This window comes from Aphidius gifuensis, linkage group LG2, assembly GCF_014905175.1.
Source record: "Aphidius gifuensis isolate YNYX2018 linkage group LG2, ASM1490517v1, whole genome shotgun sequence".
Lineage (NCBI taxonomy): Eukaryota > Metazoa > Arthropoda > Insecta > Hymenoptera > Braconidae > Aphidius > Aphidius gifuensis.
Genome location: NC_057789.1, coordinates 4,416,429 through 4,697,379, shown reverse-complemented (window position 1 = coordinate 4,697,379; position 280,951 = coordinate 4,416,429). Strand labels below are relative to the sequence as shown.

General features: G+C 24.3%; 37 protein-coding genes, 1 long non-coding RNA gene and 1 other non-coding gene across 72 annotated transcripts; 17 read left to right on the top strand and 22 right to left on the bottom strand.

Moving 5' to 3' along the window:
* Positions 1-11,302: 11,302 nt before the first annotated feature.
* LOC122849404 lies at positions 11,303-13,604 on the top strand. The gene is made up of 4 exons (XM_044148100.1): positions 11,303-11,332; positions 11,673-11,883; positions 12,150-12,430; positions 12,490-13,604. The coding sequence occupies exons 1-4, from the start codon at positions 11,303-11,305 to the stop codon at positions 13,174-13,176; spliced, it is 1,209 nt and encodes a 402-aa protein (XP_044004035.1). The 3' UTR covers positions 13,177-13,604.
* A 53-nt stretch (positions 13,605-13,657) lies between these two features.
* LOC122848534 (phospholipase B1, membrane-associated-like) lies at positions 13,658-19,560 on the bottom strand. 2 transcript variants are annotated; one of them, XM_044146660.1, is made up of 9 exons: positions 19,537-19,560; positions 17,897-18,268; positions 17,005-17,114; positions 16,691-16,895; positions 16,426-16,602; positions 16,199-16,358; positions 15,930-16,089; positions 15,717-15,868; positions 13,658-14,414 (listed from the first exon to the last, which is right to left on the bottom strand). In XM_044146660.1, the coding sequence occupies exons 2-9, from the start codon at positions 17,993-17,995 to the stop codon at positions 14,236-14,238; spliced, it is 1,242 nt and encodes a 413-aa protein (XP_044002595.1). In that variant the 5' UTR covers positions 17,996-18,268; positions 19,537-19,560; the 3' UTR covers positions 13,658-14,235. The 2 variants fall into 2 exon arrangements, with proteins under 2 accessions (XP_044002595.1, XP_044002597.1); XM_044146662.1 differs by lacking the exon at positions 19,537-19,560 and adding an exon at positions 19,473-19,522.
* Positions 19,561-20,647: 1,087 nt separating this feature from the next.
* Positions 20,648-23,410, bottom strand: LOC122848533 (phospholipase B1, membrane-associated-like). Its single transcript, XM_044146659.1, has 7 exons — positions 23,184-23,410; positions 22,627-22,731; positions 22,290-22,501; positions 22,037-22,213; positions 21,657-21,949; positions 21,368-21,546; positions 20,648-20,856 (listed from the first exon to the last, which is right to left on the bottom strand). The coding sequence occupies exons 1-7, from the start codon at positions 23,392-23,394 to the stop codon at positions 20,717-20,719; spliced, it is 1,317 nt and encodes a 438-aa protein (XP_044002594.1). The 5' UTR covers positions 23,395-23,410; the 3' UTR covers positions 20,648-20,716.
* A 4,501-nt stretch (positions 23,411-27,911) lies between these two features.
* On the top strand, positions 27,912-32,809 carry LOC122848531 (S-adenosylmethionine synthase). Of its 2 annotated transcripts, none has more exons than XM_044146658.1 (7): positions 27,912-28,205; positions 29,064-29,141; positions 29,238-29,360; positions 29,733-29,845; positions 30,931-31,074; positions 31,349-31,884; positions 31,980-32,809. In XM_044146658.1, the coding sequence occupies exons 1-7, from the start codon at positions 28,085-28,087 to the stop codon at positions 32,083-32,085; spliced, it is 1,221 nt and encodes a 406-aa protein (XP_044002593.1). In that variant the 5' UTR covers positions 27,912-28,084; the 3' UTR covers positions 32,086-32,809. The 2 variants fall into 2 exon arrangements, with proteins under 2 accessions (XP_044002593.1, XP_044002592.1); XM_044146657.1 differs by lacking the exon at positions 29,733-29,845 and adding an exon at positions 30,272-30,384 and having other exon boundaries at positions 27,917-28,205.
* A 2,008-nt stretch (positions 32,810-34,817) lies between these two features.
* LOC122848530 (zinc finger protein 358-like) lies at positions 34,818-37,315 on the bottom strand. Its single transcript, XM_044146656.1, has 3 exons — positions 36,949-37,315; positions 35,864-36,203; positions 34,818-35,769 (listed from the first exon to the last, which is right to left on the bottom strand). The coding sequence occupies exons 1-3, from the start codon at positions 37,111-37,113 to the stop codon at positions 34,949-34,951; spliced, it is 1,326 nt and encodes a 441-aa protein (XP_044002591.1). The 5' UTR covers positions 37,114-37,315; the 3' UTR covers positions 34,818-34,948.
* Positions 37,316-38,341: 1,026 nt separating this feature from the next.
* Positions 38,342-44,505, top strand: LOC122848529 (pollen-specific leucine-rich repeat extensin-like protein 2). Of its 3 annotated transcripts, none has more exons than XM_044146653.1 (8): positions 38,342-38,464; positions 39,373-39,538; positions 40,187-40,287; positions 42,406-42,482; positions 42,780-43,049; positions 43,234-43,341; positions 43,649-43,899; positions 44,384-44,505. In XM_044146653.1, exons 2-8 carry the CDS (start codon positions 39,411-39,413, stop codon positions 44,439-44,441), a joined length of 993 nt encoding a protein of 330 aa, XP_044002588.1. In that variant the 5' UTR covers positions 38,342-38,464; positions 39,373-39,410; the 3' UTR covers positions 44,442-44,505. The 3 variants fall into 3 exon arrangements, with proteins under 3 accessions (XP_044002588.1, XP_044002589.1, XP_044002590.1); XM_044146654.1 differs by lacking the exon at positions 38,342-38,464 and adding an exon at positions 38,646-38,736; XM_044146655.1 differs by lacking the exon at positions 38,342-38,464 and adding an exon at positions 38,829-38,852.
* A 1,009-nt stretch (positions 44,506-45,514) lies between these two features.
* Positions 45,515-50,901, bottom strand: LOC122848528 (probable E3 ubiquitin-protein ligase HERC4). 4 transcript variants are annotated; one of them, XM_044146651.1, is made up of 7 exons: positions 50,705-50,729; positions 50,038-50,168; positions 48,619-49,860; positions 48,400-48,527; positions 48,165-48,333; positions 46,532-48,094; positions 46,041-46,455 (listed from the first exon to the last, which is right to left on the bottom strand). In XM_044146651.1, the coding sequence occupies exons 2-7, from the start codon at positions 50,038-50,040 to the stop codon at positions 46,303-46,305; spliced, it is 3,258 nt and encodes a 1,085-aa protein (XP_044002586.1). In that variant the 5' UTR covers positions 50,041-50,168; positions 50,705-50,729; the 3' UTR covers positions 46,041-46,302. The 4 variants fall into 4 exon arrangements, with proteins under 4 accessions (XP_044002584.1, XP_044002586.1, XP_044002585.1 ...); XM_044146650.1 differs by lacking the exon at positions 50,705-50,729 and adding an exon at positions 50,413-50,611; XM_044146649.1 differs by lacking the exon at positions 50,038-50,168 and having other exon boundaries at positions 45,515-46,455; positions 50,705-50,901.
* Positions 50,902-50,915: 14 nt separating this feature from the next.
* Positions 50,916-54,351, top strand: LOC122848526 (phosphatidylinositol 4-kinase type 2-alpha). Its single transcript, XM_044146646.1, has 5 exons — positions 50,916-52,304; positions 52,384-52,502; positions 52,585-53,343; positions 53,427-53,566; positions 53,644-54,351. The coding sequence occupies exons 1-5, from the start codon at positions 51,932-51,934 to the stop codon at positions 53,738-53,740; spliced, it is 1,488 nt and encodes a 495-aa protein (XP_044002581.1). The 5' UTR covers positions 50,916-51,931; the 3' UTR covers positions 53,741-54,351.
* LOC122848527 (stabilizer of axonemal microtubules 2-like) lies at positions 54,314-56,369 on the top strand. The gene is made up of 6 exons (XM_044146647.1): positions 54,314-54,622; positions 54,682-54,959; positions 55,037-55,360; positions 55,430-55,679; positions 55,751-56,022; positions 56,090-56,369. The coding sequence occupies exons 1-6, from the start codon at positions 54,539-54,541 to the stop codon at positions 56,301-56,303; spliced, it is 1,422 nt and encodes a 473-aa protein (XP_044002582.1). The 5' UTR covers positions 54,314-54,538; the 3' UTR covers positions 56,304-56,369.
* Positions 56,370-56,884: 515 nt separating this feature from the next.
* Positions 56,885-64,794, bottom strand: LOC122848525 (signal transducer and activator of transcription 5B). Of its 2 annotated transcripts, XM_044146644.1 has the most exons (6): positions 64,484-64,794; positions 64,125-64,247; positions 62,477-62,660; positions 60,578-62,382; positions 60,099-60,489; positions 56,885-58,410 (listed from the first exon to the last, which is right to left on the bottom strand). In XM_044146644.1, the coding sequence occupies exons 3-6, from the start codon at positions 62,602-62,604 to the stop codon at positions 58,260-58,262; spliced, it is 2,475 nt and encodes an 824-aa protein (XP_044002579.1). In that variant the 5' UTR covers positions 62,605-62,660; positions 64,125-64,247; positions 64,484-64,794; the 3' UTR covers positions 56,885-58,259. The 2 variants fall into 2 exon arrangements, with proteins under 2 accessions (XP_044002579.1, XP_044002580.1); XM_044146645.1 differs by lacking the exons at positions 64,125-64,247; positions 64,484-64,794 and adding an exon at positions 63,138-63,359.
* Positions 64,795-65,663: 869 nt separating this feature from the next.
* On the bottom strand, positions 65,664-70,152 carry LOC122848524 (major facilitator superfamily domain-containing protein 10). Its single transcript, XM_044146643.1, has 8 exons — positions 69,608-70,152; positions 69,060-69,511; positions 68,726-68,988; positions 68,174-68,465; positions 67,876-68,096; positions 67,647-67,737; positions 67,407-67,544; positions 65,664-66,045 (listed from the first exon to the last, which is right to left on the bottom strand). Exons 2-8 carry the CDS (start codon positions 69,349-69,351, stop codon positions 65,942-65,944), a joined length of 1,401 nt encoding a protein of 466 aa, XP_044002578.1. The 5' UTR covers positions 69,352-69,511; positions 69,608-70,152; the 3' UTR covers positions 65,664-65,941.
* Positions 70,153-80,580: 10,428 nt separating this feature from the next.
* On the top strand, positions 80,581-81,764 carry LOC122848518 (LDLR chaperone boca). 2 transcript variants are annotated; one of them, XM_044146630.1, is made up of 4 exons: positions 80,581-81,026; positions 81,100-81,183; positions 81,251-81,556; positions 81,631-81,764. In XM_044146630.1, exons 1-4 carry the CDS (start codon positions 80,880-80,882, stop codon positions 81,661-81,663), a joined length of 570 nt encoding a protein of 189 aa, XP_044002565.1. In that variant the 5' UTR covers positions 80,581-80,879; the 3' UTR covers positions 81,664-81,764. The 2 variants fall into 2 exon arrangements, with proteins under 2 accessions (XP_044002565.1, XP_044002564.1); XM_044146629.1 differs by having other exon boundaries at positions 81,628-81,763.
* Positions 81,765-81,837: 73 nt separating this feature from the next.
* LOC122848523 (mitotic-spindle organizing protein 1-like) lies at positions 81,838-82,978 on the bottom strand. Its single transcript, XM_044146642.1, has 2 exons — positions 82,865-82,978; positions 81,838-82,147 (listed from the first exon to the last, which is right to left on the bottom strand). Exon 2 carries the CDS (start codon positions 82,123-82,125, stop codon positions 81,889-81,891), a length of 237 nt encoding a protein of 78 aa, XP_044002577.1. The 5' UTR covers positions 82,126-82,147; positions 82,865-82,978; the 3' UTR covers positions 81,838-81,888.
* On the top strand, positions 82,307-85,092 carry LOC122848519 (V-type proton ATPase subunit F). Of its 4 annotated transcripts, none has more exons than XM_044146631.1 (7): positions 82,307-82,696; positions 83,020-83,090; positions 83,457-83,491; positions 83,570-83,651; positions 83,719-83,801; positions 83,871-83,993; positions 84,055-84,703. In XM_044146631.1, exons 2-7 carry the CDS (start codon positions 83,021-83,023, stop codon positions 84,082-84,084), a joined length of 423 nt encoding a protein of 140 aa, XP_044002566.1. In that variant the 5' UTR covers positions 82,307-82,696; position 83,020; the 3' UTR covers positions 84,085-84,703. The 4 variants fall into 4 exon arrangements, with proteins under 4 accessions (XP_044002566.1, XP_044002567.1, XP_044002568.1 ...); XM_044146632.1 differs by having other exon boundaries at positions 82,308-82,482; positions 84,055-85,092; XM_044146633.1 differs by lacking the exon at positions 82,307-82,696 and adding an exon at positions 82,833-82,905.
* LOC122848515 (large neutral amino acids transporter small subunit 1) lies at positions 84,700-88,980 on the bottom strand. 3 transcript variants are annotated; one of them, XM_044146623.1, is made up of 11 exons: positions 88,827-88,980; positions 88,361-88,755; positions 87,171-87,371; positions 86,616-86,785; positions 86,309-86,531; positions 86,112-86,227; positions 85,922-86,047; positions 85,361-85,830; positions 85,139-85,288; positions 84,886-85,063; positions 84,700-84,814 (listed from the first exon to the last, which is right to left on the bottom strand). In XM_044146623.1, exons 4-11 carry the CDS (start codon positions 86,761-86,763, stop codon positions 84,750-84,752), a joined length of 1,476 nt encoding a protein of 491 aa, XP_044002558.1. In that variant the 5' UTR covers positions 86,764-86,785; positions 87,171-87,371; positions 88,361-88,755; positions 88,827-88,980; the 3' UTR covers positions 84,700-84,749. The 3 variants fall into 3 exon arrangements, with proteins under 3 accessions (XP_044002558.1, XP_044002559.1, XP_044002560.1); XM_044146624.1 differs by lacking the exons at positions 88,361-88,755; positions 88,827-88,980 and adding an exon at positions 87,707-87,998; XM_044146625.1 differs by lacking the exons at positions 87,171-87,371; positions 88,361-88,755; positions 88,827-88,980 and adding an exon at positions 87,707-87,999.
* Positions 88,981-106,344: 17,364 nt separating this feature from the next.
* On the bottom strand, positions 106,345-112,699 carry LOC122848517 (cyclin-dependent kinase inhibitor 1). Its single transcript, XM_044146628.1, has 2 exons — positions 110,456-112,699; positions 106,345-107,136 (listed from the first exon to the last, which is right to left on the bottom strand). The coding sequence occupies exons 1-2, from the start codon at positions 111,060-111,062 to the stop codon at positions 107,033-107,035; spliced, it is 711 nt and encodes a 236-aa protein (XP_044002563.1). The 5' UTR covers positions 111,063-112,699; the 3' UTR covers positions 106,345-107,032.
* A 4,239-nt stretch (positions 112,700-116,938) lies between these two features.
* Positions 116,939-124,737, bottom strand: LOC122848522 (cyclin-dependent kinase inhibitor 1-like). Of its 5 annotated transcripts, none has more exons than XM_044146636.1 (4): positions 124,450-124,540; positions 123,249-123,374; positions 117,621-117,795; positions 116,939-117,283 (listed from the first exon to the last, which is right to left on the bottom strand). In XM_044146636.1, the coding sequence occupies exons 2-4, from the start codon at positions 123,278-123,280 to the stop codon at positions 117,125-117,127; spliced, it is 366 nt and encodes a 121-aa protein (XP_044002571.1). In that variant the 5' UTR covers positions 123,281-123,374; positions 124,450-124,540; the 3' UTR covers positions 116,939-117,124. The 5 variants fall into 5 exon arrangements, with proteins under 5 accessions (XP_044002571.1, XP_044002573.1, XP_044002572.1 ...); XM_044146638.1 differs by lacking the exons at positions 123,249-123,374; positions 124,450-124,540 and adding exons at positions 118,676-118,711; positions 118,982-119,290; XM_044146637.1 differs by lacking the exon at positions 123,249-123,374 and having other exon boundaries at positions 116,940-117,283; positions 124,450-124,737.
* A 6,342-nt stretch (positions 124,738-131,079) lies between these two features.
* LOC122848520 lies at positions 131,080-137,351 on the bottom strand. Its single transcript, XM_044146635.1, has 2 exons — positions 136,607-137,351; positions 131,080-132,046 (listed from the first exon to the last, which is right to left on the bottom strand). The coding sequence occupies exons 1-2, from the start codon at positions 136,890-136,892 to the stop codon at positions 131,949-131,951; spliced, it is 384 nt and encodes a 127-aa protein (XP_044002570.1). The 5' UTR covers positions 136,893-137,351; the 3' UTR covers positions 131,080-131,948.
* An 11,106-nt stretch (positions 137,352-148,457) lies between these two features.
* LOC122848513 (putative GPI-anchored protein pfl2) lies at positions 148,458-151,791 on the bottom strand. Its single transcript, XM_044146612.1, has 5 exons — positions 151,232-151,791; positions 149,440-150,839; positions 149,040-149,295; positions 148,773-148,949; positions 148,458-148,688 (listed from the first exon to the last, which is right to left on the bottom strand). Exons 1-5 carry the CDS (start codon positions 151,287-151,289, stop codon positions 148,525-148,527), a joined length of 2,055 nt encoding a protein of 684 aa, XP_044002547.1. The 5' UTR covers positions 151,290-151,791; the 3' UTR covers positions 148,458-148,524.
* Positions 151,792-159,129: 7,338 nt separating this feature from the next.
* LOC122848514 (solute carrier family 2, facilitated glucose transporter member 1-like) lies at positions 159,130-175,978 on the bottom strand. Of its 9 annotated transcripts, none has more exons than XM_044146613.1 (7): positions 175,933-175,978; positions 175,092-175,793; positions 174,384-174,440; positions 173,721-173,926; positions 162,227-162,325; positions 161,162-162,151; positions 159,130-161,072 (listed from the first exon to the last, which is right to left on the bottom strand). In XM_044146613.1, exons 3-7 carry the CDS (start codon positions 174,409-174,411, stop codon positions 160,725-160,727), a joined length of 1,671 nt encoding a protein of 556 aa, XP_044002548.1. In that variant the 5' UTR covers positions 174,412-174,440; positions 175,092-175,793; positions 175,933-175,978; the 3' UTR covers positions 159,130-160,724. The 9 variants fall into 9 exon arrangements, with proteins under 9 accessions (XP_044002548.1, XP_044002549.1, XP_044002550.1 ...); XM_044146614.1 differs by having other exon boundaries at positions 175,388-175,793; XM_044146615.1 differs by having other exon boundaries at positions 175,662-175,793.
* Positions 175,979-176,599: 621 nt separating this feature from the next.
* On the top strand, positions 176,600-178,200 carry LOC122848516 (GTP-binding protein 10 homolog). The gene is made up of 4 exons (XM_044146627.1): positions 176,600-176,817; positions 176,902-177,205; positions 177,273-177,491; positions 177,554-178,200. The coding sequence occupies exons 1-4, from the start codon at positions 176,767-176,769 to the stop codon at positions 178,168-178,170; spliced, it is 1,191 nt and encodes a 396-aa protein (XP_044002562.1). The 5' UTR covers positions 176,600-176,766; the 3' UTR covers positions 178,171-178,200.
* Positions 178,201-178,234: 34 nt separating this feature from the next.
* Positions 178,235-179,875, bottom strand: LOC122849403 (probable tRNA N6-adenosine threonylcarbamoyltransferase, mitochondrial). Its single transcript, XM_044148099.1, has 5 exons — positions 179,868-179,875; positions 179,510-179,638; positions 179,182-179,440; positions 178,623-179,108; positions 178,235-178,540 (listed from the first exon to the last, which is right to left on the bottom strand). The coding sequence occupies exons 1-5, from the start codon at positions 179,873-179,875 to the stop codon at positions 178,235-178,237; spliced, it is 1,188 nt and encodes a 395-aa protein (XP_044004034.1).
* Positions 179,876-179,926: 51 nt separating this feature from the next.
* Positions 179,927-187,102, top strand: LOC122848511 (putative uncharacterized protein DDB_G0282133). 2 transcript variants are annotated; one of them, XM_044146611.1, is made up of 10 exons: positions 179,927-180,042; positions 180,408-180,507; positions 182,477-183,078; positions 183,162-184,060; positions 184,135-184,325; positions 184,410-184,583; positions 184,663-184,941; positions 185,030-185,183; positions 185,265-185,368; positions 186,026-187,102. In XM_044146611.1, the coding sequence occupies exons 1-10, from the start codon at positions 180,032-180,034 to the stop codon at positions 186,695-186,697; spliced, it is 3,186 nt and encodes a 1,061-aa protein (XP_044002546.1). In that variant the 5' UTR covers positions 179,927-180,031; the 3' UTR covers positions 186,698-187,102. The 2 variants fall into 2 exon arrangements, with proteins under 2 accessions (XP_044002546.1, XP_044002545.1); XM_044146610.1 differs by lacking the exon at positions 179,927-180,042 and adding an exon at positions 180,130-180,257.
* A 6-nt stretch (positions 187,103-187,108) lies between these two features.
* On the bottom strand, positions 187,109-190,873 carry LOC122849401 (zinc metalloproteinase-disintegrin-like crotastatin). The gene is made up of 12 exons (XM_044148098.1): positions 190,867-190,873; positions 190,142-190,236; positions 189,912-190,067; positions 189,662-189,851; positions 189,533-189,582; positions 189,292-189,459; positions 189,049-189,218; positions 188,790-188,981; positions 187,730-188,730; positions 187,615-187,668; positions 187,490-187,552; positions 187,109-187,427 (listed from the first exon to the last, which is right to left on the bottom strand). The coding sequence occupies exons 1-12, from the start codon at positions 190,871-190,873 to the stop codon at positions 187,195-187,197; spliced, it is 2,379 nt and encodes a 792-aa protein (XP_044004033.1). The 3' UTR covers positions 187,109-187,194.
* A 639-nt stretch (positions 190,874-191,512) lies between these two features.
* LOC122848507 (NAD-dependent protein deacylase Sirt4-like) lies at positions 191,513-193,394 on the top strand. The gene is made up of 3 exons (XM_044146601.1): positions 191,513-191,800; positions 191,898-192,177; positions 192,238-193,394. The coding sequence occupies exons 1-3, from the start codon at positions 191,731-191,733 to the stop codon at positions 192,869-192,871; spliced, it is 984 nt and encodes a 327-aa protein (XP_044002536.1). The 5' UTR covers positions 191,513-191,730; the 3' UTR covers positions 192,872-193,394.
* LOC122848509 (acidic phospholipase A2 PA4) lies at positions 192,872-205,848 on the bottom strand. 4 transcript variants are annotated; one of them, XM_044146607.1, is made up of 6 exons: positions 205,738-205,848; positions 204,147-204,219; positions 194,564-194,818; positions 194,140-194,480; positions 193,842-194,008; positions 193,514-193,628 (listed from the first exon to the last, which is right to left on the bottom strand). In XM_044146607.1, coding segments are annotated over exons 3-6 (765 nt in total). In that variant the 5' UTR covers positions 204,147-204,219; positions 205,738-205,848; the 3' UTR covers positions 193,514-193,626. The 4 variants fall into 4 exon arrangements, with proteins under 4 accessions (XP_044002543.1, XP_044002542.1, XP_044002540.1 ...); XM_044146605.1 differs by lacking the exons at positions 204,147-204,219; positions 205,738-205,848 and adding an exon at positions 196,582-196,838; XM_044146606.1 differs by lacking the exons at positions 204,147-204,219; positions 205,738-205,848 and adding an exon at positions 195,054-195,167.
* LOC122848508 lies at positions 197,410-198,777 on the top strand. Of its 2 annotated transcripts, none has more exons than XM_044146602.1 (5): positions 197,410-197,727; positions 197,803-197,970; positions 198,037-198,185; positions 198,264-198,421; positions 198,483-198,777. In XM_044146602.1, the coding sequence occupies exons 1-5, from the start codon at positions 197,499-197,501 to the stop codon at positions 198,619-198,621; spliced, it is 843 nt and encodes a 280-aa protein (XP_044002537.1). In that variant the 5' UTR covers positions 197,410-197,498; the 3' UTR covers positions 198,622-198,777. The 2 variants fall into 2 exon arrangements, with proteins under 2 accessions (XP_044002537.1, XP_044002539.1); XM_044146604.1 differs by having other exon boundaries at positions 197,436-197,727; positions 198,264-198,381; positions 198,483-198,633.
* LOC122848510 lies at positions 198,945-207,192 on the top strand. Its single transcript, XM_044146609.1, has 7 exons — positions 198,945-198,993; positions 199,232-199,307; positions 202,577-203,169; positions 203,412-203,705; positions 205,750-205,938; positions 206,012-206,147; positions 206,557-207,192. The coding sequence occupies exons 4-7, from the start codon at positions 203,483-203,485 to the stop codon at positions 206,693-206,695; spliced, it is 687 nt and encodes a 228-aa protein (XP_044002544.1). The 5' UTR covers positions 198,945-198,993; positions 199,232-199,307; positions 202,577-203,169; positions 203,412-203,482; the 3' UTR covers positions 206,696-207,192.
* Positions 207,193-207,705: 513 nt separating this feature from the next.
* On the bottom strand, positions 207,706-211,125 carry LOC122849400 (eukaryotic translation initiation factor 3 subunit A-like). Its single transcript, XM_044148097.1, has 2 exons — positions 207,992-211,125; positions 207,706-207,880 (listed from the first exon to the last, which is right to left on the bottom strand). Exons 1-2 carry the CDS (start codon positions 211,123-211,125, stop codon positions 207,793-207,795), a joined length of 3,222 nt encoding a protein of 1,073 aa, XP_044004032.1. The 3' UTR covers positions 207,706-207,792.
* An 835-nt stretch (positions 211,126-211,960) lies between these two features.
* On the top strand, positions 211,961-213,920 carry LOC122848506 (DENN domain-containing protein 10-like). Its single transcript, XM_044146600.1, has 4 exons — positions 211,961-212,258; positions 212,325-212,521; positions 212,590-213,021; positions 213,087-213,920. Exons 1-4 carry the CDS (start codon positions 212,219-212,221, stop codon positions 213,474-213,476), a joined length of 1,059 nt encoding a protein of 352 aa, XP_044002535.1. The 5' UTR covers positions 211,961-212,218; the 3' UTR covers positions 213,477-213,920.
* Positions 213,921-214,277: 357 nt separating this feature from the next.
* On the bottom strand, positions 214,278-236,246 carry LOC122848504 (growth hormone secretagogue receptor type 1). Its single transcript, XM_044146599.1, has 7 exons — positions 235,822-236,246; positions 235,151-235,272; positions 234,846-235,008; positions 224,170-224,278; positions 224,010-224,081; positions 216,213-216,819; positions 214,278-215,498 (listed from the first exon to the last, which is right to left on the bottom strand). The coding sequence occupies exons 1-7, from the start codon at positions 235,910-235,912 to the stop codon at positions 215,445-215,447; spliced, it is 1,218 nt and encodes a 405-aa protein (XP_044002534.1). The 5' UTR covers positions 235,913-236,246; the 3' UTR covers positions 214,278-215,444.
* Positions 236,247-240,796: 4,550 nt separating this feature from the next.
* On the bottom strand, positions 240,797-272,289 carry LOC122848503. Its single transcript, XR_006373462.1, has 3 exons — positions 272,184-272,289; positions 271,881-272,101; positions 240,797-240,916 (listed from the first exon to the last, which is right to left on the bottom strand). It is a non-coding gene; the product is annotated as an uncharacterized LOC122848503 (long non-coding RNA).
* LOC122848500 lies at positions 243,549-246,976 on the top strand. The gene is made up of 6 exons (XM_044146595.1): positions 243,549-244,371; positions 244,444-244,854; positions 244,942-245,095; positions 245,353-245,505; positions 245,599-246,082; positions 246,179-246,976. Exons 1-6 carry the CDS (start codon positions 244,155-244,157, stop codon positions 246,434-246,436), a joined length of 1,677 nt encoding a protein of 558 aa, XP_044002530.1. The 5' UTR covers positions 243,549-244,154; the 3' UTR covers positions 246,437-246,976.
* Positions 245,171-245,242, bottom strand: Trnad-guc. Its single transcript has one exon. It is a non-coding gene; the product is annotated as a tRNA-Asp (tRNA).
* On the top strand, positions 249,024-255,893 carry LOC122848499 (linear gramicidin synthase subunit C). The gene is made up of 11 exons (XM_044146594.1): positions 249,024-249,458; positions 250,838-250,970; positions 251,048-251,320; positions 251,718-252,100; positions 252,173-252,235; positions 252,304-252,514; positions 252,597-252,764; positions 253,671-253,867; positions 253,952-254,511; positions 254,583-255,036; positions 255,128-255,893. Exons 2-11 carry the CDS (start codon positions 250,838-250,840, stop codon positions 255,266-255,268), a joined length of 2,583 nt encoding a protein of 860 aa, XP_044002529.1. The 5' UTR covers positions 249,024-249,458; the 3' UTR covers positions 255,269-255,893.
* Positions 255,466-257,702, bottom strand: LOC122848501. The gene is made up of 6 exons (XM_044146596.1): positions 257,041-257,702; positions 256,778-256,961; positions 256,476-256,693; positions 256,194-256,388; positions 255,882-256,118; positions 255,466-255,809 (listed from the first exon to the last, which is right to left on the bottom strand). The coding sequence occupies exons 1-6, from the start codon at positions 257,047-257,049 to the stop codon at positions 255,669-255,671; spliced, it is 984 nt and encodes a 327-aa protein (XP_044002531.1). The 5' UTR covers positions 257,050-257,702; the 3' UTR covers positions 255,466-255,668.
* LOC122848502 (rhythmically expressed gene 5 protein) lies at positions 268,582-271,291 on the top strand. Its single transcript, XM_044146597.1, has 4 exons — positions 268,582-268,973; positions 270,154-270,325; positions 270,399-270,488; positions 270,750-271,291. Exons 1-4 carry the CDS (start codon positions 268,857-268,859, stop codon positions 271,160-271,162), a joined length of 792 nt encoding a protein of 263 aa, XP_044002532.1. The 5' UTR covers positions 268,582-268,856; the 3' UTR covers positions 271,163-271,291.
* A 935-nt stretch (positions 272,290-273,224) lies between the features above and the next one.
* On the top strand, positions 273,225-276,823 carry LOC122848497. Its single transcript, XM_044146589.1, has 4 exons — positions 273,225-273,459; positions 273,661-273,808; positions 275,506-275,756; positions 275,836-276,823. The coding sequence occupies exons 3-4, from the start codon at positions 275,512-275,514 to the stop codon at positions 276,587-276,589; spliced, it is 999 nt and encodes a 332-aa protein (XP_044002524.1). The 5' UTR covers positions 273,225-273,459; positions 273,661-273,808; positions 275,506-275,511; the 3' UTR covers positions 276,590-276,823.
* LOC122848498 (vascular endothelial growth factor A) lies at positions 274,109-280,440 on the bottom strand. 3 transcript variants are annotated; one of them, XM_044146590.1, is made up of 6 exons: positions 279,949-280,440; positions 277,072-277,177; positions 275,241-275,449; positions 275,053-275,163; positions 274,773-274,957; positions 274,109-274,451 (listed from the first exon to the last, which is right to left on the bottom strand). In XM_044146590.1, exons 1-6 carry the CDS (start codon positions 280,111-280,113, stop codon positions 274,301-274,303), a joined length of 927 nt encoding a protein of 308 aa, XP_044002525.1. In that variant the 5' UTR covers positions 280,114-280,440; the 3' UTR covers positions 274,109-274,300. The 3 variants fall into 3 exon arrangements, with proteins under 3 accessions (XP_044002525.1, XP_044002528.1, XP_044002527.1); XM_044146593.1 differs by lacking the exon at positions 279,949-280,440 and adding an exon at positions 277,554-277,694; XM_044146592.1 differs by having other exon boundaries at positions 274,345-274,451; positions 274,708-274,957; positions 279,949-280,424.
* Positions 280,441-280,951: the final 511 nt, after the last annotated feature.

Below are 280,951 nucleotides of genomic sequence, written 5' to 3'. Positions count from 1 at the left end.
CGATTTTTTTTTCTATATACAAAAAAAAAAAAAAAAAAGGTTTTTATCTTCTATGTTTGAATACATTAGAAAAGCCAGACGTGAGAATAAGTGACAAAAAAAAAAAAGGATTGGTTTTATGCGTATATATATTGTGCAATGATTACTGCAACGAAAATGAATAATTCATAAATAAAATAAATAAAAAAATATAAGAAGAGACTTTGTGAGAATCATCGTTGACGTATATTCTAACCGGTTTTTTGACAAACTTTAATATTATCAATGAAGTAATGAGTAATTATTCAATTCAAATTAACACGTACTGTTTTAAAATTAATTTTTTTTTTACATTCTTCAATCGAAAATTGAATAGTCATTGATCGAAGTCTCTTGAAAATAAATCAAGCGCATTAAATAATTTCAAATAAAAAAAAAAAAAAATTATTATAAATTATTTAAAAATAAACATTGTATTGAATATGAATTAATCTTAATTTAAATTGTAAAGCAAATTAAAAAAAAAAAGAATCTGCAATAATATTGATATCATAATGACAATAATGTGTAATTTGTTGGATTATTATTTGAAAAATTCATGCTATCATCAAGTGCAATAACACTTTAACAATAAATCAAATGAATTTATAAAATTAAAAATGCTATTAATATTAATTGCTAAAATATTATTTTATTTAACAAGTCTGTTGAAATATGTATTGTGGATTACGTGAAGAAGATATAAATTCATTCAAACAATTAATTGATATTAACAAGGGTCAATGAGATACACAATAGACTGATTTATATTGTCGCGCCATCAAATTGATAAATAATTATATGTATTTCTTTTAATAATTTCACTGAAACATTTTTTTAAATAATCCATTATTAAGATTTAAATAAATTATTTTTTATTATGCGTAGATTGACCCTTCCTTTTTCTTCCCTCGTCTAAGTATTTATTAATTTTTTTTTTTTAATGTTTGTTTGGGCATGGTCAATGTTAAGGCCAAGGTTATACAATGTCATATCTTTTCACAAAGACAAGAGGTCAATAATCTTTGAATTTGAATTAAACAATGAAAACATATTTTTTCAAGTTGACTTGAAAATTATTTACGTTTTTAAATTTTAAAATTAATAGACACTGTGATTTATCAACATGTCCAATTGATGGAATTTAAAAAAGAAAAATAACTACTTTCTTTTATATATGTATATTTTTTTTTTAAAATTTTTTATATGCATATTTGCTTTCTCTATTTTGCGAATTAAATTAAGAACATTTTTTTTTTTTCTATATGTAAATAAAATATTGGCAATTTAAAAATAATATATTTACTCAATTTTTAGGTACTAATAAACATTATAAAATTTGATTAGTTTAAAGATTTATTTATGAATAATTTTTAACGGTATTTTTTTTTTTACTACACAAAAAGCACGTGTATTTATTTTTTTTGCATATTTAAATTTTATTTTTATATTTAGAATATTATTTTGATATCAAAAGTAGCAACTGTATTTTTCCATGCAGAATTAATTTTCTTGAAAATAACAAAAATAGCATTTTTTTTTTGAATTTTTGTACATCAGTTCATTGTCATGCTGATTGTACATGATTTATTTATTTTTATTTTATATAAATAAAAGAAATTCACTTGTAAAAAAATTTTTTTCATCGAGTCAAAGATTTATTGTTACCTGATTTTTTTTTTAAAAAAAAGGTTGTAGGTCAAGTTCAGATTTTAAAAAAATCAGATAATATTATAAAAATTTATTTAAACATATTTTTTTTTCGGTAACCTTTCAAGATAATATCATTAATTGATCCCAATATTTATTATTATTTATTAATTAATTTTTTCACTAAGTTGTTCAGTGTGTCAAGTGCTAAACAAGTTCCATTTTAACCGATAAATTTTTTTTTTTTTAAGCTTTATATTTACATTTCAATTTTGAAGATTTATATATTAAAATAATTTTTAAATCATCTTAAATAAATACGATAAACGAAAACAACGATCGACACTCGAATGATTCATTGAAAAATTTTCGAAAAAATATTTTTAAATGTCTAGTATTATTTCACAGGATACATCACAACAATAATCTTCAGTTTGACTTTGATCATCTTAGCTTATTTTTTTATTTTCAAAATTGACTTGTCATTCTGATATTATTTACCTCATCAAAATATATAAGTCAATCAATTATTTACAATTCACTCAGTAATACGTCAATAGAGTCTTTAATTTTTTATTAAAATTTCCTTCAATCTTCATTAAATTTTTTTTACATTCAGGTAATAATCATAATGCCCTTTACACTCGACAAACATCACTGTAATTATTACTTTTTTTTTCATTATATTTTTACAATTAATAATTTATTGTACCATGTACCTGAAAACACCTCAATACATTGACGTCAATAACACATGTTGAATAACAATTTTACTCACAAAACAAACAACTATTTAAATAAAAAAAAAAACTATTTTCCCAGAACAATTAATATAAATATTTGTTTACTATAAAACCACAAAAATTTATCATAATGTCGGTCTTTAAAAAAATTCTCATGCTTGTGGTTTTTGACTTACTAGAAGTTTCAATTCAAAGTAATAATAAAATATGTAAAAAAAATATTTTTTTATATATTCAAAGCCATGTAATTATTTATCTTATTTATTAAAATGACATTAAACAATCTGCACTTAAACTTGCTTATTTAATTTTTTTAAATTATTAAATTTTCATCGCAATTAAATTTTTTAATTATTGACACCGGTAAATATGGAATTTAAAATAATGGTCCATGTGGCAATAACCTTTTGTTGCTCACTATAATCGTGAATCATTTTTGAATAAATTAAAAATTTAAATAAAGCTATATATGACGTTATTGTTGAGTAAATAAATTTTTAATTTTGGAATATCCCAGTCAACAATATCAAGAAAAAAATAAGTAAAAAAAAAAATCCGTTGAACTTGAACAGGACAAGATATATCCACTTTGCTATTTTGCAGCATCATCATGAATATAATGTAATCGAGGGAATTCCCCATAGAAACAAACAAACAAATAAACAAATTAATATGACCTTAACGCTTCTGTCTCATGAGTGATTTATTTATTTATTTTTTTTTAATTTTAATTTATCCAAGTGCACCTTACACACATGTATTATCAAGGACAAAAATCAGATTGATATCACGCGACATTAAAAAATTAAAAATGCAATAATTTATTTACATTTATTTTCTGCTCAATTTTATTATTATTATTTTTTTTATCTGTTTTATATTAATTGTGAAGAATTTTGTTGATATAAAAAAAAAAATAAAATATCGAAAAATAAAAAATTAGATAATTTAGATAAAATAAAAATTTTCCAGTTTACTTTGATTTTTAAATTAGTACTTATTTAAAGGTCGAAAAACAAGGTATTAATTAAATTTATTGAGTATGATAAATAAAATATATTCAAGAAAAAAACAATAACAATAAAATAGTAAATATTTTTTTGAATAATAGAATAGTATTTTTGTTTTTAAATTTTTTTTTTATCGGAAATGATGAGTCTGTTTAATGTTGAGGCAGTTGTAAGGAACATTGACAATGAATTCAACAATTTTGATTGTTTTTTGCGGTTAATTGTGATTATTTAACAATTTAATAATACAGCTATGATAAATTCTATATATGTAATAATTGACAGATTTCATAAGTCATTGTCCTTATAAATTTTATACAATTAATGTACGGAAAAATACTATCAATAATTTAGCAATGTCATTGTGACTCTTGGTAAATATAAATTATTAAAAAAAGTATTTAGTCCATATAATATTAATTATATTCAAGGCCCAAATACATCATGGAAATTTTTATCAGTATTATCATTTTTCATGATTATATTATCAATGTAAATATTATCATTTAAAAATAAATATAAACAATCCATTTTTAGATTTAACCAAAAAAATTTAATAATTTTTTTTTAAATATGATTCTTGCGTTTTAATTTAATTTTTTTTTTTCTCTCTCTCAAAGTATATAAAAATTATTCCAGAATTTTTTTTTGGGGTATGCAAAAAAAAAAGTATTATAGTGGTAAATATATTAAAACTCGTTTTGGACCAAGAAGAGTCTGGAAATGAAAAAAAAAAAAAAAAATTTAAATAAATTTTTTTTTTCTCTACGTCAGTTGCTACGTCAGAATTTTTTTAATATGATTTTTTATTTTTTTAATTTTCTCAATCAACGTTGGTAGTAAAAATAATACTGAATAAAAAATTTAACAAAGATAAATAAATTATTTCAAAAGCAATAATACAAATTTGTACTTATAGAAAAAAAAATTAATAATTATTTAGTGTAGTAATATATTTATAGAATAATATCAAGATAATAATTTATTATTATTTCATGGTATAATGCGGTATAATCTTGATATTATCAGGTGAATTCGCGTTTAGTGTCACTCCCCCGAATGAAATACTTCACCACGATGATGTTGTCGTTGTCCGAAGGTCGTCAAGCCGGTTGGCTTTATAAACCGTCGACAATCAACGATGAGCGTCATTCGATACTGTAAACCAACAGTGCTCACATCTACTGATATTAAAAAAAATATAAAATTTAAAAGTTTTAAAAATTAACTAAACAATATTTTTCATTAAAATATTCAGCTATTATTTCAAGTGAAAAGTGCGAAGAAATCATTATTTTTTTTCAAATAAAAAAAAAGAATTTTGTGTTTTTATTTTGTGAAAAACATTTATCTATTTGTTTATTAACAATATAATAATAATTATCAACATGTATACAAATCCTTTCAATCGTAAACACAGTACAATTCGTCAAGTATTGGATCGTATCTTGGATCCAACAAGAAAACCCATTAGAAGATCACCAAGTGTATCAAGCTCTGGAAGTAATAGTTCAAAAAGCAGTAATAATTCATTTGGTACATCAACATCAACATCATCATCATCATCTTCCTCATCATCTCGTAGTAATCATCGTGGTATTTTACAATGGGGAAGAAAATGAAATTGACATGATTAAATGATAATATGGAGCAGTCTATTATTATCTTTGAAAAAAGTAATGTAATCATAAATTTATGATTATTCAAATATTCCATGGCTGATAATATTTTTTATGGTATCAAAAATAATTATAAAAAAATAATGTTTAATAACAGAGTCATTAATTTTGATGATAATGTAACCATGAAAATGTTGATTTATTGGAAAATATTTGTCAATTAATCCTGCGGAATTTCATCATAAATATGATGGGTGGTCTCTCCTTCAATGAGGTGAAATTGAGATGAATATTCACAAGATATTTTTGGTGTCATCTAGGCTCCATGTGAAGAAATAAAAATTATCATATATTAAATATATATTGTGCAAATAAATACTGTGACTTTAGATCAATTAATTATTTATTTTAAAATTGCTAGTCAATATAGTGACAGTATTAGATTTTTAAAAAATCATAACATTTAATAATCATTTTATTTAATCATTATTGTCGAAAAATAAATTATTATTTATTATTAAAAGTATGAAATAAATGAATATTTCAAATGATAAATTTGTTTTTAATAATTTTGTTAACCTATTATCCTTTTTTTCCATAAAAGAAATTATTTTTATTTCAGCTGAAGGAACTTTGATGACATTTTGTCTGGTTTTTTTTTTTGTTTTACATTCATATTTAAATTATGGGAATCATCATGAAATTCATGTTCAACATGTGGTACTCGATGGAGATAATTTCAACAGCTGCTTATATCACCAGAATTAATTTATGATTAAATTTAAAAAATTAATAAATTAATATAAACAACTGAGTGCGATGTCCCAGAGTTAAATAATCATTTGTCATTTCAACAAATTATTTTTTCTACAGGAAAAAAAAATACCAGTCATGATCTTTGAATAGAATTCATATGATTTTCTACTACTAATTCAGTAGTCATTATAAATTATATTGCATAAATAAAATAAATAAGCAAGACTATTTTTAGAATTCTCATGGTTTAAAAATAAACTTGGCATAATTTAATATCCATTGTTCAATTGTTTATTAATTTTTATACTATTAATTGTTGCTAATTTTGTTGTCAACAAGATTATCATCATTTTCTCATCATAAAAAATACGAATAATAATTTTTTTATCTTTAATCAAATATTTAATTAATTATAAACGTAATAACATACTATTTTTAATTTTCATGTTTGTTTTTAATTTCAATCACCTGTGTTTAATAATATATTTTTTTTCTTTTTCTTTATACAAAGCAATAAAAATATTATTTATCAACGTCATTGTTGATACAATTTTTTTAATGAATTAATTGATGTAAATCTTGCAGATTTTATATCTAAAAATAATCAAAATAAAAACACATTTTTTTAAATCTTCAATAATGCTAATTAAAATGTTCTAAAAATATAATTTAATCATGGTTTTATTTTAAATTCTTTAAATTCTAATCTTGGTATTCAATTGGATTTACTATTTTTATCATTATCTTATTATTTTTATTATTTTTTAAATTTTTTACTTTTAATTATTTTACAACAAAAATACATTTTTAAATGATGACCACGACATTTCAAGGTAAGCATGTTTAAAAGCCCTTCAAATTATTAAATTATATCAGTTTCAATAATCAACTTGCCTTGAATTTCATATTGATAAACAAAGTATGATCTTGACCCTTTATAATACAAATATCAAGAAAATTAATTTTCTATCTACGACGTTTTTGTGTTATTTAATTCAACCAATGACACATAATTGCTGATCTACTATTATTTTTTTATGACACTCGACTGTTTTGCTATTATTAATTGTTTTTTTTCGATATAAAAATCAGAAATAATAATTTAATCTCTGATGTTTGACGCATCATCTAACAGCATCATTGTTGATCAAATATAATTCGCAGACGTCAACATATTGTCTTCATTTTATTTATGAATTTTTTTTCAAAGACAGGTGTTGACAATCATTCAATGCATCTCTCCATTTTTGCATTGATAAACAAAAAAATTTTTGTTGATTTTATTTATGTTTTTTTTTCATTTTTCATTAGCGCCAATAAAAAAATTTTTATTAAAAATAATAACAGTAGGAAATGAACGATAAAATGATGACTTGAGTGGGAATAACAAGTGTTAATTTATATTCTTGAAGAGACATTCGTGCGTGTGCTACTTTTGATTACATTGACTTTAAGTTTAAATATATTGTTATCATTTAATTGTGTTTTTGCTGTTATAAAATTGACCGGATGTGGCTAAGTTACCTCTTATATTTTCTATTTTTAAACAACCTAATAATTCATGTCAATAAAGTATTTTATTTTTTATCATCAAGAATTATTTATTTATTTTTGCATATTACTAAATTCTTACATCGTTATTATGACAAATGTAAATTTATTTTTAGGTCATATTTTAAATTTTTAAATTAATCACAAGTATGACCTAATTATAATACACAAGTAGGTTGATAGTAAAATTATTAAAAGGATTTCATTGGCATTTAAAAATGATTAATTATCATTTCAACTAGTTCAGTATATCATCCGTTTAAATGTAGCAAATTTTTTTCCTTATTTAAAAATCATCTTGATGTAGTTAATTTTTTCCTTATTTTATAATTATTATTTATTCAAATTATTGGCAAAAAAAAAAAAATTATATCTATAGATATATTACATTCATAAATTTCGAAAAAACAACTTGAATTAACTTTTTCTCTTCTTCTCGATTAAAAATTAATATTAAAATATGAAAAAAAGGAAAAAAAATCATAAATAGAAATGATCAACAGTACTAAGAAGTTTGGTTTTTCCACATTCCTTATTAATTATAGACAATTAAACAATAAATCATCATAAAAATGTCGGAAATGATGAAAAAAAAAACGAGAATATTATTTTTTTTTTATTTTCCTTTTTACAATTGACGTATTTAATAAATTAATAATTGAACTTTAGAATCTTTATTTTTTAAATCTTGATTCTCATCTCACAATTATTTGAGCATTATATTGAATAGCATGTCGAAATATTAAGTCATTTAAATATTCTTTGTACCAGTAATTTCATTAATTTCATTATGCAAATAAAATTCAATTGTTAGTACAATTAATTGTTTTTTTTTTTCATTATTCATTTAGAATCATTTGTATCTAAATATTTATTAATTTTTTTAATTATCAATTTGTTTTCATAAATTTAAATTATAATATTATTATATAATGAAATTGCAAATGTGTTATAATATGTAGTTTTTTTCTGCAAATATAATATTGATTTTAATATTTAATTAGTCACGTGGAATCACTTTAATTATTATATCAAATCAGGCGTTGATAAACGTGACATGAGGCTACTATTTTTCATACATAATATAATCTAAATTTAACTTGAAAAAAAAAAAAAGTTTATAATAATATTCTAGCTTGGATTTTATTTTAATTTTTATAATTTTTCCTTGAATATGATAACCCAAGATATTAAATATTATTATTGATAAAAAAAAATAAATTATTATTCAATATTATGTATCATACGATTTTTAATTTTTCGTAAATTTCTAGAGATAAAAAAATATAAAATGCATATTAGTTTTAACTTACATCTGATAATTAAATAATTAAAGAATAAGTTTATCTGAAATGGGTTTTATTTTAAAAAATTAATATCACAACAAGGAATACGTTTTAAAAGTATGAAAAAAATTTTAAATTATTATTTTTTTAATGTAAAATTAAATTTTAGTAATTAAAATTTCAAAAGGAATTTAAATTAATAGAAAATTTAAATTCATAATAATTAGTAAACATGATATGATAAACTTGAGAACCTTGTGTTGTCTTTGGTAAATTAGTTCAAATGATAATTATAAATATTTATTATTTTTATTTCCATTGAAATTGGAATGATTAATTAAACTAATTGTTAGTAATATTTATTGTGAAATAAAAAGTCCGATAAATAATTGACACAGTAAAATGTAACACACAAAGTATATACTTATTTTTTAGGTCGATTAAGTCATGATGTCTTCTAGTGACCGAGAAATCCGGCTATTTATCATTTATAAATTTTTTTTTTTTCATTATTTATTTGTCCATTATTTTAATGAAAACATGGCATAAAATAATAAGTTGTTTGTTTGATTATATATTTACATTGAACATGATACCTTGATCTTTGACATTTCGAATGCATAAGCCATTTTTTTTTATTCTTCAAATATTCTCTTCCTCTTTGAAAAATAATTGAAGATTTTTTATGATTATTTTTCTGAATTATTTAAAAACAATTATTCTATCATTATTTGCTCTTCTTCATTTTTAAATTTCTTCTTTTGACCTTTTTTTTTATTTTCGTAAAAGTGGACCAGCAACATTCGAATTCACCCCAAGCATAGTTTGACGTCAATCGTTTCTTTTTTTTTATTCGCAGAAACACTTCTCTTGAATTCAAGTTCATTGAACCATTGTGAGAAGAAAGAAAAAAATTCCTTAAATATATTCTACTGGCTGAAATTTTTTTTTTAATTTTATTTATTTAAATAAGTAATACTTTTACTTGTTTAAATATTTAGAAAAAATTAAATCTTAAAAGCTAGATAATCAATAGTCAATGATACATCATAAAAAATCAATACATGCTATTTTTTTTCCAATGAATAATTTAAAAAGTAATTAAATTTATTTATGATATATAAAATTAATTAATGATCATTTAATGGTGATATTAAATTGATAACATTTAAGCCTTGTCACACGTGTAAAATTGACCATGTGAATTTATAACGATGCTCAATGTAAAATAGATCAATGTAATTATCGAAGGATTTAAAATAAATTAAAGGAAATATATTTGTTATTGTGTAATGACAAGGTGACTTGTGTTACTTGATAAATTGACACGTGAGTAATTGTCATTTTGTAAATTAAAGCTAATCAAAAACTACAAACTTCTTCAAGTTCAAAGCAATTTATAGTTCAATTTGTAGTTCATTTTATATTACAATTAATATATTATTTTAATTTTTTAATTAGATAAAAGCCAATCAAAAATATTTTCTTAATTAATCAATTAATTTTCTTTTTTTTTTTATTATGAAAATAATACTTGGGTGATTGAACAGTGAATAATGCAATGTTATCCTTGATAAAATAATGCAAAAAAATATAATAATAATTATTTATTGATCATTGGAAATTTACAGGTATATATGGTTAATTCAAGGTCAAGTTCATTAGACACTTGATACCCTTGACATGTTACTCCAATACTTTCTCTCGAATATTCTAGAAGAATTAAATTTTTTTTTTTTAGTGCTCCGTAAGACACTTATGTTTTCGCTTTTATGTGACTTTTTGTTATTTCGAGATAAAATGTGAAGTTCTTATTTTCAATTTTGGGGCTTTATTAGATTGAATATTCCCATTTTTTAGGAGGGCCCAATTTTAAATATTGACCGATCAATTCCGGCAATGTTTTAATCGACGACGCTTCATCTGTAGAATCTACGATATTTTTTTCAAATTTTTTGGTCGTTTATTTTTTTTTTTTATTCAACGATATGTAGTGTCACAAATTGTTTTTTTTGCGAAATTTTTTGAACCGCTGAACCGAATTAGTCGATGTTAAAACAAATTTCGGTTTTCTTTTTTTCCCAGAAACAGACATGATATTTTTTTTTAATTTTTGGGCCTCATTAGATTTAATATTCTTATTTTCCGACAGGGCCCAATTCCCTTTAGGGCGCTCTCGGGTCTTTATGTTCATTGCTGCAGGATATAAGGCCCTGCCCAAATATTTGCAAGTATTTGGATTGGTATATCCTGCTGAGCTATTATGAGGCCCAGAATTCTGCAAGGGGAATTCTGGGCCCATATACGTATTGCATGCGGTTTATTTCTTTCGGGTCTTTTATGTTCTGGGCCCTATATTGGCAAAAAATTTAAACTGCTTATTTTTTGGAAGATGAAGCGAACTCGGCAATTGCTAATGGAAATATCCGACATCAAAGACCTGAAAGAAATAAAAACCGCACGACCAGAATGGGTCGCCTGGTGGACCCAAAAATTTTTACAGTCATTTAAACTATCATAGCTTATATATCTGGCTATCGGGATTCTGGGCTCATATACGTACTGCACGTGGTCCTAAAAGGTTGTGACGGGTCACAACTTAACTTTACAAGATTTTATTTATTTCTGTTGAACAGATTGGTGCAAAGATTAACCATCCAAGAGATACAATGAATATTGACCAAATCCTGGAAAAAATAGTAAGTTTTAATTTATCTATATTGTATCAAGATCAAGTGAATATTCGCAAATTAATTAAGTTTTTAGCTAATGTAATTATTTATTGTTTATTATAATTTATAATCAATAATAAAAAGCCAAATTAAAAATTCAATTCATCAGTACATCAGTATTAAATATTAATAAATTAAAAGTTTTCAAAGTAATATATTAATAAATTTATTCCAGCTAATTAATATTTAAATTGAAATAAAGAATAACGTCATTAATGTAGTCAAACTTGTAAATTCTAGCTATAAAAATTACGAAAAAAATAAGACAAATTTATAAAATAAATAATATATTTTTTTTATCTTATAGCCTCTTGCAGATGACTATGAAGATGAACGCAATCTTATAAATATTGGTACTGATCGATTTTCTGTTTTTAGTAGTACTAATGAACATAAAGATGTAGTAAATAATAATTTCGATAAATGCAAAATGAATCGTTTACATAGAGCAATGGAAGTATATTGTTGGTTGGTGCTTGAAAAGGATGGAATATTTGTTAGTGAACGACTCAAAGAAAGTAAGAATATAACGACACTTTAATTTTTTATGATAAAATAAAATAAACTTTATAATATTATATATTTTAAATATACTAATGATGATATTTAATTAATTTTTCAGTATGCACAGATGACCAGAATCATTTCTTTTACTCCTGCTGTAGATCATATAGATTTAAAAAGGATAAAGCTCATTCTGATAATAAATTACATGAAAAAGTAAATGATTTTAAATACCTAATTAATATTTGTGGATCTCGCCTTGAATTTCTGAATGTAAAAGAATATCCTTTTTCGCAAATAATGCCATTTATTACTACTAATTGTCATAATCTCAAAGAACTTTTATTACAATTTAAAGAATTCGAAAATCAAGATTTTGAAAATGTTTTTTATAACATGTGTCATCTTGAAATACTGAGGATTCATTGGCAATGTAAAAATTCAACTCTACCATTGACTTTAGTCAAGTCATTAGAAGAAGTTCGTAGAACCTTGAAAGAGTTATGTCTTTCACGTAATCAAAATGAAAAATATCTCGGCCTACCAGATTCATTGGCTTTGGTAAGTTTAAATTTTTTAAATATTATTATATGACGATAAAAAATTTCATTTATTTTCAGGTATTTCCTCAATTAATCACTTTGAATAAATTAAAATTAATTAATTTTGAACCAAGCCAATCATTAGTCGAGTCAATAGGTGAAATAAAAAATTTGGTACATTTAAGATTCATGTGTTCCTGGCTGAACAATCATTCAGTGTTTGATAAAACAATCAACATGTATCCAATTGGGAATTTGCAACATCTTGAGACCTTGTATATTGATTATGATTGTGGCGTTACAGATGAATTTTTCATTAATCTTTGTAATAATGCTAAAAAATTGAAGCATTTAGATGTAATTGGTAAAAATATAACAGATAATGGTATGATTGCACTTAATAATTTAAAACAATTAGAATCACTGAAATTTAATTTAAATGGATTAGAAAAAAATGACTTTATCACTGATCAATCAGTTCAATGTTTAGCTTATGAAAAATGTGAATACTTGCATTTATCTAATTGCACTTGTATCACCAATAGATCAGTAGTTAAACTATTTGAAAATTTGCCAAATTTAAAAATTTTATATGTTAGAAATACAAAAGTAACTTTTAAAATTGTCACAGAAATTTTAGAATTAACAAAATATCATAAAAAACCAATATTTATTTATGTATCTTTTGAAGATCGTGATGATATTTTCAAATCATTAGCGCTATCAGATGTTTTTTTTAAGTCTAATTTTAATAATGAAAAATAAATCGACATACTGATCTAGATATACTCTGGTAGAATTTTGTGCAGTTTCGTGAGATTGAATCTCGTGACTAGCTATTTGTATATTAGCTAAAAAATGTATACAGTTTCGATAGATAATAACTGGCCAGTGAATATCTATTTTACCTTATAATATATAGTTTTTATAAAAACAAAATCAGATTAATCATAATTTTTTTATACAAATTTTATAATAAAATATAATATGAACAGAAGCAAAAATACTTTGCGTATTGAACAGCATCGAACGTTAAAAGAAATCCGAGATTGGTAGAGTTCCGTCTATAGTTCGGTTAGATTGAATCTTGTAACTAGCTATTAATAAGCTATAAAATGTATACACATATATATAATGCTGATTCGAATCATACAGTTAAAATTTTAACCATAAATTTTCATATCTGAATTCAAAGCCCAAAGATTTAAAATTACTGAAATTTAATAATGATAGATGAAATATAAAAAAAAAATTAATCGAACGGCAAGAAAAAAAAATAAAAAAAAATCCTACGGGACACTTAGGGTGCAACTTGGAGCACTTGACTATATTTTTTTTTCTTTAAATAAAGGTACAATTTCATATTTATTTATTTATTTTTTATAATATATTATAATAGGTCATAAACCTGAGCAAGATCATTATATATATTTCGATAAAAATTAGTCAGTTAATTTGAACTATCTATCTAAATAAATCTTAAGTATCTTAAAAAATATCTAAATAAATTATTTTTTATATTGCTTAATTAGGATTGAGCATTAGAGGTACACGGGCTCTGATTAATTTAATATTTTATTATTAATCATAAAATTTTAATTTAACTATTTTTCAAAAAAAAAAACTCATTTATCTTGTGAGTTGGCAAATTTACTTTTTTTCACGCATATTTCGCAATGGCAGTTCAGCAATTTTAATGCTCTTTTTTTTCCATCTATCTTGATGAATTTTTTATGATTTTTTTTGTTGAAAAAAAATCATATATCCATCAAGGTTATTATCAGAAACACCATTCTCAAATTCCATGTAATTTTTTTTTTTTTTTCATCGAGGAATAATTCCATCTTGATGTCCATAATCACGATATCTTTTTGAATTTTTATTTGTAAATATATAAGGTGCATTTTCAGTTGGACAATGGACTTTTTCCATCAGCTTTGGAAGATGATTTTGGCTTTTATTTCCAACTGGTTCGAGCATATTGTTCCACAATAAATTTGCCACTGTAAAATGAAAAATAAAAATTAATGTTTTGTTGCTTTTGAAAATAAAGAGGTCACTGATGCAATAGCATTCAATATTTTTATTGAAAAAAATAAATATATAATACATAACGCGTGTGTATAAATGTCACGCGACTATGTAATGTTATTTAAAAAAAAAAAAATAATACATACACGTGTTTCGACAGTTTCATGACTATTTTCCTCATTTAAAAAAATTTATTTTCTCAAATGATTTTAAGTACATGACACTTTATTATTTAAACAAACTTTAAATATTATAAATATATTATTTTTATATTTAAATATCAAGTGAATTTATTTTTTTGAATATTATAATTTTCCTGTCATTTAAAATTACTTTTCAAATATGATTTATAAATATTTCATTGAGTGTGAGAAAAAGCAATAAATAGTGTCATTAATTGACGATAAAAAAAGCAAAATTTTAAATTATTTTTAAATTGTTTCAATACCTTGTCAATCAAACGAGACAAATGTAATTATAAAAAATATATTTTCCATTATCTTTTCGATTTATAAATAACTCAAATAATGTAGATAAATTTTAACACTGGAAAAATTTATTAAAACGCAAATCATCATGTAAAATAATTTTCAAAAAAATATTCAGTCTTGTTTCTCTTTAATAAACTCATTGACAATATTTTTCTAATCAAACAAATATTTATTGTCTTCTTTGAGCTTATAAAATATCAATTACAAGCCAATTATTATTTGAACTTTTAATTGAAAAATAAAAAAATTATATAATATCGATTTATACCCTGAATAAATTGAACGATAAAAAAACAAAAAAACTAATATTCAATAGTACATAACTGTCTGCTTGAAGAGTAATAAATTTTTTTTTTTTTTTCTCTATCTGTCTGGCTTTTTTTTAATAGTAATAAATAAATAAAAAAAAACAAGAATAGAAATTATAAAAATTAAATATCAATTGATGATACAGCCAGACAACAATAACTATAAATCTTTTTTTTTTCATTTTTAATTTGCATTATGTTTTCCAGGTGCTTCAAATGGAATTTTAAAAATTTATATTTTTTTTTTTAATCTATCATCTTATTTAGAATATCTTATGATAATTGCAAATAATATTTTACTATAAAAAACAATATGAATAATTTTTAAATTATCTTTTTTTATAAATAAAATTTGTATTTAAAAAAAATATAGAAAAAATATCTAAACTATCGAGCGTTGAAAATAAGGAAAAAATAAAAAAATTATTTAACTACGTTATCGACAATTGAAATAATAGATGTTAATAATAATTACCAAGTGCATGTCCTTTTTGACTAAAATGAAAACAATCATAAGTGACCATATTTGAATCAAACGGTGGTGCTTTACTTGGATCAGAATTTGGAGCATTAAACATTTTAGTAAATGGTTGAACAACCACTGTAAAATCCTCGGTGGTATCATACCTTTGAATAAAATAAAAATAATTATTTAATAATAAATTAAATTATATTTATAATTATATACCTTCCAGAAGAGACTAGAGAATCAACAGCTTGCTGATAAAGTCTGACCATTTTTGAAGCAGCAATATCTGGTCTTTTGCCTTGATGAAGACAAGCACAGTAAAGTGGATGTATCAAATTACACATTACACTACGAGTCACTCTAACTGATACAGTTACATCTAAAATACAAAAAATATTATTATTAAAAAATTAAAATTAATATCGTATTTATAAAAATCAAAAAAAATCTAATTGTAAAAAATAAAATATAAGTTAATATAAATCAACCTATGGCAGGAACTAAATTCACAAATGTTCTTGGTAACATAAGCCTTAAATAATCCAATGCTTTTCTAAGATTTAGCGCATATTTTGCTGGTGAAAATGCCACTGGACTGTAACACTGAGCTGAACAAATGTCATTTGCACCAAATAAAATAGTAATCATCTGAAAAATAAATTAAATTAAATGTAATTTAATATTTGAAAATATATTTAATTCAAATAAATATTACCTTCCAGTGTTTTTTAAAATCTATCTTTGGATTATTTTTAATTCTTTTTACAAGAATTTTTGCTTGATGTAGGGCATCTTCGGTTGCAGCAACTGGAAATGCGATATTAAGTCCAGCCTTTGAAGAAATAAATTCTCCAGTACCCGTAGCATAACCGGTTAAATTTCCATTAAATTCCTTGTTTTTTTTTTTGAATAATAATTATTATTACAACTAATAAATATATTATATATATGTTATAAATAAAAAAAGACAAATATTATACTTTTATTAAATTTGGAACAGTAAAATATGTTCGCCAATTTCCTTGTCCACCTGCACACCAACTAACACCACGTGCTTCAATGAATGTACCAATTGCAAATTCTTCAAGTGCACCACTTGCTGCAACAAGTGAATCACCAAGACCAGCAATAACATCAATATCACCGATTTTTAAACGATTTACATCAGACGGTATTTTTAATGATCTAAAAAATAATTAAATATAAACATTGTGAACATTAAATAAATATTTAATTTATATTTTCATATATTAGCATAAATAAATTATAATTTAAAAATTATTTTCACTCTCACCTTCCATTTTTAGTGTCACATGGAAATGGTACCTGTTGAGATATACTACGTTGTCTTCTAACACCATCAACAATCGTTGGATAAGATACACCATTCTCATTGATTTCATACTTGAACAAAAAAATATATTTTATTTAATTTTAAAAAATTTTTTGTATGAATTTTTAATTATTAAAATTGACACTTGATTTTTTTGTTGTTATTTTAATTTTTTTAATATTAAGGCCAACAAGTTTTTCATATTTATATTTACAGTTAGTTTAGTGTGCACAAAATTGTCAAGAGACCATCAATATATTTTTACAATTCTTGTCACGTTTGTACTTTTCCTTTTCTTTAATTTGCATTTATACATAATAAATTTATTTAAATAATTCAAAAACTTTTTGCATTTTATTCAATGTAAATTGTAACTAAACAAGTTGATATTATTATGTGCTAAAATTTTATAAAAAGAAATTTATTATTTAATTTTTTATCTGTAAATTGTAATTATTGTGATTATATTTTTTTTTTATAATGAATTTTAAACATTTATATTGGTGGGGAAAAAAAAATAAAAATAACATGTCAATGTTTGATATGGTTTGTATATTAAAAATAAAATTAATTAAATAGATAATATTTATCATAGATTTCTAATGAAAAAAAAATAATATTGATAAAAAAAAAAACAGGTAGAAAATTTTCAACTTCATGACTTTTAAATTTATGACAAAATATAAAAAATAAAATATTTTTAAAGAAAGTTTATGAAGTGGATTACGTCAATTGACATGATTAAATGTAGTTTATTTAATTGATATTATTTTTATCAATAACCAATCGTAATATGTTACGACTGTTATAAGTTTAAAAAATTTTTCAAAATTTAAAAAAAATTAAAACTCACTCGACCTGTATTGAGTAAATATCTGAGCGAGTCTGCAATGAATTGCGTGTGCACATTTGGTAAAATAACAATTACAAAAATAAAAATTTCCTTCCTCATCCTAGATGTAGCTTTCTTTGCAGTTTTTTGAATTTTTTTTTCCAAGGGAAAGGTTAGTAGAAGGGTAGTTAAATAATCTAGAAATAAAATTGTCTAAAAAAAAGGGAAAGAAGGAAATCATCAAGTGATGAAAATCAAAGGCTCCTCCATCCTCTTCTGCCGCCAAAATTTTTCACAGATATTTTCAATGTCATCGTCTGGCAACGATAAACCAACAACTCTTCATTATCTATTAGATAACTTTTACTTTTTATTTTTTACTACTGCTAAAACCTGTAAAAAAAAAAAAAAAAGTTTATTTTAAAAAAAATCTTAAAAGTATTTATTTAATAGAGAGTGTCAAAGTTCTCATGATTATCATAAATTTTGCATCATTTTCGAAAGTTTCCCCAATTTTTTTTGAATATTTTTTAAATAAAATTTTTTTTTATCTACATATTTATAAATTTTGCAAAATCAAAAGTGATGAAAAAATCATTTCTATTTATCTCATTAAATGGATTTTATATTTTTTATCATAAATTTAGTTTTACTAATAAAATTTTGTAATTTTTACTTATGATATTTAATTTATAAATTAATTTTTTTTTGTGTTTTAAATTTCTGTCTTACTGGTCGATTGTTTTTTATATCTTCGTACAGCTTTCTAAATAGTAATTTGGCCCAATCACAAGTACGTTAGTGTTTGATCATATATATATTTTTTTTTATTCACATGTGAATAAATAAGGGTTACATGTATTTAAACCGAGACTACTCTCTTTTAACCCGGGGGCTATGGGGACGTTCAACTGGCGGTCTCACCGCGGTACACGAAATTATTATCGAAATCGAAGATCGAGGTCATTCAATGACATTACAGCGGCTCGATTATAAATTGCACATTAAAAAGTAATATAATAATTTTCGATGATGAAAAGAGGATCGAGACGAAAATAATTACCCTTTATCATAACTGAAATGAAAGTGATCTATATATATTCATATTTATTATCAATTTTAAACACTGCATACATTTTTAAATAATTATCAAATTAAAAAAATGGGAATTTTATATTTTTTATATTTTATTTTGATGATAAAATGTAATTGTATAAATTATAAATTATTAAAGAACATATTTATTTATTTAAATTATTTTTAATCGTATTATTATTCAAGTGACAAATTCACCTTTGGTTAAATACTTGGCAAATACTTTTAATTCTTCGATGAGTTTTATTTGCTAGGTACTTTCCCCGCTAGGTCGAAGTTTCATCGTGAAAATATACAAGACAAATATCATGAGACAAAAATAAAAAAAATATATATACACGTTTTGTATCTTCTCAAATGATTATACGTAAATTTATTTGTTATTTATTACTCTATAGTTTTATCTGATTATTATTTACTTCACATAATACTTTCAACTTTATCTTATTTATTATATAAAAATTTTTCCCTTTAAAAATTTTATTCTAATTTATCATCTTACCTTTTATTATTTGATCAAAAATAAAAATATAATTTTATTTTGTTATAAACACATAAACACTTACACAAAATAATTTTCACTTTATTAAATTTTTAATGATTTAACTTTGTTTTTAATTTTTAAATTTATTTTTAATTTTTTTTTTTTGATATTAAATAATCAACATAACTCGGTAATAAAAGGTTAAATTATTTAATATAAAATATAATATATGAACTTGAATATTAGTCCAGGTAAGCCGGGGAGAGACACGGAGACCTGAGTCCAGGTGATTTGCCGGAGTATGAATGAAGTAGTGAACCAGAGAACTGGTAGGTGATGTCCACGCGCATCAACAGGTGCTGGGGACCCCCCTCTACTTTTCATATATATATTTTATATTTTTTATAAATAAAAAAAATATATATATTCGTTTTTCTCTCATCAGAAACGCATTGGCATCCACATAAGCACTCTCGACTATTTTTTTTTTTTTGTATGCTTGCAGTGCAATAACTTGCCTTTGCACTTTTCCAATACGTGAGTAAGAGTATACATGTTTTTCAATTGCGGATATATATTTATAATATAAAATATTTTTTGTTTAACGTTTTTTTTATTTTTCTTTAATTATATACTTCTTTTTTTTCTCTCATCATCATTTATGAATATTATTTAGGCAATAGAAATTGAGAAGTTAATCATTGGATATATTAATATTTATATTGTTATGATAAATTTAAAAAAAAAAAGAGAAATTCATGACGAGGTGGTGGCGTGTGGGCCATACGATGACACAACGATACAAAAGTCTTAAACTAATCTCGCATTTTTATGAGCCAAAAATTCCTGTGGTTAATGTTTTTTTTTTTTATTTTTAATATCTCATTGTCTTTCAAAAAATATTGCATAAATTTATGCAATTTTTTTTCAAGTACTATTATTGTTAACTAGACAAGTTTGATGTGGTTAAAAAAAAAAAAAAAATTGCCATAATAAAAAACTAGCTATAACTATTTGTTTTATATTTCAAATAATTTTTTTTTTATTATAAATTGTGATTTTTATATGGAGAAAAAAAAATATGATTTTCATGATGACAGGAAAAAATAAATTGTCATTTTTTTTATTTATCTAAAATCAGTCATTTAATATCACATAATAATTTTGAAAAAAAAAAAAAATATATACAGCTTTATCTTGGTAATTAAAATTTAAGTATAAATTTATGAACTTTTAATTGAAACAAAAGAAATAAAAATAGGTCATTGAAATTTGATTGAATTTTGAGGTGTTGCAATATAAGGTCGTTTTTCAGTTGGACAGGGAAATGGTCCTTCATCTGTCCATAATCGTGATTTATTATTTGTTGGTTCTAGCATATTTCTCCACAATGATATTGCAGCTGTAACATAATTTATTAACAAGATAACATCTCATTTATAAAAAACCAAATATTCAATCATCAAAAAATAACAGACAGTGTAATGATGTGAGAAATATATGTATATTTATTTATAAAAATATGTTTGGCATGTATGATCAGTGAAAGAGAAAGGCCAGACATTTCGTAATGTCATTGACATCATCTTCATTCTTGAATTAAATTTCTTCATATTATATATTTAAAAAAAAAGCTCCTCTTTTTGTTGTTCAGTATTTTTATGTTGCAGGAAATCTATTTCCTGCTTTTTTTTTTTCCTCTTTACATATAGATATATCAATATAATTTATGACTATGTAATTTAAAGGTAAGTATATTAAAAGAAGAAAAAAATTAATAATGAACAGATAGACAAGTAAATAATAATAAATATCAAGAAGATAAGCCCTTGAAGATTAATGTGTTTTGAGTTTAAAATTAATACATAATCTTAATGATGTTGTAAATAATTTAAAAATAATAATAAACTTACTTCTTGCATTAGCAATTTGACTGAAATGAAAACAATCACTTGATAAATATCTAAAATCAGTCATTCCATTTGATAATGTTGGATATTTAACATTTGTTGATAATGGCTGTGCAATAACAGCAAAATCATCACGATGAAATTCATCGAAATTTGCAACTTGTTCATCAAACTCCTGCCATCTATTGAAGTAAAAAAATATTAAATAAATATATTGCAAATATTTTTCAAGATAATAAAAAGATGCAAATAAAAAAAAAAAAAAAATTATTCATTTAATAAAATGTGTAACCTTGTCATAAGATTGTAAAATTCATTTCGTTGCTTTCTCCATGTGAGTCCAATGAGACATGAACATTCCATGCTAACAGTCATTTCGCAAATTTTTGATCTGCCCTTCATTTCTACCAAGACTTTTAGATTTGGTGATGGTATTATTGAAACAATTGTCCTTGGTAAATTATCTCTCAATATTCTTAATGTTTCAATCATTTCGATTTTATGATTTTTTAACACTTGCCATGGATTTTTTACCCAACATATTTCAGAGCAAAAATCATTACTACCTATGAATATATTAATATGCTATAATAAAAAATTTAATTATATTTTTAATTATTAATTAATAAATTAATATTATTGTATATATTTTTAATATAATTTATAATTTACTTTCCAGTGTTGTTTAATATTAACTTTTGGATCATTTTTCATTTTTCTAACAATAAGTTTTGCCATAAATGGTAAATCCCTGGACATTGCTCCAACTTCGGCAATATTAAATTTTGTTTTTTCATGATGAGAGTATGAATCACCAAGTGAAAAGCCATAAAGATTTGGATTAAATTCCTATTGATTATAAATTATTGGAATTTTAATATTTATTTATTTATTTTTGTTAATTATTCTTGGATGATTATTGAACCTTGAGAATATTTGGAAGAGTCAAAACATTTCTCCATGTATCTTGTCCGCCAATGGGAAATGATACACCACGATTTTCAATAAATATATTAAAAATTGATGTTGAAAATACACCAAATCCAGCTGTTAGTGAATCACCAAGTGCTCCAACGATGTCAATGTCACCCGGTCTAAGACGGTTTACTGATGTTGGTACAATCTTTGATCTACCATCTGCAAAAAAAAAAAAAAACATAATAATGGGAAAACTATTAAACTTGGGTAATGTTTAAATAATTATTATCGTAATGATGATGATGATTTTTTATTTCTATATTGATTGTGTTTAATGATTATACCAGTTACGTTGCAAGGAAAATTAATATTTTCTGGAATTTGTTCTTGAACTCGTGATTTGTCAACACCATCTTTGTATTCTCTACTCTCTTTTTTTCCAGTAGATCCTGTTAAAAATATACATGTATAATAAAAATTTGAACTTGTAATTATTATTATTGAAGATAAAAAAAATAACACAGTCAATTAATTTTTTTATGTAATGAAACGTTTAAAATGATTGACATCAATGATACCTCGTGATAAATAAACTAGTGTATATGTAAAATTCTTAATTATATGTTTAATTTAATTAAAAAATTCAATATTATTATACAATAAAAATTGCTATATCATTTATCAATTACATTCACGTAAAATAAATTGAAATATAATTTTTTTTTTTTTTTTTTTAAATTCACCAAGGTTTAATCTAATTTTTTAAACAAATTTTTTATTTATCTATGAACTATTTATAAATTTATTTGTATAAATTTAAAAACACAAATGATCTTATCTTTTAAAATACCACTAGAAATTAAATTGATAAAAAAAACACCATACAAATTTAAAAACTTACCTAAAAAGCTCAAAGTAAAATCTTTAACTGCTCTTAAAATTTTTATATTTTCAATTGAATCTAAACTAGTACGTTGTCCAAAAATGATATTTGGAAATGAATAAATGACAAAATAAACATAAAAATTTATAATATTCATACTGGATTGCAATATATTTTGCAGAACAACTGTGTAGTTTGAATGAAAATATCTTTCTGAACAGAGAATCATTGTGGAAGATGTTAAATAGGGGATAACAAGTCGAGAAATAATATAACGAATAAACAAGTCAGAGAGAATCAGCAAAGTTTTAACAAAAAAAAATAAGTTAAGTTTGAAAAAAAAAAAAAAAGAAAAACCATTTACCTTAGAGTCCTCACGTATCCAAGGCCAACAAGTGCATTGCCACGTCCAGATATCACACACATTATATCATGGTAATTAATTTGAAAACCAGAATAATATTTTTAAATTTGATAAACCAAAAAAAAATATATTTAGGAACATCAAAATATAAAAATAAAAATATCTATATATTTATTATTCTTTATTTTAACATTGAAAATTAATGTAAATAAATTTCGATAAAAATTCATCTCGTCAACAAGGTCTGTTTCAAATTATAATCTAGGAAGTATTTTATTAAAAATTAATTTTAAAATTCACTCTTTGTGTATCAATTATTTATCTACAAATTTAATAATATTTTTCTTTTTTTTTAATAAATAAATATGCCGAGAAATTACTTAGTTTTATTAGCTGAAACTATTTTTTTTTTAACTCCAAAAATTTAGAAGAATTTGTATTCAAAACAAAGAGTCATTATTGAATGTTAACAATAAAAATAAATGTCATTTATGATCAATTAACTGGTATCTATTATCAAAAAAAAAAACGTGTGTAAAACACAAATGTATTGTTAAATTAAAAAATAAGAACACGTGTAGTATGACGTCACAGAAAAAAAACACCGCGACAAAGAGAAATTTAAAATAATTCTTTTGTTTAAAAATATATAAACGGTTATTTGATATTTGTATTCATATCAGCACATTTGATGCATATATTTATCCGTGAATCTGAAATTTTAGTATTCAAAAGTCTTCATGACATTATCATCTATTTTTACAAATTTATTTTTTTATTTTTTATTCACGTGGATAGAATCAAACAATCAAAATTACAATTTTTTTACTTGGCGCCAATTTTTTTCATCGACAAGAAAGATTTTCAATTTATCATAACACTGAATTTTCTTGGGTTCTGTATCATCATCACTAGATGACTCTTGATTCATTTTAAATTATCAAAAAATTTTTTTTTTGTATATTCAAAAAATGATACAATTAATAAATAAATTATATTATTTTAAAACGCAATTAATTTGTATAAAAATTTGTCTAAAAAATATTTAACAATTTTTTTTTTTTACTAAAAATATTAGCGATTTTTTGAGCTATATTTTTTTTGATGATTAAATTCAATTAAATTATTTCAAATAGGAAAAAAAAACAATAAATTAGTAAAATATATAATTAATTTTTAGGATAGAAAAAAAAAAAAAGAAATAAACTTGAAAAAATAAAATACAGTGGTTTACTTTAAAACGACTTGAATATTTTAAGAGTGTCATCTATTTTCAGCTTTTTGTGTGTAAATATCGATCGTCATCCGAGTATCTTGTACAATCTTCTAGCAAAAAAATATAAAAAAAATTGAGCATGTCGATGAGGCCGTGATGAGGATCAAATAAATTTGTCAAAAAACAAAAATAATTTATTAAATTCACCAATTATGTATACATGAAAAATATCAACACGAAAAAATTTGATTTAAAAAATAAAATAAGAATAATTATTAAGAAGCTGGATGTTGATTGTTGGGAGGTCAAGGTTGACGATTATATATCCACACAGATTCAAAAATTATTGGTAATCAGAAAATACATAGCTCTTAATTTATATAAATGCATAAAGGTCATCAAAGTTCACTAAACTTTCAACGATTAATAATCCTTTTATTATATTATTATTAATTTTTTCATTAATTATAGTTAAACAAAGTAAATAAATTTTAATAAATTATTATTAAAGCATATATAAAATCATTTTACATTCACAAGATCATAAAATGTTTTTTAATATTCTTGAACTTTTAATTTTCATAACAATTGGGTATTTATAAATATATAAATATATTTTTTTATCAGTATATTATTTGATAAAAATAGCTTTTATTTTTATCATTTTTTAGAATATAATTTATATATTTTTAAAAATTATATAACTATAGTTATTTAAAATTTTTTTTGTAAAATTATTTTAAAATTTAATTTTGATATTTTAATTATTTTATTATGACATATTTAATCTTGTAGGGAGGTGGGGTATTTTTGATTAGATAAGATCTGATTAGTTAAATAAATAATATTATTAATGAATCAAATTTTTTTCTTATTAATAATTTCATTGATTGATATTTTAGTTTGAAATATATAAATTATACATTTGTGCTATTACTTTATCAAATCAATGTCAAAATAATCAACCAATCAATTAATCATTCAACGAACCTACCACATATTAATCGTATATTATTTTTTTAAAGAACTTTATTTTTTTTAATATTTATTTTATATCTATTATTAAATTCATATTTTCTTATCATTTTTATTAATTTTAATTAAACTAATTATATTCTAAAAAGCCATCATAACACCATAGTTTAAATTTTCAATTTATTTATTTATGTATTTATTTTTCTATTTTATAATTATTTTTTCTTTTGCATTGTGAAAATAGGTCTCGACATTTTATTGTTTATTATAATTATTTATCAAGAACATGAACTCATTTTTCAATAAATAATAATTATAATGAAGCTGTAAAATTAATTGCATCTTGATAAGTAATTCAGCTTTTAAACACGGATTTAAATTTTTTTTTATATATTCCAGAAAGTTTAGAAAAAATTGCTTTTTTTTTTATGGCCCAGTAGCAACTGGTTGTTAAATTTTTTTTATTATTTTTATTTATTTATAAAACTATTAAAAATATAGTTTTAAAAAATCACATTACTTATATCTCTAAATATATCATGTTTTTATTTATATTTTATAATTTTTATTCAAAGTCAATTAATTAATTATATTATTTCTTTTTCCTTATGATTTGTTTATTCATCAAAATGTTTGATTAAATACAATTTATCTTAATTATAAATACTCATCATGAATATGCATAAATGATTTTTTTTTTTATTTAAAACATTTCACAAAATGTTGATAATAATATTATAAATTTCATCAGATTTTGTTATTAAAATTACCAGTGAATTGATCATTAGAAAAACAAAAAAAAATAAAATTATAATAATTTTCTTTCAATGATTCACTATTATATTATTATATTTATTTCATTGTATTTAATATTTTTTTATTAATTAATAAATCGACAGTGTCATTTTCAATAAAATCAATAATATAAATAAATGTCATATATAAATTTAAAATAAAGAAAAAGTAATTATGAAATATAAAAAATGAGGCCACCCGGTCGGTCATATGATTTAAATTTGTTATTAAATCACAATTATTATTATTATTATAATTATTATCAGCGATAATAATTTTAGAACACATAAAATGATAATATTGTAATATGAGACTAAAAATTAGTAGCTAAAATAGTGCCGACACTTTTTATTTTTTTTTTATTAAATAATATTTCAAATGAGTTGCACAAATTATTTTTTATTTTATTTTTGTCATGTGATATGGTAACATCATCATGCTAGATGTGCTATGATAACACATAATCAAATGTCATACATTTTTTTTTTTTTTTTTTTAAATATTTCTTTAAACTTTTTTTGTACATCAAGTATTGCATTAATTATTCGCAGAATATTGTCTCTCAAATCAAAGCTGTGACGTTAATATTTTCTCAAGTGATATAATAAAAATAAAAATTAAAAGTTTTATCCTCGTGGTGGTTTCTTTGAATTATTACATTTTAATTTTATTTATTAATCAAAATTAACATACATATTTAAGTCGTGTAAAAAATTATCAAATCAATTATGAAATTATGTAAAAAATACTTATTATGTTGACCTAATTAAAAATTTTTAAAAATTAAACAAACCATTAATTGCGATATAAATGATGATAATTATTTGATTAATTTTGTAATTTTATATTAAATTTAAACTCCAAAAATACTTTAATCAGAGAAAAAACAAAATTTAAATGAATAAAATTTAAATGTTTATTTACCACATTGATAATTATTTAATTTTGTTCTTATAATTTTTTAAATTATAATAAACAATCATTAATTATCATAATTATTGCAAAATAAATTACACATTTCTATATTTATACATAAAAAATTTTAAAATCATTAAAAATTATATAATACGTCATTAATTAGTTGAAATTATTTTTTTTTTATTAAATTAAATATTATATACAACGATATCTGATAAAAAATTTAAATAAAAATAATTATGCAATAAAATTGATATTCTAAATGTTTAACCTGATATTTTAAATTATTAATTAATTAAATATTAAAAATCATATTTTAAATAAATTTTCAATGAAATATAAATTTATAAATTCAAAAAAAACCGCCAATTTTTAATGGCGGAATGCTAGATGTCACTGCTGAAGGTAAAAAAAAAAAAGTAAAAAATCACGTGATTACGAATATAACCGAGTAAAGATGATCGTAAGTAGCCGAGGTTATAAATACGAGACAATTATATGAGGGGAGCTCTTTTACATCTGTAACCGTTCTTATCCGTTGTTCAACAGTCAACACAGTTCAACAAAAGCAAGAACAACACAATATTAATCCACACTGTGCTGCATTAACTTGCATTGTTTAAATAAATAATATTAAATTAATTAATTAAAATGCCGGAAACAACACCAGCACATCACATGAATGGTCATGCAAATGGACATACACCACCAGAATTACCACAAGGAACGTCATTTTTGTTTACCTCTGAATCTGTTGGCGAGGGACATCCAGGTATTTATTTTTTTTAACCCTTAATTTTAATTTGATTTTTATTAATATTATCATCCTCTTATAAAGTCATTTATTTATAATTTATATTTTACAATGAGCGTCATCTGACTCATGGGCAAAAATTTTTTTTCTCATCTTTTTTTTTTTTTTGTCTTTCTTTTTGGGCCATTTGGAGGCTTTTATGTTCGCCGCGTGCGCACGCTTCATTTTTTTTTTTTTTTCTTTTTATCTAGTTTTACTCTTAGATAAAGAATTTCCCAATTTTTTTTTTTTTTTTTTTTTTTACTCAATTATTTAAAGTTTTTTTTTTTTTTTCTATAGAAATTTTTAGAATTTTTTTTTGATTTATTTGATTTACTCCAAAAAATGATGATGAAATATAATTTTTTTATTGCAATTATTATTTAATTATTAATTTTATTTTAATCTAATTTTTGGAATATTTAATTTGCAAGTGTTTTAACTTTTATTTTTTATTAAATTTTTAAATGTGAGATTAGGTTACATTTGGAGCATTTCCGGTTGAGTCGCCATGTGCTCGACTTTTCCGGTGGAGTCACGTTTTTTTTTTTTTTTTTTATTATATATTTTACCATGCTTTTACATTGATAATTTTCTTAAAATTTTTAATCATCTAATTTGGGATAAAATGACTTGGGTAATTTTTTTTAATTGTATGATTTATTAAATAATAATGCAAAACGTTTTTCAATGATGTCATATTTTTGTATTTGCTACTCTTGATAGCCATGATGTTAAAAACCATTCTGAGAAAAACGTTATTAAATATATGTAAATTTGATGCTTATCCACAAGATAAAAATAATTAATAAAAAATTATTTATTTAAATTTTACAGATAAAATGTGTGATCAGATTAGTGATGCCATTTTGGACGCACATTTGGAACAAGATCCCGATGCCAAAGTTGCCTGTGGTAAGTTGAAATAAATTTTTAAAAAAATAAAAATAATAATCTATCTATTTATTTACAATAATATTTATTTATAAAATTGTTTGTTTGATTTATTAGAAACTGTTACTAAGACTGGTATGATTCTTTTGTGTGGAGAAATCACATCAAAAGCTGTTGTTGATTATCAAAAAATTGTCAGGGACACAGTCAATCATATTGGCTACGATGACTCATCAAAAGGTAATATATAAATAAAATAAAAAAGACTATTTTAATATTTCTTATCGTTTAAATTATATATTTGTTGATTTTGTTTTATTATTTTAAATATATAAATAAAACTAATAGTGTCACCCAATGATGCTTGTTTAGTATTTGCTACTCTTGATTGCCATGATGTTAATAAACACTCTGAGGGTGACAAATTAATTATTAAATATATATGATATTTTATTTTCAATATAAATTATTACAATTAAAAATACGTAAATAATAAAAACGGTTATTAATTTTTAAATAAACAACAAAAAATAAAAACAAACAAACGTGATGAAAATTAAAAAAATAAAAAAAAAAATATCTTCGTGAATATATTTATAATGGTGGTGGCAGGATTTGATTGGCGTACATTGAACCTTTTGGTGGCGATCGAACAACAATCACCAAATATCGCTGATGGGGTACATGTGGACAGGGAAGAGAAGGACTTGGGTGCCGGTGATCAGGTACAATAAATCCATTCTCAGCCCGTGCCACAGAGCAGCAACAAACATAAATAAAAAATTATCATGATTAATCAATTGTCATGTTCATAATTTAAAAAAGAATCTTTTTTTTTTTTTTTATCGATCACTTCCATAAGTATATCAGTGTGCGTGTGTCAATGGAATAATTACTAAAATTCATTTAATAATAATTGGGATTTTTTTAAATCATTTATTTTGGTTATATATTAAAATTCATTAATCATCAATTTAACCACCACCAAAACATATATTACGCTTTATTTATTATCAATCAATATGACAGGAATAATTAAATATTTTTTAATCAACAATTCAACGAAAATAATTATTTAAAAATACTAAAACTAAAGTGATGAGTTAAATATTTCATTTTTAAATTTTATATTTTATCAATAAATTCAACAGGTTTTGACTACAAATTATGCAGTGTTCTTTTGGCAATTGATGCACAATCGCCAAATATTGCTGCAGGTGTACATGAAAATCGTAAAGATGAAGAAGTCGGTGCAGGAGATCAGGTTAATTTTTTTTAAAAAAAAAAACAACAAGTAGTTTTTTCTCTTCGTAGTTTCTGTTACTATTTTTCGTTTGTCTATTTTATTCTTATTTTACCATCACTTTATTTTTTTCTTTTGACTGCACAAAATATATGCAATGTTTATTTTTTTAAACAGCTTTATTTGTTTTATTTGTAGGTCTTTTTTTTTGAATACTAATTTCAATCTGTTACTAATAATTTTATTATCATACTAACAATATTTTCAACAACTTTAATCTATCATTTTAAATGTTCATTATAATAAACTACGTCATTGATGACGTGTGTTGAATTTATAACTTATTTTCATTATATAAATAACATTATTTTAATTTCTGCTCTGTGTGACTTTTTATAAGATAAAATGAAAAAAAAAAAAAAAAAAAAAAATGCTTTTTATTATTCTGTTTCTAACTATATATTTATTTTTCTAGAACTTTTAAATTCAATAAAGTTTGTGTTGATAATAATTTAAGAATAAAACAATTTTATATTTATTTTAATTTATTTTTTTTGATGAACACAGGGGTTAATGTTCGGTTACGCAACTGATGAAACAGAAGAGTGCATGCCATTGACTGTTGTATTGGCACACAGACTCAATCAAAAAATTGCTGAACTCAGACGAAGTGGTGAACTTTGGTGGGCACGTCCTGATTCCAAAACACAGGTAAATTAAAATTCAATAAAATATCCAACAACTTGACCTTTTAAAAAAACTAATTAACTTTAAATGAAAACACCCAGTTTTGTTTTTCCAAACTACTTTGTTTACTTAAAATATAAATTATTATTATTATGATGTTTAATGTTTATTTGCTACTGCTGATAGCCATGATTATACAAAAAATTCTGAATGATAAATAATTTTAAATATATCCCCAACTTAAATATAGAGAATAATTTTAAATAACAAATTATAAAATGATGATTTCATTGTTTAGGTTACTTGTGAGTACATAATGGACCAAGGTGCATGTGTTCCAGTTCGTGTTCACACAGTTGTTGTATCAGTTCAACACAGTGAAAAAGTAACACTTGATGAATTACGTCGGGTTGTTATGGAAAAAGTAATTAGAGATGTTATTCCATCAAAATATCTTGATGATAAAACAATATTCCATGTAAATCCATGTGGTCTTTTCATCATTGGTGGACCACAAAGTGATGCTGGTTTAACTGGACGTAAAATAATTGTTGATACATATGGTGGTTGGGGTGCTCATGGTGGTGGTGCATTTTCTGGTAAAGATTTTACTAAAGTTGATAGATCAGCAGCTTATGCAGCAAGATGGGTTGCTAAATCATTGGTTAAAGCTAGTTTATGTAGACGTTGTCTTGTTCAAGTATCATATGCAATTGGTGTTGCTGAACCATTATCAATTACTGTATTTGATTTTGGAACATCAAAGGTACCACAAAAAAATCTTCTTGATATTGTCAAGAAAAACTTTGATCTTCGTCCAGGAAAAATTGTCAAGTACGTATTTTTTTTAAATATATTTTTCTCTTCAATTATTCAATGTACATGTTGATTATTTTTATAACACAACAATTATTTTTTTTTTATTACAGAGAATTAAATCTTCGTCGACCAATTTACCAACAAACCAGTACATATGGACACTTTGGTCGTGAAGGTTTCACCTGGGAACAACCAAAACAACTCAATTTGGATTGATGAGGATAATTTATTCAAAATTCCAATAAAATTAAAAAATTATAACATCGTAAAATAATCGATTCATCACCTTGAACCTCGCATCATCAAAACAAAGAAAAAAAACACACACAGACATACAGACCTCTACTTGCTCTCCGTATTCATTAAAAAAGAAAAAAAGGAAAAAAAAACAAAAAACAAATAATGACACGAATACACACAACACGACAGAATAATCGTAAATGAAATTTAAAAAATATTTTTAGTTTTACACTGTGATTGAAATGGGAATGAAACAAATCAACTTATTAAAATCTACAAATCGGAAGTAGAAAATCATTTTTTTTAATTTTATTTTATTCGGTGCTTGATTGAGAATTTTAAAGCAACAAATAATAATAATAGTACTATAATTAATCGAATATAATCATTTTATTGACACAAAATTAATCAATTTGTAGGTGTTTTTTTTTTTTATATTTATTTTGTTTTTTTAGCAGTAATGAAATTTTAATAAAACGTACAGTTTCTTCCCAATCTTAATGAAGAACGAGAAGTAAAAAAAAAAAAACAGACATGTTCAATTTTATGTAAATGTAAATAAATGACAGTGAAATGTCTTGTTACAGTAGAATTAACGGGTATTAACGAAGAAAAAAAAAAAAAAAAATTAATTCACATAGCGTGATATTGTGATCTTTTAATTTTTTAAACAGAAAAAGAAAAAAAAAAAATTAACAAACAAACACAAGACCAACAGATCTGATGATTCCTCCTTCAATAAATTTTTTTTTCTTTTTTTTTTTTTTTTCTTTGCGAATCACGACGAGTGCTTTTAAATAATAATAAAATCAAATCAATATTTCTTTTTATTTTATACATAATATATAGATATATATATAGAACGAATTTTATTTGTTGAAATGAAAAAATAAAAAAATGTTAGTAATAATTTCGACGTACATAGTAACATAATTAAATTCATTTTTCGTTATGATTGTAATAGCTAAATGAATTTTGATTATTTTTTAGAAATTTATAAATTAATTATTAGGTTTTATTATTATTTTTTAAATATGAAAAAAAATTGAAAAAATAAAAAAAAATAAATAAACAATCAATTTCATGGAGTTAAAATAAAATTAACAAAAATAAACAAAAACTCTTACATTTATTTTAGTATTTTAAACAAAAAAATTGTCCTTTGGCAAATATTGTATTTAATAAAATAAACGAAAATTTTAAACCTGTATTTGCATGCATGTGAATAACACGGTTCAATAATTCTCGAATTTTTATCATTAAAATCGTGATATGAATATAATAAAAAAAAAACAATTAAATCATGAATATTTCTGCAGAGTACTTTTATTTAAAATTATTTTTTTCCTTAAACAATATATAAATACATATATGTTTTAACATCGTTTTATTTAATGATGTTAATTATATTGTTTATAAAAAAAAAAAATACATAAAGCGTATTTTTAATAGTAAAAAGGTGTTTCATTATCATTTTTTTTTTTTCAACTGTTGTAGAAAAATGACACACAGTTTTAGAAATCTTTAGCTTTAATAATCGTTTATTTAAAAAAAAAATAAAACAATCTATTAATTTTTATTCTACAATTTTTGAATATATATTTGTTTTGTTTGTTTTTTTTTTTTAAAAAAAAAGAAAATGTGTGTATTTCTGAGTTGATTAAAAAATATAAAAAAAAACTAAATAATAAATTATTATTTTGAAAATAAAATTATACATTGATAAATTTATATCAAACAATACATTTTATTAACAAAAAAAAAAGTGAATTTTTGAATATCCAATGGGATTAAGAAAATAAAATGTTAAATAAAATTTGTATATTTTAATTAAAAATATTTAAAGATATATAAAAAAAACATCAACAAATGAAATCATTTGTAAATAGAAAAAATGACAATTAAATGTCTATTGAATATAGTAATTTGTCGTAATTTATAATTTAATTATGACTGTAAAAAATGAAATTAAAATAAATCATTAAAACTACATTAAAGAAAATGATTATTATTTTATTTTTGGATAAATTAACATGATTCATGACACATAAATAATTGTCAATAAAAAAATACACATTATTTATTATTATTTGTTTATTTGTATTTTTAAAAATAACACATACAGCATTGTGACAATGACTTATTAAATAATCATTAGTATGATTTTTTTTTTTTCAATGAAAATTACATCGTTATTATTCCTCGTGATTGCTAAGAAAAAAAAAACTAAATAATATGTTAATTATTAATGTAGAACTTTGCTCGTAAATTTCCACTGGATTAGCAGATTACAAATGATGCATGTATTTATTATTTAAAATCATTATATACAATTTCATTAATTTTGTAATTTATCAATAGCTGTCCAGACAATTCAATATTTCAATTGATAATTTGATTCGAAAAAAAAAATCAAATGTATTTAGTTCATACAACTCAATTTATCATCATCATTAAAGATGATTATTTAATTTTTTCATAGTCAAGCTTAAAATAAAATTGCATAATTAAAAAAAATCATTTATTATTTAATTAGTTATTTTTATTAATAATTTTTTTTTTCCATCAAATTAATTTTACTCATGATATTAAATTGTTATTATTAATATAATTTATTCGTTTTAAAATTTATGTATTCATAATTTGTAAATAATGTATTGTTTATTTCAAAGAAAAGAAAATATAAAAAAAAAAGGAAAAAAATTATACAAATTATCCAGAGAATTAGTTACAAATCAAAATAATAATAATAATAATATTGTGTTAGTAACAAATAAACTATTTGTCGAGAAGAAAAAAAAAAAAAAAAAGAGAAAAATAATGTTTTGATATAATATTTTTACAATGTCTTTTTAGGTGCATGAATTCGGCTGTGTCGAAGTAATGAGCTCTTGTCAGTAAATGTTTTTTCGCATTCAACACATTTATATGTTCTTCCAGTATGAGTTACCAAATGTCTGCTGAGACCAGATGCATGACAAAATGCTTTTGGACAAAGTTGACAATGATGTAATTGTATATCATTTGGATCAAGTTTTTGATGACGTCTCATATGTACACGTAATGCTTCACGTTGTGTAAAACTTTTATCACAATCTTGACATCTAAATGGTTTATCACCAGAATGTGTCATTAAATGACGTAATAAAATTTCTTTTTGTGCAAATGCACGACGACATATATTACAAGCAAATGGTTTTTCACCAGTATGTGTACGTTCATGACGTATAAGTGCTGATTTTGTTGGAAACCATTTTTCACATGCTGGACATGTAAAACCACGTTGTGTTGAATGTACAGATTCATGACTTTTAAGCATTATTCTACGTGTAAATGCTTTTGGACACTTGTCACATTTAAATACTTTAATTTCTTCATTTGCTTCAGCCATTGATTCATCAATTGGTTGTAATTTCATTTCACTACGTGATGATGATTGTTCAGATGCTTCCATAATAAATACTTTTGTTCTATTATCTGGCATCATACCTTGTATATCTTCACCTTCATCATCAGATTCTTGTTCTCGTACTTCTTCTTTAATACGAGTTCCACGTATTGTACAACGTGCTTTAGCTTGTGTTTCTTCTGATATATTTAATGTTATATTTGATGGATCCTCTGGTGCATTATCATCATTTTCCATTTCAGCACCCATACCTTTAAATTAAAATTCAATAAATATACAATTAGAATATGATTACAATAAAAAATCCTATAAAATAAATTTTTCATTGATTTCATTGATCATTACCTAAAATATATCCTCCAACCAATTCTTCTTCTGTGACATTGATTGGATCACCATCATCTTGATTATCATCAGGTTTTGGTGATGCTAAATCAGTCAATAATTGTTTAATTTTTCTTGATTTTCCACTTCTCAATGAAGATTCTTTTATGTCTTCTTCATTGATGTTTTCTTGATTATCATCAGTACCATCAGTTTGACCACTCAAACGATGAATTTCCTTCATATGTCTACGCAATTTTGTATCAGATGCTTCACATTTTTTTCTAAATTGATATGATTTTTCCAACTGATATTTGCAAGCTTGACAAATCATATTAGGCAAACCATCCTCTTCAAAAACCTATAAATAAAAGCATCAAACAATATTATAAAAATTTTTCAATTAAATACCAATTATAAAATAATTAATTGAAAAAAGAAAAACAAGAAAATTGTGTGAAGAAGGTAAAAACAGAAAGCCTTAGATTCCTGCAAAATATATTTTCATATAATCAAATAAATTGTTTCATCATTGATTATGATGCATATGACTATGGCCAACTCATGGAGCAATTGCTCCAGGATACCCAACTAGTCGATAACTCGGTAAAGACGATTGTTGTTATCTGCAATTAATTTTCTCTAATATAACAAAAAAAAGCAAAAAAAAAAAAAGCAACAAATCATCAGCACAACATAACATGTTCAATATCGAAACAGGATGATGATAAAAAAAAAAAATCATCATTGTGATTGTTGGTTACATTTTGGAGCATGTTGAAGATGTAGAACAGATTACCCACGAAAAAATAATTGTTGTATATTGGAGCTGGATGAAGGCCAGGTGAGGGTAAATGTGAACACGTCGATATTAAAATAGCCATAATGTTAAAGTTAAATAAAGTAAGATACATAGAGCATCATTGTGTTGGATAGAGAAAAAGTATTGAAGAAGGAAACATCATCGTCGGGTTAATACCACTAAAATCACATTGAGATAAACTAGATTTCTCCTACGATTTTTTATAACAATAAAACCGCCAAAATAAATAACATAACAACAATGTTATATGATTAATAAATTAATAATTTATAATAATAAATACCTCAAGATTAACACAGGCCATAATACGTAGTGGTAAAGGCACCGCGTCGTCATCGTAAATCGGCACCATTTCATCCTCTTTGGTTAAACATAGTCGGCACAATTCATTGACGTGTATAATTACGTTACTTGGGCTATCACCCTTTCTTCTACTGTAAGTTTTCATATTTTATTTTAAATAAATATGAAACAATAGGTATTTTAGTTGTTGATAGCACTTATTTGTTTGTTTTTATATTGTTTATTTGTTTATTGGTCGATTATTGAATGTTGCTTTTGATAATATGCAAGGGAATATAATATCCACACACAGAGAGAGAGGCAGAGACAGACTCGGTCCTCGGTCACGAACAGCGGAATCTGTAATGGCGGCCGTGAACGGAGGGACGCGATTTCTGAACAACAAAATGGCCGTTAGAAATTTTTTTTTCATGCGAGAAAGAGAGAGATAATTATAATATTAAAAAAAGATACGACATTTTTGAGGGTGTGTGTGTGAACGAAAGGGACGCCGACAACAGCGCCATGACGCGTTGTCGGTAAAAACGGATATTACGTATTGATTTTACACTCTGGCGGGAATAATTTTATTAAAATTCAATTATTATTATTATTTTTTTAATAATTATAATTATTATATTTTAATTATTTTTTTTTTTTAAACAAGAAATTTGAGTCAAGTTGTAGTTTATTTTGAAATATTAAAAAAAAAAGGCTCATAGTTTGATGATTTTGATTTTTTAAATATTAAAAATAATTAAACATTATTAATAATAATTAAATATAGTTTAAATAATTTTTAATATCTTAATTTTCAAATTAATATTTAATTTGTTTTGATAGTTTTTTGATATTAATAAGAGAAGGAAAATTATTTGAATTTTAAATTTATTTTTCAATTTAAAAGTCGGATAATTTTTGTCTATTTTAAGGAGGTGATAAGGAAGTGTTGTTATCTATGATAAAAAATTATTATCAATATTATATACCGGTGTCTTTTTGATAATGAATTTTCACCGTTTTTAATTTTTTTTTTACTTTGATTGACAGCCACTTTTCCAAAATGAAAATATACTATTAAAAATTCTTTTTCTTTTTAACTTTTTAGTTTCAAGCTATTAATAAATTTTCATTTAACCGGTTAATTACTGAACTAGTTATTAACCTCAGTCATGTTTTGAATTGCTATTTATTTTTGCCATCTAAATTTACAACAACAAGTACATAAACATTTGTGATGATTTTTTTTCAATAATCCAATAAAATAATACAAAAAAATTTAAAAATAAATATGTTATAATTATAATAAATAAAATAAATTGTTGAGAAATGACGTAAAGAAAAAATTTTGTAAAAAAAAAAATTAAAAGAGGTGGTAAAAAAAATGTTAAAAAAAAATATAAGCGGAGGCGTTAAGAAGACGTTACGTCTTAGCAAGTATTTTCATATAATTTTAGTTTCTTTCTCATCTCTTCCGGAGAACGTGAATTCCACTAGAGCCACGAATAAACCAAGAGGTAATAATAATAATAATAGTAATAATAAATAAATAATTAAAAAAAAAAATTAATAAATAATTGATTTTGCAAAAATAAATAACATCTATATTATGTTTTTAAATTAATATGAATTTAACATATCCTGATGAAAAATTAGTTTAAAAAAATTGTATTAATTTGATAGATAAATGTAAAAAAAAGTGAATATTTTGCGCGATATTTGAGACAGATATATATAAGCAAAACCATAAATATATTCGGTGGAATTTCGAGTATCAAAAATAACCGAGGTATAGTAGGCCACGTACTTTTCGTCATTTGTGTTAACGTTCTTGTGATGATTTTTTTTTCAAGTTATAATATTGTTCTAAATAATTTTTAAAATTTTAAATTTCAACAATCAAAAGTATACCAATCAAAATTCAAAATTATTTATACACTCAATATTTGTGCCAAAATTAAAAAAATTAAAATTTGCAAATTTAAAATTGATATTCAAAGTGTGGTTTTAAGTTAATAATATTAATTCATATCTAAAAATAATTTTACTAGTAATATCAAAAATATTTTATCTATCAAAATATCATCATCATCATCATTGAAATATTTATATTCATTTTATAAATGTCTTAAAATATTTAAAAAATATTTTTTAAATTATATTTTCTTATAAAAAATATCAATTCAATGTCAATGAACTAAAGTAATTTTTTTTGGCACAATTATCAAACCTATCTTAAAAACAATAATACATGTATTTTATTTTTTTTTTTTTTCATACGGAAAATAATTAAAAAGAGTATGAAAAAAAAAGAGAAAAAATTTCTACACAGATAATACTTATTTTTGGAAGTATATTAATAGAATAGAATTTTTTAATATTTGTTACAGCCACTGACTGCTTAACTTTCTTGTATTATTTGTAGTTTCAGATTGCTGAAGCTGGAAAAAATATTATATTAAAATGATTGCGGGCCAAGTGCCGAAGCTTGTTAACAAGCAATTTAATTCACCAATTAATTTATATTCACCTCAAAATGTACAAGAGACATTGGACAAACAAACTAAATTATTAGCTAATGGTGCAGTTGGGTAAGTTAATTCCAAAAAATCAAAAAACAATTAAACAACTTTGTTTTTAGCTATAAAAAATTACATGTAGCCATTTCTAATTGAGAAAAATAGAAAGCTGTAAATAAAATATCAAAAAATTGATACAAAAAATGAGAAATAAAAAAGTAAATAAATTCACAGCTGTTGGCAAGTAATTGAGGAAACCACCTTGTGCAAATTGATCTTGCATCTGTTTTTTGTTTGTCATAGAATTATTTTGATAGTCAAATTTTTTTTTTATATTTTCAATTGATAAACAAGTCATACACCGGATGAATCAGACTACTTATTTTGAGTTTGACAAATCATACAATCTATATACGTATACTTGATGATGCAGAAATAAATTTCGAGGCTCTTTTTTTGTATGCGGTAGTTGTTAACATTGCGCAAAAGTCATCGTGTACTTGACTCTCTTATTATTTATTTTATATTTTTTTTTTTTTCAAATACACTCGAGCATTGTTCATTGATTAATTTGATAGCTCACGCGTTAATGAGCTTACCAGCTTGTATTTTTATTTAAAATAAAAAGGTAAAATTCTAGATAGAAAATAGTAATCAAATTTTTTATTAAATTATTAATACTGTAATTATTTATTTTTTTTTGTTTGTTTGTAAATTAAGTATCGACTTTAATCAGTTGTCGAAACCTAGTAATCTGCAAAATAGTGCTGTATTGAAGATGCTTGAGGAAGAGGAAACTCGAAAACGAAATGGAAAAGCTGGTAAGTTTTAATAGTTAAAGAAAAATAATATAAATAAATAAATAGACATGTGATTTACAATTTTATCAATCAAATTATCATTTAACAAAAAGTGTCAATTTTATAAATAATATTGTTAATGTTTGCTTGCTTGTATTTTTTTAAAATTACAATAAAAATAAAATACACTTTACTTGTCTCATAAAAATATATACAAATTGTCTGGCAAGTAAAGTCAATGACTAGAGAAATATTGAAACATAAAGAACATAAAAATGTGCGACTTTGACACTTGTAAATATTTCTTCATTCATTCATTGATTTTCATTCACTCATTTAACTATTTTACAAAATACAAATGCTTTATATAAATTTATCTTTTATTGTCATTTAATTTTTAAATACTTTGGCTTGTGCTTTTATATATTAAATTTTTTTTTATTATGCTTTTACTTATGCTTAATTAATTGAAGAAAAAAGTCGGACTTCTATTCTCACGAGAGACGAAGTACGAGATATAATTCGACCAAAAAATCGAATTCGTGAATATTGGTCACCCCTTTGTCCTTCTGATGGTAGAAATTGTCGTCCACAAATTTTAATACCACAAAAAGGTAATTTAAATGAATATTATTTAAATCATCATATTGCAATCATCAGGTTAATTAATATTATCAAAAAAAAAATTCATTTTGTTTTGAATTTAACATAATTTATGAATAATAAATTAATTAGAATAATTATTTGAATCGTTACCAATTTGTTAAATTTATAATCCACAAATCATCAATTAAAAATGTTTAATTTTAGTAATGATTTCATGGCCAAATAATTATTTGTAATTGTGCAGAAAAAAAAAAACTACTTAGCAAAAGAAAAAAAAATACAAAGAAAAAAACATTTTTTATAATATATTTGGAAGGTTGTATATATCAGTGTCTCTTTTTTCAAGTTAATATAAATTAGATGTGGTTTAAATAAATCCCCACTTTTCTGGCATAGACATAAACCTTGGGGTGTAAGTAAATATATATTTTCAAATTGTTAGCTGGGTCGTTAACGCAATTATATATTTGCTTAGTTAAATTTTATGAAAATCATTTCAGTTGTTTGCCAGATCTCGTTTTGGTTGTGTCTATTAATTTTTTTATTCTTTATGTGCTGTTTATCGAGATTTAGATAAAATCACAAAGACAAATTTACTATCAACTTAAAAGTAAAGTATGCAAGCAACTTGATGCTTATTTAATTTATTTAAAATTTATTTTTGCTGTAGAAATTAAAATAATGCTTGAAACTTTAGGCTTTTATTATTAATTTTATTTATTTAAATTAATATTTTATAAATTAATTCATTTTATTTAAAAAAAACAACAAATAAAACTGTATATTTTTTATTTTTGAATAATTTATTTGATATTTTTTTTTTATTTTTCAAATTGAATCATTTCTTTTATTGAATAAAAAAAAATATATTTGTTTTATTTTTTCTTTTACAAAAAAATATATTTATTTTGTGGTTTTCATATTTTTTTTTATATTTTTTCACTGCGATTCCAAAAATACATGACCTATAGATATTGACTATTATTAAATCTGAATAAAACGTGAAGATCATGCAAATAAATTATCGAAAAAAAAAAAAAAAAAAAAAAATTTATATATAATTTTTTAATAACTAAAAATTCTAGAAAGAATTTATTTTTTATTTTTCTTTTATATATACACACAAAAATCACGAGATTTTATGATGGTTTATAAATTTTAAATATAAACTTGGCTCAGTAACACTAGTTGCTTTCATTTAAAAAATAAAAAAAGCTCTCTCTTCTATATTTCATTTAAATTTATTTACTAAAATTTTGCAATAATTAAAAAATATATTAAAATAATTTTTTAAATATGTAAAATATATTTTCCTTGTTCCATCATTTCTGTATATTTTTTTTTTCCTCACTTTCGTCTTATACTTAACGTTATTACGAAATAAATTTTTAAAACAGTGCCAACTGAAATTCTTCCAGTTGAAATAATTCCCACTTTACCAAAACAAATATATTTATCATAACTAAAAATGCGCATTAATATTGTTTTAATATAAATTCATAAAATTAATAATATAGCTTGTTTGTTAACCAGGTTTAAAAAGAATCGCTTGGCCACCACCCCCAGAGGATAACGAAGATTATATTGAATCAAGTCCAGTACAATCAAAGGTAAAAAAATATAAAATTAATATATAAAATTTTCAAATAATATCAGTAACTAAAATAATATATCAAATAAAAAATTAATTTAATAATTTTATCAAGATCCTTGAGCATAATTCATCAGCAATATTAATGCGGTTTCACCACTTGTCGATCAAATTATAATAAATTAATAATAAAAAATTTCAAGCTTTGTAATTTTTTAAATATCAAATATCAGGATATATCAATTTCAATAAACCACAATTGTATTTATAAATAATTAATTAATCAATGATATTTTGTAATAATTTAATCGAACAGACACGTGGTGTCGGTGAGTATGCATCTTATCAGAGCAGTTGTCCCTCATCAGTTGCATCACCACAACCTCCTCCATTATTATCATCAAACAATTTGATTAATGCATCACCCTTGTCACCATCATTATCCACAACAAGTCCTTGTGGAACCTTGCGACAGCCCTCGTCATTTCAACAACAAACAACACCAAAAACTTGGGCACCAGTAACACCACCAGCAACATCCCCATTGCCACCACTTAATTGGGGACATCATCAGCCTTCCCATCAGGTAATCAATTTAAAAAAAAAACGATACATACACATATTAATCACCTCAATATTCATTTAATAAAAAATAATAATAATTTTTGAAAATTTAAATAATTGAAAATACTAACTGCTATTTTAATAATATCACTTTTTTTTTATTGTAATATATATTTATACTTAAATGTTTTTTTTTTTTTTTACAGAAATTGGAAAATAATCAAATTCCTAATCCAAATTATCAACCACCTCGAGTAGTATTTGAGCCACCACCATCATACATTACCCTGAGAAGTGAAGCACCAATTTCTCAGGTAAATTATATTATTTATATGAAAAAAAAAATATAAAAATATCATTTTGACGTCAATAAAAGTGTACTTGAGATGAATTATTTGACACTGATGATAATTATTAGTGTTGAAAAGTCGTAGGCGATATAAACAAATAGTTTATTTTTTATTTTTTATTATTATTTTGTTACATGTAATGATTATTGGCAAATTGTCAAATAAATTTTGGTTGGCTATATAACTTGTTGTTGGCTATTTGTCTGGATAGTTTTTGTTTCATTTAAAATGATAATTTATATATTTTTTATTTTCTATATGTCATATGCAGTCACCACCACCAATTTATCAAGCTCAACCAGCAGCTACATTGGCTCCAACAAGTGGCAACATGAGAGGTGATACAAAGTGGCCTCCAGAGTCTGTTAAGCAACAAACTGAAGCTGAAAATCGTGCAAGAGTTGATTTGGCAAAAGGTCCAGCTTTTCGACCTCGTCGTGTTGCCAAGGATTACACCAGTTTTTTTGCTCAACATGCACTCAACAGCAATTATCCTGGATACAGAGCACCACCTGGAACTCAGTACTTTACACCTGCTTATCAACAATAATATTCCAAGCTTTAAAAAATTTATTTAAAAAACAAAAAAATGCCTTCGAGATAAATTTAAATTCTTTTTTATAAAAAACGATTTATTTGGAAATGAAAAAATTTTTTTTTCTTTCTTTTTCAAGACTCGATGATTAACAACTAAAATTGTAATATATCCTCGTTGATTTTTTTTTATTTTTTTTTTTTTTCTTATTTTATTTATATCTAATCATCGAGTCTTAAAAAAAAAATTTTTTTTTCTCTTTTTCTCTCCTTTACGAACGAATTTAATTGATGAAAATTATATTTTTTTTTCTTTTTTTTTTGTTAATTTATTATTATATCTAATTCTATATCAAGTTGCTGTGACTAATGCTTATATATATTTTGAAAAATATTATTTATCAAAAAACAAAAAAAAAAAATCTAGTTGAATTTATTTTATTTTTTTTTTCTCTCTATTTGAAAAAATTAGAAGCGGCGATCATATCGAGTGGGGAAATAATCAACAGGATAATTATGGAAATAATTAAATATTATTTTAAAAAACAAACAACTTGGAAATCAACGAACGATGAGAAGCAATATCAATACGACTGTTTTTATTTTCCACATAAAAAAAGTGAATAATATTGTGTACAAAAATATTTAAATCAAGAAGAGAAAACAAAAAAATATTAAAAGTATTTTTTTATCATTTTATCAATGTATTTTTCAACGAAAAAAAAATTGTCAATTGTAAATTATTATTAATAATTTCGTTATTTTTAATTATGTATTTATCGATTTTATTTCAATAAATTATATCATAATCGTTGAATCAATGAATTATCAATTTTATCATTTAAAAATCCAAAGAAACTTCCACCGAGAAAAAGAAAAAAATCATAAATATATTAGACGCGAATATCTCGGAAAATACTAAATTTAAAAATAAGACCTATTTTACCTAAATTATTCTATATTTTTTTCTCTATAAATTTTACTTTAACTATTTTTTTCTATCCCCCTCCGTTTCTATGATATCTACAAAATAAACCCTTTTTATTTTTTTTCAACCCTTTCCCTTATTCCTATCAAATTTTAAACCCCACCCGAAGTTGAAAAGATTTTGAGCAGACTATAAATTCTGTAACAAAAACCACTAAATTGTATTAGGAATGTAAAATATTCAAAGAGGTATATGGATTCCTGGTAGATTCTTCATATTATTTTTTTTTTTCTGTTTTTTTCCGAGTTCCATAGTAATTAAAAAAGCTACTTGCATTATCCGTAAGATGGCACGAGTGACGGTGGTGATGCGCGAGCTTAAAAATATCAAAAAATATAGAGGATTTTATCAGGATTACAGAATGAACAAGTAGGTATTCGTGCAAAAGGCCATGAAAACTCTTGGCACATTCTGTGATCCTAATACAAACCCGTGAATTTTTGAAATTTTACCTTGCTTTCTCCCAGCGATAATCATCATAATTCAGATTGAAAAAATATTATTTTTATATTTAAAAAAATATTTATTCAATCTGTTGATAAATACAAGCATTTTTTTTATGAATAAAAAATTAAATAGCCATTAATTAATAAGAAAAATAAATAAATAAATAGATTATTTTTGAATTAAAATTTTTTTATTGATAAATAAAACATAAATAATTAAAAAGTAAAATAGAAAAACAAAATTTTCTCTAAGATTTGTTCTATTGTTGCTAATTTTATTTCTAACGAAAAATAAAAACCTTTCAGTGTAGAATTAGCAACATTCAAGTAATCTTTTTATATAAGGAGGATCTGCAACGAATTTTATTAACTTTATTGTGTTTTACATAAACTAGACAAATATTTTTCATGACATTATCAAGTTTTTTTCACAGAAATTTAAATACATAAATATAGGAAAAATGTAATTTATAAATATTTGTTGTATTTGATGGTAAAATAATTTCTATTACTCATTTTATATCTCTGAATTATAACTTGACTGTCAAAGCACAATAGCACAACAATGATAGAGTATGTAAATAGAGACTTCGTTGTCTTTTTAATTTTTATAATATTGTCGTTTCTATTTTATTTATCGTCATGTAAATTGATTTAGAAAAATATTAAATAGATAAATTTTTTCTTTTCTAATTAATCAAAAAAATATATTTTTAATTTGTTGCAAGCTTTTTAATTATCTATCAACATAATTTATTTATGCATTATTTAAAAAAATATATAATAATATTCAGACAATGGACCATGGACCAGCCAATTTTAATCGGCACAAATTAATTTTTACGACAGGCAAAAATAAACATGAATAAATATTAATCACATTTCTTTGTTCTGGCTAAATTATACATCAGTTGAATGATTGAGTTTAACATGTATTTTTTAAAATAAATAAATATATTATACTAATGAAAATCCCTGAGTTTGTTGGATAGCTTGAAGCAGCTTGTAACGCAGTCTTTCACGAGTTTGGTATCTTGGCAAGTCCAAAAGATTGAAGCAAGTATGAGCAACTGGTAGAAATTTATCATCAAACAAAGGTTGTATGATAATCTAAAATAAAAAAACAATTAGTTAAACGTAACAAAGAAGATAATGAAATTTAAAATTTAAAAAAAAAATTACTCACTTTAATTGCCTTCATTCCCTGGATGGGTATTCTATCACTTCCAGTTAAAAATAAAAGAAATTTCTTTTTCTCTTCAAGTGGAAGTTCATGAAATACTTGCCAAAAAATTTTAATTGTTGGATCATTTTCAGTATAGCCTTCTTTGTATGTTGCATTAGCTTCAAGTTCTTTCCAATCATAATTTTCATTACCAACAATAACAGCCATCAGTTCATGGCTACGAAATAATTTGAGTACAGTACTACCACAAACTTTATGAAAACCATTATAAAAAGCAGAAAAATGTTTTTCAACTGATTTATTAAATATATAATCAACATAAAGATCAACAAATTCTTTTTTATTTTCATTAGTTACTGGCACATTACTGCCATTTTTAATTAATTCATAAACACGTTGTTCACCAAATGCCTCACGTGATACTTGAAAATTTAAACAAAATACTTCCTCAAAATCATCATCATTATAATCCAATAAATTTTGTAAACTTTTACCAAGTACTGGTGATAAATCATCAACATCACTTAAACATATTTTTTCACCCAATAATTTTTTATACAATGCAAGTGGAAATGGTAAATCAATAATTGTAAAATTATAAATAGCAAGACCACAAATAATACCAATTAAAAAATACATACTTTCATCTTCTAATGTATCTTCACTAAACCATATTGTATTTGTTTCATCATACTGTTTAAACATACCATATTTTGGATCTAATATTTCTCTTAATAATAATAAAAAAAATTCTTTTTTAACACCACCAGCATCTTCAGCTTCTTCATTATGAAATTTAACTTTTAATGGTTTTTTTAAATCATTTGGTGATTTTTCAGTTAATTCTTTAAGTGTATCAGCAACAATATTATCTCTTGATACATTTAATGTTAAAAGATGTAATTGAAATGGATTATGTAGCAATGAACTTAAAATTCTAATTGGTAATCCACGTGTAACTCCTTCATGCATTGCTGAATTCATTTGTAATGATTGATCAGTTTCAAGTAATAATGTCTTTGCTTGAGCATCAAATAAAAATGGATAATTACAAAATGTATATTTTGATGTTGAATCATTACTACGTAACCATCTTAAATAATCAGCTCTAATATTTATTATTTCAATTAATTCATGTATATGAAATAATTCATAAGGCACATGTAAACCTTGATTATCATTTGTATTCAATTCATTTATAAATTGTAACATATCAAGAATAAATACTAATGATGAACCATCAAGTTTAAATACTTGACTTTTATTATTTTGTGATTCTGCTTGACCTTTTTTAAGAATATCTATGACAATATTTTTGTATGATCTAATAAGACGATGAAATAATTGTACTGGTGCTTTTGTCCACCAAAGACCAACTATTTTTTTAGCTTCAGGTTTTAAACTAAGTACAGCACGAGCAAATGGTTTTTGTAAATTTTCAACTTTTGTTGGTTCACTAAAGCCATGATAAAATGGAAGAGTTGCATAAACACGAAGTGACTCAACATCTGGAGGTGAAACTGCCAAGGAAGGTATTAAACTTTCAACAATTGATGTAAATATCTAAAGATTAAATTAAATTAATTATTATAAATTAAAGCAAACACATTATGAGTATTTATTTTTAACATACCAATTCACGTATTGTATTATTTTGTATGTCTGATATTAGTCCAAAGTATCTTGAAGCTTGTTCAAAATCAACACCAGAATGTTTACTAGAACATCCATAATGTTCATCATTTGGCAAAAGAAATGATGCATTTATACATGCTTGACTTTGAAATATTGTTTCAAGATATCTGTTAATATAAAAAAATAATAAATAAATTGTTAAAAAATAATTTACAATAATTTTATTTACTCACGTTAAAAGTTCATGATCAAGTGGTGCACCCATTGGAATTTTTTGACAAGTATTAATATGTTTTTCTGTAATTGTCAAAATTTGTGTAGAAGCATCTAATATTCTACAATCATCTGGCTCTATATTTTCCTTTTTTTTTAAAAAAAACAAATATAATTTTAATGACAATGATAAATAGCTTAATGTTTTAAAATAAATAATATATTATTTGATTTTTTACCTCACGTTTAGTTACAGTTACAAAACAATGATTACCACCAGAAAATATATGTCTAACAACACAATTAGCACTGTAATCACTAATTGGTGTATCAACTTTATATATTGCTGATCCATTTGGTGATACCCATGGACCAAGTACAACTTGTGGTGTTGTAACACTTATTGTTGCACGTATACCAAGTTGTCCAGCACCACCAAGACCCCATGCATAAACACGTCCACGTGATGGTACAAATGCTAACATATGACGTTTACCACATGATATTTGTGTAACAATACTACCCATTAATTCCATAACTTTACGTGGTAATATTTCATTATTTTTATTACCATGTCCTAATTGTCCATACATACCAGCACCACAAGTAAATACACCACCATCAATTGTTAAAAATGCTGTAAAATTTTCACCACATGATACATAACGTACACGTGTATTTCTCAATGTTCTCAATTGACATGGTAATAATACATTTGTTGTATTATTAACACCAATTTGACCAAATGTATTTCTACCCCATCCATAAATACCACCAGATTTTGTAACGACAATTGTATGATAACCACCACATGTTATAAATGATATTGGTACTGATGATAATGTTGATATTAATATTGGCTTTGATGTACTACTAATATTACTACCAAGTCCTAGTTGTCCATCACTATTTGATCCCCATGCATATAATTCACTATTATTTGTTAATGCAATAACATGTTTTAAACCACATGATATTTGTATTATAACACTTGTACCAAGTGTTTTAACCATTGATGGTGTTGATTCAATAATATTAGTTGTATTTAAACCAAGTTGTCCATCTGAATTTGAGCCCCAGCTAAATAATTGTCCCCATTCATTTACAGCAAGTGTATGACTTGCTCCACATGCTGCTTTTTTAAATGTAAATGCATCAAGACCAGGTATTAGCTGTAATCTTTTTTTTGGTTTATCATGACCAAGTTGACCGTAATCATTATTACCACATGAATATACTTGTCCATTATTTGTTATTACAACTGTATAATTTTCACCACATGCTATTTCTTGTATTTGAGTGGCTTTTTCAAAATTTAATTCACGTGGTACTGGTATATTTTCATCTTCAATACCACCAAGACCAAGTTCACCGTGTACTGTACTTCCCCAACAAAACATATCAATTTGATTGGGATTTGATTTTAATTTTTTAGATTCTCTATTATCAGCTTCAATGCTTTTTCTCTTTGAGAGATTTGACTGAAAATAAAACAAATTTTTTTTCTAAATTAATACAGGCTTTTTAAATGTCACATGGAATATTTTCTTTTTCTTTTTCATTTTATTTTAATGATGGAAAATGTTTTCCATGAGATTAGAAATATGACACAAACAAAAACATTAAGTATTTAATTTTTATGTGCAAACAAGACTAACCATTTTTAATGGGTCTTCTAAATTTTATGATTTTTTATTTTCTTTTTCATGGAATTTTTAAATCCTCTACTTGTGATTATGACAATTTATTTTTTTTTCACCCATTCACCAAAAAGCCCACATGAAAAACGCTATAAAAAAAGGGTTCAAAATATTTTTATGAGTTTTTATTTATTTATAATGAAATGTCAATAAACAAATTAAACAATAAAAGCATGCAAATAATTTTTTTTTTAATTTACATAGAGCCTAGATGACATTGACTTTTATAAAATAATAGCAATAAATATTTTCTTTACTCAATAATAACAATAATAATAATACAATAATAATAAATAAAAATATTAAATGAGTAATTTAAAAATATTGACAAACCCAAGTATTATGATCCAATTTATTTTATTTTAATCTTGAATTGAAGAATTGGAAAAACGTCAAAAATTAAGGCGAAGAAAAAAACAACAGTAAATTTACAGATATTAAGTGCATGACGAAGCGATGAAGGTTAGATTATTTCTTTATTTTTTTTTTTTTTAATGTTAAAATATGTCATTCTAGCACATTCTGTATGTTAATTTCATGCATGCTTACAAAAGCCTGTTAAATAATTTCATTGTATACAAACATACAAAATTAAATACACAAAAAAAAAAATAGATTTAATTACCGCTTGACAAGCCGCCATCAATTTTTTCTTATAAATTTAATAATTAAATACACAAAACAAAATAAACAATAACTAAACTATTTTTTTAAACATGTTTTTTAATAGTTTTTCTTCTAAACCAAGCAAGTATTATATGTATTTTCCTTTGTAAAAAGTTTTCCAAGAAAAAAATGATGTTATTTTTACAACAACGATAATGTCGGTATCTGAATTATCGATTTTAATAAATATTAAAAATTCATTTCATGTTTTGCGCAGAATTAATTATAAATTTATCTAGTATGATTAATCAGTTTATTTTTAATACACGTGGGATATTGATCCTATTATTTTAATTTAGATTCTAAATATTTAAAAGGAACGTGTATTTTTATTTTGTGATTTTTATTTATTTTTTCATCATTGTCATTGTTTGCAAAATGGCGACAAACGAATCGAATCAGCTGTACAAAAAACCAATAATAATAAAATTAATAAAATAAAAAAAAAATAGACATCTTACACGAAGTCAAAATTCACGTCAACACAATGACAAGTTGACAACTATAGATTAATAATATACCGTTGTTGCAACAGTGATTGAAAAATTGATAAATTAATAAATCGTGTAACAACAGTTGGATTAAATATTTTTTTTTGTTTATAATAATTAAATACCTGTGTTGACTATTTTTTAAAATACTCATAATTTTTTTTTTTTTTTTGATAACAATTATCAATTATTATTTAAATAAACAATCAAAACATTTAAAAAATAAAAAATAGAACGAGTTTTTTTACATGACATTTTTTTTTTTTTTAAGATAAGTTCTTTCTGATTATTAAATTGAGTAAAAAAAAATTTTAAAAGTGTGTAACCTCATGAAAACAACGAGATAAATATTAATAAAAAAAAAAATTTACGATAAATAAATATATATATATAATAACGATAATATTAAATTGGACTTTGCGTCAAACTGACAGGTGGTGTAGTGCTGAAAACATCTGTAAATACAGACTTAAAAAAAAGAATAAAAATGATTTCTTAATAATAAATTTAGCTAAATAAATTTTCTTTAATTTAATTGTAAAATAAGTTTTTAATTTTTTAAATTTTAATTGTATAATTTTATATTGGAGTTATTGATGGTTAAGGCGTGTGTTCAAGGACACTTTTAAATAAATATAAATAATAATAATAAAGCCGGTTTAAAACAAGGCTTTATTATAATATAAATAATTGTAATGAGTGACTCAGAACGTGATCAGTTACACGTGCCTTATCGTGAATATCATAGTCAAAATAATACCAGAAATCAAGCAGCACTGGTTGAGACTGATGCACTTGTAGATTTATCAACAACACCACCACCTCAATCATCATCATCATCTTCTTTAATAGCAACAACAACACCACAAATAAATCATCAATTTTTAGGAAATAAAATAATACCACCATCTCTACTTTGTGATACAAGTGATTCATTACCTGAAGTTGAATTTGCACCAAATACAATTAACGATACAAACGTAATCATTGATTCAACTGGTATTGAAAGAGAGAGTCAGCCACTTCTTGGTAGGCTTGAACTCGATGTTACATTCAATAGGTTTTCAGGTTAATATAATATTTTATATATTGGTTATTTATTATTTAAATTATATTCAATTGTTTTTTTGTTTATATTTTTTTCTAGATGATCCACAATTTTCTGAACTTGTTTGGCAAGCTGAGACTGCAATTGATAATGGAATATTTCCAGAAAGAATTTATCAAGGATCAAGTGGAAGTTATTTTGTTAAAAATCAAGCTGGTGTAAGATTTAATTTATTGATTTATATTATTAATGTAATTGTATTGATGATGATTAATAGATCATTTTTTAATTATAAAATAGAAAATAATTGGTGTATTTAAACCAAAAGATGAAGAGCCATATGGAAGATTAAATCCAAAATGGACAAAATGGATGCATAAATTATGTTGTCCATGTTGTTTTGGACGTAGTTGTTTAATTCCAAATCAAGGATATTTAAGTGAAGCTGGAGCAAGTTTAGTTGATCGTAAACTTGGTCTTGGTGTTGTTCCAAATACACGTGTTATTAAACTTGTTAGTAAAACATTTAATTATCCAAGAATTGATATACAAAAAGCAAGAATGAAACAAGTTATTATGGATCAATTTCCAGCAGTTGGATCACAATTTAAGCGACTTGGTTTACCACCAAAAATTGGATCATTTCAATTATTTATGGATGGATATAAAGATGCTGATTATTGGCTTAGAAGATGGGAAAATGATCCATTACCAACTCGACTTGCACATGAATTTCAATTATTTTTTGAAAGACTTGTTATACTTGATTATATTATACGTAATACTGATCGTGGTAATGACAATTGGCTTATTAAATATGATCCAATAGTTGCTAAAAATTCACCAGAAACATGTACTGTTAAAATTGCTGCAATTGATAATGGTTTAGCATTTCCATTTAAACATCCTGATTCATGGAGAGCATATCCATATCATTGGGCATGGTTGAGTCAAGCTAAATTGCCATTTAGTGAAGCAACACGTGAACTTGTTCTACCACAATTATCTGATCAAAATTTTGTACAAGATCTTTGTGATGATTTATATCAATTATTCAAAGTAATATATTAATATTTTTATTTATATTTATTCTCATGATAATTGCAGTCAATATTAATCATTTTTGTTTTTATTTATTGCAGCAAGACAAAGGTTTTGATAGACATCATTTTGAAAAACAAATGGGTGTTATGAGAGGACAAATTTTAAATCTTCAACAGGCACTTAAAGACTCAAAAAGTCCTGTTCAATTGGTACAAATGCCTGCAGTTATTGTTGAAAAGTAAGCCATTAAAATGCCATTCAATAATAATGCGTTGCGTTTTATATTTATTTATTTATTTTTACTTTTTGTTTCAGAGCCAAAAGAGACAGTGATACACCAAAATTGTTTTCATTTTCTGATACATTTACACAGCGCTTCCAAAATAAAAGTCCTTTTTTCTCTTGGTGTTGATGACTTGTTGATGATAATAATAATAATTAAATAATTAACATGAATATAGTGAGAAGAATACAAGAGATGAGAGAGACAGTCATTTTAATGAAGAGAACATTTTTAATAATAGAATAATAATATGTATTTGTAAAATATTATATTAAGACAATATTATTTTCTCGTCAAAGTCATCTTGCTGTCTTTTATGTTTAATCAATTATCTTGAAACATATTTTAATTATGAACAAGAAAAAAAAATTATCTTATTGTTTATAAATATATTGTATACAGTTAATTAATTTAATTAATTAAGTAAAAACGAAAAAATATTATTTATACAAATATCGTATATCAAAAACACGAATAAAAAAAAAAACAGAACAATTATTGTTGTAAAAAAAAAATTATTGTGCCAGTCTTACTTTAGTTTAGTCAAAAAAAAAAAAAATATTAATAATGCCTACAATATAGTTGTATAATAATTATTTAATTAAATTTTTTTTAAATACACAATTCAAAAAAGAATAATGTACAATAAACATGCAATGGAAAAAACAAAAAAAAAAAAACAATTGTACTGCGATAAATGTCATTAAAAATATTTTTTTAATATAAACATTATCACATAGCTAGTTCAAATGAATTTACATAATTTTATTATATTTTTTTTTATAAAAAACCTTTTATTTTTAGCTAAAAAAAATTGATAAATCAATTAATTTTTTTGGAGTAATTTATTTGATATTAATTGTATGTTGTATAGATAATTTTTTAAAATAATATTTTATTTTGAAAGAAAATTTGTTCATAAAAATAATGGAAGTCATACAATCATTACCAAAAACAAATCAACTTGGTACTTCTAGATATCGTCCAACACCAAGACCCGGTACAGGAAGAGTAAGTTTCATTCAAGTAAATAAATAAGTTATAATATAAATTAATTTCAAATGAAATAGAAATGTGTCCAAGGAAGATACGTACAACCTCCACGAGTTGCTTCATTTGCGCCTCAAAAAACTTACTGTCCTCCAACAAAACCCCTAGAAGGTCAATCAACATATCACGAGTCATATTTAAATAATGATAAATCATCTTACACAAGAGCACAATCATTCAAGCCAACATATACTTTAAAAACAATTAAAGATAAATTTGAAGATGGAACAACTAACAAGATATCATACAAACCAGTATGGAATGTTGTCAAGGCTCATCCAATTGTTCCTCGCCAAAAGTATATAAATATTATTTTTTTTTAAAAAAGCAGCAATTAATTACGAGTAATTACTATGGAAATTAATATTTTTAAAGGAACTTGTTTGCCTTCAAAGGACCCATGGAAACATCAACAACAGTACGTCATGATTTTGGTCCAAAAAATGTTGATAAACCAGCATTGGTTATTCCATGTGGAAATATTAAAAGTTTTAGTGGAACACTTGATGATAGAACAACTTCTGGTACATCTTATATTAATCCTGGAAAAATAATACCAACAGAAAGTTTTAAACCATCAATAAAATATTGTCCACCACAAGAAGCAATATTAAATGAAACAACTCAAAAATTAAGCTATCAACCATATCGTGTTGAACAAAGAGAAAAATATCCATGGACAGAAAAACCATCATACGTGTATGAATAAATATAATTTTTAAAATAAATAATATATAATACTAAAAATTAATATTTAATATATTACAGACCACCAAATGAAGCAATGGTATCATCAACAACTTACTCAAATAGTTTTTTTCTTAATCAACATCCACAAAAAGAAAAACCATTTATTCCAAATGCAAGTAATGATTTATTTCCAACGGGTCAAATGATGAAAACAAGTCTTTATCATGATTGTTTTGTTCCAAGAGAAATAACACCAGTTGTTCCAGTTGTACCATGTGGAAATATTTTAATATCAAATCAAAAAATGACTTGTGATACGACAAATAAAGTAAATTTAAATTAAAAAATATATAAACAATAGTAATAACAAAATTTTTATATTCAAATTGATTTTTTTAGCTTAGTTTTTTGGGTGTTAAAGCTGAAGTAAGACAACCATTTCGTCCAAAACAAAGAAAACATGGTAATCAAGGCCCAATACAATCAGCAACAACAAATCGTTGTGATTATATTCCAAAAATGGTACCAAGACCAGAAGTTGTTATTCCATGTGATAATATTAAAAATTCATCAGATCCATTGAATGACACAACGACATCAGGTTCATCGTATAAATATTCAGGTCCTCAACCACCACCACAAAGCTACAAACCACAAAATCAATATCAAAAGTAAATATATTGCTTAATAATAATTATTATAATAATTATTTAATTGTTTATTTGTTTTTTATTTAAGACCAACTGTTAATATTGACGGAGAGACTATTAATAAATCATCTTATTTACCATGGGCAACGCTGCCAAAAGAAGATTATCCATGGGCTAAAAAAGCACAGTATAAAGCACCAAAAGAAAAAATGACTGGTGATTCAAGTTATAATGCTAGTTATGCTGCACCAGGTTATTTCATTGAAGAATGTGGTGATGATGTACAAAATCTTGATACTTAAAAACCTGTCTTAATAAATTCAATAAATAAAAAATATTAAATTTAAAAAAAAAAAAATAATAAAACATTTATGGAGCTACTGGTAATAAATTTCTCGTTTTTTTTTTAGAATTATTATTTATTTTTTTCTTTTATTCAATTGCACGTACAAGTATGTTTTATTTATTTATGTTGAATTCAATAAATGTCAGTTGTATTTTTATTTTTTGTTTTTTTTTTGAAGTGCAAGAAGAAAATACTATTAACATATTGTCTAACAAATATTTTATGCTGTAAGAACAAAGAGTATCATCATTTAAATATTTTTCATACAAAAAAACATCAGTAATTATTCATTTTTTATATTTTTCGTTGTTTATTTTTTAATAATAAAAACAATCATTTATTTATCTTTGCTTGGTAAAAACAAAATTATTAGAGCCATCTCAATATAAATTTCAAAACAATTACTAATTAGTAATAACATTTAAAGACTAAAATAGTAAACATTTAGTTGCTTTTTAATATTGACTTTTTATTATTACTTTACCATGACTCTGTTATTTTTTATTTTTATCAATTTGAGAGTTAGAATTTATCTGAAATTTATATCTACAAGTGATGGCTAGTTCACAACATTGTTTTAAATAATTGTTTTTTTTTTTTAAATTTCTTTATACTTTTATTTAAAAGCTTTTTTCCGTATTATTATCACAAAATGATGTTTTATTTATTTTTTTTTTTTTCTTATTTTAACATCGTTTTTAGCTTAAGGCACATGGTTTTACATCGAATAAAAAATTTTGCCTTTTTTTAAAATTATTAACTTTGTGTGTTTATTTTTTAATATTATTATTACCCTTAGTAAATATTACTATCAAATTTACTAAGAATATATTATAATAATATTCAACTGATACAAAAAAAAAAACATACTTAAAATGCATAAAAAACTTTTTTTTTTTTTTCATTTTTCATAAAGATTTTTCTTCTTCTTAACTTTAGAAAATAAAAACTATAATAATATTTTATTTAAGTAATGATTTACGTACTAAAAAATGGCTCGTTTTGGTGAATAAAAAGAGGATTTAAACATTGGTGAAGAAACAATAACGAAAAATATAAAAAAAAAAAATAATAATAAAACAAAACAAACAAACGCATCATATTTAAACACACAATTAATACAATAATTATTATTATTACATTATAGGCTGTATCTACACTTTGGAAACAACAGTTAACGTATTGTTACGTTAACAAAACATTATTATTCTTATTATTTATAATATTATTATTATTAAGAAATATATTTTTCATGACAAAATATTACATAATTGTTTAACCATTCATTCACCAGCCGAATAATAATATTTATTTTAAAATGAAATAAGAAAAAAGTTTAAGACAATTACTGTCGATCACAAAGTAAATTTAAAATAGTAAAAAAAGAAAAAAAATGGCTTATTAAACAGTAATCAATACCATAAATTGAATAAAAAAATTAAAAATAAAAAAATAAATGCTTTTTAAGATAGTTTTTATCAATAAAAACTATTTAAAAAAAAAAAATAAAAAAGCACCAAATTTTACAATTGTTTTAAGAGTTAATAAAAAATTTAATCTTTGTGATCGTGTTATTACAATATTATTGATATTATTGACAATTATAGTATACATCAATTAACATTTTAAAATTCGTTTTTTTTTTTTTTTTATTATTCTTAAATTTCTAACATTGACGTAAACTCCAGCCGTATACAATAATCAATGTATTGATTTTAATTATTTTAAATTCAACAATTTATATCATGATTCATGATAACATTATTTTAAAAAAATAAAAATAGAAAATGAAAAAAAAATGCCAAAAAAAAAGGATAATATCAATAACGAAAATTTTTTTAAAAAAAAGAGAAAAAAAAATAAAAATAAATGACAACTGAACTATTGAGAGTTATCATGTGTGACATACCTATTATTGAGTTTTAGGATAACCAGCCATCATGTCAGGAAATCCAAAATTACTGAGTGGATCAAAGTTGAGGTTGTTGTCAATTGGCATGTCAGGATAGTAGTCCATTTCACTTTGTTGACTGACATTTGAGTGACCAAGACCCGGTGCATAGCTAACACAACAAAACACAACTCCAATGACTGGCAATTCTCAATAATAATTATTATTTTAATTTTAAAAATTAATTTAAATATTACACTTAATTATACTCTGTATAATTTTAATTTTATAGAAAAAAAAAAATTAGCCAGAAAAGCCGATACAACAACACTGTAAAAAAAACAATTAGATGAATGATATGAAATAAGTTTAAAAAAATATTTTATAACAAGGGTAATTATATTTATTTTAATTTTTAAAAAATTATTTTAATATTAGTAATGAATTGATAATTTTTAAATACTTTTTAATGAATAATTTTATGAAATTTTAATTGCCAGTTAATAAGCGATGAAGATTATCGATTGGAGTTGCGTTTTGTTAAAGCAAATTCAACAGATCCGAAATATTTTTTAAATATTTATTTTTTTTATCGACATATACGAAATGTAGTTAAAATTAATTGGAATGAATATGAATAAATAAAAAAATTTTAAATAATTAATTATGTTGTACCAGCTTGCTTCAGGCCTTTACGTTTGCTTTTTTTTGTTTTTTTTTCTTTGTTAAATTTATATTTGTTCGTTTTTTTTTTTGTTATATTAACGTAGAAAAATATCCTCTTTGTACTAACGAATAATAAGCTTTGTAATTTTATTTTCCGACATTAATTAAAATGTATTTATTATTTAAATTAAAAAAATAATTATTTAAAAAAATATCGATGGAATTTATTACGTATTGCAGTTCAACATTGATATCAATTTTCATTAATGTAAATTTAATTATCCTGTTATTGAAAGCTTGCTATCATATCACTGTCAATTTATTATTATGATTTCGAATATTAAATTTTTTATAAATAGAAAATCAAGTCTGTATTCTATTTTCAATCGGTTGAATATTATATTCGAAAATGTATTAATTACATTTCCATGGAAAAAATTTATTCAGTAAAAAAAGTTACATTTATATTCGTTTGAGTGACAGAATAAATCTAATTATTATTTGAAAATATTTTTCATCTGGTTCATGGAAATGTATAGAGTAAAATTAATAACTTTTTTATAATACTTTTTTTTTTTTTTTTTAATACAAACCCTAAATAGATATTTGATACTGATGTAAATGATACCTGATGAATTTTCCAGGAAAATATAAAATAAATGAAATTCTTAAAATACTTCAAATACAAAAGCTCAAACTGATATTAAATTCTATGAAAGTCATAGTCTCTTTTTATTCATCAAAAAAATATTCTATCGAGTAAACCGACATTTTATCTCAATATATTATTAATACCTTGATTATTACTAAAACTATTTTTCATCGTATTATATTGCTCGAGTTATTATAAGAAAAAAAAAAATCTATGATTCAATTAATTTTTTTTTAAAATAGATATATAAAAAAATATTATCGTAAAAAAATATAAAACTAAGCTAATTATTTATTGCAACAAAATAGTACGATTGTGATCAATTCCTTGGTAATTTAAGTTGAAGAAAAAAATAATTAATAATTCATCTAGAGAAGAAAGAAAAAAAAGCTCGATTGATTGAGTATTTTGTAAAATTGTTGGTAATTTCTCTAGCGAAATTATTAATTATTTTTTAAATTCTCTCTTAATTGCATGACATTGTGTTTGAATTGTTTTTTTTTTTGTTTTTTGTTTAAAGATGATTTATCCATGATACTGACCTTGATGCAACTGATGGTGTATCACGTGTTACTGATGGATCTGGACTATTTGCTTGATACATTGCTGCAGGTGTAGTTGGATAACTGCTACCTGGTCCACCTTGTCCACCACCACAACTAACAATTGATGAATGTGAAGGTGTTTGTCCACCACTACTACCAGGTCCACCCCAACCAGGTACATGTGTTACAAGTAATGGTTTAACATATCCATTATTTGATGTTGGTTGACTTTCATTGAATGGTGTATAATATTTTCCAAATGCTATACTTTTTGATATTTCTGGATATAAAAATGTTAAATGTGGAAGATCAGAAATACGATCAGCAAGACTACGTATTGCAAAATCTTTACTTGTAAATGGTTGAAGCATAAATACTTCATTTTGTTCTGTAAAAAAAAAAACAATTTTATGATAATTTTATGTTATGATATGTTAATATTATAAAAATAAATTTATAGTATTATTATTATTTACCTCCAACCCATGCAATTGTAACTCCACCAAGTTCTGAATCAGAAAATCTCATGAGAAATGTACCAGGTGTACAATTTGTAAGCATTTCTTCAGCTTGTTTTTTTCTAACAAAACCAAGTATATAACCATCCATCCATGGACCACGTAAATGTTCTCTAGTTAATTTCATAACAGCATAAAACCATTCCCAAAATGTAAAATTTCTTTCTGGTAATGGTTCTTTACAAAATTGTGCCCAACTAAGCATACCATTTGTATAATCTTGTTGTTCATTTTGTGTATTATTACAACCACCTCTAAATGCTTTTTCAGCTAAAAAGTTAATATTATCATCTAATAATAAACGTCCAGTTGCTGAACGAAATTTAACATTAAGTGCCTCAGCAACATTTTGCCATGATACTTTATCTGGTACAACAAATGGTACTCTACCAGGTTCAGCAAATGCATTATCCCATGTTACAGTTGCCCATGCATGTGGTTCTTGATTACCATGTACAATAACAACAACTGGTAAACTTAATGTCCATACTTGAAATACAAGTTCACCACCACCAATACTAAATGATGATGAAAAAAATAATGAAAATTTTTCATCCATAACTGATTCAGTACCTTTTTTTTCAGCACGTTTAATTTTTTTTAATTGCATATTTCTAAAACTAACAGCTAGCTGACGTGAACCCTGATGATATTCCATTGTACCAGAATTATTTAATATTTCACCACTAGCTTCACTATTTTTAGTTAGTTTATCACTTTTTAATAATGCATTTGCTTGTGCTTCACTTATAATACTAACTTTAACTTGTGGTGGTGACATGTGTACATTTAATTTACCACCAACTAATAAACGTACTGTACTTGTAAATCTAGTATTTGTTTTCATAACTTGTGGTGGTTGTTTTTCAATGATAAATGTACTTGTTACAAGTGAACTTAATAATTGTGTTATTGATGAATTTAGACCAGGTAATAAATCTGGTACATTTGGTGATTCAAATGGAAATTTTAATTTTAATCTTTCAACTTCTTTTATTTGATGACGATTAAGCCATATTAATTCAGCCAAACTTTCACACCATTCTTGTATAACATCAAGTTGTGAAATAAATGGTGCACCATTACCAGATAATTGTTGATCACGTTTCCATTTAATAAGTTCTTCATCAAGTACACGTGATTGTAATACTGTTAATCTTGCTAATGTATCTTTTAATTTATCAATTATTGACATTCTTAATTGTAATAATGTTGCAACTTGATGTTTTAATATTTGATCTTGATGTTCTTTTTGACGAAGTAATTTTTGTTCACTTTCTAAATTTTGTTGACTTTGTGGATGAGTTGCTAATTGATTTAAATGTGCATTTATTTTTGTACATTCATGATAAGTTAATGCAAATGCTTCTTGTTCTTGTGACATATGTTGTAAATCTTCACCTGTTTCATTTGTTCGTTGACGTAATGCATCGACTTGTTGTACTATTTCACCTGCTGCATCTCCAATCATTAAACCAACACGTGCATTTGGCATATTTTGTGAACTACCATTTGTACCTTCAACTTGTGAAACTAATTTCACTTCATTTGATAAACAATGATGCAATATTCTGTATAACGTTGATGGAGAATGACTGTATTTTGTTTTAAATAATTTTGCAGCATCTAGCAATTTTATTTTTGAACAAAACAAATCATCAGTTGTTATTGATGCTGCTTTTGTTTCTAATTCTTGTATCAATGCATTAACTAAATTTGATATGTAATGTTCATATTGAGGACTATCTGGATCCAATTCCGTCCTATAAAATTTCATATATTCCATATTTATTCGATCTTTTTATTATTATACTTTATTTAACATTAATTAAATTAAATAATAATATCAACACTTACCACATTTTTTCCTCAATCCAGCATGATAAAAAATGACGTACTTCAATGGGAAAATGTTCACCATACATTGTTCGTACCTGTTCCAGTGCCTCTGGAGGCAACTGTTGTGCTTTGGCCCACAGTGCCATTATTTCACTCACTCAATATTATTATTTATTTTATTTAATTTACACAAATCCAGGCCCTGTTTAAATCAACAAAAAATTATTATATTATTACTCAAACATTTTGATGATAAAAAAATTTTTTTTTTAATGAAATTTGAGTTGAAACAACGTTGCAAAGTAATCTGATAATATAATGAACTTGGTTAATGGAAAATTTCATGATAAAAGAGCGGAAACGAGATAATATTTTTTTTTACAAATAAACATTTATTAATAATACTAATAATAATAATAATAAATATTTATTTTTTTAAAACTTGTGTCAATAGTGTATTAAATGATAAATGTTTAATTTTAAAAATTGAAAAATTGATTATCGATTTTTTCAAAAGTCAAAATACATGACAACAAAATAGATGATTGTTTATATAAAAAGATTAAAATATACATTTCACTATAAATAACAAAAAAAAAAAAAAAACAATTCACACATTTATTATTATTATTATCACATTATTATTTATATAAAAAATCAAAAATAGGATTTATCTAACCTCAAAAATCCGACAAACGCAGACGGTGTATCACAAAATTCGGGGATAATAATAATAAAAAAAAAAGAAAAAAGTAAAAAACCGATGTTATTTCAATATATATAAAAATACACAGACTATTCTTCTCAACTAATACGTACGACCTTCAACATTCAACGTGTGATTACAAATAAAAGTATGTGTGGGCTGATGCTCAATTCTACATCATTACAATGTCATATTATTTTTTTTCTTTTTTTTGTAAATGTCTTTCAAATAAATACTCAAGCAAGTTCCACTGTAAAAAGAGAAATCGATATGGATCCTTTCTTGCAAAAAAAAAAAAAAAGAAAAAAAAGGGGCAATATTAAAGGGGGCTAATAGCCAGGGGGAGGAGGTGAAAATAATGAAAAAAAAAAAAAAAGACCAGGGGACGGTGATGGTTTGAATAGAAATAATACAAAAATATGGGGTTTCATCCAGGTTACACTAAGCAGGTACAAAATTTAACAGATTAACCTGCCTTGAAAAAAAATTACCCACCACCACGACAAGTTGAAAAATATTTAAAAGTAAAAAGAGATACCGCCCGGTAAAATCATTTTGCAAAACGACACGCATGTGTTTCCGTAATTCCAAGATTTGAAAGAGCAAAGAGAGAAATACACAAGGGAAAAAAAAAAAAAAAACATAGAGAATATAAAAAAAAAAAAAAGACAAATAAATAAAATAAAAAAAATTTCTGACGTCCCAAGATGCGTGACGTATCTTGTTATAAACGCGTAGAAAAGATAAAATGAAACTTGTCGCACAACTCAACGTGATATATATTTTATTATTATTTTCTCCAAAAAAAAAAGAAATAAAAAAAAAGAAACAGGTGACAATGATTATCATAATTATACTCAAATTCTAACAAAAGAAAATAAAACAATAATCATTAAATAATAATAACAACATCAGCTATAATTAATATATAAAAATAATTTTTTTTAAAATAAATATTACCTGATAAACGGGGCCTAGAAACTCGTTAAAACTGCTTCAAGTTGTTATTACTTATTGTAATAAAAACAAATTTATTTTATTTTTTTTTTTATCCGTAAGTTCTCGAGTTCGTTGTATCACTCTCTGAAAACAATAATATAAACTGTTTAAAAATATATAAATTCACTCCACCATTCACATGTAATATTATTATTATAATTTAAAAAAATAAAAAATTTTAAATGATTTCCGGTAAATGTTATTTTATAAAAAAAAATGACTTTGACATTTGTTTATTTACATGATAATATTGATTGACATTTAGTACGTACATATGAGTAATGTATATTAAATTAATATTAAGTATAAAATATACAAACCTTGAGTATAAATTTGAGTATATATTTTGTCGTTTATTGCAAAGTGACTGGTATGGGTTTGTTGTAGTCACTAGTCAGTTGAATAAAAGCAGTCCATCCAGCACTGTTAATGTGACAGTGTGCGAAAAATTTTTTTTTTTTTTATTTTAAAAATTGTATAAAATATAATGAAATAAAAAAAAAAAAAAAACAACAACAACACACAGCCGTGGTACGACGATGGTGAGGAAGAGGAACTCAGTGAGGAGCCCCCAGCGAGGAGCTGGTTGAGCCCACTACACCCGACCGACGGTGAGTGACGGGCAGTGGGGTTAAATTCTCAGAAATTTTGTTGTATATTGCAAGTGCCGCGCTTGTTTTACTATACTTGTCATTGGTTGATTTGACGCAAAATATTTGAGAGGGAGTTTAATGGTGTCACGTGATTAAATGGAGGGAGATTTTATGTATCATGTTGAATGAGTGAGAAAAAGAAATATTGCAAATAAATAGAGAAAAAAAATTATTTGAAGGAGGAAGAGAAGGAGTACGATGACTGAGGAAACCAAGAGAGGAAAACGTAATAATTTTTTTTTTTTTTGCGCGCATGCGTTCGATAGATGTTTCATGGGAAGAAAAAAAAAATTAAAAAAAAAAGAGGGAATGTTGATCTAAGTAGCGTGATGACTTGTCTTTTTTATTTTTTTTTTTTTATTTATTTTGTTTGTTTGTTTGTCTTTCTCTCTTTCCTGCTTATTTTATATGGTTTCGTTGAGTAAAGAGTTGCCTGCAAATTTTTTGTCCTTTTTTTTTTTGTTTCTTGGGGAATCAGAAGGGAAAGACAAGGCCGTCTAAATCCTGCTAGAACTTCAGAAGCAGAGACAACTACTCAATCGTTGCATTACTTTATTTAATAATTTTCATTTTATAAAATTTTTAGAGCCACTATTTATCTCTCTAGGGGGTTGTTTTTTCATTTTTATTTTTTCTACTTGATTTTGTTTGATAGTAATAATTTTTTTCTATTTTTCGCATACATGGATTATTTTTCCTAGAATTTTTTGAATTGCAGCTACACAGAATATTTATTATATATAATAAAAATGTTTTCTATTTGTTTTATTTGTAGAAAAAAAATATGAAATTACAACCCTTGCTTGTCTCGATGAACATTAAATACAAACAAAAAAAAATATTAAAATTTTAATAAATTTATTTATATGTAAAAAAATATTAAAAATACATGAAAAAAAAACAATGTAGATATAAATTTTTATCAAAGAGAATATAAAATTTTTGTATACATAAAATATTTATATAATAAATCTAATATTTGCCTTCATTCATTACTATCCCTTTGATAATAATTATTAAGTTTATTTTTTAAAAATAAATATAAACTGGAAAAAGTACGGATTACTGGGATAATAATTTATACATTTCATCAGATTTTTTAATGATATAAATGTAGAAAAGGATTTATTTATTCAAATTGGTATCCACCCTCTGGAGGATTAAGGGTGGCACAATGAGAACTATTGCTCCAATCAGATACGTCGTTGTACTTCCAATGCTCCAAAATGCTAAAAATAAATTATAAAAATACATAAAATATAGCTAATAATTTTTTAATTACACTATAATCAAATCATACTTGGAGATAATTAAAAATTAAAAACTCATAATAATTAATTAACTTATCGATTTGTGGAAATTATAAGAAAAAAAATAAATAAACGTGACTTAATCGCCAATGAATAATTCAAATAAAATTTAAATTTCAATAAATATTAATAACAACAGGTGAATTATTATAAAGGAAAATTGAGAGTATTATTTTTTTAATTATTTATAAAGCTTCATATTGTACCCAGATTATTATAAATATTTTAAAAGCCATGTTGAAATTGGAGATTACAGCGTTGTTCATATTAATGTGTTATATATGTTTTGTATCCCACGCTACGTAAATAAATATTATTTTATTGATTTTGTAATTTTTAAAAATATTTCATTTATGTATATTTATTTGTTTTAATTTTCGTAAAAGAAATTTGATATTTCAAGCCATGTATTTTAAAATTAAACTAAAATTATATCATTGTTTGTATTAACATTGTGTTATGATATTTATTTTAAATATGTATATATGAGTGTGGTATTTTTAAACTTTAATTGAATAATATTTTTAACAAAAAAACATAAAGGGGATAGATTATTGTTGCGACCTTTAGAGGGTGCGTAGCTGGTAGACGAAAAAAATTACTAATGAAAACATTGAAAAGTGCGATAGTAAAACCTCATTACGTGATCAACACACACACAGCTATAATTTTCATTTAACATTGTTAAACAAATTTGTAATTATAATTTTCAATTAAACTAAAATTTCTATGTTAGTTTCATTGTAAATATTATCATTTTAACTGAACAATTAAATCGACAAACTATCGAAATATTAAGTTCAAAAGAACAACAAACAATGAAGCTTGTAAAAAATAACTTTTAACAATTTTTTTAAAAATAAATTTCGTTTGAAATTTTACAAGAAGTTTGTTCAATTTTGCTAATGCATATTAAATTATCTCTTCAAAAAAAATAATAGCTTTTTTATTGTGAATGAAACGAGACTTTTGAGATCTGAAGCTTTAAACTTTTATAAATTCAAAAGAATTCATACAATTTGTCAATGTAATAGTTTTATTTTTTTGAAAACTTTTTATTATTCAACTAAAATGCAATTCAAAGTTATTTCTCCATGAATTTAATATTAATAATGGAAAACTCAAATCAACTGGAATTTAATACAAAGTTAAATTGAAAGAAAAGAGAAAAAATTTTTAGTGCAATATAATAATCTTCTTAAAAAGAAATTTTAAAATTTAAAGTAAAAATTATAATTACTAATTAGTTATACATATAATTAATTAATTTATATATTTACCTAGTGAAGCAATAATTGGTCCACATGCACGTGCCAATGCACCCAGTGATCTGAATATACCAGTTATTGTTCCTTTTTGATTTTCAGGTCCAATACTTGTTACCAATGTCATCATACAAGTAACAGCCATTGCAGTTGCTAAATGAGCATTGAGATTAATTAAAATTTATAAAATTATAACTATAGAAAATAAAGTAATATTAATTTTAATAGAAAACAAATATAATTTAAATAACTTACAAACTGAAAATATAAATACTCCAATGTATAACAATTTAATTGTAAATGCAATTCCTATGAAAACAAATGCTGGTATTATCATCCACAGTCCCTGGATGAAAAAATATTATTATTATTATTACAATTTGCTTTTTTTTTCTACTGTCATTTGCATGAACTTATAAACTTATTCATTTTTCTTTTTTAATGAGAAATAAATTTGTTTTAAAAACAAAAAAAAAAAACATACCAATTGAGCATAAAATTTTGTTTTATTTTGAGGTATTCGTCGTACAAAACCACCTTGTATAATTGACATTGTAAATCCAATTGCTAAAAACATATAGCCTTGTTCCATACTTGTAAAACCAAATGCATGATGAGTTAAAAATGTCAATGTAAATTCTAATCCACTGTATACAAATAGATATAAAAAATAAGAACGTCCAAGTGTTCTTAGACATTTTAATTCTGTTGATAATTTAAACAGTAAATAAATAAATAAATAAATAAATTATGATTAGAAAATAATAATATATTATTTTTACCATTTTTATCAAGACCAGTTACTCCATTGAATTGAAATAAATCAACTGGATTTATGTAAATCATTGCACCAGATATACCACATGCTAGTGATTTAGCACGTCGTTTAACAGGAAGAGTTTCTTCGAGGCAATAAATAACGTATATCAAATCACTGAGTGATAAAAAAAATGCAAAAAGTGCTGGATAAGTATACCAATATGTGTCTTTATGTTCACCAGATATTTTTGAAAATATAACACCAATCATTGGGCCAATAATAAATCCAATAGAAAAAGCAATTCCAACAAGTGCCTGCAAAAATAAAAAATTTAATAAATGCATGAATATTTCGAATTTACAAATAATTATTCAAAGGATATTAAAACAGTAAAATTTCTAGGAAATACATATTACATAAATATACCAAGTATTTTTTTAAATCCATATGAAATTTAGTTATGAAAAATCTATAATTCATGAGTAGATATATAATGAAAATAAAATTATCATTTCTCGTTATTAATATATTTTTTTTATCATTAAATTATTCTATTAATAACAAAAATATTTACCATTGATTTTCCTCTTGTTTTTGGCTCTGTAACATCACTGATAATAGCCATTGATAAACTTATATTACCTTTGCTAATACCACCAATAAATCTTGATAAAACAAATATACCAAAATTATGTGATAATCCCCAAAGAAGATATGACAATGAAATACCACAAAGACAAATAATCATCATTAATTTTCTTCCATAAACATCAGACAATGCACCGACAATTGGCATTCCCAAAAATTGTAGAAATGAATACATTGAACCAAGAAAACCTTGAAATTAAAACAACAATAATTAATAGAATTAATTAATACATTTTAAACAATTCTTAAGAATTTTTTACCTCCAAATAAAACAGAGCTAAATCTATCAGGTGCATTTAGATAACTTTGTATTCCATTAATTTGTTTTTGAATAAATGTATAAAGACCACGTTCATCATCAACATTTTTATAATGATCTAATAATGCTGGTAGTAATGGTAAAATCATTGTAAATGCAAGTAAATCAAGTATCAATGATCGAAATACAACAGAAACAACATTTGAATTATTAAAAACATTATCATTACTTTCTCCATTATTATTATTTATATTTTCATCAACAACTTTTACCACTCTCTTCTTGATCTCCATGATGATAGTATTATTTTCTTTTAAATTACATCAAGGATAAATAACAGTTGATATTTTAACTTTTGACCTCAACTTATCAACTAATATTTTGATAAGATACTATGTATTTGATGATGATGATGATGATGATATAAATTATTCATTTGTTATAATATTATTTCTGTAAACAGATAAAACAATTGATTAAATAATAGTTTAAATAATAAACAAGAATATAATGAAAATAAATGTAGTAAAAATTGTGACTTATCATTACTTTTTTAATTTTTTTTTTTAAACAATGTGAAGACCCAGAAATGCTATATGACATCCGGCTATGAACAGTTAGCTATACTGTTGACTAACCCACGTCCAATATTCCTCGTCAAGTTCCTCCCAACTTCTCCTTTCATACATGTTTTTATAATTATTATTAAAGAAATAAAAAAAAATACTTTCTAACAACCTCGTGACTGTTTTCTCTGGGCCAACTTGCATGATTCTATATATACACATATTTTTTAATACAATCATCAAATCATTATCAGCATCATCATGTGATACCACTGACTATTTCTACAATTTCCTTTAGCTGAATGACATGATACATCATTGGTGATTTTCTTTCTTTCTTGCTACTTAACTTGAATAATCTATTTTCTTTATTCTTCATTTGCAAAAGTGAAAGGCTTATGTCAATCCAGTTTCTTTTTTTTTTTTTTTACTTCAAGTATTATGATTTTGTGGTTAATCATCAGCTTATACTTAGGCACATATATTAACGACTCCTTTTTATTTTTTTACTGATAAATTTTAATGATAAAGTAACAATACTTTTTGTATTTAGATCAAAACAATTTGAAAATCAAAACACTTTTGTTGTTGTTGTTATTGTTGTTTTTTTTTTTTACTTGTTGCATGAATTATTTTTTTTTTTTAATTGTTAAATTGTAGGTAATAGAAAAATTACTTTTATCTTTTTTAAATACTTTACTACCTGATGATATTGTCAATTTCTACAATACCATAAGCTCGTAAAAAAACCGCGTCAATTTGAAATTTGAAAAAGAAAAAAATTTATTTTTTTAATAAAATTTGTTTTTAAGATAGTAATGGTGTAATGCAATATTAAATTTGAGATATTAAATAAATATTTATCATTATGATGAATTAAAATTATCAAATACAATACTAAGTAATGATTATAACAAAAAAATTTTTGTGTTCATTGTTTTTATATTAATCAGTGAAGCGAAAAATAAGGCGTGTACATTTTTGGATTGACGCACCCATTTTAAAAAAAAAAAAAGCGTATTTTTAATGTCGTTGTAGAGGCAATATAAAGAGTAACATTATATTTTTATTATAATACATATATAGACATCATTAGTTGTATTCATAATTTATATTTTGTTATTTATATATTATTAAACATAGTTTATTACTATTATTTCCCTCGATTTGACAAATACAAAATGCATCCTTCAAAACCCGTCTCCTAAAAAAAATTGTAACGCTAGTTTTTTACTCAGGTCTTCTTTATTTTTTATTATTATAAATTTTTTTTTAAATTTTATTATTATACATATATATCTTTACCTCCTTTCTATCCCTATTATTTTATATATATTATTTTTTTCTTTCAAAAACTCTCGCAAACGTTAACGCTTGTTGGACAAAAAAAAAAAAATATTGTCGATGCAACTTAATACCCCCTTGCTGCCCCACTAAAGAACGTCTTTTCTTCTGTTCTTCTCCTGTTCTTCTTTTTTTCATATGTATTATTTTTTTTTTTTTTCATTTTTTTCCCTCAGTAACGCCCTAAAAATCCAAGCTTTTATTATCGAAATTCATATATGTATGTTCTTATTCGCGCTGCTGCAACCGAGCGTGATAGCCATAATTTTTCCTCCTTTTTTTTTTTGTTGAGAATAATATAACAAAACAAATATAAAACCGTTGGATTTTGACGGTTCTTTTCTATTGTTTAGGATTTTTATATTAAAATCATGTATCATTTATAGGTAACAGTCGTTATTCTAATGTTGCTCAACATTATGTGAATTTAATTTTAGCTAGTGCGAAGAAAGAAGGAAAAAAAAATATATTATGATGGATATTTTTGGTGCAAGATGAGCAACATATATGTACACATTAAACTAAGCAAAAGGGGCAGGTGGTGGCCATGACGAAGAGGGCATATTTTTTATTTTTTTTCGACACTACTACTCTTTAGATATATAAAATATACACTGACTCGTCGTTTCAACCAAAAATTTATCAACTACGAAATTCGAAAAGCAACAACAATTCTGAACGCTTGCCATCTGGAATCACTCATTCTTTGATAAAACTGCATCTTATTTTCTTGTTTTTACAAACTTCAATGCTTTTTTTTTTTTTGCTTAGTTATATCCTCCCTTTAATCAGTTAATTGTTGGGTTATTTTTTGTCTTTTAAATTTATCTTTTAGCTATACACCAAATGTTTGTACTTTAAATTATATTTTTATTTTATATAATAAATTAACAAAAAGTTTTTTGACCTATTTATCTCTTTGATATTTAGCCCCCCCACAATATCAGAGGGTTGCTATTGTATATTTGAAGATTTTCTTTTCTATTTATTTCTTTTTTTATTTCTTTTGGTGACTATATATTCATGTGGTGATAGTCTCTCATCCAAGTGCATCAGGAAGAGAGCCACCAGGTGTGCAACTCTCATGGTGAAAATAAAAAAGAATATAACGTAAAAGATGAAAAAAAATAAATAAAATAAAGAAATAAAATAAGAGAACATGTATATATATATATATATTTAAGTTTTTTGAACTTTTTCGCTCGATGTGTTTTTCAGTATTTTTCAGGTAAATTTTTATTATAAGGTTTTAAGATTTTTGTTAGTAGTTTCTTTGGGGCTTGGCAAATAGGCTCAAATGTATTGAAGTCCTTGAGCCTATATACCTACTTTGCATCCGTTTTAAACTATTAAATCTTCTTTATATATATGAAAAACAAGAAATTCTACAAAACAATATCAAAAGAAAATCATTTTAAAATGAAATAAAACAAGTGTAAACTTGTTTAATAATAATAATACAATTTTTTGTTGTTTAATTTTATATTTACTTAAATATTTATAATGTCAGGTATTTTCTTATATATATATACATATATTTTATAGTACTATCTCTTTGTGTCGAACATGCATCGTGTCGTGTGCCTCTCGGCGCCGCTCCAATCATCAACCAACCAGGCACCAGGTGTCCAGAGTCATAAAAATAATATTTTTTTATTTTTTTTAAACCAAATGAGTGTTTTAAACTTAAAATTTAAAATAATGATAATAAATATATTTACTCATCAGTAGAATAGTTTGCTCCAAAATAAAAAAGGGAAAAAAATTTTACCACGAAAAACAAAATAAATTGTTAAATCCTTAAGTTCCTTGTGAAATAATTTTTCATCAAGGTTAAATTCTCACCTTGCTGTAAGGCCACATGTTTGTCATCAATCACCATTGAGAAATTAGCGTAATTTTAATGGTCTATATTTCATGAATTTGGCAAAAAAAGAAATTAAATAGAAAAAAAAAAAAAAAAAAACCTCGGTTATATTTTTTGTTTGTTAGCCGTTTTGTCTGGTGGTTGTTTAAATACATTAGAAAAGAAAAAAAAGATGAAAAATTTTGTAGATTTTCTAGGAAGTATTTTAAAGCATTTTGAAAATTTTCTTTTTTCCACAGGTTTGACCAAAAAACTGATGCTGTCTAAAACGAGAAAATAAATCCTATGACAATAGGAACAAAGAATATTTTTCGAGGCCGGCTGTTACATTCTACAGGGCTGAAACTACCAAACAGCCACAATCAACCTCTGGGCTTCTGCGTATAGTACAAAGTTCATTCGTAAAATTTATTTTATTTTTTTTTTTTTTCTACCAACTAAACAGGACCTCTCTATGGGCTTCAATAATAGAGGAACACACAAAGCATGAAGAAAGTCGTATATACGAAAGATAGCTTGCTTCCTTCTCCCTTATTCTTCCCTCTTGCAATAATTTCAATGCCAAAAAATCCCATGGTGTCTGTCGTGTTCACAGTGTCTCATAATGATTTTCAATTTTTTGATTTACCTTTATTTTTATTATTACATTTACAATGGCATAAATTAAACGAAAAAAAAAAAAAAAAAAAACAACTAAACATTTATTTTGTGGGCTTGAATTTAACATTTAAAATTATTTATTTAAAACAAAAATTATTATTATATTTTAACAGTAAATGGTACTATTATTTCATGTTAAAAATTTTTAAATTTTTAAATTTTTTAATGTATAATAAATAAATTCAAGGGATGATTGATAAAAAAAGAAAAAAAAAAAGAATTTCTTGTTATTTATCAGATAAATGAATTTTGTATTTGTTAAATTGATAATGGTATATGTATATCCAAAGTTTATCATTGAAAATGCATTGTAATTTTGTATAAACATTCAAGACAGTATTTTGGAGCTGATATAATATGGTATGAGTGTAAGCGCGTGCCTCGAACGGCACTCACGGCACCAACCGACAGCAGATGCGCGTGGTCTCAACCTCATCGTCTACCCCTGTACCTGCAGGACCCGTAGTACCACGGCAGCTGTCCTCTACAAGTGGTTCTTAAAAAAAAAAATTTTATTTTTTCATTTTTTTATTATCTCTCTTTATCACATAATAATCTTACCTCATACCATCTCTTTTTCTTCCACCTTTTCATTCTTTATTTCCTCTCAATTTTATTTTTTTTTATTTTACATTTCTTTATATTTCATTTTGATTATTTTTTTCCGGTGTTTTCTACTTTTATTATTTATTTATATGTTAGATTTTTATTTTATTTTTATTATTTATTTATTATGAAATATTTCAAGTATATTTTTCATTAGATTTTTAGTTTTCTAATGCAGGCAATGAATGCAGTGTTTTTTTTTTTTAATTTTAAATACAATTAATTAGTTACTTTCTTTGTTTAAATAATATATTTTGATGTACTATTGTTAAAATAAATTTATATGTATACTAGAGTCCTTTGTCAAGTACCACATCATCATGAAATAGATGCTTGACATTTTTATAGCTCCACAACTGTGAAGGAAAGAAAGAAAAAAAAAAAAAAACTTTTAGCCCTTGTGTGATTTTACTAGTATAAACTTGAATATCCCCAAACTTTGACTTGTTATATAATAAATTGAATTTTATTACTATGTATAATAGTCAAGACTCAAGGTACACATGCATTGTGGTTTTTTAAATATCTAGTTATTTTTATTTTACATATTATCAATATTATTATTATGCAATTTATACAATTTATTATTGCGCAATAAATTGCATAGAAAAAACAACAACCCCTAGTTTAATATTTTTATGACTCATTCGTTGTAAACTAATGCGCAATTTATTTTTTTTTTATCCTTGTCACCAATTGTTATATACTTTGTTCCCCTTTTTTCTTCTACGTTTTAATTTTATTATTTATTTTTCTATCAAGCCTAGAATACTAGATATAAAATCACGAGAAAATCAAACAAAGAAAAATCACATATAAATCCAACGACAATTATTTTTTAGTAACGATTTTTCTCAGACAATTATTCTTAATATACAATAGAAAAATTTGAGCTAAATTTTGTTTTTTTTTTTTGCTCCAAAATTTAAAAGAAAACAGTGTATTTTTTTTATTTATCAAGCTGAAAAACATGCGATCGAAAAAAAAAAAAACTAGGCCAACAAAGAAATTCGAAACAATTCAATATTTCCTTTGTCATAAAAATCAGATCAATAAACACCATCCTAATCTCTCCCCCTAAAATGCCCCCGAAAATCGAACGTTAAACACTATTTCCCCCTGCAAAAAAAAGCAGCAGCAGCAGCAAAATTTATATTCTCTCAAAATGAAAAAGCCTTAATTATCCCATCGGAAAAACCAACGGTCGTTATAAATAAAATCAGTGCATAAAAAATAACAATAATAATTTAAAAGAAAAAAAATCACTCCTCCCATAAGAATTGAACTACATACATATCTAAATTTCTTTGATCCCATATTTTTTTTCTGTCACCTTTTTGTAATTTCTTCTTCAACTACCTGAGGCGTCGAGGAGCCATATAAACTATAACAATGCACTAAAATATATACCTACTCTTCTTACATTATTTCTTTCAATCCCTTAATTTTTTTTTTTCTCTTCTCTCTTGAATCCAAATTATTTCCCCGAGGGAAATAAAATATAAATTTTGTACATATAATACGTGAGAGTTCACGACAGCTGATACAATTTTTTGGCGGGTAATATTGCCTCGTGCCACTAAAATCGTTCGCGGCATTTTTTTTTTTACAAAACACAAAGAGAGAAAGAGACCCCCGGAATAATTCTCTACATCTAAAATGCATACATGTTAGTCATTGCTTTGTACATGTATCCATCTATATCCATATACATTTATCTATCTATCTATCTGTATATAAAATTAAGAAGGGTCTAGGGTAGGAAAGAGCGATGAGAGGTATCAAAAAAAAAAAAAGCAGGCAAATGTCCCCTGAATATGCCTGTGTGCGTGTGTGTGTGTTTGAATTAGGTGGGAGTTGTGCAGCAGGGGAAATGGAACAGTCAAAGATTTTTTTTTTTTTTTTCTATTTTATGGGGTGAAAGGAGGATTTCGAGGGTTCGTTTTGTATAGTGTCCTGTTAAATAAGAATAACGTCTGTTTCCCCTGTTGTTTTGTCTCTATCATACACATATATTCATGGTTGCCTAAATGATGCCCTTTATACCCCTGGCCCATCAACAGACACACAGGCCACAGTGGTAGTCGATCATCGTCACGAAGAATTATACCGAGTTTAACCGAGTTTTTATACTATCGATACAGCAGCAGCATGTCTAGCATTTTATAATTTTTTTTTCATGTGTTTAACAAAGACAGAACTAACACTTGTGTGTGCACTCTCTTCTCTAGTGTGTGCTGTGCAGTGTGCCGGTTGTACCCCCACTGCAATATGGCGGGGTGAAAAGGGACAGAGGGGACCCAAAATGAATAAAGACCAGGGCCACCTGGCTCTGAATCGCAGTCTTGCCCCGGAAGAACTCGAGCTAGCATCAAGTTGTTATTAAAATTCGTCAACAATTTTTATAAATCAGTCCAACAACTTTAACAAACTTTTGTTTATTTTTTAAATCAACAAGTTATTATTATTTTTTAAAAAATTACTTGTTTCAATTTTAAACAAGTTTAATTGATTTTTTAATATATATTTAAATGTGTCTGTGATTTTGTGAAGTGCCAAAAATATTTTATTCGGATAAAAAATATTATTTTTAAATATTTACTTGGGTTTATATATTTAAAAATTTTATTTAATTTATCAATTTATTTAATGAAAAAAAAAAAAAAAAAAAGTGTTTTTATTTTTATTTTATCTTTGCCGCATGAGGGGGTTTTTTTGTTTTTATATTTATTTATTTTATATATTTTTAAGCGGTGAGAAGGAGGTTTGTTTGTTTATTTCGGGCATTGGTTTTAAAAATGAAAAAAAAAAAAAAATAAATGAATAAAAATTAAGTGCCAAACTCAGTGACTCACGAGTTTTGCCGACACACTGTTTGATAAGAATTATTTTTATTTATATTTTATTTTTTTTTTCTTTGTTCGGCATTTGATTAAAAGCACAAATTTCACTGTGGGGGTTCTATTTGAATTTAAACAAAAAATATATATAAAAAAATAAAACATCAATAGGTCTTATTTCTTTGTTGGATAAAAAATAAAATAAAAAATAAAAATAAACAAAGTGCAGCATTAAAATTAATAAATGATGCTTTAAAATAATTTAATATTGAATATTTTTATTTTTCTGTAAATTATTGTGAATACATGAAGAAGCCATTTGATTGGAAAAATTGGATCGTCAAGGCTAAATTTCGAATAGCCTAAACTACTTTCGGTTGATTCCAGCAACTGGTACGATCATTGGCGGCTAGACTGTAGACCAGTTGTCAGAAGAACAAGAAGAGGAAGAAGAAGAAGAAGAAGGTGGTCTTCTTTGCAGACACGTGATGGCTATTTTCACTTTTACCAACAAGAAAAAGCAGACACAAAAAAGCAATTACCTTTGTTTCTTGTTATTTCATTTCGAAATTAAATTAAATACAAATTGCATGAGAGATAGGTCGAGATACGTGACAATGTTTACATAAATAATTAATTAATATTGCACTTGTCCCGGCCTATCAAAGTGCATTAATTACATCACTAATTTAATCATAAATATATATTTGTATTATTATTATATAATCATTGAATTAATTGATTATAAAATCGATCGGCCGGCAGGCGGAGATGGGTGCATTATTTGTGTTATTTTCAATCAAATTGCACTCGTCCCGGCCTGCTGGATAATCGTACAATCAACAATACAATAAAATTCAAAAATAAATAAATATTTATTTACTATTTATCATCAATTATTTGCTTGTATTTATTTTACCTTTTTGTTTTTGTCATAATGTATAAACAAATTCACAATTTATAATTTAAATTTATTTATTATTTTTTTTGTCAATATAAAACCTCAACCCCCCTCAATTCCTCTTTTAATTATCAAAAATATATTATGAGATGAAAGAAAATATTTCATTGTCATTCTCATGAATTATTGTTAAATATTAATTACTGAATTTGAAAAAATAAAAAAATAATAAACATGAGATGAAAAAAATATCTATTGTCATTCTCGTGATTTAATAATTTATTATCCTTATGAAAAAATAAAAATCCTTTATTATAGATGAAAAAAAAAAAAAAAAAGTATCACCAAGAAATATGATTCACCTCCGGAAGCTGTACTGAAAAATCTCAAGAGACCGGAAGCTGATGAAAAAAAATTTTTAAAAAATGCACAAAAGCATCAAAACAAACATCATAATCATAAAAAAATAATTTAAAAAAAATCATGTATATCAGAGCAACAATAATGAAGTTTTTTTTGAAAAAAAAAAAAAAAATCCTTTTGATTCATAATTTTGGTTTTCAGGATAAGAATTGAAGCAAAAGAGGTCTGCCAAGTTTAAAACGTGTGGCATCCCTCTCTTTATGAGAGTCCCACGGTTTGGTATAAAAACACCTGGAGCCCTCTTTCTTTTTAGCCCTTTTTTTTTTTTTTTTTTTATCTCTACGTATATTTTTACTTTTTGTTCGTTTATGCCTTCTTTTTTTTTTTTGTACAAACCAAATATCGTGCAAAGGGCACACACACAGATACGACTGGTTCCTTCACTTCTTATTATTTCATCTTATAAATTTTATTCAATTCTTTATATAATATAGCAAAAAAAAAGGGTTCACCTCTCTTTTCATATGCTAAACAATAAAATTGAATTACAGAAGTAAAAAATAAGAAAGAAAAAAAAAAACGATATTAGGTCGTTGGTTGTATTTCAGCTGGTTTTTTTTTGGGTTATTTAAAAAATTTTGAGGGATGAAAAAATGAATCATAATGAATAACAACCATTGATTTTGAAACTTTATTTTTTTTTTAGCCGAGTTTTTAAATGTTTAATTTTAATGTCAAGATACAAACCGAGTTTTTTTTTGGATCAAATTGACAATGGGGTTGATATGAATAAAAAAAATAATTATAACCGAGTTTTATTTACGAGCCCTTGATTTATCGTTGGTCTTGTTCTTTGTTATACAAAGTATCCACGTACCTGTTGTAACCAGCAACATAAATTTTTTCCTTGTTCTCAATTTGATTTGTTTCTTTTATTATTTTTTTTTTTTCTCATCTAATACTACTTTTTAATCCCTCATTTTGAATTCAATAAATCGCAGCAAGTTGTAACAATAAAATTATGTGTATACAAAAAAATAGTCCCACTGGATTGAAGTCGAGTTTGACCTGTTTATAACGATTTTTATATATAAAGGGCAGGTGGTGAATTGGTGATACATATACTTGACAATATATGCTACCTTGAATTTGTCATCAGCTGGTTCAAATAGTTTGTGTGTGATTTTTTTTTTTTTTTTTTCCATTTTAGCTGGGTCAAATTTATTCGCTAGTCATGCATGAATTATACTTGATTTCTATTACCTTGTTGCTGAGAAAATAAATAATAAGAACAGGTATAAAAATATAATAGCAACATGAGGGAGAGAATGATGATCCACTTTTTTTATTTTTTCCTTTAACTCCTGTTTATAAAACGATAAATTTAAAATTTATGGACAGGAAAATATTGATGATTATTTAATATATTATATTTGGTAGGAGGGGGAGGGCGTGTGTTTTCTTTGTTGATAATTTAAACGTTAATTTTCCAAGTCATTTTCATGACTATTATGTCGATTTTATTTTGTTATTTTTATTAATCATCGACTCGTGCTGAGGGTAATGAAGTGAACACCTCTTTAACAATAAATTTTTAAAATGTTTTGTAATTTTTTTTTTTAAAAAAGATATATTGGAGATATTGATTTGAATTTTTTTTTTTTATATTTTGTCATTTTTATTGGGTCATTGGCTTGTGACAATTATTTAAATATTTTCAAGTTTGATTGTTATCAGTGGGCCATGAGATACTTGGGAGAGAAAATATTGAATATAAATTCAATGGTCAATTATATGCAGCGAGAAATCGTTTTTATTTTTATTCACCTTGATGGGTTTATTCAACTTTGCAAATTATTATGAATAAATAAAAAAATATATTAAATATATGTTGTAATTTTATTTGATATGTTGAATATTATTTTTTAAATTTTCAGCCATTTTTATAGATTAAATGCCGATTTTCTTTATTGTTTTTTTATTTTTATTTTTAATTAATTTATTTTTTTTAGTGTTTAATTAATGTTTTTTAGTATTTTTTAAAATTAAACGACATTAATTAATTTTGTAAAATTCAAGTACACTGTATTACCAACGAGTATCAATAAGATTAATGAATTATTTGGTAGATGGCGTAAGTGACTAAATCTATATGTTTTTATTTATTTAAAAAAACTGTCAAAAATAATGCTTTTATTGTTAATTTAATTACACGAAATTAATTGTTATTATGTTAACCTTGTATAATGATAACCCTTTAATCCTTTTTTGTATATAAAATCATACCTAGAATGTTGGATTAAAAAAATGAGTAAATAAACAACAAAAATGCCAACGAAAAATCCTCATTGTTATTGGTAATAATAATTATAATTACCAAATTTTCTATGCACCCATATAAAGAAAATATAATTAACAAATAATCATAATTGACCAGATATTTTTAGATTCAATAAATTATAATAATAATGGTCTTGCCAGTCAATAATTAACACGTCAGCGGTGAAATTTGACCACTCTGGATCTGCCACGCCATATTGAAATAAATGTGATTTCTATCATTTCTATTGTCCAAAACTACATAGCCTCAAAATTTTAATCTCATTTGATTTCATCGAAAAAAAAAAATAATAGATAGTTTACGTCAAGTGTTAATAAATATTCAAAATAAAAAATGAAATTTTCGGTAATAATATTATTAAGTTTTTATTTAATATTATCAGTTTATTGTGAGGAAAAAAAAAAAACATTGTCATGGAAAGACAAAAATATCATGGACATGAATGATGCTGATTTTGAAAGATTGTTGGATCAATGGGAGGTAATTGTTTGTTATAAATAAACAATCATGAATGATATTTAATAAAAAATATTTTTTAAATATTTTAAAATAGGAAAATGATGAAGAAAAAGAAGAACTTGCACCAGATGAATTGCCAGAGCATCTTCGTCCAGCCAAAAAAATTGATTTTTCAAAGGTAAAAATATAAAATAACATATTCAATGAATGTAATCATTAATGTACTTTTTTTTGTTAATGTAAAGATTGATACAACAAACCCTGATGAATTGGTAAAAGCAACAAAAACTGGCAAAAGTTTAATGATGTTTGTTGATGTAAAACAAGACATTCCTGATGATGAAGCTGAAAAAATCATGAAAATATGGCAAACAAGTTTACAAAATAATCACATTGTCATTGACAGATATCCAATTGAAGGAAAAAGATCAATATTTATGTTCAAAGAAGGATCACAATCAATTGATGCTAAAAACTTTTTAATTGAACAACCAGAATTGGATCATGTCTCTCTCGAAGGACAAACGTATCATGGAAAATACAGTTCTCAGGTACAATTAAAATCTTCAATAAATTATTATCCTCAACAATCAACAATTAAATAATTATTTTTCAATTTCAGCAGAAATCAAAAGGATCCAAAAAAAGTGAGCTCTAAAAAAAAGACTACCTCTTCTCAAAATTAAATGCTCACTATTATCATTAAATTTCAATTAATATTATTATTCATTCCAATGAAATAATTTACATATTTTATATCAAAATACTTCCAAATGTTTTTTTTTACATAAAATATAAATTAAATAAATTCTAGTAAATTAAAAAATAATACTTGAATATATTGTGGTAATTTATTTATCATTGATAATCATTTAGAAAAATTTTATTTGAGTCCAGCTTTTGTTAAATCAACTTGATTATTTTCCAGTGTTTTAATTTCACGTTGTAATTCTTTGACAACAGTTGCAAGTGCTTGTGGATTAACACCATGTTCACATAGTCTAACACAAATACTCAATGTTGCTGGATCTAAATTTGTGTTTAATAGCTTTGATATATCATAAAGTGTTTGAAACGTTTTTCGAGCTGCATTGACCTGATGATTCACAGGTTCCGGCATGCTGCCTCGTTGACGTTCCTTTCTAAATTGAAAAAAAAAAAAACAAATATAAAATAATTAAATATATATTCCAGCACACAAGCTTATGATAAAAATAAATTTATATTATTATTATTTGTATTTTTTTTTTAGTGAGTAGGTATCAAGTTAATTTAAGACTATTCAAATAATTTTAACTCTCATTCGTCTGGCATCAAGTCTGTGGCAACTGATGCAGACAAAATAAAATATAAAAGTCATACAATTTGAATTGGAAAATTGCCAAAAAAACTTGTCAAATAACTGAGACAAAAAATCTAATACCTGACTGCCAATATCTAGTACAAGTTAGTCTTCAATTAAATCATCAAGAAAAACGTAATATTATTATTTTTAATAAATTTATTTATTTCTCTTGTTATAAAGAAATAATAATTGAACCCTTGTGACACATTTGTGACTCTTTAACAACTTTAATTGAATGTAATTGTGCTTATATTATTTTTTTATTATGAGTCAACAAGACAGTGTGTGAGATTAAATTATGACCCATGAAATTCAGAATAATAATGACTTCTGTACTACTAACATGGTGTGAATTTGTTTAAATACTTAGCATGTTTTGTTTTTTTTATTATTTTTTAAATAAATAATATATGTGTTAATGATTTTTCAAGTTTGATATATTGATTGTTTATTGTTTTTATTAAATATATATTTTTTTTTGTTAGCAACAAGTTGATAATAAATAAATACTTACTCTCCAGAGTTTGACAGTTTTGCGATTTAGTTGATCACCAGGTCTCTAACAGTTTGTAACGTTGTTTATTATTAAAATATACAATTGACAATTGACATTTATCTTAGACAATAATATTGTTGTTGTTTATATGAATTTATTATTTAAATTTTAAGAATGTCAAAACCAACTGAAGAAGGCAGAAGAAGACCACCTCTACGTGATGATTCCTCGTTTGTTGGCGATCGTAAGTTTATTATTTAAACAATATTACTATTTTTAAATTAATGATATTTATTTATTGTTAATTTATTTTTTTTTTTTTGTGTTATTTTAACCTTCGGAAGCGGGAGAGGAGAAATGTTTAACAGTGAACTCTAGAGAGAAATCAGAAAAGCTTGTTGTATTTTTTTTTTTTACACAAACTGTAGTTTACAAATGTCAATTTAACAATAAATCTATAGTTTGTGTAATTTTGTGTCACGAGTATTATAAAGGCGTGACGTCGATCATCTGATTTCTTTGCTAAAAAATAAAAAAAAAAAAAAACATAAATATATTGTTTAATAAATTGTTTATTAATTTTCATTAAAAATGGCTCTTCATGCTGCAGGAAAAGGAAAACTTTTGGCTGTCATTGGTGACGAGGTATTAATAATTTATCACATGTTTTAATGATTTATTGTTGATGATTAAAATTACTCCATTATAAATTAATTATTTAAGGATACCTGTGTTGGATTTTTGCTTGGTGGAGTTGGTGAAATAAATAAACATCGTCAATCGAATTTCATGGTTGTTGACAAGAGTAAGTGTTTCTTGTAAAAAAATAAAATAAACAAACAATTGTTTTATTTTTAAATAATATATTACAGATACTGCTGTTAGTGATATCGAGGACACTTTCAAAAGATTTTTAAAAAGAGATGATATTGACATTATCCTGATCAATCAAAATGTAAGCCAAATAATTTATTTTAGCAGATGAAAATTAATAATTAATGTTGTGTTTTAAATATTTTTAAAGGTTGCTGAGATGATTCGTCATGTCATTGACAGTCACGTACAACCTGTACCATCAGTTCTTGAAATACCCAGTAAAGATCATCCTTATGATGCCAGCAAGGACTCAATCCTTCGACGTGCCAAGGTATGTTTTTATTAAATCATAAATCTAGAACACATGTTAATTTTATTTTCTCAATTCGTAGGGTATGTTCAATCCAGAAGACATACATTAGATTAACACAATGATCAACCCCCCAATTAAAAATATAAATCAAATAATTGTCTATCACAATATATTGTATTATAACATTTATTCTTTCAACTGTCAAGACGACAAGATATACTAAAATACAAAAAAAAAAGTAATAATAAATGTTTAAACATTCCTGAAAGGTATTAATTAAATTTTCATTATGTTAAAACATTTAAAAAGTAAATGGGGGCTATATTTTTTTTTCAAAAGCAGTTTTATTAAATTGTATAACAATTGTTGAAATTATAAAAAAAAAAAAAGTGTTTATGAATTAATAAAATAGTTGATAAAACGTGATGTAAATAGATTGTTGAATTGATGAGTATATCACTTGAATATTATTCTCTTTAAGTTATTAAGTATTAATTGTTCACACTGATTATTATTGTTGTAAAATAGTAAATTGAGAAAAAAATGCACACACACACACAAGGCAGATTGTTTAGCAATTAAATAGATTTTTCTAAATCGAAAAAAAAAACAAGATATAAAATAAGATTCGTAAATTTGTCAAAAAAAAAAAACAACAGTTCTTAGTAAAAACTTGAATCAAAATATACAAATATAATAATTAAATAATTCTATTATCGTCTTGGTGAATATCTGACGATTATTTTTTTTTTTTTTAAATATAATTTTGAATATCTACAAGTCTTCATTTTCTTCTCTCGCTGACATGAATATTTTTTGAACAGTGTGCGTTGCTGCAACTATTTATCAAAAGAAGATAAAACATATTAATAAAATATAATCATTTAAAAAATTAACATGAATAAATTACCATTCATTTTTTCAAACCATTGAGGTTTATTTTTCCATTCAACTCCAATAAAATAAGCTGGTACACCAGACAGTGTTATGACAATACCCCATCCAACAACTTCTGGTTGTACAAAGCAAGGTAAAATAACTAAGAAGGCACAAATTAGTACGAATATTATTGGAATAATAATAGGAACCTGTGTTAAACAAAATAATAAATTATTAATATCATTTCTTCTATTTAAATTAACATTAAAAATATAATATTTTACTTTTATTGGTCTTTCCATTTTGGGTCTTGAATATCTTAGCCAAAGAACTCCAGATACTGATAGCATTATGAAAAATGATTCAACAAAACTACAGTATGTTATTAGGACAAATATATCATTTGTACAAAGCATCAATACAGAAAGTATACCCTGCAAAACATCATGATAAATACAGTTGATTGTCGAAAAAAATTACATGTAAAAAAAGATTAATTTTATTACCGAAAATACTAAGGCAGGTGTTGGTGTTAATTTATCAACACTAATATGACTAAGCATTGCTGGAAAATGTCCATTACGAGCACCAACAAAACACATTCTTGATGATGTCATAATATGTACACTTAAACCACCAAATGCTGATGCAGCAACAAGTACTGGCATTATCCATGAAAATATACCAAGTGATTTATCACCAAGTGACACAGCAATTGCAACTGATGCACGCATTTCCATTGAACTTAATACAACAAGATATGCAACATTTGCAAGACCATATATCAATGTTACAAGTGGTAATGATATATAAATTGCACGTGGTAAATTAACATATGGATTTTGTAATTCTTCAGTCATGAAATTTAAATAATTCCATCCAGAATAAGAAAATATACCAGCATAAAATGCAATTGCTATTTGTCCAGGTACAACTGTTGTATCTTTAAATGGTTCATCAAAATTTTTTGTTTGACCTAGGTTCAAAATACATTATCAAATAAATTAAATAATTAAAGATATAATATTTATTTTTAAATTTAATGATAAATTAATGAAAAGGTTAACCTGATAAGAGCCAGACTATTCCAACCATAATTATGATAACAACAGCTGATATTTTAGCAAACATAAAAACATTTTGCATTCTCGTTGTTCCTTTGACATCGTAACAATTAACATAAGTCAAAAAACCTAAATTAAATTCATCAAGCATTAATTATACAATTGTTTTTTAAAAAAATATAAAATAGCTTACATATTGTCATGGCAGCTATTAATCGTAAACTATCACTTGGTATTTTACAGCCTGGAAATAAAGGCTGCATAACATACTCGGCAAATGTTAATGCCATGATGGCATTTGTAGTTGGTCTGTTGATAGAAAAAATAATATGAAAAGTTACATTAGAATGAATTTATCATTTGTAATTATTTAAAGTTGAAAATACAAACACAAATATTAAATTTGCTGCCCATAAGTATAAAAATGATGGTAATGCACCAAATGCCTCGTGTATATAAGCATAATCACCACCACTTTTTGGTATACATGTACCCAGCTCAGCATAACATAATGCACCAATCATTGACATTAATCCACAAAGTACCCATATTATTAATGAAAGACCAACACTTCCAGCTTGTTCAATAACACCTTTTGGTGTTATAAATATACCTTAAAAATAACACAAATTATATTTACTTAAACTAATTAAAATCAGTAAATGTTTTAAATGTTAATTAAGAAATTTATAATTACCAGATCCAACAATTATTCCTAAAATAATAGCAACACCTTCTAGAAGACCCAGTTGTTTTTTCATTTGTATTTTTTCATTACTTCCATTTATTGTTTTACTACCATTAATTGATTGCATTTCTCGTAATTCAATTTTACTTTTTCCCATCTTCAAAAAAATTACTATTTACCTTGAATAATAAAAAATTTAAATTTAAACTTTACAACTCAACGTTTAAACGACAATTATTTAATGAAACCAATATTATCTCTGATTTATATAACTTTTTTAAAAATATATTTAAACAAATATAAAAAAAAAAAACGATTGATTAAAAGATGAACCAAAAGTTTATCGATATTTATTGCAAAAGAAATAGTCTCAAAAAAAAACTGGCATAAAAACAAATATCAAAATGAGGTCAAAAACAGTTGTATAAATAAAAAAAAAAATATATATTTAAATAAAAAAAATAAATTTCCCAATGCTTGACTGATAATCACCTGATAAAAAAATAAAAGATTAATAATTATCAAAATTTGCAAATATATTAATTAAAAAATAAACCAACTTACAATTTTCAGTAATTTTTTTTCCTTCAATCTTGTCGAGGTGGGTATCAATCACTAACTCAGCTTACAACTTTGTGATCAATAAAAAAATTTATATTATATAAATTTCTTTATAATAATGTCCAGGCAATTATTTATTTTCAGCGAGGAAATATAAATGATAGTATTTATTTGCCTGGATTCAGTCCACTGATGGTACATTCTCTATGAAAATTCAATTTCAATAAAATAAATAAATTAAAATTGACACGATTATTATTGCAACTAATTGTCACATGCTCAAGAAAAATAAAAAAATGATTTATTATTTCGAGTAGTTATATGATACCCATTGATAATGCTGACTGTAACATGACTTTATGAAATGTAAACAAATTAAAGCCAGGTGCTGGCCAGGTAATAATAATAAATAATAATTAAAAAATTAAATTTTAATAATAAAAATATATTAATTGTGCTTTTGTAAACTCAAGGTTGTTGTTACATGATGTATTTTTATGTATTAATGTATTAATTGTACTGTTATTGCTATGACATACCAATTGGAGTAAATATGATAGAAAAAAATTAAGATAATGAATCAGAACTTCCTGGTTGACTGGTTTACTTGGTTATTATATTTTTCTAGCTGCACGTGTCTCTTGTATATAAATAGAATTCATCTTGAATTATGCTACAATATAAATATATTGTCTTGACTATTATTTTAAGCTTTGATTTACCAAGTCATCAGGGGGTGGTATAATAATATTGCAAATTTTTTTTTATTATTTTTTTAATGGGATTGCATTTGCAATTGTTATATAGGGGGCGTTGATTCGCTACTCAATCGGCAAAAACATTTTTGCATTATTTTTTTTTTTTGCAAAAAAAAATAAAAAGAAATTATAAAAAATTATGATACAGCAATTATTTGTAATTTATTTTATAGCTGACTTTGTTATTTATAAAAAAAAATTGTTTGTAAATTTTAGAATGTTCATGTCTTGAAAATTAACAAGAGGACAAACAATGTATTTTATAATTTACTTGTTATTTGAAATTTACATTTTATAATTTAATTTACTATGATGCACTGGTTGCTGGTTTCAGCTTGATAATTTTTTTGATCTATTTATTCATGAAAAATAATTACTGAGTTTGTTTATTAATGAAAATTGTTTTTTTATAATGAGGATAATTATTTTACTTACCAAAAGAAATACTATTGTATCAAATAACAAATGGTACAAATGATAAATCACATCAGCATTGAACAGTTGGTTAAAGCATGTTGCTGCATCTTCAAATGATTTATCAGCATCTAGTTCTTTTTCATCTAGGACAATTATAAATTCACCCTGTTAAATTGACTTTATTTTTTTTTAAATTAATAATTATTTTTAAGTCAACAATTGATGGCTAATAATAAGCTGATACTTACTTTGGTTGGTTAACGTAATTAATTATGTTAATTTGATTTATCACCTTCTGTTTCATCATTTGCCATTTTTTTTTTTACTCCATTCAATGTTTTTAATACTCCATGAGTTATCAAAACAGAACCACTTGAAGATATTTTATACTCCAATACATCCATGTTTTGTACCTATTTTTTATAATTAATTTTTTATTAATAAGTTTAGTTGTAATTTTTTAATAATTTATTTTTTTGTTTACCTTTGTTTATAATTGTGTTGTTATTGTTTTTGTTGTTGTTGTTATTATTATTGTTGACTTTTGGAATTTGAGATCTCAATTTTGCATATTGGGCATGTGCAAAAATTTTTCAGCGCCACTTGGCTGTGCTTGGCTGCTTGCTCGCTGCGGGGAACGGCGATGTGCATCAGTTGTGTGATTGAATTTGAAGTGTAACGTCGTGTGTTTCAAGCTGTTCCTTTGAAGTGGACAAGATGAGCAAGTTGGGTGACCCTGTAATCGTCATAGCTTCGTATCATTGTTTTTCCTGCTTCTGATTTTCTGGTACTGTCATTTCATATATCATTTTTATTATTTTATTCATCGAAAAATAAATTTTCAACTGTTTATATTATTTAATTATCAAGTTTTTATTTTATAAATTATAATTTTTTTTTTGGCGTAATTGTTCTAATTGTTCAGTTGAAAATTTATTTTTTACTCATTCATTTTTTTATTATTATTTTATGCGCCGAAATTTATTGCCCAATGTTTTTATTTTTTTATTTTTTTATTATCCCGGTATATTATTTATTTTTTATTCAATTAAGATGAAAAATCATTGTCGGAGTAATCGTGACAATGTTTTTTTATTTATTGTCGGCGTCGTTTGCTCACAACCGGCGTTAGCCTCTATTATTGAAATATTTTTGAATATTTTGCATTTTTATTTTTTTTTTCAACAAATAATTATTTATTAAAAAAATCATGCAATAATATTCGATATTTTAATAAATAATTATGTAAATATCTATATGTCGTCGGTTTTTATTGTTAATTATTATTAATTATTATAATTATCATTATTTTTTCATCAAAAAAAAAAAAAAAGAAGCCGGTAGAAATTTAGTAGATAGATGGCGACTCTCGGATATGTTCAAGGAGCCATCTTCGATAAAAAAGCGCGCCATTCTATTGGCCAATTCAAATTCTATTTTATGCATTTCGAAGTAAATGTTAATAAAAATTTAACAATAATTATTAATTTTTTCTTCAAAATTAATACGTCAATTTTAATCAACTTTTTAAATTTCTTCAAACACGTTGACTTGAATTTTAAAGATAAATTACTTGACAATAATTTTTAATTATTTATTAAACAATAAATAACATAATTAGCTACGTTTTTTTATTAATTAATTTTTTAATTAATGTTAATTTTAATTATTTAATATTATATTTAAAAAAATAACAAGTTTAACTCATTGAGTAGAGATGTCGCAACATTTAACTTAAAAAATTCAATGACCTTGCAAAATTCATAATACTCATCGACACCAAAACCAGTAACCAAACGGCGTCATTTTGTTGTTTGCTTTCAAAGTCTCAACAAGTTTATACACGTTTCATCAGCATATATCCATTAATTATTTTGCATTCTCACAATATTAATTAATCTTTGAAAAACAATCACATCATTATACTTTCATTTCGTGCATTAATTATTTAATGACAAAAAGAAAAACATCAAGTCTTATATATCCCGCTATTGTCTATTGTCTATACCGAGATTACCAAGTTAAAAGTAGAACATTACATTTTATTAATAATTTAAAAAAGCGTAAATGATCTTTTATCATAAATCATTTCGAAAATGATCCTTATCATAACATGCTACCATATTTTTTTGTAAATTTTATTTATCAAATAACAAGAAACTAAGAAAGCCAAAATATATTTATTCAATAAATATTATACATCGTGGACAAATATATTATTTTCATATCATGCATCATAATTATTTATTATCACATTTTCAATGCCAACAAAAAATGAGTAAATCAGTTTGAGCGTCTCATCGCCATCTTCCATTTGATTGTCCACTATATAAAACAGATGTTTTTAACAAGGTCATCATGTCCATCAACATCATTGACATGTATGTCATAAAAATCCAAACATTTCGCTGATTTGTTTATTGACTTATGATATTTTTTCATACAAACATTTAGAAATACAAGATGAATTTTTGAGAAAAAAAAATCATGTTAATTATGGAGCACAGTTTTGTTGATTTATTTTTTGTTGTTGTTTCTTCAACATGATGGTCTCCATGGTAGAGTTCTTGTCGAACAATAATTTGGTTAAATTACAATGATTATTGGCTTGCAGCGATAACAATCACTGACTTTATTTTTTTCCTTTTTTTATTATTGTTGCACTGGGCTCTTCTTGGTGATGATGTTCGCATACAGAGAATATTTTATCTTGAATTTATATATTGGGTTAAGCAAAGATCCTTCAGTGTGCCTTGCAGCCTTTGTATATATAAATGAGTTTTTTTTTTTTTTTTTAAATTTATTTATTGGTCTTGCTATTTATAAAACGCGTTGAGATTCTACGGAAGCCACGTTTGGGACCACTGCCCCGCCCGATTAATTCTCTTGAGTAAAAACGAGAAATGCAATTTTGTAATTACAGGTTTATTTTAAAATAAATCCCCATACAAAATTGCAATAAAATCTACTTTTTTTAACCCGTATTTTTTTTTAATTCTTTTGATCTCTTTTACTCGTGAATTATTTTGATAATTATTATTTTTTTTTGTCTTTCAATTTTCGTCAATTAAATATTTAAAAGAATTTTTTTTTTTTTTTCTTTTTTTGCTTAGCAATGAAATAACTAATTGACCATGAATATTTTCATGTCAATAACCTTTTTAAATCTGCAATTATGTATTTTTTTTTTAAATTAATAAAAAAAAATAATCAAATGAATTGTCATTTGATCCATGCAACTGCACAAAAATCAATTTTTCAAACTAAAAAAAAAAATAAAATAAAAAATTAAAAACTCAGCATTATAAAACAATAAATAATTTAAAATTAAAAAAATTTAAAAATCCAGTAAATGCCTGATTTAAATACGTTTAAATAAAATAAAATTCACCTATACAAATTTTTGATTTCGCACGTGCTGCTTTTTTCTTCTTCCTAATTTACATGAAATCTAAATTTTCAATATTTCAAAATATTTTTTATGATTGCGTATATATAAATACACAAATAAAATTTCAATAGTCACAAAAGAAGAAGCATCTCTTCAAGGCCACACCTCCTACGATGATGGCAAAAAAAAAAAAATGAAAAGAAAAAAACTTATATACTTGTATATATATTTTTTATAAATACATGTATAATTTTTATAAAAGTATTTGTATCGTTCGTAACACGAGTAGTCAAACTCACGGCTTAAATCGCATTAAAAGCACGTCCAGACTGTTTTGGTGGTACAGGGGCACCGGATTATACCCCAAGACCCATCTAACTTTAAGTGCCTCTTTTTTGGATCCACCTTTTTAATGTCCATTTCAACGACACATTTCGCATATTTCAAAATGAATCTATCTTTATGTTCCAATTCAAAATTTAACAAAAAATAAACATCAATTTTTTATATATTTAATTTTAATTTATGATAATACATATATTTTTTTTTTTGATATATTTTTAAATCTGTAAAATCATTATGACGATTTTTTATCAGCACATATATAATTAATAAAATCTCGGTAAATTTTATCAGAGTATCAAATTTTTTTATATTTATTTTTTATTGAAGAGATTGGTAGCTTTTTTTTTCATTTAATTTTTCATCTTCTTCTTCTGCTTTGGCTCAGGTGTTAACAAGATTAAAGTGTATGAAAATTTTAAATGATTTCATTTTATTTTTATTTTTATTTCATATAAAATCTCAGTTTACCTATGGGATGCTGAGTACAAGGGGTCATTGGACTTTTGTATGAAGTATATATCTTTAGCCATCTGTTCTTGCTTTTGAGCACTCATCTTGTGATTCTCTTTAACCATGTATGTATTATATTATATACATACTAACATGAAGAAAAAAAATTCATATTATTCTTTTTGATTTTTCTTGATGCTTCTTTTGCTTCTTTAGCTTCATTTTATTATTCTCAGTTAGTGTCTTTTTATGAATAAATGTATACATTATTTTTTGCTTTTGTTTTGTTGTTGTTTTTTGCTTTTTTTATATTGATATATATTTATAAATAAAATATAATGTTTTATACATAAGCAATGATGAAACAAGTTCTCACAAAATCGATGAAAGAGACAGGTATTAATCAAATGTAATCCCATTGATCTCAAATAATAAAAAAAAAATTTTACGTGTGACGATTAAGATTATGCGAATGACCATGAGATTTAGCTGATATTTTGAATAATAATAATTTTTTTTTTGACTTGATAGAATTGACAGGAGAATTGATATCAATATGGTCGTGTCAAATTTGATTTGTTAATTATTCAAAGAAATCTAGCATCACGATTTTACAATGTTTTTTATCGAAAAAAAAATTTATAAATATATTTAAAAAATTGGCTATAATAGTAATAATATTATTTAATTATTTTTACATATTAATTTTAAATTCTCAGAGCTACTTGTTTTTATTTTATGTATGCCCAAAAAAAAAAAAAAAAAATTTATTCTTAATGTCATCATATTTGAAAACTATCAAATCATGATGGCTTATAAAATTATTAATATGCATATAAACTTTGAGAAAAAAATAAATAATAATACAAACTTCTTTTTTTTTTTATTTAAAAAAAAAAAAACGAGTTAATGCGATGTCAAAAAATCCAGCTGTGAGCACGAGACATCTCGAATATATCCGTGCTGACTTATCTTTGTCGATTACATTAGTCTTTTTCTTCTCCACTTTACAATTTTTTTTATTTTTTAAATTTTTTTGCTTTTACCAATCCTTTTCTGTATAGTAGCCTCATAAAAACACAAACCATATAGAATTTTTTTTTTTTTTTTAATTCTTATGTCTTCACATTTTATCTTGAATATTGTTTATCATCATGATGAATAATGAAATTTTATAAATTTATAATCTCATATAATAATTGATTAAAAATTCATCAATTTATTATTTATTTTTTTTTGCTTTTAAAGCTTTTATAATAATTGAATTTTTTCATAAATAACATTACTCTACATGATGAGATATAATTTTTTTTTTGCATTATTAAACTTGGACAAAATATATTTTTAAAAATTTTTTAAATCTTTATTGAATTTGTTGGAGTGTGTGGCATCAAGTCGTGACTATTGTGCTTCAATAAAAATTTCAATGAAACCATGCCACAATTCAATCCACATAAATATTATTATTTTGTTGTTTAAAAATTTTTTTATTTATGATAATTACCGAAAAAAAAAGAGAAAAATAATTTCATTTATCGAAATTTGAAATCTTTGTGATTGAAGTAAAAATAACATTGGGGGGTTCAAAAGAATATAAGAATAAAAGATTGATATATATATTCATTGCGGAAAAATATATATAAAATTTGAATTTTCGATATCGCGTGCAGCAAGTCACTTTCGTTTGGTCAACCAATCGAAAGACCCTCCCTCGTTCGCTGCTGGAACCAAATGGAGAATTTGTTGTCCAAGAAAGGAGAATAAAAAAAACAAAAAAAAAAAAAAGGTCAGCAAGGCTGAAAGAGTATACAGAGGGCTTGAGGCGGAGAAAAGAGTAGAGTTGAAAATAAAAAATCAAGATGAGAACAAGTCCTCGAAGAAGATAGAGGTAAAAGATGAAGAGGAGTACGAAAAAAAAAAAAGAGAGATTAATGCATTTACCAAGAATGATAACAAAGGATGGAGGAAAAAAAAAGTACACATATATGTATAAAAAAAATGATAAGACTCAGTCATGAGCAAGTTGAAGTAAGATGGGAGTAAAAAAATAAAATAAAATAAAGAAGAATAAGGCAGAGAGAAGAGCAAGAGAAAATGATAAACGAAGAAGAGGTAAATATGGGATGTAGAGAGGAATAAAAAAAAAAAATTATAAAAATAAATAAATAAAATAAAAAAAATATTAAACCGGCCGTGACGATGTGAGTGCTGAGGCCATGCGAATGAAACAAGTATCAAGAAAAAACATACACTGAGATTGTGGCATCAAAGGATAAAAGATTAACAAAATAATTCGATATATTATTCGACGTATTACAATATCATATATTCATTTAAAAAAATTATTTATAATTAAATAATATATTATACTTGGTTTAGATGAAAAAATAATTGAAATTTTTTTTTTTTTTAAATATTTTTTTCAAGTACAAAAGACAATAATAAATAGGCGATAAATATAGTAAATTTTTGATAGAAAAAAATTGCTATAATTTTAGAATTAAAGATTATTTATTTATTGATAAAATATATTAATTATTTAGAATTTGTTTTCAAGATTTTGGGGGGAGTTGTATATAAACAATGAAAATATTGTTGTTGATGCAACAGCTGATGCATTTTTTTTTTTTTTGCTTTTATCTTTTGTCTTAATTTAATATATTTTTTTAATATTGTATATATTATTAGCCATGTGCATCTTTGCTAAAAAAAAAAAAAACTTGACAAATATAAAACTGAGTGTTTTGCACGGTAGCAGTTGATGGCAAACACACAAGACCAAAGTGTAGTTTTTGTCAGAAGGATGCAAGACTAGTTTGAGTAAAGGGTTAAAGTGAGAAGATGAAATAAATAATGAAAATAATAAAAAATGAGCAAAGAAAAACTTGAGAAGAAGAAGAAGACAAGTGGCTTACGAGTTGGTACACTCGACAGGAGCCAAATAAGAAGATTTAAAATAAAAATAATAAGAAAAAAAAAACAACAAGCTATACAGCGAGTAAAAGTATAAAAAAAAAAATTAAAATTAAAAAAAATTAGCTGATCGCAAAAGAAGAAGAGCACATGAATAAAACGAAGTGGTTTGTAAGATACGTCATGGGTCAGATTAAAATCATTTGGCCCTTCCTTTTTTTTATTTTTTTATTTTCGCCACGTCCAGATGACTTTCGTCTTCGTTATTATATTTATTTTTTTACATGAATTTTATATTTAGCCCTTTTGCACTTTTATGGTAAATTCGTTGATATACAATGCACTCGTATATAATTACCCAAATATACTGAATATAATTTCAAAATAACCAAAAAAGAAAAAAAAAAAAATTTCATTTGAATATATTTATTTGACTTCAATGAAAAATATTTTTTATGCAAAATGAAGCTTTTTTTTTTTTGTTCTATTTATAATAAGACTGATGAAAAAACTCAGACGTCATTCAGACTGCATTTTGATAATTTATTTTCGTCTGAAAAAATAAAATGAGAAAAATAGATTTGAAAAATAATTTTTTTTTTTTCGCCTTTTGCTTGTATGTTTTTCTTAAATCGCGTATGAAAGATTTATTGACGTTGAAATTTGCATTTTAAATACGTTGAAGAGTGGGTGGAGTATAACTTTAGCTACCTGCAAAAAAAAAAAAATTAAATATTTCTTCCCCCAACATTATTGCCTTCTGGATCTCTTTTTCGTCTAACTACGTTATTTTTTTATTCGTATACCTTGCCATGGGCAAATTGTGATTTTTTTTTTTTTATCTCTTTTCCTTCAAGCTATGGTTTTTTATTTTATTATTTTTTATTCTGAACATTCGTCTCTAGATTTGAGCATTTTTTTTTTTTTTTATTATAAAATTATTATTATTATTTTTTTGGTTGTTAAAAATATTTGGTGTTAATGATGGAAGCTGTAAGGCTTACAGATTTTTTTTCCATGTTTTTTTTTTTTGAGAAGTATAAAAATGTTGTGCTGCTACTAAGCCATGTAAAATATATAAATAATTATATAAATACCTATTTTATTTCGTTGCTACAGAGTATTAGAAAAATAAATCGAATTTTAATCAAAAAATTTAATAAAAATATATGATATGAATGAAAAGAAAAAAAAGGGTTTGTGTGTGTTTCGAACACGAAAGGAGAATATTAATATGGAGCATGATGGTGGTACACACCTTACTTTTTTTTTTTTTTTTAAATATATATATAACATTCTCTTTTCATGGCTTCTTGTCTCTCTGGACTCCCTCATTTCGTTCACCATGATTCCCCCTATATTTAAAATAAAAAAAAAATTCATTTTTGTCTTTTTTTTTTGTTGCAACTTATTTTCATGTATCTATATACTTTTACCTTCAACTTTTTTCATTATTATTGTTATTAAAAATATTTTATTTCCAAATAAAATTTTACCCTTTAAAAAAACATAATGTAAATGTCACAAAAAAAAAATAATTTGATCATTACTTGCATTGAATTTTGTTGAAATAAATTTTTGTTTTTGTTCTTGGAATATAAATTAATAATAATTATATTGTTTTGGAAAATACAACCCTTTGGGTATTAATTTGTATCTATAATTGACAAAAAAATTTAAAACATATAATTTTTTTATTTTTTATTTATTTTTATTTAAACAACATTATAATGGTTAATTTATTTTTTATTTTACAATTTAATAATGCTTTTTTTTGCTATTCAACTAAAAAAATATGATAACAGTTTTTGATATAATGAAAAATTATTTTATGATTTTAATTGTCAAATTTAAAGAAAACATTTTCAAATTATTTACCAACACATTTTTTATCAGTCATAATTTTTCCGTCATATTTACGACTTTGACATTTTTTTTTTTATTAATTTTTTTTCCTGTTAAATTCCAATGTCATGTAAAATTCTTGTGTCTCATTCAAAGCCATTAACGAGTAATTTTCCTCAACGTAACTGCCTCTTTGTCGTTAACTCTTTAACGGCAATGTGATTATTATTTTTTTTTTTGTTATTTATTTATTATTTCTTCAAAGCTTTAAATAATAAAATTTTTTAAAACATATACTCGTCATCATTTGGGTTTATTATATATTTCTAAATATAAACCTTCAAGTAAAGAAGAAAAAAAAAAAAAAATTCAAATAAATAAAATAATAACGAAGGAGAATATATAAAGCAAAAAATACGAGGATAAAAAATAATAAAAAAATAAGATAAAAAAAAAAAAAGAGAGGCTGCGGTAGAGTGAAAAAAAGAGGAGCATGAAAAAAAAATGAAAAAAAATACTCTGCAGGGGCTTGTACTCCAGGGCGTATGACCGGGCTTTGAACCCTTGGTTGGAGTACTACGTCGTGATGAACGTGCGAGGGTCTGCATCAACTCCAACTTGCACGATTGGTCAGATTTTTCTACCTCCCCTTTAATCTTCCCTTTCACTCACCCCTCTAAATCTTCATCTTACTTTGCTTCATCGTCATCATCATCATCATCGACATGGTTGTTGATTTTTTTTTTTTTTTTCACAAAAACTTATTTATATTTTACAAATACGTCTTACAGCGAAACTCAACATGTCCACACACACATATAGAGATAAACACGTTTACCACTTTTTTAAACTCTTGACTTTGATACTTAAAAAGTTGCATTTATACACTGTGTCAAATCCGGTTGCTCTTTTGTTTACGGAAGAAAATCTTGGTGATGTTTTACACATGCCTATGCATTCATACTCCAAACCCCTTTACAATCAGGTTCATCGGGTTTTCAATTGCAATACTATTTATAATATGTTATTAATGACTAATTAATATTCAATTTATAACTTCTCTATATTTTCATAACAAAAATTACGATAATTAAATAATAATCCTGAAAATAGCTGGAAAGTATTTTTTTTTTTTTTTTATTATTAATGTTGAAGAGAAAAAAAAATTTTAATCGAGCTCAGTGAAGCTGAAATAATAATTCGGATCTGGTCCACATGGTACAGTGTAATAAAAGCCAATAATTTTTTTTTTTTTTTGCATTCATTTTAATGGATTCAAACATCATGCACATATTTTGATACTGAAAATTGTGCAAAAATTGTTTTGATCAAAGTAATAATGAGACCAGTCTTGTTATTATTTATTTATATATAAAAAAAAATGTCTTAAAGTTTTTTTCAATTTTATTTTCATGCTGAGTTTTATATACATGAATGTGGGTGTGTGGTGTGTTTGTATATTGATGCAATGGGGATTGCATGGGGCCTTAAATCGGGCCAACGTAACGGGCTCCCTCTTCTTTGAATCTTCAAATCATGTGGCCACTGTGCTACTATATACTAAAAAAAAAAAGTCAAAGTTATACTTCAGCCTCTATAATGCCATTGTGTTTACAATGTTTACTTCGGTCGATGACTCCCACTGAAATTCCTTGAAGTCATTTGAAGCCCTATTCTCCCCTAGGAGAACTTTTTTTTGTTACATTTTTTTTTTTTTCTATTTCTATTTTTGAAGCATAAAGCGAAACATACAGTTATGGTTCCACTTCAAATTTCTCACATAAAAATAGTATCTTTATTTTTTTATGTTTTTCTATTTTTATTCATGCTGGGATTTTTTTTTTTTAATCTATTCATTTCATGAACTTCCTTATATTTTAAATAATTAATAATTAATAATATATTTGATAATATTATATGGCGATATTCAAAACGTAAAAAAAATATTGATGTTCACCTTGATGAGAACGTGTATAAATTGTGGTGCATGAAGAGTGATGGCTGGCACCAGTCATGGACAAGTTCCAAATGCAAAAAGTACATACATATATTCACACATGTGTGGTGTATGTATACATTGTAGGGGGGAGTTAGGAGAAAAACGCGAATCCGTTGGTAATATAAGAGAAAAAAAAAAAAAAAGTATGGGTAATCAAGCAAAAGAGATAGAAGATGTATACATACAAGTGGGAAAGTACCCGTTGTACTGACCGGGCTTTGAACCCTCTCTGTGTATAGTAAACAACAGGTACATTGCACCCTGCTCGTCCTCGATTTCTCATACGTGAAAAAATAAATAAAAATAAGAAAATTATATAGCTCAAAGTTTGAATTAATAAATATAATATATATGACATTTTAAATTATAGATAAATAGTTTGGTAAATTGTAAATTATTTGCAAGTCAAAATGAGAACAGAGAAAGAGAGAGAGAATGATTGAAAGTTGTTGTTGTTGTTGTTGATGTTGATGTTGGAAGTGCACCTCTGTTGCTATATGAAATGTCCGCACCTATCACTTTTTTTATTTTAACATTTTATTTATTTTATTTTTGAGAACGTGAGGTAACGGATCTTATTCCTTAATCAATTTTTCTGATGTATGTTTATATTCAAGTGTGGTTGTCCATTCTTATGACGTTCATAAAATGCATTTAAGGAACTGCACATATACCATTGAAGTTGCATATTATCAAATTGACCTTTCTACAAAAAATAAAGCAAAAAACAAGTTGCGTTAATTACACATTAACTTGTTTATAATTATTTTTGATTTTTATTATTCTTGTCATTGTCAGATAATTCTTAAAATTATTATTTTTTGTTTTAATAAAATTATATATTTATTATCAATGACAAAAGCAATTTTATCTATTATATAAAATATTATTTTTTATGCGTCGTATGAGATTGTAATTGTCTATTAATAATTAACACGGAAGCTAGAAAATTTTTATAATATTATAGTGACCCGCATCTGGTCATAATAATTATGAAATTTCATAATTTAAACCTTGAACACACCAACCTACTTTCGGATGTAGAATTGAGTAAATCAACAAATTAAAAAAATGGTCATAAAAAAAAAAAACCCAAATAGTTTTTTTTCCTTTCTTTTTATTTTTTGTAAATCTTATCCAAGAGAATCTATTAATTTTGAATTTTTGAGGGTTTTTTACGTCAGTCTGTCGTGTTTGGATGAATATTTCAAGTCAGATTTACCGCTGGACTTGGCAAGCAAATATATATATACACATATTTATTTATTTATCATCTTCTTGTTCTTATTTCAATTGCTCGGTCGGCCATCGAATGATGGCTGTCGGTTTTGCGGAGCCACTTGAGCATCATCATGTGTACATAAATTCATATACATATAACACATTTATAGATGAATATATATGTAAAAAATATATAAACGAATTAAAACTCACATATATAATATAATGCCTCAAAAGTTACTCCATCGGCCACACCGACCCGCTTTATCTTGCTCCGAAAACCAAGCCTCTGGCGTTCTCAATTCATATATAATATAATATACATATATCCACTGGCATTATTTTTCAAATTCATTTATTCCATCTCTCTACTCAATATATTTATTATTTATAGTCAAATGTAAATAATTTATTGTTAATAATTTGAACATTGTTATGAATCGAATTTTATTATATCATATAATTTTTTTATCAACTCAGTCGAGAAATAAAAACATGTATTATTTTATAAAAAGTTTTAACATCCTATAAAGGCATCATTTACCGACTTTATATCATATATTTTTTAATTCATAATAATGCCACAATTTGTGGAGCGCTGCTGCATTCGCGGTCGGTTCTCATTGTCGTGCAATCTCAACCCATCCGCGAGTGGATACATGTATTAAATATAGACAAATATATATATATATCACTGGGGTCATCAAAACATCATCAATAAAAATAATATATACTTACAGTAGACATTATATATACAAAAACATTCATGTGTACATGAACAACAACAATTAAATCAGTTTTACGTGATGGAAATTCAACTAATTACTACAATGTTTATACAATAATATTTTTATTTTTAAAACAATGAGTTCGTTTATATTATCATAAAAAACACAGTGCAATATATAATATTTTTTTTCAATTTTTATTTGACAAAACAAAGGCTGATATTTTATTTATTTATTTTGTTTTGTTTTTTGTGTTTTTAATAAATATCATAAGGATAAAATTTAATGATACAAAATATATAAATGAATATGCGTACACACGTGTCTAAAAATATAATTGACTGGTTGGCGTTGTGCCTTAGCAACAAGAGGCTTGTGCATTATAGAACCAAGAGAATTGCCTTCCCACCGAGTAGAGTAATATCATATCCTCAATGATGTCTCGCATGTCTTTGTACATACTTAATACTTGTATTTTATATTGTTACCCTCTAGTATAATAGCAGTGGGCAATATGAATTATCAAACAAATCATATACCTTTGAATTTTCCTCTTTTTTTTTTTATGTAATTATATATTATTTTTTATTTATCTATTATACCAGTCAACTACTTTTCAAATTTAATATACAATAAATTATCAACTGAAATTTATATTTTATTTAAAAGAAAAAAAAAACAATTACGATTTTGTATTTGATATTTTTTAAAATTCAAATTTCATCTTACAGAATAATTTATAATTTTTTTTTTATGTTAATTTTCAAGTTGATAATTTTATACAGATATTATTTTGATATTTTATTATCATATTTAAAATGACAAATAAAACTTCCGGTTAAATGAAAAACTCCAGACTTTCTTTCAACCCTAAAAAGAAAAAAAAAAAAAAAAAACCAATTTCTGTGTTTTTTTCATATCCTCTCTGTGATACCACCAGAAACAGACCGTGGAAGGCTTACCTTGTTATCGTGTTGAAATACAACCACCACGTGTCTTAACCATCAGCAGGAACTAAAAAAAATATTTGACAAAAAAAAAAAAAAAATTAGACACCAACAAAAAAGCATCTCTCAAATACCCAACACGTCTTCTTTTGTGTCGCGTGGAAGGATACGACATTTGTGTGGCTTCGTAATATACCATCAACCTGGAGAACCGTTGATGACTAGGAAACGCGTGCAGGATGCTCTGTAATATGATCGTGTGGCTTCGAAATCGATCTTAAAAAAAAGCATTGAAAAAAAACTTTTTTTTTTTTTTCCCCAAACACAGGGAAATTCAAAACTACTTGTCATTAATTCAATGCGTTTCGTGTCTAACTTGCACACCTCAAAATAAACCTGAAGGAAGTTTAGTTATTTTGAAACTTAAAAAAAAAGAAATTATATATTAAAATGAGACATTTCCTTCCGGAATGGAAATTGAGTTATTAAAACTTTCTTCTGCATGTTCGAAAAAAAAATTTCTTAATTTCAAAACTTAAACTATAAAAAAAAAGGCTTTAGAAAGTAGATAAAAATGTTATTTTTAATTTTATTTAAATGATGCATCAACAGGTTCATCGTTTACATGTATATATTTTTTAAAATTTTATTATTACAACTTGAATTTATTGCCATTTTTATTTTTAAAATATCGACGTTGTTTTCAAGGTTAAATTTGACCGTTAAACCTCATGAGGCATCAGTTTATTTTCAACCCTCAAAAAGAGTGTGGCATACACCACACACACAAGAGAAAGGAACATAAAACACAAAACGAGATGAACGCAAAAAAAAAAAAAAAATTTAATAATACATATAGGTATATGTGTATTACTGTGTTAATAAAAGCACACAGCAACAGGACATTCGCATTTCGCCAAGATTCGATTGCACCTGCTGTTGATCCTGCAACAAAATAAAATTAAAAAAAAATATACCAGCCACTGTTCATACAGTGAGAAACAAAGTGAAGAGTCTTTCAACAATTGCACCTGTCTCAATTTAAAGTCCCTTTGTGTATCTCGATCAACCAGATTTATTTAGAATAAAATCTCAAAAATACGGTTTATGATATATCGCGAAAAATAATGCTAGGACCGTAACGGGAATTTTTTTGAAAATAGTTAAAGTCAGCTTTTATTTGCTCTACAAATATGAAAAAAAATTAGCAAGGCGTTTTCTTGAGAGAATTTTTAAAAGAATAAAATCTTGAAAATACGGTTTAGATTGTTTGTCGCGAAAAATAATAATTATTATATTTTAGTCAATAAATTATTTATTTATTTTTTTTTTGTTATAAAAAATACGGTTGAGTGTGTTGGTTATCAATCGAGAACGTTTTACCAATTTTATCAATTTTCTATTGACACAATAATGGATGTAAACATAAAATCCCCTGTCAATTGACAAACTGTCTTTTTTTTAAAAAAAAAAAAAAAATACTTCTGATGGCTTACATTGTTATCTTGACTTAATATTAAATTTAATGAAAATATATTTATCAGGAAAATAAAATGTATACACAATTAATATTTTATTTTTTCATTATTATTTAATAATATTTTTTTTATTTTTTATTTTCTTATAAACAATAGCATTTATCTATTTTTTTTTTCTTTTTATTGTTAGTTAATTATCTTTTTAAACTCTCTTATTTTTATATATAATTATTTTATATTGTTATACTTATTACATTTATTATTTATAATTATTTTTTTTTTGTAAAGTTATACAGGACTTGAGAGAAAAAAAAAAAAAGTTAATTTAGGCATTCACATTTTTACAGTCATTAAAATTCATTCACTCATTCGTCATTACATGTACAATAATATAATTTTCAAGTAAATTTAAATTAAATTTGTTTAATTTTCTTTATCAAGTAGTTTTTTCGTTTTTTTTTTAATTTTTTGTTTTTTGAAATATATCACTCAAACGACTTTTATACATCGTTTCAAATTGCCGTTGTATTATTTTATTATTTATATTTATATAAAATTAGATATTAATCTATATATATTTTATGTTTACTACTGAGATCATAAAAATACATCACAGGGTTACATAGATAACGTTAATTTTTCTTTTTTTTTTTTTATTATTTTTCATTCATTTTTCTTTTTTTTTTTTTGCTATTTTTTCTGAATTTACTAATTATTCTTAGCCAATTTTTATTTTTCAATAATAAAATAATAAATTGACTTGAGGCAGTTATTTAAAAAAAAATTTTTTTAACATTAAGTTGATTTTGGTTTGATAGGAATACAATTTATTTATTTGTCATTAAACTCTGATGATAATTTACAATTACTAAAGCACAATGGTATTTATATTTACCATTTTTTTTTATGTCGATTTAATTTTTTTTTACAATTTTCATTTCAAAAATATACATTGTATATTTTTTTTTTCTTTTTATATTATTTTCTATTTTAATTTCAAAAAAAATTACAATTCATTTTTATTTTTCAATATGGAAAAAAAGAAATGCCTCAATTAATTATTGGCTCATTAACTCTGTTTATATTATGTACATTAAGTTGTTGTATACTGAACGAAAAAAAAAAACATAATAATAGAAATTTATGTGTCCCTTCAGAGTTTGTAAATTTTGCAAATAGAAAAAATAGCTTGTAACCACTAGTCGTATATTTATTGTTTTCTTATAATCTCAAAACGATAGAAATTATTTAAAAAAATCGAAATTCTGAAAATTATTATTACTGTTATAATATTGTAAATAAATTGCTACCGGAAAAGGGTTTATAAATTTGTGGATAGTTTAAGCAAAATGCATTGAGCAAGTGTACGAAAAATACTAAGAAAAAAAACATAAAGTTTTTAAATTCAAGTAATAATTGAGAAATAAAAAATAGTTTGTTAATATTTTTTCTAAAAAGTCGTAAAGTATGTAGTTGAAAATTTGTAACAGTCAAAAGATAAAAAAGTTCGTATACGTTTTATGAATTATTATGTTATTTTTTTCAAAAAAAAAATCAGTCGGTTTTAAATAAATTCAAAAGTGTCAATCAAGTCTTCGGTATCAATATAAATTTAATAAAAAGGGAAAGAAATATTGATGAACCTTTTTATTTTAAGAAATTAAAGAAAAAAAAAATAGCTAAATTTGAGGATTGATTTGGCATCGGCTGTACTTTTGTAATTTCGCACAGAAGATCAATGCTATTATTCTTGGGTAACATAGATAAGGCTAATCTGTGATTTTTCATCAATCAACCTTGAATAATAATCAACACGAATATTTAATTTTACATAAATAATACCACAAGTTTCTAGATAAATTTTTTTCATTAAAATTTATCACAAACACTGACTATTATTATTATTTTTTGTTTAAATTTACTGTAATAATTTTACAATAATATTTTTTAAAAATATTACAGTAATAATAAATTATATATGTTCCACAAAATTAATTAATATATATTTTTATTATTTATTAAATTTTTTTATTACAATTTTTTTATTTATTTATAATTTTTTTGTTTTTTTTTTCATCTTTTGAAAATAAAAAATATAAGAATTTACCATTTTAAATATAAAAATCCGTTTTATATTACAAAAAAAAAAATTTATTAATATTATTAGAAGTTTGATAAATAAATTATCAAACAAACGTCAAATTAAATCAAATATTTTCATGATATTTAAATAAATTCATGTCAAAATATCAAACTCGGTTGATTGAAAAAAAAAAATACATAAACTCTGTTAATAATAATTACAAACTAAATTATATAGTTATTTATAATTGGCGCGAGTAAAAAATAAAAATTATCTCAGTTATTATATTTCATTTAAATTGCGCATAATTGTGTGTACCAAACGAAAAACGTATAATATATATATTACAATAAATTTTGACAAACCATAATTATTGTCACTAATTTTGCATTATAACCTAGACAAAAAAAAAAAAAAAAAATAAAAACAATCAACTAATTTAGTTGCAGTTTATTACGACACTATTATTCTTTAGCCAATTCAATTGCTCACATTTTTCATTGATTATATTCAATATTTATCTGTATTTTTTTTTGTATTTTTTTTCAATTAACATTATTTTTTTATAGAAAATATATATATATTTTTTTTTATATACTTTATTGGGACAATGATTATTACGCGTTATATCCACCTCAAAAGTAAATACCATTTCCAACAATTGCCTTCACCCATCTATTGTTAACTTGCACCAACGAGTCACGAGACGACGTTTATCGATGTGAAAAAAATTAAAACAAAAAAAACCAATAATTCAGTAAATTATATTATAAAAAAAAAAAGTTTAAAACATGGCAAAGTTTTAAACTCTCAATGGCACCGACAAACGTAACGCGAAATAGTTTTTTTTTTATTATTTTTTCTACGCGTCTTAGGTGGATAAATCTACGTGAAAAAAATGGCACAGCCAAAAGACTTTGCAGCATTCAAATATTAATTGTTAATTATTTTTAAAAATTATTAAATAATATTTTACAATATCAAATAATGTCACGGTTGTTTTTTCTCCTTTTAAATTAATTAACAATTTTTTTTTTTTGAATGCTCGCATAGATTTATATATATACTACATAGATATATATATTTTTTTTTTAACTTTTCATTTTTCGAATATGAAAATAATTACAAAGTAGATAGTTTAATTTTTTTTTTTTTTTTTTTTTTCGATAAATGATTAAAAATATTTCACATTTATGTAGTCACAGTCTCAGGGATGACAATGATGATATTTAAAAGTAATAAAAAAAAAAAAAAAAAAAAAAAAACGCAAATTAATATAATGATGAATCTTTAGCTGCGTATTTGACCCGCATTGCGAGTTATTTTTTCAGGTGGTTCTACAATACTTTTTTTAGTATTTCCATTCAGCGTGCGTTTGCGGCTCTTCATAAAGTCTGAAACATAATAATTAAATATTATTAATTAAACAGTTATTAATCATTGATATTTATTGATTTGTTATTTTTCTAAATATATATTTATGTATTTGCTTTTATTTTCATTGGTTGCTAAATTTTTTCGTTCATGCTAGGGTGCAGGGTATATGGGGTTGTGGCATCTGCCCAAATTGATCGACCTTTGTAAGGATGATTTTTCTTTCAACCCAGCCACATGCCGAGCACGCGACAAATGCAATAGAAAATGCCCCCTTTTTTTTCTAGAGCTAACATTTGCACCCTCGTCATTGCCCCTCGTCGTGCTATTGTTATAAAGATTTGCATTTATAACCCGGACTCGAAGGACCCCCTTGCCATCAAATTGATCTCCGGCAAAGGTTCTCTGACCTATCTCAATACCAATACATATATGTATTATTGATATTTATTTTTTTTTCAAACATAGATCACATATAAAAATAAAACAAGCAAACTCTTGTTCGCTGTTACTGGTGATCGTATTTTTTCATTGGATGGAAGGTTTTTTTAATTAGGTTATTTGTTTATTAATTTTTTGTTTTTAAAAATTATCTAATTTTATTGTCAAGAGTCTATATGATGCAAATAAATAAATATTTTTGGATATATTTTTGGTTCAAGGTCGCGTCGACGAACCCGAGACTCTTGATAATTTATCGAGTGCGGGCGTATACAGGCACACAACCACACGATTTTGCAAGAAAAAATTCGTATCGAAAGACCAAGTTGTGTATGGTCAGGGTGGTCGTTATTTTTCGATGGTAAAACTACGCAAATTTATATCCTCATCTATTTATTGACGTATATTTTTGCCTTTTTTCAAATATACACAACAATTAATTATATCGCACATAAATGAAGCAACAAATTTTAACTTGAAACTGATTTTTATCTCAAAATATTCAGTGGGTCTTATAAAATACATCATCAATAATAAAAAATACTTTCTTTGAATGAAAACGAATAAAAAATATTTAAAAACAATCATGCGGGACAACATTTGAATTATAAAAAGTTTCAAAAGCCATATGGGTCACTTTCAAAATCTATTACACTACTCTTTTAACAAATAGCACGCTCTTTGATAAAGAAAAAAAAATATGAAACAAATAGAAATTGCAAACATGCGGGTAGAAAATCCGTTGAAAAACTTTCAAACATTTAAAATTTTTCAACTGTATATAAAAAAACATATTGCATAACTCATATTGTGTCTAAAAAAAATAAAAAATAAAATAAAAAAAACCAAACGTAAAAAAAATTTTTAGATTTTAAATAACCCCGAGATACGTGTGTATATCAACAAAAATTCCAAATATCTAGTGGAGGGTAAAAACCAGCTGATACCCCCATGTATGTTAAATATATTTTTTTTTTTTTCAAAGCACATCTCACGAGGGGGTGAGGGTAGTTTATGCACGCGTACGGGCCCCACCGTTCAGACATTAATTTCATATATTTCTACTACGATAAGGGGACAAAAAAATGCGAGGGGAAAAGAGGAGCTAGATATAAAACTATAGGAAAAAAAAAAAAAAAAAAAAAAGGATACATCCTTTGCACATATCGCCCCCTCACCCCAACAACAGCTGACCAATTTCTCATTAATAAAAGTACGTTACAAAAACCCCCTCTGCAACCCCTATTTTTCCATTTTCATATTTATATTTTTTTCTAAATATATTTATCTCTACCATACAACTTGTGCATATATTTATTTCCCCACGGATTTCCGCTATTAACATAATAAATTCATTTTATAAACAAGCTCTAAGAAAAATAAAAAAAATAATTATTCAAATACCTGAGATTATAATTGAGTCTTTTTGTAACGTATATATTATAATTTATTTTTTAACCAAGTGCTATTTAATAATAATACAAATGAAAGTCTTTGCACAAGCATCATCACAGTCACATCCTAAAATAGTAACAACGCGTGGGTACACTGTGCACTCGATGGAATATATAGCAACGACACAAAAATACAATCTGAATATTGAAAACATCCGAGCATAACATTCGAGGCGCATATATACTATTTAGTTATTTATTTATTTTTTTAAACTCAACCCAGTTTAACAGTAGTATCTCTCTCTCTCTCTCTCTCATAAACAAAAATACATATTTGAAATTTGTACGTGTATATTGGCGGGAAGCATGTGGCCAGATATGAGAGAAAATTAATGGCGTTATTATATTTTGAATTATTATTTTTATTATTAGAGCGTATAGAAAATTGGGGACATAGTACAAACGGCGTGTAGATATATGTATTTTATTTATGCGCGTGTGGAGCAATAAATTATCAAAGAAATATAATTATTCTCGAGGTCGATACGGAAAAAAATAAAAAAAAAAAAATGTCATTCATGACGTCACATGATTTTATTTGATCGTCATGGCTTATTATTTCAATTGTCGAGAGAGAGAGACAAATTTGTTAATTTGAGCCCCCTTGTTCAAATTGACCCACTGCCTTGTTTGATGTATATCTTTTTTTTTGTTTTTTATTTTCGTGCAAGATCTCTTGATGTCAGATTTTTTGATAATCTTTAATTAAATAAATTCAATAATACTTTGTAAAAAATAATAATTAAAACAATGAGGATAAAAAATATTAAGATAAAAATTTGACTAACAAAAGTACAAAATATATATTCAAGGTTAAAATATATAATGACAAAAATTAAATATAAATTAAAATTTATTATTTGTTTTTTAATCCAGCGAGTATTTTTGTTTTTATGCAGGCCAATTTTAATCAGAATGAACTTGTATATTGCTGAGTTGCTTAAATTGATAATAATATATTTTCGGGGCGTTAAAATTGTGATATTAAAAAATTTAATGATTCGCAACCAAGTAAAAGAAAAAAAAAAAACAAAATAAATTAACTAATTAAAAACAAAAATAAGCATTTACAAGATTGATAAAATTATATGCGCTTGTTTTTAGTGCAGAATATTGTGGAATCAGCTGAAACCGGACAATGATATGACGATAATAAAAAAAAATATATTTATAAATTTTTATTTATTGTATTCATTTTTAGATAAAACAATATGAATATATTTTAAGCGTGATATTTAAAACAGAGCATTGACTGATATAGTAACTAAATAAATTTATTAAGCATTAATAATTTACAAATAATCATCACATGCATTTTATCAATATTAAAAATAAATTAATATTTGATTTAATAATTTAATCAATGAATTAAATTTAGTCAGATGATTGTTTGTTGTATAATTTAATTTATAGTATAAATAATAACAATGAAAGTGTTAATTACCTGTGATACTTGTTTGTTTTCTAGCAGATACAGTAGAAACTGGTGTTGTTGGTTCTTGTAAAACAGTACATGTTTTTTTACCAGATGTTTTAATCATAAAATCATCAGCATTTGTATTTTCACGTGGTACTCTTGGTTCTTGTGGTGGTGTTCTTTCAGCACAACTCGCTGATGCATCATTTAAATATGTTGTTAATGTTGTTTTTCTTTTGTTAATAATTTTCATTGGTGATGTATTGTTATTGTTTTTTCTTGGTGATTCTGGACATTGTTTACGTAAATATGGCATACCTCTTAGTGCATATGGTTCTGGTATAACTTCTTGTGGTCCAATAATTTGCCAATCATATCTTGTATTACCACTTGGTATTTCAAGACGAAAATCAAAATCCCAACGTTCAGAATCAATTTTTGATTGTGCTTTTAATTCACGTTCAGCAAGCGCCCGCGCTGCTGCATGATCAACTGGTCCAAATAAATCCCGTCGGACACGAGCTAATGCAGCACGATTTGGTGATGCTCGTCCAACAACACCAACAACACCTCCACCACCTATATTTCTACTCATCTCAGTCATCATCGCCGGGTTCATCACCCTTGCGCTCATATTTTTTTTAATTTTACCAACTTATTTATTTTTTTTTTTATTATGTTTTCATCAAATGAAAACAATCTGACTTGGTCCTGGTTTTGTTTTTACTCCACAACTTGTATAACTCGTTGTAGCAACTATTTTTTTTTGTTTTTTTTTTATTTATTTACTAGCACACTATTTGTATGCTTGTCTATTATTCTGTCTCAGTCAGTTTTGTGGAGACAGAACGTCAGAGAGATACCCGTTGCGTAAAATAAGAAAAAAAATATATAATTTAATATATATACGCACAACACAAACACACAGTGTTTCAGTGATTTACGCCTGGCAACGTTGTGTCGATGTTTTATTATGATTATTATTGTTATTATTATCTTTTTATATGTATTTTTTTTTATCGTTGCCAAGTAGAATCAACTTGGCTTTTGAAAGAATGGCGGGAGAAGTCTTCCACTCACAAAAACAATTTTTTTTTGTAATATATTATTTAGAACGGAAATAATTTTATTATTTATTTAACTTTTACTTTTGATAATTATTATTATTTTTGTAGATGAAAACTGTGTGTATTTTTTTTAAAAAACTTGTACACTTTTTTTTTTCTTTTTTGTAACTGTAATGTTTATTTTTATTTATTTATTTTTTTTTGTTCTTTGTCACAATGTTTTTACTCCAAAAAGTGTTAAACTCCAAAAAATGTATTTTTTTTTTTTCCCTGGCAACACTGGAATTACAGCGAGAGTTAAAATCGTCGCTGGTACTTTCAAGACTCGTCGCTTTAGTTGCGCGGGATCTTATAAATTTTTTTTATTTTTTTAATATTTTTATAATAAAAGTGGCAACGTTGTACGCACTTGCGTGTTTCCGAGTCGAGGCGAATGGGTTGGTTACGTGGTATTCGAATCTTTGGACGCCGTGATGAAGCGGGAGTCGCTGATGTTCCCAACTATCTCAATTCTCAACAACACACACTATACTCCAAACAGTTAACTTCACTTTATTATTATATAAAAATCAATAGACTAAAAAATTATATATAATTGACTGTTTTTTATATTGCACAAAAATCATTAAAATTTATAATATATTTTTATATATCACAATAGCAAAAAAAAAAAACGAAAAAAAAAACAGAAAAATATTATAAATAATTTATAATTTTTTTTTTTAGCACGTGATTCATCAAATTATTATTTTTTTCAATCACACTTGTACACTTTTTATCACATATATTTTTTTGATAAATATTAAACACGCGTGTAATAAAAATTCGTTAATTCCCGCGTAAATATTCATGTATGTGTGAAGTTGATAATATTTTTAATATATTTTTTTTTTTTTCGGAGTTGACACGATGAGTGTGTGATCTCAATATCCAATAACAATATCCAAGTCTTCCCGCGTAATGTATAGCTCACAGTGAGCAGCGTGCTCTTTGTAAATTAATACAAATAATATTATTGCAATATTAACTAATTGTAAAAATATACGTTTTATTTTTTTTTAAGTTTTTTGATTACGTTTATTGCGCAGTTATGATATCAGAGATTATTTTATGAAAAATGATTGAAATGTCGAGCGCGAACGAGCGTAATGCACGTGCGAAGCGCTCTCTAGCGACTGAGATAGGCGCAATTTGATGCAGACAACCAGCGGGGCATTATTCGAGTTGAATTTATTCGGCAATTGTCGGTATTAATCGGTCGACCCGCCCCGCCTTTTTCCGAGCATGGTTTATACACAACACTCTCGACTATCACATTGAGCATTTTGTGTGAGAGAGAGAGTATAGAATATTATATACCGCATACACACATATATACTTTTATACGTTCTCTTCTAGATATATATATATATTTTTTTTTTTTTCATTTCTTTTTTACATTGACTCGCGTTGGTTGTTATTATCCCCCTTTACTCTTATCACCTCTTGCCCATTTTCATTGGTGCCCTCGTCCATACGATATTTCCCTCTCTCCTATATATTATTATGGTTATTATGTTTTGGCGTCCAGCAACTTGCTCGTTGTTGTCGTCGTTGTCGCTGTCGTTGCGCGGCCACGCTATAATTTCTCTCTCTCCCCCTTTCCCCTCCCCCAATTTTTAAATCATCGCTGATACCTCCCTCGTTGCTCTTTGGGCCCTTAGCCATACTATCGTCGCGAGAAGAGACCATATCGCCATACAAAATAACCGCCACTTTAAACTTCCCCCCTTTCATTTTGTCTATACTATACCACCTTATGTACACATATGGGTTTTTTTTTTTTTTTTTATATATGTAGTAAAAGAAATAAAAAATCATCATGTGGTGGCTATGCATTTTTAGACTAGACAAAATACTTTGGAGCACATTTATAGGTTTTTTATTTTTACTCAATTTATTTAATATATTTTTATTGATAATTTGAAAGATGATATATTTATTTTGATTATCATTGAGATCAATAATATTTATTGTTGGATTTTTAATCACATGGTGGTTTAATTGACGAGGAATTTTTTAACGAGAAAAAACACTTTAGCAATGATGATGAGTCTCCGGAGGCAAGCACAGTATTTACGTAACGGGCATTGACCGTAAAAATAATGTAAAATTATATTTTCATATATGAAATTTTGATACAATAAAAATATTGATAAATATTTATTAATTTTTTGAATATTGATCACCAAAATAAGCCATTAATCGAGTTTATAAATTTTTTTTTAAATTTGGAGTAATATTTATTTTTACAACACGTGTGATTATTATGAAATAAATTTATCTATTTTTTTTTTTTCATTTTCATACAGTCTTATGCAATATTAAGCACACCTTGGGATATTTTTTGGTATTTTTAACCTACGACAAAAGCAAAACTTTAAACTTGTCGAAACACGTCTCTCGATGATGACGCATTTTTATTACAATTTTTTTTTCTTTTTACATATTTATTTGCAAATGAAAGATAAAAAAAAATATATATAATTATATTTAAAAAAATAAAGACATTTTGATTGAATAAAAAAATATTAATTTTAATCTAAATTACTTGCTCGATCACTGACCCATTAAATTTTGTTATGTTCAAGAAAAAATAATGTTACCATATTTGGAAGATATCTTTTTTTTTCTTATAATATCTCCAGGTCTTCTATTTTATTTATTTATTTTTTATTCAAGTGACACTGTAGTGGAAGTGTGAAGGAACCACTTCAGACATAAATAAATTTTATCTTGATAATATTATTGAGTGTTTACATGGAGAAAGTCATTTTGATATCAGTGCGTGTCGAGTGTTATGATTATGAATATAAATTTATATTAAAATATGTATATTTTTGATATTATCTAATTATAAACATGTGGTTAAAATTTTTTAAAAACATCAATATACAAATACTTGATATATATTGATGCTTGCTAATTTTTACTTTTGAAAAATTTAATAATCATTATCTTATCTTGTCTTCATGATAATATTCACAAATTTGTTAGCTCCAAAAAAAATGAAATTAAAGAAAAAATAATATCAAAATATAAATAAACAATGAAAATTAATAATATATTTTATATGAAATTAATTTGAGGAAAATATAATATATTTTTTTTCATCAAGATAATTGAGTTAAAGTCATGAATTTATTATGTGTAGCTTGGTTAAGCATGTCTTTACTTGATTACGGTTATTTTTTAAAAATATTATTATTATAATTGAGAGGCAGAAAACAAGGCGGGAAAGTTTTTGATTCTCGTGGTTCGTATTATGTATTAGTTGACTGTACGTTTGCTCCAAAAACAAGCCAGTCGTTTTGTAAACAGCATGAAAATTTTTTTCAACAAGTGTAGATAAATGATCACGCGCAGTTGAGTCAGTTTTTTTTATTTTTTTTTTAATGTACACAGATACAAAAATACAAGCCTAGTAGTGAGTGAGAGGTAGAGAGGGAAAGAGGTCCATACTAGCATGGCCGAGATGGATTTGAATCATCTAGATGGCGCTACTATTCAACCGCTAAAATTTCAAATTTTCATTTGATATTTTTTTATCTAAAATAAAATATAAAGTCAAATTAATATTATTAATTTATTTTTCTTTTTTGGTACTTAGTTGGAAATAAATAGAGAATAATTTTGAGTCTTATTGTCAGTTTGTATTTTTACAAAATTTAATTTCAATTATTTCCACTTTTTATTCTTTTAACTAATTATTATATAGATTAATTACAAAAAATATTATTCTCTTTTTAATACAGTTTTATAAATTTGAATATAAATTATTTTTGGAATAAAGAATATATATTGTCGAGTAATTTTTTTTTTATCAAATAATAAAGTTATATTCTTGCGACAAGTGCATATATGACTAATGAAATTGCAAAGTGTGTTATCGAGCTCATGGCAATACATACACTGGATATAACACATATATTTATTCAAGGTAAAATTCTTGATAATATCTGGACTAAAAACACGAATACTTTCCCTTTTTTTTCTTTGACTTTCCTACTGCTCCTCAGCATTACAACAAAGACAAAAAATTAGAAAATAATAAATTAAAATAATAAATTTTTTTTCAAGTTAACGATGATAATTTTATAACAATTAAAAACTTGTTTGGTTATCGGGTAATATAATTTTATAGCTCATAAGTAATAAATTAAAAATAATGAAAAAATTAAAAAAAGAAAAATTTATCAAATGTACACATCAAACTGTTACACGAGTAAACTCGTTTTAATGGAGTAAAGCAAGTTGTTATATATTGTTGTGTTTACATTTGGCTCGTGGCTTAACTAAATAATGAATTTAATCAATTAAATATAATTGATCTTGTTAGGTGCTTAATAATAATCAATTAATACAAAAAATAAAAGAAAAAATTAAATTTATTACAGTTTTACTTGAGATGAAAAAATATTATTTATTATATTTTTTTTTCATTATAAAAAGAGGGAGAGATTTTTTTTTGAATACACAGGAGCTTTTGTTGATGCTGTGATTTTTTTCTTCACCACAATTGTCCAACTTCCGTGGGAATTTCATGATCGGAAGTGCAAATTTATATGCAATTAAATGACCATTCAAATTGAGGTAAAACAATTTATCAAAATATAAATAATAATTGTTTTTTTGGTTATTTAATTTATTTCCTGAATCAGTGAATTTAATTTATTTTTAAAATAATTTTTTTGATGATTTATTTTGTGTCGATTTGGTCAGGAAAAATTAGAGAAAAAAATAATATTTTTGTGGGTTGGGTAGGGTATAAATTGAGGGTAAAGATAAAATACAAACATAAAACAGACAGATGTATATTTTGTTCGTATAACGACATGGATCTTTGACTGTGTCTCGCATAACTCAAAATACGATAATTTTTAATTTTTATATTTTTACGACTACCCTCTTTCCTGCTGCAACAAAATAAAAAGGCACGCGTATGTCAATTGTTTCCAGATTATTTTAAAAACCAAAAAAAAAAATACAAATTTTAATCGTAAAAATTATTTATTTATTATTTTTTACAAATTGTTTATTTTATTTTTTTTTATTTCTCATAATTTTATCTTAACAAGTACACATGCTGGTACTTGTTAATAATTGCACAAATAATAATTTGAAAAAAAAAAAAAAACATAAAATGGTGCTTAAAAATTAAATAATATTAATAATTATTTTAAATAATTGAATACATTTTTTTTTATATTAAAAAATAAATAATAATTTTTTATTTGATTTGACTAGATTCCAAATGAATTTGTTTTTTTTTTTTTTTTATTTGCTACTAATTCGATTAATTAAATTAAAAGTGATTATTAATTGTTTAATTAATTCCAATTGATAATATAAATCACAGAAAATTTTTGCTAATTTAAATTATTTTTAAATAAAGCAAAATAAAAATTTAAAATTTTTGTTTTTTAAAATATCGTCATTGCTTTTCGTTTGTCGTGTATAAAAAATTAATATCAAATTTTTTTTTTGAGTCTTTTTGATGATTATCAAATACTATCTTGGCTCAATTAAAATAATTTTTTGTTTATCTTATAAATATAGGGCCTCATTTAATATATAAATATTTAATTTATTAGCTTTTTTCGGTATTGTTTTTAGCTTCAATATTATTTTTCTTCTTTTCATCTTTTGTAATATCTTGGTTTGAAAATTCTTCATCACCCTTTATCCATTCATAACGACCAGGTAGTGGTTCCTCTTTTTCAAAATCAAAATTCCATCTTTCTTTTGCCTGAAATATTTAAATAGAAAAAAAAATATTTAATATCTAGTTATGAGATCCTTTTTTTTTTTTTTTAATTCAAAATTTACGGCTTACAACATATATAAATTTTAATAATATATTTTCTCTAGAAAATTTTCAATATAAGGTCATGCATCTAAACTATTATTATGCATTCCATTCACCCCCAATATTTTAGAGAAAAAAAAAAACTCACATAAATTAAAAATCAAGTCAATAAATTAAAAAAAAAATATACAATTTAAAAAACTATTTCTAGATTAATAACAATTAAAAAAAAAAACATTAATTAATTAATCAATAAAAAAAATATCCAAATAATTACTTTTTCTAAATTTTCTTTGGCATTTTCGACAAAATAATTGGCCTCGTTATCAATGGCACCACGTTGATTATTACCACTTGATGATTCTTCATCATCAACAAATAATTTTCTTCTAACATTACGATGTTTTAAAGCTCTTGTTTCATCATTTCCCTCTTCCATTGCTAATCTTGCACTGTAATAAAATAAGCAAATTAATTATAAAAACAAAGCCAGTAGTATATTTTAAAAAAAGATAATAAAATATTTTAAAAACATGATAAATAATGTGTGAAGGTCATGATGTGCATATGCACTTTTGGAGTTAATGTTTTGATAAATAAATGTATAATAATTGTATACGAATGCCGACACGCGTCATATATAGCACTGGCCAAGAACATCAAGGCAATACGATAAGAAAGCAACAAAACGGTAAAATTGTTGTTGGTCTGTGCGAGTGTATATGACATCGACGATGGAAAAATAAAACGGTACAGTCACTTCGTCATATTGTTGATGGTTCAAGTGCCGTTTAACGGATGTATATTTGTGTATGATTTTTTTTATTTTTTCATAGCTAATAATATCATTATCACTATGCACGATTTCCTTTACAAATTAATATTTTTTTTTTTTATTATTATTATCAACTTTGTCAACTATTTTTCTATTGGTCTTTTTTATTTTTTTTCTATCGCTTGGTTATTTTTTTTTTATTTTTTCTTTTTGTTCACAAGGCTATTTGTACTTTTTTTTTTTTTTTTTTTATATTTTCTTATCAGATAAACAATCACCACTATCCCACGTGCGACCAATGACCACACACTATTTATGATTACAAAAATTATTATTATACTATTTTTAAAAACGTCATTAGTATATTTAATGTATTTTTTTTTTAAATTTCCTAGAAATATGTTGAAAAAAATCGAAAAAAATGATGTTTTTTATTTTTTAAATATTTTATTTTGTTGAGTTGAAAAATAATATTATTTTACAAATGACATTGTATTTTGACAGTTTTAAATAATTTTTTTATACGATATAAATATAGAAAAAATGTTGACACTTACGTTGTTGTCAAGCAATCCATTATATCCAGATGTATACTAACACAAATTGATATATTAAAAATAGCAATAATGATAAAAATATTAATGCTAGTTTTACGTAACTAGCTTTGATAATAAATGCAATGGCTGTATGTTTTTTGTTTGAATGTGAATCGAGTTTCGAGGTTACATGTTTCACAAAAATAATCGATAATCGCAACTTATATATGGGGGTGAAATTTAATAGGGGAAGTTTCGGCGTGCGCAGCTTGAATTTAATTTATTATTATAAATATTAATTTTTAATTTTATAAATATAATTTTTACCTAGATACTTAAATATTTAATAATAAAATTTTATGCAGAGAAGATAAATAGAATACTGATTCTTGCACGGAGGCTGAAATGCAACTGACAACAGAAGGTGTAGTAGTTGTTAGAAATGCGAGTTACAAGTATATAGTTTGTTCTATACAAGAGAGAGAAAGTCTCATTGCATTCGCGTTTTATTATAGCCGTAAGTTTCTAGTATATAGCCTAGATATTTATATTAAATTGAGAGAGCCATTCTCAATGACGAATCAACAACAAACTTGGTCAAATTATTAACCGGTCATTCATCCCATTAATCATCATTCATTCGTGATAATTAATTTAATTTTTATACTCAAAATTTTCATAATTTTATATATTTATTTATTTTAATAAATTATTCAAAATAATATATGAATTTTATTCGCAGTAAATATTTTTTTTTATTATTGAAAAATCACGTAAAATATTGATTTCTCGGGTCAAATTTATTTTTTATTTTCACACACAATGCAATTCGACACTGACTTCCCAATTCTCATGTAATTGAGTAAAAAAAAAATGAATTATTCTCGAGATAAAAATTGGAAAAAAAAAATATAAATAATTTGTTGTGAAGTCTTGAAAAAAATGCTGGAGGCTCGATGGGATCGACGACCATATAATCAAATTCACGGTTAACGGCTACTCGTGTAGACACAAATATTCGCATAAGCTTGAAAATTTTTTGGTTCCAATTTTTTTTATTTTTGCATTTTAAAAATAATTCTGGTATAGTGAGGAAAAATTTAATGTACATTTCTATTCATTGTAAATTTATTATTGCATAAATTCAGTGAATAAAAAAATTATATACAAAGTGCATTTCCGTCGGATGATAAAAATATTAAATAAAAATTTTTATTAAATGTATCATGACGATGTAAACAAAACAAAGGTTAATGACTTTCCCAGCAATTATTAATTTTTTTATACTATATATAATTGTAATTTTTTTTTTTTTTAAATATAATTTCCCACATTTTTTTAAATTTATAATTTTTCCATAAGTTATTTTCTATGGCAATTTTTTCTTCATTTAATTTTTCCATTATTAATATTTTTATTTGCAACAAAATCTTTGTTTATTTATTTTTTTTTTCAATTATTAATGAGAGTTTTGAATTGTTTACACTGTGAAATGTCCTGAAAGGATATTCTCAAGAATTTGAGAACTTTGTGTTGAACCACATTTAAAGGATTTGTGGTTTTTTTTTGGGTGAAACAATAAGCCCTTTGTATTTTCAAAAATATAATTGAATGATAAATTTATTTGTTTAATTAATTTACATATTTATTTGATAAATTAATAACAAATGCTTTTTTTTTCCCTCAATTTAACTGGACTATTATTTTTATTTTTTTTTGTTATTTGTTTTTCAATTACTTTTTCTTTTTTTTTTAGTTGAATATATTTTTCCATTTATTTGCTTGATGGTACTTATTGAAAAAATAAAAATTACAGATTTTTCCACTTAGCAACGGAAATCATTGGTGAGAAACATTGACCGCACAAACCAAACTTTTTTTTTTTTTAAATTGAATTTAACCATGCATATCTTGCGTGTACATCGTCTAAACTTCTTTGTACTTTTTACTTCATTTAAAACGAGTTTACTCAACTTCTCACTCGAAATTATTCCTTTCACTTTTTGAAAATTTATTTAACCACATATTGCGAATTTTGATTATTTTTGAAAATTTCTTTTTTCAAGTTTAAATTTATGTTGTATTTATTTTTGTTCTTCAAACAATTTTAATACGATTATAATTACATTTTAAACACCGTCAATTATTCATATGGTTTTCTGTCATAATGACTGGTTTCATTTATCAAGTGTATTCCACATTCGCAAGTATGTAATTCGAACATTGCATGCATTGAACATTAAGGCTACGCATTGATATAAAATAAAAATATTCAAATTCAAAAAAAAATCAATTAATACTGTTGTTAATTTTGAAATTATAATTATCAAAATTTAGCACCCTTGAAATTTCAAAATTTACTTGGCCATTTGAAAAAAAAAAAAATCATTTAAAAATTTTATTAATACAAGTAAACCAAGAAGGCTGCAATTATTATCAATTTTTTTTTTTTTTTAAAGCTCAAGCTAATAGTCAAAATAAAGAAGGATTTACTTGAAAATTTACTCAAATGAGTATTGAAAAATATTTAATAATTTAAAACAATAAAATCATGAGAGGCATATTTTTTTTTGGAGAAATAAATTAATCAACTTGGAGCCAGCAGTCGCTTTCTTTTAATTTTTGGATTTTATTCATTTTTTTTTTTTGCTACAACCAAACACCTGCATTAAAATTGGCTGGTTTATTTATATCGAGATTGAAACGTAATATTATCAGTAGTACAATGTATAAGGGCAGATAATTATCTCGTTATTTCAAAACTAAATATGGAATTTTTTGATTTGCCTGAATGAAATGCATATTCATTCATTTTGTCAAGCACCGTAACGAAATTAAAAAGAAAAATAAAATAAAATAATTCACACATATATAATACATGTGCGTGCGTTTTAATTTCTTAAAATTTATTTCCTCGTTGTCGACATATGCCAAATCTCAGGGCCAACTGTTATTTCCTGCTTGCATTCCTTCGACCCTTAAATCTATTCTCAAACAAAAATCTCAATTTATATATTCATACGTGCACACACGTTTTTTATAATAAATTATTCAATAAACTGTTAAATATTTATATTCAATCAATTTTTATTTCATCTAATTTTTATCAATAAAATTATTTTCAATCTTTCTATTCACAAAATCACAAATTTTTTTAAAAAAAAAAAAACGAATAATTCTTATCTTAATAAATAAAAAAAAATTATTTTATCTCGAGGGTAAATTTAACAATAACTAGGTTTTTTTATTCTTCCATTTGCAATTGTCATGGTATTTAAAAAAAATTTTTTTTTTAACTTAGCAGTCATGGTTCCCCTCAATTTTAAAATACCCCCTTAATTTTTTCATGCGTTGATGTGTAAGTTAAACTCCCTTGTAATTTAAAATATAGGCATGCACATTTTTAAGACATTTTATTTTTCCACTTTGACTATTCGTCTTAACCATATCCTCTGCCATAAAAATAAGACATTTTGTTCATCCGGCGGGGTTAATATCGTATTTTACCTTTCGTAAAAAAAAATATCGTTTTTATAAAGTCAACTGACACATTTTACTCATTTATTTTGACAAACGGATACAAATTTATCGCTCTTTTTCCGGTAATTTAATATCTTGACAAATGTCTTTATCAGTATAAAGAATAAAAAAATAATACCATCACCTCATCACCTATTGCGCGCGTATACAATCAAATGAAAAAAAAATAAACAAAATAATTATGACACCACACTTTTATATAAGCAAGCTTGCGTGTGTGGTTATACTTGTTTTTACGTAAATATAATAATTATTTTATGACAAATTAAATTTTACATTTTCAAGTTATATTGATGATTCACACAAGGCTCTAGCATATTTCGCGGTTGATGCATGACCTCGTACGAAGAGTGTGATCTTGCGCGAGGTCAGTGCAAATATGTATGTGTGTACTCGACGACGCAGGGGCCCACCAAATGGGTGTGGATCATAACGGTTTTATTCATTCGAGGGCAATATCATTATTTTATTTTTTTATTTAAATAATTTTTCTTTTTTTTACACTTTGATATTTGCCGACATTGAAAACACTTGTTGTTTATATTTATTATTGTATTACCAATTGTATTTCTTCGATTTTATATTTAAATATTTTTTGTTTTTTATTTTAAAATGACTGATCGTGTTTAACGCCTTGTTTATAATATTACAATTATTGCTGACCTTGCTGATTCACTTGTAATCGTCACCTTGTCAAAATATATAACATTTAAAATTATGTTTATATAAACACATAAAGTTTTCATAAAATTATATTGTGCAATCGTTGAGTATATATTTATTTTATTTTTTTTTCAACAAGAAAATTTTATTGATAGATAATTTATTTACTTGGACATTATAATATATAACCCCCGGGAGAAAAAAATTCAAGTAAAATGACATCTTTGTGTATAACAATGAGAAAAAAAAAAAAAAGAAATATTATAAAAGTTAAATTGAAACGAAGTAATGTTTTCTGAGAAAAGCTAAAGCTTTGTGGGCGTTTATTGCGTGAGTTCTAGTGAGTTTCATGCAGCATCAAGTACACACTCTGTTCTCTTGTGAAAATTACCAAGGTCTTGGTAGATTTCTTGCGGCCCTCATGAATTGCACAAGAACCAAGAGAGCCTCCTTTTCACGTCACTTATATTCACTGTGGAATTCACGCAGTACCGAGCCAAGTAGTTTGGTTATATACCTTTTGAACAAAATAAAAAATAAAAAATGATTCGCTGCAATTATCCGCAGTAAGGGATCAGAAAGAATTGAGAGCAACTCAAGCAAAATAAAATGAAAAAAAAAAAAATAACTAACCGAGAATTTTGTTGCCAGGCAGAGAAAAAAATAAATAAAAAAAAATAATCCCAAAGTACTCTACCCTTTCACATAAGAATAACATTAAATTTACCTGTAATTTTTTGTTTTATTTATATAAATACTTGAATAATAATTAATAATTATTTTAATAAAAAAATATTTTCTATTTTTAAAAAATATTTGTTTAAAAATAGCTGCAATCTTCCGGGAGGTAATGAACCTGCGTTCATACGGGTTGCTTGAATTTTGTATTTAAAAAAATATTGTTATTAATTTTTAAATACACTCAAAGCCACTTGTAAAAAATTTTTAACGACAATGACAATGTACAGTATATACAAAACAACGAAACTCAAGACGAGCTTGGTCCCCTGAATAAGGTGAAAAAAAAGTAATCTAAAAAGATGAGAACAAAAATGAGTAAAGTATATTTTAAAAAAAATTTCAAGTCGCGTAATATTACCCTGTTAAATCCCGTATGTAACGTTAGTACTAAACTTGGTGTATATATCCACTGGAGAAAAAACTCCAGTAAAAAAAAAATAAAATTAACGAAAAAATAAAAAAGGGGAACGCCGGATGGAACTCTCAAGCGCACTCTCAAGTGCCATATATACTTTCTTTTTTATATATAATAAAAATATATTATTTTTTTTTTTTGTTAGCAAAAATAACAATTTTTATTGTTGAATATATATATTGTGTGTATTTAATCCCGTTGTCTCTTTGTTTTTGTACGCTACATGTATCACGATACATAAAATTGAAACAAAGGATACATTGTTCACACAAAAAGTATATGAGTTTCATCGTATGACTCTGATTATTATTAAAGGGAGGGAATTTAATGAATGTCAGTAAACAACCGAGCAAATGCAAACGACAAAAATATATATATAAATCCATATATATTAACATAAATATATTTATTTAAATAATTGAAATTAAATGCTTACCGGTGTCTAGCTGCCAGCATGTTTACACAATTTTTTCTTTCAAGTAAAAATTATTTATTTAATTAAAAAACAATATGATAATTAAAAAATGACAATATTTATGTTTTTTATATTTGCCAACAAGTCTGATGATAATTTGTTGTTGTTCGCCGTTTATCAATGTGATTAAAAATTAATAAAAAAAATTGATCAAAATTGACAATGCGTTTGATCACAACTCAGACATACGAATAAATGTTCACATGCTGACGTCTTATTCGCATCCACTCGTTGCAAATTTAAACCCCCTCTCTACTTGTACAATTTTAGAAGTGTGCTTATTTATACCTATATATTTATATGCATATATACTTGGAATTATTCCGCAAATGAGTCAGACAGTGTGAACGCGCATAAAACAAAGAAAAATAAATAAAATATATATAAATTGATAAGTGGAAATTAAATAAATAAATATTATTATTGTTTAATATATTTATTTATTTATTTAATATTTATGCTGATGCATGAATATTATTATTTTTTTTATTATTATGTAATTTTTAAATGTTTTTTTATTTTGAATTTTTGGATATATGCACGCGATGAGAGGGGACTGCGATATTTATAGAACCGCAGTTGTGTTTCTGGAAGATGTATAATTTTGTCATTTACAAAACATTAAGATAAAAATATAAAAAAATAAAAATGCTTTCCTTTCCTTCGAGACATCAAGGATTATAAATTGCCCTTTATATTTAAAATGTACTTGGGGCTGTGACTCGTGCGGAGAATTCTATTTCCGTAAAATATAATCATGTGGCAGGATGAAGCTGCAGATGCAGAGGTGAAAGTTTTAGTATATTTATTTTATTTTTTTCTACCCTCAGTTTAATATTTATTTTTATAATTAATTCGGTATACAAATGAGTCAGTAGAAAATTTTTTTTTCATGACCAATTTATAATTTTTTTTTCATTGTTATTATCAAAAATTTATTAGAAAAATATATTTGCATTTTAATTGAACGTCAAAAACAGTTTCCGGGTATCAAATGAAATTAATGTCTGATGAATGATTATCTTTGTTGAATATATTTGTTTTTATTTATTTTAAAACTGCAGTTTTTATATATTGATTTACATTAAAAAATTAATTGAAGTATTTATATGTAGGATATCAATTTGAAGTCACTCAATTGCGATAATAGCACGAGGCAATTACTTTACAAAGTCAAATATTAATTGACCACACATACACAGTAAATAAAATAAACAAATAAATACTTACTCATGTGAAAATAAAAATTATCTGTAAAAATTTAGTTGCAATATTTTTTATTAGGATTTATTTGAGTATCAAACATTTTATCTTTTTTCTATAGCTTTATACTATAAATCACCTCTCAAAATATATTACTAGTATCTTTAAAAAAAATGTTAAATATAAAAAAAAAAAACCTCTGTATATTTTATTTCTTATATTTCGCTGGAACAAAAAAAAAAAAAAAAAAATGATTGTTATTTTATGTCGTTCAAACCATTAACTAAAAAAGATTACAAAGTCCCTTTTTTTTTCTTTTTTCTCGGAGAGTGAAGGAAGGTTTTTTGTTGATGATAATCCCCAGCAGTCAAAATAATGACAGTAGCTATCTCAAAGTGCAAAATGCATTTTTGACAGGAAATAAAATAACTAAAGTTCTTTCTGCTAAATAATAAAATTCAGAGAATCTCTAAGAATTTTTTTTTCTTTACAAAAAGGTCACTGATCTTGACTTCTGTTTATGGAATTTTTATTTTGTTGAAAAAAATATAATTAAAGAAAGTAATGAACTTTTTCGAATCGAACAAAGTTACATCCACCGGATGAACTTCAAAAAAAAGAAGAAAAAAAAAAAATATTTAATGTTTTTTATTTTGTCAAATGAAAAAAAGAAGAAGAAGAAAAAATAAGATTTCCGTTTTTTTATTTCTGCAATGTGAGGGCTTAAATTTATTTAACAGATTTGAACGTTACATTTGTTTTGAAATTTAAACGAAAAATTTTCGTCACCAGTCGTACGGAACGAACGAAACAAACGGACAACTTAAGTCTTGTGTGAGCATAAAATTTTGCCCTTTATTCACGCTGGTAGTTATTTCACGGTTCAGGGATATTCTTGACATAGCCCTACAGACAGGATCTAGGTGAGGCATCCGTTTATTCAAACAGATCAACGAGATTTGTCTAATTATCGTTTAAGAAATAATAATAATTTTTTAAATCCTCTTTAAAATACTTTTTCAATAAATATTAATAAAAGAAAATAAATTTAAAACCAGCCAAATTATTATTAAAGCCAATCCAAAATTTATTTGGCAATTTATATTATTGCTTATTCTAATGTAAAATAAATTTTTAAAAATAAAATCTTTTGTTCTTTAACAAATTTCTTTTACACTCATTTCTTCTTCTTATTTTTTTGCCCATTTAAATATAATTTTTTTTTTATTTTCTGCACTTGAAACTAATGCAGCCACTTTTTTTTAAATTTATTTTTTTTTTCTCTTTATTCTGTCTCAAAGGCTGCAGGTGCAAACCAAGTCCGGAAATGTTCAACGGTCTTCGTGAATCAAAAATTCTTGTAATCCAGATTTAAAACCAATTTTGAGGATTTTTTTTCCCTCTTTATTATTCTTATATATACTTTTATTTATTTTTGTTTATTTTTTATTTTTTACAGATTTGAGTACTGCAAGAGCTTGCAAGCTTTCTCATTGAAAATAATTTTATTTATAAAACCAAGCGGATGTCGGTGAGTTTTGTTCTCTGTTTAATATATTTTTAACCTGAAAAAAAAAAAAAAAATTTGCAACAGTCCCGAATTTTTATTTGCGGGAACAACGAAAATTTTTATTATTATTATTTTGTTTTATTAACATTTTGCGGTGGTCTTGGTCCAAAGATCTTTGTTGTTTAACGTGAAATAGCCCCGTGGGACATGCCCGAATGGGTAAATGTACTCCAACCCCAAACACACTTGGGATATTTCGTTTCTGGTGTGGCCATCTCCTATGTCCTCTCTGGTTGTAATTTAATCGGCCTTGACCAACGACTATATACCTCCACATTCGTGTGAAATTCAATTCGTTAATTATTCAGAATAAAACTATATAATTTTATCCCGAGATACTCCTTATCGATTTCATCAATAATTAATTAATTAAACGACACAACACCTGTTGATGAAAAATTTATATAAAAATATATTTTAAAACACGTTTAAATAGACAACAAAAAATGAAGAATCAAGCAAAGCCTCGAGAGATTAAGCTGTCCCAAATGAAAATAATTTTTTTGTAAATAAAATAATAAAAAAATAGGCACGCGTAAATCGTAATGATATGTCATGAATGGGCCTTATTGAAATGCTGATGGCTATCCCAGGTAAAAGGTAAAATAATTCTGAAACCCCTTTTATTTAACTGGCGTGTGTGCGACCCTATACCCTCATTATTTGCATATTTATTGAGCAAGAGGGTTTTTTTGTGAATCCATGTCACGACGTCTATGATAGACTATACCTTTGTAGAATATAAATAAATGATAAAGAAAAAAAAATATATACATTGTCAAGTTGTACGAAAAAATAAAAAGTATTAAACCGGAAAAGTCAAATGGACGATTGTGGATTAAAGCTTGACAAGATAAATGCAGTTGAACGAGTTCATTAGACTGCTCTGATAATACCATTGTGTATACAGTAGTTTATACTTATATATTTTTTATATATACCTTTTTTTTTTTTATTATTTTTACCTGCCTGTGTTTTTGAATACATACAACACGAGGCTTTTTTTTTTTTGCTACTCGTGTTCCGCACTGTTATTTATCGCACCACGACCTGAGTTACGGCTTTAGCGATTTCATTTTTTTTTTTTTTTATTTATTCTTATCCTCACGTCGAATATATTTTTTTTTTTTTCTTTTAGCTGCTTTATTATTTATACTTTTTTTTTTTTGGTGCTTCTTCTTTTGAAAGTTCTTTGGAGGAGACGTCCGACAGTTGGCCACACTTTGTCTCATGGACATTTGTATGATCCCATGAGAGATTTGGCTTTTTAAATTACGCGTAAAAACAGGCAATTTATATTAATTTTTATTACTCCCAGTTGTATAGTTATTATATTAATTTATTGCATATTTTTTTTTATTGATTTTTTAATTTTTTATATATTTTTTTAAAATTAATAGTTGTATATAAAAAAATGATATCAAGTTTTGCAACAATTTTTTTTTTAAGTTGAAAACAAAAATATATACTTGGAGATTTTTTTTTTCATTCAATTATACTGTATATTTATGGTTTTTTTTTTTTTTTTTTTTTGATGAATACAATTTTAAATAATGATAAAGCCAAGTGCTATTTTAGGATCTTTATATACAATGTGTGGTTTCGTTTGAACAAAAAGGACACGATTAACAATGGCAAAAGAAACTTTGATGAGAGACTTTGAAGAAAAAAAAAAATATATATATAACAGACAAAATGAGCCGTTGGGTTTTAAAAGCCAGTTTAAGACTTAAGGGCTAGTCTCCCAAGATGGTCCGTAATTGTCATCTTGTTCGTAAATCATTGCAATTTTATGGCTCTTCATAAATAAAACGATAAACAATCAGCAACAGAGTTTTACGCGATGCTAATGGTTGACTCAAAAAATATCATAAAAAACTACTCAATTCATATATATATGTTAAAAGAATAAATTTTTTTTTTTCTTTAAATGATTTTTTCTCAAATTTAAATTGCAGGTTTACTCTGTATAGTTAAAAAATTCAAGGTCCAATTTAATTTACCAAAGGTCAATCTTTCTAAAACAAAAACAAAATAATCTCTTCAATTCTTTTGTTGATGCTCTTTCAATTTGGCATTTTTAATTTCATTCAAAATTCATTTAAAAAAATTGTTCAAAATATTAAATTTAAATCTAATTTTAAAATATAAAAAGTCATATTACTATCAGTTCATTTACCCATGTATTGTGGTAATTTAAAAATTAGTTGTCATTATATCAAAAATAAAATTTTAAAAACTAAAATATAGGGGATGACAAGCATTAGCTGGCTACACGATAATAAATGCCACATCTGCTTTTGAAAAAAAAAAAAAAGAAATGATCCCAGGTTGGATGTCAGCCTGTGGTGCATCACCGCATTATAATTAAACATACCGCTTGCAAAGATACCCCCATGTTTAATTTCAGTCATTCAGCAATCGAACAAATCAACATTATAACCTCACCAACACATCTATGGAGTAGGTGATATATTAAATATATATATGTATAACCCCCAGGTATAACAGAGTGATTGTGGGCGTGCGGATGTTCATGCCAACCTCATATATATATACTGATCTCGTAACACATAGAACACACGCACACTTGGATCCACCAACAACAACGACCCCCATGAACATATCATACATCCAGGTGGATTGGTACGTTATAAAATACATTGCACATATGTATATATGTATATACCCCCGTGATCTATCCAATGTGTCGTATCCTCATCCGGTCATCAGCTGCCTAATTTACAATACTCACGCACAAATATTATATAATGCGGACAATTTTGAACATTGCGCGTGCCGACGTTTTTGCGGCTAATGTAAATATATAATAAACATACACAGTATATACACATTCATGATTAACTTGGTCGATAGATGGACAACTCGTGCCAGCAACTGATCTATGATAATGATAAGCTACTGCTGTCACCTACGTATAATTATTAACTACCAACATTTGTCAATTTATATATATATATTTACGGCCCAATGAATTTTTTTTTTTTTATATATTTTAAAAACTCATTTGCTAATCACATAATTTTTTACGAATAATTTATTTTGCAAGATAAATATTTATTTTTATATATACTTTTATGTTTATTTTTTTTTTTTTTTAATAAATTAACTTGGGCTTCTTTTTTTTTTTTTTTTTCTGCGAAAGATAAATACTAATGATAATATTTTTATATTGATAAAAATAAATTATATTTTTTATTTTGATATTAATATTTATGACAACAAGTTTTTGAATTAGTTTTAAAAGAATTTCTATGAATATAATAAAATTAATTTAGCCTTGAAATTGAAAACCCAAAATTGAAATTGTGTCCATCAAAGTTCCATGGTAATTTATTGTAGAGCAGTTGTATTATCCATGGAGTCAATTATAAATTGTAAATTGTATGGTTAACATAAAAAGGGGCGTCAAATATATATAATTTTATTTTTAAATTTCAAATCAAATGAAATTGAAGATCACTGCATGTATTAAATTCATCAATTTTTTAACTTGAGCCACATGAAAAAATACAAAAACCATAATAACAATATTATAAAACATTTAAAGATCTTTATATAAATATTTTTTCAAGTCAAGTTTCATTTATGGAAAATAAATACCTCCCATAGTGAAGTAATAATGAATTAATAAATTTTGATGAGACTCAAGTGTTGACATCATAAACTGCCATTAAACTGATGAAACTAATTTTTTTTTTTCTCATCAATTTCAATCAATAGCTGTTTAAAAAATAATAAAAACTAATCAGGATATTATAGACAGGATAATATAAAAAATAACAACAACAGCTTGAATTATTTTTCGAAGAAATAATTGTTTTTAATAGTTTATTTAATTTACCAAGTCTTACACTACTCGTTGACTAGATTCGATTTAATTCTATAAACAATATTTTTTTCAATAATAATAATAAAAAAACTACAACATTATTAATAATAAAAATGCAAAAAAATAAACGTACAAATATAGTACCCGTTTGATTATTATTATTAATATTGATGACAATGTTTTATCAATCGTGTTAATTAGTCTTTGGAGGCGCTGCATTATTGATCATCACAAGTAAGAATCAATCGTTTCAGGCTTCCGATGGCTCTCTCTCGTTTATCAAATAATATAATTAATATTATTTAAAATAAAGAAAAAAATTGTGACTTAATTTTTAATTGATAAAATAAATTGTGTGAAAAATTATAAAATAATAATTATATAGAAAATATTTAATTAAGTTATATTATTTCGATATTAACAAAAGAAATTTTTCATTGTCTTGTTAATATCGAAATTAAATATATATATATATACATAAAATTTATTTTTTTATCATCGTTAATTATAATTTTAAAAGAAATAATAATTATCAAGTTAATAGTTTAAATCAACTAATCACCAGCAAATTATTATTTACAATAATAGAAAAAAAATAAAAATATATATATGTAAAATTAAAATAATAAGAAAAAAAATTAGCATACAATTATCTTATGATCTATTGGCATGTCTAATGCATCTTTCAACTATAAAAAATAATAATATATAAATAATAAAAATTGTATTTTTTTTTTTCTTCGATCACTGACGAAAATTCATGTCCATTTTTTTTTCGTCTTTAATAGTAATTTTTTATTTATTTATTATTTTTTATTTCTTCTCAATTGCAATTTAGTTTCCTGTCTGTATGTCTTGTTGTTTCTTTGAAGAATCCACAGATGATACAGTCTTTTTGTTTGTATCGCTGTTTTTTCTGGATCTCCAGTATTCTGTAACAAAGAAAAACGAAAAAAAAAAAACTTTACTCTCATGTTTGGCTAAGCACAATAACTCCTAAAAAAAAAGGAGAAGAAAAAAAATATAATCTAAATATATATTTTTAAAGAGACACATGCCAGTTTTATTTAAGAAAAATCTGCAACAATCAATTTAATCTTTGCGAAAAAAAAAGAAAAAAAAACACACAATAGACGAAAATAGAGCTGCTTTTTTTTATTTATATTATTTTTTTTTATTAAGACTCCACCCTCGCATGACCGAATGAAAGAACTTGGGACATTATTGGCATTTGTACCTGTAAAAAAATAAAAAACCTTACACACAGCGAAAGGTACCTTGCTTGAATTGAAAGAAGGGGAATTGACGAAAACTATATATATACACACACGAGGTTTATTTCGACAGCACAAAAGCAAAGCACCACAAAACGTCTTCGAGGGGATCTATTGGGGATCTTTCCCCTCGTCAAAAAGATGCATGCACTACCCTACTTTGGTCAGGTAGCACCTGAGTTTTTAATGTTTTTTTTTTTTTTTTTTCCATTTCTTTTCTTATATATAGTGCCCCTTGAGCATCATCTCTTTCTCGACCCCCTTAAATTGCCCCCTTCTGTTTGTCACCTCACGCGAACATGCACACATATTCACATGAATACAGAGCATTTTTATATTTGCTTTTTATCAAGTTCTTTATATGTATAATATAAAACAGGTGATGTAAATTTATATTTACTAAAACCGCCCACGAAATCAGATCCTTGATTTTTTTCCATAAAAAAAATATTTATTTTTATCAAAAAAAAAGAAATACTGTACATTTTTTTTTTATTTGATTATTATTATTTATCATTTGATAGAAATTTTGTAGATATTTAAAAAGTAATCTATAGAGAAATGAGAAGTTTTTTTTTTCTTATTTTTTAGCATAGTCACCATATGTTGCAAAATGGAAAAAGCTTCTGGTTTCATATAGATATTATATTTTTCACCCACGCTTAGCCATATGGCAATAAATTCGAAATTCTTGTTAAAATAATTTCTCGTCTGATGGGCTGTTATTCTTTTCACCATTACTCAACTAGTAACATCTGGTTTTTGTCTATCTCGTTGTGGTCCAAGAGTAATATACCTGAATCACACATATCCCAAAAAAAAAAAACGAGTATATAAATTCATTCGACCAAAAAAGCGAATCTCATCTAACAATTTTTTTGTTATTTTTATTTTTTTTATTTTCAAATGATTTTTTTTTTTTTTTGAGTATTAAAAAACGTACAATAGAATCTCAAGATGTTTTTTTTTTTTAAACTATAATAAACACTAAGTTTTGTAAATTTTTAAAAACAATTTTTGATATATTTTATTTTACTTTTGAGTTTTTAAAATTTATGAAAAATAAATTTTTCTTTTTGACTCTGTGAGGGTGGGAAAGAAGTTCAAAGTTTTTGAACTTCAAAGATGTTGAATTCCAATGCAGGATAAAATCTTGATTCCGTCAGTTTAAAAAATATTTATCCCAGAAATTGATAGAAGAATTTAGGCTGGACAAAGGTTTATTCACCTTTTTTTTTCCATCATAAACAACTTGGTACCATCAACATCAAACAGGTAAAAATCACTATACCATACTACACATCCCCTCGTTTTTTTTTTTATGGTAGTAATAACTATAATAACTAACGATAGTCCCCAATGAAAAATAAAATAAGTCATGGAAAAGACTCGACCCTTGGTTTTTCTTAGTTGGCTTCTTTCTCTTTTTATTTTTCTTTCTTTGATCAAAAGATCTTCTCACGACTCCCAAAGTAGTAAAGAAATACTTGACGATTTTTACGATGTCACCCTAGGATCAAATGCAGATGCATAAATATATATTTCCTTAGAAATACGTATTAAAAATAAAATAGAATATATGTGTAAAATGGTGTTTGAAAAAGTGATTCTTAAGCAACTGTTGCTCCGGTCGATGACCGCACATCGCATAATAAATGTGAGTAAGAATAAATGAAAGTCCGTTGAGATTGTGTTACGTCTGGATTGACAACAATGGTTTTTTTTTTTTTTATTCTATTTTTTTTCAAAACAAGAAAAAGAAAAAGAAAAAAAAAAAGTGTTGGCGCAAATTTTTAACAGACTATATTCATCAGACCTTGTCAGTTAATTTATTATATATTTTTTTAAAATAAAAATTAAACTCAACAGACATATTCTAGACTAGACTATACAAAAAAAAAAAATAAAGATAATATTTTAATTTTGTAACTTGGGTTAATGGAATTGCGACTAGTATTATTAACGGTTTATTTTATTTTTTTTAAATTATAATTGTTACCAATTTAAAATGGATTTTAAAAATTTAATTACTAAAAATTATTATTTAATTTGATGAATTTTTGGTAATCAAGTGCAATGATCACATTATAATGAAGAAAAAAAAAAAAAGTCTTATATCAGACCCCATCAAGAGAAATCAAGAGTCATGTGTGTCTTTTTTGAATTGAGAAGTTAACAGGTGCGTGAGGTCGACCTTCCGAGGACTACTTTTGCCACTGTGGTATATATATTAATATGTACATAAACGCACAAGTATGCGGGATAATGTATTTGTATATATAAAAATTGCGTGTGTTGGCAATTTAATCGTGGGAAAAAACCTTACCCAAGACCTCGACCGTGTACGATACGAATAATGCTGAAAAAACAGGTGTCGCAAAATAAGGGTGCAGGCTGAAAATATCAGGGCAAAATATTATTGTAAATTTTTAATTAATATATTTTCTAGCTGCACAGCTCACTGATGAGTTTTTATATTTTTTTTTTTATTTAATTATATATGTTTCTGGAAATTTTATTTTATTTCTTGTCGAAGGATAATCTTTTTCTTACAATATTTGTTGACTTTTTTTAATTCTTTGGCAAGATAATACTTGTAACTTTGTGTAAATATATGAAGATTGTCTGTTTGCGTGCATTATGTATTTCCGGCTTTTAAAAATTACTACAAAAATTATTTAAGATTTTAATGATAGGATTTTTCATATTAAATAATGGAAGATCATGTATTTTTTTTTTCTCAATCAGCTAGCCATATTTTGTCAAGCATTTTTTTTGTTGTTTTAATTTCAAAATAAACACGATCCTTTTTACATATTTACCAGCGATTACATACTCGATAAGACTAAAAGATTATTATCACTTGGGTCAAGATAGACTTGAACTTTTTTTTTTCTCTTTATTTTAAAATAATATATTTTAGATGGTTGTTATAATGTATACATAAAAGCAATTATTTATTATGCTTTACGATAGCCACGAAAAAATATTGAACAAATATTAGGGGTACAAAAAAATAAAGAGAAAGTGGACAAGACAAGGACATGAGTCAGGAGGTTTTTTTTTTTTTTTTTTTCTGTATAAATGCCTGTATGATTGGTTCAGAAATTATTTTCGTGGTGGCTCATCAGCATGAGTCATTTAACTGTGATTCACTGAAACAAGTTCAAACTTGAATATACAAATCTACAAGCGGTAGATTTTTTTTTTTTTTTTTTAGATAGAATAGATACACAATCACTTAATAAATAAAATAATAAATTTTACAGATAACTGTTCCTTATAACAATAAAAAAAAAAAAACGAGGTCTTCAATGAAAACTACTTTAAAAAAAAATTATCTTATCGGAGTAACTGAGGCCATTATTATTTTAAAATTACATAAGCTCCAAAGATCTCAAGATTTATCAAAACTATAGTCTAGACTTTTATTGTATTTTAAAATTTTATTATTATCATTATAGGGTAGAAAATAAAAATATATAAAATTAATTTAATCAAAGGAAATACAAAAATGATAAAAGCTCGTACATAAAATGTATATTTTTATTTTTTCATTTGCGTTTTATTAATGTAGAGATAAAAAAAAAATAATAGTATAGCGTAAAACTAGAAGCCACAACTAGAAAAAGGAGGGGAAGTTTGTAAATGTTAAGAAAAGCAGAGAATAATAAAAAGGGTCTACACATAGGCGAAAAAATATATCTAAGACTAGAACGGGTTTCAGCCACGCGCCCAAGCTTATTTTCGTTTTATTTTTTTTTTCTTTTCTAGCCACTGTTACACACAAAAAAAAATATATACATTATATTTGTTATTACAATACAAATGTATACAAATAAAATGTAACGTGAATGGTGCAATGTGGTACTCCGACGGGCCACGACGACACGAAATAGTTTTCCCGCCAAAAGTTATTCTGACTGTACACAATGACGCCGTTCTCGCGTCACTAATTCTATACTTGGCGCTTTTTTTTTTTTTTCATAATTTTTTTTTTTTTTTTCCTCATTCAATGTTTTATTAATTAAAAAAAAAAATATTTTTTTTTTAAATTTTAAAACATTTATTGCTTTATTCTTGGACTAAATATTAATTTTCGCATGAAAAGCAATTTTATAAATTTTTTAGAAAATTAAATAAATAAATTATATTTTTAATATTAAAAGCATACAATTAAGTTGTGTAATTTTAATGGTAATAAAAAAAAATGCTTACCATGAATGCTTGTTTGACGGGAATATGGTGAAGTCCTAGATTTTCTTGGTGACCTCGTTTCATTTCTATCAACTTTAATTTGAAAATTTTCCTTGTCCTCATTGCATGGATCAATTCCCCATCTTTTTGTAAATTTTTTTCGCTCCATATCAAGTGTATCTTTTAATAATTCAATAGTATCTTTTGGATTTGGTGGACCAAACAGACAACGTGGCACATGAGATTGCATTCTCGGTGACAACATGTTGCCAAAATGTACCTCACGACAGTATGAGGCTGCTAGCATTTTTTTAAACTCCTCAATTTTTTATAATTTAAAAAAAAACAAAACAAACGTAAACTTTTATCAACACAATAATTATTAAATTTTAATTTCACAAAAAAAAAAAATTAATAATGTTAATTATACGACGTTTATTAAATTGAGTAAGTAATATTGTTTAATTCAAAAAATAATTCACTAAATTTGTTTAGAATTTATTTAATATTATATTTTTATTCACATATAAATTTTAATTCAATTTTTAATTATCAACAAGTTGTTATAATAAAAAACTTGAATTTTTTAACTTGTTTCTTGACTATAAGACGGTCAAACTCGGTCTGAATCAGTCTGAATGTTCCTGAGACATGAAGAACACTCTCGACTTGCCAGATTATACCTTTATATTCCCTCTACTCGAAATATTCATACACGAGGTTATCCCCACCATATTTTATTTTTAAAAATGGATAGTTTTATAAATTTCATTGGAGCGCAATGAATATGCGCAGTATAAATGGCGGGCATTCTGGCGCTTTTTATATATGTACATATTACTAACCGGGGACTCCAACGGATTATGCTAAGTGATTTTTCAAAACCAGGTATATGTATTACCTGTGTGTATATACATATACCTGCAGTGAATTAGTAAATGTATGCACCATCATCATGGGTATCATGAGTGTTGTGTATCCCCTACCAGTTTTTTGGCTCACCGATGTAGCCCAAGTGGGGAGATAGGAGAAGAAGATACAAGACAGAGAAATAAATATTAAAAGAGACAGAATGAAAGACTGTGATAATGCTGACGAAACTATCCAATATAGGAGAAAAAAAAAAAAAACTAAAAAAGATAAAGAAGCAAGAGCTGGCGTGCGCCTTTTGCCTATGAGACAAAGAAATAGAAAAAAAAAATAAAATCTCGCGCCATAAAACTTCATTGGTTTTTCGTCCTTTCACATTTTTCTTTATTTCATGAGAGTTATATATCATAAAATCTTCAACCGTCTTTCAAGACTCTATTTTTATATATATTAAATATTTAAGGCCTAAAAAGTCAAGAGAACAGAGATCGAGCTTACAGAGAAACAACCTTTAGTAGATCATTTGATAAAGACAGAATAAGATAAAATAAAAAAAGGCGGGAAAGAATCACGTGTCATATATATATTTTATATATATGTATTATCATTTTGGCTTTTTTTTTTTTTTTCTTTTCGTGTGTGTGTTGGAGAATTTTTACTTGCTATACACACAGTAATATAATAATAAATGGAAAGTCTTGCGTGGACGGTTACTAAGCGCGGTAAAAACCAGAATATCTACCAATCGTAAACATCGATTGGCTCATAAGACGAAATTTTCGGCGGGATATCATGCACACACACATACTTATGCACTTTTTACTGCGTTTCAATATTTAATATTTATAAATTATCTTATCATCATTAGCTGTTTACGTGGTTACATGAAAAATTTTATATAAAACGAAAAAATATAAAACCAAATGAAATTATTAAATCCATGAAAATTAAATTAATTTATTTTTTACTATTTTTAATAACAATATATTATTTTTATTAATATTCATTTTTTTTTTGTTTTTTTGGAGTATTCATGTTGGAACAAATGCTGTGAATATTTTTACATACGTATCAATAATTATTGGCTGTAGAAATTTGACTGTGGTATTTATTCAAAGGGTGTCATTTATCGAGAGCCAAGGCGGATGTACAGTTTCCGCGTTAATTTTTGCCGCAGTTACAGTCTGATGCGCCATTGAAATAGGGGAAAAAAATAAAATAAATAAATTTATTATATATACGTAATATATGTTGTCTCATGTACATCCTAATTTTTTATTTACAATTTTATGCATGGGTATAGGTTAAAATCCGGTCACTTGTTTTCGCTCCAAAGATTTTAGGATTTTTTAAATTTATATTCAAATGTATAGAGTCAAATATAAAAAATGCAATTTACAAAAACAATTTAAATTATATGCTAAAAATAAAAATAAAAGTTGTATTATATTCTGTCGGTATTTAATCCTTTGATTTATTTTTTTTGACTATTTATATGTAGACCACTTGATGATTTTAAAGGTCTGTATGAATAAAAAAAAAATACACATATGAGCGGATAAGAGGGTGGTGTCTTGAGGGCTGTATCACATCAGTAAATGAACAATATTCAATGAGGGTAGTTTTGACCGTTAAAAAATAACCTGGATTCAAAAGTACATGTAATTTTTGATCGTTAATAAAATACTTGTAAAGATTATATATTTGGAAAAAAAAAAAGAAAAAGAGAAAAAAATTGATGCGGGCAAAATAAAGAAGCCACCACAGCAACAACGGCTGAGGGGGCTGGTGGGAAATTCAGGGTGAAGCAGGACAGGTGTGTACGTCACAGTGTATAGTTGTGAATGTTGTTGGCATGCCGTGACCAGGAGGCGTAACACGCGCTTCATTATTTCACTCGTGATTACCCCCGCGAGATTTTATTTTTTTATATTATAATATGCCTCAATGATATACATTGCAAAAAAAAAAAAAATAAATAACATAAAAACAAGCTGATTTTTATCATTTTTATTGTGAAAAATTTTTTAAAAATATTTCTTGGTCGTTAAATATATTTATGTCTGTATTTTATTATAATAATTATTTTATTTATTGATTTTTTTTTTTTCTTTGATTTTACAATGCTCGAAAAAAAAATTAATTCCATTTGTTAGAATTTTTTTTTTTTTTTTTGGTAACATCTAGTTGAATTTGATGGGTGAGAATTTTTGTTGTCCACCCACGTTGTCATGTCTAAATGTGATCATATGGACATCTCACACAAACCAGTCTCTGAAAAACAAAAAAAAAAAAATTTTTTTTTTACTAAGTTTATTTATCTTTTTGAATTATTATTTTTCATAATAATTTTTTTAAAATTCTTTTCTTTATTCCCGCAACAAATATAATATTTTAAAAATGACGTTGCGTTAATGTTGTGTTTGTTTTTAATGTCATTATGATTAATTTTTAGCACAGATGTTATCATAAAAGGAAAAAACAAATTTTCTTATTTTAATATATACCTTGTCACGCGTGATAATATTAAAATGCAAAAGAATATATAAATATTTCAATAATAATAATTTATTCCACGCAAAGTTTTATTTCTCACGTTGAACTTTGAAGTAACATGTGTGATGGGCTTCTCGATATAAATACATAAATATTGCTCAGTCAAATTTGAATTAATCATAATGATTTTAATAAAATTTCAAAGTACAATAAGTTTTTACCTTTAAGGCTGAAAATAAACCAAGAAATTGGCAAAATAATTCATACAAATTCTAAGCAATGATTTGTCGTTGATAATCAATATTAAAACCGGATGCGCCCACTCTATGTATATCTAAAAAAAAAATATATATAAATACATATACATAAAATTGACCGTTGGCAAACGCGAGAGGTTGTCTCTATATATGCGAAGATCCTGGAGGAAGTGGCCCTTGATACACCTACAGACTCAAAGTTCTCCTGGTTTCATCGACACACCCATTTCCTGCAAGCATGATGGATAAATGCATTTTACAAATAGTGCATACACATATAACATGTAATTGTCCAGTGATGAAAAAAGCATTCATGTACGTATACTCCAATCAACTCACCACAAAATCATTCCATCAAACCATCAAATATAGACTCTCGTATAAATTTAAATAAAATATTTTATATGTGTATAAATACTTTCCATGTGTGTGGCAATCGATGACACGATCATCCCCGGAAATAACGTGTTTATATATCCTCATATGATATCTTTAGTTTCATGTATCTATTTCCTTCAAAAGTTTTTGCAGACAAAAGCCATCGAGCACACACTACACTCGTCATTCTTGTCACGTGTTCTTCCGGAGATCAATGCCTTTGATTTTGATTTTTTTTTTTTTATTTTATTTACTTTCTTTTTATTCTTCATACTTTTTTTTGCACAATGTCCATTGTCGAGGTGTCCAAATTCATATTGACATCACGCCCAAACATTGTCATCGCAGGCAGATGATTTTCCATATGAAAAAAAAAAAAAAACTATGAAAATAATCATCGAAAGGCTTCGTTGCCAATGAAATTATATAAATAGATTTTTTTCGAAAAATATATTCGAGTAGTGTATAATATAATCTCATCGATCTTTTGGTAATACTTGTTAGAATTATTATTATTGTTATTATTTTTGAAAGAGAAGCGCAAAAATCGTAAAATTCATGCGGAGAAAATTTACGATCGACAGCTGACTGTTTGCCGATCGGCTCCTCGATACTTTTTTTTTTTTTTTTCTTTTTCCATGGGGGTGGAGCCTTTTAAAGGACCAAAAAGTAGAAAAGACAGAAACTGTAATTTTACCCCTTTGACAGTTTTATTTATTTTTATTATTTTATATAAACGATACAGCTGTAAATTTAAAATATCAATTTTTTTTATTTTTTTTAACAATTGTTTAATAAATTATATAATTGTTCAATAATTTGCAATAACAGGAGCATCAATTGCGCTTTTAAAAACAATATATGTAATCCATTAAATTTTCAAGACCTGAAAAGTTCATCCAAGTCATTCACATCAGGCTACTGTGTGCGATTGTCGGCATTCTTTGTGCCACCGACACGGCCTGAAAAAAAACGAAATATATATGAAAGGAGCCGCAAAAAAAAAGGAAAAAAAAAAGATCTGGTTTTCTTTTTCATAAGGATATATAGAAGTATAAGCATCGATAAAATTTTTACTTGTGCATTGAATTTGAGTAATGGAGCAGAAGAAACAATACTTCAAATGTAATCGATAGCTTTTGTTCATTTGGATAAAAATTATTATCTAGCTGAGAAATATAAATAAACTACATAACTACATTTACTTTGCTTTATTCAAAAAATATGAAAAATCATGTTGGATAAATTATAAAGTTTTAAAAATTCTACAATTCGATAAAGGGACTCTGGATCAGTGTTGTATCAAAAGTCGGAAGTCTGTGGAGCTTATTTACGAAGAAAAAAAAAATTGTATAATATATATCTCTCTGCTCCACTTCAAAGCGGCTTCTTGAAATTAGAAAACTTATCTTTTTGATTGAATTTAAAACCCATTAAAACCGTTAAGAATCTTAAGATGATTTTGTTTATACCAAGTGAAAGATTTATTATGTGTTAAAAATTCAATAATTTAAATTTAATAAAATAATTTTAAAATGAACATTCTGTTTATTTTTATGAATCAATTACATTGGAAAAAAATTTCAGTGTATTGTGGCTGACAGTCAGCATTAGAAAGGCAAAACAAACAGAGAGCTTTGAGTGCTTTGTACTGTGTATACATCAACAAGACAATTCTCCCCTCTGTAGCAATAGATACTCAATAAAACTACGAGAGAAATTTGATCCAAGTTTGGTCATCTGTTTAACCATCGATTGTTTACCCAACAAGCATCACCATTTCATCATTGTTCTCCATCATTTTTCATGTATTTTTTTTTTTTTTTTTTTTCAATACTCATTTCGATATCCAGAAACTTGGGATAATCAAGATATTTTCAATACAATAAATATTTTAAAAGCAACAAAAATCCAGGTGAATAATTTCATCTGCTCTTGAATTTCATTGTCACTGTGATCTTGGATGATCATTGACGACAATCACCATCAAAATTGCTTGACGAAAAAATGAAAAAAAAGGGTATACAAGAAAAACTATCTTTCATTGTGAATTTTGAAAAAATTTGAATTGTTGAAAGAACGAAAAAAAGCAAAAAGGGTTTCTAAATAAAATTGGTCTTTTCACCTGGCCCACATGCAGATGTCTGTGTTGACCATAAAACCGGAATTCATCCTTTCTTGCAAAATAAAGAAAAAAAAATAAAAAAACAGATAAATATAACATTCAACAGCATCAACAAATCTTCTTCATCAATATATAACAAAAAAAAAAAAAATTTTCTTGTCTTTTAAAAATACATTTTTAAGGATCACTATATTATTTATGAAAATGTCAAATATAAAATTGACTTGTTATTTAAAAATTATATAACGAAAAAAGTATTAAACATAAATTATAAATATTTTTTAGGGTTTGTTTAATGTTTTGTTGCTTTTAGTGGCAAATTATTATTTGGAGACTTAAACGTTGCCTCAAGCTGACTATGCATGATTTTGGTAAATTACTGAACCAATTACATGTTCGCTTAAGCCTTTTGAAAACCATATACAAATGAAACTATTGCCTTGTTCTTTCAGTATATTTTTCAAGTGCAGAACAAAAAGGTTATTATGTTATATTACCAGACATTTGAACGAACCAGTGTTTAAGAAATAAAATTAAAAAAATAAAATCTTTCCCATGGCTTATACTGATAGCCCAGAGAGTACTTTTGGAGCAAGACTCTTTCTTTGTTTCTTTCTTGAAATATTAAGTATATATATATATATTAAAAAAAATCAAATGGAGAAGAACTAAAAAAAGGCAAGTTAGAAAAAGAAGAATAAAAAAAAAAAAAAAGTGCTAGAGGGCTCGCTGGAAAAATTTCAAGTCCGTTGAAACTTGTCGTACAATATATATATATTGTACCTTTAAAGGTTCATTTTGCCAGGGTACCAGCTGTTCCTCCCACTCTATATTTCAACATGACTACTACTACTTGCATCAACTTCTTCTTCATCATCATCATCATCATCTACTCTTCCACTTTTTTATTCTCATCTAGTAGCAAGACTCTCTCTGCTTTTGGTATCTTTGCCAGTTATCGTAGAGGAAATCCGTTCGAAAGAGTGAGATAACATTTTGCTTTACTCGTGATGTTTAAATCTCTTGAGGGCCTTATTCTTGTTTTTTTTTTTTTTCTTTTCCTTCTTTCATTTGTGCATTGTAGAAGCAGCAAACTTTCAGAGAACGACCTGGCTTTTTCTAGCTGACAGACAGCTGGATCCTGGTAAATTTTCAAAAATACATGGTCACGCCTTGTACCTATATATATACTCTTTTTCTTTTTCTACCTTTTCGTTTTGATCAAACCAATATTACTGATCTTGCCATCAAAGTTCGTGGGGGTGGATATATAACTTTGATCGGATATATCGGGTTTACAGGCACGTTTTTACTTGTGTTTAAATTTTTAGATATTAAATTTAATCGACAGATGTTTTTCAGCTAATATACAATTTATAATTATATATATCAAAAATGCTGAATCACAAAAAACAAAATTTGATTCTATTTGAAGTATTTTTATTTTTTTTGTAATTTACTTGGTTAAATAATTTTATTTTAAAAATTAATTATGAATTATTATGCTGGGGGTAAATTAAGGAAAAAAATTGACAAAATATTTAGACATTTTGGCAGTTGATGGGGTTTTTTATATTTTTTTTTTTATTTTGCCAGATGTTTAGTAATTAGAGCTGATGTGTGTGTCTTCAGTAATATTATTATTGAGTTTGGAATATGTTTCAGCCCTTCGAGACCACTTGGCAACCCCCGCAAGATCTCGAATTTCATTTTAGCCATCACCCACCGACTTGAAGAAGGAAGTGCACACATCCCGTCATTCAAAATTTAAAAAAGAAAAAAAAATGGTACCATTTTACTTTCATCAAATTCACATTAGACATTTAATTGTACAGCTTCCTTGAAAAAAAAAAAATAGAAATAGAATACTTGAAAGTTTTTGTATTGCTATATTATACAAATTGGAGTAGAAAAAAGAAATAATAATAACAACAAGTTGATTGGAAAAATTGTCATCAATGATTCCCGCCAAGTTTATAAAGTTGGCGGGAATTTGGTCAGTATGTTTGAGGCTGTTGTAACGGTCGTTTCGTCTTCTCGATGTTCCTTGAAAGTGGCAGGTGCGAAACTTGCCAGACTTCATTAAACATAATTCCATCTGCGTATTTTAAAAACAGCCAGACTTTTTCGTGGTCAGCATTCATCTTGAGTTATTTAAAAATAAAAGACAAGGATATCATGAATTGAATCATGATGAATTGAATAAAGACAATTATATTTATAAAGAAAAAAAAAAAAGAACACGTGCAAAGTGGTTTTTGGACATCAGTATGATTTAATACATTGATTATCGATTTTTATAAATATACATTTTTCATTCATTCAAGCCAATATGGTGTGCCAGTGTCATCATCATAAAACTGCATCAATATAAATTTTTTTCATTAAAAAAAATTAAATTATACTGAGCAAATTCTCAAGCTAAAATCTATCATCTTTTTAAATAATTTTATGCATTTCTTGAAATAACATAAAATTATATTTCTGATAAGACAAACAATCAGGTTATATTTTTATTTTTTATCTCTTAGATTTTTATATTTACATACGCTTTTTTATTCGTTTTGATTTTATTTTATTTTTTTATATTTTTTCGCATTTGTTCCGGTTTACCTTTGTTGTGTAAAAGAGCGGAAGAATGCAAGGCTCGTGTGATGCGGTCTTTTTGAACTCGTTCAATGGTAGTCAGAGCACGAAGATCTACAGATGCTGAAGAAAAACAACAGCTCTTGGAGTTTTGGTATATTATTACCAATGAATTTCTTGGAAGTTCAAAATTTGTCGCGTGGCCTCTGGTCTAGCTCATCCTTCAAGCACGTGCCTCTTTTATACATTTAAATAATATATATATTTTATTTTTTTTCATAATTAAAAATATCAAAATAATATTCCTACAATTTTAAAAAAATCATGCATTATTTTCTTTGTTTATTTTATTTATTATCATCAATGTAAGATGAATTAGCAAGGGTGGTTTTATTTCTTCTTTAAATTTCATGGGGACGTGTACAGTCACAATGAAAGCATTCTATACACTTGTTATTTTTATTTTTTTTTTTTCATCTTATGCATAGCACCAACACACTGGTGCATCTACCTTTTACATGCAACTTGACGTGTGTTTGTATAAGGCACCTTATTCTTATATAGAAAATAGAAGACAAGTCTTCTTAAACATGTATTATATTTATACCTACGTAGCACCCCTGAGTCCCCTATCAGAATTCAGGGGACTTGGACTCAATTCTCAAAGTGTATTCAAACTGGTGAGAAAAGAAACTCGTGGCTTTTAAAAATTTAAAGGGAAGCTACTGCATGGTATTAGGGTGGTTGACTGAATATAGTTTTTTTTTTTTTATTTTTTCTTTCGTGGGTATTGCCATGCTGTTATGTGGGATGAACAGCTGATGGCTGTCTCATGGCTAAAGAAAATTCTCAGGTAAATGATTTTTTTTTTTTTTTTAATTTTCTAGACCCTTGGATTTTTTATTTGATATATGTGGATTCAATATACATGTTGCGTATAGGCATCATTATAAATCCTCAGGGGGTGAGAATATTTTTTTTTAAATATTCAGACCGAAAAAAAATTTTCCCGCCTTTATTTATGTTACTACTTTTTTATTATGTCAATATTTTATTTTTTTCTAATTATTTAAAATTATATCTTCTTGTTATTTTATTTTTTTTATTTTTGTTAATGTAAAATTTATTTTTTAAAAAATAATTAATGTTTACATATTTTATTAGTCTGTTGTTTATTATATATTTGTTTTTTCATTCTGTATTTACATCATGTAGCACAGATGCATTTATTTGATATTTATGCAGACGTTTAAAGTTTACAAAGAAAGATAATATTTAAAAATATAAATATGAAAAAAGTTGATAATATACATTAACGTTATTATTTTTTTTTTTTTGTACAAAAGAGACAATAGTATTATCACACCTGCCAAATTTTCAAGTGTGTTTAGTGTACAAATTTACACAGTACTGTTTTTGACCATCTGCATTTTAAGGAGATGAAAATTTATTACTTAATTATTATTTTTTACTTAAAATACTAGCTTCTTTATTGAATCGCGTGCTTTCTGTTTGTTTTTACTTTCTTTTAGCTAAATAAAAAAATTAAAAAATATTATTCATAAAACAAAATTTATTCAACAACTTTCTGCATACACATTATTTTTTTTTTTTCAAATAATACTATCATTATTATTAAGCTCACAAGAATTCAAAAAAAAAAAATTAAAACATATGACACGATGACACAATGATATTATCAATATTGAGTATCATCCCTTCATGATACCTCAAAAATATAAAAATCCGATTGTCGAAATTTATATTACTCCAGTTGTTTAATTACCCCATATAAATTTGAAATTTTATAATTTATTTTAATTGAAATATTTTGTAAATGATTCATCATCGTAAAAAATTTTTATGCAGTTATTTCTTTATTTTTATACAAAAGGGATAAAAAAAAAAAAATTCCCCAACTACAGTTTAATTAACAACAAATAATTATTAAAATTAATTTATCATAATAAAAGTTTATTCTAATTTATTATTTAAACAAACGTATATTGTTATTAATTTTAATTTTTTTAACGAAATTCCCATTATTTCTTATAAAAAATAAATAAAGCAATTTTAATCGAATAATTCAATGAAGCATAAAATTGGTAAGCGAAAAAGGGGATGTTGGCGTTGATGATAATTATTGTGAGAAAGTTTAATGCTTTCCCACAGTGAAATTGAGGACAAGAAGTTCAGCTCTTACTATATAGAAAAAATAAAATCATCAATGAACACTAACTAAATCAACACAATTATTACATAATGTTTATTCCCCATAAAATTGCGTTTTATATTAATTTTTTTTTTAATTGTTTATTATTTTAAATTGATATGGTTTATTACAACATGTGTTATTAACAATGATATATTTTTGTCCAGGTGTTAAACGAGGGGAGTGGTTGTTCACCCTGTCCAAATTAACAATGGCAATCTCTCATCGATCACACATCATTCTCTAATCTCTAACAAGGTATTTTTATCATATTAAATTTTATATTTTTATTATTGAATACAAAATAATCAAATTTACTTGAATAATTTATTTATAATTTTTTTTAAACAATAATTACTTTTTTTCAATTGCTTGTTGGTAACATTTTTAATTTGCTTATGTATATTGAATAACCGTTTTTCTCAAATGGGAAAATAGACTGAGAATATAGAAAATAACAATTAAATTAATAGCATGAGAGTTTAGGGGGGGTTGCACTGAATTTCGCACGACGATAGGGCAGATGACGCGATAAACGTTTTAAGTTTACCTCATAAAATGGGCAATTGGGGTGGGCGTATCCGTGACGAGCATAACCGGTGATAGTTTGAATTGTTCGTTGTTACATATACCAAAATCGTTTATAATTATATTTTTTTCCCAACGCCATGTGTAAACTAGAAGATCATATTTTTATTTTACATTTAATATTAAATTTAAATAAAACTATTTATTTTTTCATGAATTACTTCTTATACAATCGTGTGAATTTATTTTTTTTATTTTAATATTTTTCATAAAGACATAAATAATATTTACTTATTTTAATTATTGAAAATATTATTGTCTAAAATATCACATTAATTTTCGTGACTATAATATAATAATCATCAAAATAAAATATAATTATATTATATAAATTTTTTTTAAATAATATTTTTTAAATTTTATAGATATTAACAAGAAAATAATCTAATTGAATTATGTTAATTTGGATTTTAGTGTTAATTTTATTTTAAGGAAGTTGAGTTGTTGAAAATGCAGTTTTTGCTTTTGCTGTTATTAAAAAAACTCCACCGCAAATTAACAATATAATGCCAGCAACTAAACCGACTATTGCACCGATACTCATTCCAGTTGCTTTGGTTATTGCTCCTGATTGAGTTGGACAAAGTTCCGCTATTTAAATTTGAAAAAGAAATAAACAATTATTATTATTTATTCATCTAATTTAAAATCTATAAACTGGATAAATTTATTTACCATTTCTTGATGAAAAATCATCATTTGAATTGAATGCAATTAGGGATGTTTTTCCAATTGTTATTGATACATTTCCTGCATCAATTTTTCTAGTAAGATCGCAGATGTAGTTGCCTTTTTCAATATTTGTTTCGAATAATTTCAAGTCTTGTGTAGAATTTCCTGTTACAGTTTTACCTGTTGAAAGAATTTATTTAATTATTTTTAAATTTATTGACAATTTATTTTTAAATAAACAAAGTTAAATTATTGGCAAAGAAAATTTACCGATTGCTTGAGGGAAATTTTTTTTATCTAGAAAAATAATTGCCCCAATTTGATTGAGAGTTGCTTGTGAGCCATGTTTTATAAAATTTAAAAATACTTTATTCCATTCATCAGTTATCATTGTGGTATTATCATTTTTTTTTTTCAATGTTGTGTTATCAATTTCTTTCCATGCTATTATCATTTGTGAATTTTTTTCGTCACATGTACCAGTTGTTATTGCTGTGTCTGGTACTTGGAGTGCATGAGTTGCAACCTGAATAAACAAAGTAATGTCAAAAGTATATATAAATTATTTGCCAGCTAATATATATTTTTTTAGAAGCGGTTAAATAAATATTTTTTGAAATAAAAAAAGCTATAAATTTACGTTGATAAAGTGTTGGCTAACATAACTCACCGTGTGGTCTGTTTTATAATAAATGGCTGTCAAAGTCATTGAAAAGTTTGCCAACAAACATGGTATCCCAGTGACATTATCTTTTACGATAAAATTAAAATTTGGATATTTTTTTTTAGGTGGTATTTTTGTTGTTGAATTTTGAAAATATTTCGCTAATTTTATTGAATTTGCATCGATAGAAGAATTGGATATGATTGCTGATGAATTTTTTAAATTAGGCCCTGATGAGTTTGAGACAGTAAGATTTGTTGAAATTACTGTAGAATTTATTGTTGAGTTGACTGTAGAATGTAATGTTGAATTTAAGGTAGAATTTTGATGTGAAATTGCTGTTGAATTTAAAGTTGAATTAGAACTTGAATTAGCAGTAGAATTTGCAGTAGAATTTGCAGTAGAATTTGAATTTGACTTTGCAGTAGAATTCCAAGTTGAATTTGCAGCAGAATGTAGGGTTGAATTTAAAATAGAATGTAAAGTAGAATTTGCAGCAGAATGCAGAGTTGAATTTGCTGTAGAATTTGCATTAGAATGTAAAGTAGAATTAATCACTCCAGTAGAATTAGGGAGAATCGTTGAATTCTGTGCAGTTGCATTTGATGCAGATGTCAAGTTCATTCCATGTGCAGTTGAATTAATTGCTGTAGAATTTCCATTAAATGCTGTAGAATTAGATCCAGCAGTAGAATTACCATTCGATACAGAACTCGTTAAATTTTTCATCAAAGTTGAATTCAAAATTGATGCTGTATGGTTCAATTCTATAATTGTTAAATTTCCAGGACGTATTGTAGTTGAGCTCGTTTTATTTGTAGATAAAACTGTTGAATTTGCGTGACTCGTTGAATTAGCTGTAGTTAAATTCAATGAAGCAGTAACATTTCTGGATAATAATGTAGCATTATTATGAGCTGCAGCAGTTGAATTTAACAGCAAAGTCGAGTTATTAATTGAACCTGTAGAATTTGAAGGTACAGTCGAATTTTTCAACAAAGCCAATAACGTAGAATTATTTGATAAACTTGTGGAATTATTATGTGATGTATTTGCTGTTAAATTTGATGTCAATGATGCATTGCTTAATAGAGTAGTATTGCTCAATGTAGAATTGTTTCCAGAAATAGTTGAATTCAATCCTTTCGTTGAATTATGAGCTGCTATTGATCCAGTCAAATTTCGAGACAGAGTAGTGTTGCCACCATAAATTGTAGAGTTTGATGCTGAAGTGGAATTTGACCAAGCCGAAACAATTGTAGAATTTTTATTAAGAATTGTAGAATTAAATAAAGCTGTTGCATTTCTGCCATGGCCAAACAACGACGAGTTATGCTTCAAATCCGTAGCATTTTTAATCGATAATTTTGGTGGGGTTGAAGTTAGAACTCCATGAACTTGATTAACTAAAAAATAAAAAATAAATATTAATGACCCCTTATTTTTATTAGTAAATTTACTGGTATTATTTGCTTTAAAAAAAAAAAACATTTTAAATTCATATCGAGTTTCAGAGTTGAATGAAAAAAAAAAAATATAAAATAAAAGTATCAATATTTGGACCACCCAGACATTTGATTACTCGAGTTCAAATAATTGCACCGACACCATTAGTCTTTTGGAAAATTTTAGCCACTGATGGCCTTGAATTCTCAGCCCTTCCCTGTTCTTCTCTTCCTCCTAACTTTAAAATTAGCGTCACCACAATATATTATTTTATTTTTTAAAGTTATTATCCATAAATACATCATGCTGGAAAAAAAATAATAAATATTTTCTTATATAATTAAATAATTACCTGCAAGTACCAAAGTGATAGCTCCAAATATCAACCATCGTTCCATTATTATCATCATTATAAATTTGTAAAAAAAATTCTATAAAATTAACTTCATAACACTTTTACTTAAATTGTATATTTTAAAATTATAATTGAATTAATTTAATTGATGACTAAACGCATGCCTCGTTGACACTGACACTGATTTAATTTAATTAATAAATATTCACATTAAATGTCTTGAAGGTTTTTTTAAAATTTAAATTGTTATTTGTTTTCAAATTTCTCAATAACCGCATATGCTGAATTATAAATATTTTTTAGTCCACACAATTTGAGTGTTGCGAAAAAACTAAAAAATTTCCGGATCATACAAGGTATGTTTATCGAAGAACACACTTCTTACAATAAATTTATTAAATATTATGCCTCCCCACTTACCAATTTCTCAACGCAATATCGCGAATAAAAAATAAAAAAAAAAAATATTTAGCCTTGTTTCTTATTTAACGCCGTTTTTTTATTTTTAAATTATTTTTTTAACAAAATTTCAGGTATGTCATCAATTTATAAACATCATCAAATACATATTTATTATTATTTTTATTTATTTGTTTATTTATTTAAATACGTTATTAGTTTTAACAACAAAAATGACAAATAAAATCATAAATTTCGTTATATATTTTTAAAGAGAAAAAATAAGAAAAATTTCTTTATAAAATTAAAAATATATTCATCGCTCGAATTTATAAAACAGTTTGCAATTAATCAAAATAAATATAGTCATTGTGTTAATATTATTTTAAATAGTATCATTTATAATAATATTTAACAAATAAATAAATAAATTTTATCCTTTCTTTTTTTAGATATGTCTCAATACAAGGAAAATAAATTACTAATATAATTTTTATTATTATTTTTCCAACGTATATATTTAAATTATGACTTAAAAAAATAATGAGGGTTGCAGGGGATCGTAGAAGTTGACTCATGTATCTACTTATGTATAGTCAAACCCTTTATTTTCATATTTTTTAATTTGGTATTCCTATAAATCCAACCCTGTATATTAATAAATAATGTGCACCTTTTTTCCCTGGTCGAATAAATCGGAAGTGGTTACACGCACCCACAATCGACGCAGCTTTAACCATGACGAATATTTTATCGACATGACAAAGCATTGTTTTATTTTTATTTTTTTGTTTTTATTATGATTTATAATACTTTTTTTTTTTTTTTTTAATCGTCACAGGGTAGTCAATTTCATATTTGCAGCTGGCCAACGGTTCGATAATTTTACCAGCTTTATTTTTTCAATATTTTTTTTTTTATGACTAACCATTAAAATTATAATTTACACACAAAAATAAAACAAAAAAAAATTAACTATTAGTGTATCTTAATCATAATTATATTGTATTGAATATTTAATTATTTTTTTTTTTTTTAAATAATTAAAGTTTAATACAATTTTTTATTTTTTTTTCAAAATTGAATTGATTTTTATTTGCCTAATATAGCTATTATAATTCAAGGAAAAAAATAAAAATTTATTTAAAATAGTATGTACTTGTATTAAAAGAAAAAAATTGTTCAATTATTTTACCAAGAAATAATATTTGTCCTTGTGTAAAGAACAATCATATTTTTTTTTTTTCTTATCTATTGTTTGTATGTTATTTTTTTCTATTTATATATTTTTCATTCTTTGTATAAAATAAAACGAAAAAATATATTTTAAATTCAGCATAAAAAAATGGTTGTATTAAACTGCAATTTTCAATGTTCGGTATATAAAGTTATTGTTGGATTTTTTGAATATACGGAGACACAATGTCTGGCAGCGACAATAGTCCCGACAGTGAATAGATTTTAACTGACCTTTTTTCCTGGTAAAAGTTGGAAAAATATATATATATATCTTTGCAGGGAGTCTATCTCGTTAGAAGAAAATTCAATAGAAATAAAAAAAAATACTAAATATATATTTTTGCAATATAAAAGCGTTCTTTTCGATTTTAAATTGCAGTGACAACAATTGTTCTCGTGAAATGCATTTTTTAGTCAAACAAAATACTGCGAATACTTTGAAGTTGAGTGATGAATTTTCTTTTTAATTTTATTTTTTTATATTGTAAAATATTTAAGCTATATTAGAAATATATATATATTTTTTTAAATTCAAACACATCCTATTAAATATTGATTTTTTAAAATTATATTTCTATTAACACATCTGCTTTTTAATCAACAAAAGACTTTGCTCAAACCCTTTTCTTAACAGACCAATGGTTAGCCACAATAAAATCAAATAAAATTGAAAGTATGTTGCTAAGTGCTGTTCATTGTGTTGTTTTTTTTTTTTTCTTTACATTATTTAATGTCGATTATATTGACAGACCACGAGCGTAACTGGTTAGAGTCAATCTTATCACATAAATCATCAGAAATCCGCGAAACCCGACAATGGTTGTTTGATTATATACATCTCAATGTACTGAGGGGACTTTAACGTTATTCATTGCCTCTTTTTTTTCATTCTTTTATTATTTAATATTTTTTTACCAACAAAAAGTCCGTTGAGAAATGTCGAATGTTGAACAATGAAACACTTAAAAATATAAATTTCAATGAATGTTTTTTTTTTTTCTTTTGATAAATATTTTTTATTTTATATATAATATAAAAATATTGTTAAATTATATTTCCAATAAATTAATTATTTTATTTATTTATATATTTTTTAAATTTATTTATTTTTTTTTTGGATAATTTACAATATAAAAACGCCATACGTTAAACGTGATCTCGTTTTAAATTTCTCGTGTGTGTCATCTGCTCATCGCATATTGATCGAGGGATCATCGATATCGTATTTCAATAAATTTAGAAAAAATAAAAAAATATTAGCCTCTGAGTCATACGATAGCCCAGAAAATTTTCATTTAAATTTTAAGTTTCTTATTTTATTTATTTAATAATTCTAACCAACACAAATTATCATGTATTTTATATTCATCGATGTTACCTAAGATATCGATAAACGTAAATAATAATACAGACTCATTAATCAGTACATGTTGACATATTGATCAAGGTGAAATAATAAAAAATTTACACATTTATATTAAATAAATAAACATGTATTTCTTTTTAGCCTACTTGAAAATTTTGTTATATTTATAAAAAATTTTTTTATTATTTTTATTATTTATTACTGATTAAAAAAATTTTATTTTTATTCGTCAATTGAATCCAGGTGTTTTTTCAATTTTTTTAGAAAAAATTTTCCACGTAAAATTTCATTGTAAATCAATTGATGACATTTTGCGATAATGTTTAATTTATGAGTCGGGGGAATAAATTTTGAAATTTTTTTTTTCTTTTGATAAATCAATTTATCAATGATATAAATCAAATTTATTATTTTTATCTATTTATATATATTTTTAATTAATTAAAACATGTGTGTATTTTTATTTTGTTGAATTATTTAATTAACCGCAATGAAATATTCAAATATTTTGAAACTAAAAATAGATAAAAAATTAATTTTCTAAACAATTCCCAGGATATATATACCGGAAATAATTTGATTATTATATATAAATTTTTTTTGTGTGTATTTAGTTCGTGACACATGTGTCCTTATTTTATTTTTTCACCCCAAATCTTAAAATACCTCTCAAGTAGAACGTGACGTGGTGAAACAGCCCCTAAATGTCGTTCCGGATTTTATATTTTTAAATATTATAAATTTATATTAATGTATAAAACCGCTGTTAATGAATTATTTATTTTTTTAAATGCAGCTTTTTTTTTTTTTTTTTGTTTTTGTAAATCATAACATATGGACAATATAAAAAAGTAATTTTTTATATTTTAAATTACAGCAAATAAACGTTATTTTCTTTGAATTTTTTTCAACAATTTTTCTAAAGATGAGTGGATAATATTTATATATAAAAAAAAAAAAAAAAAAGATATAAGTTTATAGGCAAAAAGAGTAAATGAAAAATATGAAATGCTTCGTTTTTTATGAATGAAATCAAGTACCGTGTAATGATGATGTTACATTCAGATCAATGAGTCATTTATATTTTTTATTTTTTTTCGCTATGCATTTTTTTATTTTTTATCATAGATAAATTCTATGATAAAATTCAAGTAGAAATTAAATTTTTGAATAAAGTAAAGAAAATAATAAAAAAAAATTAAAACAATATTTATTTTATAAAATTATCTCAGTCGTAAAAAAAATCCTTTCAAAACTATAATTAATATTTTGAAACTATAATTTATATTCAAAAAAATAGGAAGCATAAATAAAATTCCAAATGCAATTTTTTTATTATTACATGTATTTAAATTTTTTAAATTCAAATATATATATCTAAATTTGAAAATACAAATTCGTTTTTATTTTTTTCTTTTTGGTATACCTATGTGATTATATAATTATCAAAAAAAAAAACATATAAATGATAATATTATGCACGTTCAGACTGTGACGATCGTTAGTTAAATTTTGTGCTGATTGAAGGTGATCGTCAACGATATATACGCAAATACATTCACGGATGTGGTTTAACCGTGACTATACAAGGGTGCGACGGTTAAGTGAACTTGCACTTGTCCCCATACTCATATGTATATATTTATTCATCAAAAAGTTTGAATAAATTTTGACAAACACATGTAGGGAATATTTAAAAGTGAATTAAAATGACATAAAGGTGGTTGATTTTATTTCAAAAGGGATAAATAACCAGTGCTTTTTTTGCAGGAAAGAAAAAAAAAAAAAACAAAGTTCTAGGTATATACTGTAGTATTATAAATAATAAGTTTATGGAAATTTTGATAAATATTATTTCGTATACTGTGGGTAGTCGAGCATCCTTCCTCTTCCTTTTTTGGCCTCTTAAAACCTAAAAATACACTTCAGTGGGGTCCTTAAATCCAAATGCATAAAATACAAATTAAAATGGTCCTAAAAAAAATCGTCAAAATTTCTGCAAATATAAATACAAATAAATTAAATTTAAATTTTATTTTTAATTTAAAGATAAATTAAATTTGTAATTTATTTTTAAATAATAATAATACAAATTGTTTAAAATTTAATATTTAAAATTAAGATATTTAGTGTCAACTGTGGAAAAATAAAAACTTCACCTGTTGTAACCACATGAAAGTCATGAAAAAATTATTTACAAGTAAATACACTTTCTTTAAACAACAATAATACAATAAACTAGTATTCCCATGGTCATATTATATTTTTTTAACTGTTAAAATTTATGCCCCGTAAAGAAGCATGCACTTTGATGTCAAAAAACAAAAAAACCGTTACCTTTATCCTGTCAAAAAAAAAAATTATTATTTATGTTAAAAAATTACTAGCCAATTTTAACTGGTAGAAATTATTTTATTATTTATCTATTTTTTTCCTTTGTTTATTTGAATGTATTTAAACATATAACCAATCATTTATCGTGTAATAATTATAAAAGAAATTTTAATAACAAAAAAAAAAAAAAAGTACTGGTGTTACTCATCAGGATACAACGGTATAGTAAACGCTCTATTAGTTCCATGCTGGGGGGAAGACAAGCCTTTAAGCAAGCCTTATGTCAAGTTTAATTGAAGAAGTTAACAGGAAGGCAATATATATTTATTTTCGTGTTGAACCAAGGTAATAAATAATATAAACTATTTAAAAAATAAACAGATATTGTCTTTAACACACTGGAGGTCTTGGCTTGATGTCTAGCTTATTAATATTTTTTTTTTTCTTTAAACTTATTGTGTAACGATCACCCATTAGTTCCATGCTGGGGGCACGCGAATGCCATATGCTCATAAACGTCTTGTGATCGCCTTTAAATTTTTATTATATATTGAAAGGTATCAAATTTACAACATGACTGACCCTGACAGTTTTAGGTCTTCTTATGTATATTTTTAACAAATGACATACGGCTTATGCTATCGTTTTTTTTTTTATAAATTTATTTCCTGCTTTCCATCAAGGTGTTCAATTGAAAATTAATATCAATATTTAATTTATTATATAATAAACAACCGGTAACACATACGAGCGCTTGATAGACCGCGCGACATATGAAATGTTTATTTGTTTCTTTAAACTTAACTGTTAATTTCAGAGTAAAAAAAACAGAGCATGTATTTGATGATTTTTGTTGATATAATATGTTCAATTTATTTTGTATCTAATATGGATCAATACAAGCCAACATGACGCTCTCTGTATCATTAGAAATCCACAAAAAAATATATTTTACTTCTTCAAGATGTCTTTTATTTAATATGAATATTTTAGAAATGCAACGAATATTTATTGTAAAAAAAATTGTTTAAACTTTTAGGAAATTTTAACTTCATAATTTTCCACTGGTCTTTTTATTTTCGTACGGGTTTCTTTGTGGGTTTTTTTTTTAAACCAAAAATAATAGTAAAAATAATGTTACAGAAATTAAATTTAATTCATTGATATTAAAATAAATTGTAAAAATTAAAAAAAACCCTATTATGTTTATCTCGAAAATTCAAGAACTAATGATAGCTAAATGGAGTCAGGGGGAAATGAGGGGTCTCTAGTAGCCTGGGTTTTCTGATCACTGAACTTTCAAAAATTTGAGATTTCATGATTTTCAATATGTAATTATATTTATTAACGTATTTTCAATTTTCAAAGATATAATTTGTCAGATCAACATTATGTAATAATTACATTTAGAAATAAAAGATAATGTCAGATTTTATAATTTTCTACGCATCGGTCAGATAGTAGGTTCAGATAAAAACTCGATTTTACATTAGAAATAATTTTTTTAATTATCATTATGTAATTACTGAGGTGATCAGATAATGTCATTTATATTTTTACGCGATTCTTGATGATATTAGATATTATGATTTTATTTTCTAAGATTTTTAAATTAGTTCATTATTAATAATTACTATCAATAAGATAATGTGATTTTTTATAATTTTATCGGTCTTATGAATATTTAGATTTACAATTTTAAAATTTAATCAGATAATCGATTATGTATAATTACTTTCAATATGATGCTTTCAAATAATTTTTGATCGAATATTAAGAATAATACATTTGATATTTATGTAATGTTGGAAATTTTTCATAATTTAAACAATATATATTTAACTTTTTCAATAAATTTTGATGAATTTTTGAATGATTTTTAAATAGGAATTTTTTTTTTTACCTATGAGGAAAGTAAAATTTACAATAAATATTCGTTGCTTCTTTTTATAATAAGATAAACAATTTTGCTAGTAGAAAAAAAATAACATTGATGACAATTTATTCATCGGGATTTGATTAAATTATTTTGACAAATTAAATACAAATTATTCTCTTTTTTGTTGTAAATTTATTTAATTAATTTAATTTGTTCACAACAATAATATATTAACATCAAAAATACGTTGCATCGCGACAAAATGACATACTGGTGATCAAGTATTAAGTATTTTCATATTGTGCAATTTAAAAAAAAAAAAATTACAACATATTTAATTAATTATCATTTTTTTTTCAAGATATGATTGCTACATTATTGTTTTCTCAAATTTATTAATTTACTTTTAAACAATTGATTGCAATTTTAATCTAAAAATCAGATACTGATATTATATTCGTATACAAAAAAAGAAAAACAATTTATTTTCTAAAAACTAAATATTTTTCATTTTCTAATAATATAATTTCTATCAAACATCAAAACTTGATTTCATAAAAAGTTACATTAATTTTTTTTTTTAAAGAAATAATAATATTAATATTTATTGATAAACTAAAGGACTGTTTATGATAATTGAATGTATTTTTAAAAAATAATGATATTAATTTCACACACACGTATATATTACACCTGCCAGACAAACAATTATTATTAATCAATAATTAGCAATATTCGTTAGCAAACATCACGTTTTAACAATTCACATAAATCTTGACCTCACAGAATTATTCATATTTAACAAGCAATATTTTTCTTAATCATTTCAAATCAAAACACATTCAACATCAATATATAATCTTGAAATATATTTATCTTTTTTCATCTTTTAATTTTCTAAATCTTACAAAGAATGAAAAGTCTATTTTTGCATAAATATGATTAACTATAATATGAATGAGTATTGAGTTTATGAAAAAAAAAAAAAAAGAAATAATATATAAAACGTAGAACAAAAATTAAAAATAGTCAAATAAGTTGAAGACATTTGAAATGATTTTTTAAAAAAATTATACAATTTGTCCTGATTGACAAATTATATTTACATGATTTGTAATGAGTCATATTCAATATTACTAGTCAAATTAATTGGCAGACTACAATTTATTTATAAGCACATTTAAAACACTTGTCTGTGATATTTGATGCACAATATTTTACTCTTTTTTTCTGTAGCGAAGTTAAATAAATTATATTGTCAATATGAAATGTTCATAACAGAAGTTAATATTTCATAATCATTGTCTTAACAAATTAGAATTATATCCAAAGTCTAGTTATTAGCATTTCTTCATATTTACAAATAATTATTGTTCAAATGAGATATTTCGGTTAATGCCTTCAATTTAATTCTATTTACTTTTTTTTGTTTTTTATCTTATTTTTTGCATTTGATCGTTTTTGATTATAAAAAATAAAGATAATTGTCTGTCATGAGACCCTTTTTACAGATACAGTTAATCAATTAGTCACGCTTAATATTTGTAATGAAAAAAATTAATATTCGTCGTAACAATCATTTAAAAATAATCTGTCTTCATTCATTTTTTGTTATTGTTTTTTTTCAAATAGACTCTGACGACATTTCACACATTAGTCTGTTGTAAATTTATTTTTGATATATATAATATAAAAAATAATGGTTTGAATTTTAAAAATCAATATGACATTGAGTTTTTATTTTTGTTTATTTGATTATTTTATTTTAAAAGTATTTTTGAGGTCTTGAATTATTTAAAACGAATTGTTTATTCGTGACTAGAGTTGGAATCACTTGGATTCAACGCACGTGAATTTATCAATTTTAAAAATAAAAAATAAAACTACTACTGTTATAATTAAGACTGTTATATTCCAGTCAGATAAAAAAACATGATCTTGATATTGTTTCAGAGTCTCGTTATTTTATAATTAACAAACACAAAAAAAAAAAAAAAATACAAAAACATCGAGTATCAGTGTATTACATTCTCAGTTCGACGTACTTAATTTTCAGTCAATTGATCGATAGCAAAAAAGAAAAAAAAAAACATTGGAAATAAATTACACAATAATAATAAGAAAAATACAAATGAAAAAAAACATAATTAAAAATAAAATGCATCGAACTGTTAATGGAAGTACTCGATAAACTTGATACAGTATTTTAAAAATTAAAAAAAATAAAATAATAATAATTTGGCATTATAGTAATTACGTGTCGTTTAAAAATCTCATTGATAAGATCTTTGTCTGAATAAACTACTAATTTCCTCAATTGTTTTGTTTTTAGTTTCTGGTACTTTTTTATAAATAAATAATGTAAAACCAGCTTGTAGAATGACAAATATAATAAATACATTTGTATTCATGAGTTGTTGAAGTGGTAAAAATGCAATACTAACAATAAAGTTAGCAGCCCAATTAATTGCAATTGATATTGATGTTGCAACTGGTCTTGCTGATTGATTAAATAATTCAGATACCAAAAACCATGGAATACTTCCTGGTCCAGTTGCAAATAATACAACAAACATTATGACAAAAATAATTGCAAAAATAGCAATAATTGGTGATGAATCCTGTATTAAAAATAAAACAAAAAAAATTAAAATTATGTTGATATACAAAGTATTTATAATAATATATTTTAAGTAAATTTAAAACTCACAGCAAATGTTAAAGCAAGTGTTAAAAGTGCTGTATCAATAACCATACCACCAAATCCAAATAACAGCAATGTTTTTCTACCGAATTTTTCAACAAGTAATAATGAAACAAGTGTCATCAATACATTAACAACACCAACACCAATTGTTGCAAGTTCAGCTTGTCCTTGATTTAATTTAGCCATACTGAATATTTTAGTTGAAAAGAACATAACAGCATTGATACCAGATAATTGTTGTGCCAACATAACCATAACAGCAATAATTATTGGAATTCTTAATGCTGGATTAACAAGCATTTCTCTCAATGTTACTTTTGGTATATGTTTTACAGATTCATATTCAGATCTCATGTCTTCCATTTCTTCATAAACATCAGATGTTGATCTGAGCCATTGTAATGCTTTTTGTGCATCAACATCTTTTCCTTTACTCAACAAAAGATATTTTGGACTTTCTGGACATATTGGTAATGTGATACATTGAAATATTGCTGGTACAAGTGTTAATGCTAATAATAATGGCCATGTATTAACAGTACCAAGAAGACTATTCATACTTATTATTTGAGCAACAAGAATTGATATTGTTATTATTAATTGATAAACAGTACCAATTGCACCTCTTAAATGAGTTGGTGATATTTCAGCAAGATACATTGGTGCAAGACCAGCATTTAAACCAGAATTAATACCAATTATTAAACGTCCAACAACAAGCATATGCCAACTACCCCATGTTCTTGCAAAACCTTCTAATATTGCTGCCAAAGCAACTAATATATTTACTACCAATAAACTTCCTTTACGTCCAAATTTATCAGCAAATGTACCAACTAATGAACCACCAATCATACCACCAAGACAAAATATTGCAACAACAATTGACCATACCATTGTTACATAATTTTTTAATTCTGGTGGTGATGTATCTTTGTCATAAGTTGCATTTGATTCATTTGCTTTTAAATCACCAATCCATTGCTCGATAATCTATCAAAATAAAAGAAAGAAAAACAATAAATATTATATATTTTATTATAAATAAATAAGTATTAATTTTCATACCACTTGTGGTGAATTGACAACTCCAGTATTGTAACCATGTTGAAATGCTGATCCAAGTGCACCAGCTATTATGGCAAATAGCAAATGGCTGTTTAAACCCTGAAAATATTAATAATTAAACAATAGAATTAGTTAATTATGTTTGTTGTTAAAGAGAATGTTTTTTTGTTTAATCGTTTTGATATTGTAATTAGCTTTTAAACTGAACAAATTGGTCTTTCAATTTGAATTAGTAAATATCTTTGATGATGAGGACAATTGGTTCGTTGAGTGATCATCATCATCATCATCATCAAGTAATAGAAATGATATTGTATAGTTTAAAATTAAATTAAATTATTACTATTATTCTTTGTATATAATTTTTTTTTAGACCCGGATGATTAAATTCAATTAATATTTTTATTTAAGGTGATGAGAATATTTTTTTTTAATGCTTCAAATAAAGTGGATGGGAACATTTAAAAAAATTATCTTGAAGAATTTCTTTTTTTTTAATTGATTAATATATTAATTATCTTTTATGAATATTTATATTCTTGACAAGAAATAATATGTTTTGTCAAAGGTCATTTTGATATTTGTCTGGCAACGAGGCTTCACTATCAATGATGATTTTACAATTTAACATGCTCTATTTGCAATATATAAAATAATAAATTAAATATTATTATTTGCCAATTATTAAATATTTATGAACAATAAATTAATAAATCATTCATTTGATAATAAATTGATATAACTAATTAAATAAATGATTTATTTAATCTCTATTTATTTATTTTTCAAGTAAAAACGAATAATTTTCTTTTTTTTTTTTATTAAATTAAAACTAATACGTGGATTTTTTAAAAAATACATTTTTTTTTAAATATAAAAAGTCTATGTGTTGATTGACAAGTGATAATAATCGATTACTTTTTACCAAGTTGTTATGACAACAATTGAAAAAGTGCATTTACTTGAATAAATTTACTCAAATATTCATTGAGTATTTACAATGATTTATCAACGACTTTTCTCAAGTAACGCATTAGTCTGAATAAATATTTATCTAAACGTCATATTTATTTAAACAATATAAAAATAATTTAAATAATTTTACTTGAATTGAATTTATATTTAAAAGAGTGTTGTTAAATTAAATTTCAACATTACACTTGATATATTTTTACAACACATGTGATGATATTCACTTGTGCTGGTTGATAATGTCCTATTATTCATTGAGCCTGGATCAAACCATTCAAACACATGTTAATATAATAAAATGATGAAACTTGTACATACATTTGTTCAGTACATATATCATAAAATTAGCATCTGATATTCTGATGAAGAAAGAAATTTAAAAAAAAATAAAATAAACGAAATACTTTTTTATTTTGTCTTTTGAATATGTTAAACACACTCACACACGTTGATAATCCATGAAACATGATACAAAATGAAAAAAGTAAATAATATTATAATTAATGCATTGAGTTTTTTTTTTTTGCGTTTCGTTTCGTTTAATTTTTTTTTTTTTATTCTGTGAAGATACATATAGTAGAACGTCATGGTCATGTTTAACATATTATTTGTAATTTTAAATTTGCAAGTAATTATAATTAAATTCACAGAATAATACTATTGATTTTCTTGATTTTTAATTTAAATATAAATCCAGTAAATAATAATTTTTTCGACAATTTATTTATACGTTAAATTATAAAATATTTATTTTTATTTTTGGGACAATACTAATATCAAAATTATACTTGAAAATTGCATATTATTCAGTAATTATTAATAATAAAAAAAAAAAAAAGTATATATAATTAAAGACGAGTTCAAAGTCGCGGTAAAATTCAGTAGAAACTTCCAGGTCTCTTAGGTTTTATTCAATTGGCTGTTGAGTAGACGAGCCTCCAAACTAATACCCTAACAAAATGCAATACTCACAAGAACACACAGGCATTTAAACACCGACAATAATAACAAAATAAAAAATAAATAATGTTGCACAAATATTAAATGATAATAAGATATCCCTTAAACTATACATTTGTTCTATTTTTTTTTTGTATACATTTAAACAATTTAAAATAGAAAAAATAAAGACAAATGTATATTTATGATATAATAAAATATGACATAAATAAAATGAGTTTAAAAAAATAAAAAAAAAGATAAATTAAACATTTATTTATTCATATATATTAAAATTAAAATTTATTTTTTAATATAATCTACTATTCTCATAAATTTTGATAATAGTTTTTAACAAATATTTAATCAGGTAAAAATCTGTATAATGGGGAGATCCCTTGAGAATTTCTCAAAGGAAAAATGTTAATCGAAATAACGAAAAAATATTTAAAACTACCTGTCTCTTTTTTCGTTGGAAAAAATTCAATGAATATATTTTTTTCTCAAAAGAATTTATACCTGGTGGGTTATTAGAAATATTTAACGAACAATTCGACATACCTGAATTTCCTTGTACATTTTTTTTCTTTTAAATTATAGTTTATAGAATTTTTTTTTTCAATTTTCTTGTAGTGAAAGTAAAAATTACGTATGAGAATCTTTTTTTTGGAGCTTGTATATTTGAAAAAGGCACGTGTAGACTAACTCGTACAGCATTTCGGTTAACGTACTAGTCTCTCCCCACTTGTATTTTAAATTTTTATTATCTTATTTTTTATATATATATTTTTATTTCCTTTTGTAATGAGCCCCTTCCTTTTTTTCGAATTTAGAACATGACGTTGTAGATTAAACACACAGATATTAATAGTATATACATATATGTATTTTATATATTTAAAATATTTATGTATTTGTGAGAATATAGTTTGTATTAGTGGAATTTTGTGAAGATGAGCATTTCAATGTGTTAATATATTGTATGTATTTTTGAAAGAGGATTTAATTTCATTGGCTTGTTTCTCAGTGTGCTGATCTACTGACCATTTCATTGGTTTGAATATTGTCGAGCCTCCTGACAAATACTTGTTCACTTAATTTGTTGAGTATTTATTATTAGCTACTTAACGACATACCTTGCACTTTTTTTTTTTTTTTTTCTATTTACTTTAAATCTATGTACATTTAACGTAATTTTTTTAAAAAACATCCATCATTTTTTAATCAAGTAAATTTAATTTATTTTTATTTGTTTTTGTAAATTTTTTAAAATTATATTTCACTTGACTTTTAAATTATAGATAAATAAATTAAATTATTAATTTTTTTTTTTTATGTATGCTTTAAAATAATTAAAATTCATTTATTTAAAGATTATATAGGTATATAATTTTTATTTTTTTCTTTTGTCTCGTGTACTTTTTTCACATTGTGTATTAAAGAATTAAAAAAATTCTATTATTATTATTATTCTGTGCTTATTTGAACAATGAGAATGTGATGCTGGATATTCATATTGTATTTCAAAAAAACGAGATTTTGCTATATAAAATTAGAATGGAAATAATTAAAATGCTGGTAAATATGAATGTAAATTATCCGATTACTTGAAATATATTTTTAAATATATTTTATTTTGGTTAACCGAGAGAGTCTTTGAGGTCTATGATCTTTGATATTTGAGAATATTTTATTTATAGTTATAAATTATAATATATTGTGGTTTTTGATATGAGAGTTGATAAAAACTGGTTTTTATTAGAAATTCAATAAATTATTTCAATAAGGTAGGTCAAGATTAGCTAAATTAATATACAAATATTGCAAAATAGATATTCAAATTAATGTCTTATTGACCAAAGAGAAATTATATTTTTTATATTTAAATGTGAATCATAAATTAAGTATTTCATTATCTGGTTATATGAGGAAAACCCTGGACGCCCACTGGACAGAGTTATCTCGTAAATATGACAAATAAATCTGTAGATTAAAAAAAAAAAAAGGCGTATGTATCGCGTGCAAAGGAAAAAAAAAAAAAACCACTAATCAAATAAAAAACCCGGACTAGAAATTATTTGCCATTGAATATTCTACAAATTATTTAATAAAAATACATATTATATTTACAAGTTGGGATGATATTACTTATGTAAATTGACAGTGACAATATGTGACATGCAATACAGAAAACATCATTTCATTTTGTATTATTAAATTTACATTTGAAAAGAAAAAAATATATATATTCTTTTTTCTAACAAATGTTATAACTACATATATCACGGGTTTTTTTCTTGAATTTTATTTTTTTCAACTCAAGGTTTATCATTTTGTTTATCTACTTTTACTAATCACCAAATTTTTAAATGAAAAGAAAAAAATATTTCTTCGAAACGTGAATGATAATAAATAAAAATAAATTTATTCAAAGAAAGTTGAAATGACGAAAAAAAAGTAATAGATAAAATGACGATAATTTAATAGATTTATATTATTTTTATGGATTTTTAAAAATATATTTATATTAACAATAAAATAACTCGACATGAAAACATTACACCAGACTCTTATCGTATCGATAACAAAAAAATTTAACGTTGTATTGTTTTCAACACTAAAATCAACATAAAATCTCGACAGAATTTATTTTAAATAAATAATAAACAAAATGAAAAATATTTATAATAATTATTAATTATTTTACCTTGGTCTTTGATTCTTCACCCATTTTTGAATAACTCAATTAGTTGTTCAATAAATATTTCGATTGATAAACCAACCAAAAAAATTTGTGTGTATATTTATCAAGCAATTGAAGCGTTGATAATTACCGAAATAAAAAAAAGTCTTTAATTTCTTTTTTTTATAATTTAATATTTTTTTTACCGGCAACTTGACCACGTGGAATAATTTTTTTTTTTTTTCTCTTTATCTGGCTTAATTTATTTTGTGATTAACACTAAGACACGAGCTTGACGATAACCACATAAATTATTTTTTAAATAATTAAATTTATTTTACAAATTAATTATTGATATTTAACAAAACTTGTCATTATATTAACTTTAGTTGGAAAAATTTAAGAAATATGTCAGCTAGATGTTGTTGGTTCACGAGAAAAAATTCAACAGACTTGAAAACTGAATAATGTTCGAATGAGCAAGAGGTGTATACTGAAAAGAACCAACACTATATCCCCTCTCTACCCCCTGATTATATTCTCTTCTAACCCCCCGCTATTTCCCTCGATTTTTCAATACAACCGACAACTTAACAAAATTCAAAGAAGAAAAATACATAGACTCAAAAATAATATATCAAAGCGAGCCCCCTTTATTTTTTTTTCAATTTAAAAATGTTTTTTCTTTTTTTTTTCGTTCAAGTCTTGATAATATAATGACAAACGTTGTCACGACCAGCCAATTTTTCAATTTAGTATATTGGCTACCATCAACAATTCAGCCTTCAAATGACCTATCTATCACACCGTCAATTTTATATATCAAAATTTAAAATGATTTTGCAAAAAATATACTTTAAAACAATAATTATGATAACTAATATTTTTGACAGAAAAAGAAATTGATAAGGCTTTTAAAATTGATAAATAAATGATTAAGAAAAAAGAGAAAAAAATATATAAAAAATTTAAATGAATCTCAGGGTCTTTGACCAAAAAGTGAAAGGATTTTTGTATCACAAAAAAAAAAAAATAGTTGTTTACGTTTTTTAATTTATTTATATAATTTAAATATTATTTTATTTTCTGTTTGGTTTTTAGTAGACACTGGATAACACCTTTGCAAAAAAGATAAAATAATTGACCGAAGTTGGCACTTGCAAGTGTGATTTCAATCTGACTTAAATGTTGTCTCGAAACCAGAGTTTTTGTTGACAATTTAATAAGAAAAAATAATCATTTTTTTCAATAAAGTATTGACTTGTGAATTTTTCAACAGTAGAGGGGATAAAATACTCTACTTTGTTAAATAAAAAAATGTATTATTATTATTTTTGTATTACGTGAGATGTGATAAATACATGCAAATTAGAAAAAAAAAATATCCAACAAGTGTGCTACTGTGAAAATTCTCTGTTCTAATTGGCATAGTAATTATCGAATGTCAATGCATTGACGAAGACAATGTGTGTTTTTTTTTTTTTTAATCAACAGATGAATAGTTGAGGTAAAATAATAATTGATGCGATTTAACAATAATATTTTTTTTAAAATATAAAAACAATGATAACAAGTTGTTATATATTATTTTGTTTTAAAATATTTTTTTCATTTAAATATTTATTGTAAAAATATTACGTTGCAATAATAATTGGAGAAATATGTAATGAGCCTTGAAAATTGACACAATCAATTGTTACATTGTTTAAAAATATAAAAATAATTAATTCTATTTTTTTTAAAATTAAAATAGAAAAGAAAAGTGTTTCGAGGAAATGAGAGATATTAGAAATTGCAATTAACAATATGATTTACTTGTAAATTAAAAGTGTTAATGAAAAAATTATATAAATAAATAAGCCAATGATAAGTAGAAAATATATTGACATCAATTAACTTGTAAAATTGTCACGTTTCTAACGGTGTCAACTTCCGTATTTTATTTAAAACATTGAGTTTAAATATTTTCATTTTTAAATCCCCTCCAACATGAACTAAATCCATATTACATATGTAATATGTTCACTGCATATAGATGAGATTTTTATACTTGTTAAAGAATTGAGAACAAATTTAGTAAGACGAATCATTGTGTCATTTAAAATCAACCAAAGCACATCTAATAAAAATTTATTTTTTCTATCATTTTCTATCAATCGCATTCATAAATAATAAAAAATATTCACAGCAGTGTAAAATAATTTATATTTAGAATTTAAACGATGAAAATTTGGTAAGTTCATAAATTAATTTAATTTAAAAAATATTTTTTAATTAAACATTTTTTAAATATATATAAGAACAAAAAAAAAAAAACATTATTTACTCAGTAATTTGTCAGATATCATTATGCTGATAAAAAAAATATACTTTTATAATGAAAAAAAAATTTCGAAATACTCACGACATCCTTATCAGCTGGAGTCTGTTTAAAACAAATAGAAAAAAAAAAAAAAAAGTAATGTTAATGACAATTTATTCAGATAGAAATGTTAATGATTAAATGGTCAAACTAAATGATAAAAAAATAAAAATAAAATAGTTAATTTGATGAATGAAGCTTACCTTTGATGATGGAGCCAGTGCTGTTGGTGTAGATGGTTGATCTTGAATTTCTTCTTTCGACTGATTTAAAAAATATTAATTTGTTAGTAATGCAATTTTATAAAATGAAATTGTTAATTAATAAATATTAATTTTACCTTTGAAATTTCCATGATGAAGCAGCTTGAATGTGAAACAACAAAAAAAAATAAATTATGAGTTTATGATTTATTTTATAGCATTGATATCGTTATTGATAATTTGATTATATTTTGTATTTGAGTTTAATAAAAATGTCATTTCGTTAAAATATATTTATCTACTGACATTTTCGTTCTATCATCATATGTCCATCGAAAAACTTTCCAAATATTTGCAGAGAATTTCTGATAAGATATTAAAAATATTCGTTGCTAAAAATTTATCTTGATTATTTTTTTTTTATTTAATTTATTGTTTACGTATGGATTTAATCACAGCTACCTGATCAGGTATTTAAATCTCATATATTTCTTTTGATATGAAAATTAATAAATAAATAAAAACAAATTTTTGCGAAAAAAGATATTAAAGTCATGCTTGAAGAAATCAATTTTTCAACAGCTGTTATTTAGTTGAGCAGTTAATTTGTATTCATTATTTTATTCAACAAAATAGTTGATAAAAAAAAAAAATTATAAACTCATTTAAGAGTGAATGATCAAAATTTTTTAAATGAAAAAAATTTGCTGATTCTTTATCAACTTTGTCCTCCAATTTCCAACATTAAAGGTCAAACAATCAAAGGTCATTAAATACTTTATGATCAATCCAAGACATATCTCTCCTATAACTTATAATTCTTTCTTTTTTTTTTTTTTTTTTTTTTGTTAATTCAAATATCGATAAAAAGAAAATTCAATTCAGCCGGGAATAAATTAACAAAATAATAAATATATGAATGAGAATAAAAAAGAAGGATTAAGGAAAAAAAATTATAAAATGATAATTTTTTAATCAGGTCAAACTGAATAATATAACTGATAATAAATTAATAACAAAAACTAATTATTATTATTTTTTTTAATTATAAAAACGTTCTTAAATAAAATTCATATACTCGATTTTTTTTTATAGTAAAAAAAAAATAATCCGAATACTATTAAACTAATGCATAATTTCAATTAATTAAATTTTTTTTTTTTTTTTTCCTGAACTCAAGGTCAAGGTGACGATGAAATAATAAGATAACGAAAAATGTTTTTAAAAAAATTGATCAAAATGATCAATAAATTATTATGACAATTGATTGTTAATTTGTTTTTTCAAATTTTATAAATAAATTTAAATGCCACTATCGAAAAATTAACTTTATCATTTAAAAGCACGTGCATGATTATAACAATTTTCCATTCAATTAAATTTTCTGATTAATGAAATCGATTTGAGCCATAATAATTTTGAGAAAATAATATTCAATCATTCATCACTTTTATTTTTATTTTCTCTATTTTTATATTTTCATGTCATTCATTAAATGATCATACACACATGATTTTCTTTTTTCACTCTAATTTTTATTACCTCAGTTTCACATTACTGACACTAATTTTTATTTGTTATTTTTATTTTTTTCATTAACATAGTATAACAAATAACAAGTAGTAACTATTATGTAACACTGTCGTATATTTTTGTCAATTTCAAAATAATAATTTAAATTAACAAAGACAATATTGTTTGTTGAAAAATAAAAATATTATTCATCAATATAAATATAAATAGTTTTTTGCATGGAATATATATTGATTAAAATTATTATTAAACTAAAATTGTTGTTTTTTTTTTTTGAGGTTATTTTATTGTAGATTATTTAATAATATTTATAAATTTAAATAATAAACTTTTTTAGTTCTAGTAATTGAATATGGTGGATTATTTTTAATGTTTAGTTAAATATTTTTTAACGTAGCACAACAACGTATGTACTAACCTTCAGTTGACCTACGGCATCAGCGAAATTTTTTATTCTGAAACGAACAAATTCGATTGCCGAATGCTTTATAATACTATCCCCTGAGCATCCCCTAAACACGAGCAACCCGAGCAACCGTATAAAACTCTCCCTTCATCAAAATTAAAGCGCAAGCGCAACCCCTCGTTGATTTTTTCTACCCCTCAAAAGAAAAAAAAAAAAAAATGCCGCATGTTTAAATTTAATTTTCATATTTCATCATTCGAAAAAATGTTATTCTTTATTTAAATAAACAATCAAATAGAAACAAATAAAATCCAATAATAATAAATAAATAAATAATATAAATTTTTTTTTTTTTAAATAAGAAATCAATAATTTCATTTATCGAAATTTTCGCCTATACATTTAAATCAATATATTATAAATAAAATAAAATATACAAATCAATTTTTTAATAAAATAAAATTTAACAATTTTTTTGTTGAATTAAAATACTTTCAAGCGTAAAATGAATAAAATTATTATAAAAAAAAATTAATTATAATAATGAAAATACAGTCAATGACATGTTAAAAAAAAATGAGATAATTTTTTTTTTTTACTCGACGATAATAGAGAAAAATAATGTCATTGCACGATATTTATTGTTATCGTCTAGTTTCCAATGAAGCGGAAAGAGTGAGATATATACTTCATGTGGTTTTTTTTTTTTTGTAAAACGATTGTGAATTTCAAAACTTGCATATCCATCGTGTTTATAATTTTCAAGATTTAATTAATATATTATGATTTAATACGCAATGTGTTTACATGAATGACGAGCCCCCCGACATTTGTGCACGCCCTTTATATCGACCAATCAGAAGTTTAGTCGATAACAGGATAGCTCATCCACCCCTTGACCGGTGGAGTGACGTAACTCAAACAAAGCATGAAATAAGATGATAGAAAATAAAAAAAATCAAGTGTATTGTAATAATAAATACATAAGATTTTTTTGCCCTCAGTCTCGACTGGGAATTTTGAAGGTACCTGTTGAAAGTCACGTAGAATATTGCAAATCCAACTGACGCAATATTCTGCGCGGCTTTCGCAAAATATTTTTCCAAAGTTCTATGAACTCTATATGAGAACCGTGACTAATAAAAATCATAAAATATCATTCTTTCTAAAATAGATTATTTGATTTTTTTTTTTTTAATTAATAATATCATTAAAACCAACAAATAATCATGTCACTTTTAAATAAATAATATTTAAAAATCAAATGAATTAATTGCATCATATTTTTTTGCCAAAACAATTGTATCAATCAATTTTTTTATACAAATATTTATATGTGTATTTTTACACAATTTGTTTATATATTTTGAAATATGTTTTTATAAATATTTGATAAATTTTATTATTTATTTTTCATTGATTTAAATTTTTTAAAAATCCATATGTAAATATTATTAAGTTTTTTTTTTATTGAGGAATTATTAAAATTGATTATTAATCGAGTACAAAAAAAAAAAAAAATATCTGGGGGTCAATGGTGATCATCTGGTCGTAACTTGCGTCATACAAAAATAAAAAAAAATAAAAAAAAACTACCTCATTGTATTGATAAAAACATAAATTTATAAAAATTAAAATCACCTTGACTTTGAATATATTTAAAAAACAAAAAATAATATATAAATTTTCTTATTGACAAATTATAATTGACATTTTACATTTATATCTTTTATTGATCTTTTGAATCATTGATAATTGTTTATGAATAAAAAAAATTTACACATTAATATGCTTGACATACTCTCATTGCGTAATAAAAAAATAAAAATGCATTTTGCATAGTATAAATTTATTGAACGTAACTAATCAAGTGAACTCTTTCAGTATCAAATCAACAATTCGTTTAATAATAATATTGTGGTTTAATAATAATGTGAAAAATATTTGTTGATATTTTTATTATTAAACTATAATTTTATTATATTTTAATATTTTATATTATTGAGTCTATAAAAATTGATTGGCTCTCTTTTTTTCCTCTTTTCCATATAGCACATTGAAGAATTTAATTATATTTCTATTGAAAAATATTTTAAATTGTTTATTAAAATGACTCAGATAGTTGGCAAAATATATATTAATTTATAAAGAATTTATTTCTTTAATTTATTGTTTGTTAAAGAGTGCATGTGCTCAAGGTTGCATCAGTATCATACCAAGCCGAAAATAAAACAACCACACCTTTCATCTCGTGAGTCTAATCACGCGCGCAAATTTCTGTCAAGATGACGACATTTTTAACCAAGTTGAACATGCAAATTGATAGAAATTATGTTTTTTTCTTTCTACTTTGAATGAGGAATAATAATAATTTATAAAAATATTATTGAGTTTACCTTACTGGATGACAATGGTACAGCTGTTTCACGAGCATATATTGGAGCATCAAGATCACTGACACTGCTGCTTATACTTGGTGCTCTTGATTCATCTCTACCACCTGGTACTGATAATTGAGTTGGTCTTAATGGATGAGATTCAGCAATAAAACCTTCACCAAAATCATCGTCATCACGATCCATGGTGACTAGTTGAAAACTAACTAAATTTGATAAATAATTTAAATTAGAAAATCACAATTTGTTTTTCAAATAAATAAATTCTTTGACTTATAATGTACAATTTAATTGAAATATTTTTCACGTAATATTAAATTTAAATTGCTAGTTATTAAAAATAATAACAATAATAATTTAGACTCTAGTTAATTGACCAAAGAAACACTTTTTCTGTCAACTATTTTAGCAAGATGTCAAGGCCAATGGCATCTTCTTTTTATACATCAAAAATGTATTTAATCATTTTTTTTTTTTTTAACAAAAAAATTCATTGATTAAACAAAATTATATTTGATACAAAAAAAATATATACTTTTGAACTTGTTGATTTATAAATAATAAAAAACAGTATTTAATTTTTTTTTAAAACTTTTTTACAATAGTTTTTTTTCAACCTTGACTAAACGCCCAAGATAATAACGATTATTAAATAATACTTACTTTGGTTCCTTCCCGACGAATGAGTCATTGACAACACCTTCGATCTCGATCAATTAACTGGAAAAAAAAAGTTGAAAAAATTATCTCACTTGACAAACATTATCTTGATATTATTGTTTAATTTTTTGCATTTTTTTTTTTTAAATTAATAGTCAACACAAAAGTGCATAATAATGATGTGAAAAAATTTCTAGTGACGTTTTGATTTTGTAATGATTTTCATCACGTGGTCCCTAATATTTTGCGAAATAAATCTTGATTCAATGTCGTGAATTAAAAAGATATAATTTAAATTTTTTATTTTCATTTGTTATGTGATTTGTATATTAATATAAAAAATTAATATTAATTTATAAAATCAATAAAACAAGTCAAATCTACTGACCTGATTATTTTTTTTTAAACTATTTTATTTTTTTATTTTTTTAATATTATTTTTTTTATATTAAGTCACCCGTATTACGCATCAAGACATTTGCAAACGTTAAAATTAGCGTCATTTACTATATCTATTTGCAATTCTTTTTATTTTATTTTTTTTTCTCTGAGAATAACAAAGTTGAATGTCAAAAAAATATATATCAAAAAATGATAATAATGGCAAATTTAAAAATATATTTTTTGTGTGAAAAAATAAAAATAATAAAATAATTATAAATAATATTATTAATGAGTGTAATTATATAGACAATTGTACTATTTTATTACCTCGTAAAAATATAAATTAATAAAACAAAATAAATAGAGAATATATCTCGTTGAGTTACGAGATAAATTCTGTTAATTTTAGGTGTTTAATTTCTCGTCTTAAAATAATAGTAAATTTTCCAAAAATAAAATGACTCTAGCGAATAACTTTCAAGCAATTTTGTTTCTTTAAATTGTTTTTTTATATTTAAATATAACTAGACCAAGAGCAATGAAAAATAATAAACAAAAATACCGCAAAAAAAAAAATTGGAAAAAAAAAAAAGTAAAATAGATAACTGAAGTTAACACTGCACCAATTTGATATGCTCTTGAGACTGTGACAGAGGACGCCGTCACCGTCGGCAAAAGACGTACAAAAGTAAACCAAGATGTAGTTTAAATCGTGTGGCCTGATGCCTACATCCAACGATCAAAAACTATCGGGGCAACAACACACACATACATTTGAATCCCTAGGATTTAATTTTAACACAACTATGACTACATAGTCATCGTCACGACGTCATGACGAGCCTCCGTTTCTTTATCGTTTCATCGATATAACATATTACATACACGTGTACATACGTTTTTTATTTATTTATTATTTTTTTCTCTTATTTTTATATAATCCATGATGTTAAAGTGCAGCTTCAATTGATCACAAACAACAATTGATTTCACCCGTATGTCACAATGATTTTTCCAAGAACAATTTGCCTGAAAATTTAAAATAAATATCAAATAAAAATAAATATATATATTTATATAATTATTTTTATAATAAATCAATAATTCATTATAATTTTTTTTAGTATTAATTAATTTTTATTAACTTGAAAATTAAAATTATCCTCACAATGATTTTTCTTCTTTCCAAGTAATTTTTTTTCCATTGCTGCTTCTGGAAAAAAAATAAAAATAAAATGAAATTTAAAATACATACAACAATTGATTATTTAAAATATTTTTTTTTCATTATATTATTTCGTTTTGGTATTGACAAGCATGGCATGACGTAAATTGGACCATTTCCATAAATAAAAATTTGTGAATTTTTTTTTATTTTTATATTTTCAAAGTTGCGTCATTCTTATGTATTAAATTGATAAAAGATAATTTAATTTTAGAGCTAATAGAAATATTGAAAAAAATATTTTTCATTTATTTGGCATTTGTAAATTAATATTTAACTGTAGACAAAAAAAAAAACAATATATTTAGTAAATAAATATTAAAACGGCGCCAATAAACACGTGACTTTCAACTTATTTTTAATTTTTTATGTATGTGTAAATATTCATGTTTAAATAATTATGTTCGTGACTTGAGAAACGCAATTCATTGATGTGGAATTTTTTTTAAATACCACTACATACTTATAACAAATGATCTTTTAGGTCAAATTAATTTCATACTTTTTTTTTTTTTTTTCAAATACAATAAATGAATTTGAATTTCAGCCATTTTTTCCCGCTTTTCTAGCCAATAATAATAATAACAATAATAAAAACAATATGACTGATTTCAAGGCCCAAAAAAACATGTCTTTTGATAACACAACTATTATTATTTATTAATATTTAATTGCATGAATTTGAGTGTCTAAATATAAAGATTAATGAAATTATGAATTTATATGTTTAATTAATAAATTATCAGCTGACAATATCGCCGAAAAGTTGTAATTAAAATGGTGTTTTTAACACGTTTTTTAGGTTATGCCGCAAAAGAAATAAAACAAGTAAATAAATAAATTAAAAATAATAATTAAATGACATGACAACAATAATAATAATTATTAATATTATTTTGTTTTGGATTTTAGAAGGCACCAAGAAAATATCTTCGAAGAGGATTTCTTGATTCATTTACTTTACAAGTAAAAGCAGGAACAGGAGGTTGTGGATTACCAAAATATGGAGGTATTGGTGGTCGTGGTGGTAATATTTATGTTGTTGGAACAGAGGGTGCGTCTTTAATTGGATTAAAAAAATATAAAGATAAAAAAATTAGTGGTGAAAATGGAGGTAATAGTTTAGCAAGAGGACTCATTGGAGCACCAGGCAAAGATTTAGAAATTCCAGTGCCTCGAGGTGTTACTGTTTATGATGCCAACAATGCTGTCATTGGTAATAAACAAAAAAAACAATTAATCATGATGTAATATTACAATAATTGAATTTTTTTATCCAACAGGTGAAGTTGACCAAGACAATTCAAAACTTTTAGTTGCCTCAGGTGGTATTGGTGGCTGTGAGACAACTGGTTTTAGTGGACAAAAAGGACAACATCGTAAAATTGTATTGGATCTTAAATTAATTGCTGATGTTGCACTTGTTGGTTTTCCAAATGCTGGTAAAAGTACAATGTTAAAAACATTTTCAAATGCTAAACCAAAAGTTGCTGATTATCCTTGTAAGTAAATTTTTTCGATTGATAAATTTGAAATATTAATTGTTTGCTTTTTAAATTTTTAGTTACAACAGTTAAACCACATCTTGGCACTGTTACTTATGATGATTTACGACAAATAACAATTGCTGATTTACCAGGTTTAATTGAAGGTGCACATATTAATATTGGAATGGGTCATAAATTTTTAAAACATCTTGACAGAACAAAACTGTTGGTATTTGTTGTTGATATTCAAGGCTTTCGTTTATCAGTTAGACATAGTTTTAGAAATTGTCTAGAAACAGTTGTATTACTAAACAAAGAGTTAGAATTATATAAACCAGATTTATTAAATATGCATTCAATTCTTATCATCAATAAAATGGATACACCAGATGCTGATAAAAAATTCAAAGAAATTGAATCATCATTGCATGATTTACCAAGTATTTTAGATAAAATGCCAGAAGAAATGAGACCAGATGTGCCACTACATTTTAATGAAATAATAACTGCATCATTGAAATCAAATAATCCAGATGAAATTAATAAAATTAAAGAACGTATTAGAATTAATTTGGACAAACAAGCTGAAGAAGAATTTGAAAAACAACAAGGAACTACAATGACTAAAATTGAAACTGATTTATATGAAAAAATTAAACGTCATAATACGAGAGTTGCTCCAACTTTAGTTTAAATTAATAATAATTTGTTGTATATATATTTTATATTGTCATAAATAAATAAATAAAATTCTTACATTATAAAATAGAGAGTAGCTGCTTTGTTTTGATTGTACTGCATTGTATATCAGCTTCCTTGACAAGTGGTATCCAATCAGTGCCCAAAGGTGAGCGATGTTCAATATCAACTTTAGCAATTTCGTCTGGATCTCTAATTACTCCACAATTTTCTCGCCATCTTTCAATGCCATTCCATGCAATCATTATTCCATTATCAGTACAAAGCTGTGGAGGTGGTCTAACAAGTCGATAATCCATTTCTTCACAAACGACATTTAAACATTTTGCAATAAAATCATTACAAGCAACACCACCAGAAACAACCTAATTTATAATTTTTTTAAATATGCATTTTAATAATATGCTTTGTGGTTTTTATGATGATAAATTTATTCAATAAACTTACCAGTGTACGTCTATCATCAGGAATTAAATTTGAATGATCTAAAAATTTCATAGCTCTTTTTGTTTTATGGCCAATATGTTTTCCAACTGATAATTGAAAACCAGCACAAATATTATATAAATCAGGTACAATACCATCACCACAAATATCAAATTCTTTTTCTTGTCTCCATATTATTGTGTTTACTGTATTTTTAATACCAGAAAAACTAAAATTACAATCACGATAATGTGGCATTGGTACAGGAAATTCAAATTGTAATGGATCATTTGAAAATTTTGCTGCATGTTCAATAACAGCACCACCATTTTTATCTCTATATTGTGGTAAATTAAATATTTTTAATTTACGTGCTACTTTGTCAAATGCTTCACCAGGTGCATCATCAAGAGACGTTCCTAGTAGATAAAAATCATCAATTTTTTTAACAAGAGCAAGAAGACAATGTCCACCAGAAATTAGTAAAACAAGAAATGGTAATTCAACCTATACAACAGGAAAAAAAAAAAACTAAAATTACAAATATTTAACAAACAAAAACCAGATGAACAAAATTTACCTTTTCAACCATTCTTGCTGTTAATGCATGTGCTTCCATATGATGAATTGGAATGTATGGTTTATTACCAATTTGACAAAGATATTTACCAAATTTATTACCAACATCAAGTGACAATGGAAGACCTGGTTTAACTGTCGTTGCAATTGCATCAATATCACGTAGTTTTAAATTTGCTGATTTTAATGCATCTTCACAAACTTTTGTTATATTTTCATAATGCAAATCACGAGCTACAGGTGGAATAATACCTCCATTTCTATTTAACAATAATGAAAATCATAATTATATATACATCAACATATTGTTATTCATTTATTATTTTTACCTTGTATGAATTTTTTGTTGTGAACAAAGTGCTTGGCCAATAATTTTTCCAGTATCATCAACAATTGCAACACCAGTATCATCACAACTTGTTTCAATTCCTAATATTTTTATTGGTCTACAATGATTACTATATTTTTTATTATTTTTTAAATTTGACAATAATTGTAAAAATAATTTTTCATTATTTTTAATTTTTTTAAACATTTTATTATATACCTATTTATAACTGAAATTAATAATTATTATTTTAACAATATCAATCAAATGAACATTTTGAAAAATAAATAATTAATAAAAAATATCACCATGTGTGTGTGTCCTATGATAAAAAAATAGTATAAAATATAGTCAATGGCAAAAACATTAACCCAGTTGACGTCATCAAACAGCAAACAGCAAACATTATTCTCTTTGACCGCGAGAGAGAGAGCGAGAGAGAATGCTCAATGCACCTGGAAGAGAGAATAATAATAATAATAGATAATAATCGATTTTCGGTTACTGTCCTAAAGTGAATACCATGTCAGACCAGTAAGTTAATTTTACCTGTTTTAATAATTTCTAATGTTAAATATAGCGCATAGTTATAATTATCCCAATTGTTAATATTAAAATATTAATTATTTGATACATTGTTTAATTGGTAGACTCCAATAACAAGCGAAATCATGATTATAAAATTTTGAGGTTAAGTTGACATATTTTGTGACAATGACGCAGTGTACAGTGTTTTACCATCAACATCTGTCAGTTAATAATAATATTATTGTTTTAATTTATCAATAATTATGTCTATAAATATTATAATTAGTTATCTAAAATATATTTATAAATTTAGGCTTTCTATAACAACTTACTCATAATTGTGTGTGTGTTTTTTTTTTTTGAATTTACAGAGATGATACATTGTTGGATGAAGATCTTGGCGATGAAGAGTATGACCTCGGCAACGATGAGGAAGAGGCCCTTCTTGCAGACGACTATGAAATCGATAGGGTGAGCTAGTTATTTTAATCGTCCTTGTTTTAAAGGACTGAAACATATTTAATAAATATCCTTGAAAAATAAAATGGATAAAAAAAAAAATACTATTATTATAATTTATGATGATGTAAATGATATTTTAAAAAAATTATTGTTGATATAATTATGTATTTAAGTAATCCCGTTAATTGAACACTATTTTTTGAATACTTTTTATTAACCTGTATTTACTGATAGTTGCGACATCAAAACGACTACTTTTTTTATTGATTGAAACAAAAAAAAAAAAAAGATTTTATAAAATGGCGATTATAAAAATTCTCAAAATACACAACTGAAATTTATGAGTTTTTGAGAATGTTATCATGAAAATTTTGAGCTTTTTCATGATAATTTAAATTATATTTTTTTTATAAGTTTATTTATTTATATATTGTTTTTTGTTTTTTTTTTTTTTAACAAAAATGCAATGTAGCTTGCAAAAAAAATGTAACAATAAGTTTTTTTTTTGTTTTTTGTATTTCGTTTTCTTTATTTTTTTTTTTTTTTGTAAATAGATAATTGTTGAAATTACTAGAAAAATAAAAACAACAAAATTATTATAACTTATATAATGGCGAAAAAATAGTTAAGAAAATAATTTCAGCCGAAAAACAAAATGCCATTTTGACAATGAGCTTGTCAATTTAAAATGGAAAAAAAAATAAAAATATGCGTTCATGTCAAATTAATATAAATAAAAAAATAAATAAAATTCCATTCATTTGACCATTTTTTGCCAAATTTATTTAGTTGTGAATCAGATGAACATTTTTGTTGAATAGTTTTATCATGTTTATTATTTTAACTCGTTAATAGTTATCACTGTGTGATTGTGACTATTAAAATTAATGTTAAAATTTATTTTATTTAATATTTACGTTGAGTACAAGCAAATCTGGCTTTTATCAAAATGAAAGAAAAATAAAAATAATAGTAGCCCTGATTCACAAATATAAATTAATATTTCATTAAATAGATATTAAATAGATATTAAATGATACTAAAAAAAAAAAAAAAGATTATAAATGCATGAGTTGGAATATTTTAACACTGTTTATTTATCAAAACACAAATACAGTATTGTACTCAAGTGATAAAAATATTAATAACTTAATTTTTTTCTCTGCTGAATTTGAGAAAAATAAAAAAGAATTAATAAATAAATACTCGCGATATGTGTTTACAATAAATGTAATTGCGATATCTCATTTCAATCCACAGTAGCACAAAATATACATTTTAAAAGTTTAATTAAATCTATTTTAGATAAAAAAACGAAATTAGTCAAAAATGAGTATGTATAAAATTTTGTGCTTTACTGTGATTGTGGTTATACAAAAAAATATTGGTTGAATAAAAATACCCTTAATTTATTTTTTTTTATTTTAATATTATCATGCGAAATAAATAATTGAAAAAAAGAAATATAAATATACACAAATAACCAGTAATCAACAATGATACAATTAAAAAAAAAATTAATAATGCTCTCTTTCCCGTTTTCGAAAAATACATTTAAACAAACAAGAAAGAAAAGAAAGGAAAAAAAAAAAAACAAATAAATGCGATAAATTAAAAAGAAAAAAATCTATTATTTTTTAATAAATAAAAGCGAAAAAAATAGATTTACTATAATCTGTACAACCCAATGCTCAATCTATCATCTTACGTAGCATAAGTAAAAAAAAATAAAAAAGAGCACACTAGTTTTAAGTTGAAAATAAAAAATAATAATTAAAATAAAAAAAATAAAATGAACAAACATGAAAAATAATAAAAATATATTAGTACATAAGACAATATAAAATAAATAAAAAATATTTATAATAATATAATAAAAGTAGATTAAATTTATATAAAAAAAAATTTAAAAAAAAGTGAAAAAAAAAAAAAACATAATATTTCATGAAAAATATTTGGCAATTTAATTCTCGAGCAGCAGAATAGCTATAAGGGAGAAGAAGAAACAGACGATGTACTGGACTTGGGAGTAACGGATGCACTAGATGATTTAGATGCTGAAGATGACAATAATGATAATGCATATATCAATGTACCAAATAATTGTTATGCCAATGACCAACATCATGATAATCATGTCAATTATTATAATCAAAATGATAATATAAATTATAATGATGAAAATACACATCATCATCATCATCATCAATATGAAAATAATATATCATCACATGGTGGTGGTGGTGATTATGGTGGACATAATAATATGCATCATGTTACATCTGATTTACGTGAAAAATTAAAAAAAACAATACCAAGAGATATCATCGTTGGAAATGGACAAGGAATGGAAGATGATGATTGTGATGAAGCAAGAGAAAGAAGAAATCGTTTTCAAAATGAAAGAACAGTAATATCACCTAAGATGAATAATGAAATACCAGATTCATTGGAAAATGTTGTTACTGTTGATCAACCAAGAATGTCATTTAGAGGACGTGGTGGAAGAGGACGTGGTATACGTGGTGGTGGAAGAGGAGCTAGATTTCCTGGACCAAATATGGGAAATTTTAATCCAAGGTAAATATTATTATAATATTAATTTATCATTTATTTATTTATTTACTCATTTATTTATTTATTTATTTGTTATTTATTTACAGATATCCTGTACGAATGCAATTTGAAGATCAAAATTTAAAATTTCGAGCACCATTGATAGAAACAAGACCACAAATATTTCCCAATGCACCATCAAATCAAATGAATCCACAATTAATATATCATCAAGATAATCCTCATATTATACCACCACAATTTCAACAATTTAATCCACAAGGTGTATCACCTCATCCACGTCCTCATTTTAATGAACCAAGACCACAATTTAATCCAAATCAATTTCATCCACAATCACCTCAAGCACCACTACCACCACAACCTCGTCATCAAAATCCACAAATGGAATTTATTCCACGTGGACCAATGCAACAAGCACCACCACGTTACAATGGACCACAAAATCCTCAATTTATACAAAATCAACAACAGCGTTTTCAACGTCCACCTCATGAAAATGAATTATCTGTTCGTCCAATGGGTAATCGGTTACCAATGATGGTACATCAAGGTCCATTAAATAATATGCCGAGACAACAAATGCCTGGTCAACGTGGTCCACCACCACCACCACCACAACAAATGCATCAAGGCCCTCCAAGACATCCTGGTATGCCTGTTCCACGACAAGATGGACAAATGCCAGTTTTTCGTCAGCCTATACCAAATCAAATGCCACAAATTCAACATAATGGACCACCAGGACAACAAGTTTTTGAAAATCGTCAACAATTTCAACAAGAAAATAGAAATATTTATGAACAAAGACAATTTGATAATCGTCCATTGCCTGTTATTCAATTTAATAATCAAGGACAACAAGTTGTTCATCATCAAACTGGTCCATCTGTTGTACCAGCTGTACCAAATGTTCCTCTGGCATCTGGACATAAAATTCTTATTAATCCTCATTTCAGGGGTAATGTTCAACCTCCACAAGAAGGTAAATAATTTATTCTCTTTTATTTTTAAATATTATATAATTAAATAATAATTTTTTATTTGCTATTAATGTAGCTCGACCAACTTGGGAAGGATCTCAACCTCCATCACATCAACAACAATTACCAAATGAACAATTTGCCTCTCAATCTGCTCAATATCAAGGTCAACAACAAGCTTCATATAGTCAGCAATTAGCACCACAAAGTGGAGCACAAGCGTCTAATGATTATTCTAAAAAATATCCTCAAAATAATAAAAACGATGTAAGATTTTCATTATTTTTTTAAATGATTATCTTTTTAAATTAAATCACGAATATTAAATTTAATTTTTCCTTATTTTTTTAGGATCCTTATGCTTATTTTTCGGATGTATGGCAAGAAAATAAAACATCAAAACCTAGTCGTAGCTCAACACCACCAAAATCTTATTCTGGTGATAATAATTATTCACGTGACAGTAATTACAGAGATTATGAAAAATATAAATCCGATGGAAGAGACAATTATCAAGCATCAAAAGTAATTAAATTAAATTTATAATCAAAATTATTATAATAATATGTATTAATAATTAATTTTATAATTTTTATTTATCAAGGATCAACGAGGTAGAGATAGAAGTCCACAATCTCGACCAAGAGATCATCATCAATCACAAAGATCTCGTCCTCCATCAACAAATAATCATGATTCTTATGATCAACGTTCTAGACTACAAAATTCATCAAATCGTCCACCACTCAAGCCACCACAAAAACGTACACCTGAACCTCATGATAGATCAAATCGTGGCTCTAGTCCAAAACGTTCAAAAAATCATCGTAATTTTCATGAAGCACGATCAACAACAACTCACAATTCAAATAACATAAAAAAGGTTTATAAAAAATTATTTATTTATTTATTATTTTCATTAAATTTAAATATTTATTTATATTTGTGTGTATTATTATTACTATTATTAGGAAGAAGATATGGATCCAGAAATGCGTGATTACAGAAAGAAAATGGAAGAACAAAAACGTCTTCGTGAAAAAATTTTACAAGAAAAAGAAAATCGTAGAAAACAAGCTGCATTGGATAAGCAAATTGATGAATCTAAAAATACAAAAAATACTGGTAATTATAAATCTATTACTTGTAAATAATTTTTGTGTTTTGTTTAATTAATTGAAGTATTTAAAAATTAAATTATTTTAGATATACAACAGGAAAATAAATCACTAGGATCAAGTCTCAAAAAAGATGATGTGGATAGTCAAAATCAGTCAACAAATAGGAGTCGAGTTCGTGCTGGAAGTGAGGTATAGCATCGATCATGTATTACCAAATAACTAATAATACATTTTTAAAATTCAATACTGTTGCATAAGTTACGTAGTTAATTATAGATAAAAAATTAAGAATACCAATAATTATACATAAAGATCAAATTGATCTTCTAAATTGACGAAAAAATTAAATACTAAAATATGGTATTAAAAATCATCCACTAATAAATTCAAGTGGCTGATTTATTAATAAAATTTAAGACAAAAAAAAAATACCACATAAGCGATAATAAAAAAACAATTTATTAATTAAATGTAATAATTAAAAAATAATTATTTAAAATGAAAATTTATAACATAATCATGTGAAAACAAAATTTACTGTTTTAAAAAAACAGATTTTTTTTAAAAAAATAACTTAGAAAATTTTAAATTTAACTTGTGTTTTTTAATTTATTTAAATTTTTTTTTTATTAAAATATTAATTTATTTTTCTTTAAAAATTTTGTACTAATAGTTTTTTTTTTAGTAAAAAAAAAAAACGAGTGAATAATAAACAAAAAAAGTGCCCGGTTACTCTTTGTATAAAAAACAATAAAAATAGATTTTTTTAATCACATTATGTTTATTTTTTGTTAATTAATAATTTATCCTTAATTTTTTTTAAATAATATTATTTATTTATTGTAGGATAAAGATGAAACTGGAGGAAGAGTAGTAAAACGAACTGATAAAAATATAACTGATGATACAGCAGCTAAAAAATCATCTTACACTGATGCTATGGTTCGTCAAATTCCACCGGGTACTCGTCGTGTTATAATACAAAAAACCCGAGTTGCAACATCACTCCAAAAACCATCATTAAATAATCATTCAAACGATGATTCTGATATGACTAATGAAAAAGTCACTGAAATAACAAAAATTGTTAAAAAATTACCACTTGGTGTACAGAAAAAAAAGACAATTAAAAAAATTGCTAATGAACAATCTGATGGTGGTAGAAAAATTCTATTGAATGATTCAACATCTGGTAATGCTACAACAGCTCATAGTAATCGTGTTGTATTACAAAAACCAATACAAATTAAAAGAACAATTGACAATAAAACAAATATTGTTATTGTCGAAAATATATCGTCAAATACAAATGAAACAAAATTACGTGAAATGTGTAAAGGAATTGGAACGGTGGAAAGTGTTATAATTGGTGATGATAATGAATCAGCAACAATTGTATTTAAAACACACTCAGCAGCAATGGTTTTTCATAAAAAATATCAAAAAAAAATGATTGATCAATCGGTTATTAATATTCGACTTGTATCACAAGCTGGAACTCTTTCACAACGAAATTAATTATCTTTAACTAATAATTTATTTATCACTTTAAAGAATTTGCTATTCGATAATCAATTATTTTAATTTTTACAATTGCTTTTTTGTTTTTTTTTTTCTTTTTAATAATTATTATTAAAAATACTCTGCGATTATAATATGTAAATAATTATAGAATTTATATGATGAAATTTAGAAAAATTCACGTTGCTCTGTATAAAAATTTACGTAATTATTTGATAATTATGTCTTGGAAAATGCTTGATACACAAATGAAATTTATTATTATTTGAAGCTGTAGAAAATAAGCTGATATTGTCTTACATTTATTATCAATGAAATTGAGTTTTTTTTTTTTTTTAAATTCAACAAGGAATAGCATAAGCAATGTAAACATCAAAAAATAAATAATATAAAATCAGAAAATTTATGTATTTTATTTGCTTGTTTATTAAAAAAGTTTCTTTATAATTTATAAATTATCAATTGAAAACTTGAAATATTTTATAATAAGTAAATTAAATATTTTTAACAGTCAACATCACTGAGGCATTTCGACCAGGAAATGATAATGGATACTGAAATGCTTCGCAAATATATACTCCAGAATGTTCAGGTTTAACTCTAAATAAATCCAAACGATTACCATTGTTTTCTGAGTTGGAAGGAAGTGGAAGATTGCCATCACGAATCCAACGAACATCAGCACGAACAGGACTTTCATCTCGACAAACTAATGTAACATCAGTGTCTATAAAATATTATATAATTAATTATATTATATTATAATTATATTAATTTACAGCCACTTACTTGGTTTAGCAATTTCTTCATTTGGATAAGTCTTGAGATTTAGAATTACTTTTGATTCAGCATCTACAATTTTTAAATATATTAATTTATTTAATCGCATTGCATAAATTAATTAATTTACTCACCAACTAAATCATCAGAACATGTTTCGAATTTTGAATTTGCAAATTTGTATGTATCTGAAAAAAAAAAAAATTAAAATTTAAAAATTATAAATAAAAATATCTATTGAACACTAACCATTATAATATTTTGAAAATCCACTATCAATAGAACCACCATAGCCAAAACTCTGACAATCTGGTGGTGAAAATCCTCGATTGCAATGACAGTGACCAAGACTATTACAGACTCCATTACCTCCACAATTATTTGCACATGAATTATCAATATAAAATTTTTCTTTGACCTTTTCAACTGGCATACAAACTTGATCAACACACATTTTATTATCACCACATTTTGCACCATTTGGTACAAGACCTGGATCAATATTATTCAGTCCAAAATCCATTACTACTCCTTGACAATCATCACGATATTTTGTCTGCATACCAATTTTTTTAGAGATCATACTGCTTCCCAATTTAAGATCTATTCCAGGCTTAACATTACAATACAATCGTCCACAAAGGACATCATCTTTTTCACATTTTTTAGAAATATTTTTTGATATATCATATCCACAATTACCACCCCAATATCCTAGAGTATTTCTGTCGTAACAATTTAGTTTTGAAATACAAATAGAAGGACCCCATAGTTTTCTGCATTGATCTGAATGTGACTGACAATTTCCTTGATGGCAAAAAGCTTTTCCAGATTTACATTTTTCACCATCAATTTTAAATACATCTTGAGGACAATATTCACTTTTACCATCACAATATTCTGGTAAATCACATTCACCTTTACGTGATCTACAAGGTGTTTCAATTTTTTTTAATGTGCATCTTGTTACATCACAACAGGTACCAGTTGCACATGATGCATTTGGATGTAGCTTACAAAGAGCTGCATTGCAGCAATGATTGTTACATTTTTCAGGAAGACCACAGTCACATTCTTCACCTCGTTCAACGAATCCATTACCACAAGTTGGACTGTCAAAAAGCATCTTTGGTTTGTTGCGAAGACAGTAATCTAGACCTTGCCTGTATGCATGGCTCAAATTTTTAAATGAACAAGCTGACCAATGAATTGGAATAACGTCATTCTGGCATATTGGATTCATTATACAACTAAAAGAAATATATATAATAATATTTAAATAAATAAAATTAATAAAAAAAAAACTTACAGCTCATCAGGACAAGAACAATCTTCAGTGTCATGGTCGATTCCCAAATTGTGAGCAAGCTCATGAGCCAATGTTGCTGCAACAAGTCCAACAACACTCGAGTGATGAACAGAAACACTTCCTGAATTTTCAGTACTGCATATTAATCCACGGTATGCTTTACCAATAATTCCGTTGTCAAAATGAACTGATCTGTTTAAAAAATAATAATTCAAGTTGATATTTTAATAATTTTTTAAAAACTAAAAAAAATACTTACGTTAAAAGTTGAGCATTATCATTTGGAATTGAATTGACCAATGTTTTCATTCTATACTTTAAAAATCTTTTAAGTAATTCATCACTATCAGTTGTCATATTTATTCGATCATTTTCAGTCCACACTTCAATGCCAACAAGTGCAATAAAAATATTAAATGGTCTATACAGCTGTAGAATAAAAAAAAATATATTTAATAAACAAATGATGGAATACATTGAATTAAAAAAATATAAAACTTACTGAGTTCATAATATTAGCCAAATCTTTGCAGTAACGATGTACATTTATTAAATTACTATTTAAATTAATATATTCAGATTTATCTATCACAAAAACTAACTCAACGTAACGAGTCGCTTGATTAACATTGAAAGGACCTCTGATCACATCATCCGTCGATCGTTTATTCTAAATTGAAAAAAAAAAATGATATTGACAAATAAAATAAATAAACAAAATAAATTATTTATTGTTATCTTACAAGACGAAATTTTTTAGCTGGCCGCGTGTGTCGTTGTGTTTCATTGAATTCTGATGAAAATAAATATTATTAATTTATTTATATACAATGATACATTCGAAAAAAAATATATACATTATTTTTCTTTACCACGTGTATAATTAGCTTTAAAATCATCATGTTTGTAGAGATAATGATCGTCATTTAGAACTCCGGTTTTTGGATGTATATGATACATTTTTTCACCATCAAATATAACACCTCTGAGTCCTTCACATGTTGAAATAGCTGCCCAAGATTTTTTTGTTCCTTGAATTTGTCCTTGGTAATGACAAAGTTCCTGAATAAATAAACAATAATTAATTATTCATTAAACAAATAATTATCAATAATTGATTACCTCATTTTCAGGGATTTCACTGAGGTATTTTCCTTGGTGTTGTCGAGCATGCTTGAAGCCATGTGCAATAAGATTTCTGTTTAATTTTAAATCCAATTTTTTTAAAACTCCGTTCAGTTCAATTTCAATACTGATTGAGCTAATATGTTGATTGTCCTAATAATTAAATAATTAAATGAGACTTTTTTGTTTTTTTGAAATTAATTTTAGTGATGTAAAATTTTACTCACATCCTCGTTTGTTTGAGCTATTTGATTTTTAGTAAAACCATTTATTATTTTTGGTCGCACAATTTCATGTATACCATCAATTGTTGATGTATTTTCTAAAATATTTTTTTTAATTTAAATAATTTAATAAATGAAATTTTTTCTATATAAAAATAATGATGAATTGTATTTAAAAAGTAGATAAAATAATTTGAATATAAAAAAAAAAAAATACAGATAAAATAAATATATGATATGTCAAAGTAAAACACAAGTTGGTAAAACACTTGTGATAGGCAATTAATAAAACTATGAATAAAAAAATTTGATAACTTTAAAAATTATTATAACAAAATTTACAATGTTACGAAAACAAAAAAAAAAAAATAATAAATAAATGTAAGAAATTTAATTAACAAAGATAAAAAAAATTTAGTAGAAATAATTTAAAAAATTTCACAAACTCAAACACAATAATGAAAAAAAAAAAAAAAGCAAAATTTATATTCACCACTCTGAGTATAATTTAATTGTAAAAAAATTATTAAAACAAATGAAATTGAAAAAATATTGTCTTTGAGCAACATTACAAAATTTTCAAGTACATTAGCTTATAATTATAATTCTACTTGTTACTCAATACTAAATTCAAATCCCAACACTTTATAGTAAATTCAAATCCCCACTTTTCATCTGACGAATTTTATTCGTATCTCTAACTTAAAAATGAATTATGATATAGATACCAGACATTGTCAATGTCATTTATTTAAAATACGTCAAGACACAATGTAAATAAAAAATAAATAAATTGAAATAGATCAATGGATTTTAAATTAATAAATAAACAATATAAAAAATGTTAAAAAATTAAAATATTCTCGGATGATTAATTTTTTTTAATCAAATAACGTAACAGTAGTTTGTCAATTCCGATAAATAAATATTTGAATTTTATCAATTAATTAATTGTCAATTAATCATAGTTTAATAAATATCAAATTTAATTGTAATTAAAAAATATATCCAGCTTTTTAGTTTAAATTTATAAAATTAAATATAAAAAATATTATATTTTTTTTTCAAAAGAAAATAGTAGATCTTTAGATAGAAAGAATTTAGAATTTTCTTTTTCGTTTTCATTGCTACTTGGCCTGACCAGGAAATTACAAGAAAATAATATAAATAAAAATATCATAGAAAAAAAATAAAATTGTATAATTAATTGTTTCCCTAATATCTTAATAATTTCTTACAGTCATAATTTATTCTAAATAATATTTTTAAATGATTTGTATAAATTTTTTTTTGTTTCCTCAGTGATTTACATATGTATATCTTTTTTGTTGTGGTAGTGTTGACTGCGTGATTGCTGAACGGAGGTTTCGGAACGCATCCCCGTTTTTTTCTCAATTTGACGTCACTTGACACTTTGACAGCTGACGTTAAACTCATCCACATGATGATGACAATAATCAAATGCAGTTTATGACGATCAAGGTTATTTGTTATTATTAATAACAAAAAAAATAATAGAACATTTCTGTAACTAATATATAATTCAAGTGATTATTAAACAACTTCAAGTGACTATTAAACAAGTCGAGAAAATGTGTGTCATCAAAGTGTTGTTGATGAAAATAAAACGTTCTTCAAATGTGCAACTATCTAGGATACTTGGTGAGAAGGTTTAATGTATAAAATTATTACCTCAAAACATTAATTAAATTATTTTTGAAAACATCAAATGTTAATTTTGTTTGTTATATTTTATCAGGTAATAGCCAGAACTTTTCAAGTCTTGTATTTGTGCCAAAATGTGAGCCAGCAAATGACAATGATCTCAGTAGATTGGAGGATTATTTAAAAAATACAGGAAATATTTGTGTATTAACTGGTGCTGGTATATCAACAGAGAGTGGAATTCCTGATTACAGATCTCAGGGTGTTGGATTGTATGCAACCAGTATAACAAGACCAACATTGTATCAAGATTTTTGTAAGAGTGAGCAAGTACGAAGAAGATACTGGGCGAGAAATTACATTGGTTGGCCAAGGTAATTACTAATTAATAATTTAAATTAAATATTTTTTAATTTAATTGAAATTTTATACAGGTTTTCAAGTGTTCAGCCAAATGTAACTCATCGAACTTTAAAATATCTAGAAGATATTGGTCTTGTTACTGGTATTGTAACACAAAATGTTGATGGACTACATACAAAAGCAGGAAGTAAAAATATCATTGAATTACATGGTACAGGATTTAAGGTGATGTGTCTTAATTGTGATAATAAAATTGATAGAAAATTATTACAAATAAAACTTGATAAATTAAATTCATCAATAAAACATGTTAGCAAAATAATAAGACCAGATGGTGATGTTGAATTGTCAAATGAAATTGTCAATGATTTTATATTACCACCATGTGAAAATTGTGGTGGTATATTAAAACCTGATATTGTATTTTTTGGTGATAATGTTGCTAAGAAAGTTGTTGATAGTGTTAGAAATATTGTTACTAAATCAGATGGATTACTTGTACTTGGTACATCATTAACAACATTTTCAGGATACAGAATAATATTACAAGCAATTGAAGAGAATAAAAAAGTTGCTATTGTTAATATTGGAGAAACAAGAGCTGATAAACATGCTAGTGTAAAACTTGAAAGTAGATGTGGAGAAGTTTTAAAAAAATTATATCCAAATATTCAATTTGATAATAATTCAAATCAACATTTTTAATGCTAGTTAATTTTTTTAGACTATTTAAATTGTTAAATATTGAAATTATTTTATTTCGTCTTATAAATAATTCAGCTATATTTATTATTATCATAAAAATAAAATATTTTTAAGAGTGCTTTAAATACTATTAATTAATCAACTTAATATTATTTGCTCCCTGAAATTTTAATTGATTTTTTTTTTTTGATAAAATATTGATTAATTTTTTTTATCAATTTACAGTTTATTTTTTTATTATATTATTATTGTTATTATAATTATTAAAAATATATTATTTGTTTTGATTTAATTAATTTGTCATGGTAGATTTTTTTTTTCAAACCAAATCTTATTTTAGTTGATTTTTTTTTTTTCTATATCACATTTTACTTTTTCCATGCTAGTTATATTAATATTATTTATAAATTATTTTGAATTAGATACTTGGTTATATTAATTAAAAATAATAATTAAGTTTGTATGAATTTTAGTTTTTTTTTTTTCGTTATAAAAAAAATAAATTCTAGTTTTGAAAATTAAATTTTTATATTTGATTCAAAATGTGAATTAAAATAAAAATAATTGTCAATAATAATTCAAATTTTATACTTGAATTCCAGCAATGGAATTAAATTAAAATTAATCATATCCATTTTTTTGTTGCTTTCGAATTCACATGTTCAAATTAAGCGGCATCAATGGAACGTATTTTTCGCTTGGTCGAAACTTGTACATAGAACACAGATGATTTGACTCATCTTCACCATATCCAATTCTGAAAATTAAAAAAATTATCTTATATTAAATTAGAGTTTACAAGTATTTAATCTACATATTATCAAATATAAAAAATTAATGATAAATATATATTTTATTCCCTCCACCAAGTACTATTAAATCATGCAATTATAACTCCACCACCACCACCACCACCAACTACTCCTTGTCAACTCTAGCAAACAATTGAAAAAAAAAAATAAATTAATACATGATCTGAAGAGACTATTGTTGAATTTTTCACGTAACAATTGGACTGTTCCTCTGATTAATTTAAGTATCATATTAAAAATTCTACGAATAAATTTTGATAATGTCCAATCATGAGTATACACTGTTGAATGATATCTTGGGTTTGTCCGCCATTCCAAAATATTACTATAAAATACAAATATTACTATAAAAATAATATATCTATAAATAACAAATAACAGACACATAAATTATTAAAATTTAAAAATAACACAAGCAGCAAATGAATGATAAATAATTGATAAATTTATACTAACTTTTGCCACTGTGAACATGGACGTCTCTCCTTGAAACAAATAACTTGTATGACATTGAAAAATAATGCTCCAAGTGTATTAGCAACTTCTGTATTTAAATTTTGTAAACATCTACGAAATTTAGCATCACAATCACAGTGTGATCTTGTAAATGGTGAATTATTGCATATACCATGAATACACTGATCTGGATTAATGACATTTTGACAATGATCATGTTCACGACAACAATAATCTTCATTTCTATGTTCTGGTCCAAGATCATCATATGACTGAGCTGTTGTACCAGGTCCACACCATTTTGTACCTGGATAAATAAGTCCACCACCTGGTGTTTGATTCTAAATGAAAAAAAAGCAAAACAAAACACTTTATTACAATTTAATTTCTTGTATATAGTTAATTTAATTTCAATTTAATTTACCTTTCCTTTGTTCAATTCTTTGCATGTCTCTTCCAGATCAGCAACAAGATTTGCTGACATTTGTCTGACTTTTTTTGGATCAGTACTTAATATCATTCTTTGTATAACACCACGATCAGTGTACAATGAACAAAATGGTGCATCAGCATTTAATTCAACCATTCTTGACATTGTATTATCAGCAACAAGAACACTTGCATTTATACTTGACGACAAACCAAGTATCATCATCATCATCAGCATCATTATGCACATCTAAATTAAATATCAAATATAATAAAATTATTTATCAAGCAATACAACCAAATGATACATCAATAATTTAATTTAAAATAAAGTCTAAATTACAACTTTGCTATTTTTAATTTAAAAATAAAAATCAATTTTTCTGTACAATTTGATACTTGAATAATAATTGTTCAAGGTCAGGTGCAGTTTGTACTCAATAAAATGAACATAATCATTTACACGTGTTTGATAGATCAATTACCTTCCCCTAACAGACAATAAACGTGAAATTATTTTAACTCTTTAGTATAAATTCAAATTGACAAGTTTATATCCAGGTAAATTTTTAATAAAACAACGAGGAAATTGATTATCATCATCATCATTTTGCTAACACAGTCATTGTAATTTTTTTTTTTTTTTTAATTTTTAAATTTCAATATTTTTATATTTTAATTATCAATGACAATTTCAAGGATTTAAACCATTCGTTACAAAGACTGACTGTGAACTGAGCTAAAAAAATGTTAATATTTAAAAATATATAATAATTCAAAAAGAAAGAAAGAAAAAAAAAACACGTTACAGAAAAATTTGAAGGTTTTTTTTATTGCTCAGGGTCAATGCAATATGTATATATATTTTTTTAAAAATATTATAATGCAGTGTTGATGGTTCCTTGAAGGACTGCAACAACACTGGTTGTCCTTGCTTTGATCCATCAACTTTTATTTCAATCATTAGAAAATAAAACAAAGAAATATTATTTTTTTTCAGCTAATTATTTCGTTGAAAGTTTATATATTCTTGTTTGCCAATGAAGATACAGTGAAAGGAAAATGATTATCCAATTATTGATGAACTTTATAGAATGAGGAAAATAACTTCAAATGATCATATGACAATATATTTGTTAACTGGGTCAACGAGCTTGGAATGATAATAATATAGCATCATGTTGCACGTGAATTTTTAAATGACAGTAATGTGACATTCATCGTCCTCATCAATTGATCATCAAGTGGTATTTACGTTTTAAATTAACGTGCGCGGTTTTGATGATTTTTTTTTTTTATTTTTAAATTTATCCAATGATATCAATTTTATTATTATTCATTTTGTTTCTATTTTTAAAAATTTAATTTCATTAAATATCTAATGATGCTGCTTTTTTAGAAAAACATTATGAGTTGTTTGAATTTTTTTTTTTTTTTTTTTATCAACAAGAAGTCAACAATGAAAGTTGAATAAATAATTTATTCTTTGTTTTTTTTTTTTTTGTATTTATTTTATACAAGTTGTTTGTTAAGATGAAAAAAAAATACTCAGACCGGTTGGATTAAAAATAAGAATTTTTCGAATTTCAAATGAAATCCTGATTATGTTAATTTTTATTCACATGAGTTATTATATTATTTTTATTTATTAATATGTGTTTTTTCGACTGTGTTAAAAATAGATTTGGAGTTAATTATTGGCTTAAATAATTTTTTATATTTTTCGATTGTACTTGAAATATTTTATACACAAACTAAATGAAAAAAAATTTAATTGACACAGCCCTTCGACCTTGTTCACAATAACAAGAACAATATTAATTTATTTCACATTAATTTAAAAATTATTTTTAAACATTGTTATTAATAAATCATCAGTCTTTATAAAAAAAAAAAAAAAATTAAATACAAAGTGTTAAAAAGAAAAAAGTAAATAATAATATTAAAAATAATTTAAAAAAAATATAAATTTATAATTTGTTTTAAATTGAATTAAATAATTTTTTTACATACCATTTTTTGAATTTATTTAGTTTGTAGATATGAATTTTTATTGAAATATAAAAATGGCAAAAAAATATTTTTTTTAAATGAAAGATTTTTAATATTTCAAAATATACAAGAACTCTTTTGTTTGCAGATACGAAAGATGTTTATTTATTTTCAACTATATTCCTCTTTTAAGGATTAAAATAAAAAAAATTTCTATTTGATATTCTCTTACAACGGTCAGCAATAGACTGATGCTTTGATGGCACGTCAAGATACTAATATTCGTACATGCATGACGATGACAATGACTAGTGATGTAATTTATAACAACAGATCATGGACCGTTGATATATTCAAATTTAAACTCAAAAAATATACCCCTGCATTTATCAATAATTAAAACATTAATTAACAATTAAAAAATTCTTCAAATTGAGACCGAAATTAATCTTAAAATCAATGATTAAATACATCAACTCAAAGAATGATAGCAATTATCAAATAATCAGTTAATATGATAAAATTAATAATGCAAAATACTTGAAATCATTAAAAAATAATTAGCAAGTAAACATGTTGAATGAAAATTCATCTATGCAAAATAAAACCTAAAAAATTACATCGACAAAATAAAAATATCAAAAACCTTGAAAATATATTTTTTATTTTTTTTTAAATTTATTATTTACAGATAATATTATTATCAAATTTGTTATTGAAAATATGTAATATATATATTTTTTTTGTCACTATCATCTTATCAAATATCCAAGGAGATATCAAAACTAATCGATCAGATAATATGAGCTCCAATTGTAAATAAAAGTATCGCTGTTTTTTTTTTTTTTTATTCTGACTCATTGAATCATTGATACGTTTGACAATGCTAAAATTGAATAGTAATAATATATAATATTAATTTGTGTTAAAAATATAAAATGTTTACTAAAAGAAAATACGGTGAATTTATTGAAATATGTGCGTTTATTTCGTTGGTTAGTTTAACAATGACTGGGGTATCATTGTTAACACAAGATTGGATAAATGGAAGTGCCTCTGTTGTTGATAGTACAAATGATGTTCAAGATTCAACAATTAATTATGGTCTTTGGGGTGGTACATTGATTAGAAAAATAACATTGAGTCCCAGGGAATATAACATATACAGTAAGATAAATTTATAATTAATTTTAAAAATTAAAATATTAGATTAATTGAATAATTGTTGAATTATTTTTTCAGTAACGTGTTTGTACAGTGAAAATAAATGTGCATGGAGTTGTCGTGATTCATCTGAAACAAGAATAATGGAAATTGAAAATTTAATTAATGGACAAAAACCTCTATTTGATTGTCAACCAATTTTATCAACGAAAAATATAAAATTATCAACAATCAAAACAACAAGTGGTTGAGTTAAATTTATCACAATAAATTATGTTCGATTAATAATGTTTGCAATTTTTATTTTTACAGATACAAATACTGGACAATTTTTAAATGCTGGAATTTATTTGAGTAGTTTAATTTTTATTATAACATCATTTATATTATATTTTATTTGTTTTATTTTGGCAATTGTTAATTGTGTAATATGTCCAACACAATGGTATTTAAATACAAGGGTATGAATAATTATTTTAATTATAATTAATTGAAATTTATTATAGCTGTTTTAAATATATATTTTAATTAAATTTTAGGGAATTGTTTATTTGACAATTGGTGCACTTATTGTTCATGCAATAGCACTGATACTTTTTGGATTTTTTTATGATTTTTGGATTGTTGAAAATATTGGAATATTTGATACAATTGTTGGTGAATATAAATCAATTGCACATTTAGGATATTCATACTGGTAATTAATTTATTTTTATATATTAATAAATTATTTATTTATTTTTTTTTTTATGCTCTAGGATTTTTATGTTTACCTGTATGTTTCATACTTTGATAATAATTCTTCTACGAATCATGGATAACCGGCTACGAGGTGACAGAGCTGAGACAGTTATTGTTGTTGCACAAATAAATGATCCAACAACAGTTTTATATTAATATAAAAATACCAAAAAATAACCAGCTATTTAATATCAATTAAATAAATAATAAATTGAATTTATAATAATTTTTTAATTGTTTTTTTTTTTTTTTTATAAACATTATTTATAAACATGATAAAAAAATTCTAAAATATATGTGAATCTGTTTTTTTAATCAATTAGATGATCTTATTATTTGGAGGTAAAAAAAAATAAAAAAATTCAGTCAGTTACTGCTGCCACCTGGCTTTTTTTACCTGGTAAAGAAATTGAGCAGGTGGCGGGGTAATGATATTGGTTTGATTGGGGGAAGGAGGAAGAGAACAACTGACTCGTCGCCGACTGTTGTGGCTTTAGTATTTCTGTAACCTGGGTACTATCTGGAAATGTAATTTTATTATTTAAACCATCTCTTTATTATTACTACAAAAAAATAGAAAAATTATTTTTATTATTATTTCAAGTGCATCAAGTGTGCATTTATTTTATAAATTTAAATTAATTAAAAGTTTAAAGTTATTTTTTAAAATTGTATTTATATTGTTTATGGTTTCTTTTTTTTTTTTAAATTTAATTTTAAAAGTAGAATTAATGAGTTGAGTGTTTTTGTGATTATTGCAATTTAGGTGATTGGAATAAGTGTGTATTATTATTGGAATGAACAAGGCAAAATCGCCAGTCAGTTGGAGCGATGCTGAGACGGTAAATATTTTTTTTTTTTTAAACTCGTTTTATGCCCTTTTTTTTCAAAAATTTTGACCTCATTCTTTGGAGTTTGTTGGTCCTTTTGACACACTCAAATTCCAAGTGTTTAAATGTATTTTTTTTGTTGAAAAAATAACTGCTATAAATTTAAATAAATTGATGAAATAAAAAAAAAATATATTTATAAAAATTAATCATTGTTGTAAAGATGGAAAAACAATTTTTATATATTTTTATTATTTAATTACTATGAGAAATAAAGTAATAGAATATTTTATTTTTTATATAAAATATATTTCCTTCTTTTCTTGAAGTTTGATGGGAATGTTGGATGAGTTTCATTAGGTAAATGTTGATAATTATAATTCGATTATTTAAGCATCCTGTTACGTGATATAAGATCCGTTTATAAAATTTTGAAATAATAAATAACGATAGTTTTACCTGGGAAATGACGAAGAACCGTTGCAATGATTCTGACTTTATGACCGCAAGATAAACTAGGTCGTATAAAAGTACTTGTTAAATTGATGATGGTTTGTAAAGTACCAAAGATTATAGATCATAATTTTAATCATTAATTTACCTAAATGATATTTATTATTTTTTTTCTATTTTATTATTATATTTATTTATTTTTAACATTAAACGTATATACAAATATTTCAAATTAATTTTTCAATTTTTCAGGTCAAGAACTTGTTAATACATAGTAAAAAAAAAAAATCATTAAATATTATTTTATCGTTTACTACTTTGTAATAAAATACAGTATTAAAAATTCTATTGCATTTTTTCAAGGACAATTTTTAGTATTTAATTTCTCTTGTTCACAAGAAATAATAATCCAGGATGTATAAAAAAAACAGGGCCAAAAATATATAAAAGGGATCAAAGGAAACGTAAATTTTTGTTATATTATTTTCACGTGTCCATCAGATAAAAATTATAGAAAAAAAAAAAATGGTCACACGCAAAGGTATAGGAGTAAAATAAACCACAAATATCACGTTTTTGCATTTCCTGCATTTTAGTAAAGGGGAATTAAATTACACACATTTTCAAAAGGTTAAAATACAAAAAAATAAATAAATTATTAATACCATAATTTATTCATCTATTTGTATTGAAAAAAAAATATTTAATTAATGATTCAATGATAATATTTAATTTAAAAAAAATAAAAAAAATTAAATTAAAAAGAAAAGAAGAAAAAGCAGATATTCTTTTTGTATAAATTTTTTATTTAATTTTAGTAAGCATATAGTAAAAGATTAAAGTCACATTTACTGAAAATAATAATTTTTAACTTTTAATATAATATATGAAAGACTGAGAGCAAAGTCATGGACCGTTTCAATCGCAAACATTCATCTATGCTGCTGGAGGGCCAAGGCTATTCAACAAATTCCATAATCTCTCTCTTTCTATACATTTCTATACCATATAATTATTCATTTATTTTATTATTTTTTATTCATATTAATACTCTTAAAATCATCACCACAAAATAAATCATCAACTTTATACTTTACTTATTTTTTCTCCACCATGAAATTACAAATAATTCTTTTATCAAAAATTTTTTTTTGTTTAAAAAATCTCGGTGAAAGTACATAAGCTTAATATTTAAAAAAAAAATTTTTTTTTTCTATTAATATTTCTCATCTCAATGTCCGCTCTGTTAATTGCACATTACTGCATGTGCTGACTAATTAAATAATTTTTTTCATATCCTGTTTTAATTTCTAGATTATAAAATTATTCATAGCTATTTTTTAAAAATCTAGATTTTTTATAATTGATTATTCAATTATTAATAATCATTAAATTTCTTAGTTTTTTTTTTAAATGTATGCTTGTTATAGTTTTTTGTATATGTATAATATTGATGATGAATAAATGAAAAAATATAATATGAAAATAAAAGGTGATGACGGAATGCAAGCAAGAGAAGCGGGACACAACTTGGTCCAGCGAAATGGTCCAGTACCGTTACACTCTCTGTATATAATATATGTTTTTTCATTTCATCATATAGAAGAATAATTCTGTTTTATATTTTTATTTTTTTAAATTGAATATCATAAAATCTTGTAATACTCATTGGAGAAAATAAAATTCTACAAACGTCTCGTATTTCATCAATCAGGAAAAATTTTAATTTTGTCGTATCAAATATCATCAACACTCTTGAGTATAGCTACACTCTAATTAATTTATTATTATTTTTTTAAAACATCTTTTTAAAACCAGTTAAATAACCGTAAACAATAATTCGTAATAAATAGTAAAAAAATTAAAGTATAATAATACAAAAAAAATTGAAGTTATTTTTCGTTTTAAAAATTAATTTTAATTTTCTATTGTAAATAGTTAATATTATTTTGTTAAAATAGAAAAAAGGTTTTTTTTTTTTAATTAGATAATTTTTTTGAATAATAATTAACTGTTATCTTTGTTGGTAATCGATATGTACACAAATGATTGCGTTTCACATCGACCTTGAGATAGTCGTAACCGATTTATCATTAGTTAACTATTGTTAATTAATTTAAGCGTGTTTTAAGTCATCAGATATAAGTTCATTATGTTTAACTGTATGATATTTTTCTCCGGAAAAATTAAACAGTAACGAACACAATAATGTTTTGAAATGTATCTCGATATCATCACTTCCTCCGACAATCATTAAATAAAAAAGCAGTCATACAACTTGACTTCATCATAGCCGTAATAAACTTCTTTGTCTTTTTTATTTTTTTTATTTATTTATTTATTCTTGGAGTTTAAACATAAATGCTTAGAATGATATTTCGAATTTTTTTTTATGGCAAAACAACTTCAAGTTGCATTTATGGAAATCAACAGTATTTCTGGTCATTCATTCATTGAATCTATGTCAATATTAAAAAATAAATATCTAATAATCATAAATTTTAAAACAAGTATTATTTTTTAAATTTAATAAACAAATACATGAAAATTAAATTTTAATATCAAAAGTAAGAGTACATGTACAAGTATATTGTTAAGTGTCATTATAAGCATGAAACACAATTTAACGCTTGTCAAGTTTCTCGTTAAGTTGAAAAAAAAAAAAGAATAATTTCTTTTTTAAATTGAGTATTTTAAAAAGAATATATAAAAATTAATTTAATTAGAAATATTAACAAAGTAATAAATAAATTGACACACAGTATTGTTAAAAATATTTAAATATAATTTTAAAATTGTTTGATTAATTTTTCGTTTTTATTTTTCAGATTTACGAAAATACGAGACTGGAAATGGACTTTGATTGAGATACCAGTGTCAATGGATTATTTAAAAAGAACATAAAGCTTTATATACCGATATATTATTTATAAATAAAAACGAAATAACAAATAGAATAAAATAATTTTTAAATTTTCTAAAAGTGTGAACTTGAAATTTAAAGAATTTAAGCTGGGCAATTGATAAAAGCTCAGCTAAATTAATTTGAGAATCGTGGAAGGTAATACAAGAAAAACGTCTAACCATTACGGGTATCAATATCAAAATTCTCATACATATAGCAACGGTATAGCAAGTATTTACGGTTGTAAAACAACAAATTCAATAACACGACAATTGCCACATTTACATGAAGACTATAGACCAATATATTTTTACGTTGCTCAACCATATACAATACCATATACATTTGCAAAAAGACCAAAACAATCATCATTACAAAAAAGTGGTAAACAACGTAGTAATTATCGTGTTAAATTTTCTAAAAAATTAAGTAACGCTGAATTTTCACAAAAAGTTAAACAAGGTGAATTTTCAAAAAGTTTAAATCAAGTACAATTTGTGGATGATACAATACCAGGTAATTTTTTTAATTTTATTAATAATAAAATATTTAATTTAATTAAATAAACAATTTTTCAAAACAAATAATTCAATTGTGGTCTGCAATTTCGTGGTGTTGATATTGTTTGTAGTGCATTTCAAATAATTTTCTGACGCGTGACAGTTTCTATTTTAAATGTATTATTTATTAAATTATAAAAAAAAAAAAAAATAGTAAAAATAAACAATTAATTTGTATTTTAATAATTTAATTTTTAGAAATAAAAAATTATCCAAAGATAGAAAGCCAACATCAACAAAAAAAAAAAAAAAAACAACCTGATCCAAGAATGACGTCAATGTTTAGAAGGGGTACAATATTTGCGACATTTTTTTTGTCACTTATTGGAGGTGGTCTTGTTTGTACAGCATTGGTAACACAACACTGGGTTGAAGCAAAAACATGGAGAACAGCAAATCCATATGAAAGTTCTGGAAATGTACATTATGGTTTGCTTCAAGGAAAAAAAGAACTTAATGTTGCTTATGGATTACGAACTCATCATGTCTCAAGTAAGATAACTTTTTTCTTTTTTTTTTAAATTTATAATAAATTTGATTAAAAATTTAATTAAAAAACAAAACTGTAGGTGGTTATATATAGTGCAAAACTTGACCGACTTAATAACATTAGTTATGCTCCATTAAATAATATTGTTGACTCATCAAAATTATTTATAAATTATAAAAAAACTCAAGCATATATATTTAACTTTCAACTATTAACGATGCAATGACTTTGAGAAAATAAAAAATTACTTTAAACAATATAACAGAGTTTAGTCAAATCGAAAAGTGGATGACAGAAATTTTTATAACGAAAGAAATTAATTAACCACACGCAAGTTTAAATGACTTGACGATTTCATAGAAAATAATTAAAAGTACAAAATAGAATTAGTCATTTGAAAATCGAAATGAAATAGATAGTTAAAAAAAAATTTCTAAACTCACCCTTACTAGTAGCTACTGCACTTGAGGATGGAAATTTTAGTTGAGGAGAAATCCATGTCAACTGCAACTATAGCTGCAAAAAAAAATTGTTTATTGAAATAAAAAATACCCTTAAATATTTTTGCTAATATTAATTAACAATAGTGGTTAATTTAAAAAAAATTTCAAGTAAATATTAAGTGATAATTGCGGAGGAAGTGAACGTTCTCTTTGCATGTTTTGTCATCAATAATCAAGGCTTACAATAAATATCAATTTTATGAAGAAAAAAAATGAATAAATAAATATAAAATAATACTGCTTGAAAAAAGCATATATTACTACTTATTTCAAAATATTTTAAAATATAAATAAAGCTGTTTAAAAAATTACAAAATAAAAAAAATAGATTTATCAAAGAATTTCCTAAATATTAAAAAAGTAAAAAGTTAAATTATGTAATTTGAAAGTTTAAATATCAAAACAAGACAAAATATTATAGTTAATAAAAAATATTATTCTACTGTTGCTAATGACCTTATAAAAAAAAAAAATTATTTTCTAAAAATAGTATCATTAATTGTCATGTTGATGATAAAAATAATTTATATTGTTTATCCTTGAGTTAAAATTCACACCAATAAAATAAAGAAGAAGAATGTTTATTTAGTAATTTACATTTAATATTAAATGTCATTTAAACTTGATATATTTGTCACCCTACAAATTAGCAATCCCAACACAATTGCAAAGAAATAATATAACAACATGTAGATATGAAAATTAAACACAATGACAAATTCCTCCAACAAACAGCCATCAAGATGAAAAATTGAATCATATTTTTTTGCATTTAACTCTTTTCTCAGAAGTCTATTTTTCATTTAAAAAAAAATCATAAATATCACAATAAAAATAGCCTTTGTATAAAGCCTCATTTATCCACACTAAAAATATTTTTAAATTTTAATTTAAAAAATCATCAAATTTCTAATGGAATTCAGTTGAAAAAAATTCAATTTAATATCAAAAAATTAATTTAATATTGATATTCTTTTTAAATAGTTAAAAAAAAAAAAATATGGAAGCGTTCATTACCCCCCTAGGCTTGAAGGTGTTCCGTATTGTGAAGCCAAGTATTGTTTTTCGCTTGAGTGCTTGAGGGGAAATCATCATCATTGTATACCTGTTTCCTCCAGCCACCTCTTAAACCCTTTACATTATTTTTTTTTCTATTAAAACATCAAGAAGAAACATCATCACCGGATGTTCAAGTCAAGAATTTCCCCAGACTATTAAAATGTTTTATTCCATAAAATTTTATTTATAATTTAAACTTAAAGTTAAAAAAAAAGCCAGATGATTTAATTGTTAGATAGAATTATAAAAATATAATAATATTTTGTGATGATAAAAAAAATAATATAGTGATAAATAAATAAATAATCGAGTCACGTAAAAGTCTTTGGACACGTGTCTCATTATGTTCAATTGTTCAAGTACCACTTGTTGTTTTTTTAAATTATTTCTATTGATATTCTCTACACTCATTGATCATGTATGATTTTAACAAGCTTTAAAACATAAAATTAAATGATAAAATTAATGTTACCTTGTTTTTCAGTTGCTCAAATGATTAAACAAGATCCAATGGTGATGAATTGGAGTCTCTGGATGGCGACCCTCATAACAACAATATCAGCATTAGTTGCTGCAGCACTATCAGCACTTCTTGCTGTATTAAATACAGCAACAACACCAAGAAGTAAAATATTTTCAGTTCCTGGTGTTTATTTAATAAATACACTAACATGTAAGTTAATAATTGTATGATACATTGATTTAATTTATTATTTAAATAATTTTTTTTGAATATAAATTTACAGTCTTACTGTGCATGACAAGTGCTGGTACCTGGTTAGCACAATACTCGACGAAATTGTACAACAATGTATTGTCAAAAGAGGATATAAACAACACATGGACAAGTGAGGGTACTGCTGAACTTGGCTACTCATTTTGGTAATTAAAAAATAAAAATATAAACATAATATTATCAAATGAAAAATAAATGAAATTGTTTTTTTAAAAAAATTCCATTTCATCAAAGAAACATATTATGAAAAAATTGTAATCTTGATAAAAGAATAGATAAATAATTTGGACAGTGATAGAATAATAAAAAAACTTTCTATCGACATAGTTACAGACTAACCTGGGCCATATCATATCCTTGCATTCATCCTTGCCTATAAAGACATTGAGTTACCGTTACGCCTGAGATAAAACAATGCAAATGACTTGTTAGATGCATGCAATATAAAAAGCTCAAGCAACATGTACTCATCTTTTTCTTTCTTTCTGTAATCAACAATAAATTATTTAAATAAATTTAAATAAAAAATAATTATTTAAATTAATTACGTTTTAGGCTTGTTGTCTGTGCTGGATTTGTTCATCTTATCAGTATTGCACTGGTGGCTTGGGGATCTGGAAGAATCAAAGATGAACGTCTTGAAGCCATGCCTGCACTTGAGGAAAAAACTGCTGCGGCCATAATGCTCTATTAATTATTAAAAAAAAAACAAGATGATCAATAAAGACAAATGCAACTATCAAAATGATAATGCATTTTTTTTTAATTTAAATATTTCTACGTGACAATTTTTGTTGATAAAAATTGATGATTGCCAAGTCTACTTAGTATTGAATTATTTTTTTTATAATAATAATATATTTTTAGTAATTTTTTCGAGTACGTTTTGTCAAGGAAGTGAATCTTTAATGTTTAAATTTCTGTATTCAGTGTCTGTGTATGACGCTTTAGTTTTTTTTTTTTATTTTATAAGAGTGAAAAAGAAAGAAAAAAACGATTTCACTCGTGACTGCATTCTGATGTGAATGAATAAATATTATTACAATTTGTTATCGTGTGAATCTCGTTACTTCAATGATAAAATGATGTAATGGCTTTTGTGAATTTTTTTTTAGCTATACAAGTTTGTAAATAGAAAGTTTTTCAACTAGATTATTATTTCAATATTATTTAGTGATATGTTATTTAAATAATGTGATTCATTATGTGAAATCATTTATCATAAGTTTATTTCAACAATTTTTTTTTTTTTGTAATTCAATAAAAGATTATGAATTTTATATTTTTGTTTTATTATTATTAATAATATATGCGTTGGAAAAATTAAAAGATACGACGACAAATAAAAATTATTGAATATAAAAAATAATAAATAATAAATTGACAGGTTTTTTTTTTTTTTTTATTTTTTTTTGCATTTTTGTGATATTTTTTTGTTCATTAGAAATACAAGATATTTTTTATTAATATTGTAAATTGATTTCGATTACATAAGAATTTAAATCATTTTCATTATTTCTTAACTTTCGAAATTCCCAGTTAAAAAATGACCAATTTAATTCCTTAAAAATACTCCCTAAAAAAAGTATAGTTTTTTTTATAAAAAAAAGATTGAAAAATGTATTTTGCTTCTGTATTTTTTTTTTTTTTTTTCTTCCTTTTTCAAATATTTTTTTTTTTAAAAAAAACAAATTAATTCAATTGTATACTTATATATTAAAAAAAAAAAAAAAAAAAAGACTGGGAATATCGAATTTTTTTTTTTTTAATTTGTTATTAATTATTGAAAAATTAACGTTTGTTGCTCACTTTGGACCAACCTCCATCATCTTCAGGAGCTTCACGTGGGGGTTCATCACGTTTTGGCTGTTCTTCTCTTCTAAAAAAAAAAAAAAGAAACAAAAAAAAATTTGTCAAGTTAAATAAAATATTGTATATAAATTTAAATAAAAAAAAAAAACTATTTAAAAATAAATAAATGAAAACTTACTCTTCACGCTTGGGTATTTCACGACGTATTTCTTGTTGTTGTGGTTGTTGTTGATCTCTTGTACGCCAATCAGATGGTCCAGATGATCGTTGGGGTTTAGATCTATCGTCATCACGTGGTCCACCAGCCATTCTTCTTTGGGATCCACGATCATCACGTCTATCATCACGACGATCATCACCACCACGTCTCCAACCACCCATACTGCTACCACCACCACCACGACTTTGTGGAGGACGATCAGATCTTTCAAACCCATCATCTTTGTCCTTGTTATAACGATCATTTGACCATTTACGTTCTTCTTCAGGTCGACGTTTTTTATCTTCATCATCTTTTTGTTTAATTTCAGCTCTTGGCTCTGAACGCCATGATGATGATGTTGTAACACTTTTTGTTTCATCACCATCACGATCAGCAATTGTATCACGATTACGATCACGATAACCACCACCACCACCTCCACCACGTCTCCAACGTGGATCACCATCATTATCAATCATGGCCAATTTACGTTTTTCTTCTTCAAGTTTCTTTTCAATTAATGCTTCTTTAGCACGTTTAATTTCAGCTTGTTTTTCTAATTTAGCTAGTCTTTCAGCTTCTTCAGCTTCAAATGCAGCTCTTCTTATTTTTTCTTCTTCTTCACGAATAGCACGTTCTTCTTCCATGCGTTTTTTTTCTTCTTCTTCTTTAATACGTAATTCTTCAAGACGTTTTCTTTCAGCAGCTTCAGCTCTTTCTTTTTCAGCTTTAGCTTTACGTTCAGCTCTTCTTTGTATTCTACGATCAGCTAGACGTTTAATACGTTCTTCATTTAATCTAATATTAAATTCACGTAATTTTTCTTCATAAATATTTCTTCTTGTTGCTAATATATCAGCTAAAAATTCATCAGCATTTGGTTTCATATGTAACATACGTTCACGTGTTAAAACAGCTTGATTACGTTCTTCAATTGCAGCAGCAATACGTTCTTGTTCTTGTTGTTCCCAAAGTTGTTTAGCAAGTTCCATTTTTTTTTCAACAGCTTTTTCAAGTAATGGAATTTCTTCAATACGTTTAGCTCTTTCTAAATAATCAACTTTTTTTTCTTGTGATTTAAGTTTTTGTTGTAATTCACGTCTTTCTTTTTGTAATTCTTCAGCTTCTCTTGCTGCAATTTGTTCAGCATCTAATTTTTTAATTTCATCTTCATCAAGTTTTTTAAGGACTTTTTGTCCATGGCTTGTTTGTGATATTTGTTGCATTTTTTCTTTTAAATGACGATCTTTTATTTGTTGTATTTCACTTTGTTGACGTTTACGTTCACGTTCTTCACGTTCTTGTTCAAGACGTTTTTGTTCAGCCAATGCTTGTTGACGTGCTAATTCTTCATGACGACGTAATTCTTCTTCTTCACGTATTGTATTAACACGTTCAATATATTCTTTACGTTGTTCAATAATAACTTGTCTTTCAAGAATACGATGATGATCTTTATTTTTAGTTTCATGATAAAGTGCAACCATTTGTGCACGTAATTTTTCACGTTCTTGTTTACGTTTATTTGGATTAATAACATTAATAGCACGATGTAATACAGTTGCCATATTAACTAATTGACAACGTATTTGTTCTGATGGCATAGCTTGTAATACAGGACCATCTGGATGATCTTCACGTTGTGCTTCACTTAAATCAACACCAAAATTAATACAACGTTTACCATGATCAATTCTAATTTGCATATCATTATAACGTACACAATCAACAAGTAAACGTTCAAGATGAAATGCATCAGTGAATTTAGCCAATTCAAGTAAACGTGAAAAATGTATTATTTGATAAACTTGTGATACTTGATGTACAAGACGTACAAGTGTAACATCTTGAAGTGCATTAACATATTGTGCCAATGGACTTGTTTCATCAACTTGTAATGTTTGAATAACAGAATGTACTCTTGAGCATAATTCCAATGGATGAAAATCAACTTCAAGCCATGAATATAGGTCTTGTAATTGTGGTGATGCTAAATTAACAACATTTAAACGTACAATATCACGTAATAATGATGCACGTGTTGGTGGTTGATTTAAACCCAATAATACAGCTAATTTTTGAGCTTTTTCTAATGGACTTTTATCTGTTTCAATAAAACGATCAAATTCAGGATGAGCTGATGGTAATGGTATTGATAATGTTGCTAGTAATACACGATTAGCCATTCTTTGTTGTTCTTCTGGTGACATATTTTTTTTCATTTCACGTGATAATTGAAATAATTTTAATAATGCAGCAGCATGAAATAAAAAGTTACCAGCTTTCCAAAATACCATAGCTAATTTTTGATAATAATTTGCCATTGTTTTTGGTACTGGTTGTTTTTTAGCAAGATTCATTAAACCATGAATATCTTCAGTTGCTTTATATGCCTCTTGCCATAATTCCATTTGTATTGCTGAGTCTAATTGTATTAAACGTGTTTCTAAATTAAGTTGTTGAGTTTCAGATTTATTCATTGATACATTTGATACTAATTGTGGTAATTTACATATTTCTTCTAAATGTTTACGTAATTTTTCACATAATTTACGAAATTCAGTTTTACGATTGTATTCTAAACAAAATTGAAATGCCATTCTTGCAATATCATGATACAATGTTTCAACATGTGCATTTGTACGTAATAATTCAAGACATTGACAATATGATTCCCATAAAAATTTAACCCATGGTGTTAAGATTGTACGATCACTACGATCTTGTGCATCTTCACCACTAACTGCTGATAGCAATATACTTTCTGGTGTTGCAAGCATATCAAGATCATCAATATCAACAACAGCTTGTTGACTTTGTTTTCTAGCATTATCAGTTTTTTCTTCAGCCATACGTAAATAACCACGAATAACATTTTCTAAACTTCCAACATTAACTGATTGAAACATATTTCTATATTGAAATAAACCTTCTTTAGCAATGTGTGATTTTTTTAAATCTACACATAAATCTAAGTACTTGAACATTATTGGTTCGAGAACCGACTCGGGCCAGCTGTATGTCCATTTTTTATTACGAAATACTTCTTGAAGAGTATCCAAAGCCCTTGCCGGTTTACCCACCTCAATAAACTCTGAAATATTAAACATCATAATCATCATCAACATTATTTTTTCATTTAATCATCATATCAAGTTTGACATTTATTTAAAAAAATATTTACTCCATTATATAATAGTTAATTTTTATAATAATAAAAAAATGTTAAAATAAATTAATAAATTAAAAAAAAAAAAAAGGTGGTGGCTTGGTGTCAAAGTAGCTCATTATTAGACATTAAAAAAAAAAATGAAGCTACAAAAATAATCAAGACTGGATTGGGTTTATGAGAATAAATAAATAACATTTTTGTAAATTTCAACAGGATAAAAAAATCGGCCATATTGAAGCGTTGGCTTATAGGCAACATGGGTTGGTTATACATGCCAAAGATAGGAAAAAATGCCTTTTTTTCGTAGATACATGGTTGTTGTTTTTTTAAAACAAAGACACTTGACAAATTAACGCCAGTAGTATTAATCTGGAATCACCGGTCACTTGATATAATAAATGACAAAAAAAATGTGGTTTCAATATGTCGGCACACGTAGATGATAAGGCCCAGGGTAAAAGCGCCATGTGTCCAAGCGGTCACAATGGAAAATCAATGGCTTCCGTTTTGACACGAGTCAAATTGACATCTAAATTATTAATTTAATTAATTATCAAATTTAATACTATACTTTAAAAATTATATAAATAAATAAATTAATGATTAAATTAATATTATTTTTCATTATTTAATTGTTTATTAAATAATAATAATAATAATATTTTTTTTTCATCAACTCGGTGGATAACAAATTTAAAAGAGCTGACATCTAAGATGAAAATTTTCAACTTCATTGAACACTGGGCGTAATTATAATAATAATAATAAACACAAATAAAAAAAAATAAATAATAATAAACATAAAGTTGATATTTTTTTTAATTAGCAAAGTTTTTTAATATGGTTAAATTAAAATTTATAACTTTTTTAATAATATAAAACTGATTTGTTTGTAAATTGAAAAAAAAAAAATAAATAAAAAACAAAACAAAAGGGAATGGTGAAAATAAAAAATTGTTTACTTTTGATATTTTTTTTTTGTTTTGCAAGTAGAAAACAATAACAAAAAAAGATTTATTATTGTTGTTTTGATGGCTCCGTTAAAAGATTTAATATCCTGCAGTATAATTGGTAAGCTTTAATTAAAAAATTAAGTTTTATTTGGAAAATTTAATGATGTGTATTTTTGATCAACAGAAAAAGACTGTAATGGTGATGTATTATGGACCTGGACATTTCCATCAGTATCAGAATTACAAAAATCAATTGTCACAAGAAAATGTAATTTTCAAACGACAAATACTGGAACACAATCATTTCTTTGTGCAAGACACATGGACAATTGGTTTTACATAAATTCAAATGAAGTTTTTGAATCAGATAAATTACCCAGGGTATGTAAAATGATAAATTTTTTCATTTATAAACTAATCAACAAATTAATTGTATTTTTGTATTTCAGGTTAAACAATTTGCCTTGATATTATTTACTCGAGATTTTAATCCTCAAAAATATGAAGTATTTACTCGTGTTATGAGTAAAATGTATTGTAAAACTGGTGATCCAAGTGAAATACTTAAACTTTATTTATCAGTTTATACAAATGGTACATGTACAACACAAGAAAATGGCACATTTTTATCTGATGATTTTAATGGACAACGTCTTGTTGCTGACAGTAATATACGTGGTCTCATAAAAGCATTTGAACTTGAAACAATTTTAATATATACTGCATTATTATTAAAAAAACGTATTATTGTTTATCATCATAGCTTGGAAGAATTATTAAAATGGATAAAAACATTTCCAGCATTGATGAAACACAGAAAAGTTACAGATAATCTTTTTCCTTGGATTGATCTTGTTAAAGAAGAATTAGCTGAATTAAAAGTAATTAAATTATTCTAATTTAATATAAACATTACATTTGTTTATTTATTTATTTATATTTGCAGGTATATTCATATTATGTAGCTGGTTGTAGTGATAGTTCAGTATCATCAAGACCAGAATTATATGATCTTCTTGTTAATATACCAGCTCGTGAAGTTACAGTTGCTCCACATGCCAAGGAAAGTTTAACAATGACTAAAACTCATAAAGAAATTGCACTATTTATGGTACAATTATGTGAAAATATATCATACAATGAAACACAAATAATCAATGAAATTGGTGATAAGACACAAGATTTATTAAATCAACTTAAAAGTCTTGCTAATGTTGAAGATTGTGATGGACGTAAATTAATTAATCTTAGAATATTAAAAGATAAAAATTTATCACAGGCTGTTGAAAATTTTCTTATAAATCTTGCTGTTGCTGAAAATCTTTTTGTCCTGTAAATAAAAATATTATTAATATATTATTATAATTACTAAGAGTATTTATTTTAAGATTATTTTAAATTTTACTCTTTTTCTTTGGACTGCATGAAGTTTTAAATGACATCAAAAGAATTTACTTATTTTTTTTTTTCAATCTTTGAGTGATGCTGGTACTGAAATAGCTTTATATTTTCTTTTCTTTTTGTCGATGAAATTTTGCATTTGGGTGGCTTTTTTTTTTTTGCAATTCTTGTTATTTTGTTGTTGATAAAATTTATAAAAAACACAATTAAATCAATGAGGTGACAGATTTATTATTATCATTAAACAACATTGTTAAAAAAATTTTTTTTTTTTTCTAATCAACTTACAGAAACATGATTCTTTTTTTTCGATTTATAAAATATATTTACAACTAACAATGGACACAAATTTTTCAGTCTAATAAATAATAATTGAATCCTTCTTTCTTCTTTTTTCATCAGTCAAATTTTTTGGATAAAATTCGGTTAAATTTTCACTGACTAATCATTTCAATTTAAACATTATTTTTTTTTTTTAAATTTACACTGAGTATTCTTAAACGATATATACATTTTTTTTTTTTTTTTTAAATATTCATTACATAAATTAATACAACGACGAATCATACAATTTTTTTTTTAAATTTACATTAATTTTTTAAAAACATTTTTCTTTGACTTGACTATCACTCTTTTTCATGAAAAAAATAAATCTCAACGAGCATTTGTATATGAAATTTATAAAAAAATAAACTAAAAAAAAAAAAAAAACATTAACGAGAATTTTTTTTAGTTGAATCAACAATAATTTCCGTTTTTATTTTTTAATTTTATTATGTTTTATAAAAAGCTAAATAAATGAATATATTTAAACGCCGGAGAAAAGGCTTTCGGATGTTTACGACCGAATTTTTCTTAACTGACAAGTACAAACTTTTGTAAATTCTAATATTAAAAACAATTTATCTTTTTTATTTTTCTACTAACAATAATAATTAATAATTATTATTGCTAATATCTGGGCAACACACATCATCATTCACATAAATTTATTCCTTCTTTATTTTTTTTTATGATTAAAAAATAAATACGTAAAATAAATAAATTTATAATTAATGAACAAGAGATTCATACCCATGATTTAATGGTGATGACTGATGATTGTTGACTAGATAATAATAAATAAAATATCTATATAATAATACTTTAATCAATTTGATCTGTTCATTTTTTTAAATGCACTTTTAATTTTTTTTTTTTTTAATTTTTTCAAAGGAATGTATATTTAAAATAATAATCCGGATAAATATCTCTCATTGCTCTTTTGCGATTTCATAAAATTAAAAAAATTTAATATCTAAAAATTATCTCGTTTAATACTAATTAAACATATATCAATTCTAATAATACAACAATTTTTTTTGATTAAATACTTTAAGTTAACATTAAATGCGATATGAATTATTTTCATTTTTAAAAACTAAAAATCTCAATCTCCATTACAATTATTATTTTTTAAATAAATTTCCACTAAATTATTATTTTTATAAATATAATAATGCTAGAAAAATTATGCAATAAAATAATATATAACAATGGACGCAAAAAATGCAAAGTGTATATAATAATGTTCAACGGATTGAAAAAATAATAAATAAATAAAGAAAATGATTTTGAAATAAAATAATAAAAAAAAAGGTGAGAATTGTTACACACACATGGTTTCAGCATCAGCCAATTTTCTTTTCCACATGATAAAAATTTCCATCTTATCCACTTCAACTAGAATTGAAGCATTGGTTAACTCAGGTAAAATTTTCATATATATTTTCTTCTTCGGTGCGATTTCCCATAGCCTTTTCTCGTTTTTTTTTTTATATATATATATTTTTTGTTTCTATTCATTTTAATGATGATATTAGATTTAAAAAATATATATACAACAATACACTGATAATGGTTGTTATCGTTCTCCTTTTTCGTTGGCTCCATTAGTGGAATAACGAATTTCTGATCCCTAAAATACAAAAAAATAAAAAATAATAGTCTCATTCATTAGAAAAATTTTTCATTCGTTAATTTCAACTATTATCTATTGTTTTCTTTTTTTTTTTTTTTTATTTAAAGTAAAATTAATCTACTGGACAAAGTCCAAGACGTTTGTGTCTCAATCATTTTTGATAATACGAATAAATCGTGAATAAAAAATAATAATAGTAGTCGACTTGAGTGTATAAACATATCTTCAGTCAGTCGTTAGTAATTCTATCTATTTAAAGTGATAAATAAATAAATAAAAATAGTAAAGTCAGTAAGGGCAAAGTTTCAAAAGGGGGCAATGAACGTAAATCACAAGTTTGTACAAACGGGACATAATAAATCTTGGCAAAGTAAGCCATTCACAATTCATTATATGTCTTGTTTGTCCAATTCTATTTCACCAACAACTGTCTAATATTATTAAAAAACAAAAAAAAAACAAAATTTACTATTATTTTAATCTAGTCTAATAATTACATCATACAAAAAAAGACATAATTTTTCATTTAAAGAAAACTAAAATACCTTCAATTTCTATATTTACAAAAATAAAAAAAAATAAAAAATAAATACTCTAATTAGAAAATGAGTTAATCTTGATTTAAACATAACTTTCAATATTATTTTTTCTATTAATATTATTTTTTTTAATAGATGTAAATTTAAATTGTTTCATAGAAACTTTAGAAACCTTAACACTGCAACTCTTGTTACTGCTTTGACGTCGCCAATCAGATGAATTATTACTATTGTTGCTTGTTGTTGTTTTAGTTCTTCCAGATGTTGGTGTATCACGTTCACGTATTGTACTAAATCCACATAAACGTAAAAAACCACCACGAAATTTTGTTGACATTAAATTATATAATATTGGATTAATTGCTGAATTGAGATAAAACATATTTCTACTGATATATAATAAACAAAAATACCATTCAACACCAATATTAATAACAAATGATTCTGGTGATATTATAATCCACAATGTAAATGCACGAAATGGTAATATACATATAAAAAAACATAATACAACAGTACCAAGCATCATAACAACTTGTTTACGATATTTTAATAAATTATTTGCTGGACCACGACTTATTGCCGGATTGGCCATCAAATGTTGGGCAATAACTGTGTATAATATTATTAATATAAATAATGGAATGATAAAAAATATTATTATTGTTATTATTACAAATGTTATTGCCCATGTTTGACTTAAATCTGTTATACAATTTGGATATTTTATTCCTTGTTCGTCTGGATCAATCGTGTATGATGTCAGCGGTAGAATTGGACTGAAAAATAAATACAAAAAACAATCATTTATTTCATTTAATAATAATACATATTTTAAGTTTTTATTTATTTTCTTTTTTTTTTATAAAATAATACAGTTAAGAAATAATAAATAAATATTACATTTAAATTTATTTAAATATACCTATATAAATATTTAGTTTGGCAAGAGGTATAATTTATCTGTTTTTTTATTTTTTTTTATTTCAGATACAAGTACTGTCTGGATATATATTTCATTTTATTTTTAAAAAATTTTTTTTTATTACTTTTTAATTGGTTTTATTGATGTATGGAAAATTTATCTGGGTGAGATATTTTTTAACACGAATTTGATTGAATTTTTGTAATTATATTGTCTAGGAAAATTTTTAATAATTTAATAATCGATTTTCTTTATAGAGAAATTAATATATAATTGTTTTTTTTTTTTTTCTGGATAGATGGTTATATCAAACGAGTAATACTGAATGTTTATTTGAATATATACTATTATTATTATTAATCATTTGGTTAAACCAATTTGATTATTATTATAATTCTGTCTACTAAATTTAAAATATTTTTTATTTACTCGAATTATTCGAAAGACAATTTACTAAATCAAAAAAAAAAAAAAAAATGAATAAAATAAAATGATAAAAAAAGAAACAAAGAAATAAAAAAACTGAAAACAAAATATCAAAGTTTTTCTGATGATGAGACATATATATAGCAGAATCATATTAAACTTTTTGTATTTTTTTTTCATTCTATCATAGAGTAAAGAAAACAATTCAAATATCTTATAAAAAAAAAAAAAAAAAAAAAAATACAGACACACAAAATAATAGCAATAATAAATAAAAATTAAAAAAAAAAAAAATTAATTACCATATTGTTAAAATAAAATGTCACAAAAAATTTTCTTGTTGATCACTATTTGTTATTCTTCGTGAAAATCTATTGGTAATTGTACTTCTCAATGTATTTCTATCAACAATTGTATTTTTTTTAAATTTACATAATTTTAAAAAACCAATTCTAAATCTACTACTCATTAAATTATATAATATTGGATTAACAGCACTATTTAAATAAACCATTATTCTTGAAAAATAAAGTACACAATAATATGTATCAATTGATATTGCATAAATATCTTCAGATGTTGATAATAGCAAATATAATGTAAATATTTTAAATGGTGCTAAACAAATAAAAAAACTAAATACAACAGTTAATAACATTAATACAACTTGTTTTCTAGCTTTAGCATGATATGATTCAGCAGTTGATGATGATGAATCAAATATTAAATGGCTAACAATCATTGTGTAGAGAAATAATAATATAATAAATGGTATAAAAAAAAATATAACTATTAATAATAAAAAAAATATTGTTGTTGATGTTGTTGTTGCTTGCATTAGACATACTGGTATACCAAATACTTCATTATTGTCATCCAGTTGTGTTGAATTTATACCCATTTTTCCATACTCCGATACCCAGATCATTGGACTGCAATCAACCAAAATTTTTTTTTTTGTTTTTTTCTCTTCTTTTTTTAATAATTTTTTAATTGTTTTTTATCAAGCATTTGTCTGGCTGCAGTTCAATAATTTGAGTAATAATAATTTCGATTATTATTGTCTTTTATTTTATTTAAAACATTGAAATAATTTTATTTTATATCAAAATGAAATATAAAAAATAGGTATATACAAGTTGAATAATTTAATGTGTATATTTATGAATTTTATGAAATATATTTTATGTTTGTTTATACCGTGTCAATGTGAATGCAAAAAAATAAAATGTCAAATGTTTTTGATAATAAAAATATGAGCTATTTATTTAACACAATAAACAAATTATTAAAATTGCAACCAACCAAATTTTATAAATAAAAATAAACAACAATAAAAATAAAAAAACTAATTAAATTTTTCGAAAAATCAAATAAAGCTAAATAAAAATATATGCAAATGAAATTATTATTTATAAAATATTTAAATTAATATAATTTAAAAAATTTGATGAAAAATATAGAGTAGTATGTAAAAAATACAGTTGTTTTTTTTCAATTTGATTATGTCTTTGAATTTTTTAAATCATATGAAGAAAAAAATACAGAAAAAAGCTCGGATCATCATCGAAAGCTTTCACTGGTTTTTTCCTGAGTAAGAGTTAACCTAATTTTTAAAAATATATATACTCTATCATATTTGCAATAAAAATATATAAAATAAATCTTTTATCAATGGGTTTAAATGTTGTTTTTTTATTTATATAAATAATAAGTATATTGTTATACTGTGTGTAAATCTATAGAGGATTCAATTCAAGTCCAAAAATAAATATAAAAGGTGTAAAATAGAATAAAGGAAAGAAAAAAAAGAGTGATATAAAAAGGATGAGGTAAGCAAACAGTTTATCGTCTTTAATGTTGAGTCAGACAAGAATGAATTTTTCCAACTGAAACATATAAATTTGTTGCTTTACTGTATTGAGCCCTAAAAGTATCTACTATCTAAAGTTCATGACCTTATATGAAATAGAACACTCTGCTTGAATTTCAATGACAATAAATGATGAAAAAAAAAATCAAAACATTGTCAATACCAATTATCACAAAAGGTAAGAAAATAAAAATCAGCAAGACAATCTCTTTTTCCTCAATGTCTTCCATTGTACAATAGTGCTGCAGTTTTGGTTAAACAAAGTATCGTCTCTGGAATTGAAGACGTTAAAAGCGAAAGTGCTATTTTCCGGGTTATATGTATGTGTGTTGAATCACTTCGGATAAATTTTTTTGTTGTTAAACAAAAACAAAGAGACAAAATAAAATAAAATTCTTGGACAAATGTACTGGTTGAGAGGACAGGGTAAATTACCACTAAAACAAATAAAAAATATAAATTCTTAAAAGCTGTTTGTTCTTCTCCAAGAAAAAAGAAGAAAAAATTAAGATTTTTCTTTTTTTACACAGGTGAGTAATAAAGTGTTGTATTTCAAAGGACCATTTACTTTTTTTTTTTTTTTTAAAGTTTTTTTTATGTCTGTGTGTGTGGTGTCAAATGTATCGTGCCTAAGGGTGTTGTATATTTTTTTGAAGGTGAATGTCTCTTGTATGAGATAACCAAAGCAATACGCACGTAAAAATTGTATTTTCCAGAAAAATAAGATTGCCAGTATGATATTGTATCAAACATATGGTCATTTTTTTTTTTTTTTAAATTGACAAGTAAGTTTAAAAAAAGCTATTGAAAGGAAAAAAAAAATTGACATAAAAGTATAGTTATTTTTAAATTTCTTTTTTCACCCTCTCAACTTTAATACTTGTTCGCTTTGAATTGACTTTATTTTTTTCTTTCTTTATAAACAATTCAATGTTTTTTTTTTCTTATTAAAAAATAGCAGATAAATTTCATTAAATACATTTATTCAAGCGGAAATAAGTTGGAGTATAAATATTGAAATAAAATCATTTTTAAAAGTTTTATAAATTTTTATAGGTTTTCTTATAGCTCCGAGAAGAGTTTGAGTATTTTCATGACAATGAATTATTTTTTTCGTTTTTATTTTTTACAGTGCAGGTTTTTCATGTGCTTCATTTACTTTACAACTTTTTTTAACTTGTTTTATTATTTTTTTTTTAAAAACTATTGATGAAAATGAACGACTAATTAAACTCATTCTAAAAAAATTATATAAATAATTTGAAAAATATTTTTGAAGAATTTTTAAAAGGTAAAATACTTGAGGTTTTTTTTTTTTTTGTGGTTTGATGGCATTTTATCGTTTGGACATTATTTTATGACATTTCTCATGCAACATATCACCCCAGGGATTTTTTTAGTCCTTCCAATTTTTCTATTTCTTGATAGAATGGTTTCCACCCTTCTGTGATCTTATCGCTGGCCCCTTCGTCGTACAATTTTTTTCCCTTTTTTTTTACAACTATATAGCCACAAACATACACAACAGTATTGTTCAAGTCTTCATGATAAAAGAAAAAAAAAAAAGCATGTCTTTATGATGAAAAAAACAAAAAAAAAATATATATTACCGAAGGGTTTTGGTTGTTGTTGTTGTCGTCGTCATACAGAGGTGAAACATGTGAGGGACAATAAAGCATGTAACATTGAATTTTTGTAAATAAATTTCCAAGTCATGCATTGAGAAAATAGTCAAAATAATATAGGGCTAAATGAAAATGTTGATAAAATTATGGTGTAAATAAATCCAAAATTTGGTGATAATAAGCTTCTCATGGAAATCTATTTACGAGTTTGATGATAAATAGAATGTATACCCTGAGGAAATAGAAAATAAAATAAATAAAGAACAAAAAGGAAGGAAACAAGCTGAACGGAAATTCAACATCTGTCTTCTGATTTTTTTTTTTTCTTTTTGCTAAATACAAACGAAAATACACAATTTTTAGCAAAATGATAAATAAATTTACCAACTAATTGGAGAAATAATTTTTATATTCAATGAAAACAATTGTATAATTTTAAATTAATATTGTAGTTTTTTTGAATTTATATTTATCGGTTTAAATAAAAATATAAAACTTGATTTTTTTTTTGAAATTATTGTGATTGTATTTGTCAACGAAAATAATATTATTTTGATGCTGGATACTTGTCATCCTTTTAACTTGACAATCGATTTGTTTTTAGTGGTCAAATATCATTGCTTTCAAATGAAAAAAAAAAAAATCAAAAACAATATAATTTGTTTTTATTTTTAGATGAAAAGCTATTCTTTTATTTGAATTAAAAAAATTTTTTTTTAACATTATAATTGATTTTTATTGATTAAAAAATATTTTTAATTATCTCAAATTTTTTATTCTAGTAATTATCCTAATGTTTAATAATTTTATGATAAAAAAAAATTATTTTTTTTACAACATCTTTGGTATATTATTATGCTAATGTTGTAAAAAAAAAAAAAACTTATTTTATAAACGAGCTTGAATTTTTTTTTGAGCATAGCCACAAAAGCTTTTATAATTTAATTTGAATATTTTTTGTTTTTTAAACATTTTTATTTAATTTCTCGAGCTTTGAAGAAATTTTATCGTAATTGAAGTATATCCCTAAGAACTTGTTGACACAGTTCATCATGCAAAATAAAATGTAAAAATATAAAAAAAAAAAAAAAAAGGCAACTTTGAATTCAGATTTGTGGGCGGACTTTCAAGCTAATGGATTGTGGAGATAATAGAGGTACATTCAAAGCATCATGTTTATACATGCTCTGCTAAATTACAGCTGTTTGTAACTAAGTGCAATTTTCATCAAATCAATATTGATATGTTTCAAATTTATCATTTAATTCATCACATATTTGTTATGAAATTGAACACTTAATATTCAACAATTAAATTCCATGTTTTAGTTTATTAAATTATAAATTATAATAGCTTTAAATTTACATTTTCTACATAATCCAAATTAGCAGTTTCATTTTAAGTCAATTAAAAAACTAAATTCATGCAATAATAAACTATTTTTAGTATTTAATTTATTATTGATTATAGTCATATTAAAAAAAACCTAGAATTTTAATTTTCAATTTTTTAATTATCAAAAAGTATTATTAAAAAATTTATTTTTCAATTTTAAATTTTCAGTTTTAATTTAAAACTTTATCTATTTTTTTTTTCATCAGAATATTGATTTATTAGTTGCAAAATTTAAATACAGTTGTAAAGAAAAATAATTGAATTTATAAATAATTTTTTTTCTCTTTTTAAAATGTAAATTTAAAAGTAGATATTGAGTATGTGCATGTATGTGTTCAGTGTTGGCCTATTTCATGTGCATCAGTAAATAAATTGGAGTCTAGGCAACCTGGTATTTTCCAGTATATATGTATTTTTGTATCATGAAGCTATAAGTCCCTGTCAGTGATAATTGAGACGAATTCAGAATGGTACTTGCATTGATTGTCCACAGATAAATAAAAACAAAAAAAGTATGTGATAATAAATTTTATGTGGAGAGCTGTTCACTTTATTTGTTTGTTAATGTAGAAAAATGCTTATTTACACATGTTTTTTTTTATTATTTGGTTAATATTATTTTATATGTAAATATATTTGATAAAATTGAGAGAGAGAGAAAATTAATGAAGCGATTCGAGGAAATATATAACCATTTGAAGTGGAATTAAATATTTTTTCTGTAAATTAATATTCAATATTAATATTGTCGATAATCAATTGAGAGTAAATATTTATTATTAAATAAATTTCTAGAAATATTTTAATATAGACAATTACTTTATCCGGAAATTCATTGTGGTTGAAATATTTATTCTACTATCAATCACAGTCATTGATTTTTTAATTATAAAAATTTCCCTGTATTTATTTATTGAAGTTTTTTTTTTCAATTAAAAATTAACAATTAATTTTTAATAAAATGTCCAAAATGTTTATGTAAATGATATACATTGTATTTATTAATAAATTAATTAATATTTGTTTGTTTGTTCTGAAAACACACGTGGCACGTTTAATTTCAATATTAAAAAAAATAAAAATAATAAAAGTAAATTAAAATGAAACAAAAAAAAAAAAATGAATAAACTAGATAAATAAAAGGAAAAAAAAAAAAAATTGAATTAAGTAGAAAAAAAATAAGACATAGATGAAAAAAAATATTGGAAAAAAAATAGTTGTTGTAAATTTAAAGTCAGACATTTTGGGATCTGGGTCGAAGATCGAAAGAGTGTGGTTATTTAGTCTTGGCAGACTGTTCAGTGTTCACAAGGGTCTATGTGACGATATTGTTTTTTCATTTTTTTTTTTTTGTCCCATAGAAATGTCTATCACGTTGGTTTGTAAAGGAGTTGACAAAGACGAGTTACGACACTGGAATTCGTTTTGATGTAAGATAAAAATAAAAAAAAAAATTGCTAAATAGACAACATCTAATTTATTATCAAGACTAAACACTGAATAAAATAATAATTTAAATTCTTGAATTGTTTAATCAATTTTAACTGTTTAATAACGAAATATAAAAAATTTTAATTTATACTTGTGACTTTTTTAAAATCTTTATTCAATCACAAGTATTTTAATTTAGATTTATATATTTAGTAATAAATATTGGAGACATTAGTTTTGTAAAAATAAATTAAATTTAAAGAGTAAATAATAATTTTTTAATTGTTTTTTTACCTTGTACAAATTGCAGCCAGGATCCATGCAAGGAAACAGAGAAATGTTGCTCTTGCTTTTGTGCAAATATATCTGTAACAATAGAAAAAAATTTATTTAATAATTTTTATGGAGTTAGAAATTATTGATTAAGGAATAAAATTAATGAAAAATAAATTACCCAGCTCTCAGTGGCTCACAAATTGCGTAGTATCGTTCAAAACTTATTGCCAATATTGTCAATACAGATGCGTGAGCTACAGTTAACTCTACAAATGGCACAGCCTTACCTGAAAAATAAAAAAAAAAACCATAATAAATACAATATGATAAAGATAAAAATTTAATATATATTTTTTATCATTTAATTTTTTTTTCTTCATTATAATTTATATGTTATACATTTCTTCCGTGTTTCTTTATTCATTATTTTATTTTTAGCTAACTCAAAGTGTCGTCTTTATAATGATAAAAAATTTTTTATCATAAATTTATGATAAAAAGAAAATAAAAACTCTGGCAAATTTATTTTAATCACTGTACATGATTGGTGTAATTTATAAACTCGGAAAAATTAAATTAGATAACAAAAATAAAAAATAATTTAGTGTCATTAATTTGAATTCAGAGCTTTTTGATTCAAATTTTTATGAAAAATATTTCCTAGAAAATTGATTTCTATTGGTGAATACATATATAAAAAAATATTATTTAAACTTTGAAATAAATTATGTGAATAAATAAAATATACAAAAATCGTCAGTAGAAAATAAAATTTTTTTGTTTTTTTGTTTTTTAAATAAGAAAATAAATAAAATGAAAAAAAGAAATCTTTAGAGGGTTGTTTTTCTCTCTATATAGTAACTCAGAAATTGGGATTGTCATAAAATATAAAAAATTGAAAATATCAAGATTTCTCTTTACTTATTACACGAATAAAAAAAAATTTACTTAAAAATATTAAATTACAAAATGAAATAAAAAAAATAATAATTTATATTATTGTTTTTTTTATAATCTTTATTATTTTCATGAATTTTTTTACTTAATCTATTTAAAATATAAAAATTTAAGCCCGGAAGACTCTATCTCATATTTCAGACAATTTTTTTGTTTTATATTTTTAATTTTTCGGAAAACCAGTTTGTGTCTACTTTCTACTATCAGTTTTTGATATATCTTATTTTTATAACTGAAAATAAAGTTTTGTCATTAACCAACATATACACAATCAAATGATATAAACATTTTACTACATTTTTTTCTCCTTCAATAATCTTGACCTCAAATAAAATAAAAAAACTATATACAAGTCAACAAAAAAAAATTTATTTCAAATCAATATAAATAAATAGAAAAATAAATAAAGTCTAAAATAAATATTTTCAAAGCTTCATTAAATTTAAACACAAAAAAATAATAATTAATTGTAAAAATTAAAAATTCATTTACAGTTGATTAAAATATAAAATATAAAAATATAAAATTTTTTTTATTTTTTGCGTCTCGACAATCATCATTTCATTAGTCTCGTGGTATTTTATTTTATCCTAGATAAATATAATAATAAAAGTCCTCGAACTTAAATAAAAAAAAAATAAGAAAAAAGAATAAAATAAAATAGAAAGTCCTCGAATATCAGCAAGAAAAGTTGCGGCCGCGTGCATGCCTTTATTGTATTATTATATATTTCCTTCTACGAAGGTTAAAAAAAATTGGTTGTGGTGTAGAATAAAGCTCTAAATATATATATATATAATTTACGTTGGTCAACATTTAATGCTCGGACACGTATAGGCTAAGAGCAGCGGTAATTCTTTGCGGGGGGTTGTAGTTCACCTACTCATTTCAAGCAACCCCCTTAACTTCCATTGCCCTCACTAACCAACCCCTCATTTTATTTTACCCCCACTATAGAAAATCTTAGCCATCAAAGAATTACTTGAGCTACATTTTTTCTTTTTTTTTTTTCTTCATCGTTTTCTCCCTTATTTTATTCTGTCTTTTTATTTTTTATATACTTATATTATATATACTAAATTCAAAGCTTTTGGAATTAAATTTTCATTTTATTTTAGGGCCAAGTTTCAGATTTATTTTTATATTTTTAAAGATTATTTTGTTATTATTATTTTTTAATTAATGAATTTGTTGAGAATTTATTAACTTTTTTTGTAAATTTAATAGTTTTTTTTTTTTTTTTTTTAATTTAAAAGTTATATTATTGTATATTTTTTTTATTTTTGAGTAAATTCTTAAGTAAATTTTCTTCTTCTTCAAGTAAATTTGAAAAGAAAAATTTATAAAATGTAGTTGATTTAAAATTGAAAGGTGGATTGATAAGGGTAATTTTTTTTTCAAATGACTTTTGCTTGTATTTTTAGATGAGGATCAATTTGCCATAATTTTATCGTGTTCATTCTATATTCACTTTTGTTGAATATAGACAGCTACTATCAAACTGTCATAATATTATTGACGTAAAATTCTATAACTCATCAATAAATCGTCTCAATAACTCATCAATAAATTTTTCTTTCCTCACTACACTTAAATTTAAATTATATACAAAAAAAAAATCAATTTAATATGTAAATGTGATTTTAAAAAAAAAGAGTATATCAATTTTTTTATTTCTCAATCGTTAATGTCTGAATCATACTTTGTAAGATATATTTTATATACATCCTTAAATGTATATACATTTTTTTTATTGTACAATTTTTTCGACAATTTGCAACTCCAGTCAAAGCCAGATTTTAGTAACTATGATTAATCGTCAATCTCGTAAATCACACAAATAAATTGTCAAGTCATGCCAAAAATTTTCATCCAGCTCACAAAACAGTAACATATTAATTTTCAATAATATTTCTTTATTTTATACATAATGTTATTTATTATTCACAGTGTATTAGTTAAATTGACCAGTTTATTTAAATGGATATAATAATTTTTCATAAATCTACTTGAAATTTCACGTATCTTTTTATCCTTGACCCCGGACATCATAAAACTCAGTAAAATTCATCACAACATTATTTTATATACATTTCGTTATTCTCATAAACTCAATTGCTACATTTCATATTTTATTTTTTTTTATTTTAAAAATTATATTTACCCAGGTCAACATTTACCACATTATTATATCATATCCTTTTATAAAAAAAAAGAACCTTATTTTTCAGATAAAATTAAATAAAACGTAAGTAAAAAAATAAAAAATCCATAAATTGACAAAATATTTCGAAGCTTTTATTGTGAAAGTAGTTTATTTTTTTTTTGTCTAGTGTACTCTATTTACGTAATCAGAATGCGTTCTGCCATAACTAGCATTCTCATGCAAATAGCCAGGTGACCGTTTTCATTTCCGTAAATTTTTTTTAACTTTCTATTTGTATTGTTTTATATATTATTTTGAATTTATATTTTCTAGCTATGAGTGAATTTTATGATTACATTTTTCTATACAAGAATAAAAACTGATTTTTAATTGCTCGAAAATACGTATCTAAAAAATGAATAATAATTCATGATTATATTATTTAAAAAAAAAAATTTTTTTACAAGTGTTTATATAGATGAATATATACATAAACTGATGATGAATTATTTAAAAATATATTTCTATAAATGAATAACAAAATGACGTTATTGTTAAAGAATTAAAATTTATAAAAAAAAAAAAAACTATTTTTTATTTTATAGACTATCAATGATAAAAAAAAAAGTTAAATAAACGTGATGGGTCAAAACAAATTGGAAGAATAATTGAAACGATGAGAACAAAGAATAATAATAGTAAAAAAAAAAAATTATAGTTTATTATTATCGGCAAGAAGTCTTTCAGTGAATGCCGTTGACGGTTCAATGGTAAAAAAAACGATTTATTCCGTGGGATATTTTTGTGTAAATACCAATTGGTAGGTTCATGACGCAGAAAATACTAGAAACGATTAATTTTGTTGTAATAAATAGATAAATAAAATAATAAAAATAATAAAATGGCTTTGAGTTAAATAGTCACAGTTTACATTGAAAACAGTTTGTTATGGAAATGAATAATTAAGACTCCATAATTATAAAACTGATTTTTCTCATCTCATCTATAACTGATCGAAATTTGTCTTTTAACTTTTCCGAAGAATATTTATTTTAAATTTAGATTCTTATATTTGTCGACAATTTTATTACAGCATTTTTTATAATACACTAACTGTATAAAAAAAAAAATTACAATATACTATGTTTATTATTAATAATAATTTTTTTGATATTTTGTTTTCATTTGACATTTAATTTATTTATATTTTTGGATATATTCAAGTGACACGTATCAAATGAACATAAAAGAGAAATAAAAAATGACAAAAATACTTGTTTAATTACATTTTTTGACAAATTGGAAAAAAAAAAATTCATTACAATAGTATTATTATTATTTTTGAGGATATAAAACAATGTTGTTAAATTATTAACTCAAATTTCAAAGGATCCTATGGAAGTCGATACTGTTGCTTCAACCAAAAATCAATAGACAGAATAAAACACATAGACCAACACACACACACATATATGTAAGAACGCAAATCTAAATTGTCTTGGTTTTACAGCATCAAGTCTGAATGACAATCTTCAAGGATTGTGTCATTCCCCAATAAATTTAATCACGATTAGAAAAAAAAAAAAATAAAAAAAAACGAAGGAAGATATTATCCAAGGGAGAGATAGTTAATTCTTTCTTCAAATCTAGCTTGTTATATAAATAAATAAATAAAATCATAATAATAATTAAATAATAATAAAATAGTTGATATAAAATGAGTGTTTGTGTTTCCTTGTGGTTGCTATCAACATGTCAGCAACTTGGTATTAGCATACTTTACCATATGAATATATGTGTATCTAACATTTATCTATTTGGGTTAAAATTTAACGCCTCTTTTTTAAAAAGTTATATAACTAAAAAACTTTTGAATTATTATATTTTTTTTTTCAAATTTTCATTTAATTATTTTTTAACTTTTTAATTACATTGTATAATTAATATTTCAAGTTTAATAAAATAATATTCATTTACATGTTTTGATAAAATTATACAAATAATTTTTATCATTGCAAAAAATTTATGATGTATTTTTTTTAAAATTATTCTAAATGGTAAGTTTAAAAGTTGTTTAAAATTTTGTCTAAATAATTTATTGAATTATTATAATTAACATTTAAAGACAAAAGTTGATAATGTTGATGTGGTTGAGACAGGCTGTTTTTGAGGATCCAATTAAAATTGTTATAATTATTATGGAAAATTAATGATCATAGAATGTGGGAGTTTGGATAATTGAATGACAAAAAGTGTACTTGATTATAATATAATTATTAAAATTTATAAGTGACTAATAATTTTGTTATTTTACAAATTAGAATAATTATTTTTGAATAATTTATTGTGCAAATATTTATCTTATGCATTTTGATGTTGATAAATTGTTTTGCCGCATGATGATTGGAATATAAAAAAAATTATTTGTGATTGTTGATAGGTAAGAATTTAATTTTGGGCTTGATGCCATTCTCTCTCAATTCATTCTTCAACTTGTCAGGTAATAAATAGTCTCAGATAAAATGTTGTTAAAATAATTGTTGACTTATACACTGGATCATTGAGTGACATTAATGAACTGACAATGAAAACATAAAAAAATAATCAACTTTCTACTTTAAATGCATTACACCAATGATTTAAATTAGCTATAATTTTTTAGTTGTTAAATGTCAATTTATTTATTTCAAGAATTAACATTGAATTGTTATAAATTTGCTTTAATGAATTTGACTGTTGTCTTACGCCTTTCAATGATCTCATTGATAAAATAAATTCATATTACTTTTATAAAAGTAATATTTACAGAATAACTTGCTTTATTTTTTACTATTTAAATGACCAAGGTATAATATTATATATGAATTTCAATTTTACTAGACTAGAAACTCAAATAAATATACATGAATAAATAAATAGACAGTTGCTTTTTTTAATTTTGATTATTAAAAAATTTTTTAAATGAAATAAAAGCATATATGTTGAAAAAAAAAAGAGAGGAAATTGTCGACTGAGATTTTTCAATTATCAGTAATGTTTATTTATATAAAATTTGTATCACTTTGATCGTTCAACTGGAAACTCGTATCGAATTGAAATAATAAAAATTATATTTTTATGTTGTCTTTATATATTTTTTTGCACGCAATATTATATTTACATGAATTTATATTTCATACAATTTTTATTTAACAATTGATACCGATAAAATATATACAAATAAATAAATAAAAGTAAAAAAATAAATAAATAAATAGTAAAATTAGATGGAAATTAAATTTTTTATATTACTTGACACTAGCCCATCATACAAATTGTTTTTCAGTCAATCACCTTTCTCAATAACAATAATAAATAATTATTTAAAAATGAATTTAATTTATTTTATTATATAAATACAATAGGAATGCAATGAGTTTACATTTGTTGATCAAATTGAAATTCCAAGCACACGTTAGATGGAATACCAGATAAAAGGACACAGAGATTCTTCCAAAACATTTCACAATGTGATTTATAAATTTATTATGAAAAAAAAAAAATAAAAAAAAAAATATTACTTTCCATAAGAAATAAAAAAGATTTATCCCCGAAAAATAATAATTTAATAATAATTTATCTTTACTTATGATAAATTTACACATTACTAAATGAAATTTTTGATTGTCCTAATTTTCAAATATAAATTTAAAGTGGTTTTTAAAAATTCAAAAAAAATAAAAGCATTAATAGAGACAAGTGATTGATATATAAATACAAACTTAAAAGTTAATTTTAATATGAAAATTCATAAACAATCAATTAGTCTATTGATTAAACATAAAGTTTTGTTGATTATTTAAGTGCATTTTAACGATAAAATGTAGTTTACAAACTAGCGCAGTTAAGTACAGGCTAAAGTTCAATTTGCTCATGAAAGACTTTCACACACAACATGATTAAATAGGTGGGTGTTGGATATTTATAAATATATCCACAGTATATAATAACAATCAAAAAAAAAAAAAAGAAATTAATAAACCAACTGGATTTTGATTATTTAAATTTAATATTTTTTATTTTCTATTATTTGCAATAACAAAGGTGTTAATTAATTGTTGAAACGTAATATTTCATTCAAGCAAATTGAGTCACGGATAATCATTTTGTTTTTTGATAATTTTTTTTTATGAATCCATCATCAGTTAAATAATTTACAAGTTTAAAATATATTACAAAATTATTAATTTATATTGATGAATAAAATAAAAGTTAAAAATAAAATAAATAAGAGATAAATGTTTATGAAGTTAATGGACAATTTGATGGTACTGATGCATGTTAAGTTTGTTACGGAAGTGTGAATCAAGTGCATTTAATAATAGCAAGTTTGTTTTTTGAATAAATGAATTTTGTACTTTACATTCGTCGTTGTCATAGTTTTGTGACCACACAGATATAATTTAAATTGGCATTTATCCAACACTTGATTTTAAGTATTGGTGTTAAAGCAAAAAAAAAAAATGTTAATACGTTATATATTTTCACTGGCCACGATGGTATAATTAATGCTAACTTTGTGTCTCTCAAATTACAAAATGATTCAGTTTTTTTTTCGGTCAATCTAGATATATTTATATGGATTATTTTTGTGAAAAAAAAACTTGGGGAAAATGTTCTCTGGCAATAGCTAAAAATCTTATGATTTCATTATTATTTTTTATATATATTTTTCGTGAAGAAAAATTGGTGCATACAGCATATGTTTGTCTGGAAAGTTGTTACAACTCATCATATACGAGAGAAGTGTCAATTTTGTCAATGAAAAAACTTTCGTTAAAAATTTTTCAACATCTGTTACACATTGCAATTTCACATAAAAAAATAATAGTAAATAATATCAAACAAAAAATGTATATAATAAAAGAATGAAAAATAAAAAAAAAATATTTTTCTACTTTATTTATATCATGTTTTAATTGATAATTAAAATAATTAAATTCAAATAATTTTTTAAATTAAATTTTAACAATTATATATTCAAGTGAAAGTTAAATATATTTTTTCAATTTTTTCTTTTTTTTGTAATATAAAAAAAAAAAAATATCAAATTCATTAAAATTTATTTAATTTAATTTTATATACATTTATTTATTGACTCAATTTTTTAAAATAAAAATTAAATAAAAATATTTACGATAATGCAAATAATGTTGGACAGATCGTGATGAAATTTGTTTATTATTATTTTTTTTTTTCATTTCTTAATTTTTTTATTTTTTTCGTCATTTTCTAAATGCAAAAATCTCATTTTGGCTACCATCAAGAGGGAGTTGCCTGAATCCACACGGTTTAATTAAAGATTCCTGTTATATATAGAGCTGTTCTTGGTATATATACATTTTTATATCTTTTTTTTTTTTTTAAACTATGTATTTCACTCTTTTACACTGTGAAACTGTTCCCTCAATGTTGGGTAGGTTGTCTTTTTTTTTTGCGAATGACTTGATAGTGTCGTATTAAATATGCAACCAGCACAAGACGAGTTTTCGTCTGATGGAAAATTTCTTTTTTTTCTTTTTAAATTAATATATAAATTTTAATTTTTTTTTTGGTATTGTCGTTGATTAATTGTTATGTATTTCAATTTTTTTATTTTAATGAAATATCTGTTTTACATTTTATTTTTCATCATTTTATAATAAAAATTCAAACATCAAATATATATTTTTTCCAAATGCAATATCAATTTTTATCAATATCTGACTTTGTGAATACCAAAGAAATTTTTATATATTTTTACTGAGTGCTCTCTTCAAATTTAAGAATAAAAAAATAACAAAAAATGCAAAGACTTTTTCAACAAAAAAAATAAAAATAGAATAATAGTAAAAAAAGAGCTTTTATTCTCAGAAAATTTTAGTGTTAAAAAATAGTATCATCGTCATAAAATCCAGACACCTAGAAATTTTTAAAACTATTATCATCAAATGTATTTTAAAGTTGACATTGAATTATTAAAAATAATTCAAAATGAGAAATAAAAATAAAAAAAACGACTGTAATTGCTGGATAAAATAGAACAAATTGCAATAAAAATTTAGAAGTTTAATAAAATTTATAATTAAAAAAATTCTTTATAGTTTAGCAAGTATATCATTTTTATTGATGTGAATTTTTTGGATGTATATATATATAGAAGAGATAAAGTAGAAGAGATAAAGAGAAAAAAAAAAACGAAATAAACAGATGTTAATGAAATAGATAAACGTTAAATGAAAGTTTGTAAATAAATTTTGATATTTATATTGAAAAAATAAAAATATTAATAATAATAATTGATAGTCAAATATGTTAGACATTAGTTATTCAATATTATTTCAAGTCAAGATGATTTTACTTGATCTCAGCATTATTTTGAAGTTTGGAACATATCCAATCAAATGTCTGAGCAAAAGCTCTGATCTATTCGATGAATACCCATAAAATAATGAGACACTGACCCACTGTATATATTCAATAAAATATCATGTTGATTTGACGTGAATTATATTTTTACTTAAATAAATTCAACATACATTTTCGTATTTTTAATTTACTAGTTTTTGTAGAAATTGATTTTTTAAATAAATACTTTAAGCTCCACATTCAATTTGAACAATAAAAATACAAAATTTTAAGTTTCATTTTTTTCAATTATACCGTCAATTTGATTTATTTTTTTTTATTTCGTCTCGTTTTTCATTAATTTTCACATGCGTGGGAGAAATTTATATACACTGACAAAAGTAGATTTTTCTATGACATAATAGAATATGAAAAACTACGCTTTGTATAATACGTTTTAAAAAAAAAAATGCAAAAGGAAATTCAAAAACTTTTCATCATATAAAACAGCAATCAATGTCAAATGCATAATTAATATTTTTCTCTCAATCAAGTATCTCGTTAAATATCAATTACTTTTTTTTCATCAACACAACTGCGTTGCATTCACTATTCATATAATTTTTTTTCTTTTTTAAGCAAGTCACATTGTAACGTCATTTAAAAGTTACCAGGGCAGTTGGTTGGCATCGCATTACTGCCCACATATATACGCAAAAGATTCAATGAATTTTATATATATATTTTCTACCCTTTTTCTTACTACCTTTTCATAAAAACAAGAATAACATGTTTCTCACTGTTGTTTTTTTCATGTAGTTTATTTTTTGATAAATACAAAGAGAGAAAAAAAAAAATCTTTTAAAAAATAAAAGTTATACCTAGACACTTGTTGAAAGCTCGAAAGTTGCGAATATAATTATGTAAAAAATTTAAATATAAGTCAATTGTGTATGACGATATAAAATACACAAATAAATCTGTAAATTGACCTGTGAGATCATTGAAATAATTTTTTTCTTGCTTGTCATTTGAATAATAAATATCTCAAAAAATTAATCTCATCAAGAATGACGCACAATTTAATTTGATACTCGATACGTTGTAATTTTGATTTTTAGTTGTGATAAATTTTTTAAAAAATAATTACACAATCATTGTAAATATATAAAAAAATTATTTCGATAATCTATACAGTGTATGTCAAGGTTATTCTAAATTTTAAACAATTAAAAAAAAAATTATAATAATAGCAAGAAAAAAAAGTAAAGTATTTTTTTTCTCAACATGCTGATTTGCTTTTTAGATTTTTTTTTTTTCATACGTGTATATATTCTAGCTTATTGTTGTTATTAAATATATTTTTTTTTATTTCATCTACTTACACATGTGTTCACCAAGTGGCCAAACCTGAGGCCCAGAGTTGACCTCAACGAGTAAAGTGGGCGCACAAATGAGAAGAACACAGAGATCAGCAACACTGAGATTAACTAGGAAGATGTTGGTACTGTTTCTCATGTCCTTACCACGTAGCACAACCAACGGTACCTTTTTGTTATTTTTATCATTTTTAAAAAGACCCAGTTAACATTATTATGTCAGATATTATTTTTTTCTTTTTTTTTTTTACAGTTACAGTATTATATCTAGTTTTTTTTTATTTCATTATTATTTAAAAATTAAAATTTACCATCAAGTTGCCGACAATTCCCAGGACCATCACTGCAATGCATACTACCATTGATGGAGTACGAATATAAGCTGGAAGCATGTATGGGGTTGACGTTGCATTTTCAGGATCAGCTGATGATACTGGAATTTATAAAAAAAAAAATATATATATTATTGTTAAATGTTTATTATAATTTCGTATATATTTTTTTATGCAAAATATTATTTAATAATAATAATAAAGTCTGTAATTATTTATATCATTAATTAGTTTATTTTTGTCTTTTATTTTTAAACTGCATAATTGATAAGTCATTTAAAAATTAAAAGTTAACAAAATTAACAAAGTGCTTGATTTTGACGTTAAAATTACACAAAAAAAAAATGTATATTGTGTAATTATAACTCATGTTAATTGAATAAGTTGAAAATGTTATTCTATGGTTTTATTTTAACTTTACATCAAAATATTATTATTTAGTAATCAACGGCTACTAGGGTAAATGAAAATTAAATAAATTTATTTTTCATATATATATAGCAAATATGCAAAAACTACTGGCTGAAAATACGATGTAATTAATTTAATTTAAATATTATTTTGAGTCTTGAAATTTGGATATTTATATATATAACAATACTGTAATATTTATTAAATCAAAAAAATTATTTAAAATAATTTTTTATTACCTGAAAATCCTTCCAATGTACTGCTACCTCCAATTACCGTTGTATAATACGAGGAGTTAAGCTCCAAGGCCGTTGATATAGTCGTTAACATATTTTTTTAAATAAAAATTTAAATAATGACAAAATAAATATCATCAAAATCACATTATCTTAATAATTTTTATTTATTTATTTATTTATTTACTCTATTTATATTTGTTGATTGAAAATTTGAATTTTTTTAAAAAGCCTTGCTTCTGGAATTTTTATCATTACAATACCAATTTTCATTTTTTTTTTTTTTTTATAAATAATATTAAATAATCAAATTAAATATTTAATAGTTTTTTTTTTTTACTTATTCTTGTATATATTTTATTCTACAAATATAACAAGTGAAAAATGTATAACTTGACTTTTTTAATTCAATTAAATTCTCTGAATTCTGAAAAATATAAAAATAATATTACTATCAATAAAATATTGAAATAGGATTAAAATTTATCATGATATATATTCAATGAATGTATAATTTACAATCCTAGATCATAGTGAATATAGATAAAAAAAAAAAAATTGATTTCCCATGTGCATTTGTTGACAATTTCATCGATAAGAGATTTTGCAATTTTATAAATAATATAAAATATTAAAAATACAAGTAGTATTGATAATAAAGAAAGAAAATGATAAACAATATGAAAAAGAAGAAAAATGAAAATTTAGATAAATTATATGACAGTAATAAGAGAAATTGAGGGTGAAAATTGTGAACTATTAAAATAGCTGTGAAATTTTATAAAAGTGTTGAGTAACATTATTAATGAGATATTCGTAATTCAATACCCAGTCATGAAATTATTGAGTTTTTTTTTTTTTTTTTAAATCAATTGATCATCATTGAATATATATCATCAAATAGTACTTATTATAAATATTAGATTTATTATTAATATTAAAATTTGAATGAACTCGATTGTTATTTAGGTCATGACTTGATAGTTATTACACTATCATTAATTTTTATTTAACGTTAATTTATTGATATCGTTTAATTGTAATTTTCATTTTCATGCCAACATATTGATTTTGTATATTAATTTATTTCTCATTGACGATAACTCGTTTTTACTAGATAATTATCATGAAAATATTTGTGTTATTTATTTGCTTTATATTATTGTTTTTATTTTTTTATTTTTTCTTTTTTTTATCACGATATTAAGATAATAATTCTTATCAATTATTATTTTTTATATATTTTTTAAAAAACCCTTTGATAAATATTGTTTCCGGTATGACAAAATAACTATCAAGTCACACCTAAAAATATAAAAATTTAATAATGAAAAAGAACTTGCCATTGTTTTGTATTTTTTTTTTCTTTTTTCATTGAATTTATTGTTAACGACTTGGCAATCTTCTTATTCTTCTTCGATAATTATTATTACACTTATTGAAAATAACAGATAAACACATTTGAAAATGAAACATTTTTTTTATATATTAATAAATAATTATTAATTTATATTAATTATTTGCTTTGTTAATAATACTGACACTGAAATTTTACACATTTTTTTTTCATTAATTTAAGCAACTACTAGATACCTATTCTATTTATTATAATGAAAAAAAATTAAAAAAAAAAAAACATTCATTACTACTTTTAAAAATTTAAAAAACACGTGACTGTTTTATTTTTTTTTTTCGAAATTTTATAACACGAGATTTAAAAATAAAAGCTCAATTTGAAAAAATAAATTTTTCAAATCGCCGCGTTCACTAAAAATTAGATTCGTTCGTTTGTAATTAAAAATAATTATTATTAATAATTATTTTTAAATTTTTCAAAGGGTAAGTTTGGATGTTCACGCGTGAATTGTGACGGTACACTGAGACGCGTTGTTCTGTTCGTGCCAAGTTTTGGCTTTGATACAAGGATTTTATTTTAGCGCAGGCGCATTAATATCTCCACCTGTTTGAAGACGAACAATCTCCATGTGTATTATTGTAAAATCTAACAACAATTCATCCAACAAAATGAAAAAAAAATTAAATAAAAAAAAAACGCCGTCAAAAAATTATTTTCTTTCTAGCAAATTTGAACAAAAAAAAACGAATTTAAATAAAATCATAAATTGTTCAAAACATTATGTAATGAAAAAAAAATTAATATATAATTTATATTATTTATGTATTCAAATTCATGTACATTGTCAATAAAATTATTTGCGTGAAAAGTTTTTTTTTTTTCGGCTTATCAAGTTGATGATATTGACAACAATAAATAGGTCAATTGAATAATATCTAAAGTAACTTATTGACTCATGAAAAACAAATATATATATATAAAATAATAATAAAATAAATGGCTCACGTATATTTAAAAGATGAAAAAACAAATAATATGATAATAATAAATTTATTTTTTAAATTTAAGGGCTCACGATAATAATGAATTATTCAGTAATATGCAAAAATCGTCGTCGAGTGACTGGATCCCTTTGATGGCTCAAGGCATTTGTATATCTGAATAATAATAATAATAATAATTTGGAATTTATAATTGATATAATTTTGCAAGCATGACCTTTCACTGATAATAATTGTTTGAGCTTGTGATATAATGTATTAATTGATAAGCTTCCAATGTATTGGAGCTTTATATCATGTAATAACTTTGATGGAAAATATCGATAAACTAAAACTGAACCATTCAATTCAAATTTTAAATTAATTTTTATTTTTTAATTTCGAAGGTCAGTAATGATTGTTTGAATAACAAAATATTATCATTGTATTGATATAAAATTATGCAAATTTACTGTGGAATATTTAATGAATCGAAAAATTTTTTTTTTTTTGATTAGTAATTATGTTTTTTATTTTTCAATGTTAGTACATCTGTGATCATTGAATCGATATCATCAGTTTTTAATTTTTTAATAATTTTTCTTATTGAAAAATAAAAGATTTTGTAATATACTTAATTTTAATTGCCTTGTAAATTGGTGAGTACTTTAAATGAAAATATATATTTAATATTAATTGTTTTAAAAAATTTGCATATTTTTTATTTTGTTATTTGAATAAAAAATTATTTTAAATAATAATAATTTGCTAAAGTATCCTTGAGTTTGATAAATAAGTTTTTGTAAATTGTTTGAAATTAAAAATGATATTTAAACAACTGGTGAATATTTAAATTCCGCAAATTAATGTAGCTGTTAATTTTTTTTCATCCAATTTTGTATTAATAATTTTACAACATGTCATCAAGGTTGTTTAATATAATTATCTAAGGGGAAAGAAATAAAAATTTTGATCTTTTTTTCTGATAAATATTATTTACCCAATTGATTTTGCCATTTTTTATATAAAAGGTATGCTGAAATTTTTTTTCAGCTTCTTATACTGAGTGAAAAATAATTAAAAAATCTAGTGCATATAACTGTCACGCGAATTGCAAGTTGTAAGGTTTGCAGGTCATTTTTTGAAGAAAAAAATTAAGGGTGAGTTTATTAAAAAATGTTTATTATAATCTTAAGTATAATTTAACAAAAAAAAAAATTAAATAGTTTGTGTACTTTCCAATTCCTAAGTGAATTAGCATTTTTTTTTTTCATTGTATTTTTTTCGTTAAATTCATACGGGACAGGTTCACAGATATCGCAAGTTTCCGGTTGAATCAAAGTGATAACGATTATATACTTTTGTTTTCAACTTTAATATGAATCTACTTTGATAAATAAACTTTTATTTTTTAACTTTTATTTTCTTGTAAATGTCTGAATCAAAAATTCAAGAGTGATAATACGAAAAAAAAACATAAAAGTTTTAATTCTTTGAAACTTTAAATTCATGAATTTAGGCAAGTCAAATGTATTTACAAAAAAAAAAAAGACAAGATACTCGTTTAGATACTACAGTCTTTAATGTTGAATAATTATCTAATCAAATTTTAATATTATAATTTATGGCCATTTTTCATCGTGATTGAATTTACTGGCATATTTTATTGTTGACGTTTCTTTGTCGAATGATAATAAACTAAGTCATCAGTTTATGTTCATGTTAACTACATCATCATGAGTGAAAAAACAAAGATACCGCACCCGCTAAAAAATACATACATATTTACGTCATCTCATCAATGAACCTGGCACAAGACCAATCATAACAATTATTATGAAAAATCATCAATAAAAACCATCAAATTATTACTCTTATATTATTCCAAAAAATATAATAAAAATTACCTTTTTTTTTCATAAAAATATAACAAAATTATATACAATTATTAAATGCAACAAATTATTAAAAAAAAAAATTAATTCCATATGTAGAAGTTAATAAAAACCAAAAGTAAAAATATAAATTAAAAAAATTTCATAAAGATAATTTAAAAATAGAAATAATACGATAAGCAAATAAAAAATAATAATAATTGAAAATACAATTTTTATATACCAACGTCATATAAATTTTAGAGACGTGAATAAAAATTATTTTTAGATTTTTAATATATAACTTGTTTAAAATTCTCTTTTAGATATCTAAAAAAAATATGTATCTATATTTTTTTGTGTTGGTTATAATATAGTTAAATAAATAAATAAATAAATAATAAAATAGATTAGTAAAAATAAAATTCATATTGAATAATAAATTTAATCAGAGCCTGTAAAAATATATTAAATTTTTTTTTTCATTTTTAAATTAAAACACATCCATGTGCAAATGACTTAAAGTCGTTGATCATCATTTAATTGGAGTATATTTTACATATATATATAAACAACTAGAGAGATAGCAACTTATTACCAACGCTGTTGTAAAAACGTGACGCGAATTTTCGATTTATCAATTAGTCTTTAAATTAACCACTGAGAATTATAACTCTCATTCATCAAACAAAAATAAATCATTGAACGACATAATTAAATAAAAATAAAAAAAAATACTAATGCATTATTTTATGTATATTTTTTTTTGTTTTTCTATGATTATTGTTATTACTTACTTATTGTCCAAATGTCCGCATTATTGTTGAATGTAGTCTAGACCTATCCATTGCCATAAACCCACATAAACTGGTCAACTCATATCAAGCCTGTAACAATACAAAAAATACAAAAATAATTGAATTTATAAATTAAATTTACAAGTAAACAGTGACATACATTTCTTGTAAATAAATATATTTTTGTACACTGATATCTTGTCGATGTAAAAATAAAAAACAAATTGGAATTTGAATATAATGACGTTAATGAGACATGGACATGAAGACAACATGCTAATAAGTAAAATGAAAAAGATAAATAACAAAAAATTGTGTAATTAAGTTAATGAGTTCATTGTTTATAAATCAAAGGATATTAAACAGGTAACAGAGTCAATGATTAATGTTGACATGATACCCAAACTTGAGGGAAAAAAAAAGAAAAGTAAATGAAATAAAAATAAATAAAAATAACGAGTACTGGATTTCGCGATGAAATTAAATTTATGCGGCTTGCAGTGAAACATGATGGTGTGGTCAGTGTCCTACTGGAACACCAGAAATTGAAACAAACAGTTTATTGATTTTTGCAATTGATTAATTAATCAGAATTACTCGAACAATTTAAATTAAATTTTATTTCTTCATTTATAAATTTACTGAGATTAATTTTAACTTTTTTATTTAATTATTTTTTAATTATTATATTCTACGCATGTTTTAATCATTTTGTTTTTTTTTTTTTTTCTTTTTGGTCAAGAAATTATACATATTATCAATAGAATTTGTTTTTTGCTAATAGTATGATTTATGCATTTTTTTTTTTAAATGATATTTTTATTTTTATCATAATAATGAGTATAGTCATTTGTACTTGTGTGTATTTTATTGTGTTTAATGAGCCTTCATTTAAAAAAAATATATTTACAGCTATTATGATAATTTAATGGTCTACTTAGTGGTATAATTTATGCTTCATATGATTAAGTAAATATTTAAATTTATACTTGCTACTGTAATACGTGAGAGTGCGGTACTTGCTGATACATAAAAAATATTCAAAATTATATACTTGAAATATTTATCAATTGCTGGCAGTATAGACATCTGAATAGCCATTTATTGTTAAAATAATTATATTAAATTTTTAAAAATAATATATTATAATTATTTACAAAATTTTATAGAATAATTTTTATATTAAATTTAAAAATTTTAATATGAATAAATTTAATTTTTTAACTTGAAAATATTTTATAGTTTTCATTTATAATGAAAAAAAGTTTAGTTGAATTATTAATTTTCTATGATAACCATCATCGTAATAATTCTGATTTAAATATATAAATGTCATTGATTTCCTTGACATTTCAAGTTTATTTAAGCCGTGAAATGTGAAACCTATTGAACGTTGATGACAATAAAATTAAGTGTTTGGTGAATAATAATATTATCTAAATTTTTAAGTGAGAATAAATTATTAAATGATTTGAAAATTATTGGATTTTTTACAAGAAGACAATTATTTGTAATTGAAATAACATCAATTAAAAATCAAAAAAAGCAGACCACTCTCCAAATCAGAACCATGATAAACCAGATACAAGAAGATAAAAAAATAATAAAATTTAAATTGCCTAAACGTGATTTGACTATGGAGTGATGTAATCGTCAACTTCATGGTACAACAATTACATTAAGAACTTGATAGAAAGCCAACTACAAGGTCATGTATTTCAATATTTCGAGAGTACAATTGATGAAAAAAAAAATGACTAAATTTCATGTTAAAAAAAGATCGACTTACTAAATGTATTAGAAAACTTTGTAAATGTCAACCTAATTATATAGATATACATATTTTTATAATAAAAAGAAATACGTATTTGAATTATAAACATGATCTCTAGATTATTTATTGAAATGTTAATTTGACACTAATATTTATTCTCAAAGTGTCAGTTTGAAAGCAAAAGAATTCTAAACATCTTGAATCATAGAAAAGAACAAAATAGTCAATACCAGTTTGAAACATCTTCCATAAAACGTCTTTATTTTTTTTTTAAAGAAAAAAAATTAAAAGCCATTAAGGATTGACTATTTTCTATAAAAACATATTATTTTTTTTCAACTGTAAAACTAAAACAAACATGAACCGTTTTAAATGTTGAAAATTCAAAGTTTATACCACGTTCGATTAATTGTTCATGTAATAAAAATCAACTGAATGGCATCAATATAATGTATATTGCATAAAATATAAAACTGGTTACATTTATATGTTTGAAAAGCCGATAATTATAAACATATATAAATTAAACTAGGTGAAGTTTTAAAAAGGATAAAAATATAAAACTTGATAATTTATTAAAGTTTCAATATTTGCTCGTTAAATTTTTTTAATTTGAAATAAAGTTGAATGGTATAAATTGCTTTGAATATATTAATATAAAGAATTAATAAATAAACTATAAAAAAATTGAAAATATTATACGATAAAAAAACAAATTTAATAATATTAAAAAAAAAAAATGAATCATTTATAAATATAAAAAATAGAAGGCCGGCATATATTGATTATATTTAAATTGGATTTTTAATGAATTGTTAATGTTAAGTCGATGAAGCTTCATATCAGCAAAGCTCGAGGACTATATTTATAATTTACAAAAATCATATTATTTATATAATCATGATGATATTAAATATAAACAATATAAATACTATTTTTTATCTGATATTTTTTTTTTTTTTGAATTCTGTATTATTGAAACAAACTTACTGTACATTGAATTCGAAAGTTAGGTCAATGTCAGGTTTGTCTCAGTTTAATACAATAATAAAAGATCAATACAAGGCATTTAATGTTTTATTTAAAAATAAATAAAATAAAAAATTCAATGCTCAGCAAAGATTGCAATAAAATATTGTAATTAAATGACAGTGTTTTAAAATAAAATATTAAAATAAACAAAAATCACTAACAATTGATTTTTGCGATTTTTTTTGTAATAGCCAATTAAAAATAAAAAAAAAAAAAAAAAGGTTTGATGGATGAGTAGTTACAAGCCTTAGTTAAAACCTTACAAGTACATTATATACGCAACAGAGGCTTCACTATAAAATATTAAAGTACCTTGTAACAAAGTTCATAATCTTAGTTGAAGAGCAAGACCTTACAACTCGTAAAGTTAAAAGTTTTCAAGATCACAGACAATATTGGTTATTAAAGTGAAGTTTAATTGATTAAAATTAACTTATAAATAATTATTTAATGGATTTATAAAAAGTCAAATGGAATGATTACTTGATACGAGCTTTTTATTGTGAAATAAAATTAATCAAAATGGGAAAAACAAGTATCTGGTTACTGGTTCTTTCCATAACAGCTGCATGCACATGTGGTGGACGCACTGAATGCAGTAAAAAAGGACAAATAACATTTTTATTGAGTGTTCATGATGATGCTTCGTGTGAAAAAGTTTTAAATAAAGGTGTGATGTTATTTGAAGCAGCAAAATATCTTGCTGAACAGCACAATAATAGATCTAATTATAAGCTTGGTAAATATTTTGTTTATAGATATATTATATTTGTTCGAAAGGAAAAAAAAATAAATTTAATGATTATTTCAGAATTATCAGTCTTAGATACTTGTGGAAGTATAACTGGAACATTAAAAGCTGCAATGAAAGCATTAGTTTGGTCTGACACAAATTGTCTTCGACCACCAAATTATTTGGGAATAATTGGACCTGAAGCTACAGCAAACATTGATGCTGTACAAAAAATAACATCAACATTGAATATTCCTCATATTGTCAAAACAGCTACAGTTGGTCCTTATGTGCATCATTTAAGCAGAGAATCTGATTCTTTTATTGTGCAAGGAGTTTTAGAAGTAATAGAAGCATTAAAATGGAAATCATTTACACTTATGTCAAGTATAAATCATGAAAATGATATTCAACATATTGCTAAAAAAATAACAGCAGGAGCAACTGCTAGAGGACTTTGTGTTGCAATTTATGATTCAGATTTTGATGGTAAAAACTAAACACGATAATATCAATTTTAATTCAATAAATACATATATGCTTGATTAATAATTTCTATTATAATCGTTATGACAGATTCAATTCCACATATTGTTTACATTGGAAAACCAAGTGAAAAAATTTTAAAGATACAAAATTCAACAATTTTAATTGCAAGTGAAGGAAATTTGGATAAATATCTCAATAAATATACTAGCAACAGTAATGTTTTATTGTTGGAGGATACAAGGTAGTCTGTATTGATAAATAAACTTAGAATAAAAAAAAAATATTAATAGTAGTTTGATGAGAAACAAAAAGTAATCTCTCCGACCGGGAATTGAACCCGGGTCTCCCGCGTGACAGGCGGGGATACTCACCACTATACTATCGAAGACTACAGTACCGAACATTCTTAAGCACTTTAAAAAAAAAAAATATATTGTTCACAGTAGTCAGTATGTTGAATCATAAGAATTTAATCTTGATTATTTTTCTTTATTCAAGAAATGAATTCAACGGCCTGGAAATAAAAGTTGAAACTTCAAAATGGTGGAATAACAATGAAGGCGTTGGTAAGTATGATAGAGAAGAACTCAGGGACATAAGATGGCTTGAGGATGCAATTAAAATATATGCAAAAACATTCGAGGCCCTATGGTAATTATACTTTACCAAAATAATAATTATTTTAATTATTTATTTTATGTAAATTTTATTTTATTATAAAAAATATAATAATGCAAATTTTAGTGCTAAGAAACAATGTTACGGACAAGTGAACCCTACAGAATGGAATAATATGATTGCCACAACAATTACAACACACAATGCACAATTATCATCAACAACGAGAATTCTTGATTTATCAATTATGAAATATAACAGATTTGCTAAATTAGGTCAAGTTAAAGTACGAAAAAATCATGCTAAAATTCAATGGAATATTCCAAATGATAATGACAATAATAATTCTAAATTTGATGATGTGAAAAAAAATAATAACGATGATAATGATGATGATGAAAATGATGAAAATAATACATTAGATTCTGCTGATGAATTGATACCGAAATCTTTTAAAAAATTAATATCAAAAGGTAAGGATATTACAGTTGGATGTGCAAAAACAACAAGTGTTGATAAAGCATCAACATCTGAGGATGATGATGATGATGATGAAGATGATATAGCCAAAGTTTTTTTTGACAATGTTGATGAAGAATGGTGGTCAATGGTCAGCTCAATTGTTAACTTAATCAATGTGTTGAATAAGAATTTAAAAATTTAATTTTATCATTGAAAATGTTTTTTTTTTTTTTTTGTTTTCTAGGTTGTTACTGTTGGTGGTATTGGTATATCAATGTTTACTATTGGTATTTTAGCTGTGTATGTTGTCGTAACAAATATAAAAGTACCAAAAACTCCAAAATCTAAAAAACGACAAATTGTTAGAGATTTAAGTCTCAGAAGAGTTGAAAGTGACAATGAGCTTCAAGTATCAGTAACAAGACCACAAAGACCACGTAGAGATAATCCAAGAAAAGAAAGAGAAAGCATCAGAAGCATCCAGTCTGATAGAAGTGTTTGAGTTACAAAATAATTATAATTTTCAATTAGATGAGTGGGAAATTCTTGTGATTATATAAAAAAAAAAAAAAATTATATGTACATGTCAGTAAAACTTGATGTTAATTTCCATGCCTGAATAATTCTACAGATGTCAGATAAATTTGCAACAGTGTAATAAATAATAAACATGAAAGTTCATTTCAATTTATTATGAGATTTAAATTTAACAACTTGTGTTTGACAAAAATAAAAATAAAAATAAATATTAATTTGTTCAATAATCTGTATCAGTATTAAAAATTCACTTTCTTGTAAAATATGATGCAATATTTTAATTTATTACAATTATGAATAAATAATTCCAGAAACAATATCAATATATATGAATAAATAATCTTAGAAATATGAGATTATTGAACAAATTTCAAGTTGTCCGACAATTAACATTAATTAAATAATATGTAGGCTGTAAATAGCAAAGTGTTTAAAACTTTTTTATTATTTACAACCACGGTTAATTATTCAAAGCTATTGAAAAAATAAAATCCATTTGATTTAATTTATATCATATATTAATTGATAAGCTTGCTCATAAATATTTTGATTAAACTGTTGTTGACGCATGTAATTTTTGAATAGCTTTCATTATTAAATTCATCACAAATCCTTAGTTAATAGTTTTATTTTCAAAAAAAGGTACTACAAAGAAGCTTCCACAGGTTTTAATTAGTGAATAGACACAAAAGAAAAATATTTAAAAAAATATCTCAATGAATATAGGAGGAAAAAAAAAATTGCGCATGTGAAGGTGCTACGGATATGACGTGTTAACGAACATAACGGGGTTACAGATAACTGAATGGTTATTACCTATTGTTCTCGTCACTTGACTCAATCATACAACCAATCGAGGCTTTACGTAACTAGTAAAATATAGTTAAAAATTTATTACGATATAAATTAACTACTCCCTTCATATTTGACTCCAAAAAAATATTATTATATCAAATATATTTAATTATAATTATTTACTTTAAATTAAATTCAAAATTTAGGTCAAATTTAGGTCAAAAAATCATAAATAGAAATTTAAAAAAAAAAAATATTCAATTTCTATTCTTTCCTAATTATTTTTTTCATGGAAAATTTGTTTTATTTTATCGCAATTGTTTATATTTGTTCTTGATATTTTTTTTTTTTAAATATTTGTTAATACATAAATACCGGACATAATTTCCATAATTGAGTATTTAACATCAAGGTTATTAAAATGCCTTGATTGTTTTATAGCAATATTTGCAGAAATCTTGAGGCTATGCCTCCACCTAGAAAATCATGAACTATAAAATTCTTGTGTCATATATAAACATCAATATTTATTATAAATAAAAGCTAAATAGTACTTGGATTTTCCAATTCTTCATTAATGATGAATTAAACTTTAAAAAAATATATAATTTTTCATCTGATTATTAAAAATTATTTTATTATGATTTTTAAATTAATGAAAAATTTATAATTATTCTATATTGTACTAGTGTAGTATAATATAAATAAATTAATTGTAAATAATATATAGTGCAACCTTGAAAAAATTCATTCAACAAATATTTATGTATAAACATAATGCATTTAAATACAAGGATCATCATGATAACTTAATCTTAAACATAATGGTCGTTAACATTGTCTATCTATGTCAAAGAACCATGACATTTTATATGTGCGTATATATACGTTATGGTCCAATTGATTTTTAAACTTTACCACGCTTTCATTATTTATTCAATACAACACAAGTGTTTTAATATAAAATAAGTTAACAATTATAAAAAATACTAATTATTTATGAAGCATTGACATATGCATATTTCACAAATATAAAATAAATTCATAGTAAATGTAACTTGTAATCTATAAAGTCCAAGCACACTCATATACTCATTAAATTAAAAGTAATTTTTTTTATCTATAAAACAGGAATCGACGTACAAATTATATTTGTGATTTTAAAAAATTTACGTGTGATTTATTTGCAAAATAAATTAGGCTTTCCCTATCAATAAAAAAAAACAAGTAAATAATTTATGACCTTCACTTAATGACTTTGGTTATTCAGAGGATCAGAGCCCTCGTGAACTTTGATGTATACTTATTGAATTCAGAGCAAATATAAATTGAATAATTGGAGCTTGTTTATTCGCTAAACATTGCTTCTAAATTGTATTTTATTTTTGACAACACAAGGCTACAATATTTTTTTCTAAGCAAATATTATATTCATTAAGAAAAAAAACTCGTGACTATTTGAAATAGTCCATATAGAATTAAAAATAATTGATTATATAAAAAATAGGATGATACCAGTGTCTATTTTTAGGTCAGATTTATTATTTTATTATTTATTTATATTGATTAATTGTTTTATTAGAAATAATTTTTAAATCAATATATATTTTTTTAAATGAGATGTATTAATGACCTATGAAAAAGATGATAACTATAACAAATAAAACAAAAAGTTAGTCGTAGAAGGACAATAGCGGTGAACGATCCCGGGTTCTCTTTGAAGCGAGATTGATATAAAAGCTTGCCCCACGAAGTTAAAAACAGACACTCAGTTCCCGACAAGCGACTTGAATAAAACTAACTTGTTCCCGAATTATCGGATTTAAATTTTTTTTTTTTTTTTGCTTAATGTTTTTTATTGAAAAAAGGAAAAGTGAATGTACGATAGAAAAAAGAATAATTTGTGAAAGGTGTTTTGTGGTATTTTTTTTTAATTGTTTTTTTTGGTATAAAAAAACAAAGCGTGTTTAGTTTTTTATTTAAAAAAAAGTGATTAAACAATATTAATTTAAAGTGCAAAATGAAAATTTTAATTATTAAAATTAATTGATTTAACAAAGATATTGTATTTTTTTGTATTAAGAAAGTTTCATGAAAATATAAACGTGTGAGTGTGTCATTTTATTCGAGTTCAGTCAACCGAATCACACTATAATTTCTACAAATTACTATTCACATTTACTGAAATAAAGGTCGGTAGATTAAAAAAAAATTAAATTTAAATAATTTTATTATTAAACCTAGATAAATATTATGAAATTCAAGTTAATTTAAAAATAATTATCATATATGAAATAAAAATAAAAAAATATCATTGTACATTTAATTGTGACATTTGTCTATGAGCCATAATTATTATTTGGCAATTGAAAGTTTTGCAAACTTTCTTCAATTGCCTTCAATGTCTCTTTATTTGAGGTCGGTACTCACAAGATTTAATTGTATGAATACATTGAAGTTATGTTAAACATAACTGCAGATATAAAAAAAATACAAATCATTACATTTTCATGCAGGTCATTCAAGTATTTTAAAAAATAAAAAATAAACACACCTGTTTCGACACAAAAAAATTTCACAATCCTACTTTGATACTGACTCAGTTGTCCTGTTATTTTTTTTATTTATTTTTTTTGTTTTTTACAGTTTAAAAAAAGATAACTCGAGATAAAAATTAATAGCCAGTTTAAACATTTCCAAGAGAATGTACGTCATGAGAAAATATCCCGGGGGAATCCCGTGTATATTGAGTTCGATACACTCCTCAGTAAACATCAATCGGTCAAATATATTTTTAGATATACATACATGTATATAAATAATATTTAAATAATATTCACGATAAGAGCATAAATTAAATCTTGTTATAAAAAAAAAAAAAAAAAGTAATTCACTATTTTGCAAATTAACATCTGATTAGTCATGATACATAATTTTACAAGCCACTAAAGTATCAATCAAGTTATTAATCATTAATGACTTGACACTAGTATAATTAGAAAAAATATATATTAATAAAAATAATAATAATTAAGATATTGCAATGTACCTCTATTCAATGAAAGTTTCAATTATTTCACAAGTATTTCATTGCAACATCATACATATAGAAAATTTTACAGCACTCTTATATTTGACACCAATTTATGCAATATTTTTTTCTCTTTTTTTTATTATCGTAATTTGTTTTGTACTAGAAAATAAATAAATAAATAAACATTATAAAATAGTTGACTATTTTAGTTTTGTTAAATGTATTATTTTAATTTTTTTTTAAATATTGTTATTGTGTTTTAAAATTTAATAATTTTTCAAAAAAGCCATGACGTAGGACATGGATGAAGGCCATGTAATCCTTAGCCTTACTACAAAGTTTTGATTTCACCAAAACAAGGTGACTCGTTCCATCAAAATGACCCGGGTGTATGTCAATGAGAAAAAAATTAAAACCGGTCTTACATATGTTATTAAAAAATATAAATAATAAATACACAAATAAAATTTAAAAACTTTACATGCACACTGAGATTGAATGTGCAGATTATTTATTAATTTTGCAATTGTTAATTAGATGGGTTCACTTCAGCAACAGTCGCTATTGAAAGGAAAAAATATCGACAGAAGAGAAGCCAATGCACTTGTTCATCAAATTTTTATGAACATTCAGGCAAATTATTCAAATGAAATTGCAATTATTTATGATGGTAAGTCACAAAGTTGTTGTTGTTTTTTATTTTTTCTAATTGTTATTAATTTTTTTTTTTTTGTATTTATTATTTAGATGACAATGGAATGGAACATCAAGTTTCATATCAAGAATTAGAAATAATGACAAATAAAATTGCTCGTACACTTCGTAATTTTTGCAAACCACGTGACAATGGTGATTCAATTGTTGCTGTTTCCATGAAACCATCTCATTATCTTCCAATAACTTTGCTATCAATTTTAAAATCCGGTATGGCATATTTGCCATTGGACGTTGAGTTTCCAGAATCAAGAGTTAAGCATATCCTCGTTGAATCTGAACCACTTATTGTCATTATTGACGGAGGTAAATTATACGGAAAAAATAATAAATAAATAAATTATCAACAATATATAACTAAACGTAAATGGAAGCAATGAATAAGTCCTTGATTATTCTTAATAAGATGTAGAGCATATTTTTAACCCTGAGTGATATTATTTTAATAAGTCGAAAAAATTAATACAAGGGAAGCCACTTCCTGTTAAATTTATGATTAAACATCAAGGATAAATTTTTTTTTACCCTTCTCCTCTCCTCAACAATTAGTTATTTGCATAAAAAATTAATATTACAATTATTTATTTATATTATACTATTTTTTATTAACTTTTCATATAGTAATTATTTATTGCAACATTTGATTGTCACATTTTAAATCTACATAATGAATAGAAATAAATTTTTTTTATTTATTTCAAAGGCAACAAGTCAATTTATGAGGAAACACCTACTGTAACATATAACGAACTATGGGAAAAATCGAAGAGCGAGTCTAATGAGCCTCTCAATCACAAAGATGATCCTGAACAACTGGCTATTGTTTTGTATACTTCCGGTAGTACTGGTGTGCCAAAAGGTGTCAGACTTCCACATGCAACATTATTAAATCGATTGCAATGGCAATGGCGTGAATTGCCTTATCAAAAAAATGAAGAACGTTGTATATTTAAAACAGCATTGACATTTGTTGATAGTGCACCAGAAATATGGGGACCATTACTACAAGGAAAAACACTTGTTGTTGTTCCAAAACATGTTACTAAAGATCCAGAAAAATTTATTGATACACTTGAAAAACATAAGGTATTTCATTGATATGTGATGATATGTCAATAAAAAATTGCTAATGAATTGATCAATTTTTTGTTTGTCTAGATTCGTAGACTTGTTTTGGTACCATCACTTTTACGATCGATGCTAATGTACTTTGGTCTCAGGGTAAATATAATTACTAACAATATATTTTTTAATGAATATTATAATAATTGAAAAATAAATTATTAAAGGATGATTCAAATATATTACAAGATTTAAAACTTTGGATTTGTTCTGGTGAGCCATTACCTTCAATTTTGGCAAAACAATTTTTTGAAAGATTTCAAAAATTTGGTCATACACTTGCTAATTTTTATGGTAGCACTGAAGTTATGGGTGATGTAACTTATCATCTTTTAAATAGTGTCAATCAACTTGAGGGCATGGATAAAGTTCCAATTGGTAAGACATTATGATTAATTACTAGCGCATTAAATTATAATTCTATCAAGAATATATAATAATTTTTTTATGGTATCATCAGGTCGACCTCTAGACAACTGCATAATTTATCTGATCAATAAAGACCTTCAGCTTGTTCCCCAAGGTGAAGTTGGTGAATTAGTTGTTGCAGGTCGTAATCTAGCTGCTGGATATATTCGAGGAAGAGATCCTTATAGATTTATCAACAATCCTCATGCCATTGACCCAGGTAAATTAATTTTAATATTCTATTTTATTTTTTATTATAAACTTTTTCATGTTTTCATTCATCTCAAGTATAAAACAACATGTATAATTGATTAATCGAGACCTATTTTGTTGAAGCGATGATAAATTAAAACAAACAAATTAAATTAGCTTACAAAAGAAATATCTCACACCTTCAAGTAGATGGCCATCGCAAAATTGCCATGTCAAAATTAAAACATGATGTTAAATTATTCGAATAATCAACTCATAAATAATAATACCGTTCTATGAAAGAAAAAAAAAAGAAAAATAAAGTTTTAAATTATTCATATGTTCAACCAATTAACCCATACAATCACTTTGACTTATAAACTCAACACTCATTTTCGATCGTCGACCTTACCCGTTTACGCGTCATTCATAACAATAATTTGAATAATTAAAAAAAATAATTAAAAATCGCTATTAACATCCTCAATTAAATTTATTTTGCAATTCATTTAATTGCATTTAAAAAAATAGCAATAAATTAATGTAATATTTATGTAAATAGAAAGAGAAATAAATATCGTTTATATATAATAAAAATAATATCAATACAACTTGTCACATGAAATAATAAAATATATAAATTAAAAAAGAGTTATTAAAAGTGTCAGAATTAAATTTTATATCTAATGCGTTCTACAATGTATCAAGCAACATAATTGGCATGAAATAGTGATTTAATATTTATTTTAATTACGTTCTATTTAATGATTTTTATCGTTAACAGAATATTATTAATATATTATTCAAATCATTTGAATAATCAAGGTTTTTTTTATTTTATTTTTTTTTGTACATTGTAAAGTAATACGAAATAAATTTTTTTTTTATTAATCAACCTACATTTTTTTTTTTTTTTGATTTTTTATAAAATCAGAGTATTCAACAATATATCGAACTGGAGATTATGCGAGAATCATCAAGGGTACCATAATCTACGAGGGTCGTACAGATTCACAAATAAAAATTCGAGGACATCGAGTAGATCTTGCTGAAGTTGAAAAATCAGTTGCTTCAGCTCCAGCCGTAGATAAAGCAATTGTTCTTTGCTACAAACCTGGTGAATTATCACAGGTATATTTTTTAATAATTTATTTCAAAATTAAATAAAAATACTTTATCAAAATTTTTAATGTAAATGTTTTTTTTTTTCGCTAGGCTTTAATTGCATTTGTTACTGCAAAATCAGATACTTCATTATCAGGTTTACAAATTGAAGATTATTTGCAAACTAAATTACCACCATATATGATACCACAAGTAATTGTCATTGACAATATTCCACTATTGATAAATGGCAAAACTGACAGACAAACATTATTAAAAATGTATGAAAATTCAAGTTTTCAAGATAACAATAATAATGAAAAAATTGATTGTAATTATACTGGTGTTCCTGAGAGTTTATTGGAACAAGCAAAAGTACTTTTTCCAACAGTGGCATCAGTTATTGGAAAAAGTTCAAGATCCATAGTTAATATTAATTCAAATTTTTATGAATTAGGTGGTAATTCATTGAATTCAATTTATACTGTTACAAAATTACAAGATCAAGGATATCAAGTTGGAATAACTGATTTTTTAACAGCTAAAAATATGAAAGATATTTTGCTTAAAATGACAATTTGTTCAAAAAATCAAGACAGTAATGATACCTCGGAAAAACCAAAATTTTTCATTGAACCATTTCAACATTCACATAAAGCTGAAGTATCTAGGTAAGTAAAATTATAAAGATTAAAATAAATCATAAATATAAATTATAAATATTTTATTTTAATTTTTGTAGAATTGTAGCTGACAGTTTTTATGCAAAAGCAGATTTAGAAAGATGGCTTGCTCCAGATATTGAGCTAAGTGATTATTATGATTTAATGGATGAACTTTGGGATCCTCTTGTGGAAAAAGGATTTAGTTTTGTTGTAAGATCAGCAGATGCTGAAAAAAAATTACTTGGTGCTTCATTAAATTTTGATACATGGGATGAGCCAGTTTGTGATATCAAATCAAAGCTAATAATTGTATTTGATTTTTTGGAATATCTTGAATGTCCAATAAGAGAAACAAAATTACCACGTGGTAAGGGAAAAGTTTTACATAGTTTTATGATGGCAACAAATGCTGATTTAAGTCCTGCAGAAAATGTCATTGTTATTAATGAAATGGAAAATGAGTGTCTTGCTTTGACACGTAGAAAAGGCTTTGAAGGAATTTTTACAACTAATACGAGTCCATTGACACAGGTATGACAACTATTTATAAATATATAAATTAAAAAAAATATATTTATATTGTTAATTGTACATTATTTAATTATTTTAAAATATTTTTTAGCAACTGGATATTGACGTTTACGGTTATGAGGTACTTTTGGATTATCAAGTTAACAAATACGTTGCTCCTGATGGTACAAAACCGTTTGGTCTTGCTTCAGACGATCAACGTGCACTTTGTTCTTGGAAAAAAGTCAATTAAATTTAATTTTATTATAAATAAAACCCAATCATTTAAAACAAACGCTAATTGTAAATAATTTGTATATATTTCCACTCAAAGATAAATGGAAACAACATCCTTAGATTATTTACCAGCGTTGTTGAATAGTTTAACATAAGCATTTACAATTTAATTAAATAATTGATATTTTTTTCTAGTTGGTATATACATTATTATTATAAAAAAAAAAACAAATTTATTGAGTTTAAATACAAACTTTATAATAATTACAATATAATAATAATACAACAAAAAGGAATGTTTTTTTTTTTTTCAAAATTCAGTCAATGTTTTAACGATAAACAAAACTAGTAGCTTGAAAACCTGAATGAAAATAATTAACTGATATTTAATAATTAAAATAGTGTTTACCATATAATTATGATTTGACAAATATAAAATCATTTGCCAAATTATTTGGATGTGTTACTAAACTGTGGACATAGTATCCTTGTAATTTCATGTAATCAATCATTTCTTGACGATCATTTTCAGCATGAGTAAATTCAACTGATAGTGTCTTTAAAAAATAAAAAGTAAAACATTAGTGTTATTCTAATAATTGTAATAAAAAATGTGTGCATTAATTTACCTTTATATCTACTAGATTGAATGGTATTGTCTTGAGAATACTCATTTCATCTCCCTCAATATCCAAGCTAAAATAATCAACTGTTTTTATTTCAAGTGCTGCAATATATGATGCCAAAGGAAAACATTGAACACCCACGTGAATTCCATGATGAGCACGATCCATTGTATTTTTTTCAGAATTATTTTCACTTGAATTATGAATACGACCAATATTATTTGCCATTAAAAATGAAACCTATAAATATTTTTAATCATTAATAAACATGCAAAAAAAAAAAAGAATGTAATTTTAAAAAATTTATATATTTACACTCATAGGATAGGGCTGAGTGCTAAGACACGTAGGTGACAAATGAGATCTTCGTTTTTTCTTTAACATTTTACGAAAATTTATTGGATCTGCTTCAATCAAAAGACCAGTCCAGCCAAGTGATCGTTCCAGGCTCAAAGTGTTGCTACGAGTTTCTCCATCATATGCTCCACACTCGATAAAAAATCCATTTGTCTATTTAAACAAAAAATAAATAAAACAATTAAATAAATAATCAATTGTATTTTTTTTTTTTTAACCAACAAAAAAATTTTAAATAACCTTGTTATTAAATATTTTTTTAATTATTTGTGCTTGACCCATAGACTGCTCAATAATATCAGGTTCTGCCAGATTCAAATATGAATGAATATTTTCATTGATAAATTTACTTATTATCCAATTATTGCGAATTTCTTTGAGCAATTTTACATCAAACATGGAAATATCTTTTTTGTTGTACCATTTTTTGTCTGTTTGATTGAAAAATCGGTTCAATTCTATATAAAATAAAATAAAATTTAAGGTTAAAATAATTTTAAAAATATATTAATTCATTTTACATATAATTAACTCATTTTTACCTGGATTAAACATGTCAAAAGATAGCCTGTCATCATTGTCATTAAAATTTATCATTGATGATGGTGAATTGTAAAAAAATTGCATGATAAATATTGTACTTAGTAAACAGCAAATGAGGAAAATTAAAGCTGTTTTTTTTCTCCAAAAATTTCTGCTACTTCTTGATGTAAAAAAAATATTTGGCTACGAAAAAGAATATATTAATTATTAAATTTTAATGTTATTATTTATTTTATTAAATTAATAAAAAATATATACGCACGTTTGACATTTTTATTAAATTTTATTATATTAAACTTCTTGATGTATTTGTTCACTTTTTTCAATTCACAATTTATGAAAATGTTTGGTAAATTTTTCACTCGATGACACCACATTGAACGTTCATTTATTTTTGATTATTTATTTACGTTTCAAATATATTTATCGTGAAACATTTCTTGATACATGACAAAACTTAAATACATTGGTTTTTATTTTTAGATATATAATAAAATAATAATAAAATATCTAAAAGTTTCTTATCTTTTTTTTTTTTTTCTTTTTTCGTGCTAGTTGGTCTATTGAGTCCCTTTTTATCTGTTAATGTATAAATGCTTGGTCGAAAAAGACTTAAAACTATACTCGTGAATTATATGACGCATACGTTCTAAATTTATTTCTATTTAGCCACGTACTAAATAGAAATAGTAAGCTCTAATAGACAAATTGTGTGCAAGAGACAAAAAAAAAAAAATTAAATGAGATATCTATGTAGATAAGAACAAAAAAATATTATTTTTAATTTATAGAAATATATAAAAGTGCAGTTATTTTATACTACAAAAAACACAAATGAATATATTTTTAAGTAATATTTATTTTAAATTAAAAATAAATAAAAAAAAAAACAATTATTATCCACTGTCAAATGTCATTTACACTGAGTTGAACTCGAGGAAAAGAAAATCACAAAATCAAGATAATATTTACAGTTTATGAATAATTATAAGCACAAGTATAAAAGAGACCTTGAAAAATTTTACAGCCTGTACAATTTTATGTAACATAAAATATGATTTATTCTTGTTTCAATCATTCAATCAGTAGTTGAGTATGTTTAAACCTGCTTGCAAATTTCATTGCAAAAGAGTGTACAATTTCTCTGATTTGTAATATGGTAACACACACGTGTATCAATTACACCAGTTACATAATTATAATAATATATTATTTTTTCAAATGAATTTTCGTGATGAACCAATAAAATGAAATTTATTTATTCATCATTAATTTAATTTATAGAAAAGTTAAATTAAATAGCAGGTGGTAATTATTCAACAAATGTTTTTTTAACAAAGTATGTTAATCTAGAATTAAAAAATATTTTAATACAACTATGCAACAATATTATTATTTAAATTTTATATATTTCAAGTGAAAAAAAAAAAAATATCGGCCTATATTTGTAATAAATATTAAAAGGGAAAATAGCATTTAAATATTATTATTATTATTAATAGTGATAAGTAATAATAATATTTTTTTTAAATATATAATTTCATATTGAAGATTTCATTATTATCAACAAGTGGTTAATATCATATCTTTAAATAAATAAATAAATAAATTGCATTGAGGTCCATCTTTAGTTAACACAAAGAATTATAAAAATATTTTATTAATTAACCGCGATAATTCTACGTTTAATTCAAATAATAAAATATAATTTAGTATTGTTATTTAACATTTAAATATATATATTGAAAAAACTTGAAATATTTTTAGAATTAAAAAAATAAAATTAATAAAATTCATTACGCTGTTGTAATAATATATTTTAGCATATAAAATTATGAAGAAATAAAAATAAGAAATAAAATTTAATAATAATATAAATAATTAATTTAAAATACCAAAACAACTGTAATATGTTAATAAAAATATGTCAAAAAATAAATTAAATTTTAAATTTTCTCATTGAAATTAAACCACTCCTTAATTAATCAACTTGCACTTTCGTCAACGGTTCGTCGCATTACCATACAGCCTTCATAAAAATGTATGTATATATATAAAAAAAAAAAAAAAAAAAGGCAAGATATTATTGATAAGTGCAACAAGCTATGGGGCATCTCTATTTTTATTAACCACGTATTTATAATAATGTATACATAAAAATAAAGAAGAAGAAGAAGAACATAAAATTTTTTTGGAATTTCATCGCTTGATTAATTGTATACAATCTCTTCGAATCCTGAATTTTACATAAATTTTATTTATTTTCATATATATACATGTAGGTATATATTTATGATTATTTTATTATCACTATATATTGACCCTCAATTCCGCATTTGCGACATTCCAACTGGTTTTTACGGTTTTCGGGAAGTGTCGCGCCGCCAACCTGACGCCACATCGCAATGTCCAAACCTGATCATCTATGTTTCATATGTCTACACAAATACAACTACTAATTAACATGAATTTCCCACTCTAGGTGATGATCATAATTTATTCATCAACAACCTACAAGTCATCACGGATGTACATTGCTTGATTGTTAAAACATCACACTTGATGATCCATTGTCTAACTGTTTTTTTTTTTTTTTATCTTTTAAATGTATTTGTATATTTTACTTCTTTGCATATGGGGATTTCCTATTTTAATTTGATTTAATTTATCACTCTTTATTACACCTTTATAATAAATTAAATTTCCACACAATTAATAAATATTTAAATCAATAAAATTTCAATTATCATTATAAACTTGATGAGGTAGTTAAAAAATTTATACAGTAGCTGTATTTTTTTTTAAATTAAAAAAAGGCCTGTTTTTTAATTATTATTATTTTATTTTTTTCAAATTCAACTTAGTTTGATTTACAACACTTGTATATATTTATATTTTTTTTTTTTTTTTTTTTTTGGTGGAATTCCGAGATAATCTGAGGCTCAAATTTAATACTGGCGCCATAACTAGACGTTTCATATTAATTATAATCCATAATAAAAAATATATGCCGCCAAAATAATTATTCTAAAAACTACTTTACTTGTGAAATTTTGACAAGAGAGAATAAGGTGTTATTCGATAAAATGATTAATGGATTTTTTTGCAAATGCATTCACCAAATTTAATTAAATGAATATTTTATATTTTTTTTTTCAATTTAAAAATGGTAATTTTTCATTCCAATGAATAAGAGTGAGACAATAATAAATAACAACTGGCTACTGTTTTTTTTTTTTCATCAAATCTAATAAATCATACTCAAAAATATGATTTAAAAAAAAAAAAAAAAAAAAAATTATATATATGAAAATTGAACTGATTATTTTATTATTATAATATTAAAAAAAAAAAAAATTCAAGTATCTAAATTGCTGTTTAACTTTGTTTATAAATATGTATATCTATAAACATATTTTATTTATTTATTCAAATTATATTATTTCATGTTTTTTTATTATTTTAATTTAAGCAAAACTATCAAAAAAAAAAAATAAATAAATAATATATACGTTGACTTGTGACTTATTTATTAATCTACATCTATAAACTAGAACGTTTGACGTCAATAATAATTATAATGATTTGTTATTGCCATAATTTTAAATATCAATTAATATTTATTGTTTATTTTCATAAACAACAAGTATCTTGATGACCCTCAAATATTTTTTTAAAACATCTTTCTCGTTCATTGACTTTAAAATTTATCTTCAAACAAAATATCAATAATATCAATTGAAATATTTTCTATTTTATATTATAAATAAATAAATCAATCAATCAATAAAAACATGTTATTATTTGTAATTTATTAATCAGCAGATTCATCTTTTAATTTATTTTCAAATAAAAAATATGTAGGTTGATGAAATCTAGTATTGTATTTGTGCAAGGTCGTTTGTTGATTGATGCTGGAAAAGTTTATTATTTTTTTTTTTTTTCTTCCAGCAATCAATTACGGTCAGGGATTATTTTTAGAGATAAATACGCAAGGAACACTCATCAGGATATAGTTATCTTAGCACCTACGCATTTACATTGTTAATTCAAGATTAACATCTTGACCCACTAACTATGTCATCATATTTAAAATAACAATAAGAAAATAACAATACAGATTTTTTTTAATGATATTTAATCAAATTATTTCATCAAATAATAATTTATATATTTATTTATGTATATATACTGTTATAAATTTTTTAAAAAAATTGGATGACAAAACGAAATTAATTCAGATATTATTTAGCATCTAGAATCAGAATTTGTAAATTGAATTTTTAAATAATTTTCCATGGATTTTTGTACTCAAAGCACACTTCAAAGACTGAAGAATATTTTAGGGATTATTACTTTGTTGAGAGCCGAGCAATTGAGTGAGAAAAATTCACTGATAATTTATGTAACATCATTACATCAGTGACTTTGGAAACAACATACCAAAAAATAATTTAAAATGAAAAAAAAAATCTAAGCATTATCAACAAAAAAAAAACCATTTATATAATTTTCAATATAAATTCAAACATAATTTTATAATATAAATGATTATTGTTATTATTATTACAAAATTACTCATATTGTTTTTTTGTTTTTTGATTATATCATCATCAGGATTCTTCACCGACTGTTTGATGGAAAATGACCAAGGTAATACGAGTTTTCAAGTGTGTTACGTTAACAAATCCAAACACCAGAAATAAAAACGAAAATAAAAAAAAAATTCACATTTATATTTCGCTCGCGTAATTCCATGTACGCCCCATTGGATTAAAGTGAAAGTTTTTTTTTTTTTTTAAATTAAATTTCTCAATGGTTCATCCTCTGCGTAAATCATCGTCAACATGTCATCTTGAACATTGTCAGGATCGTAACAGACAATATACACTTGATAGATAAATATTTCAAAAAAAATATATATATATTTATATGGTTGAGAATCTTGATGATTTTATTGAAAAAAAAAATAATTTTTTACTTGTGATGTAACTGTTTCAGCCAACGATTCACGTCACAGTATATATACCTCGACAGACTTGAAAATATTAAAGGACAAATTAAGCTGGTTCTTATTCATTTAATAAAAATTTTTTTAATTTTTTTTCCAGTGTGGAATTTGCTTGAGGGCGTGAGATCTATACTCTCTGTTACCAGGATGGCGCCTGGATGATAAAAAATAATATAAAAAAAAAAATTCAAGCGTGGGCTTGTCACTGAATTTTATTTACAAAGTTCTTCGCATACCATCGAGAGATGTATCAAAATGATGAAAATGATAAAATTATTTTTAAAATATATTGAGGTAATTGAACGACCTTGTCTGGAACGTATATATATTTTTTTTCTTTTTCTCTTTTTAAATTCCATATAAATATATTAATTGATTTATCCAACTACTTGTTGAGATTTAAATTGTTTAGCAGTCTCTTTCTCTCTTTTTTTTTTCTCTAATTAAAATGTAACAAATTTAATTTAACGATGAGATTATTAACCAGCTAGCTATCAATGTTAATTGTTTTTTTTTTTTTAAATTTTTGTTTTTAGTTTTTTGGAATTTTCAAGTCTGCAAAATGCAAAATAAAATATTAAAAATGACAACGTGGGTGAGATATATAATCGCTTGTCAAATTTTTATTTATTTGTCGAGAACACCCATTGTGAATATACTTAAAAATAATGTGTCCGTTATTGTGTTAAAAATGTCAAACCAATCGGCTTAAATACGAATAAAATAATAATTGATTATAGGGTTATTCAATTTCAATGTTTTTGATTTTGATTTTTTTTTTTAAATGCACTCGATGATTATAATACTGCCAAAGATTAAAATTTTTATTATCAATTATTTTTCAGTTGAGGATACAGCTCTTGTGGGTGAATGTAATATTTATTCATAAATTTATTTTCAAAAAGTAATAAAATATTTATAACATTGTCTGATGAAGAATTTTTTTAAATCAAACATTAATTCTGAATATTTATATATATTTTTATGCGAAAATATTCACACATTGTCCAATAATATTTATGAAGTTATTATTTCCAATTTTTTTTTTGTTTTTTATTTATTTATATTTTATCACATTCCAAGCTATTATTAACACCCTCTTAAAAAAAAAAAAAACAAATTATATACAGTAAGTTTAAAAAATATTTTTTATAATTTTTTAAGTTGTTATTTATTATTTTTTTTTTAAACAATTAAAAAGTATTAAAATTATTATAGTTACTTGCGTAAAAATAATAATATTTTAGAGTATATATTCAATGCAATTTATAACTGTTGTTTTATTAATTAAATTTTATAAAATAATAATACCGGAAAATGTTGATAATTTTCATACAAATATTTTGTATCAGACAAAACAGGAGATACCGGTTTTATAGTTTCTCGGAGATTAATTTATGATGGAATCTCGAAGACGACCTTTCGAGGACGACTAAAACTTGACTTGTTTTTTAAATATATATTTATATAAAATTAAAAAGGTCTAACGGATCACATCGATCTTGTGCTCCGATTTTTTATTTTGACCACAATACTAATTATTAATTAAAAATAATTTCAATTATTTGTTATTTTAATTGTTTTATTATCAAATTTGCAATAAAAGGGATACGTATGAAACGGATATGCATAAAACAAAACAAAAAAAAAAATTTTTAATCATCAGGAAAGGGAAGTTGTCACTCTTTGTCGATCATTACAACAGTCATTGGCCTTTCATGACAATAACTGGATTTTTTATCTATTTTTTTTTTTTAAATATTTAACACTTGATTTTGACATCATCTGACATCTACGCATGGAAATTGAAATATTGTGGTGGGTTATATAAAAAAATAAAAAAATAAATAATTAGAATTTAACAACAAAAAAAATGAATAAGTAATAATTTTTTTTATTTCTCTGACGCACGAAGTGATGTATTTTTATTAACTGACATTTAGATAAATGCTGATATAATTTTTTTTTTTTTATCTTCCTTTTTTTTCAGTCTCATCCGTTCTAAATATTTATATTTTATTTATAATCATGAAGTGAGAAATTTCCTTTTCTATAAAATTAAAAAATATAATAAAAAATAAATTGAAATGATTCAGTTTATACACAAAAGCTATATCAAGCTATTTTTTATTTTATTTTAAATATAGTAAAATTATGAAATTTATACTCGGAATAATAATATTTATAAATACCACAATTGCTCAACAACAAATTGCAAATAATATTTTCCCACAAAATATTCTCATTACAATCTTGAAAAAATAATAAATAAATTTAAAAAAAAAACACGATAATTAAATAAAAAATAATTAAACAAAATAAATTATTTTTAGTCAATAATTGGTGAATCAAAAATTATTTAAAAATAAATTTTACTTGTTATCTCAGTGAGTTATAAAACATTATAATTAAATATGAATATTTCCTGCTGGAATTCAATTATCATAATATTATTGTGACTCACACTATCAATTATAAATAAAAAAAAATTCTCTGAAATATTCTCATCAACTTTCCTCCAGATAAAAAACATAAAAAAAATAACAATTTTAATTATCTAAAAATACATTCTAGCCAACGATAATAAAAATAATAATAATAAATTAATTGAAAAAAAAAAATCAAAATTCAAACAATAAAAATTTGTTTGTAATTTTTTTTTTTCTAAACTTTGCAATGTCTGGCACTAATTTTCAAACATACCAGACAAAAATAGCTGATTCATCAAAAAATAACAATAATCATAAATTTCGATAGCAAGATTATCATCAATTGACCAATTAACTCACGAAATATTCATCTCGCGTGAGATCATTGACATCATTCTGTCCATCTCATTTATCGAGTTGAAAAAAAAAAAAAACAGCAAACAATGAAATTATTTATAAGAAAAAAAAAATGAATAAAAAACCTAATTCCTAAATAATAATTAATGATAAAAAAAAAAAAAATAATTACACGTAATAAAAATAAAATGGGCAATAAATACGTATTTTAATTTATTAATGACATATCGATTAAGACATGAAGAAGAAAATTGAGTAGTGCAAAAAAAAAGAAAAAAAAAATATAAAAAAAATTCCATAACTCGCATAATATATAAATACTTGAATCAAAAAGTTACGTAATAAAATAACCGACAATGTCTCGAGCTAAATATGGCATAATTTTTTGCATGAATCATACAAAAGCAAGCTAGACATATTTAATATAAACTTCTAACAATAAATATAAACAATTATTAATTTTATTTTTTAAAAGTATCATCATAATTTCCATTCATTGATGCAAATGAAATTGTTTTTTAAAAAATATATATAAAAATAAGAATTATTTCATATATTTTATAATTTTGTTTTTTTTTTTATTTTTCTTTAAATATAATGATGATAAATTATTTAATGAATTGTTATTGTTTTAAAATAATTTATTATGTATTTTTTTGCAATTTTTGGGAGCAAAATCAAGGACGACCGGAAAAAATTTTAGCATTGTTTATTTAAATAAAAGAAATATATATTATATTGCGTATTGTTTGAATTTATCATTTTGTTAAAGATTTGAGATTTATTTATACAATTATCCAGATGAGATATGTATCTTTTATGAATGCGTGGCAGGCCGTGTCGGCCAATGAAAAAGCTCACAAGCCAACACATCAAGATAATATATACCATACAAATTAAAATGAGATGTAACCAATTGTCTGTTTTGTGCATTTAAACTTGTGGGAATAATTGACATAATAATGCTTTCCGTCAAATGATGAGTGTTATAGTAATTTGGTATTATCATTTTAATCTTGAATTACGTCTTTTTCTTTTTTTTTTTTTCTGATATAAATTATACAAGCCACGAGATTTTTTTTTATTTTCACGATAACTAAAAAAGAATAACTCAATCACGAGCCAATTATAGATTTATTTATTATATTCATTTTTTATTTTTAAACATTTTTAAAATTCTTTTAAATGATAAAAATCAAGAATTATAATTTTTTTTTTTATTTATAACCACAAGAATTTACTTATTGTTTATTTACTTTCTCTCTTGTTATTTTAATTTTAATTTTATTATTAATTTTTTTTTTTTTTTTAGTATATGATCATACTTATTTTGTCAGGATGATTAAAAAAAATTTTGACATATTCTGAATGAATAAAAAAACAATAATTATTATTCCGGAATTCGATAAGAAAACTTGAATTTTTATTGAGTGAATATGTTCTTTATATGAGCGTCACAAATATCCTTGATAGGGGACAACAAAATTTATATTATATTTGGAATTTCAACGCAATTATTTGCACATATTTTTCATCATCAACAATACATATATATGATAATTTCACACTCTGTATTTAATAAATAAACATTGTTTTTTTTTTTTTGTAAAAAATCAAGAAGGAAAAAATCCAGTTTTTGTTTACAGTTTTAAATGATACGAGACCGACCTGTTTCTTGTTATACTAGAATTTAATTTGTACTAATTATATATGGCTAAAGTATAATTTTTATGCTTGCATTTTATCTATTTTTAATTTAAAAATAGGTATATGGATAGAGAGAAAGAGAATTTTTTAAATATCTACTGATGCATTAGGAGAAATTTTGAAATAATAAAATCTTGGAAATACGATTTGTATATTATTTCTCATTGAATAATGCTTGACCGACATTGAGAATTTTTTTGAAAATAATTTAAATTCATCTCTACTTGTCTGAGAAATTTTAAAAATTTATACCGATGCGTTTTTCTATGAGAAATTTTTATAAAAGATCGAAATCTCGAGAATACGAATTATGGTATGGTGGAATAACTAATGCTTGGCCTACGTTGGGAATTTTTTCGGAAAATAGTCTGAGCTTGTTACTATTTGTTAGACAAATTTGAAAAATATCGAATGATACGTTTTCTCTTGAGAATTTTTATAAAGTTGAAATGTCAAAAGTGAATAAAATAGTATATTTTTTAATTTTTTTTTCGACTCTTTTTTATAATTAATTGACACAATAACTTTAAAATAATAAAAATTGCAATTTGAAAGAGTAGTTAAAATGTCAAATTGGATACAGCTTGTTTCTGGTAATTACATTTGCCCTAGAAATTTTTTACAAACTCATTTTTACGATCTTTTGATTTATTTCAATTTCAGCCTCGTAAAATGACAACAAATCACATGAAAAAAGATAAAGAAACGACATGATAATTTTAATTTTATTATTTTCCGGTATGATTATAAACTAACAAAAAAATTGCAAATAAATAAATGAAAAAAAAAAAAAAATGTATTTATATACACTGCAATATTGTGAGGAAGTTGAGCTTGGACGAAACAAAGTGAGGAATTTGGCTCAAGGTCATCGAACTGCTAGCGAAGGTTGTGTCTCCAGTTGTTAAATTAAACCATAAATTATCAATATTGTCATAATTTAAAGAAAAAAAAAAGGTAATATTTAAACAGATATACTATTAAAATATTTTTTAATTACAATTTAATTTTGAAATAATTAGAAAAAAAAAAAAAATGAGAAATATTAGAATAATTAATTGATAAATTAACTAAAAAATTGATAAAAATTAAAAAATTCTCAGGTTTTTAAATTAACATGAGATAAATATATTTTTATATATTTTTTTAATTTGATAAAATTATGTTTAATGAGGATAAATATGTCAAATATTCAGGGACAACAAGGCATCATTTAAAAATCAAAAAGAAGACCAGATTAAAAAAAGAATTTCTCAACTTGATCTGGCGCCAGTTAATATGCTTTGACAAATAACACAGTTGGAGAAAAAATAAAAAAATAAATAAAAAAGTTAGAATTTAATAAATTCAAATATAAATTTGATGTAAATTGAATGATTTAATTCAAATTCAATGTCTTCCGTAGGTTTTACGGGGGTCAAAAAGGCGCCAAGAGTTCAAGGACTTGTAAAAAAAAATATAAATAAATATCTTCAGTTGAGTCAAGGTAACACAGCTTCATGCCTAATTTGCAAAAAATGTCCTTCTTATTATTAACATTAAATTATTATTTTTATGAATTTAAACAAAATAAGTTTTGTTGTTGATAATCAATGTGTTTCATCTCTAAATATCAACGAGGTCAATGGATGTATTAACACTTTTAAAAATTGCTCAATACTTTTAACAGTGATAAAATTCAGTGAAAGCTTGGCTAAAAAAAAACTAAAACAAAATTTTGATAAAAAAAAAAAGAAACAAATTTTAACTCTACTAATAGAATTTAAAAAAAATTTACAAAATAAAATTCATCAATTCAACTTGGCAATAAAATGAAGAATGAGTTGTTGAAAAAAGTGGAAAAAAAAAAAAAAATTCCAGTTGAATTTAATGACGTTTTGGTTAAACACAAACATGATGCTGGGCCATGACGTAGAAAGACGAAATATTTTCGCTGAAATTAGCAACGCTTAGATCTTGATAGATTGAGAAGATGATGGCAATGATGATGATGATGATGAGGAGAACTAAGGAGGATAATAATAAAAAAAAATATAAATATAAAGACTAACAAAAATCAAAAGAAGAAGAACATGAAAAAATGAAGAGAAAAAAAAAAAAAAAAAAAGGCAAGAAAAGAATAGTGATAATGAAATTCAAAATAGGATGCTTGAGAGCACAAACAACAACGTCATGAGTAGATGAGGAGCCGGAGGTAGGTCGATGCGTGATGGCAAAGCAAACCAGCCAGATACTTGGATCGTCTACTTGACAGAGTGGGAGAGGATTCCTAACTTGGGCCATCCGTACATAAAACCGTACCAACAACTAAGGACTCTTCAGTTAACGTTCAACTCTCCAATCGTATTATTCTTTATATAATAAATTTAAACACGATAATCAAGATCGATTACTAGCTAATAAAAGCTAAAAATAATAATTGATAAATAAAATTAAGGAAACCTTGAACAAGTGGTTTAAATATATTTTTAAAAAGTGCCAAAGTGAAGAAATAATTAATATTTATAATCTTGTGATTATTGATTGAATAATTGTGAAAATAAAAAAATTAATATATTATAAATTATCACCACAATGAAGAAGGAATTAAGAAGCATTTTGATGATGACAATTATGGTGTCAATATTGTCAATAATTTATGTTGATGGATCAGCAATTCCAATGTGGGAATTTTTATCAAGAGATGAAAAAGTAAGCTTCTATTATTATTTATTTATTTTTTTAATTATTTATTTTTCTTGATTCAATTTACCAAGGGTAAATACCATGCAACTAGTTTCCGTATTTTTATTTAATCTTAAAAAAAAATTGTCTATTATTACACTTTCTCTAAAAATAATAAATAAAAAATTTTTCTATTTATTTTTATTATCAGTCAATTATATATGTGAATTGCTTATTTTAATTTGAATCATTACTTTAATCATTGAGTGTATTATTTTATTATTTATAAACAATTTTGTAGTATTTTTTTTGCTACATATCAAGCATGATGTGTTTTTTTTTTCAAATAAGAAAGTCATGGTCACAAAGTAAAATTACATTCCATTAATAATAATAATTATTTCTAAATTTAGCAAAAGTGATACTAGACAAAAATGTTAATATATATTATCTAGTTTTTTTTTTTTTTTTTAATCATGAAGTTCAAGAACACTCTCTCTTACTTTTACCATTTAACCAGACCGAAACGAACAAACACTCGACCATGAAATTCCAGCCTTTCTCACTAATATGTTTTTCACTTTTTTTTCAATCAGAATTTTCTCGATTCATTCTAATTTATTTATCCAATCGAATCTTTAAATTTTTAATAAAAAACATATTCAGCTCAATGAAGAAAAAAAAAAAAGTAAAAACACTCATATTGTCATTTAAAAATTTGTTTCAATTATTTGGCAATCATATTAAATGTATTATGAAAATAAAAATAACAAACTAGTATTCATCATGTAATTGACAAATTGATGGTGTCTGTTTTTTTTTTTTTTTTGTTAAACGAATTGTGTAAGGGGAAAATAAAAATATGAGAATTGTTGCAATTGACGATACGCACGAGAGACATCGCAATGTGTGACATGCATTTGTAACCAATTGTTACAATTCAGACACTACGCGATAAACAAGTATTTTTGTCAATTTTTACATTCAAATTAAATACCCTGAATGAGAACAAGAATTATTTAAAAATACTGCCATCAATCACAAAAAAAAAATAAAGAAAATTGTCATTTGAAAAAAATTTATTTACAGTCAAGTTAACTGTTCATAATTTAATTGACTAACATAAATATAACTGTGTCAATGCAATTGATAAAATTTAAATCAAATTTAATGATTTCTAACTGTTTTGAATTTTTTTCTGTTCTAGATAAGTCATCTCTATCGGATATTCAGTAAACAGGTCACAACATTTTGTCATGATTCATCAAAACCAGATTGTAATAAAAATCTCATTATTTCTGGTCTACAACAACTAGCAAATATTGATGAAAATATGTTGGATCAATTGGATCCTTATCAACGTGATGCCAATGAAATGAGTATGTTTATATTATTATTAAAAAAATATAATTTTATTTAATTGAATTTTTTATAAATTTATTTTTATTACAGTCTGGCGTGCTCTTGTTGGAAATGATAAATTTGCAAATCGAGTCAGTCATGATTCTGATTCCTACTACACAACTGATGCTGATCCACTGGGTATTTATTTATTTTAATTAAATAATTAAATTCTTAGTAACCAGTTATTTGATATTTCAAGTGTTTTTTTTTTTTTTTATATTGAAAACAAAGTCATGACTCGCAAACGAGGTCAATTGTCGAGTCTGCGATTTTTTCAATATGATATTTGGCTTTCACATTTTCTCTGTGTCCCATATGTATATGATACTTAAAAATCTCTAAATAAAAATAATCTATTGATATACTAATGTATGAAAAATAATTTTTATAAAATTATAGCAACAAGTGGAAGTGATTACAATGGACTTGGTGAAGAATCAGCACCAGGCAATGACTACATTAGACCTTCAAGTAATGATGGTCCATATTTAGTTGGACCAATGGTAATACGAGTTTATCCTGATGGTCGTCCTGTTCCAGAAGATCATCAACATTCATTACCAAAAGACGAAGATCTTGATGATTTAAAATTTCCTCGCATACCGTCAATCAAGGAAATTCAATCATCCAAGGACAGAATAACATCGACATTTTTATTTAAAAAAAATTATGATTTACCAAAGAAAAATGTTTTAAAAAAAAATAATGATCAGTGGCTATTTACCACGAGACCACAAATAATTAATTATCAACAAACAAATGGATATATTCGTGATAGAAGGTTTATCATACCTTTTCATTATTTCAAGTAAGAAAAAGCTCTCTCAATAATTTTGTAAGATAGTTTGTTTTTTTTTAATTTTTTTTTGAGATAAAGAATCGTAAAAATTTGACGATTGGTCGATGATGATGATGGTGAAAAATATTTTAATAATTGTCGATTTGTCGACCATGAAAAATATTATTATATATATCAAAGTAGAATTAATAATCGCTCATTTTTTAATTTATTTAAATCTTCACTACGTATATATATTTTCACAAATTTATATATATTTTTTTATTATAATTATTACCATACTTTGTAAATATTTTCATTTATCATTTTTATATATATCTATATATTTTTAATTAATTTTATTTATAATAAATTGCGAGTAATGTGTGTGTGATAAATAAACTGGTATAAATCATTTTTAAATTATCAATTTTAAGAAAAAATTTTCATCAAAGAATTGTTTCAATGGAATAAAAATGTAATTTTTTTTTTTTAATTTTATGTACTTGATAATGTCAAGAGAAAAAAAAACAATTAAGGACAAATTATTTTTGTGATAACTGATAAATTAACTAACAAAAAAAAAAAATAAATAATGTGTGAATGTATATAATCACATTGTTTTTCGTATGTCATATTGATAATACAAGATAATAAATAAATAAACTAATAAATGAATATCATGGAGTTTTAAATATATAAATGCAATTGTAATTTATATCAATACAATTATTAATTAAATAAAATCCTACCTTTTTAATGGACGTTTATCATCTTCCCACGCTGGTCATCAAAAAGCTTCAACGTTCATGATGATTCTCTCTGATCAGCAATGCCATGTAGTGATTCATGATGATTTTATTTGATCAGCACTACAGGTTCAATGATTACACACAACACGAAACAATTATCACTTTTACACCACCATAATCAACAATATTAGCATGTTTATCATTGATAAATTTGATGGCAACTGTAATAAAAAAATATTAAATTATTATTTTGTAAATTTGAGACAGTTATTTACTTTTAAAAAATAAAATAAATTAACTCACTGTACTCAACAATGATTTTGGCTCCAATTTAGTCATTTTTTTTTGTTCCAGTTTTAATAATTGTGTTGGATGAATGACATTAACACATTAGACATTTCATCCAGACCCCTTGTTATCTGTAAACATTAAAAATATTAAATAAACATTGACTCATGTATATTCTTCAAACTGGAGTAATTATTAACAACAAAAAAAGAGTAAATGATAGTAAAATTATTGAATTTATGGTACATAAATAAATAACTAATAATTAAACAAATAAATAATAAATAAATAAACAGTAAAAAAATTGAGACTCAAAGTAAAAATAAATGGATATACTAAATACCGACAATAAAAACTGACAAAGTCTACAATTGTTGTTGAAATATTTTCCTAATTTTTTGATTGTTTATTAATAAAAAAATAATTAATATAAAACAAAGATGCTACAACAATGCCATAAATAACAAATATTTATAAATAAATTGATAAATTCATTGTCTCTGTAAAAAACGACAGCCAACTTTAAATAATTAATTTTAACTTGCCTCAATTATTGAAAAAAACTACTTAGCTATGTTTGTTTATACATTGTATAATTAATAACAATGAAATAACATGAGATTTACATACCATTTGTCCATTATTCAACAAATTAATATTGTCTTTTGTCAGCTCCAACGCCATTGACATGTCCATTGATTTTTGACAAAATTTACAAAAGTCAACAACAATTTATAACACAATGTGTTTATAAAAATTTAATTGATTGATTTAACAACAATTTATAGTTGTTTAACAATTATTATTGCTACTGTTCACTTTAGCAAAGGCGCGGCAATTTTTTTTAAGAAAAATTCGTCGCACCATAGCTGTCTATAATTTTGTTGATAAGTAGAAATTTATAATTATCGATAAGTTTTTCAGCGGCCATTTTGATGACCTAACTTTACCAGCTTCTACCCTCTCTTTTTTTTTTCTTTCCTTCTCTCTCTTTGTCTCAGTGCCTCAGAGATACTTCCCGCCAATTCAGTCTGTTGATTTTTTTTTTTCTCTTCATCTGCTTCATCTGTTATTTCACAACAGTGGCCAAAACAGGTTTCAACCCGTTTGTCATCCATAACAAGACCTTGTTTTTATTTAAACACAAAGAATATTTGAATAAGTCGACATAACATTCGTGAATGTCTAAATTATTTATCAATAATTATCGAGGATCAAACAATGCCCATCGCAGAGAAGCGTCAAAAATTAACAAGTGAATCTACTGTTTCTGATATTTCCCAGTCTCTTGGTGAGTTACATTACATTTAATTAATTTACAAACACATAATTACATTTATTTATTAATTAAATACTTGAAAAAATTAAAATAAATTAATACAAACATATCACAAATAATCCAAACAAATTTAACCCTAAAATTTTATCTTTTGTCGAATAAAAAAAAAACATAATATTCATTTATTAATTATTTAATATTTTTCTTTTGTAGTATCATTGGCAGACAGTGTCAAGTCAATTGGTGAAACACACAAAACATTTTTGTTAATTAACAAATTTGTTGTTTCATATCTTCAAGGAATAAAAAAAGATACTCAACAGCTCAACTTGGATCCAACCCTTGAACAATAAAACACCAGGTAATATTTATTTTTTTTTCTTTTCATAATTAATTTTATTTTAATAATTAATTTTGTAGTCAATACAAATAGAACAAAAAAAAAAAGAAAAGCATCAAAATAGTATTTTTAATAATTTTAATATAATTTATAACAACGAAATTTATAATCAATTATTCTAATTATTAATACGAAAAAAACAAATGAAATTTATTTACTTTTATTTTTGGTGATTTGTAATAAATTATTACATAATAATAAATTTTTGGTTTTTTGATTAGTTTGATAAATATTTTTTAAAATTTAATTAAGTACATGTTAATTAGATCCAAAAATTTAAAACAAAATAATAATACTAAATTTTGATGACGCATGTTTGCGTTATTAAAACCAAAAAAAAAAATTAATTAATTTAACGAGAGATAAATACTTGCAACAACAAAAAAACCAGTCTTTTTTTCTATTTTTTTTTTTTGTGTAGAAGTAGTAAAATAAAATATGATAGTAGAGGTTTTATTGAGGTTCATCTTTGTGTCTTCTTCGAGGATCATTTGGTGGTACTATTAAAACAGGACGGTTTACTTTTGGCGATGCTTGTCCAGCATTGTCATCATCGTCGTCCCTCATTCCCCAATCTATTAGATGGTATTTTATTGGTTCACATCTGTTTTAATAATCAAAAAAATATATCAATAAAATTCTTTTTATATTTTAATAAGCAGTTAAATTATTATAATTAAATGTTAGATATATTTTATCACCAGTGTTAATAGTACAAGTAAAGTCAAGCAAGGTTATTAATTATCATGCAATAGTAAAAAGCAAAACAATAAAAATAGACATTCCAATTTGAATAAAAAGTACTAAATAAAGTTTCTCAGCATGCTAGGTTTTGTAAATATATTTTCAAGTAATCTCACCACCACCACCACCACCAACCCCATCACTAATAATTTAATTAAAAATCAATCCATCAAAACCACACCTGCATGAATTTTTGTCAAAGTAATCACCAGTACTACACATTTCAACATTTCTGCATGAACAAGTACAATTACTTGGATCCCAAATTTTAACATAATTACTTTGTTTACATTTAATTTCTTCTTCGATACTTTTACACTCACATCTGCATTCATCTTTCAAATAAACTTGACTAGGTTTACAATCCTAAAAAAAACCAACAACAAATAAAATTAAAATAACATTAAAAATTACTTTTTTTAAATATAAATATATTAATAATAGTATTATTAAAAAATAACCTTTTCTTTTACGATACAAGCACATGAACAATTTAAATGTACTTCCAGTGGCATTATTTGTTTTTCATGCCATACAATAACATCACCAATTCCAAATTTAGTTACTGTTACCTAAAAAATAAAATAATAAGCAATAAGTTTATGAATATTTTATTGTTGAATTAAATTACAAAGAAACGTATATTTACTTCGTAATTAACTAGCTCGGTTGCTTCTGGTTGGCAAGATGTTAATGGATGACTACAACATCCACCACATCTGTTGACTCGTGTGCATGATGGATAATAACTTAAAGATGGATCATACTCATCAACTACAAATGATACAGTTTTTGGTTCTGGCAAACATCTTGCTGGAATTGGACGCACCGCTCTACTTGATCTTTGACCAGATCGATCTTGAAATGAATAAATCAATCATATTAATTATTTATTTACTATTTTCTTTTTTCAGTTAAAAATGCCAGATAAAAAATTAGACGCAATTAATTTTGCTAATGATTTTTTTACTCTGATCAATTGCTCAACAACAGAGTTGAAAAATTATTTGGCTAAAGATGTGGTACTTGATTGGTTTGGTGAAACAATCAGTGGTCGTTGTAATGTTGCTGAATTTATTATGTATCAAGTAAAAAATTCACGACATATTTTTAAAGAAATATTACCAACTGATACAATTGGCTATCGAAAAAGTCCATCACTAAGGTAAATTTATATTTAAATTTATGTTTATTTTGTATTGTGATTGTCAATTTGAAATATCAAATATATTTATCATTTATAGAAGAAAATATACATCAGTTGGTGGTGGACTAAATGAAATAAATGATACAATTGATGATTCAAATATTCCATACAAACGCAAATGTTATTCTGATGTATATTTAAAAATGAATGAAGACAACAATAATCAATGGAATGATTCAGTTGATATTGTTGAAGAAGAAGAAACTGATTTAGATAATCAAGAAAAAATGGAAGTAACTGAAAATTATATAAGCAACGAGTTAGATTTTAAAAAATTAGCAATTGATAACTTCAGTACACCACTAAGAGTTCCAAATACAAATACTGCTGATGATAATGGGTATGTTTTGCATGATGTTGCTTTAAATTCAAAAATTGCTTCACAATTAAAACAAACAAATATCAATGATATTGAAAAATTTATTGATAAATTAACAATCAAAAATAATACATTGAATGATAATAATGTTATTTCAATTGCAAATAATAATAATCAACCAATTAAATATATTGAGGCATATGGTGCAATTGAAATTTCAAGATATTATCATACTGAACAAGTGAGAAAAGATATTCGTAGACGTCATTGTAAATTACAAATTGCATATTCGGTTGGTGAAAATAATGATAATGATGCGAAATATGATCGATACGAGAAAGACAATGTTAAAGTCGTTGCTAATTCGGATATTGACTTTAACTACATCATTCACTTGTTGATATACAGCCCAAATACCAAGTGCCGATTAAATCTTTCAAATGAATTTGAAGGAAAAGAATTTCTCGAGTAATTAATATTCATAAAAAAATATTTTCTTTATCTAGTTTCAAACAGCCCAATTCATTGTAGAATTTTTTTTGCTGTGATAAACTAGTCATTACTCGTCGTTATCATGTAATTATTACTCTTATTACCAACTCGTTAAATAATAATAATTTTTTCTTTTTGTTTCTCTAATAAATACGAGTTTAGTGTCACTTGAAAATAAAGTGAATATATATTTTTTTATGATTTAAAAGTGAAGATTACTTTGAGGTGTAATAGTTGATAAATATTTCTACCTTGTGTCTGATAGTGCTATGCATTTATCAAAATAATAATAAAAAGACAATTGCAAAAATACAAATATTCGTGTTGTCATTGACGTTGACAATTTTCTCAGTAATAATATGAAATATTTAACAATATCGTAAAATTTTCAATTATCATTTTTCATGAATTTATTTGTCGTCAACATTGGCTCGTATTGATAAGGATATTTATGCGACTTACTCATTATAGTTGAATCCACCTCGTCTTCTGGTACTCCATCTATCATATTTAAAAATTGATCAACTGTTTCCAATTTATCAATTTTTTTTGCCAACGCTATTGATTTCTGTTGGAAATAAAAAAATAAAATTATTTAAACAGTCAGATTAGATAATAATAAATGATTCAATGTATTTTTAATCTAATCAATTTAAATTGAGCGCGATAGGGACACGCCTGAATATGACTTTACTCTTTTCAAAATGAAAAAAAAAAATATATATAGAGCATCTAGTAGTTGTTGGCGTTGATTTGAACTCATTTTTTTTGTTGATATAAAAATGATAGTAAAACAACATTGAGTAATTATAAAGATATCACAATTAAATATTTACAAAATTTAAAAAACCACTTCAAGCTTCTAAACAAATATTTGTTTAAACAGAAAAATGTGTCGTTAAAGGTTTACGAAATATATTTGAAGTGGTATAAACCTCGTTCACCTTGCTCATGATGTGACATTATACTTGTATTTCAAAATGTTTTTTATCGAGCATCTTTGGGGGGTTAATGGTATCTTTTCATGACTCAAATATGCTGATGACTGTGAAACACCTGTATGACTAATATTTTTAAATTATACACTAGCGACAGTCAAGACAAGAATTTCACAATTATTCATATAATTATTATAATAATCTCAAGTGCAGTTAAACGTTTTAAACATTTTTTAAAATTTTTTTATTTTATAAATTAAGTTGAGCGGTAAATACTTGATGCTGTATAAAATTTTTAAAACATTTCGAATAGTATACACCTTTTTTTTTTTTTTTTCGTCTTTTATTTGATGAATTTTCCCATCAAGATAAAAAAAAATACTATCAAGGTTAAATTTAGGACATAATTTCAATATTTTTATGATAAACATGTACATTGCTCTAATTAACATGTAGTATATAAAAAAACTGTAGAAATATTTATATTTAATTATTTTTTTTCCTTCAAAATATAAGTACAAAAATTTCACGATAACAATTTTCTCGACCTTCAGCATGATAAATAAACGTATTTCTTATCACAACAAATATTGACTTTAAAAATAATTTTAATTGTTTTTTTATTATGATGAATGTTTAAAAATTTTATTGAATAATATCGAGTAGTATTACATTTTGCGATTAATTTTATACTAAATGTTCATTGTAATTTTCAAATTGGTGGGTTGTTATTGGGCATGATAAAATTGATAGATAAAAATCGAGTGATTAATATATAATTATATTAAAATTCAAGTACATGTTTATTAAATTCATGACTCAGTATAAACAATTAACATGTTTTTTTATTTTTTATTTTAATTCTCAGCTGTTTAAAATTGTGTTTTTTTAAAAAATACATGTGTTGCATCGATAAGATAAATTATAAGTAAATAAATTGATTATAATCTGCGTCATTTTACTGGAAGGCATCCAAAGTATTTAAGTCGTTTATATTTATACGGTACTTGAAGAATATTCAATTTATTTAAAATTAATATTTCTGGGAATATTGTCCTCAATTGACGTAATTTTTTTTTATTTTATTCATTAATATTTTAATTTTTTTTTTAATTACATGTAATATAATTAATATTAATTGTAAATTTTACTATTCATAAATTCTTTCGTTGATATTAATTTTCATTTGAAACTACGCGGATCTATTTTTTTATTTATTTTCTAAATATTTGTTTTAATGATTTTAAAAACAATGTTTTTGACAAATATTAGTTTTTCCAACATTGTTTCATCAAGGTTTTGTTATTATATATGTCGTCTGAGAAAAATAAAAAATGATTTATTAATGTGAAAAAGTTTCGACCATAAACGTTATAAATAATTGACAGACATGAATAACATTTCATCTAGTTTTAAAAATTAAAATCCTAGAAAAATATTAACAAGTGGGTGTTGCCTTTGATTTTAAAATTCCATTATGATAATAAATACGTGGTTAAACCAGAAAAAAAAATAAAATAACAAGCTACTGTTGACATAAATATTTATGAAAATATTTTTCTGTTTATTTAATTTTTTAAATAACAAAAAAATTTAACGACAACATAATCTATCAATGAAAATATAAAAATAAAAATAATAACATATAACTGTTGACATAAATATTTGTAAAAATATTTTTCTATGTTTTTTAAATATTCATATTTTTAAATAACAAAAAAATTCAACAACAATCTATCAATGAAAATAAAACAAATGATAATTATTTATCATTATTTATTCAATTGTATATTTTTAAAAAATTTAAATATTTCTACCTGTCGAATTTATAAAACTCAATTACGAATGAAAAATAATAATTTATATTTTGCAATAACGTTGTCATCCAACTACCGGTATAATAAAGCCACGTTTTATCCTCGACATTATTATGTTTTGGTTGTCGAGGTCAACTGGACCTGTCGACGTCAAAAAAAAATAAAAAAATAAAAAAACCGCTGAAAGACTGACAAGTAGTAAGGCTAATCAACCGAATAAAAATCGAACTCGCAACACTGAATATCATTTTAATAAATAATATTAATTATAATACTAATTGCTCGTTGCAAATCAAGGACAAATTAATTTTTCAAACGAATTAAAATGATAAATTTATCAAATTAATTGATGATTAATTTTTGGTTTTTTAATTCAATTTTAATTATGCTAAGCAACTATAGAAAACAGGTGTTTGTTGCATAAAAATCGTGAGGTATATTTAAATAATATTGTCGAGTTGACCTTTATTATTTTTATGTAATAATAATCGTCATCATTAACATACAATTTACTAGTTTATACACTGAAAATTATTATCGAAATTTTACAAAAAAAAAAAATCATATTTCATTATTTTAATTACCGCTAATTTAGTAGGTTCATGTTGATTATTATATTGACTATTTGATGATGATGCTGATGATGATCCTGGATAAAAAAATCCATCAGCTTTGTAGTATCTATTTGTATTGCTTCTATATTGACCTGTCACTACGCCGCAAATAACAAGTACAATTAAAATTTGCATGTTTATTTTTTGTATTTTATTAATATTTAACTTTCACTTTTGTAAATTTTTTTTTAAAACTTTTAAATATGTTCTTCTAAATGTCTATTTTTTTTCCTTTAAATTTCAAATGATTATTTAACTTTTTTAAAATGATAAATTAACTATTTCTATTTGAGTATTGTTTTTCGTTGAAAAATTATGAATATTAAATAATAATTGTTTTAAAAAATAAATAATTAATTGAAGAATTTATTTTTTTACGTTTTGTCACAAGCGCTCGCACGACTGCTTGTGAATAAAATTGTGAATGCCGTTTTGATCACCACAGAAGTCCATGATTCTGTGACTTACATGTGTGCTGTTATATTATGTACTTGCTATACTTTGTGTAAAAGAAATAATTTGCGCAGGCGCATACGTACAAACGCATTTGTTAAATAATAAATTTAAAAAAAAAATAATTATAATATCATGCAGTTTTAGCTTTGATTTATTATAATAAAAATAATTTTTATCGCAATTGTACTTTCATAAATTATAATCTCTTTCGTGTTCTTACTTCTCATTAGTTGTTCTTACTTAATATCTAGACATACTTAATATCTGTATACTTACTAAAACAAATAGAGTTATTAAAATTGTTAGCATGGCCCCTTTTATTCTTCCATTTCTACTATTAACAAAAGCTTCATCATATTTATATTAACCAACAGGTAAAAAATTGTTTTATAACTTTCTAAATAATACAAATAGAACATACGTCTGCAAAGATTTCTTATCACTAAAAAATCAAAAATTAAACAGATGAAAAAGATTATCATTTTACATTTTGATGAATTTTTTTACTTTTTAATAT

Excerpts from the sequence above, each read along its gene's own strand:
- LOC122848522 (XM_044146636.1), bottom strand. The coding sequence starts at position 123,280 with ATGAGGGCCGCAAGAAATCTACCAAGACCTTG. Across the intron at positions 117,796-123,248 it reads AGAAATCTACCAAGACCTTG|TGCAAGATTAGCAATGGAAG; the intron begins GTAATTTTCACA and ends ATTTTATTACAG. Across the intron at positions 117,284-117,620 it reads CCAAAGAAAATTTAGAAAAA|GCAAAAGAAAGATGGAATTT; the intron begins GTAATTATTTGG and ends TAAATATTTCAG.
- LOC122848529 (XM_044146653.1), top strand. The coding sequence starts at position 39,411 with ATGATTGCGGGCCAAGTGCCGAAGCTTGTTAACAAGCAATTTAATTCA. Across the intron at positions 39,539-40,186 it reads TTAGCTAATGGTGCAGTTGG|TATCGACTTTAATCAGTTGT; the intron begins GTAAGTTAATTC and ends TTGTAAATTAAG. Across the intron at positions 40,288-42,405 it reads AAAACGAAATGGAAAAGCTG|GTTTAAAAAGAATCGCTTGG; the intron begins GTAAGTTTTAAT and ends TTTGTTAACCAG.
- LOC122848504 (XM_044146599.1), bottom strand. The coding sequence starts at position 235,912 with ATGTTAACGACTATATCAACGGCCTTGGAGCTTAACTCCTCGTATTAT. Across the intron at positions 224,082-224,169 it reads TGTGAGCCACTGAGAGCTGG|ATATATTTGCACAAAAGCAA; the intron begins GTAATTTATTTT and ends CTATTGTTACAG. Across the intron at positions 215,499-216,212 it reads ACAAGAGTTGCAGTGTTAAG|GGATCAGAAATTCGTTATTC; the intron begins GTTTCTAAAGTT and ends TTTGTATTTTAG.
- LOC122848520 (XM_044146635.1), bottom strand. The coding sequence starts at position 136,892 with ATGCTAGCAGCCTCATACTGTCGTGAGGTACATTTTGGCAACATGTTG. Across the intron at positions 132,047-136,606 it reads CCGTCAAACAAGCATTCATG|AATACTGGAGATCCAGAAAA; the intron begins GTAAGCATTTTT and ends TCTTTGTTACAG.
- LOC122848519 (XM_044146632.1), top strand. The coding sequence starts at position 83,021 with ATGTCAAAACCAACTGAAGAAGGCAGAAGAAGACCACCTCTACGTGAT. Across the intron at positions 83,091-83,456 it reads TTCCTCGTTTGTTGGCGATC|GAAAAGGAAAACTTTTGGCT; the intron begins GTAAGTTTATTA and ends TTCATGCTGCAG. Across the intron at positions 83,802-83,870 it reads TTATCCTGATCAATCAAAAT|GTTGCTGAGATGATTCGTCA; the intron begins GTAAGCCAAATA and ends ATATTTTTAAAG.
- LOC122848526 (XM_044146646.1), top strand. The coding sequence starts at position 51,932 with ATGAGTGACTCAGAACGTGATCAGTTACACGTGCCTTATCGTGAATAT. Across the intron at positions 53,344-53,426 it reads ATTTATATCAATTATTCAAA|CAAGACAAAGGTTTTGATAG; the intron begins GTAATATATTAA and ends TATTTATTGCAG. Across the intron at positions 53,567-53,643 it reads CCTGCAGTTATTGTTGAAAA|AGCCAAAAGAGACAGTGATA; the intron begins GTAAGCCATTAA and ends TTTTTGTTTCAG.
- LOC122848507 (XM_044146601.1), top strand. The coding sequence starts at position 191,731 with ATGTGTGTCATCAAAGTGTTGTTGATGAAAATAAAACGTTCTTCAAAT. Across the intron at positions 191,801-191,897 it reads GCAACTATCTAGGATACTTG|GTAATAGCCAGAACTTTTCA; the intron begins GTGAGAAGGTTT and ends ATATTTTATCAG. Across the intron at positions 192,178-192,237 it reads AATTACATTGGTTGGCCAAG|GTTTTCAAGTGTTCAGCCAA; the intron begins GTAATTACTAAT and ends AATTTTATACAG.
- LOC122848514 (XM_044146613.1), bottom strand. The coding sequence starts at position 174,411 with ATGACTCATTCGTCGGGAAGGAACCAAA. Across the intron at positions 162,326-173,720 it reads TACCATTGTCATCCAGTAAG|GGTTTAAACAGCCATTTGCT; the intron begins GTAAACTCAATA and ends TAATATTTTCAG. Across the intron at positions 162,152-162,226 it reads TTGTCAATTCACCACAAGTG|ATTATCGAGCAATGGATTGG; the intron begins GTATGAAAATTA and ends TTATTTTGATAG.
- LOC122848518 (XM_044146629.1), top strand. The coding sequence starts at position 80,880 with ATGAAATTTTCGGTAATAATATTATTAAGTTTTTATTTAATATTATCA. Across the intron at positions 81,027-81,099 it reads GATTGTTGGATCAATGGGAG|GAAAATGATGAAGAAAAAGA; the intron begins GTAATTGTTTGT and ends ATTTTAAAATAG. Across the intron at positions 81,557-81,627 it reads ATGGAAAATACAGTTCTCAG|CAGAAATCAAAAGGATCCAA; the intron begins GTACAATTAAAA and ends TTTCAATTTCAG.
- LOC122848506 (XM_044146600.1), top strand. The coding sequence starts at position 212,219 with ATGGCTCCGTTAAAAGATTTAATATCCTGCAGTATAATTG. Across the intron at positions 212,259-212,324 it reads AATATCCTGCAGTATAATTG|AAAAAGACTGTAATGGTGAT; the intron begins GTAAGCTTTAAT and ends TTTGATCAACAG. Across the intron at positions 212,522-212,589 it reads AATCAGATAAATTACCCAGG|GTTAAACAATTTGCCTTGAT; the intron begins GTATGTAAAATG and ends TTTGTATTTCAG.
- LOC122849403 (XM_044148099.1), bottom strand. Across the intron at positions 179,109-179,181 it reads CAGCAAGAATGGTTGAAAAG|GTTGAATTACCATTTCTTGT; the intron begins GTAAATTTTGTT and ends CCTGTTGTATAG. Across the intron at positions 178,541-178,622 it reads CTGATGATAGACGTACACTG|GTTGTTTCTGGTGGTGTTGC; the intron begins GTAAGTTTATTG and ends ATTATAAATTAG.
- LOC122848515 (XM_044146623.1), bottom strand. The coding sequence starts at position 86,763 with ATGGGAAAAAGTAAAATTGAATTACGAGAAATGCAATCAATTAATGGT. Across the intron at positions 85,831-85,921 it reads AATAGTCTGGCTCTTATCAG|GTCAAACAAAAAATTTTGAT; the intron begins GTTAACCTTTTC and ends TTTTGAACCTAG. Across the intron at positions 85,289-85,360 it reads CACCTGCCTTAGTATTTTCG|GGTATACTTTCTGTATTGAT; the intron begins GTAATAAAATTA and ends GATGTTTTGCAG.
- LOC122848516 (XM_044146627.1), top strand. The coding sequence starts at position 176,767 with ATGGTGTTTTTAACACGTTTTTTAGGTTATGCCGCAAAAGAAATAAAA. Across the intron at positions 176,818-176,901 it reads CCGCAAAAGAAATAAAACAA|AAGGCACCAAGAAAATATCT; the intron begins GTAAATAAATAA and ends TTTGGATTTTAG. Across the intron at positions 177,492-177,553 it reads AAAAGTTGCTGATTATCCTT|TTACAACAGTTAAACCACAT; the intron begins GTAAGTAAATTT and ends TTAAATTTTTAG.
- LOC122848501 (XM_044146596.1), bottom strand. Across the intron at positions 256,694-256,777 it reads TTTTGACATGTTTAATCCAG|AATTGAACCGATTTTTCAAT; the intron begins GTAAAAATGAGT and ends TATTTTATATAG. Across the intron at positions 256,389-256,475 it reads AAAAAATATTTAATAACAAG|ACAAATGGATTTTTTATCGA; the intron begins GTTATTTAAAAT and ends TTGTTTAAATAG.
- LOC122848534 (XM_044146660.1), bottom strand. The coding sequence starts at position 17,995 with ATGAGGAAGGAAATTTTTATTTTTGTAATTGTTATTTTACCAAATGTG. Across the intron at positions 16,359-16,425 it reads ATTTTAAAAAACACTGGAAG|ATGATTACTATTTTATTTGG; the intron begins GTAATATTTATT and ends TTTATTTTTCAG. Across the intron at positions 16,090-16,198 it reads GAATTTAGTTCCTGCCATAG|ATGTAACTGTATCAGTTAGA; the intron begins GTTGATTTATAT and ends TTTGTATTTTAG.
- LOC122848527 (XM_044146647.1), top strand. The coding sequence starts at position 54,539 with ATGGAAGTCATACAATCATTACCAAAAACAAATCAACTTGGTACTTCT. Across the intron at positions 54,623-54,681 it reads CAAGACCCGGTACAGGAAGA|AAATGTGTCCAAGGAAGATA; the intron begins GTAAGTTTCATT and ends CAAATGAAATAG. Across the intron at positions 56,023-56,089 it reads CCACAAAATCAATATCAAAA|ACCAACTGTTAATATTGACG; the intron begins GTAAATATATTG and ends TTTTTATTTAAG.
- LOC122848508 (XM_044146602.1), top strand. The coding sequence starts at position 197,499 with ATGTTTACTAAAAGAAAATACGGTGAATTTATTGAAATATGTGCGTTT. Across the intron at positions 197,728-197,802 it reads CAGGGAATATAACATATACA|TAACGTGTTTGTACAGTGAA; the intron begins GTAAGATAAATT and ends TTATTTTTTCAG. Across the intron at positions 197,971-198,036 it reads AACAATCAAAACAACAAGTG|ATACAAATACTGGACAATTT; the intron begins GTTGAGTTAAAT and ends TTATTTTTACAG.
- LOC122848524 (XM_044146643.1), bottom strand. The coding sequence starts at position 69,351 with ATGGAGATCAAGAAGAGAGTGGTAAAAGTTGTTGATGAAAATATAAAT. Across the intron at positions 68,989-69,059 it reads TAGCTCTGTTTTATTTGGAG|GTTTTCTTGGTTCAATGTAT; the intron begins GTAAAAAATTCT and ends TTTAATTTCAAG. Across the intron at positions 67,738-67,875 it reads CAAAATTTTATGCTCAATTG|GGACTGTGGATGATAATACC; the intron begins GTATGTTTTTTT and ends TTTTTCATCCAG.
- LOC122848517 (XM_044146628.1), bottom strand. The coding sequence starts at position 111,062 with ATGAGCGCAAGGGTGATGAACCCGGCGATGATGACTGAGATGAGTAGA. Across the intron at positions 107,137-110,455 it reads AAAACAAACAAGTATCACAG|ACTTTATGAAGAGCCGCAAA; the intron begins GTAATTAACACT and ends ATTATGTTTCAG.
- LOC122848513 (XM_044146612.1), bottom strand. The coding sequence starts at position 151,289 with ATGATGATAATAATGGAACGATGGTTGATATTTGGAGCTATCACTTTG. Across the intron at positions 150,840-151,231 it reads TATCACTTTGGTACTTGCAG|TTAATCAAGTTCATGGAGTT; the intron begins GTAATTATTTAA and ends TTTATTTTTTAG. Across the intron at positions 148,950-149,039 it reads AAATTTCCCTCAAGCAATCG|GTAAAACTGTAACAGGAAAT; the intron begins GTAAATTTTCTT and ends TTCTTTCAACAG.
- LOC122848498 (XM_044146590.1), bottom strand. The coding sequence starts at position 280,113 with ATGCAAATTTTAATTGTACTTGTTATTTGCGGCGTAGTGACAGGTCAA. Across the intron at positions 275,450-277,071 it reads GGTGGATTCAACTATAATGA|ATCGATCTGGTCAAAGATCA; the intron begins GTAAGTCGCATA and ends ATTCATTTCAAG. Across the intron at positions 274,958-275,052 it reads CTTGTATCGTAAAAGAAAAG|GATTGTAAACCTAGTCAAGT; the intron begins GTTATTTTTTAA and ends GGTTTTTTTTAG.
- LOC122848531 (XM_044146658.1), top strand. The coding sequence starts at position 28,085 with ATGCCGGAAACAACACCAGCACATCACATGAATGGTCATGCAAATGGA. Across the intron at positions 29,142-29,237 it reads CGATGCCAAAGTTGCCTGTG|AAACTGTTACTAAGACTGGT; the intron begins GTAAGTTGAAAT and ends TTGATTTATTAG. Across the intron at positions 31,075-31,348 it reads GTCCTGATTCCAAAACACAG|GTTACTTGTGAGTACATAAT; the intron begins GTAAATTAAAAT and ends TTCATTGTTTAG.
- LOC122848510 (XM_044146609.1), top strand. The coding sequence starts at position 203,483 with ATGACGTCAATGTTTAGAAGGGGTACAATATTTGCGACATTTTTTTTG. Across the intron at positions 203,706-205,749 it reads ACGAACTCATCATGTCTCAA|TTGCTCAAATGATTAAACAA; the intron begins GTAAGATAACTT and ends CTTGTTTTTCAG. Across the intron at positions 205,939-206,011 it reads TTTAATAAATACACTAACAT|TCTTACTGTGCATGACAAGT; the intron begins GTAAGTTAATAA and ends ATAAATTTACAG.
- LOC122848528 (XM_044146649.1), bottom strand. Across the intron at positions 48,528-48,618 it reads TAACTGTAACTAAACGTGAG|GAAAATATAGAGCCAGATGA; the intron begins GTAAAAAATCAA and ends TTAAAAAAAAAG. Across the intron at positions 48,095-48,164 it reads ATAATACAATACGTGAATTG|ATATTTACATCAATTGTTGA; the intron begins GTATGTTAAAAA and ends TTTAATCTTTAG.
- LOC122848500 (XM_044146595.1), top strand. The coding sequence starts at position 244,155 with ATGGGAAAAACAAGTATCTGGTTACTGGTTCTTTCCATAACAGCTGCA. Across the intron at positions 244,372-244,443 it reads TAGATCTAATTATAAGCTTG|AATTATCAGTCTTAGATACT; the intron begins GTAAATATTTTG and ends TGATTATTTCAG. Across the intron at positions 244,855-244,941 it reads TTATGATTCAGATTTTGATG|ATTCAATTCCACATATTGTT; the intron begins GTAAAAACTAAA and ends TCGTTATGACAG.
- LOC122848497 (XM_044146589.1), top strand. The coding sequence starts at position 275,512 with ATGCCAGATAAAAAATTAGACGCAATTAATTTTGCTAATGATTTTTTT. Across the intron at positions 275,757-275,835 it reads CGAAAAAGTCCATCACTAAG|AAGAAAATATACATCAGTTG; the intron begins GTAAATTTATAT and ends TATCATTTATAG.
- LOC122848533 (XM_044146659.1), bottom strand. The coding sequence starts at position 23,394 with ATGATTCTCTGTTCAGAAAGATATTTTCATTCAAACTACACAGTTGTT. Across the intron at positions 22,732-23,183 it reads TTTTACTTTGAGCTTTTTAG|GATCTACTGGAAAAAAAGAG; the intron begins GTAAGTTTTTAA and ends TATTTTTAACAG. Across the intron at positions 22,214-22,289 it reads CTCTTCCAAATATTCTCAAG|GAATTTAATCCAAATCTTTA; the intron begins GTTCAATAATCA and ends TATAATCAATAG.
- LOC122848499 (XM_044146594.1), top strand. The coding sequence starts at position 250,838 with ATGGGTTCACTTCAGCAACAGTCGCTATTGAAAGGAAAAAATATCGAC. Across the intron at positions 252,236-252,303 it reads TAATGTACTTTGGTCTCAGG|GATGATTCAAATATATTACA; the intron begins GTAAATATAATT and ends AAATTATTAAAG. Across the intron at positions 252,765-253,670 it reads TCCTCATGCCATTGACCCAG|AGTATTCAACAATATATCGA; the intron begins GTAAATTAATTT and ends TTATAAAATCAG.
- LOC122849400 (XM_044148097.1), bottom strand. The coding sequence starts at position 211,125 with ATGTTTAATATTTCAGAGTTTATTGAGGTGGGTAAACCGGCAAGGGCT. Across the intron at positions 207,881-207,991 it reads GAAATACCCAAGCGTGAAGA|AAGAGAAGAACAGCCAAAAC; the intron begins GTAAGTTTTCAT and ends TTTTTTTTTTAG.
- LOC122848523 (XM_044146642.1), bottom strand. The coding sequence starts at position 82,125 with ATGCCGGAACCTGTGAATCATCAGGTCAATGCAGCTCGAAAAACGTTT.
- LOC122848511 (XM_044146610.1), top strand. The coding sequence starts at position 180,223 with ATGACGCAGTGTACAGTGTTTTACCATCAACATCT. Across the intron at positions 184,326-184,409 it reads CTCAAAATAATAAAAACGAT|GATCCTTATGCTTATTTTTC; the intron begins GTAAGATTTTCA and ends TTATTTTTTTAG. Across the intron at positions 185,369-186,025 it reads GAGTTCGTGCTGGAAGTGAG|GATAAAGATGAAACTGGAGG; the intron begins GTATAGCATCGA and ends TATTTATTGTAG.
- LOC122848509 (XM_044146605.1), bottom strand. Across the intron at positions 194,481-194,563 it reads AAGAATTGAACAAAGGAAAG|AATCAAACACCAGGTGGTGG; the intron begins GTAAATTAAATT and ends TTTTTCATTTAG. Across the intron at positions 194,009-194,139 it reads CCATGTTCACAGTGGCAAAA|TAATATTTTGGAATGGCGGA; the intron begins GTTAGTATAAAT and ends TGTATTTTATAG.
- LOC122848525 (XM_044146644.1), bottom strand. The coding sequence starts at position 62,604 with ATGGCACTGTGGGCCAAAGCACAACAGTTGCCTCCAGAGGCACTGGAA. Across the intron at positions 62,383-62,476 it reads TGGATTGAGGAAAAAATGTG|GACGGAATTGGATCCAGATA; the intron begins GTAAGTGTTGAT and ends GAAATTTTATAG. Across the intron at positions 58,411-60,098 it reads ACACCATCAGTTGCATCAAG|CTATGCACCGGGTCTTGGTC; the intron begins GTCAGTATCATG and ends TTGTTGTGTTAG.
- LOC122848502 (XM_044146597.1), top strand. The coding sequence starts at position 268,857 with ATGAAGAAGGAATTAAGAAGCATTTTGATGATGACAATTATGGTGTCA. Across the intron at positions 270,326-270,398 it reads ACGTGATGCCAATGAAATGA|TCTGGCGTGCTCTTGTTGGA; the intron begins GTATGTTTATAT and ends TTTTTATTACAG. Across the intron at positions 270,489-270,749 it reads AACTGATGCTGATCCACTGG|CAACAAGTGGAAGTGATTAC; the intron begins GTATTTATTTAT and ends ATAAAATTATAG.
- LOC122849404 (XM_044148100.1), top strand. The coding sequence starts at position 11,303 with ATGAATATTGACCAAATCCTGGAAAAAATA. Across the intron at positions 11,333-11,672 it reads ACCAAATCCTGGAAAAAATA|CCTCTTGCAGATGACTATGA; the intron begins GTAAGTTTTAAT and ends TTTATCTTATAG. Across the intron at positions 12,431-12,489 it reads TACCAGATTCATTGGCTTTG|GTATTTCCTCAATTAATCAC; the intron begins GTAAGTTTAAAT and ends ATTTATTTTCAG.
- LOC122848530 (XM_044146656.1), bottom strand. The coding sequence starts at position 37,113 with ATGAAAACTTACAGTAGAAGAAAGGGTGATAGCCCAAGTAACGTAATT. Across the intron at positions 36,204-36,948 it reads TGGCCTGTGTTAATCTTGAG|GTTTTTGAAGAGGATGGTTT; the intron begins GTATTTATTATT and ends TTTTATTTATAG. Across the intron at positions 35,770-35,863 it reads GGTTGGAGGATATATTTTAG|GTATGGGTGCTGAAATGGAA; the intron begins GTAATGATCAAT and ends TTTAATTTAAAG.
- LOC122849401 (XM_044148098.1), bottom strand. Across the intron at positions 189,219-189,291 it reads TGGCTAATATTATGAACTCA|CTGTATAGACCATTTAATAT; the intron begins GTAAGTTTTATA and ends TTTATTCTACAG. Across the intron at positions 187,553-187,614 it reads ATGTTCTGATGATTTAGTTG|ATGCTGAATCAAAAGTAATT; the intron begins GTGAGTAAATTA and ends TAAAAATTGTAG.